Consider the following 288358-nt stretch of genomic DNA (forward strand, 5'->3'; position numbering starts at 1 on the left):
ACGGCTGTGTACGTCCATAAAATCATCTTCGACTGAAGTCCCCACTTTTTGCCGAAAGTTTTGCTACAATCGTAGAAGGCAACACAGGCCTTCTTAACCTGTACTTCAATATTTAGTTTCCAGTTTAGTTAAGGGTCGAGTATAAATCCCAAATATTTTGCACTGTAAGACAATGATAGGATTTGACTGTTGAGTCGAGGTAGCGTGAAGGGCGGTACTTTAGTGTTGGTTCTAAAGAGCAACAGTTCAGTTTTACTTTGGTTAACTCCTAGTCTACAACTCGTGGCCCAGTTGCTAACTTTTTTCAAAGCTGACTCCGTGATTTCACTAATCACAGAGGTGTACTTTCTTGACACCAATAGCACCAAATCATAGGCATAGGCTACCGCCTTCACTCCACATCTCTCTAATTTAACGAGAATTGTATCCATGACCAGAAGCCATAGAAGAGGCGAAAGGACACCACCCTGGGGTGTTCCCTTACTCACGTGCTTTGTTGCGATTTTATTGCCTAGAGTGGCTCGAATTTTCCTACCACTGAGCATGGAAATAGTCCATTCTCGAATGAAGTCTTCTACACCGAACTTAACGAGCGATTCTTCTATGGATTCAGTAAGGACGTTGTTAAAAGCACCTTCTATGTCTAGGAAGGTGGCAAAAGAGGTTACTTGTGACTCGGTCGAAAAAGGAATTTGACGATCTCTTGCGGTTGAAGCCCTTCGAAGTTATTATCCCTATTATGGTTGGCGAATCAAACGTTCGGTTGGCGAACTTTACAATTCGAGTTCGAAATTCAGTGCTACCATACAAAAAAAAATAACAGGCATAAATAAACGTCAACTCATGAAATAAAAAAAACTGTTCCAATTGGAAGTACTTTTAATTCTAATTAATTCATTAAGTTTCAGATCATATTTTCGACTAAATAAGGAAGCGTTTGTATTCGTACTAAACAAGCTGCAAGGCCAATCAATTAAAAATGCAAACACCTCCTTAATCCCTGCTATACTAAAATTAGCTTCCGTCCTTAGATTTGTTGCTAGTGGGAGTTCTCGGAGCAGCGTAGGAAAAGATTTTGACTTAGACCTGTCAAATTCCTCGGTTTCCTTAGTATTAAAAGGAGTTGTGTGTGCAATTGAAGACAATTTATATCCAACCTGGATCAGTCTCAACATGTCATCTTATGAGAAATAAAACGAACGAAACTACTTTTTTTTCAACGGCCAGGTTACCAGGAGTAATAGGTTGTGTTGGCGGATAGAAATCGTTGCTTTGATTGAGTTGTGTTTTCAGTATCTTAGCAGAAAAGGATATTACAGTTTAAACGCAATGATAGTAGATACGTTTTTTCCCAGAGAGTAGATTTTGGTTTTTAGTGCAAGTTTTTAAGGCGTGTGACCATAAAATGTGTATTCGTTATGTTGACTGAAGATATCCTGGATCAACCTATGATTTCTTTGTTTGAAACTCCAGTAATCTTAAGTCAGTTCTTGAAACGTTGTACCAAAGAGGAGAACGTTCAATGTTCCTTGGTAGTTTTTGTATTTTTATTTCGTCGTTCCATAATTTTTCTTTTCCATCGCGAGTAGGTGGCCAAGGTGAGTTGAGAGTTGTAGCAAATTGGCCCCAATATTCCTTTTGGTTTTTTTTTTTGAAGAACCAAACTCTCCAACACCTCTTGCTACATTCGGGTTCGATTCCATCAGTTCGACCAGCTTTTCGTACTGATTTTTATTTGTTCTTCGTTTAAATCAACGAACATTCGATAGCGACACTAGAGTTAGATCAATCTCTGAAAAATGTATGACATTTAAGTCGAATCAAGGGTTCTCAATTCGCCAACGGTAATAAAAATTCCTCAAACTCACACGTTTATTCATTCGACTCGCCAATGGTAATAGGGGTAATAACCTTGATACTTAAATCGTGTAAGGCTTGTATTCCTAATCAAGCTGATTTGAACCACAATCACTTCTACACCAACAAAGAAATAAGATGTGGAATACAACTGATGCTGAGTTATGTGACGTTTCATAAACAGCTGCTCGGTAAGAACATACAAATTCTGGCAACAGAGAACTTCAAAAGAGGTTATGTACTTGTGATTCGGTCGGAGAAAGATTTGGTAATCTCATGCGATTGTAGCCGTTCCCTGTTTTGCCCGAAGTGCTACCTTGGTTATTACGTAGAGGTAGTCGTCCGAGTCGGTGTTAGCTTTTGGGAAAGTTCATACATCCATGATGCTGGAAGCGTGTCTATTGTTGGTTGACGGTAGATTGATGTGGAGAACTACAAGTTCCTTTGTATATGTTGAGGTCTGGAAAACGCGTACTGGCTTCCATGACGTTTCTCTCCGCAGCGAAATCAATGAGTTTGAATCTGTTATCGGAAGTGTTGTCTTGCAGGCTGTTTTTCCCGATTATTCCACTAATGATGTCTTACTTTCCTAGCTTGGCATTAGAATCGCCTAGGACAATTTTAGTATCGCAGCTAGGACACTGCTTATATGTTTTGTAAAAGAGCTCAAAGAACATATTTTTGGCGTTGTCATCCTTCTCTTCTGTGAGGCGTCTGCGAATATTGGACTAATGTTGCCGACTTTAGCCTTGATGCGGATGGTCATGAGGCCCTCGTCCACCCATAGCGGAAGACTTGTTTTCTTAGTCTGGCCCAATGACAAACCTGCACCCAAATAAGAGTTGTTGGCTTTTGTCGGTAGCAATGACCATAGTTAATATCGCGGTCTTTCATCCTCTTTTTGCCCGGCCCATCCCATCGCATTTCCTGGATGGCGGATGATATCTTTATGTGGTCAGGAAATCATCCTGGGTTGGAATCGGTTAAGGTGATAGATAGTTCATTATTATTTTTTTGATAGCCGAATTGATTTGATAATATGATCCAATTTATATTAATTCTTTCTTCTGCCTTTTTTAAATTAAATGATAAATTGGCTGATTTTGAATAACATTCGTTCTTTTCTTGGTTTTTCAAATGTCGTGAGCTTTGCCGGTCACAGGAATGTGTTTTTTTAAAGAAAGAAAGTGGACATAGAAAATTTTCCATTCTTTTGTGTAACCGTCTGGTAGCTCTATTCGTAATAACCATATTTGTTTGAATTTGACTATCACCTTACGTAGATCAAATTCGATCATTTTGATTGTCATTTATCAACAATCACCTTAACCGATTCCACCCTTGGGCTTCGAATATGTCGTAGTAGTCCTTTAAGATGTTCACTAAGTAGTTCAACCATCTTGGGAATTCTTCCGCTCCAGAAGTGCCTTAGTGGAAACACCTTTTCCCCCTCTTTTGTTTGCTACCCAAAACAACTTTCCCCTGGGGTTGGAACTTTATATCCAGTTGGGGTACTAGGCACCCGATGTTCACCCCAGGGATGTGAGAGTAGGAGTTGATAGATAGAGGTGGGTTTTGAGATTACCTGTGGACCTTGTCTTCAATTTGAGTGGTTTTTAACATTTTTTTGTGGGGGCATTATTCCGAAAAATGTTCAATACTTATACATAGATTCATGCTTTTTAAAGAAATTACTAAGCACAAACGGATTGAAATATTTACTCAAGAAACACTTCTTAAATGCAAAATCTGACAGTAAAGCAGTATTCACATGAGCGCGACTAACGAACGACGAATGAATTACAAAATGTGAATTTATATACGTTTGAAGACATATTTCCACTCAAATTTTTAACAAAACAAAACAATAGCAATATAGTTTCTATTTGATTAATGATGCATACTTTTACTAATCAATATCATATATTAATAAATTTAAGAAAAAAAATTTATTCGTCGCGAAAAAATTGTAGTTGATACGAACTGTCAAACTTTATTCGCGTTCCACGTTATCCATACTCGCAACGAATAAAATAATCGCGCGTACTTAACCTTAAAAAATCATTCTTGTTTTGGTTTGGGTAATGAAAGCGAAACTTTACTAGTGACAAGTTAAAAACTCTCATGTGAAAGAAATGTCAAAATCGACGAATATTCATTTATTCGTTGGTCGTTCTCATGTGAATAGTGCTTTAATGTGAAAATGGACAACGTCAGACTATGAATTGAAATGCGTGCTGTCTATGTATATAAAAACCATAGCACTCTCATGAGCAGACACTTGTAGGGCGACCAGATTCCGCATTTTTGGCGTTAGTGACGCCATTATGTACAGTGAACATAATTTTAAGAAGTGGATACAATAACCTTAAAACTGAAAAGTGGCAGCACATAACCAATTCAATTGAAAGAAAAACATAGAATTCTATTATAAAAGAGGATTGTGTCTCTGCTAACAGGTATAGCAAATTATTGAACCATATTTTCTTTTTCAACAACAACACAATCGAAATTCTTATTGGACATTGTGTTATAACACGTTGTTATAACGGTTTCATATTAGATATTTAGCAAGTGGTTTCCCACAAGTCAGGTTGGCCGAGCGGTCTAAGGCGCCAGATTTAAGCTCTGGTTCCCGAGAGGGAGCGTGGGTTCGAACCCCACACCTGACAAATTCCTTTTTGTTGACACCAAAAACTTATATAAACTTTATATATTTTCACGAACTTCTTGTCCTGACTTTAAAAAGTATGCAGTAATGTGGAAGAGCAAGAACTAACTTGTAGAACTCCAAGGTATTCCAAGAAGCCTCTTAATATCTGGAACATGACAATCCATAAATATCATAGGTTTAATCATTCACTTTTAGGGAAGATCAACACTTAAGGTTATCAGAACGGATCCACATTGATCTAAGTGTGGGCGATAATGTCTTTCATCGCCAGCCCACCGACTTAACCTAACCTAGAGATATAAAAACAGGCAAAATATATTATTCCATTATTATGGAACATCTTTCGTCCTTCATCTGTTTACCACCCTAATTTTTGGTACTCCGCAAATAGAGGGGGGAAATATGTAACGTTATAAGAAATTAAAAAAAACTACTGCCAGGTGTGGGGTTCGAACCCACGCTCCCTCTCGGGAACCAGAGCTTAAATCTGGCGCCTTAGACCGCTCGGCCAACCTGGCTCGGTGAAATTGGAGAACTAAATGTCTCATATAAAATTTTTATAGCAACACTATTTATGTGTCGTTTTTAATATTGAGATTGTAAAATCAAAAGTTTTCAAAATTGCTAGATTTGTATAATACTGTCAGTGCAAAACATGGTAACAATGTATTGTTTGTTTTTCGTGCGTACAAACAATTACCTGACACCTGACAGGCCGCCATAAACATATATATTTCGTTGTCTGATGTTTCTAAAATTGAAAATTTTGGGGTAGCTACCTATGTATATGTTTTCTTTTTGCACCATACGATTTTAAATACATCAGGTGATGTAAGTGTAGTACCGGCAGCGGTACCTCATATCACCGCAAGAACATCAGGCTACCAGTCCGAGCCTATTTATTCAACAACAACAAGCAAGAGGAAACGGGAAACACCAAATCCAAATTTGGTGCAACGAAAGAGTGCTGCTACGAGTAGCGCTATGAGGAAAAGGATGGAGAAAAGGACGAAAATGATGACGTCGGATACTGAATGCGCTCAGTGGTTGATGACGATATTGATTACGTCTCTGAAGAAGGAGAAGGTCACTATAGGTCTCCGAATAAGAAGAACGAGATCTTGTCAGAGCAGTGGACAAAAAAGGCGCTGGTGGGGGATGTGGACCTCCAAAATGAAGAAGGGCTGATGAAGGCCCTGAAAGCTAAACAGGCCACCATCACCCAGTTTAAAGAAAGCCTTAAGAAACTTAAGGAGGAGATGGACCCGCTACTCGGCCAACTAAGGCTGAAACAAGAAGCTCGCTGCCAAAAAGAAGCAACGGAGCGAGCCAACAACAACAGCAGAAACAAACAAAAAACAACAACCACAGCAGCAACAGCAAAAGTCCGCATCCATAAGCACAGAGACGGAGCAAAATAAAAAACTGTCATCAACAGTCACAGACCCAAATGCTGAGGGCCCATCGACCTCAGCAGCAACAACAGCAACAGCAGCAGAAACAGCAGCAGCAGAAACAGCAGCAGCAGAAACAGTAGCAGCAGAAACAACAGCAACAGGAACAGCAGCTGAAACAGAAGCAGCAACTTCAGCAACAATCACAGCCCAAAAAAGGTGCCACCAATTAGGACCTACCGGGTTGATCTGCAGGACCTGAAACAGGTATGTAATATTGCCACTAAGGGCAATTTTGTAATAAATATTTTGAATGACAACAAAAAGCGGTATTCGGTCCAGTGCTTCTCACTGGCCGAATACAACTTACTTAAAGGCGTGCTCAAACAGGCCACCTGTGAGTTCTTTAGCTACACTCCTAAGAGCGAAAAAATCAAGATGGTCCTTCTGAAGGGCATAAGTTTGAACCGGAGGCGCTCTTAGCTGAGTTCCGTCAAAAATCCACGGACGATCTCGATTTTATTGGGGTCAAGCCTTTCAATACGGTGAAGTCCAAGCGAGAGGGTTATATGCTGCCAATGTTCCTGGTAACATTATCGCCCCAAAGCAGTTTTGAGAGTGTGAAGAAAATCAAATCTCTCGACCATCAAGCTGCACGCTGGGATACATTAAAAAGGCACGACGGCATTTTACAATGTACTAACTGCCAGAGGTTTGGCCATGAAAATGCCAACTGCAATATGCAGTTACGTTGTGTCAGGTGCTCAGAAACCCACCAAGAAGGAGAATGCAAGCTGGGGAGTGAGCGGGTTGAGGATTTGACCCTGCTCAAGTGTGTCCTTTGCGGAAACCAAGGGCAACCGGCTAGTTATAGGGGTTGCCCTAAGGTCCAAGAAATGAAGCAAAAACAGGCCAGCCAAAAATCCGAAAGAAGTCGAACAGTTCGACAGGCTCCAATACAAAAATTCGTAGATCCCAAATTTTCCTACGCCCAAATGGTGTCAGGGATTGGGAACACGAGACATGCTCCACCAACGGTTGCCCCAAAGGCCCCTGTGCCTAAGGCACCAGAGGTGCAGCCTGACATTGTAGCCTTGTTGTTGAGCATTCAAGGTCAACTAACAGGACTGCAAAGTCAGATAAAGGAGCAAGGCAAAAGGGTAGATCATCTCTACTCTTTGTTGCCTGGCCTGGCTCAATTTAGACAATAATGGGCGCGCTGCCGGAGACGCGCCTAAAAGTCCTAGCTGTGAATGTAAATTCACTGATTAGGATTGAACGAAGAGCCAATATGTTCCAATTGTTGACAGACTACAGTTCCGATGTGATTATGTCTAGCGAAACTAAGCGAAACTCATAAAAATTACAATATCGTAAGAAGAGACCGGCCCGACTCCACTCAAGGGGGCGATGTCGCCCTCTTTATACGAAAAGGCATTAATTATAAAGTCGTATATAACAATGAATTGCGAAAGCTCAAGACGCTAGAAGTTTGCGTTGTATACATCTCTCTCACTCAAGGGAAGCGGATGTATATGATTGCGGCTTATGCGGCTGGAGCTCCACAGGTTACTTACTTTGCTTCAGAACTCGAGATTCTTTTAAGGGAACTGAAACTGAGCTTGGAAGAAAACTATTTCATCTCGGCCGGCGATTTGAACGCAAAACATGAAGATTGGGGAAATCAACATAATAATCCCAGAGGTAATCATCTTTTTAATTTGATGAATCTTTACAGCGTTGAATATGGCGTCGACCTGCTGGCTACTGAAAGGCCATCGTATCCAAAAAGTGGCTCCTTTCTGGACCTTTTGCTGTACGACACCAGACTGACAGTTTCACCGACGCCCTAGCGAGAGAACTTCGTTCGAGTGACATAGCCCCACCAAACAACAGAAACCTGACAAATACAGAAATTGACCAACACTTACAACAGATGGACGAAACAATAAAACGAACGATGGAACGGACAAATGGACGCTTACAGAAACGCGACATTTGACGCACTACATAGGCACAAGAGTGGCTTACTGACAAGACTCAAAAACTTGCACAGACGACTTACAGACCCACGCGACTCTGAGGTTAGGACACTGAAATCGTCAATAAAAAATGTCAATCTGTTGATTAAGGAGAACTACAGGTTATCAATTAACAAGTACTGGAACCGAAAGATCCGGTCAGTTAATTCGAGTGACCCTAGTATGTTCCCTAAAATCAATAAGATATTCAGGAAAAAGAACGGCAATGAAGTTCCGAGTCTGAAACTCCAAAGAACCGAAGAGAACAGAGACATTCTCAGTACAGCGCAAATAGATCCAGAAGAAGCCATCTTTGACGATGGCTTTTACATAATTGAAGATCCGAAGGAAAAAGTGGAGGCGGTGAGAGCTGCCTTCCAGCAAGTGTACAAGGTGAATGTAAGCATTCGCTCCAACCACGACCTGGAAAACAGAGCCCTACTTAATCACTTTTACCTTCGAAATGATATGACACAATGGCGATATGAGAACCGCGGTTTCATGCGGTTCAATGACGATTCCTTGGCAAATGCCATAATCGCCGAGTAAACGGGACCAAGTCTCTTGTTAGTGACGAGGGTTGAGTTTCAGCTCTTCTTCAATTCAATAAAAAACAAAAAGTCAGCAGGCGTCGATGGTATATCCAAGGTTGTACTAAGACATTTCCCGATGGAGGCAATTGGAATTTACACCACACTCTTCAACAATGCACTGAATAATGCATATTATCCAGTGCATTGGAAGACTGCTGTGGTTCATCCTCTCCCGAAAAAGGGAAAGGACAACTCCAACCCGTCAAATCTTCGGTCGATAAGTTTTCTTCCGAGCATCAGCACAGTTTTCAAAAAGATCATTAATAGGGCTCTGACTAAGTGGGCTGCGGACAACAAAATTATTCCGGATAAACAGTTCGGGTTCATGGCGGGTCATGACACAATTCATGCTGCGTCTAAACTCGTTTCTGATAACCAATGGAACAACAATGCACAGGTGCTGTCCTGGTTGATTTGGAAAAAGCCTTTGGCACCGTATGGTTAGAGGGTCTTTACCTAAAACTGAGCAGGCTTGGCATAAGCAAGCCATTGTTTTATATATTTTATGATATGCTTAACGGGAGAAAGTTTTTTGTCAAAAGTGGCAGTATAACGTCTACCACAACATTCTCAATTAGAAATGGTCTTCAACAGGGAGCGGTGAATTCGCCGATTCTCTTCAGCATTTACACCAGCAATCTGGTAGGTAGTCTTACAAAGGCAATTGCGTACGCCGACGATCTAATTGCGTACAGAACGGCCCGAAAGGTTGAGGTTATTAGAATTCTTTGCAGCGTGATTTCGACAAGATTCAGCGACATTGCGACGACTGGAAACTGAAAAGAAATGTCCAGAAGTCGGAAACAATTCTGTTCCGGACTCCGTTGGCTAGATCCACGAGGAATACGTGCAAAAATTGGAGATGGTCATCGTTGATCTTCACGGGCAGCCATTAGCGAGCAAAAGTATAGTGAAGAACCTCGGTATCTGGTTAAATCAGTATTTATATTTCGACAGACGTATAAATGCTGCCCTGACCAGGGCCAGAGGAGCCTTCGCTCTGACGAAACGGCTGTTTTTTAGAAGACGGCTTGATCCCAGAGTGAAGGTAATTTGCTACATGGCCCTCATGATCGTTTATGGTTGTCCTGTGTGGTTCAACGTTGCCCCTTCCCAGATGGAGAAGGGTGTTCGAGCGGCAGTGTTTACGACGCTGTACCGGCTTATATCGAACAGCCGAATCTTCTTATGTGCATTACTATTCCAACGAGGTCCTATACAACGGGGTTTGAATCGACAGAATTGACAATTTCGTGATAATACTCGTTCGAGGTCACATTGCAAGAGCTATGTCTTCGACCAACAATTTAATTTTCGGGGCGTTCTCTCCGAACGACGAGTATTTATAGAGTGCACGCTTGAGCGGCTTCATTCAACCAGAGTCATTCCTCTTTTTAGACAGATGCGGTCTGATACAGGATAGATTGGCAGTACCGTTAATCTACCACGTCAGACGAAGAACCGTGGATAGGCGACTCCTATACAATCGGGACGTCATGGCACAAGGCGGAGCAGAGCTCTTTCGGTTCAGTAGGGCTGTGTCCGAACGGGACCGAACTGATAGGGTGAAACAGGAGAACCAGTTTTGGTGGCTTCAATCGGCACTTGATAGTGGGTAGTCGGGATGGGGTTTAAGCCTTGGCCGGCTTACATACTTGTTTTATAGTTTAAGGGTTTAGTTTTAAGTAGAATAGGCACAAAAAAAATACAAACAAAAAAAGGAAAAAAATACAAAAAAAATATATAACATAGAATAAAAAAAAAGAAAACAAAATATGAAAAACAAAAAACGTTAGATAGTTAGATTCAAAAAAGGGCTTTAAAAATGATAGACGACAGAACTATAATCGAAACATTTACATCGCTAGAACACCGTCGCAATGTTTCATACCTTTCGTTGTTTTATAGATATTTGTACAAACAATGTTCTGTCGAATTAGCCAGTTGCATTCCACCCCTTAAACAATTCAGCCGTAATACTCGTATTTCTAGGATTGCTCATCAGTTTACCCTTGAGCTCAATTTCGGGCGTACTGTCAAGTATAGAGATTCTTTCTTAAATCGCACATCGAGAATGTGGAATGCTTTAGCCAACTCTGTTTTTCCCTCCCATTTTGATGTTCAGAACTTTAAGTACCGGTATCTCCTTTAAAATCCTTCCCCATTTTCCTAACGCTCGCACTGTGTTTAAATATAAACATATAAAAAAAGTTTCTAACACCGGAACAAAAAATGTGCGAGGATCATTTTGTGGCAAATACAAAACTTTTGCCTATAGGTCGGTTTGAGGTAAAATTGCCATTTAAATCTTCGCCGAATTCACTTGGTTCGTCGTTTGAAGCGGCCAAACGTCGATTCCTTGCACTTGAGAGAAAAATTTCAAGAAATAATAATTTGAGAGCAATGTACATGGATTTCATGAATGAATATCTATCGTTGGGACATATGTCACCAACGAATAATGAGATTCCCAAATTCCCACACTATTTCATTCCACATCAGTGTGTCTTGCGACCGCAAAGCACAAGTACCAAGCTTCGTGTAGTTTTTGATGCTTCATGTAAAACGCCTACTCAAGTTTCTCTGAATGACATCTTGATGGTTGGGCCAACCATTCAAGAGGAGCTGTTTTCGACATTGCTCCGTTTTCGCACTCATAAATATGCCATTACGGCTGATATTGCGAAAATGTACCGGCAAGTTCTCATTGCTGAAGAGCATTCGATTTACCAGCTCATAGTGTGGAGGCAGAATGCCTCTCAACCATTACAATATTTTCGCCTTAACACTGTTACGTATGGCACTTCTCCAGCACCATTTTTAGCAATACGGTGTTTGAAGATGTTGGGCGATATCTCCAAAGATTCATACCCTACGGGGTCAAAAATTGTATAAAACGATTTTTATGTGGACGATCTTTTAACTGGTGCCGATGAAATTGAAACCTTAAAAACTATTCAATATGAAATAGAAGAAGTATTGAAACAGGGTGGATTTCAGTTGGCTAAATGGTATTCAAACCATCCAGAATTGTACAATGCTGAAAGTACAGAAAAATCCATAAAATTTAATGACTCAGACAATACAAAAACTTTGGGAATTTGTTGGTAGCCGAAAGAAGATACATTTTCTTTCAATCTGGAAGATACTTTCCATGATCTGAGAGCCACCAAACGAAATATTCTTACAGTTTCTGCTCGTCTGTTTGACCCTCTTAGTCTACTATGCCCCATCGTTACCAAAGCAAAAATCGTATTACAAGAGCTTTGGATTGCAAAACTTGATTGGGATGAGTCGATTCCATTGCGCCTTGATACTTGTTGGCAAAACTTCAAAGCAAACCTTTCTCAGCTCTCCGAGATAAAAATACCAAGGTTTGTCGAAACCCATTCGAAGTCAAAAATTCAAATTCATGGGTTCGCCGATGCATCGATGAGAGCTTATGGATGTTGCATTTATATCCGAAGTCAAAGCACGGCAGGTATCAAGTCGACGCTATTAACTGCAAAGTCCAAAGTGGCCCCTTTAAAAACTAAATCGCTTCCGCGATTAGAACTTTGCGCAGCGCATACTCTTTCTAAATTATGGTTAAGAGTATCGGCAATGTTGAATCTTGACGTTGACCAAATTGTTTTTTGGACCGACTCTGAAATAACGTTGCATTTTATAAAAACCCATCCAACTTCACTTACAACTTTTGTAGCAAACAGAGTTTCAGAAATCCAAGAGTGGACAAATAATGTATCATGGAAACATGTCCCAACAAATCAAAATCCAGCAGACATTGTGTCTAGAGGATGTAACGTCGATGAGCTCAATAGTTCAATATGTTTTAATGGACCGCCATTCTTACTTGAAGACCCAAAATTATGGCCAGTCAATTCGCATTTCGAGTTGTCTCCAGAGAAAAACAAATGTTGCTCTTGTAGCAGTTGAAAATTGCCGTACGAAACTCATGGAGCTTATTGAAGAAGAAACGTCGTATATAGAATTAGTTACAACATTTGTACATGTAATGCGTTTCTTTGCAGTTTTAAAAGATAAGACATAGGTATTTGAAGAATCACCCACGACAGAAGAGTTGCATTTATCATTCTTGAAAATCGTTGAAATTGTTCAAAACAACGAATTTTCCGAGGAGATTCAAAAACTAAAAAGAAAAAAAACTCAATCCATTCTTACATGAGTTCAATGATAACAATTGATCATTTCGGCTTATTCAAATAGGTGGGCGTCTTTTACACGCACCAATTGAATACGATGCTAAGTTTCCATTACTATTGACAAAAAATTCGCAATTTATAAAAGTGTACTTAACGCATTTGCATAGAAAAAATTGCCATGCTGGAGCTCAAGCAATGGTGGCATTGCTTCGCCAAAAAATTTGGATAATAAACGCCAAAGAAGCATGTCAAAAAGTTGTACGAAATTGCGTACAGTGCTTTAGGTATAAACCAAAGTTGCTTCAACAAATCATGGGAAATCTGCCAATGTTTTATTCTTGCTCTCAAAAGGTTTATTGGTCGCCGAGGAATTCCGAAGACGATTCACTGCGACAACGGGACGAACTTCGTGGGAGCCCAGAGGATCCTGAAAGAGGTTGGAGAAGAGTTCGAGCAAGGAAGCAAGCCATTCACCAGTACGCAGCAGAAGAAGGGTTCAGTTTCGCCTTCATACCTCCAAGAGCCCCCCACTTCGGAGGTCTGTGGGAGGCGGCAGTGAAAGTGGCGAAAACACTGTTGCATCGTACCATGGGAAACGCATTCATAACAGCAGAAGAGCTGCTTACCGTGCTAATCGAGGTCGAGGCAATCCTCAATTCAAGGCCAATCGCTATATTAAGCGCGGACCACAACGATGGAGAAGCACTAACGCCAGCGCACTTGTTAGTAGGCAGTCCATTGCGGTCACTTCCCCCAGAGAATGTCCCGGAACAGCAGATGGCTTGCTTGAGAAGATGGCAACTTCTATGCTGGCTCAAGCAGCAGTTCTGGCAGAAGTGGTCAAAAGCGTATCTGCTTGGCCTTCAGGTTCGGTCCAAGTGGATCAACGAGCAACCCAATCTCATCGTGGGAAAGCTCGTTCTCATTCACGAGGACCACACTCCTCCACAACAATGGGCAATGGGCAGAGTCGTGGCGGTCGTTGAAGGGCAGGACGGAAAGGTCAGGGTCGCCGATATCAAGACACGAAACGGAATACTCAGACGTCCAATCTTTAAACTGGCCCTACTCCCAGAAGAAGAATTTTGAAGACCTGCAGGCTTTCAACGCGGCCGGTGTTTCGACAATGCATTAAAATGAATAATAAAAAAAATGCTGTCGATGGATTTCAAAAACATACAATTTAAAAGAGGCTGGGATGCGACCCACACTGATAACTTCCCATCCCGTCTGTCGATTTGTCTTGTTTAAAAGTTTGTCTATATGTACTAGTATCAATTTTACCAAATTTGCGTACTATTTTTTATAGATTTTATTTTTTATGAAAAACGGACTGTTGGATTTCAATATAAAAATCACTGAATATCGAAAACAATATTTTCTGTAAAATAAAATAAGTTTGAAGCCAATATTTTTAATTTTTGAAAAGCTATTTGAGTCGAAAGTAAATTTTTACCAAGTTTTAGTATTGTTTTTTTTAGAGTTTTATTTTTTGTAAAAAAACCGTCAATTCGATTTTCTTCAAAATTCTATCGAATGTTGAAACAATATTTTCTATAAGATAAAATTAGTTTGAAGCCAATATTTTATAGTTTTAAAAAGATATTTGAGTCGAAAATCAATTTTTACCAACTTTTGTTAATTTTTTTTTTAGGTATTTAATTTTTTGTACAAAAACTATCAATTCGATTTTTTTCAAAATTTTACTAAATGTTAACAACAATATTTTTTGAAAGATAAAAGTAAATTAAAGCCAATATCTCAAAGTTTTGAAAAAATATTTGAGTCGAAAATCAATTTTTAACAACTTTTATTAATTTTTTTTTAGGTTTTTATTTTTTGTAAAAAACTGTCAATTCGATTTTTCTCAACATCTTTCAGAATGCTTAAAACAATATTTCTTATAAGATAAAATAAGTTTGAAGTCTAACTTTCAAGTTTTTGAAAAGATATTTGAATTCATATTCAATTTTTACCAACTTTTGTTAATTTTTGTTCGGTTCTTCATTTTTTATGAAAAAACTGTCAATTAGATTTTGTTCAAAATTTTACTGAATGTTGACAACAATATTTTTTAAAAGATAAAAGTAAATTAAAGCCAATATCTCAAAGATTTGAAAAGATATTTGAGTCGAAAATCAATTTTTAATAACTTTTATTAATTTTTTTTTAGGTTTTTATTTTTTGTAAAAAAATTGTCAATTCGATTTTTCTCAAAATTTGATTGCACGTTGAAAACAATATTTCTTATAAGATAAAATAAGCTTGAAGCCTAAATTTAAAATTTTTGAAAAGATATTTGAATCGATATTTAATTTTTACGAACTTTGAGTAATGTTTTTTTTTGATTTTTATTTTTTATAAAAAAACTGTCAATTCGATTTTTCTCAACATTTTATCAGATTTCAAAAACATTATTCTCCGTTGCTCAAAATTCTTTTGGAGATGAAATCATATGTAAGTCGTTAAATTTAGGATGTGACAAATTTTTTTTTTCAGTTTTTTTGATTTAGAAAAAAAACCGTTAGATAGTTTTTTTCCAAAAAATATACTTTTTTGAGATCACGTTACAGTTTATTATATAAAATTTAATTCAAGTCTCTAGCGTTTTTGGTTCGTAAGATATTTAGGGTTAACCAAAATTTTCATCTTTTTTTTAAACTGCTATGGTAAAAAAACCACCCACGCAATTTTCTTGAGAGCCCTTTCTGCATCTTTCTGCCTTATTATCTGTATAACAAAATTTATTTAAAGTCGATATCTCTTCTGGTTCTTGAGCTATGGACGACGAAAAAAACGTCGCGAACGTACGGACGTACGGACGTACAGACGTACGGACGTACGGAAGTACGAACGTACGTACACACGCACGCACAGACATCTTTCTAAAAATCTTTTATTTCGACTCTAGGGACCTTGAAACGTCGAGAAATGTCAAAATTTTCAATTTGACAAATCGGACCCATTACAATAACTTCCTATGGGAAGTTAATAAATGTTATAGTATTTAGATAAATAAAATATAAAAAAAAACTCTTTATTACAGGAGAAACTCAATAGTCAATAGTGTCTTAATTTTGATGCCACCTAAACCTAAACAAACGACATTATCGTCTTAACTAATTGAAAAAGATGGACAAACTATGTTTCCAATTTGTAGTCAAGGCTGGTGACGATGCTAAATCATATTTTATATTCCTAACCACAATTAATACTCCTGAGGGCAAAGAATACAGCATGCCAGATCAACACCAGCAATGAAGTTTCACAACGAATTGGCAAAAACTCCAATTTATGCAAAAATTAAAAATTCGCTTCAAAGAAGACACCAAATGAGGAAAGTCTTACAAAAGAATTAAGGGAAATATATTTGGACGAGGAGAATGTTCAATTCAAAGATTACCTTTTGTAGGAGACGATACAAACCGCACAGCTTACTGGAACTGGAATAACGGAGGATGTACTGAAAAGGGTCTTATCAACACTCGATGAAGGAAAAAGTGAAATAACTAAACCATTTAACTCAAAAAAATTAGCAGAAAGGTTTGTCTTAGACAAATTCGGAGGTAAGAGTGCTGATATAATCCAGTGGATAAATAATTTTGAAAGTGAATGTGAAAGATTTGAAATAAATAAAGACGCGGACAGAACTGAAATTTTTAGGCTATTCTTAGAGAGCTCAGTTTAAGACTGGTACAGTTCAATGCTCATAAAATTTACATTAGACTCGAAATGGAAAGAGTGGAGAGATAACTTTTGTGAGACCTATGCAAATAAAGGTTGGTCCCCAGTTAAGTATGCGATTACTTTTAGGTATGTAAATGGTGCGCTACTAGACTATGCATTAAAGAAAGAAAGGTTTTTATTAGAGCTAAATAAATCAATGGATAAACGCACTTTGCTAGATTTTATCGTGGTAGGATTGCCAGAGAGAGGACAGTTTAAACAACACAGAAGACCTCTTCACTGAATTAAGAAGTCTCGAACACTTGATCAATAGGCGCACAATAAAAGAAAAGAAAAATAGTAACTATAACGTAAAAGAACAAACAGTAATGAAAAAAACCTTGTGAAATCTGCGGAAAACTTAACAAGAAAAACCGCGGCCACCCTCAATCGTCATGTTGGTTTAAAACAAAAAGTAATGAAGACAACAAAAATGGTACAGTAAAATGTAAAGGTTGATTTTTTTGAGGTTAGGATTTTCATTCATTAGTATTTGACATATCACGCGGGATTTCAGACATGGTGTCAAAGAGAAAGATGCTCAGTATGCTTTGACATTTCATCATGAATAGACTTACTAACGAGCAACGCTTGCAAATCATTGAATTTTATTACCAAAATCAGTGTTCGGTTTGAAATGTGTTTCGCGCTTTACGTCCGATTTATGGTCTACATAATCGACCAAGTGAGCAAACAATTAATGCGATTGTGACCAAGTTTCGCACTCAGTTTACTTTATTGGACATTAAACCAACCACACGAATGCGTACAGTGCGTACAGAAGAAAATATTGCGTCTGTTTCTGAGAGTGTTGCTGAAGACCGTGAAATGTCGATTCGTCGCCGTTCGCAGCAATTGGGTTTGTGTTATTCGACCACATGGAAGATTTTACGCAAAGATCTTAGTGTAAAACCGTATAAAATACAGCTCGTGCAAGAACTGAAGCCGAACGATCTGCAACAACGTCGAATTTTCAGTGAATGGGCCCTAGAAAAGTTAGCAGAAAATCCGCTTTTTTATCTATGGCCATTTTGAGGGAAAACTTCGGAGAACAATTCATCTCAAGGAATGGACCGGTAAGTTGGCCACCAAGATCATGTGATTTGACGCCTTTAGACTATTTTTTGTGGGGCTACGTCAAGTCTAAAGTCTACACAAATAAGCCAGCAACTATTCCAGCTTTGGAAGACAACATTTCCGAAGAAATTCGGGCTATTCCGGCCGAAATGCTCGAAAAAGTTACCCAAAATTGGACTTTCCGAATGGACCACCTAAGACGCAGCCACGGTCAACATTTAAATGAAATTATCTTAAAAAAGTAAATGTCATGGACCAGTCTAACGTTTCAAATAAATAATCGATGAGATTTTGCAAATTTTATGCGTTTTTTTTTTTTAAAGTTCTCAAGCTCTTAAAAAATCACCGTTTATAAATAACTCAGAACTGGAGTGTGTGTTAATGCATGATATTCCAAAAAACTAGATCTTCCACCATTGATCAAAGTAAAAGTATAACTCAATGACACTATAGAAGTTAATGGAATTTATGATCCAGGATCGGATGTGTAACTGATAAATTCTGAAAAATTGAATAAAAATGAGATAGGTACTAATAAAAACGCGAATTTAAAAACGATCAATGATGTGAAAAAACAGATGGTTTAATTTCTATGAAAATACAAATTTTTAATATAGAAAAATGGATATATGTTTTTGTAATAAACAGTGAGAATTTCAATTATGATTTTTTAATCGGTTTAGATTGTATAAAAAAATTCAAATTAAGCCAAAATGAAAGATTAGAAATAAAACAAATATTGACTTCTGATACAATCGATAAAAACAATTTGAAAAGTATGCAATTAAAGAAAATAGAACTAATTATATCATTAACTTCAATGAGCATGTCATTCAAGAAAATTTTAAGATATCAATAAATCATTTGAAATATGAAGAGAAAATTGAAATTGATAATTTAATTGAAATGTTTAAACCGATTTTTGCAAAAGACAAATATGACATAGGAAAAGTGAAGAATTATGAAGCTCACGTTGACCTTTTAATTGATAAATATCCAAGTAAAAGACCTTATCGATGCACGATTCAATACAAAAAAGAAATAGAAACACAAATATCAAAACTATTAGAAAGAAATTTAATTGAAGAATCCTATAGTCCTTTTGCTGCTCCAGTAACATTGGCATACAAGAGAGAAGAAAATAAGAGATCAAGGTTATGCATTGATTTTCGTGATTTAAATAAAATTGTTGTTCCTCACAGCCATTCCCATTGATTGAAGATCTCATGGAAAAAACGAGAAACTGCAAATACTTCTCCACAATTGATATAATCTTAGCATTTTGGTCAATTCCCTTAAAAATCGAAGATAGAAAGAAAACTGCGTTTGTGACTCAAGATGGATATTATCAATAGACTTCCCTACCTTTCGGATTGAAAACCCCGACAGCCATTTTTCAAAGGATTCTAAGCAACATTATAAAGAAGAACAAACTCTCAGATTTTACAGTCAATTATATTGTTGATATTCTGATTTTCTCTAAAACGTTTGCTGAACACATAGACCATCTTAAGCAATTATTAGAAGCAAATTTGAGAGTAGGATTTAGACTAAAATTTGCAAAGTGTACTTTCGCAGCAGACTCAGTGAGGTACTTAGATCACATAATAAATAATAATTCGATATGGCCAATAAAAGATAACTTAATATCAATAAGAAATTTCCCTATTCCGAAAACAAGAAAGAATGTGCGACAGTTTTTAGGAAAAATCAATTTTTACAATAAATACGTAAAACACAATGCAATTATCCTAGATTCACTGCATAATTTATTAAGAAAGAACAAAGAATTTATTTGGACGAAAGATTGTCAAGATTCATTTGAAAAAATTAAAAATCTTCTTTGTTGTCTACCGGTGTTGGGGATATTTGGTCCAGAATTACCGATACACATATACACAGATGCTAGTTTAAAAGGAAAAGGAGCAATTTTTAAACAGCCACAAATAGATGGAGAAGAAAAACCTATAGCATACTTTTCAAAAAAATTAAACGAAACCCAAAAGTCATAAAAGAAGCTATGAAATATTGGCAGCATTGGCTTATAGGAAAGAAATTTACAGTTTTTTCGGACCATAAACCATTAGAAAATATGAACATAAAATCCCGAACAGATGATGAACTAGGAGATCTCACATATTATTTGTAGCAATACGACTTTGATATTAAATATTGTCCAGGAAAATACAATCAAGAAGCCGACTGTTTGAGTAGAAATCCGGTATTGTAACGGCACGAAAACGAAATAAACGGTGATTTTTTAAGAGCTTGAGAACTTTTTTTTAAAAAAAAAACGCATAAAATTTGCAAAATCTCATCGATTCTTTATTTGAAACGTTAGATTGGTCCATGACATTTACTTTTTGAAGATAATTTCATTTAAATGTTGACCGCGGCTGCGTCTTAGGTGGTCCATTCGGAAAGTCCAATTTTGGGTAACTTTTTCGAGCATTTTGGCCGGAATAGCCTGAATTTCTTCGGAAATGTTGCGGATTTTCTGCTAACTTTTCTAGGGCCCATTCACTGAAAATTCGACGTTGTGGCAGATTGTTCGGCTTCAGTTCTTGCACGAGCTGTATTTTATACGGTTTTACACCAAGATCTTTGCGTAAAATCTTACATGTGGTCGAATAACACAAACCCAATTGCTGCGAACGGCGACGAATCGACATTTCACGGTCTTCAGCAACACTCTCAGAAACAGACGCATTATTCTCTTCTGTACGCACTGTACGCATTCGTGTGGTTGGTTTAATGTCCAATAAAGTAAACTGAGTGCGAAACTTGGTCACAATCGCATTAATTGTTTGCTCACTTGGTCGATTATGTAGACCATAAATCGGACGTAAAGCGCGAAACACATTTCGAACCGAACACTGATTTTGGTAATAAAATTCAATGATTTGCAAGCGTTGCTCGTTAGTAAGTCTATTCATGATGAAATGTCAAAGCATACTGAGCATCTTTCTCTTTGACACCATGTCTAAAATCCCGCGTGATCTGTCAAATACTAATGCACGAAAATCCTAACCTCAAAAAAATCACCCTTTAGAACAACTTAAAGTGGTTAATCTAATAAAAATAGAAGAAATTCACAATGACCAAGAAGAAAATGAAATTTTAAAAAATAAAGAAGATTTAATACATACAAATAAAATTTACTACAAAAAATTAGAGGTAAAAAAAAATTGTATTAAGAGAAAAGTTCAGTATAGACTTGATAAAAATTGTCCATGAACATTATTGCCACATAGGTATAGAACAAATGAAAAGCAAAATTTGCCCTTTTTATACAGAAGGAAATTTGGTTTTGAATATAAAAAAAAGTATGCAGAAGTTGCGAAATATGCATTAAAAACAAATCGAGAGGCCAAGGTAAATACGGACTGATGTCGCACTTAGGACCAGCAGAAAAACCTTTCGAAATTATGTCAATAGACACTGTTGGTGGCTTCGGAGGATCAAGGTCAACAAAGAAATACCTACACCTACTAATCGATCACTTTACAAGATACGCCTACACAGTTACTTCGAAAACTCAGATTGCTAATCTATATATATAAAATATTTCTGTCACAGTGTTAGTGGCCATATTCCTCCGAAACGGCTTAACCCATTTCAATGAAATTTTGCATATACATTCGGTAGATCTGAGAATAGGTTTTTATCTATTTTTTATATTCCTAAGTGCTATTGTTCAATAAATATTGTTAATTTAATAATTTTAAACTCTGTCGATAACTGCGCAAGTGAATATTGATCAGTTTTTCTTTGTAGGAGCTGTAATTGTTTATTATTTATATTTGTCTTATTTATAATTTAAAAAAAGTTTAGTTCCCACATTAACTTAATACCTCAAAAATACTTAAGACGTGTCCCGTGAACAACAGCTATTGTATTAAACGTATTATATTTCATTTATTTCACTATATTTAATTCCTTTATTAATTTCTTTATTATTAAAAGACCCTTTAGTAAGAATATTAAAGCCAGTGTGTGCAAAAATTTGGGAAAATCATTATAAAAGAGAATTATTATGAATAGTAAGTGAAATAATAAACGAAAATACACCAATAATTATTAAATATACTGCTTTCCACTAATTGAATTTCAGCAAAACGCAGAAGAACTTCTTTGGGCCGTTATACACGTAATTCTGCAGGCATGCGGAATGCAAGAACACAAAGAACAGAAGAACAAACCCAACAAGATAATACTAATGCGCGTGTGGGAATGGCGCGGTTGCGTCAAGCTGAACCAGAGGATGAACGAGCTGGATGAAATGAACAAAGACGATTAGAAAAAATGCAAGCGCGTCGTTTGACAGTTAGCAGAAGCAGAGCAAGTGACCAGCAGCGTCAAGAGGTACATCGATCATTTACATATAATTCATTTCTGCGTCTAGCATTCGAGTATGACCCTGATATTCAATATTATGCTCATTCAAAAGGATTAATTGGTGCTATGGACAAGGAATGTCCGCATTGTAAAGCTCTTAAGTTTAAAAATGAGACACCCGGGATGTGTTGTTCATCAGGAAAGGTCCAATTACCTGCAATTGAGACACCACCGGAACCATTGAACGGTTTACTTATCGGCACAGATCCAGATTCTAATTTTTTCCTAAAGTCAATTCGAACATTTAATTCGTGTTTCCAAATGACATCGTTCGGAGCAACAGAAATAGTTAAGAATATTCCTATTAACAATGGTCAACAATTCAATTCAACATTCAAAATCAAAGGCCAAATATATCACAAAATGGGCTCATTGCTGCCAATGCCGAACGAAGCATCTAAATTTTTACAAGTTTACTTTATGGGCGGAGAAAATGAACGTGTGGATGTACGTTGTGCCAGACGCATCGTCAGCGACCTGGATGCTCTATATTGAATGAGCATAATGAATTGTTGAAAATATTCAAATCTCACATGCACAATTTACAAAGTGATAATCACGCTATTGTCATCAGTCCTGATAAATCACCTGTTGGAGAGCATATTCATAGATTTAATGCACCTGTTCTTAACGATGTTGCTGGAATCATGGTTGGCGACCGTACAACTACGCGAGAAATCGTGATTCGTAGAAGAAATAATAATCTACAGTTTATTGCTGATACACACCGTTTATATGATGCTATCCAATATCCGCTAATGTTTTGGAAGGAACAGGATGGGTATTGCATAAATATTAAACAACGAGATCCCACAACAGGTGCCGAAACAAACAAGAATGTCAACTCGAAGGATTTTTATGCGTATCAGTTGATGATTAGACGCGACCAGAGCAACGTTATTCTACGATGTCGTGAGCTTTGTCAGCAATTCATGGTCGACATGTATGTAAAGATAGAGAGCAAACGATTACGATACTTGAGATTTAATCAACAAAAGTTGCGTGTGGAAGAATATATTCACCTACGAGACGCTATCATCACCAACGCCGACGCCGCTCAAATCGGTAACTCTGTCATTCTACCATCATCATACATAGGCAGTCCACGCCATATGCAAGAATATGTCCAGGATGGCCGTGTTTATTTATCACGTTCACGTGTAATCCAAAATGATCGGAGATTACATCTTTACTATTGCCTGGCCAAAATGCAATACATCGCCTTACATTACAGCACGTGTATTCAGACAAAAATTGAAGTCTTTGATAAATTTCATTACAATATTACATGTATTCGGTCCCACACGTTGCTGGATGTATAGCGTTGAAAGGCAAAAGCGGGGATTACCTCATGCTCACATTTTGGTTTGGTTAGTCGATAAAATACGTCCTGTGGAAATCGACAGTATAATTTCTGCGGAAATTCCAGATCCGTCTACTGATCAAATGTTGTTTGATATTGTTACAGCAAACATGATTCATGGCCCATGCGGCAATCTTAATCGTTCATCACCTTGCATGGCAGACGGAAAGTGTACTAAAAGTTTTCCGAAAAATTTCACTAACGATACAATCACAAATGTTGATGGATATCCAACTTATCGTAGAAGACATCCCGACAATTGCGGACAATCATTTGTTAAAAATATTAACAGCGTAGACATTGACATTGATAACCGTTGTGTGGTCCCATATTCGCCTCTGCTGAGTAAAACATTAAATGATCATAATTATGTTGAGTTCTGCAGTTCAGTGAAGAGCATCAAATGCATTTGCAAGTATGTGAATAAAGGCAGTGATATTGCTGTTTTTCGGGTTGAAAATACCAATTTGAATGCTCCTCCGGTTAATAAAGATGACGAATTAACACTTTATAAAATTGGCCGGTACGTCAGCTCCAATGAAGCTGTTTGGCGTATCTTTGGTTTCCCAATTCATGAACGGTATCCAGCAGTTACTCATTTAGCCGTCTATGTTGAAAACGGCCAGCGCGTATATTTCACGAGCGAGACAGCGTTTGATTGTGCTATTAGTCCACCAAAAACTACACTCACTGAATTTTTTGAATTGTGTAATCGTGCGGATGCTTTTGGTGCTTTCACACGGGCATTACTCTATTCAGAAGTACCACGCTATTTCACATGGGCTGCTACAAAAAAATGGATGCCTCGCAAGCAAGGTACGCTAATTGATGCATGTCCCGATTTATTCAAATCAAATACCTTGGGGCGAGTATTTACAGCCAATCCAAAGCAGACTGAGTGCTTCTATCTTCGACTGTTATTGGTTAATATCACCGGCCCATTATCATTTGAACATATACGTAAAGATGCATGCCTTGCACTCGGCTTGCTGGAAGACGACAACCAATGGGAATGTGTACTTACTGAAGCAGGATTGAACTGTACAGATAAACAAATTCGCTTACTATTTGCTATAGTGCTGACTACATGTTTCCCGGCCAGAGCAGAGACATTATGGGATAATCACAAAGATTCAATGACTGATGATATATTGCATCAACATCGTACACGGTGCAACGATCTTACGATAATATTCAGTGACGCTTTGTACAATGAAGCATTGATTGCTATTGAGGATCTTTGCATTATAATTGCCAACTTACCACTCAGTCATTTCGGTATGCATTCACCTAATCGAAATGCATCTGATTTAATAGACAATGAATTGAATCGTGAACAACAATACAATACTGCAGAAATGGCAGCGGTAGTTGCTCGCAATGTCCCACTAATGAATGAAGAACAAAGAACCGTTTATGACCACATCATGCTCGCAGTTTCGGCAGGACAAGGTGGATTCTTTTTTTTTGATGCATCAGGTGGAACTGGCAAAACATTCCTTATTTCACTAATTCTTGCTAAAATACGATCAAACAATGGTATCGCATTGGCTGTTGCATCTTCTGGCATTGCGGCAACGTTATTGGATGGAGGCAGAACAGCTCATTCAGTATTTAAACTGCCACTAAATATTCAAAACAACCCGGACGCGGTGTGCAATATAAAAAAACAATCATCCATGGCCACAGTGCTGAAACAGTGTAAAATTATCATCTGGGATGAATGCACTATGGCACACAAACATTCACTTGAGGCATTGAACAGGACATTGAAAGACATAAAAAACAACGACAGACTAATTGGCGGCACTCTGTTACTCCTTTCAGGTGATTTCAGGCAAACATTTCCCGTTATTCCGCGTTCAACGTACGCTGAAGAGATCAACGCGTGCTTTAAATCATCGCCAGTGTGGCGTACTGTTGAAAAAGTACAATTGAAAGTAAATATGCGTGTTCAAATGCTTCAAGATCCATCCGCTGAAACATTTTCAAAGCAACTGTTAGATATAGGCGACTGAAAATTTACTACCGATGAAACTGGATGCATAAAATTACCGGTCGATTTCTGCACGATTATTGATTCACAAGATGCTCTCATTGAACAGATATTTCCCGATGTACACCGAAAATATACAAATCATGAGTGGCTGGCAGAAAGAGCAATTTTAGCAGCAAAAAATGTGGATGTCAACGATATAAACCTAAAGATACAACATTTGTTACCAGAAGACTTGGGGTCATACAAATCAATTGATACAGTTTGTGATGGTACCGAAGCAGTAAATTATCCAACTGAGTTTTTGAACTCATTAGATTTACCAGGCATGCCACTGCATAATTTACAACTAAAGGTTGGATCTCCGGTAATTTTGCTTCGGAATTTGAACCCACCGCGGTTGTGCAACGGAACCCGATTAGTAATTAAAAAATTAATGAAAAACGTTATCGAAGCCATTATTTTAAATGGCAAATTCCGAGGTGAACAAATATTATTACCGCGAATGCCTATTATACCTACAGATGTGCCAATTCAATTCAAGCGCCTTCAATTTCCAATTAGATTGGCATTTGCAATAACTATCAATAAGTCTCAAGGCCAAACGATGTCTGTCTGCGGCTTAGATTTGAGCACTTCATGTTTTTCACATGGACAATTATACGTGGCGTGCTCTAGAGTGGGCAAACCATCCAGTTTGTTTGTATTGGCGAAAGATGGGATCACAAAAAATATTGTACACTCTGTTGCATTAAGGGATTGATATTGTTTTTTTTTTGTAGTATTGTAATAATTAGCGATATGTTAAATTAAATTGATTAATTAAAAACATTTGTTTGGTGATTTGTTATTTTAATATTTTGTCACCGTGTACAGTACTCTATAGCTCTCCCACTTACATATATACCACATCCGTACAAACTTACAATAAGTTAGTTATTTATTTCTATCCTCTAGAATTTATTTATATGACAAAACAAGGTTTGTTGGGTCAGCTAGTTAATTCAAGTCTCTATCGTTTTTGGTTCTTAAGATATATTTAGGGTTAACCAAAATGTTCACCTTTTTTTAAACTGCTGTGGTAAAAAAACCCGAGCAACCAATTTTCTGGAGAGCCCTTTCTGCATTCTTCTGCCTTATTATCTGTATAACAAAATTTATTTGAAATCGATATCTTTTCTGGTTCCTGAGCTATGGAAGACGGAAAAAACGTCGCGAACGTACGGACGTACGGACGTACGAACCTACGTACACACGCACGCACAGACATCTTTCTAAAAATCTTTTATTTCGACTCTAGGGACCTTGAAACGTCGAGAAATGTCAAAATTTTCAATTTGACAAATCGGACCCATTACAATAACTTCATAGGGAAAGTTAAAAACACTAAAAAAAGTTGCGTATACGCCCCGAGTACCAACATTATAAATTGCTTTACAAAAAAGTTTACACTACTTAATTCAAAATTGATAAAAAAAAATAATTTCGCCACTTAAAAATGTATTCTCATTTTATTATTATATTAATAAATTCATTTAAATAAAGTTAACTTAATCTTGTTTTGACATTTATGTAGATTAAAATTCACTTTTAACAAACAAAATATATCATAATAATTATTCTAAAATAAAATAAAAAAAAAAAACAAAAAACAGTCTCTTCTTCCAAAATAAATTAACTTGTAATAAATGTTTATAAATATAATCAAAAGATTAAGGTCACGTTTTCTTCTTTGCGAAGTATTTTTAAATGAAAATAATAATAAAATTTCTACTACTGTGGAAATAGAATAATTTCTAATGTCTGGCGAAATGTAAATTTAATTCAAACAAACAATTCATTGGAAAAATTTGTTGCATTATCAAGACCTTCTTCCAGATATTATATTGTTTCTATTTACTTAATTTACAAAACATCTTGAATGGGACAATAAACTATAATATTTATAACTATTTATGATGAGATAAAACAAAGGCAGCCACCTATGATTGTAAACTTATTGCTTAGTTCTTTATACCACCCTGTAAAAGCTTTTTTATTTTATAACCCCTCTTTAAAGCTCAGAGTTACTTAGAAAGATACAAAATCAAATAAGGTGCTCTTTGTCTTTTCCTTAATTCAGAGAATTTATGTATACGAAAATCGAATCTAAAAGCCTCCACTCAGTCAGAGCGGCTAAAAAGGTTCAGGTGTAAAAAAGATCGTTTTCATTTCAGTCTCAGTTAGATGGTGCTACTTGAACAGGTAGAACGTGTTCGATAAAATAATTTACGAAACAATTAATCGTTATAAAAAAAAACATTGTTTTTTTTTTGTTTCGTAAAAATACTATACTCAAAGTTTTCGCGCGTAATTGTCAAATTCCCATGAGATTATATTTTTTAAATTAAAAATCTTCACGAGTTTACATAAATCATAAAAATACCATAAGTAAAAGTTTAGATACAAAATCTTTTGATTTGCAAAATTTATCTGTGTGACTCATCGATCAAATTTATTATATTAATTCCTCCTAAGTGATAAGACCATTAAGTCACGATAAGATTCAAGAAATATCAAAACATATTTATCAAAGAAATAATAAATAATTAAATTTGATATTCCATTCAAAATGGCTTGGAATATGTTTGGACTGATTTTGCTATTGACATTGGCCATTGGCATTGGTATGTAGTTTTTCTTTATTTGAGTATTTATTTTTTAAGATAACTTAGATTAAAAAAGTAACGGGAGAAAATTATTTTTAGAATTTTCAAACAAGTTTTAACTTAACTTACATTTATAGAATCTTTTGTTCAGGGTTGGATTGCTAATTGAGAAAGGCGTGGGATTTATAATTTATATTTGGTAAAGCGTTAAATCTTTGAACTTTACGATTTAATTTTTTAAATTCATTCCGGACCTTTTTTGACTAAAATACCATTTAAGGGGGTTGAAAAGTTTAATCGGTGTTAACATTCATCCAATGTAAGGGTCTTTTCTGTGAATATGAATTCGTTGGTAATTTTTTAGAATTTAAAATTCAAATTTTTCAAAGTGAAATAGGGTTCTATTAGTGTAAACCTTTAGAAAATACACACAGTGGTTTCAGTATAAAATTTGGAGTATGAAAAATTTAAGTATGAAAAAGAATGTCATTCAAATAGTCGCTTCGGAAAGATTCTTTTACGAAGCTTTTTTTTACCAAAAACTAACTTGAGTGATGTTGGATTTCAATAAAGCTTAAGCACAATCACACGTTCGGTCTTGCCGACTTTGACATATGTATTTGATAGAAACCATGGACTCTTTTGAGGCAATCTGAAACTGTACCTCAAGCTTTGTGTACACTTTAGATCATATTTAAATATCGTAAGCTCGGAGCTCAACGACTGAAAAGATCTATTATATTTCCACGCTTTGACAGAATGACAGCTGTCATTGCAATTTTCTTTGCTCTGTTGAAGAATGTTTGTATCGCAGCAGTATCTTCCTTTCTGTTGTTTAATTTATAGAAAAAATAAAAGAATTAAATAAATAAATCCAAACAATTTAAGTAAACTTTCTTCTCAACAAGGAGCGAAGTTTAAAGCTTCATTACGTTTTACAACGTAATTATTCGCGGTTTTATGGCTGAAACAAAAACACGCTTCAACTTCGGCTTCCTCTGCGTTACGTTGTGTCTGCTTCGATGTTGCTTTCAATGACACTTCCAATATGGAATTTCTAAAATGACACTTCTGTCATTAGCAGCTATTATGTTTTCGCAAAATACAAACAAAATATGACTTTTGAAATCGAAAAAATTAAATTTATCGTGGAAGTAGCTTACACATCTACTAATAACCAATGGGAATTTCTCCAAAACAAATCTATTTTGTTTGTTGACCTTTTTACAGCTTTGGAGCGGTCAGACAAAGCAAATGTTCAGCAAATTTGAACCAGAACTTCCGTTTGGAGTCACATTACGTAACATTACGTTATTTCCTTACGATTGTCAAATGAAACGTGATGTCGAAGCTTTATTGTGATAGCATGCATTTAATTCCTATGGCTGAACTCGTAAACGTCAAGCGAAGCCGAAGCTAAAGCGTGTTTGTGTTTCAGCCAATAAACTTCATTACTTTTCATAACGTAATTATTCGCGGACAAACGGTATTTTGCGAAGCGCCACAGAAAATATAACGATGTATTGCATATGATCTTGGTTGACAATTGACCAGAAAACTTCTCAAAATTGTTTACTTCTGTAGCATCTCCTTCCACGTTTTCTTGAGATGCATTTTTATAATCCAAAGGGCCTTCGACATCATTCTCTAAATTTTTCAAGTACTTATTTAGAACTGTTTCCAAATTTCATGAACTTAAACTCTCTTGAACACAATTTTCCCAAACGAACAAACCAGAAGCCACTTCAATTAAACTGGCTGATCAAAATTGTATACAAGTAAGATCAAAAGGTTTTTAAAATGTGAATTCTTTATTCATTCTTTTAAATTTGTGTCAACCGTTTTTTAGTTCTCAAAACCGTCGAAATATTTCTTTCCCGTATTACCTTTAGGACCTTCTTCGATGCCATTTTTGTCAACTCAATCTTTTTTCAAAATGGAGGAGTGGCTTATCCATATTATCCTTTTGAGTTTGTTCAATAAGTAGAAGTCACTCGGAGCGAACACAGGCGAATACGGTCGGTGGTTGCAGGGTCAGAAATTCGCGAAGAACATGGCGCTTGACATAATGCATTATTCGTTATGGAGGAACCAAGTTTTGTTCGCAAATAATTCCGGCCGTTGCAAACGAATAGCTGTTGACGGAAGGAATTCATAGTGCCACAGAGCAGGAAAATGAAACATAAACACAATTCACTATTCATTCTCACATTACAATCTACAATATAAAGTTCTTGAGAAATCGAATTAAAAAAATTCTGTTCTCGAATGTTTGTCAGCAAAATAAAACATTTGTATGAAAAATTGTATTTGCAGTTTCTGAGTGTACGGACATTTCTTAGAACTTAGAAATATATGTTTGTATGTAAATTGGCACAATTAATTTTGGTGAAAATAAAAAAAAAACGCTTATTTGACAGATTGAACTATAATGGTTATTTATTTAATTTTAAAAAAACTAATCTATTAACAATAAAACATTTTAAAGCGCCAGTTATACCTATCATTGAATTTTATCATTAAACACAAACATTGGAATTTTTTGACAGGTTGTTTATAGCTATCGTTACAAATTTCTGTAATTGAAACACTTTTCCTGATTGAACAACAACGAAAAATTTTTACTGACAGAAATCTGTCATTGGAATTCTGTGAAATTGGAACACAAATCAGTGGAACGATTCGTTTCACTTTTGAATATATGTAAATGTATCAGCTGTTCAGGAATATGAATTTGTGTCCGGAAGATAGAAAAATACATTTTTAGAGAAAAACTAAAAAAATTCTTTGTGTGATTTCCGATCGATCTATATATAATATTCATTTCTAATCAAAGATAAACACCGTCAAATGACGATTACAAAATTTTTCAAGATCGATTTCTATGATAGCTATGACTGACGCTTACAAATGGCTGCCACGCTTTATTACAGCACCATATGATTTTCAAAACTAATAACTTTAAGGGTTCTATCTTAAAATTCCAGTTAGCTTTCATTGGTTTTCATTATATAAAATTATGTTTCGAGATTCATGTATGTAACTCGGAACTCTTCCTTAAGTCAGTTTTTATTTCAATGAACAATTGATAGTTGAATTCATATTTTGGAACATAGGTCGCATTCACAAAGCTAGGGGCTACGTAGTCAAGGGATTCTGATTTGCTAAACCTAACTACAAAAGTAGTTGAAATTTCCCCTTCGACGTTGTGTACAAATTTCGGCTTGAAAGTTAGTGCAAACTGGTTTTGACGTTTCACAATCAGCTGCTCGGTAAGGACAAGAATTCAAAATGAAATGAATCTTTTGGTATTTAAATATACATATATATCTAGTTATATTGAATTAAAAAAAATCAAAAATATTTAAAATTCTGAAAATACAAATGTTTCTTATTTTATATATTTGTATTTGTCATTAATATGACAGTTCCGGATTGACTAGCTTAGTATTGCAATTTTGCATTCACAAAGCTAGTTGAATTTTGACTACGTAGTCATTACCTTTGTGAATGCGCCCATAGTGAGTTATTACACTCAGACGTTTTTAGAAAGACGCAAATAAGTGCGAAAGAGAAAGTAGGTAAAATAGAAATACTTTAAAAAGTCTCAACCCGCAGAGTTCTGGGTTCAGGATTGTCTTGGATGGTTCTTGACGTTTCTTTTTCCTGCCATTCTTTGTTTCTTGGCGCTGCTTTATTATTGTTTCTAGTGTTTCAGAGTAAACAAGAAATATCCCACCGGACAATTTTAAGTAGAGCAAAGACCTTCTAGCCGAATTAAATAAAGGAATGATTGAAAGAGTCTAGCTTGTTAGTTTAAGCTTTGGAATGTTTCACTCTTTGAAACAAAGTGATAGCCAACTTTTCTGTCTCTCAAAATTGTAGTTTTTTTTAAATTAAAAACGATGGTTTATCATTTCTTAGTTCATTTGTCAAGAAAACGAAGGATTCTCTCCAGATTTCAATACAATTCCTTTTTTTTTTCTTGGAAATTTTCAAAGCATCCTCCCAAAGGTCTAACACACCTAACAACATTTCGGAATTATTATCCGTATTCATGATGTCAATAATCATAGCAGTAAAAAGTGCAGTTTCTTTAATTATTTTGACACTTTGAGAACAAAAATCAAACAGAAGTGTCAAAAATACGCAACCGAAAAACATCCTAGTGTAATAATGCCAGATTGACGGGATGGTCGTTCAAAAGAAGATATGTGAAACACGCAGCATACAGAAAGTCTGAGTGTAATAACACACACTAAAAGTACTTCCACTGACAGCGTTCCATTTTGTTTGTATTCCCACTTGTCAGTTTTACTTTCAATAATCAACTCAAAAGCATTATTCACATGAGCCAACCAACGACCAACGAATGAACGAATATTCGTCGATTTTGACATTTCTTTCACATGAGAGTTTTTAATTCGTCGCGAATAAAGTTTGACTTTGACCACCGAAACCAAAACAAGATTGATTTTTTAAAGTTAAGTACGGGCGATTATTTTATTCATTGAAAGTGTGGATAATGTGGAACGCGAATAAGGTTTCACAGTTCGTATCAAGTTCATTTTTTTCGCGACGAATAAATTTGTTTTCTTAAATTTATTAATATATCATATTGAAACGTTAAAGTATGCATCATAAATCAAATAGAAACTATATTGCTATCGTTTTGTTAAGGATTTGTGTGGAAATATGTCTTCAAACGTACGTAAACTCACATTGTGTAAGTCATTCGTCGTTCGTTGGTCGCGCTCATGTGAATGCTGCTTAACGTCGAGTTCTTCATTCGAATTAAGAAATGTTTAAATCTAATAAGGATATTTTATTTTAGCGACTCAAATGTTCAATGAAAGCTGTAATTGACATGTCAAAAAAATGTCCACTGATAAAACCAATGACAGCTATAATTGGCTCCTTAAAGTTTTCAGCTGACTGTGGAGTATTAACAAAGACTTTATATTTTACGTAGAAACAAAAAAATGAGCCTAAATGTGCTAAATCACACAATTTGTGTGGCCAATTGTGAACACATCTTAGAAAAATAACACAGTCTTGAAACTTTCTTTTCTTCTAGTAGTACTATTATTATAGTACATATTAACAATTTCATTACGTTGTTAAAGCGTATATGGTTTAAATTTTAGTAATATGTAGTTTTTACTTTTCCATCCCTGATAACGTCACTTTCACTCAGAAATGTCTGAAAGTTGTTATTCACTAGGCCTTAGCTCTCAACGGACTGTTTAATTTATAGATTTTAAATGTCATATATTAAAAGATGACTACTTCAGAGGTGACAAATGCCCAAATAGCCGAATATTCAAAATGAAACATCCAATGAAAAACTGAATTTAACTTTTAACTGTCAAATTATTTTGTATATGACATCAAACACTTTTCCCATAACATGGCAGCTATTTCAAATAAGTCTTTATTTGTCATGCTTTTTTCTGTAACCCTGAACATACTTTATGTTTATGTTTGACTTTTAGTTTAGGTAAGTCCGCTCTTGCGTTGTTGATGCTGACGCAAATACAAATTAATGTATCTTGATAAGATACAAACAGAATTCACAAACTGGATTTAAGCTTCTCATATAAATTATCAAATAATGTACACTTAAGATAGATTTTTCCCTTCTTCATCTTCTTAAATTTAACTACTTGAAAAGCTTCACAAAAAGCCGGTTTGTTAAAATAAAAACTGTTCTATACGAAACAACAACGATGCGACAATTTGCAAAGCTAAATAAAAATGAAAGCATTTACATAATGTTTATGTTTATTTCTTGATTTATACAAAGTTATAAGTTCCATGGTTTCTTTTTATTTTAATTTAATTATTCATCTTTGATATTAAAAGAGATAAAGGCAAAAATAGTTGCAAATACAACTCAGCAATCAGCATCATCAAAGATGCTTTTTTAAGACTTCTCGCTAAAGTCCATAGCTTGAGAAGTGGTTTATATGGAAAATAATATTAGTAATGCGGTTTGGGGGAATTCTTTGTCTGCAAACTTCTTTGTATACGCGTTTTAATTCCAACTTGAAATTTGACATTTTCCGTCCTAATGGCTTCTTTTTTCTTTTACATTCAAGAAAACGAGTTTTGGGTTTTATTTGCTGTGCATTTTTGCAAATAACCTTTTGATTGAGATTTTATCGTTGCAATAAGAAATGTTACTTTATGTTAAAAGCGGTTTCAGTTCAGATGTGACAAATGTTCGGTAAAGGTATTCAAAACATGTGAATGCTTCATGATGTTAAATAAAATAATTATGGCAAATGCTATAAAACTAAATGTTCAACTACTTAAAAACGTTAGGAAATCATTCTTTTTGGATAATGGATATGATATGTGAATGAAGTATTTACGAACTGTTACCGCTTTTGACGTATTAAACTGTCTTCCGTTCAGGTTCAAGTGTTATCAATTCACTTTTAATAGCCTTTTCACAACAAAACCAAAACCGGGTTTTCGACAAAAAGTTTTCGAAGACCCGAAAATCGTTCACACTGAACATTTACACGTTTTTATTTGACATTTAAATTTATTTAACACCGGCTGTCAAATTTTGTATTGAAAAAAAGTCTTGTTCTTTTCAAACTATTTGTGAAAATAAAATTAATTCTTACCAATTCAAATTGATTTTAACGTAACACCTGCTCCTCTCGAAGAAGAGTTTCAACTGAAGTTCAGTGGCGTACCCAGGGGGGGGGCTCAGGGGGCTTGAGCCCCCCCAAGCAAAATGACACACTATGCTAAGATTTCCAATAAAATCGAAGAATAGTCTTAATTTGTTTTTCAAATTTACTTTTTGTTATATTTAAGCTTTCAAAAATATTCCTTAATTTTTAATAAAAAAGAAAAGATATACATAGGTAGGTACATAGGTATGGAATCACTAATTTACATCACACGTAATCTAATCTAGATTTTGTTTAACATTTCAAATCAATCTCAGTATTCCAATTAGTCAAAAGTCGCAAAACGATTTCACACATTTCAATTTTTCATCTGAAAAAAAAAAACGATAAAACGGAATGAAATCCCTTAGTATCTTCTCTTTTTCTGTGACTGACTGAGGTAGCATTTGAAAATGCATTGTGAAAAACTGTAAGAAATCCCATTCCACCATTATTACTTTTTAGTATGACCAACAGCTTTTGAATAAAACACTACAAAGTAAAAACACAATAAGCTAATAAGCAGTATTCAACTTAACCAACCTCAGTTTTATTTTTAGGACAAACAAAACAAAGACCAAATAACAATTTTATATTTCAGAATAAAAATGTATTTAAAAATGCTTAATAAGGCATAATTCATAAAAAAAATTTATTCAAACCAGTGAACAAAAAACACCTGGTCACACGAAGGAGAAGATCGGCATAGAGAAATATATTTTAATTTTTGTCAATGCACTACTTTTGAAGTCGAATAAGTTGATGAACTTCTATTTAAAATGTATTAATTGATCTTATTTAAACGGTAGTTTAGCAAAACCACTATGAATACGCCCCAAAAAAATTCGTATTAACAGAATTTCCTTTGAAAAATCTTACTTTATTTTTTTCATTATATCATTAGCTACTGCTTGTGCTACTTTAATTTATAATATAATTATAATAAACATAACATAACTATAAGATCACTTAAAGAAAAAGGAAATTCAATGTATATGTTTAATTATGAATAACATACTCCTACCGTTTAGTTTAAAGTCGATGAAAGTCGATTTTTGTCATTTACGATTATTTGAAAAATGAAGTTTTATTCATCAATGCGTTATGCGTTTAGACAACATCGGTAAAAGGAGTTATTTAACACGCATTGTATTAAAAATGTTGTTTTATTTCAATATTTAGATATGGAAACAAATGTGGAAGGATGAAACCGAAATAACTATGCCAGAAACTGTTTTAGCTTCACTTCCGTTTTGCAATCCTGATTTGTATCCTAATTTAAGAAAGATAATAGAAGTTCTTTGTGTGCTTCCAGTGACGTCTGCAGAGCCAGAACGTTCGTTTTCCACTTTGAGACGGTTAAAAACGTGGCTGAGAACCACAACCACGGATACCAGGCTAAACGGATTAGCTTTGTTGAATATTCACAAAGAAATCGATGTAATACCTGAAGATGTGGTCAATCAATTTGCAAATAAAAAAAAAAAGAAGAATGGATTTAATTTTTTCAACCAATTTTACTACCTAAGATTGTTATTTGAAACTAAAAAACTAAAATTATAAACAAATTTTTAAAAAAAGTTTTGTTTTCGTTTTGTAGTTTTCTTATTGAAAATTGAGTTGTTATTCATATAAGGCGGTTAATAATTATAAGAAAGGCTTTCATTTTTGTGCTAGTTTCAGTGATACCTTAAAAAAATGTCTATTAAAATTGAGACTGAGCCCCCCCCAAATAAAATCCTGCGTACGCTACTGCTGAAGTTCTGAGGACAAGTGGAATGGGCTCACCACATGAAACAACAAGAACTATAAGCTCGCTTGGCTGCAGCTATCCTCTCTGCATACTTCAACCAGTCCGAACAATTCACTGAGGAAAGGCTAATTGTCTATAAAATATATCATAGAATCATAGAAACAACAAACAAAACGGTTACAAACCCGTGTTTTGTTGGAAAATCTATACTAAAGTAGGATTTTACACGAATAACAAAAACAATGGCCATAGTATGAATAACACCGATAAAAGTTAGAGTTGAATCTTACTATGGATGAGTTTTTGACATTTATACGAGCCTTGAAGGGATCTTATGTGATTTAATTCTCAAATGTTGGTACGATTGATATTGCATTTGTATCTCGATGGCTGTGTTCGTTGAGTAGTTGTGAATTTGGAATCATGTGTGTTTTCCATTGAGGAAAAAAATCAATCTATTACTGTTGATATTATTTCGTTTTGTTAGTGAAAATGGACTAACTGGGCTTATTTTGTGAGAGAAAACAATAGATAGATAATTAAGATTTGCTATGTTTCCACCAAAGGTTTATCTATTTGGTGTTTCCACCGCACAGGAAGATTTAAAAATGATTAAGTTTGACAGCACTTTCGAAAATGCAAATGGTGTTTCGATGTTTTCGATGTGTGAAGTCAAGTGAGAATGTTTGATTCGTGTTAAGCAATGAAGAACTGATTAGTTCAGCACCATATAAGAATATGCTACCTACTCCATGTTAATTTTTTTTGTAATTTGATTTAAACATTTAAACAAAACTATAGTTTTTGTACACAAATATGCAAATAAACAGACCATAACCCATTATCTGTTAAACCAACTCCTCCACACAGGTTTTACTTGTCAAATTTTGACTCTACTCCGATCTCCGACGGGAATAGAGTCAAATCAAGGTCATGTCAACTCGATTCGGGAATATTAAGAAATGAGGCGATCTTCAAGCTCGTTTCAACACGACATGTTAATGTAATAGTCTACGAACAAACCCCATCCTTGAAGCAATTGTTAAATTAACTTTTTTTTATCGAATCTCAATTTCCAGATGTTTTCTTACAATTTCTTTTTGAAAATTGTCCATTTTATTAGTTTTAGTTAGTTTTTTTTTGCTAAGGTAATTTTAACATTAGATTTTCACAAAACTTTCTTCTATTTGTGTGTTTTTTTTTTAAATTATTATTCTGACAGATCTTCTTTCAGTTGTACCAATTTTTAAATACAAATCCACTAGAGATTTTTTTCATACTTATTCTCCTCCACAAATGAACTTATCGCCTTTCTCATATCTTCCAAACCCTTGTAATTGAACTGAGTTACCGGAAAGTCTTTCTCCAAGTAGTAAGCGAAAGCGTCGAACATATGTATTTGTGGCGACGAGTTCAAAGACCCATCCCTTGGAAACGTCCTTATGGTCCTTAAGGAGCGTTTGAAACTTTGGAGGATCATAGGATCAAGAACCGCCATTCAGTGTCGCAAAAAGTCAGCGGGCTTTTATTCTCAACTTGTTTTTGTTGCCACGCAGCTCCCCCAAAGTTTCCTTTATTTGTTTTTTTTGTCTATTCCATATTCTTTAAATAAAAAAAAAGCAATAATTCTTATTTTGTAAGGAAATTGTATAAATAATATTACTTACAACGACCAAATTTATTTCAAAATGAAATATTTGTTTTGACAGCAGCCATCAGCTACTTTGTTTACATTAAGTTGAGCGCTGAATGTTTCGAAAGGTTTGTTTGTTTGGTTTAACTTTGAATTGCTACTAGTTTTCGAGAGATTTTATATAAAACTCGTGGCTTACGAAAACTTGTGGTCTTGGATTTGGTGTGAAAAGCCTATGAGGCACAAAGTAGATAATTTTGAGACAGTTTACTTTTGCTACATAGATTCTGACACATCAAAAGGTACTTTACGAATATTTCAAAATTAAAAGTGACAGCCAAGAGCCAATACTGTACAGAACTCCTATCTAATTAGAATCTAATCTGAAAATGAATAACTTATAAATATGACCTCTTAACTAAAGTTTAGGATTAAAACAAGTCAATTCAAACTGAAAACAATGTGCAACTTTCAGAATATGCGTTTCTACAAAAATGTGCCTTCATAAAGATCTTACCCACCTTCCAAATTGTCATCTGTCATCTGTCAGTTTTCAGAATGTAGTTTGTTATTTATTTGAAATTATTTGATGGAAAACTCATGTGCAAAGCATTTTACAAATATGTACTTAGTTCAGATCAAGTTTCAAGTTCATGTTCTTTTTCTCCGTCAGTGATAAAATAAATTGAATGAAAAGTTGACAACTTTACCAAACATCATTACAATCACAAATAGAAATCAATTTTTAATCGTGTTCCATTGACTATTGAAAAATTAATTTTATTTACTGACGTTCTGTCAAAATAGAGCTTTTTTGTTGGAAAGAATTTAGAAGAGGGTGCCCAAAAGTAATCTGGCAGTTAGTTCCCTTCATTCTTTCTATCACATGGAAACAGAAATAGTTATTGGAGCAGTATTATCAAATCAATTGAAAATTCAAAATACAAGGTTTAACTTTTTACAATCACTCAAATAACTTTCTCCTTCAAAAGGCCAATGAAAGGCATAAATCAGAATGAACAAGATCCATTTCAAGGTCAAAGCAAGCCGATTGCCGATCCCCCAATTTAAGTTAAAGTGGAATAGTTTCCTTGACCATTAACTTAACAATTATTCTCATGTCTCGCATCAAACCTACTGACATCGATTACAAGCTTAAGGTTTATAATAATTTATATTGTTTAACGGAAAATAAATAAAATTCCATATCGCAGTTAGCCAAGTTTATGTTTATTCTTTTTTGTAGTATTTTTTATGAATTAAAAACAAAAATTGTCATGTGAACTTTTTTATTTTGTTAAATAAATAAAATTGTAGGTGGGTCACGATAATTTATGGTCTCTGCATGAAAAGTGCCAACATTTTTCTTGATTTTGTTTTCGTAGTTTATTTTGTTATTGATATTGAATGAAATTTTTTATTGAGGCCAATTCATTTAATCAAAAAAATATATGTATCTTGGTCACAACACAATGTCTAGCAGCGCCATCCACCGCATCGTGATAAAAAGCTAAGACAATTTAAAAGAGAATAAATACATTTTGCATACAAAACAGTAGCGTGCAAATTTTATTTAAACAATCAAATTTCGAATAAACTTCGAGGGTGTTGTTAGCCAACTTGCACATTTTATGTAGGACGCTCATGGTCATATCAACTATAAAATTTGATACATACCGTTTTTTATTCATTTTGATTTTATAAAATTTCTTTAAAATGTTTAATCTTTGGTAAATGTTTTTGAAGAAAAAGGTTTCATTTTGAATAGGCCACTATTTGGGCAGATGTCACTGGTAAAACTTTCATCTTTTGACATTTGACAAGTTAAAGCTACACCATTACTGAAAATGGAACGATAATCACCAACGCTTTAAAATTGTTAAAATTCAGCAATAAATCGTAGTTGTAGTTCGTAGTTCTTGACCGTGTTATTTCACGGAGAAGTCCGTGTTGTGGCTGCCATTAGACTGATATCATACAACATCAATAATGGAATAGCCACTTTTTTATAGGAATAGTCGTTTTTTTAAGGCCAAACAGAACTTTTATCTTTCTTTGTTATTTTTATGACTAAATCGCAACCACACGTTAGGTAAGTCGCTCTTTGGTCAGGCTTCTTAACGACATTACGATATTTTACTATATCATATGTCATAAAGCGCAACCTAAGAACATGCAAAAAAGAAGGTAAACTTCAAATTTCGGGCGTTGAGAAAAAAATTTACTAACGTTTTTTAATTTATTTATCTAATCCTTTTATTCTTTTTTATAAATTAAACATTAGACGGCAGATATTGCTGCTATACACAGATTATGAAATAAAACAACCTTTATTGCAATGACAACAGAGTTGTCACCTTTCAAAGTGCAACAAAATAGAAAATAGAACTATTCAGGCGTTGAGCTCGAGCTAACGATATTTACGATCTAGAGTGCCCACAAAAGAAGTAACATTTTAGATGGCCTCCTAAGAGTACATTATTGCAATGACAACAGAGTTGTCATCTTTCAAAGTGCGACAAAATAGAAAATAGAACTATGCAGGCGTTGAGCTCGAGCTTACGATATTTACGATCTAGAGTGCCCACAAAGGAAGTAACATTTCAGATTGACTTCTAAGAGGAAATTTTTTCTATTTGATATGGCAACGTTGGAACGACCGAACACGTGATTGTCGTTTAGCTAATAAAGACTAAGACTTTTCTCTATTGTAAAAGTTTTCACGTTACAGGATGATAGAATCATTTTTGAAAATTGTGCCAAACGTCACTTTGACATTTGTAGAGTATAAAGTTGTAGATAGATAGATAGATAGAGATAGATTAATGGTTTACAAATTTCATCTCTTAAGAGCAAGAGCATAGCTTTAATTACAATTTTTAATATGAAGTAAACAATAAAATATTAAAGTTGCTAATAATATAGTATGTATAACTCTTCTAAAATGGTTTATAATTCTTATTTATATGAAAGTTAGGGTTGTGAGAAAAAAGATACATTTGTATGTGTATTGTTATTAATTTTACACTAGATTTTGATAGAGTTAACTCAATGTTAATATGATTTGAAACACAAAATTTTGTCAATTTTGAAATGATTTGAAACACAAAAGTATTCTATTAACAACTTTGAACTATTTTATAAGCTAAAATTTCACAATTTTTAAATTTTATAGTGATTTGGAACATAAAAAAAATCAATTTTTAAATGATTTGAAACACAAAAATAGGATGCATAAAACTGTAGAAACTGGATTTTTTAAGGATTTAAATAGGGAAACTGTTGCGGAAGGTTAATGCGTGTTTGCAATAATTATATAAAGAACACCATCATAGTCCTCCGTTTAATATTTCGTAAAGTCTGCTTGTCGGCGGATTTCCTGCAGTATTGGGCAAATGGCAATGAAATGATTTATATCTTCACTTTCTCTTCTATTGCAAAGACAACAGATTTGGGGTAAATCTGCTCGATGAGGCATAAAGTTTAAGTTAAGAACTTTAACACGTGCTTTAAATATGTAGCTTATAATTTCAGCCGAGTATTCATTACGAAAGTAGTTCATTCTTGAAGAAATTTGGTGATTGAGATTCTTATAAGTGCTCCTAGACAATGTTGAATTCGCGCTGGATAGATGTTGGTTATAAATCTTTTCGTCTATTTTCGCAGTAACCTCAGCAAAACATACCCTGCCATTCATCAACATTTGACTCCAATAATGGTAGAGAAGCGTTAGTTTGCAAAAGTCTTGTCATGATAGACTTGTGAAGACTTGTTTTATTTCTACTCATGACCCTTATCAAATAATAATAGTTGGTTTTTAGATTTCTTATATACAGAGGCATTATACCAGATTCCACATAGATAGCATAGTTAGGGGTTGAGTTAGGTAGTCTGATTAATCGTTTGAAGAAATATCTCTGCACCGATTCAAACGTCTCGAGATTTATACAGCCAAAAACCTGCATACCATAGCATGTACAAGTGTTGACCGTTGCATGAAAAACACGGTGTTTTGACGCGTGATCGATATCTTGGTTTGCAAAAAACCTAGTCCACATCATACTCAAGGCTAGTTTTACCTTATTACTTTTTTGTTTGGCATGTTTTGAAAAATTGAGACTGTGTGTAATCCAAACACCCAGCTACTTAAATTCTTGCACAACGTCAATGTTTACATTATTGAGAGTCCATTTTTTGTCAGGTTGTCTTCTCCTTTGACGTGTTTCAAAAATCATCACCTTTTGTCTTTCTTTTATTGATGTCTAACCCCCATTTATCGCTAAATGCATTCTGCCTGTTTATTTGTAATTGCAGAGTGTAAGGGTTTTCAGCGAGTAGTACTAAGTCATCAGCATATAACAGAACTTTAATTTGTATATCAGCAAACGATATACCTTCTGGAAGTATATCACAAATGTCGTCAACAAACAAAGAAAAAAGTAATGGGTTTAAAATACAGCCCTGTGGAACACCTACAGTTGTTTCAAACTATTCTGAGAAGTCCGTTCCATCCCATACAGTTGCACTAGATGAAGCAAGAAATTTAAAGTACATGGTCAAAAATTTCGGGAGATTCTATCGTTGAAATCTTGTACAGCAAACCCTGTCTATTAACTTTGTCAAATGCTGCCTTAAAATCTACGAAGCAAGCATATGGTTTTTATTTTTATCAATGAATTTTCTAGCAATGCTTGTCAAAGCAAATATTTCGTCCATGGTTGAGAAGCCTAACCGAAAATCAGAAGGTTTTTTTCTTCGATCCATTTGGTAAGCCTTTCGTATAGAATCGAAGTAAGAATCTTCCTCAAAGTGCTTAAAATAGAAATTCCTCTGTAGTTTTCCTGTAGAGTGGCATTACCACTCTTGTGTATAAAGCTGTACATCCATAATTATGTTGCGCCGGATTTTTGCTTCAATGACAGCATCTTCTCATTGGCCAACTGTTTGACAGCTAATTCATTATTTTCATTCATAAACATGCCACACGTTGCACTAGATGTAACGAATGAATGAATTTAATACAAAATGTAATATTTATGCAAATTTCAACATTAACTTTTTGTTGGCAAATAAAAACAAAACTAAACATTTTTCTATAAATTTTATATTTTACCTGCAACATAGTAATATATTATTTTCACTATCAAGATTATTATTATCTAGTGCAAATATGTACTTATGCGAATAACTTTATTATCTCTGTACTATAGAATTTTGAAATAATAATCATGAAGTTATTTTGAAACAGAAATAAAGATAAGATATGTGTACATAATGAAGGTAAGGCACCTAAAGAATTGAAGACTTTATTCTGCTTGTGAAGAAGATAAAATTCATGAAATTGTTTCAGTATGAATAAAATATGAGTTTAAGCAATTTTCGCCATAGACCGTAACAATGGTGGGATACAAATTAAATATCGTATGTTTTATTACTTAATTAAATAGTTCAAAAGCTCAATAAATAAAATGACTTCACATCAAGATCACCTAAGATTAATTATTTACTTGCAATTCAAAAAGTGAATGAAATGACTAAGCACCATTTAAGCATATTGCTTGTGGGAAATAGTTGACAGTTTACTTAGTTTTTGAAGTTATTGTGAATCATTTTTTATTTTCGTTAAAAGAATTCAAAATATGTGTAGGTAGGTGAGGTACCTTATTATATACATATGTGAAGATATAGTTTACAACTTCTGCTTGTATATCTTGTTACTTGTTCACACGATGACACGAATTAAGTAGCTGTCATTCGATGATCTTATTTTGATTCATCTGCTTACTAGTGGATAATATCAGCAGGTATGTATTTACTTTTGTTGTTAAGAAGTAGCCAATTAATATTTCTAAGAACTCAGAGATTTCCGTATTCTCAGAAACATAAACTGAATGGAGGTATTCACTAAGCTAGTGACTCGTTGTCAAGTCATTCTGATTGGCTTTTGATGTTACAAAGTTAAAATTGTCCATACGGTCATAGTGATAAAATTGCGGCTACAAAGTTTATGGGCACTGATTTTGACGTTTTACTCGAATTCAAAATTCAATTAATCGTTAAGTACTTAAATATAAATCACTCATATTATATTTTTAGCTTTGATTTTATTGAATTTAAAAACAAAAAGGATTATTTGAAGTTCTTATAAACAAAAGTTTCTTATTTTAAGTTAAAAGTCATTGAAATGATAAATGTCTAATGAACTTTTGACGGATTTACTAGCTTCGTAGTGCAATTTCGAATTTTGCTGCTTGAGTTTCGATTACGTAGTCAGTAGCTCAATGAATGCGTTCAATTTCTTATACAAATTTCTCAATTTTACTGTCAGAGATCTGAGAACGGAATTTGTATAACCAATCTAATTTGACAGTTGTCATTCGAGGTATTTGTATTTCAGAATCATTGAAAATCCAATTGATTCGAGGCAGTAATCATAATATTAGATCTGTCAATGCATTACAATTTTTAGAAAATAAGAAAACCACCAAATCTCTCATCTTTATATGTATAAAATCTATAGTATTATCATGGAGTTGTGGTTTTCATCTCCGTAGTCTCAAGATGGTGTTAGAAGTTTTGTATGCGAAAGTTAAATAACAAAAAAATTTCAATAGTTAATGTCGCCGTAGCCTAGGTAATTCTTGCGCTTTCGAGCCAGCAGGGCATGTGCAGAGAAGATGAAGAACTATATCTTCCTCTTCCCCGTCCATACTGCAAAAGTCATTTCAGAATACGCCTAGTCTCATGTAGTGCTTTCCTATTAGACAGTGTCCGGATATGACACCTATTATCGAGCTTATATGCGATCTGTTTAGAGAGAGCGAGCACCCTGTACGTTTTTAATCCAGTGTTTGCCAGATATTTTTTGTGACTTGACACGTGGTGATGTTGTTCCACCTGGTGTCTACCCTCCTCACAGCGTCTTGCATTAGCAACAGTTTACAAGTAGCAATTGGTATGCCAGTACGTGCCAAACGTGGTAGGATGGCCTGTACTGTACCGTTCCTGGCGAGTTCATCTGCCTTACAGTTACCTGGAATGTCTCTATGGCCCGGACCCAGCAAAGCTGAATATTGAACTGGTTATAGAGTTTTTAGAGACAGAGTCCTGATATTTGATAGCGGCCTATCTATCTGAGACAATACGGATATCAAACGTCGATATTACGTTTTCTTTAAACCAGGACCAGAATTCCTTTATTGCCAAAAGTTCCGTCCGGAACATGCTACAATGATTGGGAAGGCGGAATAAGAGACTTAATTTCAGTCGTTCAGAGTACACACCTCCACCAACTCCTTCTTTTGTTTTTGACACAGGAATGTCCTATCCTCCCAAAGCGATCTGGGAGATACAGAAATCTGGAAATTCTGTCGAATTGCAATTGAATTGTTTTTAAATACCCAAGAATTACGGAATGGCCAACGATGTTATAAGTCCACTGTGACAAAGCTTGAGGTGAATAGCAGAGCTTGCTGATATATGTTTGCTAAATATGTCAAGAGGTGTTAGGTAGAGTAAGGTGTCCAGTGCCGCAGATGGGGTCGTGCGAAGCGATCTGCTTATACATAGGCAAGCTGAACGTTGGACTTTATTTAACTTATCCCTGTTTATACCTTTCTCTAAAGCAGTCCACCATACTGCAACACAGTAAATTAAATTCGCACAGTGTGTAGTACCCAGGAGTCCCGATTCCTTGAACAACGGATCCCACAATCCATGGGTCTTGGATCAGGACAATGTCTTCCCCGTTTCTTGCTCGACGAAGAAGAAGTGAGGCCGAGGCCTTTATGGAGTGTTGGAGATTAATCTGTAATAAGTGCAGCATTTCGGCTACAATTAGGCAGATCAACTTCCACTACGGTTATGTTCTCATCCTCTGAGTGTGAGGATGAACCCAAGAGTTCTTCCTCACGCGAAAGGTTCATGTTAAGATCGTCCTCAGTCTCCATTAAAAATGGCCTGTGTACGACTTTTTTAGAGCGTGTAATCGCGATTGGAAAGGGCATGGGTGCATCGTCGGCCTCTGTTAGGAGAGAAGACGACGTCCCAGGCCTACCAACCGCGACTTCAGCTTCGGTTGTTGTAGGGGCCCGCTATCCGCGTTAACCTCATCTTTTTTGTAAATTCGAATTTTAATGGATTCGAAGCCATAGTTTACAGAGCTCTCGTTTAAGAGCGAGAGGAGCGAAGGATGCTTTATTGAGTACCACAATGGCACTCCTACAAAGACCCTTTACTTCCTCAAGCTTGACTATCTGTCAGTTATGCGTCGGAAGGGAGGAGTTACAAACACTAATCATGTCGAGAATGTCCTCGATACTAGCAGGTTCAATTGGAATCCAAATTCGGGCTCTAGATCTGCTAGAAATGTCTTCCATAGCGACACCTGGCCAAAACTTCCCTAACCGGCTGACAGCGAGCTTGTATATGTCACAAGTCCTCTGGTCACCACAAACCATGAGTTTTACATGGCCTCGATGCCAAACCCCATCGCTTATGGGAGGAAGTGGTCCTGGAGCTCCCTCAAAATGCTAAAAAAGCCACCATGGAGCTTAACTTTTACCAACTACCAACGATCAGACGATATCGTGCCATCAGCATAGCTCCTGTCAATGACCGCAACAAAGACTTTGCCCTTCGCGAAGTCACTGAAACTGGATTGTTTCTTGATGGGATTGAAGGAAGTGTTGGTGTTGTGCACCCGAGGCTGTTTTGGTATCGAGACGGCTCTCTCAAGAGACCTTTCTCTTTTAGACGTAGAATCATTACTGGTCCTTGTTGCAGCAAGTAAGCATTTAGCCCATTCAACAGTGTCCTTTCAGCCCCCGATGATGCACCAGAGGTCTTTAGGATTTTCCCCGCTTGCCTCCTTTGTCTATAAAGGCTTTTTGAGAGTTTCCCCTTTCCATTTCTGGATGTACTCTCATTTTTAACAACCCTGCAGAGAAGGGTCCATCGTTAACCATTACTCCCTTCTCTGTGTTGGCCGCAGGAGATACGGCAACAGGCTTTGACGCCAAACTGCCGCCCGATATCCGGACACTCTGTTAGAGACTGGGCTGTTTTGAATTGGGCTCCCAGGCTGATCATCGGCACGGGTCGTTTAACACTTTAGATGCAGCCCAATAAAGATGAGAGGTGGTTTGGGGAGGAAGAGATAGGATGAGGAGTCAGTTGATGATAAATTATCATTCTGATATGTAAGAAAAAGATTGGGATTCGGTAACAGCTATTCAGCTAGGTTACCTAGCGTGAGAAGGAGCAATGTCATAGGCCTGAGCCGATTTCAATGCAACTAAGCGAAAAATAATTTACTACAATGCCAGTAGTCCTGTACCATAAAATTTTAATTTTTAGCCAATGAATTTCAGTTGTGGAATAAATTGAATTGTCAACAGAAACGTCATAATTTTGTTTGCTATTAAAAATGATATTTTTTTTAAATGATATGTGTTTGTAAAATTTTGACGTCTCATCATTTTGTCTCACTCTCAAGAAAAAACACTAAAACGCTTGCATCACTTTTCTATTAATATTAACCATAAAGCATATGGGAGATAATATGACAGGATAGATTTTAAAATAAGTTGCCTCAAAAAATTAATATGTGTATTAAACCTAATTTATTCTGCGTTTAACGCAGAATCATCGTTTTCCTTAAATCTTAACTAATTAAATGATTCATTTCAAAGAATGGTATGACAAATGTCAAAATGAATCGCCTCAAAAAAGTCCATTGTAAATTATTTCCTGATTTCTTATGAACTTTCAACTGTATGGAAAATCAGGTTTCAGTACATATTTGGCGTTTAATTACTTCTTGTTTATCTGATACGACAGTTGAATGTACTTAAAGACATCCTTATCGTTTTAACAAAACAAAAGTTTTATGATATTAAAATCAAAATAAAAATGTTAAGGTTAAATGCACTTTTATAATTATGTATTTCAGAATATAATCAAAAATAAAATCACAAATATTATGCAAAATACAAATGTTTTAATCTTTAAAATCACTCAAGATTGTTTTTGACAGCTTAATTATCTATTTTGTAAGCAATAAAGTATCAATGTCACTTATGTCAACATTTAACCGAAGAAGTAGATGCGTTCCGTCAGCAAACAAGAATTACAAAATTGTTCCTGCTTGAGCAATGTTATTGTTTACATATACGATGACAATGTGTCATGTTTTTATGTTCGTTAGTAGTTTTACTATCTCCTGACTTAAGATAAAGAAAAATAATTGATTTTCAAGGTATCTGATGAATCACATCAAATTGGTAACACAATTTTCATTTGGAACTTTCTTAAACTTTTTGGTACCCATCTGTTATGAGTTCATTTAATCAAAAAGTGTAAAATCGAGGTTTTGATTTCTTTTTTGACAGCAACAAATATATCTTAGAGTAATGCATATCTCTACATACTTTCATTTATAGCTTTGTTTCCTTCTCGTTAACTCTTTAAATTTTCCATAGTTACCATAATAATTAAGTATAAATATCATTTTATAGCCGCTGTAAAAATACACGCGATTAATCACTGTAGTGTAAACTTGAAACAGAAACTTCAAAGTAATAATTTATTTGTCTTTATACTTGGAAGAAAATAAAACGAAAACATGAATTCTCCTTTCACTAACAATAATTAAATAATGCATAGAATTTTATAATCGTTTATTATTTCCGGATAATTGATCTTGAGTGATGTTTGTTGTATTGAATCGTTTTGTTTTTGCACTGTTTTATGTACACATGACTTATGACCTAAGTGGAAAAAAACTTAACAAGATCGAAATTAAAATATTCTATATTAAATGTTCAGCTATGACCATGACTTCGCAATTTTATATTTTAGTTACATATGCTTTTATTTTTAATGCTTAAGTTTTAATTGTATAGCTATTTTGCAAACAGAAATGTGAATAAAAATTTAAATGACATTTTGTTTCCCCATCTTTCAGAATCAGCCAATCCGCTTTATATTTTAAACAGGAACGGAACTTTACAAACGATGGTTAGTATCTTCTTATTATAATTTTGTATTTTTAAATTGTTTGTCACCATTTTCATCAGCAACACATTTTCATTTCATTTATATTTTATTTGCTTTAGGAGGTATTTGTATTTACAAATTCACATTTGCCAAAATTTTGAATGACATTTTAAAACTGTCAGAATGACAGTTCTTTTAGATAGAAGATTTGACTTTGGACACATTCAGACAACATTAGGGACTTTAATTTGAGTCAACTGCGTTCTATGAACGCAAAATGAAACCAAGTTAATTTTTTAAATGTCATTAATTTTAATCTTGGATCTTCACTTGACTATCTTTTACTTTCAGAAAGTACCAACAGAATTATTATCTACAAAAAAATCTTCTTCCACAAGATACAAGTGCGTCATAATTTGTAATTGTATTTCAAGAAAAAGTTCCTACTTATTCCTTTTTCAATATTTATTTAAATAGAATTGTACAGAGAACATACAAGCAGAGCAATAAAGTTCAGCTTGATGTTGAATCAAAAAAAGCTTTCAACTGTCATTTAAACAAAATGTAATATTCAGCTTGGTTCGACAGTTAAAACTTATTCACACTTGCAAATAAAACACAATTTTACTTGATTTAAATTGCTCCAAACTTATTTATTGAACACTTTCAATTAATACTTTTCAAACACAGTCCTTACTTAATTATTACTTTTTAAACACAGTCTTTACTTTATCGCAGCTCACAACCAATAATAATCCCGCTTCGCTTATATACCTCAAATCGGTTCGAGAAACTACTAGGTTGTTCTCGATGCTTAACGAAGCTAGTTCCCCTCTTAATCACTAGATGTTACCCCTTCGAGGTTCTTGTATGCGCTGAATGTTCTCGAAATTAGTTCTCCTCTCAATCACTAGATGTTTCTCGATGCTTAACGAAGCGAGTTCTCCTCTTAATCACTAGATGCTTAACAAAGCGAGTTCTCCTATAATCACTAGATGTTGCGCCCTATTTTATTTTACTATAACACCATATTAAAAGAGATGAAGTTGAAGTTTCGGTGACAACCTTTTTGTCGATGGGGATTGTAAAGCCATACCCGATTTCCAGCTTGGAATTCTGTTGTCGCTCGTAGCGTGTCTTCATTCGTGCACTGAACATCTTTATTTTCAACCTGGTATTGTCGTGGATCTGAAGGAGTCTTTCTCTGAGGTCATCAATGTAGTCATCCTTGGTTTTCGGCTCCGAAGCGGGACATTCAAATTTTATTTCGCTCGGCAGTCTGATGTTCCTTCCTATTAAAACCTCAGACGGTGTATGGCCAGTTGAGCTTTGTATGTCTTGCACTTCGATACGCCATTAAAAACAGTGGAATGTGTCGATCCCAATCTCGCTGGTTGTCGTCCACAACTTTGCAAAGATGTTCCTTCAGGGTTAGGTTGAATCGTTTGACTATGCCGTCAGATTGTGGGTGGAGTGGTGTTGTTCTTGTCTTTTTGATGTCAAGAAGCCCACAAACTTTCTGAAATATGTTTGATTCAAAATTCCTTCCCTGGTCAGAATGCAATTCTAATAGAACGCCGAATCTGCTCAATCAGTTGAAGACAATTTGCTCTGCGACTGTTTTGGCTTCTTGGTTTGGAATGGCGTATGCTTCAGGCCACTTGTTGAAGTAATTCATGACGACCAGAATGTAACGATTTCCATTATTTGTTTCCGAAAATGGACCTGCCACGTCTTCTGCAATCTTTTTGAAGGGTGCTCCGACATTGTACTGTTGCATTTGGCTGTGGTTCTTTGTGTTCGGGCCTTTGGTGGCAGCACAGGTATCGCATTTTTGGCACCACTTCTCGTAAAATCATTGTGGAACCTTTTCTAGCATCTTGTTCACTCCTAGATGGCCTCCCAAAACTTCACCATACATCTCTCGCAGAACTTCCATAACCTTCGATCTCGGTAAGACTAGCTGCATTGCATAAGACTTTCTATCTGCTGATTCCCATTTACGTCGAAGGACACCCTCTTGGACATGAAACGAGTCCCACTATGCCCAATAGGCCTTCAGAGTTGGACTTCTCTCGGAGATATCAGCCCATTCTGGTTTTTCCTGGTGTTCCTTCGAGCGAGGATGGGTTCGATATCTGAGTCTTCTTGTTGAGCTTTCCTCAACTCGTCGTTGCTTCAGCCATAAATGGGATCGGCTCTGGTTTGTTGGACAGTAACCACTTCTTTTCCATCTTACAATCTTGCCTATACAGTCTGATCTTGTTGTCACGTTGTGTTTGGTAAACCTGGATGTAGTTCCTGGGGCCATCAGTACCAGAAACAAGCTTCTGCCCTTAAAGTTGGTTCTTATTCGTTCTACCGGGTTTGAAACAACTTCGGAAGCAAGGTTGTTGGTGTTACTTTGACCAATTAAAAAATTTCTGTTTCCAAAGTGTTGCCATGCGGTTCCTCTTCGTGGTAATCTGCACTGTCGCTGTAGATGAACAGTCTTATTGCAGTTAGTGCAATAAGACGTGCTAGTCCGTTTCGCTGACTCTTTTCCACAGTAGTCTTCTGACAAAAGCATTCTTGCACTTCCTGGTGATGTATATCGCCCACAGCTCTCGCAAAGGCTTCAACAGCAAGTTGATTTATTATCCGTTACCAGCTGTTGGATATGCCATGTGAACCAATCGCTCGATATCGGCCTGAAGCTTCTGCAGAGTTTCACCTCTTTTCTGTGTCCTATTGTTAAGCTGAACTCGGAAGACTTCTGTCGTGTGGCTATCCCCAAACCGCTGCGCTGTTCGATTGCGTTTACAAGAAGTCACTACTCTTCTCTGCTGGGATGGTTTGTAGCAGTTCAGCAGCAGATCCTCTTAAAGCAAGCGTAAGAGCAATGTATTTTTAGTGATCGTCCCAGCTGTTTGTTAACGCTGCTGCTTCAAACTGTTTCTTGTAGATTGACCATGAAATCTGCCCATCAAAGCTTGGAGGATTCACTTCTCGCTTCCTGGAGCACACACCAGAAGATTCTCGAGCTTTCATGATTTTTTAAATCATTTGTGATGGTTTCAATTTGTTCGTCAATTCGCTCGTCGACAGTTTTGATTTTCTCTTCGAAGTCCGCAAACCTGCTTTCTAAAAGGTTTTTCTGTTCGTCGCCCTAAAATATTCTGCTGTTCTAGTTTTTGTTCGCTTCTTTGGGCTTCTAGTTGTTTGAGAACATTCTGCTGTTCTTGCTTTTGGTCGCTTCTATGGGCTTTTATTTGTTTCAGGACATCATTTTTATTTTCTTCAAATTTGGCTTAAAGAACTGAACCATGTTTGATAAGTCAACATTTGCATTTACCTCTTCCACCTTTGCTTCTAATTCGAAAGCAAACGTATCTGAGGCTTCATTTTGATGATCCAGATATTCCTGTTACCGTTTAACGAGTTCGGTTTTTACTTCTGTCGCGCTTAAGAAACGTTTGCTTAGTTCGGCCTTTAGCTCAGGGACATTTAAGTCTTTTAAAACTTCACCCATTTTTTTTTCTTTAACTTTACTACTTTACACAAAATGGTTTAATCACTGCTCACTGTTCTTATTCTCAATAAGTTTTAATCCCACTTCTGACACCAATGTAATATTCGGCTTGATCCGACAATTAAAACTAATTCACACGTGCAAATAAAACACAATTTTACTTTATTTAAATTGTTCCAAATTATTTATTGAACAATTAATACTTTTCAAACACAGTCTATACTCAATTATTACTTTTTAAACGCAGTCTTTACTTTTTCGCAGTTAACAACCAAAATAATCCTACTTCGCTTTTGAGCGCCTATTTATATACCTTAAATCGTTTCGAGAAACTACTAGGTTGTTCTCGATGCTTAACGAAGCTAGTTCCCCTCTTAATCACTAGATGTTGCCCCTTCGAGGTTCTTGTATGCGCTGAATGTTCTCGAAATTAGATCTCCTCATAATCATTAGATGTTTCTCGATGCTTTTCTAATCTTAATCACTAGATGCTTAACAAAGCGAGTTCTCCTATTAATCACTAGATGTTGCCCCTTATTTTATTTTACTATAACACGATATTAAAAGATATAGAGGGTATACATACATATTACAATAAGTAGCATTGACTTTATTAACTATAAGAGATATTTGTTTTACTTATTTTCCATTAAGCTTTCAAATAAAGTTGTCTTAATTGAAAGACATTTTTTTGGCAGCTGACCAATGAGAAACAAGAAACTTACCTTACTTCCAAGTCTCTTATGTCGTCTTAAACTGCTCATTATTAGGCAGGAACACCTAACCAATTGAAATGGAATCAAAACTGCTCTAAAAATATCAGAAACGATTTTAAAAGTAAGAAGCCTCTTGTTGGTGTTTCTTCTTATTATAAAATTACCATTATCTACTACTAAAATACAAAGAATACAAAAATCACATCCCTGATATTATTATATCCATATATTTAACCTTAACAAAATCAAGAATGCTTGTATTTTATTTTGCGTCGTTCATTTGATAAACCGCCACATGAATTACCTACATACCTAAAAACCAATATTTGATTTTGTTTTTATATCAATTTTTGCAAGAATTCAAATATTTGCGCGTCTTCTTTTATACTTAGTTAATTAGTGTTTCTTTTATAAATTGACACGTATGTTTTTTAATGCCAACACAAATAATATCTATCTTCTACGTTTATAGTACCTGATCGACGACGTGCTATAATTTAATAACCTAATTTGCAATATAGACAAATATTGATTTTATCTTCTTTTGCAATAACTTTATGCAAATAGTATATATGAGGTTTCTATGTCGTTCACAATAATAATTATCAAAAGGTCTACATAATGTTATCTGGTTTCTGATCACAAATGTCAACATTGACAAAAGGTGTAAATTGCTGACAATGTAATCAATGAAAAAAATCACGTGCTTGTAACATACAAAAAAATACATAGTCTTTAAATTGTAACCCTTAATAAAAATAAAAAGAACCAAGGCCGTAGTCAAAGATGTGTTCATACCCACCTGTACTAGTTTAATAAAACAGGGCCTAGAAGATACGGTAATATTCTAGTTCACCGGTATAAACATATCACACAATTCAAAAAGGAAGAAAAGAAATGCAAAACTATTTTAATTGCTCTTGCTTTGTCATCTGAATTGTCAATTCTCAGCTGCCAAAAAATTATTTTCCATATAACTTTGATGGAAAGTTTACTTTAAGGCGCCAGTTATAGCTACTATTGGTTTTCATTGAAAGCAAGAATTTTAATTTTTTTGACAACGGTGGCGTATACAGTTCCAGTAAGGTTGAACTACTTAGTGAACACCTTATAGGGCTTCTACGACATTTTCGGAGCCCAGGCCTATAAGGAGCGGTTTATGCGGCTCCACATCTTTAGAGTTATACTAGGGATCTGGCCCTCCGAACGAACTTCGGATCTGTACGTGGAATGTTAGGTCCCTTTACAGACCACGTGCAGCCGAACAATTACCGGAAGCCCTAAACTGCTGCAAGGCAGATATTACCGCTATCCAAGAAGTGCGATGGGATGGACCGGGCAAACGCAAACTAAAAGACTACGATGAATGTTACCGAACATGCTACCGAGAACAAAGACAGCGTGTTCGAACAAGACTCAGGCAAAAAGTCTTGAGTTTCAACAGTGTGAGCAAGAGCATTACGACAATCCGCATCGAGGATAAATTCGCCAACGCAAAGAGAAAGATGAAGACACCAAATACATATTCTACGAGCTCTTGGACAAGACATATGAGCAGTGCCTTGGCTATGACATTAAAATTGTCTTAGGAGATTTTAACGCCAACCTCGGATCACTACCGCGGTGTAGGCAAGGTACGGCTACGGATATCCCGATCCAAGCCAAAACAAGGAAGTACTGTGAGAAGATTCGACGTTAGACGGCTACAATCGCAAGAGACTGCCATGTCCTTTTCCGATCGAGTCTCTAATAACCTCCTAAGGAGTCCTATGCCGCCTGCATTAAGCATTGAAAACCAGTGGCAACATTGCCTTACAGCCATCAGAGATGCTGCCTCTGAAGTGCTTGGTTTCACACGGCCACCACAGCGAAATACCTGGTTTGACGACGAATATCGGCAATCGCATGCAGAGAAACAGCAGGCATATAAAACGGCGCTGCACAAGAGGACCAGAGACTCACGTGTCTTTGATGTTAATTTTATTTTGAATAAAAATTCCTCTTTTTTTTATTTTTCATTCGTCACTAAATATTTTTCTGTATTGTTGTGTGAATCGGAAGTTGTAAATTCTTTAAATACTTTTCGCAGAAACACGTTGGAGATTCCCATGATGACACATCCATAGAATAGTTGGTTGTCACTTTGTCAGTTAGTTTACAAATCTATGAGTAGTTTAGACGTCACTTTTATCTACAGGTTTTTAGATACTTCTTGAGCTAAAATAAAAAGAAATATGCATGTGTTGAACAAACACATGATTTTATGCTAATTACAAAATTATATGTTTTTTTTTTCGACAGCGAGAGTTTGTAGGAACATTAATTTAATGAATTCGTATACCTTTGTAAGTACGTCTATGGCGTTATCATAAGAATATAAATAAGTTTTATTGGCCAAAAATTACGCTAATTGAATGGACAAAGAAATCAAATTCGACTCATCATCCGTTTGATAAATTTTTGACTTTAATAAATGCATCAAATGATTATTACTTGTTTAATAATATTAGTAAAACAAATCACGAGTTTCAAAAATTGGTTTGATTTTTGTTTATTTTTGGTTTGAGAAATTTTATTTGAATTTCGTGAGTTTGAATTTTGTTTTATTTTCACCATCTGAAGTCATAATATGAAGATGATGATATGATCAAATGAAACTTCAATCGTGATCATCGACTTTCTACTCATCACAAAATAGATCAGAGTGATGGCTTAATGTACTCTTTTGCATAGGTAATGTTTGACAGTTAAACGATAAGAGAATGTCACTGAATGGAAATTAGTTAATTAGATGAGTATACTCGTTTAAATGACGGCAAATGTTACTTTCAAAGATAAAGTTTGAACTTGTGTGTTAACAAACTTATAGCTAATTTATTTTCTGTGGATAATCTTTGATACAAGACGCAAGACATTTTTATGGTAACAAATTGAAGTTACTCAATTTGTTGGTACTAAAACTTGTCAGTTAAAAACAATTGGCGTTTTTCTTTTTTAGTTCAGAGCAGAGCTCGAACTGTCAAAAAAATAATTGTGTTTCTTTTTGAGCTCTGATCGTTCAGAGCTTCAAATTCGTGTTTCTTTTTTAGTTCTGAACATGTTCAGAGCACGTTCTGTAAGCTCAGAATAAAATAACAGAGTAAACGGAGTAAAATGCTGAAAACAAACAATTTGATTTTTGAAAGTCAATAAATTTAAAAAATCATCGTCAAAACAATAATAATGGCGAAAGAGACTGGTCGCTTTAGTGCAGAAGGAAAGTCAATTCAGAAAAAACTAATTGCATATACCATTTTTATGAATCAAATTTATTTCAGGCTTCAAACGGAACAACTCTATGGCTGTTTTTTGAATAATTTTAATTAAAGAAAATTTTGAAAGTTTTCAAACAGGCGACATTTTAAATCATGACAGTTTGGTACTCAAGTTGTTTCATAATTAAATCAGACAGCTCTGAACATACTCTGCTCAGAACTCTACTCTACTCTACTATGTTCGCTCAGACTCTGCTCAGTGCTCAGCTCTGAACTAAAAAAGAAAAACGCCAAATGCCCCGGCCTATTGTCATATGATTTATGATTCGATATCTCAAGAATTCTTAATTGGAAAATTTAAAAAGGAAGAGAAAAAATGCAGAAGCGTCTGCTGTTTTATCAAACTGACCGACAAAATTCTCAGATATCAATCCAAATTTCCCTAATACATATTTCAGAATAGAACTTTTTAAAGTTATCTTTTCCATTCCTTTAACCTTTTACTTCAATTTTTGTGCCAAGACTAAGTGAATTAAGTTTTAATATGAGTCAACTTGTGCACAAGCGGTTTTGACAGTTGCCTGGGCGTAGAAAACAATCAATTTAAAATCAATCTTTTCCGTTCCTTTAACTTTTAACTTTAATTTCTGTGCCAAGATTAAGTGAAATAAGTTTTTATATGAGCAAATTGTGCAGAAGCGGTTTTGACAGTTGCCTGGGCGTAAAAAACAATCAATTTAAAATCAATCTTTTCCGTTCCTTTAACTTTTAACTTTAATTTCTGTGCCAAGATTAAGTGGAATAAGTTTTTATATAAGTCAACTTGTCCACAAGCGGTTTTGACAGTTGCCTGGGCGTAGAAAACAATCAATTTAAAATCAATCTTTTCCGTTCCTTCAACTTTTAACTTTAATTTCTGTGCCAAGATTAAGTGGAATAAGTTTTTATAAGACTCAAGTTGTCCACAAGCTGTTTTGACAGTTGCCTGGGCGTAGCAAACAATCAATTTAAAATCAATCTTTTCCGTTCCTTCAACTTTTAACTTTAATTTCTGTACCAAGATTAAGTTAAATAAGTTTTTATATGAGTCAACTTGTCCACAAGCGGTTTTGACAGTTGCCTGGGCGTAGAAAACAATCAATTTAAAATCAATCTTTTCCGTTTCATTAACTTTAATTTCAATCTTTTCTGTTCCTTCAACTTTTAACTTTAATTTCTGTGCCAAGATTAAGTGAAATAAGTTTTTATATGATTCAACTTGTCCACAAGCGGTTTTGACAGTTGCCTGGACGTAGAAAACAATCAATTTAAAATCAATCTTTTCCTGAAATTTTTAAATTGTAAAACTTGGTTGAATTTATAAAGTATATGAAATTTTATTTTCAAATGATTGTGTTCAAACTGTCAGATTATTTAATTTACTTAGTTAAATAATGACATTCCAAAAAAAAAAACAAATATTTTGTATAGTTGTTTTGTTGACACAAATTATTAGTTTAATTAGTTAAAAGCATTTACGCACAGTCCATGACGAAGATTACATTATAAAATTCTTAAAATTGTTTTTTATTGGTTTAGCATTAAACTTCATCAAATAAAACCTCACCGTGTTTATTTGAACTAAATTAATCATGCATTTAATATCTTTATTTATTTATTTTAATTTCCAGAACAAAACCAGAAATAATAATTCTTCAGAATCAACAAGTCTTATTTTAAATGACACAGGACTGGAATCAATCCAGTTTCGTAAGAAACACATCGACAGCGAAGAGAAGACACCAAAAAATCGTGACTCAATTGAGGATGTAAATGATTTAAAATATGAAGTTGAGATTCTTCAACCAGGAAGAATCGAAAAAGAAGATCTTGAAATCGAAGAACGTTTCAAGTAAGCAAACCGAAAATTTATTGCCTACTAGAAATTTACTAAATATAAATTTTATTAAATTTTTTAACAGAGGTCCTTCATTGAATTTTGACACTAATGAATTTATTGAGGAGAACATTGAAGTTAATTCACAAACAATGCAACAAGGACATGTCATCTTGACAATAGCCCTTATTGGCTTAGCCGTTATGTCAATTGGAATATATGCTGGCCTTGTGATGTGGCGATCGAATTTAGAGTAAGTTTAGTTAAATTATTTTTTTAAGTATATTTTTAAGCCAAATGTCGATGTCGACTTTGCGAATGGATTCTTAGTGATTTTTTGACATTTGTATACTGGTAAAAATGTCAAATTGACATTGGATTCCCTCCGCAGTCTGTTTAATTGATTCTACAGTCTAAGTGCATAACAATAACCACGCGTTAAATTGTTAGGGTTTTGACAGCTTTCTGACCGACTTTACAAAATTTTACGATATCATGTGTGATAGAACGCGACCTTAGAATTTACAAAACATAAAAACCTCGGGAAAAAAGTTTACCTATACTTTTTTCATCCATTTATTTATTTGTTTTATTTTTTTGTTTTTATAAATTTAACAACAGAAGGGGTCACTGCTGTTACACACAGATTCTGAAATAAAACCAATGAAATTAATGACAATACATTTTCAGCTGTCAAAGTGTGACATAATAGAAAATAAGATCTATTCGGTCATAGACACACCATATAAGCCAATCTGTCATTCTGGTTTGCCTACAAGCTGAAACGTCAATTTTCACGCACCCTTAAGTCTAACATCAATTCCCCACAGCTAAAGTCAATTCAGAACCCTCTAAAGTCAATTCACCACGAAAATAAAGTAGAGTGATTAAATATTCTTTAAGGGAGGCACCTAGTGGCTACGGCGGCGGCGTCGGCGGCGACACGAGGACACGACCAAATGAATTCCAATGTTTGCATTTTTAAACATTTTTGATAGGAAAATACAAACATTGGAACTCACTTTTTGATATTTTTCTACTTTTCACCACTAGTTCGCTTGTCAATGGCATTCTTGAGCATGTGTAGAAGGATACCTTTTGCACGGAGGACATCATTCCATTCGGTATCTTCATTTGGATCCTGCATTTTTAAACAAATTAACAAAACAACAAATGCGTCATTTGAAAACTTAAATCAAATCTAAAATTCTCACCACAGCAATTTAATTAAAAAAAACTTTGTCAAAAAAAGTAAATACACCGCATCGAATTGTTGTTGGATCTCACATCTCAAAATGGACATAATGTCAAAATTAAAAATACAACAGTGTAAACAAATGGGTGTTGGAGGGTAAAACGTACGAAAGATTCCGGTCTTTATATGGTGTGTCTATGATTCGGGTGTTCAACTCAAGCTTACGATGTTTACGATTTAAAGCGAACACAAAGCTTTACGTTACAATCAGATTGCCTCATAAGAGTTTATTGTTTCTGTTCGTAACTTAACATATGTCAAAGTCAGCAAGACCGAACGCATGATTGTGGTTTAGCTATTATCCTTCAAAATTAAACTTTGACATCTCATCTTTTTACTTAACTTCAACCTGGTGTTTATGAAGAGACAGAGGAGAGGGTCAGCCATTTTTATTTTATTTGTAATAAGATGTTTAAATTTATTGGCCAATTTATATTTCCAAGGTTTTTGGGAATTTTTCCAGATGGATTAACAGAACAAGTGAATGACATAAACACAATTCCACTATTCGTTCTAATCCAGCAATCAAATTAGTCTTGCATTTCTTTTCCCCTTTTGTGAATTGTGAGACATAGAATTCTTGAGAGTTTGAAACATACATTTTCTATTCTTAGCTTTTTGACAGCAAAAGTCAAAAATCATATTCTAAAATCTTAGAAATATAAACTAACCAAATGTCTTCTCAGGTGACACAATTTGACGTCTCATCAAATGTCAAAATAAAACGATGATATGTCAAAACAGTCAAACGTGACTAACACAAAAATTAATACTAAATAATTGCAATAATTCCTACTACAATGTGAATTTCCTTAAAATAATATTAAATGTATACCTTTTATTATATTCTAGGAAAAAGTATGGAATGCGGCAACGATTGATGACAGAAGATGACTTCTGTACGAACATTCATGATGCTCGACCATTTTAATGCAGCAAACAAAATACTGACAGAAGCCAACTTTTAAGTGTTCCATACCAATTAGATATATGAATGCCTTCAACTTGATCAAATTTCAAACGGATTTGAAATCGCTCAAAGTGTTATTCATCATAAGCACATTAAATCGGGGAATTTCCAGTTTTTATTTTTATTGTATTGTTTTAAACTACCTTTGGATGCTGACATCGTCGTAATTATTAAATCAATGCAACTATACCTTAATTGTATTATTAGGTTCAGATATCATGTGTATGCGCATTTTAAGTTTAAAACGTAATTAATGACAATTAAGATTATTAAGTTAAGTGAGTGGCCCTTTCGGCTAACATATATGTAGCCTCTTGTATAATAAGAACTAGTTTATATTATTTTTTTTTATTTTATCTTTTAATTTAAACACAATGACTGTGATATTAATAGGTTTACAAATAAATATATTAACGATTCGTGACAATGTATAAATACTAGAAGTTATAATTTATAATAAATTATAGGTACCTTACCTATGCAATAGAAACTGTTCTTGAAAGTTTTATTTTTCTTTATATAAAATCCAAATTGATCTCATTAATCACATAAGAAAAGAAAACAAAATGCTTCGACTTTTGTCTTATTATTTCAAAGTAGCTCAGATTAATTTTGACATTTCGTAATACTTTGTTACAATACTTTTCCTGTGTTGACTTGTTTTTCCTAAAAGTTGATGGTAATTTCATCAGGTTAAGACGGCATAATGGACTTGAAAGTAAGGTAAGTTTCTAGTATCCGATTGGTCCAAATGCCAAAAAGTTGCCTTACAATTCAGGGAAGAAGTCATGTCACTTATGTCAAAATGACAGCTGAGCAGGTTTTTTTATTTAACTGAAAGCTGAACTTTATAGCTCTATGATGTATTTTATTTATTTCATAATTTATTGAAATATTTGTGTAAAAGGGTTCCTTTTCATTTTGGAAATAAGCGCCTTTTTAACAATACAAAAATTAACTTAAAATAAACTTGTAAACTTCGTAAGGAGTTTGTTTGTAGACAATGTTTTTAGTACTTTCTGGAAGTAAAAAATACTCAAGTAAAGTTCCAAGTTTGAAATAAATGACATCTGAAAAGTTAACTATCTACATTGATTTTAATTTGCGTTCAGGGAATACACTTGACTGCAAATGAAGTTCCTTATGTCGTTTGAAAATGCCAAAGGCTGCTAGTTGATTATTATTTCCTTAAAAATTGACGTTTTAAAATGACGTTTAAAAACAAAAGGAGTGTTTAGCCTTTACGAGCTTTTATAAAATTGAATTCATAGATTAGTTTTCGCAGTAGTTATAAGTCTTCCTGTTAAGTAATTCTAACCTATACAGAGTTACCGTCTGAGAATCTGACAATAGTTTTGAAAGATCTCGAGACATTTTTTTAAAAATATTATAATACAAGTATTAGTTTTTCAATTTTTAGAAAACTTCTATTGTTTAATATTAAAATACTCGTGTTTTGTTAGAAAATCTATCCATAGTACAGTAGGATTTTACACGAATAACAAAAACAATATCCATAGTATGAACAACACCGATTAAAGTTCGAATAGAATCTTACTATGGATGGGTTTGGACATTTATACGAGTCTTGAAAGGATCTTATGTGATTTAATTCTCAAATAATGGTGCGATTTATATTGCATTTGTATCTCGATGGCTGTGTTGGTTGACTAGTCGTGCATTTGGAATCATGTGTGTTTTTCATTGGGAATTACTGTTGATATTATTTAGTTTTGTTAGTGAAAATTGACAATTTGGGCCTATTTTGAAAAGATAATTAAATTTTGCTATGTTTCTACCAAAGGTATAAACCTCAGTTTAGATTTAATAAATCTTTTTCCACCGCATAAGAAGATTTAAAAATGATTAAGTTTGACAGCACTTTCTGAAATGCAAATAGTGTTTCGATGTGTGAAGTGCAAGTAAGATAGTTTGGTTCGTTTTAAGCAATGAAGAACTGATTAGTTCAGCACCATATAAGAATACCTACTCCTAATAAAACTATATTTTTTCCTAACAAACATGCAAACAAACGCACCATAATGCATTATTTGTAAAACTAACTCCTTCATACAGGTTTTTCTTCACAAATTTTGACACGACACCGATCCCCGACGGGGTTCGAATGTTCGAGTTGATTCAAGCTCATTTGAACTCTATTCAGGTATATAAAGATTCGGGGCGAGCTTCAAGCTCGCTTCAACACCACATGTTAATGTAGTAGTCTACAAACAAACCCCCTCCTTGAAACAATTGTTAAATGAACTTTTTTTTTTATAGAATCGGAATTTCCAGATGTTTTCTTAAAATTTCTTCTTGAAAATTGTCAATACGATTAGTTTTAGTTACTTTTTTTGCTAAGTTAATTTTAACTTTTGATTTTAACAAAACTTTCTTCTATTTGTGTGTTTTTTTTAAATTATTTTTATGACAGATCATCTTTCAGTTGTACCAATTTCTAAATAAAAAAATCTGGCTATACTGCGAAGCCTAAAAGATTTAGCTACATTTAGGGACTCAGAAAAGATCCCAGAACCAACTCCACACTCCATCTTTGAGCCGTCAGTAAATATGGTTGTGTCGAAACCTATCGACACGATGTCATCCTCCCAATCTTCTCTGGATGGGAAAATAACCTTAAAACCCTTACTAAGGCTCAAAGAAGGAGTGCAGAAGTCAGTGTCTACCGAGATAATATCTGAGGGAATCAATTTCGTTATATTGCTGTGACCATAAGGTTTTGACAACCAGCTGTTTGATTCCTTCAGCCTAATAGCGCTGCAGTAAACTATGTATTTAATAAGAAGGTCGATTGGTAGAAGATCCAAAATAACGTTTGAGGTGTCTGTTGGGCAAGCTGGATGCCTTAAAAAAAACAAAAAAAAAATTGGTACTCGTTGGAAGACAATTTTCTTAACATATGCCAGAGAATATGAACATATGTTTTTAAAGTAAAAACCACAGGTCGTCCAAAAACATTAAATAAAAATATATAATACATATAAAAAAGCGAAATAATAATAAAGCAGGTAATAACGACTATCTTGCCATTGTCGAAAAGCAGTGAAAAAAAAGATGATGCCACAATCCTGTAAACTTTAGTTGCTGTTTCCTGTTCAAAAACTTTCTGACAATTCAAAATTACCAATTAGATTACAATCGCCCAATTTTTTGAAACTACAAAAAAATATGTGTTTAGACGAGTTCAAACGTTTGCAATAAAAATTTTCTATCAACAAATCAGCTGTCAAATTTAATGGATAAAGTTAACATATTCGATAAAAAACTGCTCATAATCTATTTTCGTAGTACTACCGTATCAATTGTTGTACTACTTTTCAAAATAAAACCAAAAATGTATCGGGGAAGTCTTCAAGCAAAAAGATAAGAAATTAAAATCTTATTTTAGTTTTCAACGTTACTTACTTACTTAAGGTGGCGCTACAGTCCTGTGTGAACTAGGGCCTCACCAAACAAACTTCTCAATCTAGCTCGGTCCCTAGCTAGATGTCACTTTCCACTTGTGCGCGCCACCTTATCCGCGGTCTTCCTCTGTTGATTCGAAGATTTTCCGGGCTGTAGCATTGGTTTATATGCGTTCTACGTGACCTAGCCATCTTAGTCGTTAGACTTCTACTCTTCTGGCTAAGTCTACGTCGCTGTACAGCCCGTACAGCTCGTCATTACATCTTCTCCTCCACTCCTCTTCGATGCATACGGGCCCTTAGATCACACGAAGAACTTTTCTCTCAAACCGACCCAAGGTGTTTTCATATGCTTTTGTCATAGTCCATGCTTCACGAGGATGATGAGGGTCTTATATAGCAACACTTTGGTCCCTCGAGAGAGCACTTTACCACTCTATTGCTTTCTTAGTCCAGCGGTTAGAAACAGCGGTTAGCCAGAGTTATTCTTCGTTTGATCTCAGCGCTGGTGTTGTTTTTTTATGTGTTTATAGCGGAGGATAGGTAGACGAAGTCCTTGACTATCTCAAAGTTACGTCTGTTGATGGTGACGTTTTGACCAAGACGTCACTGTTGTATGTCCTTTCTTGACGACAGCATGTACTTTGTTTTGCCCTCATTAACCATTAAACCCATTTTTGCCGCCTCTGCCTCAATACTCACAAAATGCCCCATTGACACCACGCTGAGTTCTTCCGATTATGTCAATGTCATGAGCATATGCTAGTAAAAACCGTCCGTATCCGAGGCTTGTTCGTGCTTCACAACTATGATGTTTTGACGAAGCCAGGAAGTCACCCAGACGACACAACCCCCAACCTGGAGGGCCAGACTCTTAGTATATCTCCAAGAACGGGGAGCCCTTATAGGCCTGGACTCCGAATAAGTCGTAGAAGCTCCTATAAGGTGTTCACTAAGTCGTTCAACCTTACTGGAACTGAAGACGCCACCGTTGATTTCACCTCTTGAATTCCTCCGCTGCCGTCTGGAAAAGGAGAGGTGCCTTAGTGAAAACATCTCTCCCCCTCTCTCGTTTGCTGTCCCCAACAGCTTTCCACTGGGGTTGGAACCCAATCTCTTGTTTAGGTACTAGCCACCCGATGCTCACCACGAAGAGGTGAGAGTAGGAGTTGGTAGACAGAGGTGGGTTTTGAAAAAAACCTGTGGACGCTTGTGTCCTCTTGAATGCAAATGTCTACCATTTGAACATCAACGTTGAACGTTTGAAATGCTTATTATTTTGCAGAAAGTTGAAGTCATAAAAATTGTATAAAATATATAAATAGCGTAAAAGTGTATGGAATTCGACTTTAAAGCATGATTTTGTTTGAAGAAAAAAAGCTATGAGACATGAAAAGGGTTTTTTTTAACTAGGGACGGGTTGATTTTTGCAGCTGGTGGCTACCATATTGTTTCTTTAACTTTCCGTTAACGAAAGATCGGCGTGCAGCAGAAACAGAGGAATTCAATCCGCGCAGCCCATAGAAGTTGGTTTGTCACAGATCTTAACTAATTTTGCGTCATAATTTTAGCCTGCACCTAAACAAAATCTAACTGACCCAGGAGTTGAAGCCAAACAGCTATACACAGCGTCGTTTGATCGCTCATTCGATTTTGGAGCAATATTTGATTCCAATTTTGTTTGAAAAATCATTTTTAGCGATGAGGCCCACACCAATATACGCTAGATTTACGAGGTATCAGTGCACCCAAATAAAAAAGTCACTGTTTGGGTCGGTTTTGTTCTGAATGCGTCATAGCTGAGACACAAACAGGCTTCAACTTCGGGTTCGCCTGACGACGTTTACGAGTTCAGCCATAGAAATTAAATGCATGCTATCACAATGAAGCTTCGACCTCTTGTTTCATTTGACATCGTAAGGAAATAACGTAATGTGACTCAAGACGGAAGCCCTTGTTCAACAACTGTAAAAAAGTCAACGAACAAAATACATTTGCTTTTGGAGGGATGCGCATTGGTTTTTACAGGCTGTGTAAGCTACTTCCGCGATAAATTTAATTTTTTGTTAGATTTCAAAACTCATATTTTTTTTATTTTGAGAAAAAATAAGAGCTGATAATTACAGAAGTGCCATTTTAGAGATATAATATTGGAAATACCATTCAAAGCAACCTCGAAGCAGGATCAACGTAACGCAAACGAAGCCGAAGCTGAAGCGTGTTATGGCTGAATTTTAAACACGCTTCAGCTTCGTCTGCGTTACGCTGGACCTGCTTCGAGGTTGCTTTGAATGACATTTCTATTATTTCATTCCTCCAAAGAGCAAACATTTTGTTTGTTGACATTTTTTTAACAGCAGTTGAGCTGTCAGACAAAGCAAATGTTCAGCAAATTTGAGGTAGAGCTTCCGCTTTGAGTCACATTACGTAACATTAAGTTATTTCCTTACGATTGTCAAAGGAAACGTGAGGTCGAAGCTTCATCATGGCGATCGTTTTAGGTAGATGATCACCAATTTCTTGTGGCCTGAATATGAATTGGATTATATGTATACCAAAGACATACATATGGTTTCATGACATGGTTGTCTCATACCGAGTCGACTTAAATTAGCCACCAAGATCGCGTGATCTGACCCCTTTAGACATTTCTTTGGGGATTTTTTTTGACAGGAGCTTATGGAAATAAGCCCCTGACCAACGCACTCCTCAAAACAACATAATAAGTCAAATTTATCCTGATTTATGTGCCAAAGTCCTTGAAAACTTGACCTTTCGAATGCGTGCCTCCAAGCAAAGCCAACATAATTTGGCACAAGGAATGTTTTTTATTTATAGAAAGTGTTAAGTATTGTTTACATAGAATAAAAATATCGAATTCAACTCAATTATCACGATGACAGGTAAATGTCCAGGTCCACAAGTTCTAACAATAATTTTCTGGTAATAGTTTACTCTATTTTACGCTGTACATAAGATTTGTTTAAGACAACAACATTTTCACATCTTGTCTCTATACTAATTGATTTTTATTTTATTAATTATGAAAAGTCCAAATGAAATGAGTATATTTAAACGAGTTCAATGTGAGCTCTGTCCAAATACACATTTATATTATAATACAAAAAAAGAACGCACCACTGTTTAAACAAACACATATATTTCGCCCATGTAAGACTCATATTAATTCCATTTTTATTTTGTTTCATTTATGTCAACTCAAAAATCATATTTTCTCACTTTTTTCCATGTCATTCTCAGACTGATACTGAACAGGGATGAGAATGCTCAGCCCGAAAAGTGAAACATTTTGCCCAAAAAACGAAGTAGATTTGTAAAATATGTAGCAGATAATGAAAAAAACACAAAATACATAAAAAACAAATTTATTTTCATTTTATTTTACATGCATATAACGAAAACATACATGGACTAGAAAAAGTCTCACAAATTCATAAATTAGGTACTACATTATTATTTGAAATAAATAGGAGCATTCTGTTTTAAATTCATAAAATATTCTAAAGTATATGCATATTATAAGGATTTTAATCTACCTACTGAACATATTTTAGCTTTGAAAAATATCGTAATGACTTCTTGGGAGGTTCAAAATCTTCCAGCCCAGCCACAAACACTCTTATTAATAAAAGGGAAGAAGCGGTACTTATGTCTAGTCTTTTTTATTTGACGTTATTAAAATTGAAAACGGTCTTTCCGCTCCTGCACTGCTTTGCGGTAAACTAGCTAGTGTAAGCACATAGTCGGGCAACACCCTAAACATATCTTCTTTCAATATATTTTTCTGAGAGTGTAAACGCGTCCAAAACTCAACAACATCTTCGTCGTCGTTAATTTTTATACTTTTAGTAATCATAAGCGTTCTTAATTTGGAGTTCAGAGTTTCTATGTTTGTTACATTTGTTTTAAATCCAAATAATTGGATTTTTTTATAATTCACGATCTGCATTGAACATTCGTCTAGTAGTTCTGCCCTAACAAAGTTTGATAAGACTGTTTTAAAGACCATGAGCACACGTTTCCGCAAATTGTGTAGTTGTGTCTTTACAGACTGAAAAGCTTTATTAAAATTGTTAATAATTTCCAAAATATAGGAAAAAATAACAGTGAAAATTTAATTTCTGGATTATTTAAATTGCTTAAAATTTGTTCAGCTTTTGAAATCGTTTGTGTTTTACTTTTTTTTCAAAAACTATTAGATGGAAATAGTTAATGAACGCAAACCACTGCTCTAAAATGCGTTCAACAGCCATATGGAGCTCCAACCACCTAGTCTTACTTAGACGTAAAATTGTATGTATTCAAAGTTAAATGCTTCTTGAAATTCACAAAATTCAGTTTGTCGTTTAGAACTGTGAGCAAAATAAAAATAAACATCTTGTAAGTATGTCTCAATTTTTTGCCACTGATGCACATAAATGCAGCGAATGACAGCACAATGAACCAATGCAACACATCTTAAATGAAATTATGTGCCTCAGAAAAAATTTTAAAACGAAGCAGATATAAGTTGCTACGTAGCAGATACATAAAAATAAATTAATGAAGTAGATCTGCTACATATGAAGTAAATACTCATCTCTGATACTGAACGTCACCGCAAAGTGAAGTAGATATTTTTTTATTTTCAATTTGACTGAATTTTTGACTTAAAAATCTTAATTTATTTTATACAAATTGTGTGAACATTATAAAGAATTAAAAGTATTAAGTAAATAAGTGTTAAGTGCTGTTGAAATACTATTTTCTTATTGAATGTATTTCTTTTGAAAAATTTTGAAAGTATTCGAATAAGATTTTTCTTCTCGTAAGTTCCTTTTTCATACTGTTCCGATTAGAGAGCAGAATTTGTGTGTGCAAATGCAAAGAGCGCAGCAAATTAAAACAGTGTTGCCCTTACCCTATTTATAAATCTACTTTTTTAAAGTTCTTAACTGTCAATATCAATAACATCCATCAGTAAAATAATTCGAAGCAGGAAGAATCTGAAAAGTTTGAGTGATTAGCGTTCAAAGCAATCAGTTAATTTAAATTATTAAAATATATTATTTACTGCTTTGCTTTTTATTTTCTCAGTAATTTTAGGAATAATAGTGCCGTTCTTTGGCAATTGACAGTTAATTTAAAGTGCCTTAAAATAAATTTAGAAAACAAACTTAACTTCAAATGCATTGCTTCTTGGTACATTAATCTTTTACTTAATAGGGAGTCCTAAAATGTTACTGATAGATTTTAATATTAGAATGACAAATAATTATACAAAATAATGTACTACTTCTTTTTAACATTACTAAAAAGAGTTATAGAAAAACACAAACGTTTTATAAGTCTGGACATCTAAAATTAAAATAAATATATAACATATCAACAATGTTTATAATTTGTACATTTCAAAATTACAAAAATCTTACTCTCGATCTGATGCACCACCAATCAAAATAGCACAACAACTTCAAGAATCTATAACTTCAGTCTTAAAATCACAGAAACAAAACAAAATTTACTTAAAAAATCTATTGATTCTCCTGGGAACTTTTGTACTAAAAATAGTCCTTTAAATAATTTATATTTTCCTTATCAACTGATTACAATACGTTTGGTCACTTATGGCGTAACCACAACCATGCATTAAATCAGTCTTGCTTTTAACAAGTTTCTTAAGGACTTTAAGATGCTTTACGATATCATGTGTCTTAAAGCAAATTTGGAAAGCGTAATGCAGCTTCAAACTTCGGGCATTGAGAAGAAAGCTAACTTAAGTTTTCTGACACTTTTTTTTAATTTTTTTCTCATAAGAATAACAGAATGGAAAACACTGATACAAATTCTGAAATAAAAAAACAAAACTGCAATGACAATAAATTTGACAGCTGTCAAAGCGCTACAAAATATAAAATAGATCTTTTTATGCGTTGAGCAAGTTTACGATCTAAAGCGAGCAGAAAAGTTAAAGCTGAAACGCAAACATGCTTCGGCTTCGTGTTCGTTTTTTCTCAAATAAAAAATATGAGTATTGAAATCGACATAATTTAATTTATCGTGGAAGTAGCTAACACAGCCTATACTAACCAATGGGAATCCCACCAAAAGCAAATGTATTTGATTTGTTGACTTTCTTACAGCTGTTGAGCTGTCAGACAAAGCAAATGTTCAGCAAACGTTCTTTTTTTTACAATTGTCAAATGAAACTTGAGGTCGAAGCTTCATTGTGATAGCATGCATTTAATTCCTATGGCTGAACTCGTAAATGTCAGGCGAAACCGAAGCTGAAGCGTGTTTGTGTTCCATTCAATATGTCAAAGCCAGCAAGACAGAACGCGTGATTTTGTGGTTTATCTATAGGGTCTGATTTCTTAAACAAATTTACAAACACAAGTCAATAATTTTCAAGATGAAAATAAATGTAATCAAATCCAAAAAAATACTATGGCAACGCAGACGCCATAAGTGAGTGCATTTTGCACCTTTTTCAATTCGTTTCAACAAGTGAAATTTTCTAAATTAAAGTAATTTAATTCATTTTCATTCAGAATTCAGATTTCAGAACAGAAACAGAATTCATTTGTTTGTCGACTCTACTCGACTAGTCGACTCGACTTGTCATTTCGTTTCTAACATCTGAACGGAGTGGTTGTGTTTTTAATTTTTGTCTTGCCGCTCTCTTATCAGATTTTATTCTATTGATACTGAAAACTTAAACTGAACTGTTGCAGTAAATTCTCATAATTTAATTTTGCCCTTTGTGTCTAAGTCTAATTTTTACTTCTTTCCTGACTTATATAATGTTTTTCTAATAAACAATATAAAAATATAAAACAAATCTAAAACATTGTAAACTTAGAAAGAACCAAAACAAAAAACATTCTTCTGTGAAAGTTTAAAACATTTAATTTTTATAAATAGCTAGGTAGTTGTTTTTTTGTTTGTTTTTTGTTCTCAAGTGAAATTTCCATTCATCTTTAGTTGAGTGCCCTTTCGCAATTAGACTAATTGGATTTCTTTTGCACACTTTTTTATTTTATTGTTGTTGTTGTACACTACCCTACCTACTACAGCAATTAAGATAAGATGACGTCGACTCATTGGGAAGAGTTCTATGCGAAGCATCTTCCACCAGCTGACTTCGAGGATAATCGATCTCTACTCAAGGAATTTTGTGACCGTCATAATAAACTACAAAATCGAATTGTCCTAGTTACGGTAAGTACCTATTTTAAAACTTTAGTTCTATTTTGTATGATTATGTGGTTTGAAATCAATTATGTGAGCTTATTGTTATACTCTTTGAAAAAAAAGTATAGATTAGATAGATACATTTTGCCGGTGATAGAAAAAAAAAACAAAAACAACAACTTGTTTTATAGTGTATGTGTAGGTACACTAATGCCAGGAGTGCATAAAAACTAATGCAGACGAATGTAAATCTAGATAGCAACGCCACAACAGTCCAGTCTAATAGTGCAATCAGCAAAATTAAAACAATATTTTGTTTTTGTTTACTTTTGGTGGCATTATTTTTGTGTGTTTTGTTTTTGAATTTTCAAAATAAATAAACGAACATAAGAAAATGGAAACGATAATGAGTTTAAAATCAAATTTTGAATACCAAGAACAAAATACAGTGAATACCTAACAGCTTAAATGGTCCAGTTCAATTTAGAAAATTTAAAGCTCAGGATCTTCGAACCCAAGTGGGCAATGGTAGATTCAGACTTTTAATCAGGGGGTCACTCACTTAGATGAGTTTTTACTGAACGCTTAAAAATGTTATTAATTAATGTTTCGAAAAGGAGGCTAACAAAATTAAAATAACATAATGTGTATCTTAACCATACATTTACAAATTACAGTTGCTAAAGTGGCAATTATAGTTATCAAATTATTTTAGAACACTGTTAGTAAGAAATTGTTTTGAAATGTAGCTTTTTTTGGAAAAATAAAATATAATTTTGTTGCCGACATATCTCGAAGCAAGGTTCACAATTCTGTTGTCAAACCATGTTACCGCAGAAATATCCAGGTTATCAACTGTGACCAGTTTTTCCACAGGTGCACCACTTCCTTTTCTTTAATTTCTTTTCGGTAGGAACTTTATAGCCCGGAATCCGATTGGGTTTTATTGTTCCTAGCGGTAAAATCGCTTTCTTTGCAAGATACGCCAACAGCGGTAAGGACGTGTACCGGTTGTCAAAGATTAATTTGTAGTTGAATCCGTCGGGAATAGTTCTCGCCAGTCGAACAACAACGTCACTGGATGTGCTAATCTTTGGCAAATTGGTTAACAACTGTACATATCCTTGAGCTCCAGTATAAAATTCAAAGTCGTAGCTGAACTCAGAGCTACCAATGAGAACAAAATTTGTATATCCCCATTTGTGTGGTTTTTTTTGGGTTGTATTGCCGCATAGATGATCTGCTTTTAGTTGGTATAATTTGTTCATCCACTGCCATATACTCTTCTCTAGGGACAGTAAGATCTTATTTTATGTAGGTCATCATGTCCTGGTTGCCCTTTAGGTACTTGCGTCGAATTGGTGTTAAAATGTAGGAACCTTTTTATTTCTTTGAAGCGGTTACATGCCATTACAGAGTTAATTTTTGGGTAACCTAGGCTTTCATTCCAATAAAACCTATTTGAAGGTATTTCATTCTATTGTAGTTATATGGGCAATCTTTTCGAGACGTTTTTCACTAGAGTATCGGATTGTTTCTTGTTTTATATATTTGAGCACTTCTTCTTGAGGGAGGTAACATCTGGGATAAAGGAATGTTATCTTATAATTCCCAATCGGATTCATCAGACTCTAGAATATATAGAGGCGGAAGATTTTTGTTCACATCGTGCTCATAATCTCAAAGATCTTCGTCACTGCTGTTGTCGGGAAAATTTTGAATAGTAGTATGGATACCTCCGTAAGACCGATGTGGGTCCATATTTGAATTCTGTAATGTTCGTATAAATAACTACGAAATCAAAATATGAACATTTTTTAACTCTTTACCTTACTTTCACTCAAAAAACTGCAATTTTATAAAAAATATATACTTTTATAGTAATCCGTTATTTGCAACGTATTCCAATTAAATTATTACGATCGAAAATTAAACAAATTAAGGTGAACAAATAAGTTGGGATGAAACGTTTGTGTGGCACTCATAAATTACACCTTTCAAAATCTCTTTTCACTCAAAATCTCAAGAGGTTCAAAGCTTTCCATTAAATAAAAATAAATAAATTGGGTGGCGCAACAGTCCATGAAGAACAAGGGCCTAGTGACTTACAACTATCAACCATTCCTGTGTCCGAGTAATGTTGTCAGGAATGGAGGGGACCTACAGTTTATATGCCGATTCCGAACGGCTAATTTGAGAAAGCACTTTTTTATGACAAGAGTTACTCTTGGAGAATTTGTCAATTCCTCGCAAGAGGCAGTACCCGTGAAAAGACTTTAGATGGCATAGGCAAGGATCGAAGCCAAAACCTCTAGCATGACAGTCCAACGCACTAGCCATCATGCCACGGGTACCACCAAAGCGTTCCATTAGTTTAACAAAAATGTCAAATGTCAAATGTTTAACAAAAGTGTCACTTTTGCTGTTATTGTGACATTTTTATTCTTCAAATTCGTGTTTAAGTCTCAGTTCTAGATCATCCAAAACAAATTCGCTTCAAAGGTAGATTTATTTAATTTTTAAGATCTTTTGTATTTAACAGAAAATCAATTTTGATAGAAATGAAATGCACGACTGGGTCGCATGAACTTGCTAATGTCTTCCAAAAATATTTCCTATATTTTAAGTAGTATATATTTTTTTAGTCTTGAAAATATTTTTGGTAAGCACTAAATTAGGCGTGCATAGATGTATATTTTCCATTTAAATTTCATTATCGAGTTTTGGGAACAAAATTAATATATTTTTTTTTTAATAAAATAACATTTTTGGAAATCAAAAATCATCATCAATTTGATCATTTGATCATCGACAAGATTTTACACAGAAAAAGAAGATTATTGAAATCGGTCCATTGAGTGTTAAGAAACCTTTGAAAAAAATTGGAGGTTTTATGAGGGATACCCTTCTATAGCAATATGTTTTTCTTGTAGAAAGAAGCCAAATTAAGAATACAAAATTTAGAGAAAGTTTTAAAAAAATCACATATTTTTAAATTGATGATTTATTTAAGTTTTCTTCCTTAAGCCTAGTACGCTGCTGATGCGAAACGAAATTTTTCGGTGGTCTCCAAGTGTAGAGCGAAATTAAAACGAAAACCACAACGAAAAAATATTTGTGTAGAGTTCTGTCAGCTGTGGAAAACAAAAAACAAAAACACCGAAAGTCACGAGTAAACAATTTTCAATTTTGATTTGTAAACAATTTTTTCCAATAAATAAATTAAACGTCAAAATTTCGCAAGCAATTAATATACCGGGCAATTAAATTGAGAACGAAAAGAGTGGAGAATTGTACTAAAAAATCTAGTACAGCTATCCACTAAAATGACACATTTCGTTGTTCAGCAGCGTACTGAAAAACGAAAAGCACAGCGAAATTTTTCGTTTATGATTTCGTCATGTCATTTTTGTATGGGAAATTTCGTTTCGCATCAGCAGCGTACTAGGCTTTAGAACCTAAATATTTGTCCTTTTTCTTAGAAACAAAATTTTAAATTGAGTGAAAATAAAAATTTGAGTTGTTTTTGACAGCAAACCGCTTGTTGGTGAATGTCGTTAAATTACTAACAAATCCTTAGATGAAATCTTTACTTATACAAATTGACTGTATAAGTTTTATGGCTAATATGACCCCCCCTGGATTGTCCATTGCTCAAAAGTTGATGAATTTGTGCTGCTTTTTTGGAATAGGTCTGAATATCCGATTCAAATTATGTTAAAAAAATAATTAAAAATATAATGGGGGTCATATTCATTAATGTAATATAATAATGTAATGTGATGTAATACGTTTAGTTTTGAATTGAAGGGAATTCCTACGAAAAAACAAACAAATTATCTCCCAGGGGGTAGATGGATCCGCCATTGCAAGTGGGACATAAACTTAAATATCATAAGTTATAATATCTTCAACAAGTATGCTACTTTAAAATGTTACCAAGGAAACGCAAGCAAAATTAGAGTATACAGAGTTGTGCAACATCCAAATTTAATATCAGAGTTTATTTGATTCAGTTAATTCTTTAAGCGTTAACATTGGGTTAAAGATTTTTAAGGTAAAAGTTCTTATTGTGTTTTAAATGTTCTTTTTTTAAGTTAAAGACAAAATTGCCTTGCATGGAATGAACTACGATTGTGTGGCGAAAACTCTTCACAAACCAACTTAAAAATGTCTTTTACGGCGGAAAATTTATGACACCATCAACATGACTCCGACAACAGAATTCAAAATAAAATATGAATATTTCGGTAATTAAATACAAATACAGTGAACAGCCTGTTTTGGCTCCCAGCCAAAATGATGCACTCACTTTCTTTGCTGAAAATCTTAAATAACAAGGGAACCGCTTGAAAATGAAAAGAAAACCATACGTTATATTATTTATTAGGTTTATTCCGATTATGGTTTTAACGAAAAATGAAGAATTTATAAATTTTTAATAGCTTAACCAGTCATAATAATTATTTTGCTTAGAAACAATGTCTCAGCTAAAATGATGCACTCAGTTTTAACGGTAAAATGTATACTGTATTGACTTTGTTGTATAACAAAATTGAAGTAGCATCTTCTTTTTAATATCATTTGTGTTTCAATCGCATAATTAAATATTTCGAATTTCTGCGAACTAATAATTAAACATTTTATAGATGGAAAAAGCCAACGAAAAATTGCAGAAAAAGTAAAAATTAGTTCTTCAACAGTGCAACATATAATTGAACGTTATGCCCGTGAAAATTGAGTGGTCAGTAAGGCAAAAGAAGCTCCAAATAAAATATTTTCCGATAGTGATTGCCAATGGATTGTAAGAAAAGTGAAGGAAGATCCTACCTTAAGTGCACCAAAATTAGTCCAAGAAGCAGACAAAATATTTCCATAAAAAATGCGGCACTGAGACAATACGCCGGATTTTAAGTGATGCCGATTTTAAAGGAAGGAGTGCCCGAAAAAAGCCCTTTATCAGCAGTTGAAACAAAATAGAAAAAATCAAATTTGCTCGTGAGCATCTTAACATGGATGAATTTTTCGAAGGGGTTCCCTATTTATTTAAATTTTTCAGTAAAGAAAGTGAGTGCATCATTTTGGCTGGGAGCCACTGTATATGTAAATCAATCATATTATTATCTTCTATTTGGTTTTATTGAATTTAATAAGAAAAAAAAACTATTTAAAGTTTTGAAAACACAAATGTTTCTTATTTTATATATTTGTATTTTCATTAATATGACAGTTCCGGATTGACTAGCTTTTTAGTGAAGTTTTGTATCCACAAAGCTAGTTGAATTTTGACTATGTAGTCACTAGCTTTGTGAATGCGCCCAATGTTATCAACTTCAAAGATAGCTTTACAGGTGCTTGAGGAAGTGGGTAAATCGTGCAGTGCTTAAACAATATGCCGAGTGATTCATAACTACTTAATGGTCGAGTAGCTCGAAAAAAAAGAATTTAATAAATAAGAAAAATAAACAGACTTCTTAGCTTCGTCAAGAAACATCTTACTTCTGGAACTGTGTTATTTTCTCAATCGAGTCAAAAATTAAAGTTTTTACCTCTGATGGCATTTGTTACGTGTGGTTTAGGAATAATACAGAATTCAAACAAGAAATAATAAAGCGGATAAGGAAGCGTAATAGTTTGGGACTGTATATCCGCTAGTAATTTAAAATTTATCGATGAGACAAAACTCGGGGGTGTCATTCGGTAAAACGATTATCGTCAAACTATTAGTCTCACTTCACGTAAGATGATAATCGTCAAAGTGATATCGTCAAAACGATAGCGTTTGCACGATAGCTATCGTCTGTCAACGATTTCCAAATACTAACTAAGCAAATTGAAATACAAATGTTTCGAAGTTATTGAGTTTTGTTACAAAGTGAAAATAAAAACTCAGAAAAAATTAACACCGTTATAGAGAAAATTAAGAGATAAATCAGACCATCTATCTCAATTGTTGTAAAATAATTTAAACCATTATAGTTTTGTTCAAAAAGAAGCCTTTAAAAATTTACTGGAAGCACGAAGCACATTATCCAAAATAGTAAAATCGGTAACAACAAATATTTTTGAAGCCAAGTTGTGTCCCCTGTGGATAAAATGGAATTTTGTCTTCCTTCCCTTGGACAGAATTGGGTTTATGCTCTTTGGCCAAGGAAGGATGTTCATCGACAAATGATATAACAATTTGCAGGTAAATTTGTGTCACTGATCTACATATGTATATGTATATGTGAAATAGAAACACCAAACAGTGTTTTAAAAATTCAATTTTGTATTGACTTAAAAGGATTTGGTTTTTCAAGTTTGTTCTTCATTTTCTTATTTTTTTTCTTTCAAACTAAAATTATCCATTATTTATGGAAAAACTATGACTTAAAATATTTTAAATTCATAAATTTTAAATAAAAACAAATTTCATGGACATTAAAATAGATACTTACTTAAGGTGCGCGCCACCTGATCCGCGGTCTTGCTCTACTACGCTGTTTTGTGGGTTTGGATTCGAAGACTTTCCGGTCATTGGTTTCCATGCACTCTACTTGACCCAGCCATCTTAGTCGTTGGACTTTTACCCTTTTGGTTAAGTCTACGTCGGTGTACAGCTCGTCGTTCCATCTTCTCCCATTTACTCCCCTTCACGACAAGACTTTTTTTTATAATAAACACACTCTCAAGGGGATATTACTTCCCTTATTATGCAGAGGCACAGTGTGAGCACTAGGAAGGGGAGAGAGGATTAAAAAGGAGATGTCGGTGCACATTGGTTTTAAATTCCTGAATATTGCAATGACTAAGAAAGACAGAGTGTGGTAAGGCATTCCACATTCGCGTAGTACGGCTAAAGAACGAATCTCTGTATTTGACAGTACGGCCGAAATTGGGCTCGCGGGTATACTGATGAGCATTCCTAGAAGCGCGAGTATTACGGTTGAACTGTTTAAGGGGAGGAATGCAATTGGCTATTTTACTAGAGCATAAGCCGTTAAAATGACGGAAAAAAGGGTCAGACAAGAGATCTTACGACTATGTTTAAGCGAAGTAAATGAACTTATGATGATATTATCATCTATCAATTTGAATGCTCTACGTTCAATACTATCCAAAGGCTTAAGTAAGTTGCAGGAGCACCAGCCCAGAGATGGGAGTTGTACTTAAGCTTTGGACGTATGTAAGTCTTGTAGATAATAGCCAGATCAGAAGGGGTGATATATTGCTTGCATCGCCTAAGGAAATCCTTGCGGCATTTTTGGCGACATCGCGTATGTGATTGTGATCATTGTACAAGAGGTGGTTGGTGACACACATACCGAGAATATCGAGGTGTTCAGTCTCATTGATGCAAGTGCCATCCATCGATAATGGCAATGGGGGTATATCTCGCTTTAACGATACAAGACAGCATTTCGTTTTCGAAGCATTAAATTCCACCCGGTTTTTTAATCCCCATTGAACAATGTTGTTAAGGTAGAATGAGCTTATCATATTTTGTCGTTGCAGTTCCACATCCGAAGAAGAGGGATGTGAGTCTGAAAACGAATATGAAAAGCTAAGAGTACTATCGTCAGCGAAACAATGTATTGGATTAGATGTGGCAGACAGGAGATCATTAATAAAAATGAGAAAGAGTCTTGGAGATAGAACAGAGCCCTGGGGCACACCATCATTTATTTTATGGTTTTCAGACTGGAATCCATCCAATACTACTTGTATTGAACGATCCGAAAGGTAATTACTAATCCATTGAAGCAGGGATTCATGAAAACCGAAAGCACGCATTTTCGATAAGAGAGCCTGATGCTAAACCCTATCAAATGCTTTTGAAATATCAAGTGCAATAATCTTACTTTCTCCAAAGCGATGTAAAGATTTTCTCCACTGTTCAGTGAGATGAACCATGTGATTACCAGTGGACCTATTGCTTCGAAAGCCGTACTGCCGGTCATTAAAAGGCTTTCAATCTTCAAGATATTTCTTGAGCTGATAATTAATAAGCGTTTCCATGACCTTGGAAAGAAGGGACGTAAGTGCAATCGGTGGGCAATTAGAGGGTGAGGAATATTTGCCTTTTTTGGGTATGGGCTGGACAAATGCAGTTTTCCATCCTCTCGGAACGAGACCTGAATAGTAGGACAGATGAAAAAGCTTACGCAGTGGTTTTGCCAGCGTTGACATTTAGAAGCATTTAACAGTAGGTGATTTAGCTTGCTCCAATTATTGAGCCTTAACAGATCTTCCAAAAGAAGAACGCAATCGGCTTGACAAGAAATCTTACGGTAAAGTTTGAGATCATCCGCGAAAAAAAAGGCTGTTTGAATAATGAAAAATATCAGGTTTATCATTTACAAACAACAAGAATAATAATGGACCCAAATGGCTTCCTTGTGGAACACCAGATGGGAGCGAGAAATATTTCGAGTGCGAGCTTTTACTATTTGAATTCTACCAGCTAAATATCATTCAAGCCACTTAAGGAGGGTAGAGTTAATACCTAGAGAAGTTAGTTTGTTTATTAAGATTTGATGGTTAACTCTGTCATATGCCTTTGATAAATCTTTAAAAATAACATCTGTTTGCAATCCTTTTTCCATATTTGTAATAATGTTATTGAATATTAATGCTAAGTTCGTTGCTGTTGATTTCCCTGCTACAAACCCATGTTGAGAAACCGAAATATGATTCTGAGATAATACAGTTAACCTGTTGCAATCTAACTTTTCAAATACTTTTGGAATACAAGAACTTTTACAATTGTTTTTAATACTATGAAGACATCTATGCGAAGCACAATGGAGGTGTTGTGCATGTCTTCGAAAATATGTGGGAAGCACCAAATTTTCCAAATAAATTAACTTAGGAAGGTTTATCTGGAACAAGATTACCCTAACAACCGCCTAAAAATTGTCGGATTCAATGCCGAAAAGGCATAAAGCACAAGATCTACTGCAAAAAACTTTAATGTTTTAATTTGCTGAGTAATAAGTCTTAATTCTGAAGATATTAATAATTTTTGTTAAAATTGCATTAATAAGATGTATGATCAAATTTTGCTGAATTATCAGAAAATGGGAAGTAACTTTTGTAAAATGCATACTATGTTTTTGTATACATAAATGTTTTAAGATTCTCTGGTTAAATTATGCTGTCACCCACTGTAAATGAAAATTATGGCTTTGGAATTTGAACCATCAGTAATATTTTTTATATAATTTGCTGACAAAAAAAAAAACTACATAATTTGTGTTGCGTTCCTTTCGGCAATAGATATTCGATTCTATTTGTTTTTATTTTGTTTTTCCGTTCGGTTTCTGAATTACATTTGTACATTACGAAAGAAAAGGAACGTACAATATTTTATTATAAATAACAATATATTTTTATGTCAACCCTTTATCTATGTATATGTACAATGTGTGTATAAACATTATACTTGTATCGTACATACCTATGGCGATATATTCAAACAGTTCTCCTGTAAAAATAAATATGGCTTACCTATGTTTTTTCCCATTTAGTTTACTTAAAAATTATAAAGAATGAAATATTTGTTGTACCTATAAAAGGCATGGAATTGTGTATTGTCATATACATTGTAGGCAGAACATTAAGGCGGTGTGTTTTGTGTCATGTGGGTAGACTAACATATGCGGTCAATTCCATGGTAACTCACGTTGCATCAGGGAGGTTTTTACAAGCTATTGCATTAAAATAGGCATAATTAAAATCAAAATAAGGATAGAAATAGGTAGGAAAGTATTATTAGGTATAAATTTGATAATTACTGTTTTTATTTAGATATTGGAAGGAACTAGACAATTTATGTATCAAATATGATTTATGGGCTGCTAGGTCGTATACTTGTTCTTTTTTAAGCTTTTTTTATACATACAAATAGACTCAATAATACCGTAGGTTGTTCTGTGAAAAATTGCGAAAGCGATACAATTTCGTTTTATAAATCCTGCAACTGAGTTAGTCCTTCCAATTACATACTCCATGTGGCTTTGATAGAAATAATTTCTATCCAATATAATACCTAAGCATTTTAAGTTTTCTAAACAAGAGAATGGGACACTTAAGACCGTTTAATTTTCATCATTTAGGTCGTCCTAATCGTGGAGGCAATTTATGTTTAAATTTGTTAAAACTGTTTCAAGATCAATAATAAGTTATGGTTTTCAAAGATGTGGTATCATATGACCATTTGTTATAATTACGGAGCCATTCCGTAATTTCCGAAACGATAATCGTCAAAACGATTATCATTAACGATATCGTCAATAATTTGCTTCACGTACCTTTATCACTATCGTCTCGTTCAATCGTCTTCAGTATAAGTTCGTTGAGTATATTCTAAATGTCAAAATGAACTCAACGAAAAATAATGTCAAAATGAACTCAACGAAAAATAATGTCAAAATGAACTCAACGAAAAATAATGCTTGTTCAATAAATTGAAAATGTTATTAAACTTGGTTTTTCTTTATGGGAAATTTTTAAAATTTGCAAAAAATGTATTGTTAATAAACATGCCAACTATTTTGTGATGTTTATTGTTATTGTCAATTTTTGTGTTTTTTTTTGTTGCCGCCGAAGATAAAACTATAATATCAAAATGTTTGTTCAATGTCTGATATTTTTGTAAATCAGCTGCAGTTAAAAACCCAATTTTGTCCAAGGAAAGGAAGTGAAGGCTCCATTTAACTTTGCTTCAAAAATATTTGTTGTTTCCAAAACTACTTTGGATTAGTGTTTTGTGCAAGAGCGAATTTTTTGAATATGCGTAGTCAGGATTTTGTATATAATGCTCGGTTTGATCCAATTTAAATTTATTTGAGACTGTGATCTTCTCGAGTAAACAAAGTACGCATCATGGGAAAAGTTAAGGAATTAACTATTGAAACTCGATCTGCGATTATGACCCTTATTGAAGAAAGCTATTCGCAAAGACAAATCGCCACAAAACTGAAGATATTCAAAGGAGCAGTTCACAGGACCATACAGCGTGACTCTAGGTAGGTAGGTAGAAATAGCGATCTCAAGGCAACCTAGCCTGAGATCCAATTAGCGCTGTAGTGCGCCGTTTTGATACCAAAAACTCGTTTGACCTTTGATTGAAAGGGATAGATTGATAGAGAAGCTTCAAACCAATTATGTTAGAGCCATTTTGTCGCATTGAGAAAAAAGATTAGGTCTCTAATCTTTGTCTCAGATAGCTCATCAAGTTCTTGAAAGAATGCTTTTAAAAAGTATTTCATTCTAGTGTTTGCCAAAGCAGGACATTTGCAGAGGAAATGGATTATCGTTTCACTTTCTCTTTGGTCACTACAGCTACGGCAAAAGGTGTTGTAAGAGATACCCAACTTCTCTGCATGAACTCCTATAGGCCAATGTCCGGTACAAACCGCAACAATCCTGGCTATGTCTTGCCTTGGCTTGCATAGAAGATCGTTTGTACGGGTTTTATTATAGGTGGGCCATTTCGTCCTAGATATAATGTAGTTGGGTAAATTGCTCCACCTTCGGTTTGATTCAGTTTGGTAGATAGAAAAGATTTTACCCTTCATAGCACCAAGAGGAATGTTAACCATTTCCGCAAGTGAGCTATGAAGGGCCGATCCTTGCCTGGCTAGCTCGTCAGCCCGTTCATTTCCCACGATACCACTATGGCCCGGAACCCAGATCAGTGTGACACCGAGGTTAATATTCAGGTTCGCAAGCTCATCGCGACATTGCTGGACCAATTTAGATGAGGATATGGCCGAGTTAATGGCTTTGACAGCTGCCTGACTGTCTGTAAAGATAGCCATATTTCGGTTTTGGTTTGGGTTTTGTTTAAGTATCTTACATGCCTCCCTTATTGCCAGCAGTTCAGCCTGAAAAACGCTAGCAAAGTCTGGAATCCTAAAGGATTTGGCTACATTTAGGGACTCAGAAAAGATCCCAGAACCAACTCCGCACTCCATCTTTGACCCGTCAGTAAAGATGGTTGTGTCGAAACCTATCGACACGATGTCATCATTCCAATCTTCTCTCGATGGGAAAATAACCTTAAAACCCTTACTAAGGCTTAAAGTAGGAGTGCAGTAGTCAGTGCGTACCGAGATAATATCTTAGGGAATCAATTTCGTAGTGTTGCTGTGACCATAAGGTTTTGACAACAAGCTGTTTGATTCCTTCAGCCTAATAGCGCTGCAGGAAACTATGTATTTAATAAAAAGGTCGATTGGTAGAAGATCCAAAATAACGTTTAAGGCGTCCGTTGGGCAAGTACGCATGGCCCCTGTGGTGCCCACGCAAGCTGTTATCGGAACCTTTTTTAGCTTATTAATATTATAGGCTTTGCTAAGAGCAGGCCACCACACAATCGAACCATATGTTAAGATTGGGCGTACTACGGCTGTGGACGTCCATAAAATCATCTTCTACTGAAGTCCCCACTTTTTGCCGAAAGTTTTGCTGCAGGCGTAGAAGGCAACACAGGTCTTCTTAATCCGTACTTCAATATTTAGTTTCCAGTTTAGTTTAGGGTCGAGTATAACTCCCAAATATTTTGCACTGGAAGACAATGATAGGATTTGACCGTTGAGTCGAGATAGCGTGAAGGTCGGTACTTTAGTTTTGGTGGTAAAGAACAACAGTTCAGTTTTACTTTGGTTAACTCCTAGTCCACAACTCGTGGCCCAGTTGCTAACTTTCTTCAAAGCTGACTCCGTGATTTCACTAATCACAGAGGTGTACTTTCTTGACACCAATAGCACCAAATCATCCGCGTAGGTTACCGCCTTCACTCCACATCTCTCTAATTTAACGAGAATTGTATCCATGACCAGAAGCCATAGAAGAGGCGAAAGGACACCACCCTGGGGTGTTCCCCTACTCACGTGTCTTGTTGCGATAGTATTGCCTAGAGTTTCTCGAATGTTCTTACCACTGAGCATGGAAATAATCCATTCTCGAATGGAGTCTTCTACACCGAACTTAACGAGCGATTCTTCTATGGATTCTGTAAGGACGTTGTTAAAAGCACCTTCTATGTCTAGGAAGGTGGCAAGAGTAAATTCTACAGTACGCACTACCTTATGGAGGGCAGTCTCCGTATATTTGCCCTTAAGATAAGCATACTGAGAGCTTTCGAGAGGTCGTCCAACTAGGATTTCTCTAATATGGTAATCAAGAATGCGCTCCAAGGTTTTAAGCACAAAAGATGTTGAGCTTATTGGTCTGAAATCCTTCGAGGATTCGTTACCTCGCTTACCCACTTTTGGGATAAAAACTACTTTGACCTGTCTCATGTTTGAGAAGGAGACATCCTGCTAAAATTTGTTCCAGCCATGGAACAAATCTGCCACATCATGCAACTTTTGAAGCATAACTGGCAGTATGCCATCCATGCCTGGAGATTTATATGGATAAAAAGTATTGATGGCTCACAAAATATTTTCTCTGGTTATAACGAAATTGACTTGCTCCACATGAGCTACGTTTAGCTCTGTGGTTTCAAGCGATTCGGGGTTATCACTCTCGCAACCCGAAAAGTGCGTCTTCACTTTCTCGTGACTCTAGTACCGGCGGTTTTGAGGATAAACCGAGGTAAGGACGACCTAGAGTTACGACGAAAACCGAAGCTTTGGATATCATCACCATAAGCCAGCGTTCTAGTAAAAAAACGCCACCAGAAATACGCGCCGAGATCAATGAAATCCGGGAAGAACCATTATCTTTATCAACGAAGGCTAAGGCATGCTGGACTTTTTGGGCGCATTGCAGTGCGGAAACCACTTCTACGACCCCAAAACAAGATTAAACGGTGGGAATGGGCCAAAACCCATAAGGATTGGACAGATGAAGACTTCAACAGAGTCTTAAGGAGCGAAGAGTACAAGTTTGAGATATTTGGCTCAAATCGCCGAGTTTACGTCAGGCGCAGTGCTGAACAGAAGATGCTACCAGAAGGAGGGTTTTTTGATGAAAACACAATTTAGAGCTTTTATTGGTTTTTTAAATAAATAATTTATATTTAGTACAAAACTAGTTCATATTTTTCTATCATTTACAACTTGACATGCACTTCACTTTTTTCACGTATTATTTTTTTTCCTAAAACTTCAGTTTAGGGGTTAAAACTCGATATTTCTCAAATTTCAGAGGTGGTCTCAAACTTTTGGCCATTACTGTATTTCTTTTCATTCTAAGAATGCTCTTTGAGTATGTCGTGAAAGCACTTCCATTCGATGACAATGGCCTCCACTAAATTTTAGGAAATCTTACACAAAATCATATATAAGTTAGTTTGAAAAATGGGAGGATCTATTCCTGTTATGAGTGGCATCTCTCATCAGATGTCTTTAATGTATATTTAAGAAACAAATTATTAACATGTTAACATCCTTAATCTAATATACATGAGGATTAGATCAGATCTAGTTGATAAAGCCAGAGGATCATCACGTCTATCAATATAACTAAAGTATAATTTAAACGAGTTGAACTATTTGAGCTTGTTCTTCAATATTTTCCGAATTATAGGACAGCTTATCGATTTGAATTATAGACCTTATAAGCATAGTGACTGGTATATATGTACCTACTTATGTAGTTGCAATACATTTACAATTACATATTTAATTGACTTATTTAATAAAGTAAGTTTAGTCTAAGCTCAACTCTCGTGTCTTGCGTTTCTCTCTGTCCGGTTTAATACATATCAGTGGCGACGAGGAAAAAAAAACAAAGAAATTAAAATGGAAAAGTCGACTTTGTTTATGGGGTCGATCGAATCCTATACCCTTGGTGAAGACGTTAATTTATACATACGACGGTTAAATCATTTACTGTCGTTAAATAAAGTGACAAAAGATGAAGAAAAAGTGTCGTTTTTGGTAAGCCTGGGTGGCCCAGACTTGTATAAAGTGTTAATTTCACTAATTGCGCCAAAATTGGAAACTGACTTTACGTATGAGAAATTAATCGAAAAGCTAAAAACTCATTTCGCGCCTAAAAAGAATATTTTTGCTGAAAGTTTTAAATTTTTTAAAAGGCAACAAAAGCATAGTGAGAGTATTAGTGACTATGTAGTGGAACTAAAACAGTTAGCGAATGAGTGTGAATTTGGTAATTTTTTAGAAAGAGCGCTTTTAATCCAGTTTGTGTGCGGGTTAAATAACAGTAAAATACAAAATAGACTCTTAAATGAAGCCGATTTAAAGACACTAGACGAAGCGTCACAAAAAGCTTTGTTCATGGAGATGAATAACAATAATTTGGATATGATGAAAAGCGGTAACGTAAATTATGTATCAAATTATCAAAGAGCGGGCAGGAGTAAACAGCGATCGAAAACTCCCCATCGAGAGAAAAGCTTAGATCGGAGTTATTCACCACAGCCACATGGATCGAGAAGTAAACAGCAGAAAGACAAGGAAGCAGCAGAAAATCGTCAGCGGGAGAGGTCCCGCTACAGAAGACAGCTGAGGTGTTTCAAGTGCGGAAGAACGGGGCATTATGCGAGATATTGTTATAGATCAGGATACAAAATTAATAATGTTGGAAATGATGAAATAAATAATAATGTTGATCTGGGGTACATAAATTGTATGTTTAATGGAAAAAAACCTCTATCCATTCATTTATATATTGAAAATGTAAATTGTGTAATGGAAGTCGATTCGGGGGCGTGTGTGTCTGTGTGCCATGTTTCGGAGTACATGAAATATTTTCATCATTGCAAATTGTTGGAAGATAATAATTCTTTAAAGCTTTTATCAGGGGAAAATGTGAGCGTGGCCGGTAAGATAAATGTGAGAGTAGAATTTAATGGTGTTCTTCATAATCTCGATTTGGTCATATTAAATAGCAAGCATGTGTTTAGGGCTCTACTGGGAAGAAATTGGTTGGAAGTGCTGTACCCTGGTTGGAGAGATTTTTTTTGTGAAACCAAGAGGGGAACAATATGTAAGGTAGATGAGTTAAATGAATTTTCCTCAGTTTTATCAAATAAGTATGCACAGATTTTTTCTAAAAGTAATGAGTCGGTTATTAAGCAGTTTGAGGCAGAGATAGATCTTGTTGAAGATGCCTATCCAATTTTTTGTAAGGCTTATACAGTACCGTTTGGTTTGAGAGACAAGGTAAAAGATGAAATTGAGAGGCTTTGCAAGGCAGGGGTTTTGATTCCGGTGAAGAGAAGTAAATGGGCAAGTCCAGTGGTCATTGTGAACAAAGGCGATGGGTCGATAAGGTTATGTGTGAACTGCAAAAGAACGGTGAATAAATTCGTTGAAATGGAACATGCAGTGATTCCAAGAATAGATGATTTGCTGGCTGGGTTGGCTGGCTGGAAATGGTTTTGTAAATTAGACTTGACGGGTGCGTATCTACAAGTGCCTTTATCAAAGAGGTCCCAAGAGGTTATGACAATTAACACACATATTGGTTTATTTCAGTCGACCAGATTAGTTTTAGGATTGAAAACAGCTCCCCAAATTTTTGCGAAAATAATATTCGAAATCCTAAAAGGTGTCAAAAAGGTTCGCATTTATTTTGATGATTTATTGATAGGGGGACAGGACAAAGATGAATGTATGAAAAATTTATTAGAAGTTTTAGACAGACTACTGGAATACAACGTTAAAGTTAATTTAGATAAGTGTACATTTTTTGAACAAGAGATAGATTATTTGGGTTACTGTATAAGTCCTATTGGAATAAAGCCCAATCCTAAAAAAGTAGACGCTGTTTTAAATGCCCCAGAACCTATAAACAAAACACAGCTGAAATCATATTTAGGCATTATAAATTATTACAATAAATGCATTCCCAATTTGTCTGCAGAGCTTTCAAGTCTATATGAATTAACGTCGGTTAATAAAGTATGGGAATGGAATGGAAAACATAAAAAGGCCTTCGAAAATAGTAAGAGGTTAGTTGTGGATATTGACGTGTTAACGCACTATGATCCTAGTAGGCCAATTGTAATTTCAGCAGATGCGAGTCCATATGGAGTAGGGGCAGTTCTGTCTCACGTAGTCGATGGGGAAGAGCGTCCTGTAATGTTCGTTTCAAGTACCTTAAGTGCGGCAGAAAAGAACTACTCGCAGCTACATCGCGAGGCCCTGGCAATTGTATTTGCTGTACAAAAGTTCCACAAATATATTTATGGGCTAAATTTTACAATTTACAGTGATCATCAACCGTTACAGGCAATTTTTGGAGATAAGAAGGATGTGCCTTCCGTCGCGGCTAACAGACTTCAGCGTTGGGCAATTTTCCTTTCTATGTATAATTATTCGATAAAATATAAAAAGGCCTCGCAGATGGGAAATGCGGACGCGCTATCAAGGTTGCCTCTGGCGGCTGCGACGGATGTAGAGGTAGATAGCATCAATTCACTAGACTTATCAAATCTCCCTTTAAAATTTGAAGACATAAAGACCGAAATGCAAAAAGATGTTATTTTGTCAGAAGTTTATGAATTTGTTTTGAATGGCTGGCCAAAGGAGGTTTCGAAAGAACATCGCCCATATTTTTTGAAGAAAAGTAGTTTGGCTACGGAATCAAATTGTTTGTTTTATGGCGATAGAATAGTTATTCCCATAAATTTAAGGAATCAAGTTTTGAGCTTGATACTTGAAGGTCACGTAGGAGTAGTTCGTTCAAAGGCCATAGGTAGATCGTATGTTTGGTGGCCAAACATAGATAATGATATAGAGATGTTTGTCACGCATTGTGATGTCTGCCAAGTGGCACAAAATTCAAAGAAAAGTCAGTTAGGAGCTTGGCCTACACCCAATTTTCCGTTTGAGCGCATTCACATAGATTTTTGTAGCGTAGATAAGTATAATATTTTGGTAGTCTTCGATTCGTTCTCAAAGTGGATTGATGCATTTGTAATGAAGAGTTGTACAGCAAAATGTGTTATTGAACAACTTAGAAATATGTTTAGTACATTCGGTTTACCGAAAAGCATTGTGAGTGATAACGGTCCACCATTTTGTTCGAAAGAATTTTTATCGTTTTGTACATCTAATGGCATTCAGGTTTTTAAATCACCACCATATCATCCCCAGTCCAACGGTAGTGCGGAAAGAGCGGTGCAAACATTTAAGAGCTCAATAAAGAAAATGTTAATAGATCCTCATTTGCGTGGGTTAGATATGAACTTAAAGTTAAATAATTTTTTATTAAAATACAGAAACACACCTTGCACTACTAACAATGTGACTCCTTCAAGTAAATTATTCAGTTATTGTCCCAAAACACTGCTTGATTTGATAAAACCAGATCGAAATAGAGAAGAAATAGTGCGAGAACAATTAGTTAAAAGACAGACAGACACACCCCCAAAGAAAATTTTAAAATCAGTATTTTATAAAGTAGGTGAAACGGTATTATATCGTAATATCTTCTCTAATTATTTTAAATGGATACCAGCTAAAATTATAAAGAAACTGAGTAATTTTAGATATTTGATATTTGTAAATGGAATAAAAAAGCAAGCACACATCGATCAAATTAAATTGAAAAAAATAAAACAAGTTCGATTTAGTGCTGCTCCTATTATAAGAAAAACTGATTATGGTAGATTAACTAGAGCTCAGAAAAAAAAGATTTTGGAGGAGCAAAAGGTTGATTTAGATGAAATCGATTAAAATCGAAATTAAAATATAAATTAAATATATTATAAATGTAAAATTTTGAATTAAAATTATTATATTATATTTGTAAAACTTTGAATTGGAATTGAAATTTACGTTTAATTGATGATTATTTTTATTTAGATATTTGTTAGTTGTAAGTACTTTTAGTTGTAAGTTTAACGAATTGATTTTTCCATGTGCAGAATAAACATTTTTAGTTAATATTTAAATTTTCAATTTAAAATATACATAATGAAATTATAATAATTATAATATAATTGAAATAAAGTACCAATAAATTGTAATCTTTTTAAAAAAAGGGGAGGAATGGTATATATGTACCTACTTATGTAGTTGCAATACATTTACAATTACATATTTAATTGACTTATGTAAATAAGCAATGTATGTAGATCTATACTCTTAATAATATGTTAGTCTGTAAGTAGGTATAAGCATTTAATAAAGTAAGTTTAGTCTAAGCTCAACTCTCGTGTCTTGCGTTTCTCTCTGTCCGGTTTAATACATATCAGTGACCAGTTGAATTTCCTGAAAAATTGAGACCGTCCCAGTTGGCATTCTCATAGGAGTTTTTTCTTTAACTGAGTTTTTTAGACATAAGAATTTTGCAGATATGATACAATTATCTGATGTGCCTAGAGGCGGTAAAACACTGATTGTGTATTTATTAGGGTCAGAGGTAAGAAACAAGTCTATGGTGTTGGTGGATTGACTTGCAACCTCAAGGATTCGAGTTTGCTCATCGACAAGCTGAATTAATTGATTTAGCTCAGCAAAGGCTTCAACATACCTTCATTTGTGTGTTGACTGGTCAAAAAAGCGAAGCCAAGAAGAACTGTGTACATTGAAATCGCCCACAATGACGATTTCAGTGTGAGGATAATGGGCAACAATTCTTTGAATGGAGTCAGACAGAGCATCAAATTCGTTAAAAGTTGAATTTCTGTCCAGATTTAGACTTCGATATAAAAAACATGCATGGATGATGTGCTTCTTTACCGTGAATTTTAACCACATGAAGTTAAAGTTTGTGTTAGAACACAAATCATATTGTGGCTGAAGTTGGTATGCAACATCATTTCTCATATACACAGCGAATCCATGATGAGGAAAAAATAATGGCACTAAGTTATACCCATTTAGATTGAATTTCGAATGCCTATTTGAGTTTCACTCAATGCCAAAACAGCAGTTCTTTCTTAAACCACAAATGTTACTAAAGTCCATCCTGAATTCACTCAACATTCTGATGTACAAAACTCGTAGATCACAAGCTTTTGACTTCAATTAAATATTGTCTTAGCAATTGTGCATCAATCCCATTTGGTATGAAAATTCACAAAAAATCCAAAGAAAATATTTTTATTGTGAAAAAACAAATTAAGTTCGCTTTAAATGTCAAAACTTTAGCGAATTAAGTTATCGACGAATTACAAATAGCGAGAGTTCGCTAATTTAACCGCTCAAATTGTTAAATCTTAAGTTCGCTTTAAATGTTAAAACTTTAGCGAATTAAGTTATCAAAGAATTACAAATAGCGAGAGTTCGCTAATTTAACCGCTCAAATTGTCAAATCTTATCGAATCAAAATATTTAGTGATAACGTTAGCGAATTACAAATTGGCGTGTCTTGAAAAATTTCTATCGATAATTTGTTATTATTTGTTTTAATTAAAAATGTGTGAATTATTATAAAAAACGAAAATAATAATGTTTATTTCAAGAACAAATACAAATCAGTTTGCAAAGCTTGTGGAACTGATGGATAAGAATCCCGATATTTCTAGAGGCGTAGGAGTTTTTGGGTCACCCAAAAGAAACCAGAAAGATTACTGGGAGCAATTTGCAGCATTATTAGTATTAAAGATAATTTCCAGAGCAATAATTTGTTAACACACCCAATTACATTGACCTCTCTCCATTTCGCCACCACCTTTCTAAAACGTCTTTTATTTCACTGCAATTTCAAACAAATGAATCATGAGTCGAACCAGGAAATCTGGCATAATCATAACGAATAGTCATGTCATGATCACAGGCCTGTACAAAAATATGTTTATAATCTGAAATGCTTTGGAAATATCAAAGCTTACAGGCATTCTTTCGATTTAAGAACTTATGTTGCAACTGATTTGGACAAATAATTCCGATATGTGTTCCGTCCAAGCATCCAACTATACCAGGCAGCTTGGACCTTCTATAAAAGTAGTTTCTCGCGTCTTGTTTTTCCCTTTGTGTCATTTCTATCTGTATCCAAGCTGGACAAAGTTTGGTTTCCAGCACTTGAAGAACTTCGTTCAGAACGATTGACACCGTTGGTTGGGATAGCCCGAGATCGAAATCATTACCAACACAGTTTTGGTAGCTACCACTTCCAAGAAATCGCAGCGTACAAGCTAGTTTTAAAAAAGGTGGAATGGTACTAGTTGATGTGTATGTATCACTTATTTCGTTGAGCACATAGTTAAATGCATCCTTACTCAGGCGAAAATATAAAACAAACCTAACAAAACAAAGAAAATTCATCTTTTTGTAGAAATAGATATTTTTTGAAAACTTACAAATGATCTGGGAGTTCTAAGGAATTGGATCTATCTCGAATGTTTCTCCTAATTCTACCCATCGTAATATTTTCTTCCCTCGTACTTTTAGAATCAGTTTCTTCAAAAAAAAAACAAATCGACGTTGCTTAACATTATAATTAATTTTTAATAAACAAATGACAATTTATTGAAGAACGCAAATCACAATATGAGAACACAAATTTCACAATAATTAAAGTAATTGACATTATTTGACATTTAACATATGTTATTTCAATGCAATTATTTTTGGAAGCACTGATTTTGAAACGATAATACCGACATTACCGAAGTTCGCTAAAACATTCGCTTTTAGTCCAACGTTCGATTCGCTATTCATAATGGGGGCCTATATTTGTATCTAAAGAAAAATAGCGTTCTTGACATGCAACTTTTTTTTAATCGGATATGAACTGGTAGATATTGATTTTCGGCTCGTTTATTTTGAGAAGAAATGTAGATTTGTAGATGTTGACCTACAATTTATTTCCTCTTATTCCAATAAACTTTTGGTAAAGTTTAAAAATAATCAACACAAAGGTAATATTATCAAAATGGATAGCTGGCTAGCCTATTTTTTCAAATGACCAACGATACACGTTGAACTTTCAACAAAACTCTATTGCTGTATAATATTACATTTCCACCGACCCAAATTGATATCTAAAAGGTGATAAATATACGGAGGAAATAAACGTGCAATCACAACAATTTAAAGTTCAATGTACTAAGATTTCCTCAGATATTGGTAGGTAAGGTATTGGTATATGGAACAAGTCTTAATAACGTCGCTCGCCTTATATTTCAGAATAAAATAATTTCTGTGCGTTTATTAAAAGGGGGATAAAATCAAGTTCTGCGTGCAGAAGTCTTAAATAAAACTAAATTTGTAATGGTTGTATAAAACCGTTTTTTTTTGTTCACAATAATACAAATCCAATAAAGTCTGGTTAACTTAAAAAAGAGTCCCTTTTAAAAAAATTGGCCACATACTTGAAAACAGTCTTCTTTATCCCTTAGATTACATAATATACAGAAATAGGTGAAAGTTCAGTTATTTGTTCTTTCATTTAGATCGAGAAGTTCGCATCTTGTTTTAAAAATTGGAGATATTTATCTGTAACTATACAAATCATGAAAGTAGTTTTTCTCTAACAAGTACGTACATATTTTGCTGTGTGTAATTGATTCTACTTTCCGATTCCAGAGCTCTTAATATAAACTCGTTTCGAATACGATATTATACTCCTTTTATATAACAAGATATGGATTACTTGTAGACATATCCAATTAGATAACCACCAATCCTCATTCTTCCTTTTATTTTTTGGGGAAGGCGATAAATTTGATAAGAGAGCACTTATACGATGAAATCGACCTGCAACTTGAGTGTGTAGTGTATATTTTCAATTTAGAATCGTCCTGTTTCGAGATGAAGTGCGAAGGTTTTTTTTAAGAAAGTTTCTTTATAATATTTCGATGGTATCGTAATCAACTCTATCCCAAACTTGACCAGAGTAACTCAAGATTTTACCACACATCGAATATTTAATTCGATTATTCAAAAAGATTTTTTGCCATGTTACATTTAATAGACTGTGAACTATTTTATTTTGAGGAAATATAAATAGAATAGCTTTCGCAATTCATCTGCTTTCAATTCACAACGACTTTTTGCAGAATATTTCATATAAGGTGAAATTACTTACTTAAGGTGGCGCTACAGTCCTGTGTGAACTAGGGCCTTACGCAAAAAACTTCTCCATCTAGCTGGGTCACTAGATAGATACATACAGTTTCGCGCTCCAAGTTGGGTGAGGTCACTTTCCACTTGTGCGCGCCACCTGGACCTGATCCGCGGTCTTCCTCTACTGCGCTGTCCTGTGGGTGCGGATTGGAAGACTTTCCGGGCCGGAGCATTAGTTTCCATGCGCTCTACGTGACCAACCATCTTAGTCATTGGACTTTTACCCTTCTGGCTAAGTCTACGTCGTTGTACAGCCCGTACAGCTCGTCGTTCCATCTTCTCCTCCACTCTACTTCGATGCATACGGGACCGTAAATCACACGAAGAACTTTTCTCTCGAAGCGACCCAAGGTGCTTTGACCCGCTTTTGTCATGGTTAATGCTTCTGCACCGTATAGCAGGACGAGGATGATAAGGGTCTTATATAGCAACACTTTGGTCCCTCGAGAGAGCACTTGACCACTCAATTGCTTTCTTAGTCCAAAGAAAAGGGGTTAGCAAGAGTTATTCTGCGTTTGATCTCAGCGCTGGTGTTGTTTTCTGCGTTTACAGCGGAGCCTAGGTAGACGAAATCCTTGACTACCTCAAAGTTACGCCTGTCGATTGTGATGTTTTGACCAAGACGTCGGTGTTGTATGTCCTTTCTTGAGGACAGCATGTACTTTGTTTTGCCCTCATTAACCATTAAACAAATTTTGGCCGCCTCTGCCTCAATACTCACAAAAACCCCATTGAAATCACGCTGAGTTTTTCCGATTGTGTCAATGTCATCAGCATATGCCAGTAATTGGACAGACTTTTGAAAGATAGTGCCTATTCTTTCAAGCACGATGTTAAAAAAATCACTTGACAGCGCATCACCTTGTCTGACACTTTTTTTTGACATTGAAAGGTTCTGTTAAGTTGTTTCCAACCTTTATGCAGCAGCGTGAATTCTCCATGGTCATCCTGCACAAACGGACGAGTTTGGCAGGGATGCCAAAACTAGACATGGCTCTATACAGCTCGTTCCTGTAGATGCTGTCATATACGGCCTTGAAATCGATGAAAAAATGGTGTATGTCGATTTGGTGTTCTTGAGTTTTTTCCAGGGTCTGCCGTAATGTAAATATTTGATCAACTGTGGACTTTCCTGGTCTAAAACCACACTGAGAAGGACCTATCAGGTTGTTGACGATGGGCTTTAGACGTTCACATATTACGGCAGAGAAGATTTTTCAGGCGATGTTAAGTAGACTGATTCCTCTATAGTTGGTGCAGTTAAGAGGGTCTCCTTTTTTCAGGATGAGGCAAACAGTTCTGAGGTTCCATTCATCGGGCATGCTTTCTTCCGACCATATCTTACAGATAAATTTGTGCATGCTCCTAAGCAACTTATCTTCAGCTGCTTTAAAGAGCTCGGCATTCAAGCCATCAGCTCCAGCGGCTTTATTAGACTAAGATGTGGCAATATTTACTTCGTCTAAGTCGGGATGACGGCATTGTTGGCCTTCGTCGTCTATGTTGAATGGATCATCCTGCATGACAGCGGAATTCGGTTCGTCGTCGCCGTTTTACAGTCTGCAGAAGTGGTCCTTCCATATTCTCAGCATTGAATGCGCTTCCACTATGATGTTTCCACTTTCGGTTTGCAGCCTTCGGTTCATAAAACTTTCGAACTTCATTCCTGCTTTTAAACCTATCAACATCTTCTACTGCCCTCTCTTTTTCCTTCTGAGAAGTCGGTGTTCCTATCGCTTCTTCTTCTCATAGGGATCATGAGCAGCTCTCGTCCTATTATGCAGCACCGCTTTGCGTGCCTGTTATTTGGCTGCATTTGCCTGCCAACATTCCTCATCAAACCAGGAGTTCCTTGTTGGTGGCTACTTAAGCACTCAGCACATCAGAGGCAATGTTATCACTGGTTTTCGATACATCGTGTTGGCGGTAGAGAACCTCGAGAGAGGTTACTTGTAACTCGGTCGAAAAAGGATTTAGCGATCTCTTGCGAATGTAGCCGTTCGACGTTGTACCTTCTCCCAGCACCTCCCTGTTTTGCTTGGATCTCCAATGACAAAGCCGCATCTTAATAATCGCTGTTGGTTTTCGTTTTAGCAGTCACCATAGAAAAGTTTTTCATCTTCTTTTTGCCCGGCCTGTCTGCTTTATAGTTCTTCGGCCGCACGTGGTCTGTTAACTCTTCAATTCCCATAACTTTGTTTATGCAAAAAAAAAAGTTTCTCGTGCTGAATAGTGTAAATAGATTTAGTATAAAGCAAAAAAAATAAAAAAAATAAAAAAAATACCCCCACCCCTTTTTTACAGGTTGGTCACCTACAGGTGACACTGGGCACTGTTTTTCTCATTTTGCTTGCAGAAGTAAAATATCAATTTTGAACAAAAATATTTATTTATGTATGTACATAGGTAAAAGAAAAAATTATTGCAAAAGTAATAAACTGAACACTTATTTGTTGTGGAACTTATACCAACACTTTTGGTGCAAACCGATATTGCACTTAGCGCACATTTTTCGCGTACGTTGGTGACAAAATCCACAACGTCGCTGGGAACAGTCAATTTCTGAGTGGTCTTCGGCTGCACCTGCTGATCTCACCTCAATTGGCACTCTTATCTGGACTGGAACTCCACAAGCAGAATCACGGGTTGGAGGCTTACCATATTTTTGCAAGTAAACAGTAGCGATATTTCTGCGAAAATCACAGTAGGTCCAATTGTTTTCTGTTTGCCTTTTGGCAAGCAGCATCTATACCAAAAGCAAACAGGGGGAACCACCACTTCTTGCCGCGAAGACCTACTCTCATGGAGTCAACATTTTCGTCAAAACGGTCAACTCCACCCATATACTTATTGTACATCTTGATAGAAGCTGGACGATCTTCTTGTATTTTCGATCGCTTTTTATTTATGAAACCAATCCGATCGACTTTGGTGATGGGAGTCAAACAATGACAGTTAGATGCGATGGTGACGACACTGTTATCATGCCACTTAGCTGCAATAATTTCCGAAGACATTTGATGATATAGCTCACCTCTAGGCTTTTTTCTCATCTCCTTACAACTTGGCAGCTTGCAATTTTCTAGGCGGTTTTCTCGAACAGTACCAGTTCCTCCAACATTTTGATCCCGCAAATACTTTAGTAATGGAAAGCCAGTAAAAAAATTGTCAAAGTACAAGTTGTAAGGTCCCAATTCTGGTGGTAATCTAGAATGGAGTTCCAAAATAACTGCAGCTCCTAGGCCCATATCTGACTGCAGCTTGAGTGTAGGCCCAGACGCACCTTGATAAAGCTCACAACTTACTAAGTATCCATGGCGAGTTGCTGCTGACCAAAGCTTGTAACCAAACCTTATTGGTTTTCCGTGGATGTGCTGCTTTGTACCGTGTCTGCCGAAGTATGGCACTATAGTCTCATCAATAGATATATGTGAAGAACCAGCCTTTTCGAAATGAGCTTTGAAGTTTGTGTTCAGTTTCGTAAAATACTCGCGAACTTTAGCAAATTTATCGTTGGGCGATAAAGTCCTACTATCACAGAGATGAACAAATTGCTGAATTTCGAAAAATCTATTTCGTCTCATGCTGGAAGCTACAAGCTCGTTGTGGGTGTCACTTTTTACTTCCCAGAACATCCTCATATACTTTGGTGTCAAGTATCCTGTCAGAAGCAATATTGCAATGTACACTCTAATTTCTTGAGTTGCAACATTTAGGGTGTGATTTCTCTGCAAAGCGTACAAATTGCTCATATCTGCAATAAATTGAACAATTTCGTCACTATACAGCAGTTCGAAGCACTCAATGGCAGTCACGTCTTGCTGAAAGTTTGTAAAGACTTCTTCATCACAGTCCCCTTTTCCACAAGTAGTAAAAGAAGTGCTGGTGTACCATTTGCTAACTGTGTTTTCTTTTTTCTTTTTTTTCGGTGCTGGAGCTGGTACATTGTCTTCTTCTATCTCTTGGTTTCCCCCAGAAACAGAACGTCTGCTTTGTCGCTCTACTTGTGACCAAAGCATGCGACTAGGAAGATGCAGAATGTCAGCATCGTTTTCATCTCCACTGTCTTCGTCTGTCACCGCCCCATCGTTCGGTGGAAATAAAATTACATCACCAGGGTCCTCTCCGGAGAGCAAATCCTCGAGAACTTCATCTAAAGTCAACCTGTAAGACGTACAATAGCTCTAAAATCCCATCATAATCAACGCTTCACTAATTGTTCTAATTGTTAACACAATGCTCAGTGTCACCTACAGATGACACCTAACATTTTCACCGTTATATTTATGATGTTATATTTTATTTTTGTCTTGAAATACGACTATATCTAACTTTATATATTCATTTACCAAATGAAATAAGAAAAAAACAATACTTACTGTTCGGACATTTTTTATCTAAGTTTGTATTTCACCAAATCACACAAAGTAAGAAAACTTCAACTACGCTCAAAACAATGATATGAATTTGACAAATGACTTGAAGTTAGTAATTTCAAAAAATATTATGACATACTAGGACCCATAGACTTTGCATAAATGAAAGTAGAACAACAAAAAATATAACGGTACTGTACAAAAAAAAATTTAAACATGTGTCACCTTAATTCGTTTGCGTCGGTTGTCAACAGTAAATCCGTCCGTATCCGAGGCTTGTTGGTGCTTCGCAGCTACGATGTTTTTACGTGGACAGGAAGTCACCCCGACGGCACAACCCCCAACCTGGAGGGCCAGATCCTAAGTATAACTCCAAGGATGAGAAGCCGGATAAAACCGCTCCTTATAGTCCTGGGCTCCGAATAAATCGAAGAAGCCCTATAAGGTGTTCACTAAGTAGTTAAACCTTACTGGAAATGTAGACGCCACCGTTGATTCCATCTCGGGAATTTCTCCGTTGCCGTCTGCATAAGGAGAGGTGCCTTAGTGGAAACAAATCTCCCCCCCTCTATCGTTTATAAAAATAAATAATTTGCCTTTTTATTCTTTATAATTTGCCTAAATTTATGTGTTAAAATAAGAATGACGTAATATTGGCGAATTATTTCCGACACAGTTATAATAGCTTAGCTACCATACGCTTTTAAATCGTTTTGACGATTATCGTTTCGGAAATTACGGAATGACTCCCCAGGTGAAAATAATGAGTTTCGTTGGTAGATAAAAAGAGTGTGTTTGATGATACAACGTTTATCCGAAATTATTTTGTTGTCCACAGCCCACTTAGTCAGAGCTCTATTGATGATCTTTTCGAAAACTTTGCTGATGCTTGGAAGAATACTTATCGACCGAAGATTTGACGGGTTGGAGTTGTCCTTTCCCTTTTTCGGGAGAGGATGAACCACAGCGGTCTTCAATTGCACTGGATAATATGCATTATTCAGTGCATTATTGAAGAGCGTGGTGTAAAAGTCAATTGCTTCCATCGATAAATGTCTTAGTACAACGTTGGATATACCATCAACACCTGCTGACTTTTTATTTTTTATTGAATTGAAGATGAGTTGAAGCTCAACCTTCGTCACTAACAAGAGACTTGGTCCCGTTTGCTCGGCGATTATGGCATTTGCCAATGAATCGTCATTGAACCGCATGAAACCGCGGTTCTCAGATCGCCAATGTGTGATATCATTACGGAGGTAAAAGTGATTAAGTAGGGCTCTGTTTTCCAGGTCGTGGTTGGGGCGAATGCTAACATTCACCTTGTACACTTGCTGGAAAGCAGCTCCCACCGCCTCCACTTTTTCCTTCGGATCTTCAATTATGTAATCGTTGTGAAGGTACGACCCGAAACAAACCTGGAATAGGAAGAAAGAAAATTGTTTCTCAGCAAGACGAACGAATAATTTTAAGAAAAATCGAGGTAATTCTCAAAACGAGTGTACGAAACTTGGCGGCCGAAATGGCGACACTTATTAAAAGACCAGTTTCAACCGAAACTGTTCGTCGCGTTCTTCGGAAGAATGATTTTAACGGCAAAGTTACTCGGAAACTCGGAAACGTCTTGAGTTCGCTAAAAAGCATCTCAACAAATCCCAAAGTTTCTGGAACGATGTTTTGCTTGCGGACGAGATCAAAATTAACTTATTTGGGTCTGACGGAAAGCAAATTGTTTGGAGAAAGCCCAATACTCAGTTCCAGACAGAGAATTTGCTTGCCACAGCTAAGCTTGGGAGAGAAAATGTTATGTTATGAGGGGATCAATGGTGGGAAATGGGACTGGAAACTTTGAATTAATTGACACAATCATGGACAAGTGGACATTTTTGGACGTTCTTAAAAGAAATATGAGCGAGTCTGCAGAAAAACTGAATTTATCGGCAACCATTTATTTGTGGGAAAAAATAAAGCGAAAGTTGCAGAATCACAACCCAACCAACAAAAGTCAATCTTTGGCACCTGTTTATGTACTAGATTGCTGCTAGATACACGGGGATTTCCTTCCCAAGTTTTCAACCGATTATTAGCTTGTCCTGTAAAGCAAAGCGGTCAGAACAAAAGTACTCCATTCCACAAGATTGGAAACTCAGATTGACATTTCGGTTTACCTACAAACTGCTGTGGACTAAATGTGAGAAAGTGTGCGTAAAGTGATGCAAAAACCAAACAAATTGTCACATTTAGTCCTCAGGCCCATCAAAATGCTTCATTTTGAATGTTTCATGGCCTCGTTCATAAACGAAACAATCCTAACCAACAGAATCTGAAGTGCTGACTGACATATGGCCTTAAACTGGAATAGCTCTTTAATTTCAATCCAAATGCTAAATAAAATAAAATTTACCAAAAACATATTTAATTATTTTTAGTGCTGTATTTTGTTTACTTAAATTATTGCGAACGTAATATGCGCTGGAACTGGTTAAGTATAATTGGAAATGGACAAAAGTGTAACTCAATACTTTGTAAAACAACAAAACCTAAAACACTACAAAATATTGGCTTCAAACTATTTTTATATCAATATTGTTTTCGACATTAAGTAAATTTTGGATAAAAATCCAACTGTCAGTTTTAACATAAAACATTAAAATCTACAATAAATAGAACGCAAAATTATTAAATGTTCGGTTTTCGATATCTCTTGAATAATAGAAGGCATTGACTTCAAATCAATTTCTTTCATCAAATCTGTATTTGTTTATATAAAAAATGAAAACTTTTAAGAAATTGGTAAAAACTGGACAAATCATCAGTGGGAATGGGGAGGTACCAGTGTGGGTAGCAACCCAGACCCTTTTTTTCATGAAACGGTACATAAATCATTCTGTAATTCTAAAATTATTATAATATTAAATAAAATGTTATCTACGGTAGTAGTTATTATATTAATAAAAACAAAATTATATATGTAGCTTGGCTGCAGAAGCATATTTATCAATTATATTAATATAAAAGTAAGAAAAATTTACAATTTTATACAAAGTGCAATTTCAAAGTTCCAATTAAAAAAAAAAATAGGCATCGGTTATAATAAAATATATATACAATTTTAATTTGTAGAATTATTGAAATATTTTTGTATTTCTTTTTTTTTTCGATTTTAAAGTTTTAAATCATGACAATTTCTCTTGGTAGTCCGTTGATAATACTTGGTACTGTGTGTTGAAGTTTACGTCTTCCGTAGTTGTTGTATTTTCTTGGTATCTGTAACATTCCTTATGCACATCTTCTGGTGTTGAATTGGTATCAAAATATTCTATTATGGTTGTCATCTTAAAAAATTCTTCAACTTGTAGTGGCTTAAAAAGTGCCATACGTTTGTCGATAGTTGTTGTTAATTTGTTTCATATCTGCAATTTGTATTTTATGAATTTTGATAACATGGGTGTTAGCTGCATTACCCCAAGCAAGTATACCATATCGTATCTTAGTCAACGAGTAATACACTTGTTTTAAAACAACGTGGTTAGTGTGGTATTTTAGATGAGAAAGTGCAAACATCGCTTTCTTTAGATCCATCCTCAATTTGTCTATGTGATTATCCAATGACTGTCTATTACTACTCCTAAATACTTGTAGTTTCTTACTAATTCGATGCATTCTTTTTGTTTGTCGGATTAAACTGTGGACTTCTGATATGCATCATTTTTGTTTTTGATGCATTCATTACGAAGCCGTTGTCGTGACACCATCTAGCTGCCATGTTGAATTCTTCTTGAATTATCTTTGTTGCCGTATCAAAAGAACTATGGCGAACGACAATAGCCGTATCATCAACAAAAGCGAAAGAAATACTCTGTTTGAAGAGTCGTAGCAATTCGTTAGTGTATAAGACAAACAAAATTGGACCCAGTTTAGAACCCTGCTGAACTCCATATCTCATCACTTTTTTCTCACTCACAGCACTTTGATTTTCTTTTACAGATATTCTGTCAGCCAATTAGCTATAGAGCCACGAATTCTTATTATTTTTAAAGCTTCAATAAGATTTGAGTGATTTAATGTGTCAAACGCCTTACGGAAATTCATTAAGTTTACTAATACGTAATGTCTCTTATCTAAACCTTTGTTGACACATTTCGCAAAATCACCAAGTAACTTTCCTGTATTTTTACCCTTCTGAAAGCTGTACTGGCTTCTATGAATCAATGCATGTTTCCATTGACAGTATTGTCATCTCTGTTAATTTTTGTCCAATGTTTCGTCGATATATGTTTTCTTTCGTCCTAGTATTTCTTTAATAAGACCCCATGTTTTCCTCCAATATATATAAACAAACGTAAAACTCTTTAATTTGTTTCATTATTAGCACCATTTTTACTTGACATACCCTTCAAACAATAATAAGTATGAATGCGATTATAACTTTTTTTTTTTTTAAATTAAATATTTATTAATCAAAATGGAATTAAAAAATAGTTGCAAGCTTAAGTCATTAAAAACAAACTATAAATATACTTGGATTAATTAAATTGATACAAATTTTAATTACTTGCAAAAAAAAAATATTTTAATTTAATAAATTGTGCTCGCACCCTTAACTTGATGGTTCTTCGAACGCATCTTTGATACAATAATCCGAAGTCGTTGTGATTGCTGTATATGAGTGAATAAATTATATTAAACTGATGTTGAACATCCCTTTTTCAAGACAAAAATGTACATTGGTTCGCTATCAACAAAATGACTGCAAAAGTAAAGCTTAAAACTGACTTTTTCATGGATAAAAGTAAAAAGAAAAATCTGAAAAAAAACTTTTTCACCTCCCCATTTTGTTGTTGCTTTGCCGCTAACCCACTGCATCTAATTGTCAAAATTACAAATACAACAATGTAAACAAACGGGCTTTGGAGTGTGAAACGTACGAAAGATTCCCATCTTGGTAAGTGGATATTTTTGGGTCAGATGCCCTGTTTTATTCCGCCGCCCGTCCAATTTATCTAAGTGTACAACGGACAAGGCTAAGGCGGTTAAACCTACCGATTATTCTCTTGTTTGCTGCTGGGTACAGGGTACGCAATCCCAACCGATTATTTCGGAGTCACTGTCTAAGAGAACCCCATTTCCATATTTTTCAATGACATGTCTAAAACATTTTAAAATAAATGGAAAAACCACCTCCAGATTGTCAGAAACGTAGATGACATTATGAACGATGAAAAATGGTTATTTTTCTTTTGTTTTGTTTTGTTCTTGGCACATAACAGATTTTACTATATGAACTTTATTTTCATTTTATTCATGGAAAAGATTGAGATATTTTATTGCTTTTCCTAAAGACTATAGGTAATTCCATGGTTAAGGAAATCATACATATGTATACCCAAAGATGAAAGCGTTTTTTTCAAAAGAAATATCGACGAAAGGTTGCTTAGATTATGCTTGATGATGAAGTCACACTGATTGGTATGACGTAAATCGCCATAGTCGAAGTTATAAAGTATTTTTTTTTCTTAGAATTTATTCCTTCAACCAACCAAACAAATATGTATGTAAAATATTTCCATGAATATTGTCCTTCACCTTTCGTGTGTTCATAACTTTGTACTACCGCAGCGGCCTCCGGTCCTAGAATACAATACCTCTACTTCCGTATCCTTTTCTGTTATGATCAACAATGTCAACAATGAACACAGACCCTTATTGTTTTTTCGGACTAATACGTATAATTTTCTGTATTTATTACATCATTTATAATGTGACGTAATTTTTGTAAGTCTATCACTCTCAAAATCTAATAGCTACGGACGGGAACGGGTTATATTAAAGCCCTTGATTAATTTCACTTTTTGGCCTTCACAAAGACAGATTATCTTTTTCACGATAACGACAACAAAAACAAAAAATAAAAAAAGGAAGGAAAGAAAACTTTAAATGAAAATCCTTCCAAGTCCTAACCAGAAAAGCATTTATTCTTCATCATTACAACTACGACTACGACAACCTACTTATCATCATTCGGATTCGATGCTACGAAGATTCTTGACACATTTCTTGATTGCTTTTGTCCACAATATGGCTTCTTTCTGGTGGCAGACAACAGCCAAAGGGCATTTATTTTTATTTTAGTTCTGCAATTCCTAACAAATCAGTGTCTACCACTCTTTCAATTCCTTCCACTGACAAGTCGAAGAAATCTTCGTGACTATGAATGTTATTTTATTTTTATGATTTTTTTTTTCTTTTGGTTTTAGAACTTGTTTTCTTGAAGGCAGGAAAATTTAAGCAAATGACAATCATTGACATCAAATTTCTACATAAGTGTTACGAAGGGTGGTGTCTCTGGTGGAGTAAACTATAAATACTACCTGATGTAGTTAAAATAATGACGTTGATGGTTTTGTGCCCCTGACCTGGTGGTGAATTCCAAGGTCAAGTACACCGTATTCATCTTCTATGCTTATAGTAGGTATGGAAGAATTCACAAAGACTAATGGAATAATTACCATTGTGGTATTTATAAGCTGCTTTATAGACTCTAGAGACTTAATTATATTCATCCTGATGAACAAATCCATATAAGACGTCTGAATATAATTACATTGTATTTCTTATAATTGGAGAGTTGGGTTTTTTGCGCAGACATATTTACGTTCGGTCAACACACCATAATTATTATTAGTTTTTTTTTTTTCTTCTAGCGAAAAGTAATGTAACATGAACTTGTTAAGCCAAAATTTCCAACAAAAAAGTAAAATTGCAACCTTAAAAATACTCATATGTTCAAAAAGAGTGTGGTACTGGTTCTTTTTTAATTTAATACAATTAAAACAATTAAGATGTGAACAGACCCTTAAGGAGATGAAAAACTTTTACAAAATGCTAGGACTTAAAACAAACCAAGAAAGTAATGAACGAAACAAACAACGAAGATCTTTAACTTACACAAGGCTACTCTGCTTTAGTAGCTCACAATGATTTCTTAACATTTAATCTCCTTTAATGTGATTAGGTGTGGTAGCCTACAACAGTGGATTAGAATGACCTATTTAGTGGCAATTAAATATATTTTGTTGTTTGTGATAATCATTTTGTCTTAGATTTTGTTCCACGAAGGAAACGATAATTGGTGCTTGTCAAAAGAATTAATTAATATAGATTAATATGAATACTAATTCTAGAGTACGCCGCACAGTGGTGCGAGAGCGGAAAAAAGTCTTTTTAAGAAGTTATATTTATCCTTTTAAATTTTATGTTTAAGTACTCTTATATAACCCGAGCGTATGATTTAAAAGTATTTTTCAACATATATATTGTATGTTCTGATTTACAAGCCCTCAAAGTTGAAAAATAATTTTACTCAAATCGCGAACCGTATTTGAGACGTTTTTTTCCGAAGTTCCTTTAAATAAATTCTCTAGCTTCTTAAATAATTTGATTGGTCTATTTTCGATTATCTAAAATAAAAAAAAAATGATTATTTATAAAAGATACCTTCTATAAGTAGTCTGAAGCTTAAGTACTAGGAAAAAATGTGTTTTTTTAGACTTTTTGATTTCAAAAAAAAGCTCCAAAAGACTCCAAGAAAGTAAGTATGCCAGCATATGCTCCATGCATTTATGTAAAAGCACAGAAAAAATCAGCTGCAGATACGTGCAGATGTGGAAGTCATGATCAAAAATGTTTCACTGAATCGGATTTCAAAAAACTGAGTTTTGACGGTGGTGTTTACCAAAAAGTTTGATTTCTTCGTTATTAATTGTCAGAATGAAGTGGTAAAGCCCATTATTTTAAGAAAAAATGTCAAACTTTATTTTAAAAATAAAACAAAATTAATACATTGACACAGGTCTGAGAATTTCGATTTTTGCGAAACCATTTATTTCTGCCCGGAAAATTTTTTCAACTTTGAACTCAATTTTCTTGGAAAGAACACACAAAAAGCAATATAGTTTTATGATATTTTAAATTATATGATAGAGCTTAAAAAAATAAAGAAAAGGATTAGGGATAATCCTTTATTTTTTTGCTAAAAGTAGGGCAGGTAGAAATAAAAAAGGTGTTATTTTTAAAGATTTATTGCTTTGTTTTTGTTGTGTATTGCGTATTTTTGTATTACCTGTCTTATTAGAATAAAATCTCTTACTTAAATCTATATATATAAAGGATTAAATTAAAAAAAAGTCAGTATTGAGTTATTGACCATTTGTGCAAGGTGTTTAAGAAAAATGTTTACTCTGATCAATCAATAAGTGAAAGTGAAGTGCAATATAATAACAAATAAACATATAGTGAATAGTGAATTCAATACATTAAAATGCATTCAATCGAAATTCCTTATTCGGTGTTGTGTAGTGAACTTATCATTAATGGACATGATGTTCAAAATCTTCTACCATATTTTGAAAGGGAATACCCCAACTTAATTTCTGAGCAAATAGAAACTGTGCTGTCAGAATTAAATAAACGTTTTGTGCCTCATTTTTTGAGTCGATGGAACGCAGTTCATAGAAAAAAAAGTCATTTTGAAAAAAAATACACTCATTGGCTCGAAGGAGTTTTCGAAGTAGAACTAACCCAAAGTGTATTGGCCGAAACGTCAACTAATATGGGAAGACCACGAAAGAGTTTTGACGAATGCTGTGATCGAGCTAAAAGGTATAAGAGGGACGAAATTAGAAATATATTTCCTCAAGAAGAGATAAACTATGCAGCAACATCAGAGAGCTTTTCCTGGTCACAATTTGATTGATATGAAGTATTAAGACATGCCCTAAAAGATGAAGGACATGATGTTTTTCCACCTTATATTAAATTACTGGAAGCAAAAAAAAAGTGCTATCCTTTAGATATAAGCATTACGGAAAGCTCAGCAAGTGTGCCACTACAAAAATTGTTAGACCACACTGAAACAAGGTTATTAGAAGGAAAGACATCAGAGGAGATAACCAGAATTGAAGGACAGTCTTTAACATTGTACACTAAATGGGGATGTGATGGTGCCTCTGGACAACCACAATACAGTCAAACATTTGACAATGAAGAAACTTCGGACGCTAATATGTTTATGACATCTTTGGTACCAATGCAAATGGCTATGGAGGATAACAGGGATATTATTGTGTGGAACAACGATCGACCATCCTCTACAAGATACTGCAGAGCCATCCAATTTTCTTTTGTTAAAGAAACTGCAGAAATCATACGAAACGAGAAACAAAGAATAGATACGGAAATCAGTAATTTAACTCAGACGATAATTCAAATAGGCGAACGTCAGTTTACAATCAAACACGAACTCATGTTCACAATGCTGGACGGGAAGACAGCTCAATCTATAACAGAAACTCCTGCAGCTTCTTCCTGTTTCATATGTGGAACTACAACTTCTGGAATAAATAAATTGACAAATATAAGAACCAAAGCTGTAAACAGGGAAGCTTTGAAAATGGGAATGTCTCCTCTTCACGCTCGGATAAAATTTATGGAGTGTATCCTCCATGTTGCCTACAATTTGCCATTTAAAGCATAGAGAACCAACAATGAGACCCGCCATATTAGAGATGCTCAGAAGAAGAAAATTCAGCAGGAGTTTCGTGAAAAACTGGGCATCATTGTCGATCTTGTAAAACAAGGTACGGGGACAAGTAATGACGGCAACACCTCCAGAAGAGTTTTTGCAAATCCAACCATGACTTCAGAAATCACTGGAGTAAGTGAATCCCTAATTCGGCGGTTTGCTGTTGTCCTTGAAGTAATAACGTCGAATGAAAAATTAGATTTAAAAAAAAGTGCAGCTTACCTACATGTGGGAAACTGCTGAACTGTTTGTTGAGAAATATAAATGGTACAATATGCCAGCAACCGTACATAAGATTTTGATCCATGGAGAAGAAATAATTAAAAGCTGTGCATTTCCTGTTGGATCGCTCTCCGAGGAAGCCCAAGAATGCCGAAATAAGGATTATAAAGCCTACCGCAGGTTTCATTCGAGAAAATGCAGCCGAATTGCAACGAATGAAGGTGTGATGCATCACATACTCATATCCTCAGATCCAATAATAACAGGTTCAAGGCCACAGGCAAAAAAGAAAATACTTCCAATCAGCGCAGACGCTAAAAATCTCATTTTAGCGTCATAAAATTACTACTTCATAATTGTTTTTTATTTATTTTTTGTATGTATGTATTTATCTATTTATTTATTTAATTTTATAATATACATAGTTAGTAATAATATTTTGTTCAAAATAAAAAGTTAAGATTTTACTAAAAAAAACTTTTATTTAAATATAACATCAAAAGCCTCAAATTTTAGAAAAATGTCAATAACTTTTTTTCTAATAATTTTTTCTTGACCAAATTTTGAACAAGCATGTATAAAACTAATCTTAACATGTGTTTTAAATTTCATTAAAATTCGTTTAATAGTTTAGACTTAACAAATATTTTTCCGCTCTCCCATACAAAAATTAAAAACCCTCAAATTTTAGAAAAATGTCAAAAACTTTGTTTATAATTATTTTTTTTCAACCAAATTTTGACCAAATATGTATAAGACTAATCTTAACATGTATGCCAAATTTCATTTAAATCTGTTGAACCGTTCAGATTTTACAGACTTTTTTCCGCTCTCCCATACAAACCGAACCACTGTGCGCCGCACCGCGCCGTCCAATTTTACAAAACACTAAAACCTAACGGAATTGAATGTGGTAAAGAATTCCACATTCGTGTATTACGGTTAAGGAATGAATCTCTACACTTGACAGAAGAACCGAAGTTTATTTGACCAACCGTATGCAAGCCGTGTCTTGTAAATGGTAGAATATCCTCGTTCCTCCCTGTTAATAATGGTGTTCCTCAAGGATCAATCCTTGGACCTTTACTTTTTTCATTGTTCATTAATGATCTGCTCTCCGTTTTGTTTTGCTGTCAATTTCATATCTATGCAGATGATGTCCAATTATGTATTAGTTTTCCTGAGATGATTCTTAAGGATGCAATATTTAAAATGAACATGATTTACTTACTTACTTACTAAAGGTGGCGCTACAGTTCTGTGTGAACTAGGGCCCCACCCAACAAACTTCTCCATCTAGCTCGGTCCCTAGCTAGATGACTCCAGTTTCGCGCTCCAAATTGGGTGATGGTCACCTTTCACTTGTGCGTGCCACCTGATCCGCGGTCTTCCTCTACTGCGCTGTCCTGTGGGTGTGGATCCGAAGACTTTCCGGGCCGGAGCATTGGTTTCCATGCGCTCTACGTGACCCAGCCATCTTAGTCGTTGGACTTTTACCCTTCTGGCTAAGTCTACGTCGCTGTACACTGTACAGCCTGAACAGCTCGTCGTTCCATCATCTCCTCCACTACCCTTCGATGCATACGGGACCGTAGATCACACGAAGAACTTTTTTCTCGAAGCGACCCAAGGTGCTTTCATCCGCTTTTGTCATAGTCCATGCTTCTGCACCGTATAGCAGGACGGGGATGATAAGGGTCTTATATAGCGACACTTTGGTCCCTCGAGAGAGGACTTTACCACTCAATTTCTTTCTTAACCCAAAGAAACAGCGGTTAGCAAGAGTTATTGTTCGTTTGATCACAGCGCTGGTGTTGTTTTCTGAATCAAAGTTACGTCTGTCGATGGTGACGTTTTGACCAAGACGTCGGTGTTGTATGTATGTCCTTTCTTGACAATCCTGCACAAACGGACGAGTTTAGCAGATTTGTCAAAACTAGACATGGCTCTATACAGCTCGTCCATGTAGATGCTGTCATATGAGGCCTTGAAATCGATGAAAAGATGGTGGGTGTCGATTTGGTGTTCTTGGGTTTTTTCCAGGATCTGCCGTTATGTGAATATTTGATCAACTGTGGACTTTCCTGGTCTAAAACTACACTGATAAGAACCTATCAGGTTGTTGACGATGGGCTTTAGACGTTTACATATTACGGCAGAGAAGATTTTAGAATATTTCAGCTTAGATATGGCAATCTTTACTTCGTCTAAGTCGGGAGGACGGGATTGTTGGCTTTCGTCGTCTATGTTGACAGCGATATTCAGTGCTTCTTCGCCGTTATACAGTCTGCAGAAGTGGTCCTTCCATATCCTCAGCATTGACTACGGTTCCACTATGATGTTTCCACTTTCGTCTTTGCAGCCTTCGGTTCTAGGTTTATGTACCTGTGAATTTCGTTTCACCTGTTCATAAAACTTTCGAACTTCATTCCTTCTTTTAAACCTTTCAACATCTTCGACTTCACGCTTCTCATGCCCTCTCTCTTTCCTTCTGAGAAGTCGGCGTTTCTCTCGCCTCTTCAGCTCATAAAACTCATGAGCAGCTCTCGTCCTTTTATGCAGCGCCGCTTTGCGTGCTTGTTGTTTGGCTGCATTTGCCTGCCGACATTCCTCATAAAACCAGGGGTTCCTTGTTGGTGGCTGTTTGAAACCCAGCACATCAAAGGCGGCTTCTCTGATTGCATCTTGGCAATGTTGCCACTGGTTTTCGATACATTGTGTTGGCGGCAGAGAACTTAGAGAGAGGTTACTTGTAAATCGATCGGAAAAGAATTTGGCGATCTCTGGCGATTGTAGCCGTTCGACGTTGTACCTTCTCCCCGCACCTCCCTGTTTTGCCTTGGGTCTGGAAATCCGAAGTGCTACCTTGGCTACAACGAGTGGTCCGAGTCGATGTTCGCTCCTCGGAAAGTGCGGACATCCATGATGCTGGAAACGTGTCTGGCGTCGATCGCAATATGGTCAATCTGGTTGACGATAGATTGATCTGGACAACTCCAAGTTTCATTGTGGATGTGAATGTGTGGAAAACGCGTACTTGCTACCATGACATTTCGCCCCGCAGCAAAATCTATGAGCCTGAATCCGTTGTCGGAAGTGATGTCGTGCAGACTGTTTTTTCCGATTATTCCACCAAAGATGTCTTCCCTTCCTAGCTTGGCATTAAAATCGCCTAGGACAATATCGTAGCCAAGACACTACTCGTATGTTTTTTTAGCCTTGATGCGTATGGTCATAAGGCGCTCATGGATGCACCTATAGCTCAAGACTCCTTGCCTAAGTCTGGCTCCAATGCAAAATGCCGCATACAAATAAGCGCTGTTGGTTTTCGCGGTAGCAGTCACCATAGTAAAATTCGCATTTTTCATCTTTTTTTTGCCCGGTCCATCCCATCGTATTTCCTGGATGGCGGTGATGTCTGCTTTATAGCAATCTAGGGCCTTCGCTAATTCTTCGGTTAAGGGACCTAATATTCCACGTGCATATCCGAAGTTCGTTGTTCTTAATTCGTTTGCGTAGGTTGTCAACAGTTAATCCGACCGTATCCGAGGCTTGTTGGTCCTTCGCAACTACGATGTTTTTACGTGGCCAGGAAGTAACGCCGACGGCACAAAACCCAACCTGGAGAGTCAGATCCTTAGTATAACCCCAAGGACAGGGGGACGGTTAAAACCGCTCCTTATATGCCTGGGCACCGAATAATTCGTAGAAGCCCTATAAGGTGTTCACTAAGTAATTCAACCTTACTGGAACTGTAGACGCCACCGTTGATTCTATCTCGAGAATTCGTCCGCTGCCGCCTGGATAAGGAGAGGTGCCTTAGTGGAAACACCTCTCCCCACCTCTCTCGTTTGCTGTCCCCAACAACTTTCCACTGGGGTTGGAACTCAATCTCCAGTTTAGGTACCCGTTGTTCACCACGGGGAGGTGAGAGGTAGGAGTTGATAGACAGAGGTGGGGTTTGAGAAAAACCTGTGGACGCTTGTGTCCTCTTTAATGCACATGTCTACCATTTGAACATCGAGATATCGTTGTCTGGGGTACAGTAAATCATACGGTGCAGTGAACTTTTGGCTTGCTCCGTGTTTTGTTTTCTTGATTCCGATACAGCTTCAAAGACCCTAAATTTATTGGTATGCTTAATTTTCTTATTATTAAAGCATTGCTTCGCCTCAACAAGTTTGTCAGTGAGATGATTTTCCATGCTCAAGGTCTTAGTAAAGCAGACTCCTAGATATTTGTATTCTTTCAACATTATATTGCCATTGCTAGATCACTTGCAGACGAACTTTCTGCGCCATTCTTAAAACCCTTCACTTTGGATTTATATAAATTTATCACAAGGTTCCAACTTTTACAAAATTCAACCAGCTTATTTATCATTTCCTGAAGAGACTGCAGTGTATACGCGAACAGGACAATGTCGTCAGCGAAAAGAAGAGCTTTAATGTTAACGCCAGCGTGGGTTTTTTTCGTTGCATGTCGTTTGCTTTTGCAAATTAGGTAACGGTGCACTGATAATGGCTAGAATTCGATGCCTTTTTTCCGAAGTCTAAACAAGTACCAATGAACTCACCATGGCATGATGGTAAGTGCTGTGGACTGTCATGCCAGAGGTCTTGGGTTCGATCCCTGCGAGGAATTGACAAATTCTCCAAGAGTAACTCTTGTCATGAAAAAGTGCTTTCTCAAATTAGCCGTTCGTATTCGGCATATAAACTGTAGGTCCCTTCCATTCCTGACAACGTTACTCGCACACTGGAATGGTTCAGAGTTGTAAGTCAGGCCTTAGTTCTCAAAGAACTGTTGCGTCACCCAAAAAAAAGTTCAGGCTGTAAATGATTTTACCGAAGTAATGGATTATATTTTTTGTTAACTTTATTATATTGCAAAAAAAAAGACAAATTACTAAAAGCGATCGCTTAAACTGAACTTTACACTGCAAACCAAGTTTGCCAACAACTTAACCAATTATAACTTAATGCTTTTGGTGTTTCTTTTTGTTGCTACAATTTTCTCCAGAATTATGTGTTACCGTCACTGCTTGCATCAAATCTTATCCAAAAATTAATCCAAATTAAATTTTTCGTTTGTTACTTTCGTGTTACCTAGGTTTTATTTTCTTAAGCTGTTTGAAATATGGTTATTCTTGTTCTAGACGGATAGCAGTAAATGTATAGTCTCTCGCAATATATGTTTTGCCTACAAAACGACTTTCCTTCCGTTTCTTAAAACTGTTTCGCAACCTCTTTATGAATATTATATACCTTTCAAGGTATCTTCTATCTAATTTAAGAAATATTGCTCCTAACTCATAAAATTCCGAAGTAATAATACAAACTAACTATTACTCCAAGAAGTAATTCATTCACGTGGGTAGTTTTATAACTTTGTTTAATGTTAAATCCCTCAAATAAGACATTTCTTGACGACCACTTAGATTTCCTTTTCCTTCCAAAAAGATTATATCCATATAATAATATAGAAGATGAAAAGCATCTATGTAGGTACGTACATATCTAAATTCCTAAATAAAAAAGTCTCGTCTTGTATTTTATAGAATAGTCTCAGACAGAAGTAATCCTAAATGCAAAAAGTACTAAAAGTACAGAGAACGTTAAGCAAACATAGTAAACTTTTATTGTTTTGTTGTATTCACAGCTTAGGTCTCTAGCCACCAAATAAAAATAAGACAAACAAAAGAAAAACTAAGCTATCGCCATATGCTACAAACAGAAACTTAAATCCCATCCGAAAAATATAGACCAACTTAATTTATGTTAAATTATCCTCCTCACGAAGTTTTCTTTAGCCAGGTGCTGCAAAAATATATTTTACAAAACTTTAATATTCATATTTCATTCATTTTCTTATTATTTTCTTACAGTCTGGTGGCACAACTGTCCCTCTGGAACATAATACCGTACGTTTTGTGGACAATTTTAGTGCGGGGACACGTGGCTCCTCGTCAGCGGAATATTTCCTCGACCATGAATACGCTGTGATTTTTATGTACCGTCAAAAATCACTAGAACCATTTACGCGTCACTTCACGGGTCAGCAATTTTTCGATATGTTAGACATCACGGACGATGCACGAGGCACAGCGATAACAGTGAAACCAGACTCCGTAGATGTGTTCGCACCAATCCTGGCCAAGTACAAAAATGCCCGCGAATCCCAAATGATTTTGTACGTTAGTTTTACGAGTGTTGTAGATTATATGTGGCTTCTAAGAGCTGCATGCGAGTGCCTAGCTGCTTTTGAACATAGGGCTGTTCTTTACCTGGCAGCAGCTGTATCTGACTTTTACATTCCACAAGATAAAATGGTAAGTCACATTGAAGTAAAGGTTTAATAATAATAATCAATATTTATGTTTTCTTTAAGAAGAAGTTATTGTTTTATAGTTGGGTGGATCTAATGGATGGATGAGGAACTACATAGGAAGTTGTTTCAACCGGTTTCCTCGTCTTGTCATCTTTGTCCTTTGTCGTTGTGGTTGCATGTGCATCTGAGTTGAATTTATCTGCCTGCCATGTGCAGCAGATATGATTTATTTAATAGCCATAGTCAATCTGCTTCGAGGATTCTCCTTGAGGTTAAGGTTGAGGTTGAGGTTGAAGCACCACTACCGCCACCGACACCGGATGGAGATGCCATCCAATTGAATCCAACCCACCACCCGCTTTCTCAACAAACCGTCATTGTCATTGCCATTGTGATGTTTTGAACGTGCATGTGAATATTATCAAACGAGAAACGATGTGAAACGTGGATGAATGGTTTCGTGTCCTTGGTGTCAATTTAAAACGAAAATGATTAGTTGAGTTGGGAGTTAGTTGTTTTGCTCTAGCTCTAAAGACTGCTGCAAGAGACATCTCCTCCTTTTGTTCATTGGAGGTGGTGTCATCAACTAAACGTTGGTGTTATTTTAACACGCAATTAGTTGGAGCTCATAAATCAGTTTTCTGTTTTCATACGACACGACTATGAATACTCTTCTATCATCCCTCCTCAACTCACATGCCTGAAGCCTCAAGCCTCAAAACATCCCAAGCTAATGATGTGAGAAAAATAAAATAAAAAAAAACAAACAGTTGGTTTTGTTTTTCATATGAAGAAATCATAAAACTGTGATAAATGCTGTTCTCGAAATGAAAATGCTTCAACGTCAACACTGAACACACATCGTCGTCGTCGTTTTTCTAATTAGGTTCTCCATTTCACCCGATTATAATTAAGTAGAATTTGTTCTCAAAACGACGACGACTAACGACAACAACAAGGAATGTTTTATGGACCTGCCTGGAAACTTGATGATGATTCGAATACATAAAATATATATACAGTATGAGTACATATGTGTATTGTAGTGTTTATTAATCGATATTTTTAGTTATATACCTACTATTTTATGTACGTTCATTATTTATATAGAGATTCATATAAAATTAATTAACTTTGTCATAAACATCAATGTGAATGTTGTGGGGGTGGAGGTTGAGGACCGGACCGGACATGACATGGAAAGGATAGGGGAACGAAAAGTTTTGAGCTCTTGTCGAACAGAGAGCATTTATTATTTATAACTCTTTAGATTAAGTTTATTTATTATTTTTTTTTCTAAGAGTGGGCGTGGTAGTTGGTAGTTGGCAGTTTAGTTTTTGTTTTCTGACACAATTATTATTTTGTTTTCAAAAGTGTGATTCTGGTTTGTTTTTGAAAAGAGTTTTTGTTTAGACTCAGCAAAGTGAATATTAATGGCACTCTGAAATAATTTGAAAAAAGTACGTAACATAGAGGAGCTCTAAAAATGGATGTTAATTATGAATTTGAATGCAAGAGAGAGAGCTTTTGCATATAGTTTGTTAATCCATAGATACCTGCCTACCCAACTGCAGTTCCTTGAGCGCCTGTCTCTTATTTGCAAACAAAATCTGCATGTACATGAATTTTTATTTGAATGTTCATTTTTGAAATAGGTGTTTTGGTTTTGACTGTTTTGTGTAGGTACCTATGTGATTTTTCTAACGCCACCAGTTATAAAAAGGATCTTGAAGGACACAGTTGTAGTTTTTGTGTGATTGTTCTATTTTAATTAGTTTGAAGTAAGTTAGAATTTTTGCAAATTTAGCAAAAATCAAATAAGTGCTGCTTTTGAAAATGATTAAAGTAAACGAATTAAAAAGAAAAATGTTTAGGTGAGTAAGATTTTTGTAGAGATTATTCATAATTATGTTCATATATGTATGTATGCATGTTGTTGATGAATAAGTTTATAAATTCTTAAAAACAGACATACATTTTGAGTGTACCTAGTTATTATTTTTAAGATATTTTTTTCCAGCTATTTTATTTAATATGCAAAAATGATTGCCTTGCATTGAACCTTGAAAAGCACCTTTGCCGGTGTTGTGTAGAATTCATGTTACGCTAGAAATATTATTTCGATGTCTTTTAAAGAAATGACGAACAATTATTTCAAAGCCATATTGCATGTCTGCAAAGAATTTCAACACAAAATAGCCATTCTGTAATTTAAAAAGCACAAAACAAAAGCACATAACTTCAATTAAATTTGATTAAAAGCTTTTGAATATCTTCCAAAAAAAGGATTAGTAGTACTACCACATGCATCTCCTTTATATATCATTTACCCAATTGCTACAATACATTCATTTTGAGATACATACAGTGAGAATGGGTTCCAACCGCAGTGGAAAGTTGTTGGGGGCAGCAAACGGGAGAGGTGGGGAGAGGTGTTTCCACTAAGGCACCTCTCCTTATCCAGGCGGCAGCGAAGGAATTCCCGAGATGGAATCAACGGTGGCGTCTACAGTTCCAGTAAGGTTGAACTACTTAGTGAACACCTTATAGGGCTTCTTCGACTTATTCGGAGCCCAGGCCTGTAAGTAGCGGTTTTATCCGGCTCCCCATCCTTGGAATTATACTGAGGATCTGGCCCTCCAGGTTGGGGGTTGTGCGTCGGGGTGACTTCCTGGCCACGTAAAAGCTTTCATAGTTGCGAAGCACCAACAAGCCTCGGATACAGACGAATTTACTGTTGACAACCAACGCAAACGAATAAAGGACAACGAACTTCGGATATGCACGTGGAATGTTAGGTCCCTTAACAGACCACGTGTGACCGAAGAATTAGCGGAGGCCCTAGACCGATATAAAGCAGATATCACCGCCATCCAGGAAATACGATGGGATGGGCCGAGCAAAAAGAGGATGAAAAACTGCGATATTTACTATGGTGACTGCTACCACGAAAACAAACAGCGCTTATTTGGATGCGGCTTCGTCATTGGAGCCAGACTTAGGCAAGAAGTCTTGATCTGTAGGTGCATCAATGAGCGCCTCATGACCATACGCATCAAGGTTAAATTCGGCAACATAAGCCTGATATGCGCGCACGCTTCCACAGAAGGGAAAGACAACAATACCAAAGATGTGTTCTTCGAGCTCTTAGACAAAACATATGAGCAGTGCCCTAGCTACGATATTAAAATAGTCCTGGGTGATTTTAATGCCAAGCTAGGAAGGGAAGACATCTCTGGTGGAATAATCGGGAAAAACAGCCTGCACGACAACACTTCCGACAATGGATTCAGGCTCATAGATTATGCTGCGGGGCGAAACTTCATAGTAACCAGTACGCGTTTTCCACACCTCAACATCCACAAAGATACTTGGACTTCTCCAGAACAATCTACCGTCAACCAGATCGACCTTATTGCGATCGACGCCAGACACGCTTCTAGCATTATGGATGTACGAACTTTCCGAGGAGCTAACATCGACTCGGACCACTTCCTCGTTGTTGTCAAGGTAGCACTTCGGATTTCCAGACAAAAGGCAAAACAGGCAGGTGCTGGTAGAAGGTATAATGTCGAACGGCTACAATCGCCAGAGATCGCCAAATCCTTTTCCGACCGAGTTACAAGTAACCTCTGTCGAAGTTCTCTGCCGCCAACACAATGTATCGAAAACCAGTGGCAACATTGCCAAGATGCAATACGAGAAGCCGCCTCTGATGTGCTGGGTTTCAAACAGCCACCAACAAGGAACCCCTGGTTTGATGAGGAATGTCGGCAGGCAAATGCAGCCAAACAACAGGCACGCAAAGTGGCGCTGCATAAAAGGACGAGAGCTGTTCATGAGTTTTATGAGCAGAAGAGGCGAGAGGAACGCCGACTTCTCAGAAGGAAAAAAAGAGAGGGCATGAGAAGCGTGCGGTCGAAGATGTTGAGAGGTTTTAAAGCAGGAATGAAGTTCGAAAGTTTTATGAACAGCTGAAACGAAATTCACAGGTACATAAACCAAGAACCGAAGGCTGCAAAGACGAAAGTGGAAACATCATAGTGGAACCGCAGTCAATGCTGAGGATATGGAAGGACCACTTCAGCAGACTGTATAACCGCGAAGAAGAACTGAATTCGCTATCAGGCAGGATGACCCATTCGATATAGACGACGAAAGCCAACAATCCCGTCCTCCCGACTTAGACGAAGTAAAGATTGCCATATCTAAGTTGAAGTCTAATAAAGCCGCTGGAGCAGATGGCTTGAATGCCGAGCTCTTTAAAGCAGCTGGGGATAAGCTGGTTAGGAGCATGCACCAATTTATCTGTAAGATATGGTCGGAAGAAAACATGCCCGATGAAAGGAACCTCAGTATTGTTTGCCCGATCCTGAAAAAAGGAGACCCTTTAAACTGCACCAACTATGGAGGAATCAGTCTACTTAACATCGCCTATAAAATCTTCTCTTCAACAACCTGATAGGTCCTTATAAGTGTGGTTTTAGACCAGGAAAGTCCACAGTTGATCAAATATTCACATTACGGCAGATCCTGGAAAAAACCCAAGAACATCAAATCGACACCCACCATCTTTTCATCGATTTCAAGGCCGCATATGACAGGGACGAGCTATATAGAGCCATGTCTAGTTTTGGCATCCCTTCCAAACTCCTTCGTTTGTGCAGGATGACCATGGAGAATTCACGCTGCTTCATAAAGGTTGGAAACAACTTAACAGAACCTTTCGATTTCAAAAAAGGTTTTAGACAAGGTGATGCGCTGTCATGTGATTTTTTTAACATCGTGCTTGAAAGAATAGTGCAGAGCTCACACGTCAACACTAGAGGCACTATCTTTCAAAAGTCTGTCCAATTACTGGCATATGCTGATGACATTGACATAATCGGAAGAACTCAGCGTGATGTCAATGGGGCTTTTGTGAGTATTGAAGCAGTGGCGGCAAAAATGGGTTTAACGGTTAAAAAGGGCAAAACAAAGTAAATGCTGTCATCAATAAAGGACATACAACACCGACGTCTTGGTCAAAACGTCACAATCGTCAAGGACCTCGTCTAGCTAGGCTCCGCTGTAAACGCAGAAAACAACACCAGCGCTGAGATCAAACGCAGAATAACTCTTGCTAACCGCTGTTTCTTTGGGTTAAGAAAGAAATTGAGTGGTAAAGTCCTCTCTCGAGGGACCAAAGTGTCGCTATATAAGACCCTTATCATCCCCGTCCTGCTATACGGTGCAGAAGCATGGACTATGACTAAAGCGGATGAAAGCACCTTGGGTCCCTTCGAGAGAAAAGTTTTTCGTGTGGAGAAGATGGAACGACGACCTGTACGGGCTGTACAGCCACGTAGACTTAGCCAGAAGGGTAAAAGTCCAACGACTAAGATGGCTGGGTCTAGAGCGCATGGAAACCAATGCTCTGGCCCGGAAAGTCGCCGAATCCGCACCCACAGGACAGGATCAGGATCAGGTGGCGCGCACAAGTTGAAGGTGACCTCACCCAACTTGTAAGTATACTTTTTTTTGTGTACGAGTAAATCATCGTTGATTAACGGTAAAGTTTTGATTCAAGCAAAAAATTGTTTATTATTGTGAAAAATTAAACAAACCTACAAAAACATTCATTGGAGGTGGACGAAACAATAGGACCATGTGACTTCTGTTTGAATTTATGTTGATTTTAATAAAATATTTTATAGAACACCATTCTTGAAACAAAATAAAGTGAATTCACAACAAAAAAGAAAAAATGGGTCGCGGGAAGTGGCCATAATAATTGGGAGATCCAAAACATTCGTGTATAATGCACTACAGCCCAAAAAAACCAAGGCAAAAACAGGCAGACCACGAAAAACATCCTAAAAACTTGATGCTCAAATTAAACGTTTATCTAGGAAGGACCCGTTTAAGTCTTTTGGGGAAATTAAAAAGGTGCTAGACTTGCCTATCTGTGAAAGAACAGTTAGAAGAAGAGGAGTAAAATCTCTTTAGAATAAGTCTTAGTGAAGGATTTTACTCCTCTTCTTCTAACTGTTCTTACCACTTCTTACCAAAAGACATCGACAAAATAGAATTAGATTTGCCAAAGCTATTTAAATTGGGTAGGCCCAGATAATGGACAAAAATGGCGAAACGCTCTATGGTCCGATGAAACAAAAGTAAATTTAGTTAGATCAGACGGTAAGAGATGGGTACGACCGACGTCCAAAATATACTGCACATCAACCACAGTATACTAAGAAAACAGTAAAGAACATCTGCATGATCGTGATCTACACTACTTAAGTTATTTAGATGGTTGCACTCAAACCTCCCTTTCATCGTTTACAATAAATAAAATACAATCGTAAGCCTCAAAAAAAACTTCAGCCCTGGTCCTGATGGCGTCCCATCAGTTGTTCTAAAAAAATGTATGGATTCTATGTCAAAGCCTCTAAATGCTCTCTTTGAACTCTCTCTTTCCCAAGGTGTGTTTCCGAATATATGGAAAGATTAATTTATATTTCCCATTCATAAACAAGGCAATAAAACTAAAATTAACAATTATAGACTTATTGCTAAACTTTCATGCATTCCAAAACTTTTTGAAAGCTTAGTTTATGATTCCGTTTATTTCCATTGCAAGCCTTTATTCTCCCCCGCTCAACATGGTTTTCTTAAAGGTAGATCCACTACGACTAACTTAATTGAATTTATATCCAAAGTTTTGTCAGCCCTTGAGAATGGCAAAGAAGTTGATGAAGCCTTTGATAAAATATCCCATAAGATAATTTATCTCAAACTAAAAGCCCTAGGCTTTCCATCTATATTTATAAACTGGATAAGCTCCTATCTTGCGAATAGAACTTATAGAGTCCTTTTCCGTAACTCAGTCTCCAGTCCTATACATGCAACTTCTGGAGTCCCACAAGGTAGTCACCTTGGCCCCCTTCTCTTCGTCTTATCTGTTAACGATGTCTGTCTTAAATTAAAAAACTCAGATTGCTCAGATGATAAGAACATTTTTAAGATTATCTCTACTCCATCTGATTCCTTAGTTTTACAAAATGATCTTAATATCTTTTTTGTTTGGGGCATGCATAATTTCCTAGAGTTAAATGTAGGTAAATGTAAACAAATGACCTTTTCGCGCAAAAAAATCCCATCTCATAGAGTATACTACGTCCTTAATGACGCCGTCAACGTAGTCGATTCTATTAGAGATCTTGGTATAATGTGTGACAAACACCTGAATTTCCATTCCCATTTTGACCAAATTATTAATAAAGCTAATAGATCTCTCGGTTTTATTAAGAGATGGTCAAAAGAATTTTCCAACCGCTATGTAACTAAAGCGCTTCCCTAGTCCGTCCTCATCTTGAATATGCATGCCAAGTATGGTCTCCCTTTTATGAAAACCATTCACTCAGAATTGAAAATGTTCAAAGACGTTTCGTTCGATTTGCCTTACGTGGCCTCCCCTGGGATGATACATCCAACTTGCCTCCTTATGCCGATCGACTAAAACTGATAGGTTTGCAGCCCTTATATATTAGACGCAAAAACGCTGATATATTATTTGCTCACCAATTTTTAATGGGCAATAAAGATTCCCCGGCACTTCTGAGTGATATTCATCTTAACACCAACCCTCGAAATCTGCGATCTGTTTCCCTTTTCTATATCCCTCATCACCGCACTAATTACGGGCACTTTGAACCAATGTCCAGAATTCTTCGTCACTGCAACGCAGCTATCGTAATCTTCGATTTCAACATTCCAAATCCCATCTGAAAGATACCCTTTACTTTCTCCCTTTTTGAGTCCGCATTCCTCGTCCCTTGTAATTTTAAGTCAAATAAAATCAAAACTGCAAAAAAAAATGTTAAGCTAAGACCTAAGAAAAACGCATATTTCGATGCGAGCTGTAGAGAGGTTATTATGGTCAAGAAGGTAAGTTTCCGTTGTTTTAAAGCCAATCCAAGTGAGGAAAACCAGAATAAGTTCAAGCAAGCCAGGAAGACCTTCAACCTCCATATTCGACGGACCAAATTTTTACATGACCAAAAATTACGGCAAATAATACTGCAATGTCCCAAAGGCAGTAAAAATTGTTGGTCATTTGTAAAAAACCTCTTCCTCGGTTCCTACGCTTGTTGTGAATGACACTCCATTTGTAGGCTCCTTAGAGAAAGCAAATCTCTTTGCTAGGCAGTTCGCCGCAAATTCAACGCTGCCAGTGAGTGTTATGACTCCGCCTGTACTTGATGGAGTTAATGATTCTATGGGGCAAATCTTTTTTCGCACTTGTACTAGCGAGAGACCTAAAAGATCTTAACATACATAAATCTGATGGTCCGGATGGTATCCCCGCTATTGTTCTGAAGAGGTGTTCTTCATCGCTGGCAGTACTCGAAAACCGCATTTGTCCAGCCTATTCCCAAAAAAGGCGAATCTTCCTGACCGTCTAATTACCGACCGATTGCACTTACGTCCCTTCTTTCCAAGGTCATGGAAACGCTGATTAATTATCAGCTCAAGAAATATCTTGAAGATCGAAAGCTTCTTAATGACCGACAATACGGCTTTCGTAGCAATAGGTCCACTGGTGATCTCATGGTTCATCTCACCGAAGAGTGGAACAAATCTTTACATAGTTTTGGAGAAAGTAAGATTATTGCACTAGATATTTCAAAAGCATTTGATAGGGTTTGGCATCAGGCTCTCTTATCGAAAATGCGTGCTTTCGGGTTTCATGAATCCCTCCTTCATTGGATTAGTAATTACCTTTCGAATCGTTCAATACAAGTTGTATTGGATGGATTCAAGTCTGAAAACCACAAAATAAATACTGGTGTGCCCCAAGGCTCTGTTTTATCTCCAACACTCTTTCTCATTTTTATTAATGATCTCTTGTTTTCAACATCTAATCCAATACATTGTTTCGCTGACGATAGTACTCTTAGCTTTTCATATTCGTTTTCAGATTCACAACCCTCTTCTTCGGATGTGGAACTACAACGACAAAATATGATAAGCTCATTAAATTCCGACCTCAACGCGATGTCGCCAAAAATGCCGCAAGATGTTTGGGTTTTCTAAGGCGATGCAAGAAGTTGTTCTCCCCCTCTTATCTGGCTGTTATTTACAAGCCTTATATACGTCCAAAGCTTGAGTATAACTCCCATATCTGGGCTGGTGCTCCTTCAACTTACTTAAGCCTCTTGGATAGTATTGAACTTAGAGCATTTAGATTGATTGGTGATATTACCATCATAAGATCATTTATGCCACTTAAACATCATTGAAATGTTTCTTTTCTCACGCTCTTTTACCGTTATTTTAATGGTTTATGCTCGAGAGAAATAGCCAGCTGCATTCCTTCCCTTAAACAGTTCAACCGTAATACTCGCGCTTCTAGGAATGCTCATCAATATACCCTCGAGCCCAACTTCGGTCGTACTGTCAAGTACAGAGATTCGTTCTTTAGCCGAACTATGGGAATGTGGAATGCCTTGCCACACTCTGTCTTTCCTAGTCATTGCAATATTCAGGAATTCAAAACCAATGTGCACCGACATCTCCTTTCAAACCCTCTCCCTTTCCTAGTGCTCACACTGTGTCTACATAATAAGGGTAATATATCCGTTTGAGTGTGCGCTTATTATACAAAAAAGAAGCTAGTGTTAAGTTAAGTTATGATAACTTGTATTAAGCTGAATAAATAAATTAAATTAAATTAAACATTAATCTAACTTCATTTGCTTATAGCGGAGGTAACCCGCATTTCTCTAAGTTTTATTCTTCATCGATTTCTAAAATAATGATCCCATTTAAAAAATATTAAACAAAAATGCCGCAAAAATTATACTAAGACTCTTTTCCTGAAGTGTACCGGTGTACCTATTCATTCAATTACTTCAATACTTTAATCTGTTCTAAAATGCAACATTTTTCCTTATTACCCCAACACTAAAGACTTACTTAATAGTTTTTCTGCTTTTGACAAATAGTCCCATTTGCCATTTATATTTTAGATAATATCCCAAACTTTATTTATACCTACGTACATATCTACTTGCTCTTGACCTTTTTGCTTAGATTATAACCGACAATGCTTTCAGTTGATTTCCATTGAGACCTTTCCCCCAAACAAAGTACTAGTAATATTATGTAGATAGTAATATAAAAAGGTTCAAGATAAATGAATTACCTACTAAGTCATTCCTGTCTACTTCCATTATTGCATAATAAAGCTTGTTTGGTATCTGAATGTCCATGCTCATGCTCATGCTAAAGCCAAAGCCAAAGCCAAAAAAAAAATCCAAAACCAAAGCCAGAACACAGCAATTGCTTGAACCCGAACCCAATTTAATCTAATCTCCATAATGCATAAACTACTATCACCCATTTTTCACTACTCTTGAACTTTTCGAAAGCCTGCCCTCGAAGCAAAAGAGCAGGGTCAGAGTGTAAAGTTTTATTTTTATTTTTTCTCTTGTTTCGTCTGATTCTAATTCACCATCTAAAAACCGATGTTTCTTACGGATATATAAATGTACATAAATAAATATTCAATATCAATGAACTTGAACACCATTTCTATTATGACAAAATCTTATCCCCTTTAAGTCTGTTGTTTTTGCATCTAAGAGGTACCACCCTACTTCCTTCCTACATTCTCTCCTCTATTTTCGATTTTTGTATAGTTTTTTATTTTATTTTCAGTTTCTTTTTGAATAAACAATTCAATTACCGTGTGAAGGAGGCAAAGCCTTGAGGGTGCGTTATTGTCTATTGTCACCAAAAGTTTGGTTTCCATAAATTTAAGAGCATTATTTTTTCCGTTCAAGGATTGTGGTTGGGTTGGTTGTACATACATAAGTATATTATTTGTTTTGTGAAGAAAGTCTTTCTTTTTCTTTATTATTCTCCATTTGTATTTCTTTCAAGTTTGGGATAAAATTAGATATCGATTTGTAAGGTTTTCCATAGTTAAAGGAGGTGATATTATGTGTAAGATAATATTTTTGTCTCTTGGGTTCGGTTGGATTATATATATTTTGTTCCTTTATTGTTAACTTGGAAGGATATAAAATAAGAAAATGGACTTACATTGTTTTTAATTTGGTATTTATTTTTATTTCTTTTCTCCTTCGTTTAGCCAACTCATAAAATGCAATCGGGAGAAGGAGAACCAACAATATCCCTACAATTGGTGCCTAAAATGCTTGCACCATTGGCTAACTTATGGGTACCACATGCATTTGTAGTTTCCTTTAAACTCGAGACTGACGAGAGTCTATTGATAGTCAAGTCACGAGATAGTCTCAATAAATATAAACACAAAGTAAGTTTTTTTTTTAAGTTATTTATTTTAAATTTAATTAATTTTGTTTTCTTCTTATCAATATAAAAATATAGCTAGTTATTGCCAATATACTACAAACACGTAAGCATCGTGTAGTATTTGTAACACCAACCACATCCTATGAAGTGCATTTAACACGCGAACAAGGCTTAGCCGGACTGGAAATCGAAGAACCAATTGTGGCTGATGTTGTGAGTATAAAATTATGTCGGGAAATTCAATTACGCCACCCACCATAACCTCCCTTAAAGCAAGGCTACCATCACTGTTTGTTTTTATTAGACTATTCAACAGGTTGAATTTAAAACACATAATAGGGTTTATCCGGTAGACTACTTAACATTTCTTATAGTTCATCAAACCTCTATCATCTTTTTTAAAGCTTCTTAACATTTAACTTATTTCAATTAATGTCATCATAGTTGTCAGAAGTTGAATTCGTTGTCAACGAAAAAGCATTAAGTAGCTTAGTTTGTATAAAGCTGTTTTCGGATTTGGGAATCAAATTGGTTGAGGTTATCTTTCACTTTTAAGCGTTTCGTTGCTTAAATAAAAAAAGGTGCCTTCTTTTACCTACTTAGGTCCTCTGACCCATTTTTTCTATGAAGTTCGCCTTGCGGAACATATAGGATGACCACTACTCTTGCGCGCGATAATGTACGATGTCTGTAGAATAAGATAGAAAAGAAATTACTTTATTTATATATGAATAAGTCTTTTAAGACCTAGTCTTAAAACCATCGGTCAGATTGACAGAATGAATTCTGATAGCGAAAACTATAAAGATAAAAAGTGAAATGGATTAATAAAATTAAATTGCTGCAAATTAATTTTAAACAAGCTTATATTTTTTTTTTTTTTAGATAGATAGATAGATAGATGTTTTTTATTACTTAAAATTGTTAAATACAATAGTTTCCGTTACAATTGAATAACATTTAAATTTGGTAATAAAAGTGTTTTGGCGGTGGCAATGCCGTCTGCCAGATTGACTATGTGTTTTCAAATTGTGTACAAAGAAAATGTTTACTATTTAACAAAATGTAAATGAACAATTGCAAAAATTATATAAATATGCAAATAGGGCTTTCAGTTTAGCTAAAACAAAAATAAATTACTTAATAGATAATACATAATTTTTTTAGCATATGGATTAACAGCTTTTAGTTTGGTAAAAACAAAAATAAAAATAAAATTGAGTAAAACTTGGTTTCAAGATTAAAAAAAAAAGAGCTTTTAGTTTAGCTAAAACAAAAATACGGGTTTTTGAACCCATTAATTTAAGCATTATGTACAGACTTTTAGTTTAGTTAAAACAAAATTTTAGTTATTTAAAATAATAATTAAAAAAAAAAAAAATAGATAATATACAACAATAATATACTAGTAATTATAAAAACATGATGTATAATTGTACTGTTTTTAATTTAAGTATTAAGAAAATTCTGTTATAATCATTTCTCTGTAACAGATTGATTTTTCAAGATAAATGGTTAGGTTTTTCCAATTTTCACCGTTTAAAATTGTTAACGTTTGCTCCATAGTTAGAGTTGGTTTCCCGAAGTAGAGGACTCTAAGTTCTTTATAGACTGGGCAAATTGATAAAAAATGAAAAGTATCCTCTTGTAACGAATCCTTTAGATTTCACCCTTCATCCTTTAAGTTCACACTATGAACTATAGTCTACAGGAACCTATAGTCCAGTCCTGTAAGCAGGAGTGAAGGGTGTTCTGGTATCTCTTTGGCTGGCATGCTTGCAATAGGCTTAGCTCGTCGAAAATGGCTGGGTTCTTGCCAAGGGATACCAAAACGTGTGTTACGTAAAATCATGCCGAGTTGTAGGTATAAAAACACAGATAATACACATGGATCTAAAAAAAAAATTTAGGACCCTAAATTCATCCTTAAGAAAAACAAATGAATTACTATTCGAATTTTGACAAATTGAAAGGATTGATAGAGAAAAAAATTTCAAGAAACAACCTTAGAGAAGGAAGGACTCGATGTTATGTCCATATGAGGTATATATATCCCACCCACGCATCACTATAATGTGGTACGACCTTGGCTACTGCTACCTCGATGTCATTTGCAGTAACCCCCTAACTTCATATGTGGTGACTTACCGAAGGTTTTCTGAAATGGTCACATTTACCCTAAGAATAATATTTTAGCAATCCATGAAAATTACTAACTAGTAAAATTCATCTTTTTATCAATTGAAAGTCGAAATTCATTAATTTTTTTTAAAACGTTATAAATTTCCCTTTTATTTTGCAAAGCATGTAAATAAAATATCCATACATAAAGAAGAGAAAAACTATAAACTAAAGAACAAAAATGAGCTAAAAACAATAATATGCAATTAGGATGAAAAATGTATGTCTAAATCTTATGATATTATATGTTTTATAAAACTATTAATATAAATGTATTGTTTTTGTATTCGTTTTTAATTTCTTCTTTATTTTTTTATTTCGCTGTCTCTTTGTACTCGTTTATTCGTTTATTTTTAGGATTATTTTAGGAAAATTAACTAAGCACATTTATGTCTATTTTGATAACAAAAGCCTACTTTTATATAATATATTTTTTCTTTTATTTTCTTATTGCCTACTTTCAGGCAAACTTTCTTGTAATTTCAGTTTTGTTTTGTTTTCAAACTATGTATGTATTGAGTGTATATGTTTCAAAGCAATTTCCAACAATAAAATTCACGATCAAATTTAAATAAGTAAAAATCACTTACCAAACGTATGGAATTATAAAAAAAATTTAACCTTGTTGTTATTGTGGCGATCAATGGATTTTGTTTTTGTTGTTTCTGCCGTCGAGGTGGTACACCGCTTCGAGGATAAGCATATAATCCAAAGTAATGATCGTTGAACGATAAAAGTGTACCTATTTTCAATGAGATTTAAATTTGATTGAATTTAATATATTGAAAAATTGCTTTAAAATTTTGTTTGAATTTAATTTAATTACTTTAGTTTTTTCTTTTTTGATATATTTTTTTTTTTCTTTAGATTTAAGTTTGATATTTTGTTTTAAAATTTAAATTTTTTTTTTTTTACTTTAGTTTCTCTTATTCTTACACATTATGTAATGACATAAACACAAAAAATGCAATAATGATATTATGATAGATAAGATAAATTGGACAATCTGGTACTTAGCTTTTGAGAGGTTTTGATTGAATTCTGGACTTGTTGGTAAATGAAGTGTGGTATAGATGGTCGTATATACTTGCTGTCAGAAGTTGTGCGTGTGCGGATGGTTGTATATTGCTGCTGTTATAAATGGAGTGAATGTGGATGGTCGTATGATTTTGCTGATTCTGTTGTGCACTTTTGCTGATGTGGTCGTATGATTTTGCTGATGTGGATGAATGGAATGTATGGATGGTTGTATGATTTTGCTGGTTTTGGTGTGTATGCGGATTTTGGATGCGGATGATGGATGTAATGTGGTTTTTGGTGATACCTGGTTGGATGTTCTTGTTGTTGCGGATGGATGGATTGATGGATGGTTATTTTGACCTTTTGGTTGTTGTTGGTGTCGAGTGATGGTAGATGGTCGACGTAGTTTCTACGATGATTTTGTTGGCTTGTACGGGCTTTCTTTGACCAAATAGTTCAGTGGCGTTTCTTTTGCTCGAATCCCGTCAGCCTTTAAAATTCCTGGTCCCTCGTGGCGACTAGACTATGAGTCTTGTTGGATGATTTTTCTTTTTAAAAATAATATTAGAAAAGAATTTTTTTTTTTTTATTATTATTTCACATCTTTTGTCTTTCTTTCACTGCAGTATATATGTACCTTTTTTTTTTAAAAAAAAATGTGATGTTAATGATGTTATTAGCTTTACTCTTAATTTTTCTGTAGTTGCAGGTAAAAATTCACTTTAAAACTTTTTTTCTACTACTTTTTTCTTAAAGCTTACACTGTGATATTATCTCGTCGTGCACCAGGAACCAAATGAACGATTTGTCCTGGCCTTTTTCGGCTTTTCCATTGTCGAAATTATTCGACGAAACTGGGCATTTAAAGATGGAAGTGGATCCGGTCTTTGTTTTTCTGATTTTTGAACCCTATATTTTATTTAGGAAAATCCAATTGCATTTCAAGATTGAATAATGGATTTTTCTTCACATAAGTGTGATATAATTTAATAATTTGGGTCAAAATTCTTGAAATTTAAGAAAACACGCAAGACCATACGTAACCAATACTAATGATTTTCTTTGTATTAGTTACCGATCACGATTCCTTTTTACATTTTCTCTTTTGTTTTTCTTTTATTTTCTACATCCTTAAGGTTGCTCCTTCAAGTGTTTTGCCTTATACTTTCATTTTTGATTTCCTTTCGATGTCCTTGACCATGGTCTAGTGGTCTCGACGCTGGATCCTATCATCACTACCAGACTCCTCGGGTTCAAATCCCACTTCTTCCATTTTTACATTTTTTTCTTTTAACAATTCTTAAACCCATTTCTCATCCTTCATGTAACTTCTTTCCTTTTTTTTTTTTTATTGTGAATTGTGTTCGTCATGATCATTATCGTTATACGACGATCTTTAACTACAATATTTAAATGCATTCAAAAAAACAAAACAAGTCCGAAAAGATGTCACCCTGAAAGTATGCATCAACCTACTAGCTTCTACAAAAACCTTTTTATTCACATTTCCAAACTGTTATACAATATCATACATTGCTTCATCATACCAAATTAAACAACAAATAATATTGGGACACGCTTGCGTATTCGCAATTTCAATTTTTAATTATCTATGTATTATATTTCTATTTAAAAAATGTCATTTCTCACACTCTTTTGAATTCAAATTACAAAGGGTGCAATGTGTAGTGGGTGAACCCTTATAGGGTGAGCCGTTTAAATTAAGTTGCTCACTTCTTGCTTTACAGATTAAAGAAATTTCCTTTGTACTGTATTCATCACTAAAATAGTTATTTAAAATATTATGATTTAAATCGGGGTAAATGACTCTGTTGATTGAAGATGACATTTTTTGTAAATTTTCATTACGCTGGTAGATGTCGACAGCCTGTAATAACCCGTAGAGTTGTTCTTTTAGCATGATTATGTTAGTATATTGAAAATTTAGCTCAATTCCACACTTCGTTGCCCATTCTCTCCATTCTCCTATCCACTCCACTATGTTATCGATGATGTACTTTGCTATTGACAATTGAATTCTATTTGGTGTATATGCCAGTACTTTCAAGATGTAGTCAAAGTGGAGTTTTAGAGTATGAATAAAAAGAGCAGGAAGGCCGGTTTCAAGTGTAAGAACATAGTTTGGAATATTGGATGGTAAGAAGAAAAGCCGTTTGAGAAAGTAACGTTGAAGTTTTTCTACTTGTTCGTGTGACTGATATCCCCATGTTTGACAACCGTAGCACATAACGGAACACATTACAGCATAAAATACCTTGTGCTTGGCTGAGGTTGGTACATCTTTGCTGCTCATAACATCTTTCCATGACGCGTTAATCATACTTTTTGATGCAATCAGTTTTTTTTCGAGATGTGAGGTTAGCTTCATATTAGATTTCAAAAGTATTCCAAAGTATTTGTATTCTGTCACTATTTCAATGGCTTCACCATTAAAGAACCACTTTTCATTCGATTTAAGTTTTGATTGTATAGTTCTTACTATCATTACTTTAGATTTTTCTAGATTCACCGTTAATTTCCAGACTCTACAAAAATCAACTAGCTTATTTATCATAAGTTGTAAACTTTGAGGCGATTCTGCTAAAAGTACAATGTCATGCGTACATGAGTACCTTAACGTTTAGACCTGCAAAACTTATTCCAGCGGGCAGATACATTGATATATCATCAATGAATATAGCAAAGAGAACTGCACTTAAAAGACAACCTTGTTTGACACCAGATGTAGTCTCAAACCATTCAGACATATCTTTCCCATCCCAAACCGCTGAGCGAGTATTTTTGTACATATTTTTCAGGACCAAAAGAAGTTTCGTCGACAGTCCTTTTTGTGATAGCTTATAAAATAATGCTTGTCGGTCTATCGAATCGAAAGCAGCTTTAAAGAAATACTGCGAAATTGAGTTTAATGTAAAAATGTTATCAACTGTGGAGTAGCCTTTACGAAAACCTGATTGGTATTCACTAAGCACTTCATTATTTGCTAACCAAATGTTGATGCGACTAAGGAGTACAGATGCAAATAGCTTCGCAATAGAATTCAAAAACGATATCCCTCTATAATTATTTGCTAGGTTAACATCGCCTTTTTTAAAAATTGGATAGACCAGAGAATCTTGAAAAGCTTGTGGAACCTTTCCGGTATTGAAAATATTATTAAAAAGGTGAAGAATTTCATATACAAAATAAACAGGCGCATTTTTGTAAAACACATTGCTTATTCTATCAGGACCTGGGGCTTTGTTGTTCGCTGCGTAATGGATTGCAGTTTGGATTTCAATTATTGAAATTTGACAATCGAGAGTTTGGAAATATACTGTTTGGTGGCTGTTTCATTTAAATTTTGTTTTCTTTATTTCTTTAAAAGATCGAAGGAATTATTTCTTGCATTCAAACAGTCCTTATCAAACCATTTTTGTTTGAAGTTGACAATTTTTCTGTTGTTTCTTATATTGGTAGCAACTTTTATACATTTACAAAGAGAGTCTAGTCTTGAACTTGTATCGGAAACTAAAGAAGTATCAGTTAGTTTCTGAAGTTCATGCAAAATTTTTGTTTGGTAGTTTTCTTTTTTACTTTCTTTCCAAATAATTTTGGGTGGTAGGGTGATTTCTGAGTAATTTGAGTTTGAGATTTTATTTAGTGTAAATTGGACAACCAAGGGCATGTGATCAGAGAAAATCTGTGACTCAACTTTAAAAGACAAAATACGATTTCTCCATTCCGCTGATGCAGCACAAAAGTCAATCACTGATTTTTCCGCTCCCCCTATAAAAGTAAACTCCCCATTACTATCATGATTGGAGCAACCGTTAAGTATAAACAGATCATGTGTTTGGCATAAATCTAAAAATAGACGTCCATTTTTGTTCATTGTTTTATCTTAGAAGATCGGGTTTCAAGAAACTCGGAAGGTATTGAATTCAGATATAAATTTGCTGGAATAATTTGGTTTGAACCTATTCGGGCGTTAACGTCTCCTATAAGCAAAACATTTTGGACAAGCGAAGAATTTAAAACGTCTTCTAACGCAAAAAAGTCATTTTCCCAATTATTACAATTAAGGTACGTGGGTAATACAAAAAAAGTTAAGTTTGTGCATAGTATTTTAACACAAGGTATGTTGTTGACATCTACAAAAACAGCGTTAATTTTTTCTTTTTTAAAACCGTATAAAAGTCCACCACTAGCTCTTCCAAATTTAGTTGACTGTACTGCTGATACCCAACGCAAGAAGCTTATATAAAACTACATTTTTAAATTTCAATAAAAAGATACAGCAAAAAGAAAAAAAAAATAGAAACAAATTAAAATGCACTGGAAAAATTAAAAGCTCTGTAAGAATTCTTTTTTTGTAAGACATTGCGCATTGGATGGAATTGTAAAGTTTATCCCCGCCTTTTGCCCCATTAAGGGTTTGGATTACATCTTCAGATTAAAATTTGTTCTTCCCAAAAATGTCTCGACCAATTTCTTGGATAATTGGACAAACTCCTAAAAAGTGTCCGATCTCTCATGGGTGTTGCAGAGTTGGCATTCGATAGGCAGGTCTGGTCTGTGAGGTATGTAGTTCAGAGAAAGTATCTCACCTCTGGCTCGTAGAGTTGAAGAAATCATATCTGTTGAGTTCTTGTCGTCGAAGTAGTTCGATTCTCCCAGATTAAACTCCAACTTCCTATAGAAGTCTTTATACTGCAATGCTTTAGCCTGGTTGATGAAACGTTGCCGATATTTCTCATCCAATTTCGCAACAAGGGAGTAAAGACTTCCTTTGAAAGCTGTTAGATTGTCCAAATCAAATTCGATCGATTCAGCCGTCAAATTAGCCAGATCTATCCAAGTTTGTACAAAATTAAGCCGATTTATGATAATACATTTTAATACTCTATTGACCAGCCTTGATAAATCCAATCGGAGTATATTGATAACGAAATCGAAATGAATCTTGAGCGTGTCGATGAACAACGGTGGCAAACCTGTTTCGATATAAAGCAAATAATTAGGCGTTGTTGATGGGAGAGCAAAGACTAGCTTCAAAATAAAAAGAAACGTAGTCATTTGTCCACATCCTCATATTCTTTCTAGCCCCACATTTACGAGGAGTAAAGCATAATAGATTTTGCCACAGCTTGAAACAGTTTATATTTTGCTGAGTGGTGGATGGATTTATTTGCAAGGACAGCCTTCGCTTCCTGAAGTTTTAACTTGATATGTTTTTTCATACAAAGGTTACTTGTTATGGTCACACCGAGGTATTTAACTTTCTTAACAACTTGAACTACCTGATCCTGTTAGTTCTATTCTTCATAACTAGCGTATCTTCCATGTCCTTTTCTGAAGATCATTATGTTAGATTTGCTAAGGTTGACTGATAAATTCCATGTATCGCAGTATTTTCTAACTTTGACGATCAATTCTTGGAGTTGGCCTGGGGATTCCGATAAAAGTACGATATCATCAGCATACAATAAGCCCGGAACATTTTCTTCCGCAAAGTTGACCCCTCCTCCCGTGTGCTCCACTAAATCCTCAGTAAATAGAGTAAACAATGAGTACTCAACGTACATCCTTGTTTTAGACCCATTGAAGAACTGAAATCTTCGGAAAGGCATTCTCCATTCCAAACGGCTATTGAATCTTTAGCATAAAGAGCCCTTAAGATACTGATAATTATGGAAGATATGCCGATATTCAAAAGTTCGCTTAAATGCTACAATTCTGCTTATTGATGAATATGCCTCATCACTGAAGATTATTTGCTTCGAAAATTAATCATCCAATGTTTTCATTTTTTACCGCCATTCTGACCATTGAAGACGCTTGAAGAGGCTTTAGTTTTTGGTTTAATTGCACCTTGTAAGCTTGTAAATGCAAGTTTTTAATGCATAATGTTCATCAAGGACGAGCTTGAGAGGTGCAATTGTTGGGCACGACGACGACGAGTTGTGGTGAACCAATATCGCGAACAGCAGCAATATTTTCTACAGTAGTTATTCATTTTTATTATTTATTATATTTGTATTATTTTTCCGATTGTACGCACATTTGGACGATTACATTAGTCGAAAAATTCACGAAGTGCACGATATGCATTTTGGTTTGAACGTCCATTTTTATAATAAGCCTGAATAACCTTAACGCGCTGCTAGAATGTGTTTCTTTCCATTGTTCAAATTAAGTAAGTCTTATTTACTTACTTACTTAAGATGCTACAATCCGGGGCGGACCTGGGCTTCCACCAACATGGGCCTCCAGCTCGGTCCCTTGCCGGCTGTCTCCAGTTTCGCACACCAAGTTGGTTGAGGTCTTCACCCACCTGAGTGCGCCACCTGAGTCTGAGTCTGAGTACTGCACCGTCCCTCGGAATTGGATTCGAAGACCTTCCGGGCTGGAGCGTTGATGTCCATTTGTTCTACATGACCTAGATGGCTGGGTTGGACTTTAATTCTGCAAACTAGGTCAGTGTCGCTGTACAGCCCGTACTGTTCGTCGTTATATCTTCTCCTCCATTCTCCATCTATGCGTACGGGACCAAAAATCACCCGAAGAATTTTTCTCTCGAAGCATCCTAAGACGCTCACATCTTTCTTTGACAGGGTCCAGCCCTCAGCGCCATAAATGAGAATCGGGATGATGAGTGTCTTATAGATGGTGATTTTAGATGCTCGAGAGAGGACTTTACTTCTCAATTGCCTTCTAAGTCCAAAGAAGCAGCGATTTGCAAGAGTTATTCTTCGTTTGATTTCAGGGCTGGTGTCGTTGTCTGTGTTGCCTAGGTAGACAAAGTCCTCCTTAACTACCTCTAAGTTATTGCTGTCGATGGTGACATTTTGTTCAAGACGTCGTTGTTCAATATCCTTTTTTGATGACAGCATAAAATTGGTCTTGCCCTCATTGAGCACTAAACCCATCTTCTTCTCTTCCGTCGAAATGCTCAAAAACGCTCCACTGACATCACGCTTTGATCTTCCAACTATGTCAATATCATCTGCGTATCCGAGTAATTGGATGGACCTTTGGAAGATTGTGCCTCTATTGTTAACGGTTGAGTTTTGCACAAATCCTTCCAGAACGATATTCAAGAAGTCGCATGACAGTGCATCGCCTTGTCTAAAACCTTTTCTGACATCAACCTTGATAGAGCAGCGTGAATTCTCCATCGTCGTTTTGCACAAACGGATAAGTTTAGCAGGGATGCAAAAACTAGACATTGCTCTATAGTGGTCTTCCCTATGGATGCTGTCATACACTGCTCTAAAATCGATAAAGAGATGGTGTGTATCGATTTGAAGCTCCTGGGTTTTTTCCAAGATCCACCGTAATGTAAATATTAAGTCGATAGTGGACTTTCCTGGTCTTTAGCCACACTGATAAGGACCTATCAGGTTGTTGACGATGGGCTTTAGACGTTTACATATTACGGCAGAGAAAATTTTATAGGCGATGTTAAGTAAACTGATTCCTCTGTAGTTGGTGCAGTTTAGATTCCACTCATCCGCCATGCTTTCTTCCGACCAAGTTTGCAGATGAGTTGGTGCATGCTCCCTGCCAAGTCTTCGCCTGCTGCTTTGAATAGTTCGTCAGCGATGCCGTCAGCACCAGCAGCTTTGTTTGACTTCAATTAAGATATAGCTATCTTCACTTCGTCGTTGGTTGAGTGGTTCTGTATCCCTTACAGGGGAATTCGGTTCGTCATGGCCGTTATATAATTTGGATGAGTGGTCTTTCCATATTCTCAACATAGACTGCGGTTCTACTACGATCTTCCCCCGATTGTCTTTACAGGCTTTGGGTGTTTTTTTTTACCTTTTGGTAAAATTTACGAACCTCATTCCTGTTTTCCTCGATCGCGCGCTTCTCATGCTCTCTTTTTTTCCATCTAAGAAGCCGGTGTTCCTCTCTCCTCTTCTGCTCGTAGAGCTCTCGAGTAGCTCTAGTCCTTTTGTGCTGCGCCGTTTTGTATGCCTGTTATTTCGCTGCGTACGCTTGCCGGCATCCTTGTTATCAAAACAGGGGTTTCGCTGTGGTGGCCGTGTGAAACCTATCACTTTAGAGGCGGCATCTCTGATGGCTGCAGGGCAATGTTGCCACTGGTTTTCAATGCTTAATGCAGAACTCCTTAAGAGGTTATTAGAGACTTAATCGGAAAAGGACATGGCAATCTTTTGCCACTTTAGCCGTCTAACTTCGAAACTTCTCACAGTACTTCCTTGTTTTGGCTTGGATCGGGATATCCGTAGCCTTACCTTGGCTACAACGAGGTAGGTAGATTCAGCCTGAATCCCTTGTCGGAGGTAGTGTCGTGCACCAAAGATGTCTTCTTTTCCTAGCTTGGCATTAAAATCTGCTGGGGCATGCGCGCATATTAGGCTTATGTTGGCGAATTTAGCCTTGATGCGGATTGTCGTGATGCGCTCGCTCACATTGTTGAAAATCAAGACTTTTTGCTTGAGTCTAGTTCCAACAACAAATCCACAACCAAATAGACGCTGTCTTTGTTGTCGGTAGCAGTCGCCGTAATATACATTGCAGTCTTTTAGTTTGCGTTTGCCCGGTCCATCCCATCGCACTTCTTGGATGGCGGTAATATCTGCCTTGCAGCAGTTTAGGTTAAAGTAAGTCTGAATTCAGAAATGTCAAATAAATTGCAGAAAAAAACTTGACGGGTAGGTACTATTGACATTCAACATCAGCACTTAAAATTAAACCACCATTTATATCTCAGCTATCTCTAATTCTTCCCCTATCCTGCCGATTCCTGTTTGGCCGTTTTTCTTCCGTTTTAGCGGCTTGCACTGCATCGCTTAACCCGCAATGAACAAGCCTTTCCGAAGCGTATGGCCCATCCACTGCCAATTTTCCTCAAGATGTTTCGAAGATATTTATTAAGAACGTTTGCAGTTTTCTGGTGACATTTTTTGTGGCCTTTCAAGTGCTACAATAAAGCAGCTTTGATTCAACATTGGAACGAGACAATCATAACTTGGTCTTTAAGCTAAAAGAGTTGTTTGTCCGTACTATTGGACAGCAATCCGAAGGGAACATATGCTTTTTTGATACGACTTTTTATGTTTAATTCAGTTCCACCACCCAAAGTGAAAATACTTTCAAGAATTCCGAAAAACCGTAGTAGGCTAGATCAGCGTTTAAAGGTCGGTCGAAATATAAATACTGATCTAACTAGATACCGCGTACTTCACTACATTTTTGATCGTTAATCGCTGCTCATGTAGGTCATAAAAGACCACCTTGCGGCGCCAATTCCTGCACGTATCCGTCGTGGCCTTAGCTAACCAACTTGGTGTGCGGAATAAAATTGTCTCCAATTTTTGGACTTTTATTTTATGTTTCTAATCGTTTTAATAGGGCTGATTCTTTTTAAGATCACGCTGTAAGAAAATTCTGAGAACCTCAACCTTTCGGTTCGTTTTGTGCACAACTAGATCGTCCACGCCTTGGTTAGGCTACCTATCATATCGCTAGTGTAAATGCTGAAGAGAATCGGAGAATTCACCGCTCCCTGTTGAAGACCATCTTTAATTTAGAATGTTGTGATAGAAGTTAAATATTTCTACCGTTAAGCATATCATGAATCATATAAAACAATGGCTGCGTTCAATCTCGTGTTGGATAGGGTATCTTGGATAGGTGGATTTTTAGATACCTTGCTGAACGAGTTCGATAGCTGTATTGAGATAGCTTTCAAAAAATAACAACTTTCAACTGGAGGTAAGACATAGCAAATTGGTCATCTACAAAACGAGAACAAAATAAGTCAATTCTGAAGATTAAACAAATTGTCATAATTACCTTCAAAAATTCGGAGGCACATAGCTTCTTCATCGTCTAAAACTAACATTTTGTATCTTTTTGTCTACCAACAAATACAGAAAGCTGAAATCAATTTTCTAGCTTCGTGAAATTCAACCCTGTGTTGAATGAGCTCTTCTGTCAGATACTTACATACCCAGAAATTCATGGATACCTTTGGATTCCGTTTTTGACATATAAGCTGTTTTTGATTAGCTATTATTTTACACGTAAACACTAACAGAAAGGTATCCGGATACCCTATCGGTCTGAGTTTGAACGCAGCCAATGGTTTGCATATGAAGAACCCTTAGCGTGTGACTGTCATGCAAGCGGTCTTGGGTTCAATCCCTGCCTGTACCACCTTAAGCAGCTACAGCTCAGCAGTATAGTCCAGCTTCTATTTAACTATGTTCTTCTGCCTATGTGTTCCCGAAGTCCAATCTGGTTTTTCTCCCAAAAAATGATCGAAACAGCTTTAAGCGTTCTTATCCACTCTTATAAAAGTATAACATTGACCTAAGGCTAACAACTAACCTACTCAATCTTTATTGATCCATGTTTAGTACATTGTAAATAGTAAATTACCTCTAAAAATATCATACTTCAGTTCTTAGATAAACCTTTCTGTATATTTAAGAGGAAAAAGTTCCAGTTTCCTCCCAAGAGCATGAAAGAATTAAGTACCAATTTTGCAGTATTAAAATAATAAGCTATAGTAAAATGTATAAAAGTGATTATAAATGAAACAAAAAAACAAACTGAAATCCGAAAATAGTTAAACTCTCCCAAAAGGATTCAATTGACGCAGTATTGTGCATTTCACTTAACCCTGACCCCGTCTTAATCCCTTTGTTTTGTCGAGTTCCCCACAGAATTGTAAAACAAATATCTTTTAATCTTTTCATTGTTATAATATTGTTTAATTTTCCTTTTTTTAAGGTTCAGAAACATAGCGAATTCATTGCCTCAATAAATCGACAATGACCAATGTCGATGCGTCAAAGGCGTACCATCCAAGTTGACTGTCGTGTAACTACTCCTCACTTTTGCCGTCTACTTAATCCAGGTCATGGTATGGGTCGTAAGTACTAGACCTAAGTTATTTATAGATTTCCAAACAACAACAAATAATCAAAACAAGAAATGGCTTCCCGCATTTTAAGCAAACAAAAAGAAAATGTGATGACTAAAACAAAAATAGAAGGCAAATAAAAAATTAAGCCACAAACTACCAAAAAGTTTTGATAACTCTGTTGAAAGCTATGATCAAACATCACAAAACTCCAACAACAATATAAATTAATATAAATATTTATAGATATATTTTTTAATTTAAGTACATTTTTTTTTTGCTAAAACAATAATAAAATGGATATAAAGGGTATTTGTAGTTTTACATAAAAAGAATTTAAAACATTAAAAAAAAGATTAAAAAAAGATACAAAACAAATTAGACCAATTTCGATTAATAAACAAATGCGTAATGATAAATGTATAATTTTAATAATAATACAAAAAATCGCCAAAAATATAAGAAAAACAAACAAAGAAAGCGAGAGTAAAATGAAACGATAAATATTATAATTAAAACAAAAACATTTAAAAAAAAACACCAAAACATTTACAATATTTTCGAAGGTATTAAAATATAAAACAAAAAGAAGAAACAAAAACTCTATACAAACTTTTACCCCTGCTATTTGTATTGATATTACTAACGACTGAATGTGATTTCAAATTGAATAACAAAACAAAAAGATAGATATTGAAAAATTTATTATACTTAATAATTATTAACTTTACATAAAGAATGTGAATCAATAATGTTTTTGTTTGATATTATTGAAGAAATATGTTTTTTCTAAATTCATATTATTTGCTTATCCTGCAACCAATTGTTAAATTTATAATTAAGTCCTAATTGTTATTAATGGTTTTTAGGAGTTTGGGGTACTTGTCTTTATTACCGATGTCGTTTAAGGGGTTAGGCCACCCTAGGGGCCGGTGGAAATTAGGGTTTTTAAAGCAACAAGTACTGTAATTTTGAAATTTTGAAATCTTAATGAGTTAATGATTTGTTTGGATGTACTGCGAGAAAAGTACGTAGGGTTTTTGACCAAATGGCGCACTTCTTAAGTGACAAGTGCGTCTTCAAAATCGACACATAATTGCTAACAACAAATTAAGTACGCAATGTAAAAGCAAACTATACGCACTTCGATGTTAAATTAACCTTCAAAAATATATTCCAGGGTATAGGTCCGGCACACTTAAAAAAGGCAATTTTGAGCTAAATTCGTTTTGAAAAGTTTTGAATAGTAGAAATCATGAGTAGTTTTGCAATACCTTTAATTCACACGGAATTAATTTCTATGATCCTTGGGAACAATTCAAGATTAAAAAATTGATTTTTCGAAAATTCTATGGTGGCCTAACCGCTTCGGAAATTTGTAGTTTTGGACAAGGCAAATTTAAAAATAAGGAATACAGTTAAGTAAAGAGAATACCTATTATGAAGTCCATAGATACAAATTTTGTTATTACATTAGCTCTTGTGTCTTTCACAGTACTTTGATTTACGCGATCGATGAGCTCATTCTTCCAGAATTTCGACTTCAAACGCTTCCAGTCCTCCCAAATTAAGATGTCAGAAACGTGTTGTTTACAATTTTAGCTTAACTTCGGAGAATCGAAAGACTAACGATAACGCTCAAGTGGTAAATATTGATGAGTATTCCCGATAAATTTAGTGATCGTTTAGTTGATGAATATATTTACTTGTTGACTTCTGAGTAATGGTCCACGGCATCCTATCCCATCTAATATTTGTAGATTATTCAAATTATTCGGAATCTCGCTAAATTTGCTTCTTCAGCCGAGGTTTTCAGACTTGTTAGAGTGCTTCGCTAGCACTAATTAACACTTGCACCACTCGATTTAGTTTTGCTTCTCTCTCAGAATTACAAATCGGAACATTATATTTTTTTATTATAATATTTAAAATGCAGAAAATGCTTTAAAAACACCGGTGAGGGAAGTCTTAGGCTATACAAAGTTACACTGATGAATAAGAACTAGAATAACTAAAAAATAATATACCTAATAGTATTTACTAATCCAACAATTTGTTTTTAAAGATGATAGACCGCAAAAGACCTCCAAGCTCAAAAAAATGTTCATTGCATCCTAAAGGATCGCTTTAATTATTGTCATTATGGACTGCTCCAATTCAGTCAAATTCGTTTTGTACACTTCCAGCTTGACTTACAAAAAGGCCTGGTGCAGTCAAGTCAGGTGACCTTTGTGTGGGAATTTTCATTGGAGTTCCACCATAACTGGTCTAGCTATATATGCAGTTGCTTTATTTTGCTAAAACCAAATGCTGTTCATTCAATCATTCAACATCTTTAAATAAGGGTTCCCATTGACAATTACTGTAACACCGTTTACTTCAAGGAACTACAATACACCTTACATAGCACACAGTTACTTGTTCTAGATGAAGTTTTGTCTAATTTAGTATTTCTTCTTTCGTCTTAAAGTATCTGCTGTAATGAACGCCTTATTACCTCTATTTTGCTCAGACAAATTTCGGGTGGTGATGAATTGAAAACGCAAAACTATATCTAAGCAAAAGTTTATTTTAATAAAAGAAAAAAAAAAGAATGATTTGCGTAAGAAGTTTATAGACAAAAAGAATGAAGTGAATATTCAGTCGTTTGGAATTCAAAAAGTAATATTATTACCAAATATAATATAAATGTTAATTGTTCTGTCACTGGCAGGGCATTGCCAGAGCGCTGGTTTATATTTCTTTTAGCTCTAACAGGATTTGCCAATTTTCCTGAATCCGAACATTTGAATCTCGATGGTACAGTCCTCGTGCGATTCTTCCAGATTCGGCAAACATGATCATAATTGTCCATTTACACGGGGTAGTACCGCCAAACTCCTGCCTAAATTCCATTAGAAATGACTGGCTGCAAAGCATGGTACCGTTGCAATTTCCAAAATCTTTTTTTTTCAGTATCTCAAGCATTCACTTTGATAAATCTGAATAGTAACCTGCAAAATAAAAAACAAAACGATTAATCACACAAAAAAGAGTTATAATGTTTTATTTCAGTAGCACGATTGTATTTTGTACCGTAGTGTTATTAATTTCATTATAACAATGTTATTTATTTGTCAAATTAGAAAAACTTTAAATTATACAAAGTGTTCACTTTCAATTCGAATGAATCGGAGCAGACTCGTCGTTAATTCAATTTTGACACTTAGTTCTGTTTGTTCGCTTAAGGCGACATCTGATTGTCTTTTGATTGTAGTTAAAAGCTAAAGCTGTAGTGCCACCTTTCTAAAACTAAATCAACAACAAACTACATGATTTAAAATTTTACTGCAATGTAAATACCGTGTTAACAGTTTAAAGAAGACCTCCTCATTGAACGACCAATCTTCAACCCATATCCTTATAACTTTTTGAAAATCCGCATGTTTCCATCTGAAAACAGAAAGTCAAGTTAAAGATTCACTAAAGTGACTGTATTTCCATGTGTACAGTAATGATAAGGAGGGTCCTGGTCTTGACTTGTACTGATTCGAAAGGCAAAAGGAACACCAATTAGTCTTCTTTCGGGTTTTGTTTTACAAATGAATAAATCAGCAACACATTTAATAAATTATGTTCTGCTCAATTATTTGGAACTGTTGTCCAATCTTCTGCATTGTCAATTATGGCCTGGCACCACCGTTGGGGCGTTCTTTCCACTAGTTTTTCTGCATATTCTACCGGAAAATACGTCCAAATATTCCGAATTTTTCGAGAAAGTTGATCTAAATTACATGGCTTGCGTCGGCGAAACTGCATTTTCATCAAAGCCCACATATTTTCAATGGGATTTGCATCCGGTGACTGAGATGGCCAGTCTTAAGTTAGAACTTCGTTTCGCGCATTTCACTCGCTACAATCTCGACTCCGATATTTTGGATCGTTGCTTAGCAGATGGTAACAAAGCCTTTTGATATATTTTATTCATTTTTTCGGCATTTAAGTAAGAACAAAGTACAGAAACCTTTGTTTAAGAAGCAACCCCCAAATATGGACCTTGAAGAGGTGTTTAACAGTCCGTTGAAGCATCCTACTAGTGGAGGTTTTCTAGGCGTTTTTGATGCTCGGAAATGCCCATAAGGAGGATTCATCAGAAAAAATTACGTTGCTCCAATCGCGGTCCAAGTTTGTCTTTGCCCATTCCAATCGTTTTGCAACGTATTTTGCACTCAACATTGGTTTTTCCAAAGTACTGCGATATTTCAGTTTATTGGCAAGCAAGTGCCTGCGAATCCTTCCGTAAGATATGTCAACAACTTTTTTCTTTCAATTTCACAGCAACTTTACGTAAAGTTGGGTCTTTCGAGAAAAATGAGAGAATCTATTTTTAGTCTTTTTTTGAGACGCTTGCACTTCAGCGATCAGGAAAATCATCAATGTTACCGACCTTTTAATAGTTATTTATTAACTTGGTAACGAACTGCTTGACTTTCCCATATATTTCGCAGCAGCGTTTGCGTTAATTTGGGTCCTTTTTCATGTAAACATAGAAAAATTGCCTCAAAGCGAGAGGCGTAAACAGCACTCATTTCGAAAAATCACTCAATTGAAGACTGAATTTGACAAACAACTGACTTTTTACAAAAAGCATGAAGGACTGAGGTGCCCTTTATGTCATAGAAAAAGAAAAAGGACTCTGAATTTTTTATCTACGTGTAACAGTGGAAACGCTCTTATGTAACAGACTGTATGTACTTTGTAATACATTTTTTTCTTCTTTATTTAATAGTCAGTTATGATTATTTTCTTGGAGGCTCAATACTTGCTTATGGTTTATAACTGCAAAATACTTACGATTCATGGACAATAGACGTGTCACCGACTTGCCTGGCGACTGAAAAAACGACTTCTCAAGCTTTATTTGAATTTCTCTTTAAAACAAACACTTCTTTTAGTTCGAAAGACTTTAAAAAACTTTATTTAAAAAAGTAATAATTAATAGAGTTCATTTTGTTTAAAATAATTTGTAACTTACTCTTGGTCTGCCGTGGCTGCTGCTCGTGATTTCTGTTCCCTTTGTGCAATTTACAAATATAAAATGGCTTCTTAAAATTTTCGCACATTCCAGAACGATGAGTGCGTTCAGAGTCAGTTAAAACGAGCAACATTCACGGAGATCAAGAGCAAGTTCACACGAGGTTGGGCGTTGGTAACAAGACGTTTTCACGACATCGGTAATAGGGGTTTACTTGTTTAATGTATGATGATGGCTATATGTTTTTTTTAAACAACTTGCGATTTTGGCAAGAAAGTCCTTTTCCAATCGTTTCCCTAGAAAATAATACCAACATAACTATTGTAAACATCAAATAAATTGTGAATGAAATCATATCAAATTTTTGCTCCTTAAAAACTTGTGAGCTATTTTTATTTTAGTGCCTCATAACAAAACTATACTACAGAGAGACATCAATGTCACAATGAAATATTTTGTGAAATTTAAAATTTTATCTTGTTGTCGTAATAAGTTCGTACTCAAAAATAAATAAAAAATACAAAAACAAAAAAATAGGTATTATATAATTATATTATTATTCAGACCTTGGATGTCTTTGATTTGTGTAAAATTTTCGATATTGTTTCAAAATTTGTTTGAATAAAAAAAAAAAATTATAAACAAAGAAAACTTTTGTTCTCGAGTTATTTTTGTGTTTTGTTTAAAAAGATGAAAACTTAATTAATATTCTAAAATAGGTAAGTCAATTAACTTTAAATGTTCACTTTTTTGTTTTCTATTGTTTTCGTTCATTTTACAAAATACAATTATTTTTTCTTCATTTAAATACATATTCATCTTATAAAGTACAGTGTTCATGACAATAGGGATTTGTATTATAAGTACAGATTAATTCAAATAGCTTCATCATCATTAGTAACCCCTATTCATGTTGTAACCATTTAGTCCTTAAACACTATCGTTTTTTTGTTATTTAATTGAATTTTTTATTTAAAATGAATTTTTATTTCGTAAGTCTAATTATTATGACTGATGTCCAAAGACTCACTTCCTTCCTAACCCAGCCAACTCAACGTATAGTGTTATGATCTTCTAATGATAAATAAAACTAAGTTATTTATTTATTTATAGAAAGATTTGATGATGCCTCCTAACTCAAAATAGGTTTTTAAGGCCCAGTAACATTAATATTCTACAATTTTTTTCTCTTAAAACTACATGATAAGATGAATGATAGATATATGTATAATAAATTATATAAATTATGCTCAAAGATGATTAAAATAAGATGTTTTTAATTCTACAGATAATACAAAAGAAAAATAGGAAAATATATTTATGTGATTCAGAATTAAAATAAAACAAAATTAAGAGGAAGAATTATACATAGGTAGGTATTCTCGATAAAGTAACTTAAATTAATATAAAAAAATGATTATGTATGTGGGGTTCAAGCTCCTTCTGTCTAGGGGTTCTTTATTTTACTTAAATAAAACACTAATTTATATTTAATGAAATAGATTGTACTTTAATTAATAACTTTAAACAGAGCAAAAACTTCGAAGCGTCTTATCCTCTTGACGGATGGATTGCGAATGCGTGAGCGTGACGACTCTTTGTGTTCTCTCCTGCTGACACTATATACAGAATACGAAAGGATAGCTAGTTCTCTTTTGTTATTTCTGTCCGTTTATTAAGTGGTCGGTTCTGTCTCGTTCGTCTGTTTAAGTATGTGTCGAGGTTTCATGTGATTCAGAATTAAAAGAAAACTAAATTAAGAGAAAGAATTATACATAGGTAGGTATTCTCGATAAAGTAACTTAACCTAATACAAAAAAAATAATAATGTACGATATAACAAAACAACAAGAAAAATATGTTATTTCTTTAAGTTAATCTAAATTTTACTGTAAAGACCAATTTGCTTAAGAAAATTAAGACATCGTTTTAAAGAATCTAAATCATTTTGGTTTAATATTTGGATATTTTGTATTTCAAAAGAGTTTCTCTCCTGTGCAGATAAGAAACAAGTCTCAAATATTATGTCTAACAGATAGAACTACACTGCAAGCACATCTAGGGAGCTCGTTAAGTAATCATGAGTGAGTCTAGTATGACCTATTATCAGAGTTATAAGTAAAAATGCGTCTGCTTGGATTGAAAATACAAAAAGAAGTAAAGAATTTATTCGTTATGTCTGAACTTTGAATATAAGAAGTAATACAAGAGGGCGCATATGACGCAAAATAAATGTCAAAGAAGAGGGAATTGCCAGACTCCAACACCCCTTCTCAATTCGTTGTCCGAAGATGATGAAGTCCAAGTCCAATCGAGCACCCATCGTGACTTGCTTTAGTTAACGGCTTGGTTAAAATGTCTGCGACCATTTTCTCCGTCGGAATATAATCGAGTGTTATGGACGAATTTCTGATTACTTCACGGACAAAATGGTATCTGATGTCGATATGTTTCGATCGAGAGTGGTACACTGGATTCTCGGCCAACTTTCCAGCTTCTTGGTTGTCATTGTACATTCTTATTTGGCTAAGATGTTTGTATCCTAATTCTTTTAGAAATGTTGACGAGTGAACTGCCTCTCTACTAGCATCGCTGAAAGCCATGTACTCGGCTTCGGTCGAGGTGATTCCCATGATATTGAAGCCTTTCCAAATACAAACGCTGAACCGGTATAGGATCGACGGTCGAGAGCGCAATTTCCCCAATCAGCATCAACGTAGCAAATTGGTGATTTGTCCTCCTTTCCGAATTCATGATTGAGATGAGTTGTACCTCTAAGGTAGCGCAGGACACGCTTTGCTGCGATCCAATTTTCGGTTCTGAAACAGTTGTTATATTGGCTAAGCGCACTCACCGAGTATGCAATGTCCGGGCGCGTTGCGTCCAATTGTGAAATCTTAAAATTTTCTTTCGCGACAGGGGCGAACGTGTCGTGGAAATCAACTCCAGGTTTTTGTGAGAACGCTTTTGCTACTAACCTAGACTTTCGCCTTTCGAGTGTACCATCCGCGGACCATTTATTTCGTAAAACTATTCTGCAGCCAATTGTCTTAAAATTCTCGGGCTTCTTAACGACTTTCCACGTGTTGTTTGCGATTAAATTTCTAAACTCCGTGTAAATGGCTTCTTCCCACTCGGATTTGTCATCGCCAGAAATGGCTTGAGATATAGGGACTTCAGAAGCGTTCATTTCAAAATCATCATTTTCTGATTGTACTTCACCATCGTTAGTTTCGTCAGGTACTGGTTCACAAACGGCTTCTTCATTGTTTTCCACTTTGTTGAAGATTTTTCTCGGACGACCTCTATGTCCAGTTCTGAATTTTGTAGGCCTTCCAGGTGCATTTCTGTAGGTTTTAGATACCTTTGGTGTTCATTCTTCATCTGTGAAACACTCCTTTTCTACTTTTTCAATTTCCTGAGCAGTCGATACATTTTTCCTGAGCAGTCGATACATTTTTAAACTCAGATTTGGCATTTTCAGATTCAAATTCATTATTTATGTTCGTAGATTTATTTTTATTATCAATTGTCGTTGAAGCGTTCACATCTTCCCAATTGAAGCGACCATTAAATGTATCTTCGTTTGTAAATTCGCTGAAATTACCTTGACTTTGATGATTATAGATAAACTTGACGTCTCTTGAAACGCAAACTTTTCGTTGAGATGGGAGCCACACTCTGTTGCCCTTCTGTGTGTCGGGATAACCAACAAAAATTCCCTCTAGACCTCTATCATCAAATTTGCCTTTTCCGACAGTCTTGTCCAGGATGTAAACCTTGTCGCCAAATGTATGCAGGTAATTCAAAGTTGGTAGTTTTTGGTTCCACAACTTATAAGGCAATCTAGACTTTTGGTGACGCATCGATTTCTAATGTGATTTGCTATGGCTACAGCTTCAGCCCAAAAAGTTGATGGGAGACCGGATTCCGTTAACAAACATCTCGCCGATTCTACTAAGGTACGATTTTTCCTTTCGGCAACACCGTTTTGCTCCGGAGTATACACAATCGTGAGTCGGCGCTTGATACCGTGTTCTTTTAAAATGTTGTCCACTACTCTGTTGCAGTATTCGGTCCCGTTGTCTGATTGCAGTGCTTTTATTCTTTGACCATTTTGTTCTTCTGCGAAATTTGTGTACTCAATGAACTTTGAGGCAACTTCATCTTTGCCTCGTATGAAGTATATCATACAAAATCGACTATGGTCACCGATGAATGTTATGAAATAACGAGATCCACCGTAAGACTCAGTGCGCATGGGTCCACACACGTCACTAGGTATGATTTCCAACAGTTCATTAGAGCGTTCGCTTCGATTTTGAAAAGGCAAGCGGGTTAATTTTGATGCTACACATGTTTCACAGGTTTTTGGACTTTCTTTCAGCACAGGAATGAAATGTATTTTGGACATCGTGTGAATTCAAGTGACCAAGTTTTCGGTGCCATGACTCAGGATCTCCGGGTTTATTATTGGTTGCGATGTGACTTTCATTTTTATCTGCACAAACGTAAAACAAGTCGCCGTTACGTTCGGCTACGATTTTGGTGCCATTCTTGGTATCTTCTATGAAGGCTTTGTCCTTGGTGAACACAACTAAATCACCTTGGTCTACAATTTTGGATACGGATATCAGGTTGGTGCGAAGGTCGGGGACAAACAGTGTATTATTGAGTCTAATATCGATATTTTCATTTCCATTCCATGTCGATATCGATACGTCTCCCTTAGCTGTGATGGAGGATGATGCAGATGTTGCAAGCTTCAAACTCGATCGAGTTGGTGTTTGGTTTTGAAGAAGTGATGCATCCTTATACACATGTGAAGTGAAGTGCATCCACTATCTAAGCACCATCTAGCTTGGGAAATATCGTTGGATGTGTCGAGAAAATACGATTTGTGGGAATGTGCTGCGCTGCTTTTCTGTTATTTCTTCTTGGAACAATCCGCCGCCGCCTTGTGTCCTTTCTTGCCGCAGTAATTGCAGTTGTACTTGAAGGGTTGTTTTGTTTTCTCGCTCGGATTTTCTTTAGACTGCTTGTTGTATTGTTTTACAAGAAGTGCCCCCGATGATCGATCATTATTCTTACTGATTCTTGCATCGTGCTCTTCGATGATCTTGACCTTTAGCGATTCGATGGCCAGTATGAGATCCAATTTGGCTTTTCGATCTTCTACTATCCATGCATCTAAGAGACTTGGTGATGCTGTCTAAGCAGCTGCATCGTGGCCTGTTATTTCAGGCTTTGGCTTGTAGCCGCTGACGTAGACCCATGTCTCGTTTTTAATGAGAACGGCTTCCATCTTTATTTTCCATGTCCCAAAATTACTTTTGGATAAGGTTTCGATACGTATGGCGTTGGCCATAGTTAAAAGATAAATTTTAATTTGCTTTTAATTCAAAGTAATTTTTGGGACTGGGCCCATAACCTATCAGAGTTATAAGTAAAAATGCGTCCGCTTGGATTGAAAATACAAAAAGAAGTAAAGAATTTATTCGTTATATCTGCACTTTGAATATAAGAAGTAATACAAGATATAAATACAAGAGGGCGCATATGGCGCAAAATAAATGTCAAAGGAGAGGGAATTGCCAGACTCCAACACCTATTTTAAGCCTGGTAATTATTGTAGCTTCTCTTCGACTAAGGAAATCTATTGAGTTAAATGGGATGTCTAACCTGTCTTGTATGAATCGGAGTTTATTTGTTGTTGGCAGTGAGATCCATTGAGTATTACATTCAATTTGTATTTGTTTCTTTATAAGTTGTTTCAAAACTTTATATTAAAAAGCAAAATTTTGCAGACAATCAACTTCATCATTATAATAAGATTTTCTACCATTTTACCTCTAACATCACATTTTTCAGAACCCCAATGAAAGTTATGAGCATTAAAGTCACCGAGTAAAATATATGGAGCATCTAACTGCCTTATAAGATTCTCTAAAACTGACCTTGAAATATTTTCTGAACCAGGTAAATAAATATTGCAAATTATATTTATAACTTTACGAGATAAAATTTTTTAACAGCAATGGCTTGTAGATTAGTTTGCAGTGAGAGCCCTTCCGAAACAAAATTTGAGTCTACTAAAGTAGCAACTCCTCCATAAGAGTTTGTAGTAGATTCACAGTTTTTATAAAAAAAACATTATAATTCTTAAATGAGGGTACATAATTTTCTTTAAATCTTGTTTCTTGAATACAAAAAATAAATGAGTTATATTTATTAACTAATAATATAAATTCTTCGAAATGGTTGAGAAAACCATTGCAATTAAACTGTACTAAATTTAGTTGTTTACTCATGATCGCTTAGATTTAAACTGGATAAGCTGCTTACTTCCATCTTATTATTTTTGTCGGTTTTATTTTGTTTTTTAAGTTCTCTTTTCTTTCTTGTACTTAGATTAGTTGGAAGAATAGAAATTCTCTCTTTTCCTGTGTCAAAGATTTTAATGGGTGGTTGGTCATTCGATGATGAAGTTGATAATGATGGACGCAGATTCTGCTTCTTTCACACGTTTGTTTGTTTCTATATTATTTGGTTGTTCTTGCAGTGTTGTTGTTGTATTGTTTTTCTGGGAGACTTCAGGTGTTGTTTCTCTCTCTTTTGCCTTACAGGTGCAGCGGCATTGGCAATTTTGATTTTTGATGGTGGTGGTAGGTGGAGATGTTGAGGTTTGTAGTCATTCTCTATGTCTTTTGATTGATTCTTTGATGCCGACTCGTTCTAATGTTTTGATTTTTTGCACCTCTCTTTCATGTAAGTATTTAATGCAAGACGTTGAAAGGACATTGTGGTTAAGTTAGCAATTGATGCAGAAAGGTGGTCTGTTGCATTTTTCCATCTCATCTTCTCCGCTGTAGCTTTGGAAAGTTTGTGAGCAGTTGGCACATTTTTTTTTCAGCGTGCAATTAACAGTTATATGTCCAAACCTTAGACATGTAGTGCAACGTAGCGGAGCGATGATGTATGTCCTGATTTTAATGTTATCGTAGCAAACGCTTATTTCTTTAGGATGGTCGTAGGATGAAAAATGAACAATATAAAGGTTCCCTTCTTCGTACTTGTTGTTGGTTGGGTTTTTAGTTTTGGTTCTTTTAAAATCAATTACGAGTTGGTCTTTTAATCCATCAAGTATTTCATCTCTTGATAAGGAGTTAAACTGAGGACAGTGTGCTACACCTTTACTTCCGTTTAGGATCTCATGTTCCGATATTGAAATTTTGATGAAGGGATTTAGTGTTTTAAGCTTTATGAGCTTGTTAGCTTGGGATAGTGTTTTTGTTTTAAGCAAAACATTTCCGTCACGCAAACGAGTGCACTGATTGATGGGACCACTTACCTTAGCGTTGTAGTAAGAAAAGGGAAACATTATTCATAGTTTGCCCATCGCATCTCTCCATAAGTAAAAACTTTGGACCGATTGTTTGTTTTTTTAATTCTATGGAGTTGTCGAAAAAAAGTTTTTCAATTTTTGTGAAATTGGAAGAATTATTTTTTTCACCCATTTTAAATTATGTTAGGCTTAGTTAATTTTATTTAAAGTAGGTAAATACACACTGTTTAAGAATGCCAAACATTATATAAAGTACCCTAAATTTTAAGAAGAATATATCATATTTTAATTTTCTCACTTTTATATTGTACATTATTTACAATTTATATATATTTACACTTGGACTTGTAATTTTCTTCTACAAACAAAAATACTGGTTTTTGCGTATTCTCTTTCATTTCATTTTCTTACCTTACTTTTATAATTCTAACTAAGCTTAACAATTTGGTTCTTATTCGGGCATTGTGAATTCAATCGCCAACGAAATCGGTTGGTTTTTTTGCATACATAAGGAAACACATATTTAATCACATTACAACATTTAACAGATAACAAATCAAAGTCGAAATCAATTACAAATCACAGTACAGTACAATAAAATTTATTATAACGTTGTTTTAAAGAAAAGTGTTTTTCTTTTATTGTAAAACAAGAATACAACAGGAATCATAGACAAGTCATCATATTAAATGGGAACGTGGTAACACAAACTGAAAAAGACTAACAAATTAACATCAATTTATATACCTAACACAATTTACACATTATACAAACAAATGCACATACATCATATTATTTTATTTTTTTTATACTAAACCAAATCACACACTTTAAGGTCACTTCAAATTTCACACTTCACAATTTAACTGATATAACAAAAGATTTAACGACCCGTTCGTGGACTCTATCAATGGTCAACTGAAACTAAGTTATTGTTGACTTTAAAACTTCGACTTCGAATATAGAATTAACTGTATTTGATAGTATTAATGTATGTGGAGTCCAATTAATTGCTTCTCCTTTTTAAATAAATGAGAAAACATAGCAGTGATGGGACTTGGAAAAATCAAAATGGTGGTAAATAGCCCAAAAAAAAAGTTGATTGAAAGATGGCAGAAAAAACAAAATCCTTGGATATCTGTGGTCTCGTCAACAGATATCCACAAATAGTGGTCTTTTAATTAACTTTTTATTTTTTCGATTAATGAACTATAAATTTTGTCAACGTAGTTCTTGCGGAGAGTCGAATAATCGGGCACAATTTCATTATCAAATTTTTTAAAAAAATGTCTAAGATTTTGTTTACTCAGCTTACTTAATGGAATGTCTGCGGCAACAAAAGCTTCACATAAATCCATATTAAAAGACTTTGGGTATTGTAAGACGTCAATAGCATTTGCGATTCTTTTGCTTTGGATCTGCATTCGAATTCTTTGTGTTTTTGGCTCTTCAAGTGTTGATCCACTTGGAACTTCTTTTCGAACCAAACACCCTTGCTACAAATTTTACAAAAAGGCACACTTCCATCTGTTTTAAAAATATTAAAAATATTTTTAAAAATTTGAAGCAACAGATGTCTTCGTTTTCGGCATTGCTTTTGAAAAGGGTAGATATTGTATACAAACATGAAGATAATTCGAAGATTTTTACATTTTTAGTCTAAAAAACCAATTTTTAAATAATTCAAATGTAAATAAATGTTAGTTGATAACTCCAGCAGCTTTAAAATATAGATAGAAGTAAATTGAAAGACTTTATAAAATTAGAAGGAAAGTATTCTTTTTTCGCTGCATACAAACTGAACTGGAACTCTGCTATTTTAAGTTGCAAGAAAGCAGAGCTTCGCCCTATTAGCTTTAGGGGACCACATTTGCGTATAAGACTTGCATAATGGAGTAAAAAATGTGCTTTAGGTTTAAGCAAGCCATATAGCTCTAAGTATACTTCGTTGTGTTCTTTTATTATAGATTTTAAACTGTCTAAATCTACGTTAGTGTACCTATTTTTTAAAAGAATGTCTAATATTTTCATAAGAAGAACTAAAATTTTCCAATTTGAATTTGAAGTAGGGACTAAGTCTCCAACAATCAGAAGAATAAAATCAGTAAAATTCCAAAGCTCCCGAGCAGTCATTTTCAAATTGATATGTTTAAGATTTTTCATTAAAATATCGGGGCCAATATTACCTATTTCATTTTCCCCATACGGAAATAATCTTCTTCGGCTGTTAAAGATATCAAGTGAAAATACATTTTGATTGATAAGTGATTTTATAGAGTTACAAATATCGTAAATGCAAATTCCTTCAAAGAGGTCGTGCATCAAATCTAATGATATGTTTTCTGTAACGTGATAAGCCTGAAGATCATTAAAAATACCATTTTCTCTCAGACTTGTTTCTTTGAAATCGTCCAAAGAAAGGTCAGCTGCATAGCTGCATTAATCTCACTAGCACTCACTAGTATCTGTTTGCATTTCAGACCGCATTCGCCTGCAAACTCTACAAAATCTTTTCGAATTAAATGATTTTATAAATCCTAACATTGAATACAAGCCTAAATTGTCTCCTAAAATTGATCCTACTGTAAAATAAATCTGTTTTGTTGTAAAGTTAGTGATTATTTCGATTCCTTGTTCTTCTAAAGATTTTAGTTCCTGAAATAAATGATGAAATACTACAGAATTTCCAAAAGCCTTAATATCCTAACTGTTAATGTACCCCAAATGAAATACAAAATCAAGCTTTGATAAACGCGTTGAGGCAAGGTAGGTAGACTGTAATATCCTGCTGAAATAGATTTTGCGTGAGAACCTAATGGATTGTTTATACCAAAATCATCAAAGTAAATAAACAATTGTAAAATCAACTTATTAGTAAAGTGGGAAGTTTGAGACTTAAAAATATTACCATTTATAAAATTGTAGTAAAGGATTTAACCACGGTTATTATTAAAAAAATACTTTCTTCGAGCCCAACTGCTCGGAAATAAAACAAGAGAATTTCAATAGGAATATAAGTTGCACTTTATTGTTCTGAGGTAACTTTCAGAATGCCTGCCAAAATGAATATAATTCTCTATCAAGCTTAATCAATATAATATTAAGTGTTGATATTGCAATTCAAGTTCTAATATTTCAATTGAAGTTCCCATGCAACCTCGAACATTCACCTGGAATCGGATTTCCCGGTGGGAACGCATTGACTTTATTCGACTGAAGCTCGTGTGCTTCGTTGGCATTTTATATGCTGGGTCAATGCCTGCTCGTGTTAAACATCCAGTTATATTTGGAGGGAATCAGGAACTTGAATCTTCTTCCAGACAATTGAAGACATTCGCAGATATTGACACAGAATACTCGTTTAAAATAGGAGCGAATCCATGTAGCATCAGCATATCCGGGACAATTATTAAGCTCGAACCATGTATTATTAGCAGATTCAAGCCTGCTTAGTCTCAAATTCCAGTCCGATAACTTCCAGGAATGGCCACATTTGTTGATTATTTCGTCCTCCGCAATAGTATTCACTGAGGTGGTTTGTTGCAGAGAGTCAGCAGCCAGGTTTGCCGCATGAATTTCATCACGAATGGATACGTTCGCGATATCACACGACGGTATGCCGGGTTGTTTATTGATGTTGTAGAGAAGCGATTCAATTTATTGAGATTTAACATTTAGGCTTTCAAGCTCGCGGTAGACACTCGTATATTTCTGTTCTTGATTGCTTATATCGTAAGCAATAGATATGAGTGCCGTTGAAACCCGAGAAAGCATACAATTAATGTTGTCAAATTCGTTAACGAGTCTAACGTTTGTAACTTCACTCATTTGATTGGAGGAGGGGGAGAGCCGTGATGACGAACTTTGCAAACAGCAATCAATATCAGATTTCAGTAGGTTTAACTGGTCAGACAAGTTTTTTTTCAGATCCTTTGCCGACCAAGTTAGCACCTTTAACTTATCGTCAATGTCTACACGAAGAGAATTCAACCCACCTATGACGTCACAATATTGTTTTTCCAAAGAACGTATCGTGGAAAGGCACTGCGTAGACGATTGTTGACATTGGATGTTTGAGTCTTCAAAAATATTACAAACATGATCAAATTTCTTGGAGAGATTAGAAATTTGATCTTGGCAAACCGAATGTTCGTTAGAAAGGGATTCTTTTAAACATTGAATTGCAATCATAATATCCGACACAGATATTTTATTGCATTCATCGCAATAAAACGCAAAATTGCGTAGATAGTCTTTTAGGTATACACTCGCCTTTCTGGCCAAGCCAGCACAAGAGGGGTGTAAGTATTTCCCACAAAGGCCACTGCACTTTAATAGTTCCGCGTTTGAGTCAACGATGACACACATTTTATTGGCGCACGACATAATTAATCAAAAAAGAAATAATATGGTTTTTTGTTAAAGTTGTTGTTTAGTTGTTTTTAATTTTTTTCTATGCTTGTTAGTACACAAGAAGAAAAAAATGCTGGTGTAATGGGAAACGGCGAAGGGCAGTAAAGTAGGTCGGCAAAGGGCAACTGAGGAGCGAAAAGAAAATGCGACTGCACTTGACGAAGGTATATTGATTCTAAAAAGGTAGGATTACTGAATTCAGTAGAATCGTATTTATGTAGTCTATGGAATCTGTGCATGAAGATACCGATTTAACGTTTATTTAACAATTTAAATTGCAAAAATAACTTACCTTGAGACGATATATCTTTTGAATTCAAAGATATTTCTCTCGATTTCTTATCATTTATGTACATACGATAATAGTTCGCTATTTTTAATCGGAATTCTGTCCATCTGCTTAAAAGCCGATGACTTTTATTTGGAAGAAGAATTTCAAAGTCGATATTGATTTAATACGAATGCGGCAATGGTTGAATTATAGTGTTCAACAGAATTTGATCTAGGAAACACTGTTGCAATGACTGATGAGTTTACTTGTGTTAAAAAGTTACTACCATACAATTATCTACGCATTAGTGATAGTTAATATATTTTTGAAGTAGTGTTAGAAAATATTAGTAGCTTCATTAAAACTTTAATAACTAGCCTTAATTAAAAAAAAGGAAACTTACTAGCTCGGGGGCCTTTGGATTGGAAAACAGTGGCCAATTCGTCAAAAAATCAAAGTTAGATGCAGATGATTTTAGTTCCAGCTGTCTTAATACAAATGTTCGCTGCCATTTATTTTTCACATCCTCCCAATTTGAAAAATCTCGAGATAGAGCAACTTTTAAAGCTTTTAAAATGGACTCGTCAACCTCTGTAGTAGTACAAATCGGCGTTATAGGTTCTTCTTCTAACTGTAAAGTTTCATTTATTTTCGTTTCCAACCGAGAACGCTTTGCTCTTTGGTTAACGTATCTGTCCCAAAGCTTTCTTCCAGGATTCTTTTTTTTTACCACGGGGAATGAAGTAAAATTCCTGAAAATTAAAATTTGAAATACAATTATTTATCGAAAAGCATTGACAAAATATTCTTACTTTTATTTCATTAGGGAATTGCTCCAGTATTTCTTCTAATATTGGTGGAAAATCCTTAGGCGACAATTTGACGACGTTGAAATAAATGTCATCCAAAATTATATTGATTAAATCAGCTAGAAGTGAGTCAACCAAATGGCCGTTGGTTTCGTAGAAGTCTAAAACTGCTTTTCCTTTGAGGCTTTCCAATAAAATGAGTTTTAACTTCTATAAATGAAATATAAACAGAACTAAATTATGATTTAAAATTGTATGTTTAGTCTACTTTAGATAGATTCAAGATTCCGACATGCCCAATAGATGTACTAGTTGATGGTGTCGCAATACTAGCCTGGCTTCCTAAGCAAGAAACTACTTTGCTGCCAATTGAGGCCGACAAAGTATCATCATCAATTCCGAACTAAATAAGACAGAAAAACAATGAATTATAAAAATAAATAAACACATGAACAAATGTACATACTTCACTCTTTCTCCAGCTGGCTGAATAATGTTTCTCGGAAACGCGCACGGAGACCAATCGGTGGAATAGCTTCTTGAATATCTTCTTTTGACATCTTAAACTTTCATAATCAATAGAAGCTTCTATAAAGGAAATTAGATTATTATTATCAGACAATGAAGGTCTTAAAATTATTTTGTGGTTAATGAATATATGTAACTACAAGAATTAAATTATGTTTCTGCACCAAATTATTATTTTCACGCATTTTAAAGTTACATTAAAATTAATTAGCAAATGATAAATAAAACTTATTAATTAAATGAACCGTAGAACTAGCTGACAAAATTTAATCGTAGTTTAAATTTTGTTGGAAATCAAATAATTTTAAAAAGTGCTACGGTTTGTATCAATTATAGGCCATACTCTATCACAAAATATAAGTTAATCAAACACCAATTTAATTTATTAAAAAAATATTTTTTTTGGAGACAGATTGCTCTGACCTTTATTTTTCGGATTGTATTCTACAACTGAACTTAAGAATAAATTTACAATTTATTGTTGCTTACTATTTAAATGAATAAATGCAACTTTGCAATATTCGTTAACACTTGCATTCCCACAGTACCTGGTTGTTTTTCTGTTGAATTGACCCAGATGAATTGTCAGCACTTCCGTTTGTGTTAACTTATACGTTTTTTATAATTCTATTTACACTAATCATACCAAGACTTAATATATACCTATTTCTACCATAGCGGGTAAAATGACCCGACTTTATGTTTCATGCTTGAATGTATGAAATATGGATGTTAGGTAGGAAATAAAAATATAAATTAAATTTATTATAATTAAACAAAATAGTATGTTGAGCATTTCTATTACAAAAGCAAAAAATAAAAACTTTTAATTCATAGTTCATCGCATTTTTTACATATAAGTGTTACCATTGTACATTTTCCGCAAACATATTTTTTACATTTAGAGCAAATTTTGTTGGTTTTATTTCCTTTACAGTATCCTATTTGACATCTTATACGTTTATAAACATCTGTAGTAGATTTAGGCAACGATCCTTTCGTATTTGTTTCTTGTTTTGGTTGTTCACGGGCTTCTCGAAAATCGGCGCCAAGTTCTTCTGCTAGCTTGAGTAAAAAATCTTGTCTCGAGATATTTTCTCCTGTCGTTTGCTTGTACAAAATCCAGGCATTTATGCCAGCTAAATCAAGGATATTGAAAAAAACTTGGAGAGGCCATCTGCAAGACTTAGATTTTGTAGTAAATTTTCTCGCCATTTGATCGGTCATGTCCACACCAAATTTAGTTTTATTGTAATATGAAACAGTTTCAGGTAAACGTTTATTATTGTTTTCTACTTTTACGAATTTATGTTTAGAACTAAGTAAAAGTACTTTTTTTGTTGGCTTACTTTTATAGATTGTAAGAGTACAATTATCTGTTGTAAAAATTTTCGATGAAAATCGTTCTATATCATATTTCTTTTTCTTCGCAATTAGTGGTAATTCTCTTTTATTTGACCGAATAGTTCCAACTAACGTAGTTTTTTTGGCTAGGAGTTGTGTTGCTAGGGATTTGCTTGTGAAGAAGTTGTCTGTGGTCACAGTTCTTCCGCAACCCGTAAATGGCTCAATGAGTTTGAGTACAACATATTCAGAGAGTGGTACTGAAGAGGGCCTATATTCATCTTTTCCAAGATATGGAAGTGCATTTATGACGTATTTGCTATCAACGTCCGATGCTAACCAAAATTTGATTCCAAATTTATCCGGCTTGTCAGGCATGTATTGCGTGAATCGACATCGTACTTTAGTCGGAAATAGCTGTTCGTCTATAGTAATATTTTCACCCGGTTTGTAACAGTTTTTGCTGTTCTCAATGAAAATATTCCAAATTGCAGATACCATAGCGAATTTATCTGTGTTCAAACGTTGACTCCGCTGACTTTTTTTTTATCAAAACGTGTATATTGATATGATTATCTTTAAATTGTTTTTAAAGAAATGCTGGTTCGAGAAAATTATAATAAGAAGAAAATTAAAACAACGCGTGTGCTTTTCAAATTCGAGACGTGTAGCTGGCGATAGTTTTTCGAGTAAATGAAATGCAAAAAATTCGCAGTTTTCATCGGTATGAAATTTGAGGTTCCTTAACTGGAAAATGCAGGCACGTTCAGAGTCATGGAATGATTTTAATTGCGCTGCTGATTCTGGTTGGGTGTATGTTGGTAAATTCATAAATTTTTTCATGAACGCATTGAACAGAACTTGGTCATTGCTGTAACGATCTTTCAAATCTTCCAGGGCTTCATCATACGTTTCGCCCGTAACATCCAAATGAGCAATAGATGAGGTCACGTTTGCAGTTAGAAAAGATTTCAGATAGACGAACTTTTGATGTTTCGACAGTTTTGAATTGTTGTGAATCGTTTGAAACGCTGCATAAAACGTTGGCCATTCGGTAGGCTCACCGTCAAATTTTTCGATTTTAAATTCAGGTGGCCTGAAAGAACTATCGGTGTGGACTTCGCGTATTATCGTATTGAATGACTCGTTTGAAATTTGTTCCGACGACGTGGAAGCCTGGGGAATAGTTTTTGCGTGACGCTCGGGATGGAATTTGTCAAATGCAAATTCAATATAATCTATGGCATCCGCATATTCGGATTGAAAAGACCCAAAAATATCATTTTTGAAATAAATAACGTCGCGAGATAATTTTAAGCGTACCAATGTTCGATGATTTGCATTAAAGGTCTGAAGATTTTGTGCAATTCGATTGAGACGTGTCATAAATTGCCCTTTGGATCTTCGACTTGGGCCATCTTTGTCGAAATTTAGGCGCTCACTTTGTTCGGCCACTAATTGCTCTAGTTCAGTTGGGATGACTGAGGTTTCTTTCCCGTCATTGGACATGTTAAACTAAAGTTTGCCAAACGAAAATGCTTAAAGTCACTTACCTCTAAAATCTGCGATTCTTCTGGTTCTGGATATCTGCTTTTCACACGATGTTCCCTTGGAGCGTGGTGCTCGTGTACGTGTAGTGATGAATGCAGGAACCTTGTACAGACACGATTGACGGTGTCTTTGATTAATTAAATTATTTCAACAAATAATTTTTTGGTCGGATTTTAAGTAGTGGATGATTTATGAGTAGTTACCATGTGGCATAGCACGATATTTGAGGTTAGTACTCAGATGCGACACAATCGATTGGTGCCGATGTTGACAATTCACAGAAAACTTGATATGATTGTGAAATCCACGGAGAACTATTTTAAATTGAAATTAAAAAGTAAACCGGTTCAAAGGACCATGTACATATATTGATATGATTATCTTTAAATTGTTTTTAAAGAAATGCTGGTTCGAGAAAATTATAATAAAAAGAAAATTAAAACAACGCGTGTGCTTTGTTAGGTTATCAAATAATTTCTAGTTTTTATTAAAATTTGTGAGTTTGACAGATGATTGAAAAATTATTTCGAATGCATGTGTTTTTTTTTACTCTTTCTAATAAGTTTTACTTTGTTGCTATTTTCAAATCGAACAAAACGAATAAATCTAAGAATTTCGGTAAAATTATTTCTGCTCATAGTTTCAGAAAAAAATGTAGGCCCCCATAAGTTATTCCACAAAAAGGAAATATTCAAATTATTTGCTCCATATGCAGCTCGAACATATAAAATTGCAATAAATGCATCTAATTTTTTTTTTAGATAAACTCCAATCGGAACCTAACACTTTCTTTGCTTCTTCTATTGTGCATGTTCTTATATGGTTCATAATACGGTGGTCAATTATCAATGAAAATGCAGTACTAACTTTACCTTTCATTATATGGCGTTTTGCATATCCTGTTGGGCCTACTTCTTGCCTGAAAATTTTATGAAGTGGTGCTCTTCCAGGTGTGCCATCTACTTGCATTTGTTGCCAAACAGATCCATCATTCGCAACATTTTGTTCATTTATTTCTACTTCACTTTCTTCCGAACTTGGGAGTAATCTTATTCTTTTTCGGCCACTACATACATTCACAATATTTTTCTCTTCATCGTCAGTATCTGTAGAATCAAACTCATTTTTATTTGCAACCAATATATCTTCATTTTCAGAAAATTCATCTTCACTAATCTCTGAAAACTCTTCGCCAATATTATTTATATGTTCTAAGAACTTGTACTGTCTTGATTGCTTCGACATTTTTCTGGGTAAAAAATGATCTGTATTTCTATAGCTATCAAAATAAAATATAAGCTAGGTACTTACCAAGACTTTCAATTTTTGCCACTTTTTCTTACACTAAAAAGCTATTTTCAATCTAAATTTTGATATTTTCTTGAAATTATTCTGAGCTATTTTCGTTGAACTACTTTACGCAACAGTCTTTGGAAGAATGTGCAACTTACTGACTACAAATATGACTAGATAATCTCATAAAACAAAAAATTCTCAACGGGTCAAATGACCCGTTGTGGTAGATATCGGTATATACAACAAGGATTACTCAGAATAAACAAAACAAAAATATTTTTATAACTGTACATTAATTACATAGAAAAAGTCATGAAGTCAAATGTGCAAACGCAATAAAATTATACGTGCATTTTCAATGCAAAAGTTTAAAATGGGTCATTTGACCCGTTATGGTATGTTTAGTGTTAATAAATTGAACTGAATACTTACTTGTTAAAAAATCTTTTGCAGCTATCAATTAAATTTTTTCAAAAAATCATCCAACTTGTCTTCGTCGTTTGTTTTGTTTTCTTGAATGATTGGTTGGCTTATTATTATATTACCTTCACTGTCCGTTACAAAGTTTATTGTTTCATTAGATAGAATTTGATAGAATTTGCTTAAATACTATGCAGTAACTAAGTTCGGAAAAATAACGGCACTTCATGCAAATTTTGAGGAATTGAATAAATATTAATTTTATTTCAACACGATCTCATGTTAAATCAAGAACTATCAATTTTAATTCAAGGAGCTTCGATTTGTTTTAACACGACCCAATCTTGTTTTAATATGATAAAATGTTGAAACAAAATTGATTTTGTATGATTGCGTTGATACAATGAATTCTATATAACGGGATACTTTTTGTCATTCCTAAAAATTTAAGTAAAGGGTGTTTATGTGTGTTATGGACTAGAACCAGCATGAAATATGATACAGATATTATAATTAAATTGCAGATACGTATATAAATATTTCATTAAAAAAGTTAAGGGCGATTTTGTTCACTATTGCTTAACTTGAAGCAAACTCTCAAGTTGACAAACTTGAGAGTTGACTTTAACTCGAGAGTTAAAACAAAAGTTAAGAATCTATTTTGTTCACTATTTTTTTCATAACTCTCGAGTTTGAAAAACAAAAGTTGGCCAACTTTCAGTTTTGAAAATATCCTTGGGATATTTGTGACAGTCACTACAAATTATGTCAATTTTTAATTTGAAAAGTAAACGAGCTGTTGATGTTTTGATTTTAAAATTGATAAAAAAAATTGGCATTGGAATACGCTTGCCATAAAATCACTGCACCTACCGATTAAACGGAATATATTTCTTTGGAGGATATAATTGTGGACGATGTTACTATACTATCTTCCTTATAACGATTTATTAAAAACACAACCGTTCACTTCGAAATTCAAATTATTATCTCTATTTTCTCTCCGTATTTATAATGTTTGATTTTAATAATAAAGTTGTCAAGGCGATAATTACAAACAATAATGATTATTATATTTTAAAGTAATAGTAGAATGATCTAAAGTAGATTTCTAATAAATAGTGAACACTACAGTTACCTTTTGTCTCAATTCGGAAGATGAGAATTCGAATGTGATCGTAGTCGATGCTTCGGATAAAAGTAATAAAACACTTTTGACCGGCGAGGCCACTTTTAACTGCCAAGTCGGAGATTCAAAAACGACCAAAAACCAAAATGCAGAGTCGCCATTGTCAGTTAAAGGTCCAGAAGGGTGAGAGGGTGAATCCCTCAAAATTAAAGAAGACGATAAACCCGTTGTTGTCGACGAAAAATGGACAGAGGTGAAATTTAAAGTAAGTTATCGGAAGAGAAGCAAAAACATGCCGAAAGTAAGTACAATATGGAAATGGAAATTTTAGAGGGTGAAAAAAAAAACGCTATCAATTTGAGCATGAAAAGGCTGCGTTAGATCTCAAACGAGCAAAATTGAATGCGAAAAGGCTGAATATGACCGAGAACGTTCTGCCATTGAGTTGGAGCGCTCAAAACTTGCTCTAGAACATGAAAAAGAGATTAATCGAATCCGTATGGACTCCTTAATGTCCGGATTGAATCCCGTACCACTCTTAACCGCGGCTGCAAAAAAAGAATATAAATTAAATTAAATTTAAAATATTTTATTATAAGATTTTATTTATTAAATTAAGTTTTTTGAAGCGACCAGTGTTTTTTATTGAGTATTCATGTGAAGATTAAGTCTTAAAATATCATATTTAGCTATCTAACATTGGCTGAAAATATGAACGCACCAATCGAGCGCGAACGTTATGAATAGTTGCGGAAGCTGATTCCAAAAGCGTATCTGAAGGAACATCTGTAGCGGCCAGCATATTAGCAAAATCATACATCTCCGGTGGCGGTTGCGATTCGTTTTGGTCGATGGCAATGTTATGGAGAACGGCACAAGCCACTATTACTGATTGAACAGTGTCAAGCCTACACCTCAATCCAGTTGCTAAAACTGGAAACCGCCTTTTCCAAACGCCATATGAACGTTCCACACAATTGCAAGTTCGAATTTGTGATTCGTTATACAAGTTTTCTACTGCGTTTGTGACATTGAGAAATGGTGTTGCAAGAAAGGGGGTTTTTGTATAGCCCGAATCTCCAACAAGGAAAAAATGCTCGAACTCTCCGTCTTCAAACCGTTTCTTTAGACTCGACATGTTGAAAATTCGCTGATCATGAGCAGACCCCTTTCAAAAGAGAATAATGATGAATATCTTTACGAAATTTTTCATTTTTAAAGAGCATAAGTTGTACCTGCCACCGAGCCAGGATATCGTTAATTTTTAAATTAGCTGCAGACACCGTCTGGACGTTCAACGAGAACCACCCTTTTCGATTTCTGAAGTTTTCTAGATCTGTTCCACCTGGCGATTGAATTCGAATATGGGTGCAATCTATTGCACCAATAGTCCGAGGGAACTTTTCCACTGCAAAAAATTCTTTAGCTGCTTTCAAGCGCTCGTTTTGCGTTCGGGGCATTTGAATATACCGTGGGGAAAGTTCGGCAAGAGCTCTGGACACACGTTTCAACACAACGTGTACACTTGTAATACAAACCCCTGAAAAATCCGCGATTGCTAGTTGAAAAAATCCAAGCGCATAATACCTTAATGCAATTAGCAATTGCGTGATAGGTCGTAATTCGCGTGATCTTTTTAAAAAAATGAAAAATATTTCACTTCCACACTTCAACCAAAACGAGAAAATTTTACCTCCTTTCATCACACGGCAAGGAATCCTTTATTTCTTCTAGCACCATCATTGTCGTGCGTTTTAAGAGACGGAAACGATGCAAAAAGTTTAGGTCATCCCACGTGTTTAATTGAATGCGTTTGAATATTTTATATTCCCGTCTCTCAATTTGCAGACTTTCTTCATCTTCGCTACTTGAAGATGAATATGCCGAATTTTCCCAAAAATAATTTCTTCGATACATTTTTGTTAATTTTTTTTAAATATATAAAACAAAAGTTTTCTTCTTAACTTCTACTTTTTCGGGAAGTTATGAAAATCAAAAGTTTGTAAACTCTCGAGTTTAAAACCGAAAGTTATAAACGTCAACTTTCAGTGAACAAAACCGAATTCTCAAGTTGACAGTAAAAATCCCCAAGTTATGTTCAACTTCTAGTGAACAAAATCGCCCTAAATTGATTGTACTTTAATTTTTAACAAATTTTCAATACAAAAAATATTAGTTTTTCTTAACAATTGTGATAAAACTAAATGAATAGGAATAGAAAATAAAAAAACAAATATTTTTTGAAGCGTATCGATTTGTTTCAACATGACTCAAAGCAATTTTAACAGAATTTAATGCTAAAACATACATGATAACGGAATATCTGCTTGCTACTTGGAAAATTAAAGGGTGTCCACGTTACATTTTGTGCATTACATATTTATGCATCTCCATCGCCTTTAAAGTTCACTCGATGTGACAAATTTCTTTCTCCGATTGTATTTTAGAAAAAAATAGATGCATGAATTACTTGTTTTATGTACATATATGACATGGGTCAAAGTTATCTAGGACCTAAGCGGCAACACAATTTATGCACAAATATCTCTGCCGTTCATTAATTGACGAAATTATACAAATCTTATCAATATTTTTCTTGACTAAATAAGTTCCTATTTTAAACAAAATGTTTGTTAAAAAAGAAATCAATTTTTTTATTAAATTTCTATTTGAAAATATTCGTTTGAAGGTTGAAACGAAATAATTTTGACATCAAAACTATTGATTTTTGAAAAATATTTTAAGGCTTGTTATTTCAATTAGCTTTCACTTACGTTAAGTTGAGAAATTGATTCAACAATTCAAGATGTTTTAAAGATCAGGTACTTTTATTTTAACAATAAACATTTTTATCATAGAATTTATGTATTGAACATTTTATTTTAACATTGTTGAATATCAATTCTACAGAAAACAATGTAATTTTTAAACGACTATTATTTTGGTGTCTTTTATACCTTGAATATTGTCAAATCATTGATATAATTGTATATAATGACATGCTTCAACTTAAAATCAAAATGAAACAACGTTGATTAGTAACGAAATCATTTAACAAAGAACAGATCGCATATTATAGAAATCGACAATTTTTTCCTTTTGGTTTTACATTGCATTATTTTTCTGTGTGTACATTCTTCACCTTTGAAAATCTCCCCCTGAATATCTTCTTACAACACCATTTTCGACATTATTTGCTGTGGCTACTGCCTCACCCCAAAAAGATTTTGGAAAATTAGCATCGATGAGCATACAGCGAGCCATTCCCATTAACGTGCGATTCTTTCGCTCTGCAGTGCCGTTCTGCTCTGGACTATAGACTGCAGTGAGCTGAACTTCTATTCCTTCGTTCTTGAGAAAACAGCTGATATCTTTCCCAGTATATTCACCTCCACGATCTGAGCGTATTGTCTTTGGCTTCGTACCGAATCTATATTTACAAAACTCGATGAACTGCATCAAAGTCTCATGAACCTCAGACTTGTGAGCTAAGAAACGATACAAAATATCTTTTACCATCTGGTATCCTGGTTTGCAGCATGAATTAATTCCAGCGGAGCAGATGATTCGCTGTTAGATTGCTTTGGGAAAGAAATTCTGGTTATTTTTCCTTTCATACAAGTTTCACACCACAATCGATTAGCTCTAAATCTTCAGTCAAATTTTCTGCAAGCATTTGACGGATTGCGCTTGGATGACGATGACCCATCCTCTTATGCCATTGATGGATGCATTTGTCGTTATGTTCTTGTACTGTACATACTGAAAATGGTTGCCGAAGTATGTACATACATACTATCGACAATATCAACAACACCAACTTGTTGCTCATTATGCATAATCTTGCAGTTCTCACCGCTAAAATATACTGTGAAACCACTTTTAACAAGTCGTTTTACGGAAATCATACTTCCAACTAAATTTAGTGCATGTAGGACTTCAGAAACATTTACTTTATATATGGACCCCCTTTCATTCACAAAATTCAATGTAGCCATACCGATGCCCTCAACAGAAACTGTTTCTCCATTTGCCAGTTCTACAGAGCTCTTGTAAGAAACATCAATAGAGCTGGAAAAACTTTCGTTATTTACAACATGTCGCGTAGCTCCAGAATGCGACACTCACCATCTGTAAAGCGCTTATGGCTTTTATTATTCTTGTTTCCTCCCTGGACAAATGGGCTTCAGCTTCTGTTGAATCTACAATAGGTGCAATGATGTTTCTTTTCCTTCGACATTCTTGGTGAAAGTGGCCTACTTCACCACACTTAAAGCAGGAACCTGGAGCACGTTTTGGTTTCGTACACTGAAACTGATAGTGTCCGTACTGCGAACAATTATAGCTTCGTGGATTATCAGTGGTAGCCAGAACCTTAGATGGAATATTTGCCTTGTTAACAGAATTTGCACTTTCCTTGTTGCTACAAATTCCGTAGCAACCAAATCAAACCCCTTTGTGAACGGGCTAAATGAAACACAACGCAGTTCTATTGCCAGGTTACAAAACCTAAATTAGTAAATTTATTACAATTAGATTTATGCATTACATACATTCTTAATAATGATCATTACTTATTTAGTTTTTGAGTTAATACAGTTGTTAAATTTTAATTTTATCATATATTTTAAGTAGGTTTTGTTTTACAATTTTAGAAAGCAAATCTTAATGTACCTCGTGGGCGATCGAATGGCAAAAAAAGGAAAACTCTCGAATCTAGTACGTTTTTTGAAAGAAAGACAAAACTAAGATGGCCGACCTATTCCTGTTTTGAGTGGCGCCATCAGCAAGTTTGCCTTGGAACTACTGATGATGACTTAAGGTGCGGACGCATCGTCTTTAACATTCCTGTTTCTGGGTTGAAAAAAAACCAGCATGTTGCGAAATATGTCCGGTTACTTTTGAACGTAATTTTTCATACCGATTAAGCTGCGTCCGAAGTTGACAAAGAGTTGTGGCTTGGTAAAGAATTGTTGTCAAAGATGATTTATCATTCAAACCCCCAATAATGATGTTTAAGGGGATACATTAGTTTATGCAACCCAACAACAAAATAAAAGAAACAATAAACACAATTTGTTTTAAGATACAATTTATTTTTGATTTGTTATGCTATTAATACATGTTTACTTCGTGAAGGTCGGACGGCAATTAAAATGTGAATTTTAAAAATTGGATACTAAAAGAGACTCCACAATCCTACTGAATTGAGGAGTCTATACCAAGAAAAGACTTTAATGACAAAATTAAATGTGAATATGAAGCCAGCGATTGCGCTTCCCACAATAATTGCTGTTCTTAGATTCATTTCTTAGAATTGAATCATAATGTTACTTATATTGTAGTAAAAAATAGAACAAATAGGAAATGCGATACATAAAGTATGCATAATGATATGACACTTTGGAATGCCAATTTATCTTTTGTTTATAAATGATACTGAAAATGATACTGAACACAAAACGTGCTGAGTTGAATAAGAGAATAAAACAAATAAGTGTTTGAGTTAAACATGATCTAAACGTATTGAGTTAAACAAATGATATCAACTAAGTCGCATTCTGGTATGTCTGCCTTCTCTGCTATGTTCCTCATTTCAATGACGTACCTTTGAATTGTTTCACTGGGCTTCAGCTTCCGGCCCTCAGTTCTTCATAGACTTTACACAGCGAATGCGTTCATCCAAATTCCTCAAGTTGAACACGTTTTAAGTCACTGTACTCATAAGTACCAACAGCTTTGCCGTGCCATCCAATAAGCCCGAATTAAGTTAACAACCAAGCAAAGCTTTAAAAAAATATACAACTTTATTGATTCAAGTCCAACAATCAAATGCACAGAGATTAAAATTCATAACCTGGAGAATAAGAACAAAGTACAGATACAGAAATGCAGAAGGCTTCTCACACCTGAATCTAAATGGTTTTAATTTACAATTCAAAATAAAGCAACTATGTGCTGACAACCAAATTTAAATGAAATGCAATATTGTTTGAAATGAATATTAATTAAAAGGCTATGATTACATTGATATGATATTAGATACATTTGTATATATATAGTTATATGTCTCCTTACCCGCTAAAGCAAAAAAAAAAAAACATTTTATACTCCCTGCAACTTGGGAGTTTTTTAATTAAACACAAACACGATTTTTATTTTAAAAACCTTTATTTAAATTCTAATTTTTATTCCGGAACAATTTGTTATAATAAGCTTAATTATCAATCTATTAAAGCTTCTGCTCCCTTACCGTGGGTCGGGGGAAACCATAGGCTATACGAAGTGATCAAATGAGAAAAGACTCCTCATCGACTGTTACAGTCTTTTTTATGACTAACCGATCATCCCCATTCCGATATTCTGAAATACGATCAATACGGGAATGATGGTGACACAATCGATAAGATGTGCAAATCAGCACATTTATGTTTACAGCGAGTAATTGTTTATGTTACTCGCTGGGAAGAATTTTTATCTGTTAAAGATTTTTGCTAATGGTCATTGACGGAAGTGATTGTTTATATTGGACGGCGGCGCCATAGCTTGATGGCTATATCCGTCCATCACGTTAAGTGATATTATAGGTATGGTAGTGGTGTATGTCTGTGACATAACTATATATATATATATATTTATGAAGATTTATAACTGCACTTCAGCACACTACCAAAAGTAGTTCTTTTCACTCTGCCCTATACTTTGCTTCACGCCCGAAAGCTAATTAAGCAGAACCGAGCAAGTATCAAGGCAGTGGTAAAAGATGATAGGTTGTATGTTGAAGATATCCAGTTTTCATGGGACGATTTATCAGGATTACGACATGGAAATATGTGTGGATTTGATAAACTTTAACAAACATTCGGCTTTTCAGAGAATTATTTTATAAATTGTTTACCATTTTTTACTGCCAGTGATAGAAAGTTGATAGGAAACGTCAACCAGCAAGAAAATGACTCCGGTCAAACCCAATGCTCTAGTCATTAGCTCAGGGGTGGCATTGAGGCTAAATCGGATAAAAACAAAAATATATGTTAAATAGATATTGTGGTGTATAATGTAAGTGGACTTATTAATAAATTAATTTTTCCAGACTTCATGAATTTTCTCTACACGTTTAACCTTATACTGTCATTCACAAAAGTATTCGGAATACACTTATAACAAATTATAACTGTGCTTGTTTTTGTTTGTAATTAAATTACTTATTGAAAAAAAACCTATGCTGGATCCTATTCTTTTTCTCTTTCATTTTACCACTGTGACACGATAAATGAAATTAGAAACAAAGAGATGGCTAAGGTTAAGAAGAAAGAGTAGCAAAAATCATCTCGCAAAAATATTCGGAAATTGTATTATAACGGTTATATTTTGATATAAACGCAATGACTGTAGCACAAAACTTTGACATTAGGTTTATCACGCATACCTAGAATTAGTTTTAATGCAGTATTCGTGTTATCCGGTTCTTGAATATTGTTAAAGAAACTGTATCGAGACGTTATTGGAAAAATGGGCAGAAAGTCTAAAGAAACAACCGTGGAAGAGAGAAAAATTATTTTTAAAATGCGTGATGACGGTAAAACATTAAAAGATATTGCTGTTTGTGTAAATAGAAGCATATCAACCGTTCATAGCATTTTACAAAGAAATTCTTTGCAAAATTTACATCGTTCTGGTAGACCAGAAAAATTAACATATAGAAATAAATCAGTGATAATACGAAAAGTGAAAGAAAAACCGCGTACCTCTGCAACAGAAATCAATAATGATCTCGCTGAAAACTATGGAGTTCATGTTAGTGCCGAAACTATTCGAAGAACGCTAAGAAGTGCCGGTTATAATGGGAGAACTCCACGAGTTAAACCCTTCATAAGCAAAGTGAATCGTAAAAAACGTTTAGAATTTGCAAAAAAAATATTTAAACTGCACTGAAGAATTTTGGTCAACTGTTATATTTAGTGATGAAACTAAATTTAACATTTTTGGTCCTGATTGTGGAAATAAGGTTTGGCGAAAGAAAAATACAGAGTGGAATCCTAAAAATACGAGTGCATCAGTTAAACATGGGGGTGGCAATGTGATGTTGTGGGGGTGTATGAATGCAAGTGGAGCTGGTAATATGCAATTTATTACAGATAAAATGAATCATTACCAGTATATCCAAATTTTAAAATATAATTTGGGGATAAGTGCCGAAAAATTTGGTCTTTCGGGCCGTTATCGATTTCAACGAGATAATGACCCAAAGCACACTGCGCACAATACAAGGATTTGGATTCTTTTCAATACACCAGATACCTTGAAAACACCACCACAATCCCCAGATCTCAACCCTATCGAACATCTTTGGGCAGATATTGAACGGTCGATTCGTAAGCACCCGATCTCTTCAAAAGATACTCTAAAAAGAGCCATTGTGGAAGAATGGAACAAAGTTTCTTCAGAAAGAACACGTAAGCTAGTTTTATCGATGCCCAATCGACTAAGGGAAGTCATACGACTGAAAGGATATGCCACAAGATATTAAACCATACGCAACACATAGATTATATCGACATAGAAACTGAATTCCGAATAATTGTTTGATTTGTTTTATGTAACTTCTTTTTACAATAATTAAATTTGTTTTGTTATAATTTTTGTTCTTTATAATTTTATTTCTATTTGTGTTGAAATATTATGAAGTTATTAATTTTAAAGTTATAATGAATAAAAACCCCTCAACATAGAAGAAAATTCACGATTTATTGATATTGCGTTTATTTCCGAATACTTTTGTGAATGACTGTATGTATGTCTATTTGAAACACAGGTTGTTGAAGATAAAAATGTAAATCTTGAAAAGTTTTTTACTTGAGTTTTAGTTTTAGTTTTACTAAATGGTAACAGGACTATAACTTATTTTATGGCATGCTTTGCTCAATAAAAACACATGATTTCATAGTAGTGGGTGATTTAAATGCCAGAACAGCAAATAATGAACCAGCTTATAATCAGGGAATACAACAAAGAAAGGCTAAAGACCAAGAAATTAATTGGCAAACAAATCATGGGTCTGCTGAAGTTGCTCAGGAAATTTAATATTCAAAGTTTAAAAATATCTTGTGTCGAATCAAATAAAAAATATAAACTATGCTGCTTGGACAAGAAAAGACAATACGAGGAAAGCTTAGCAATGTCCTTGGGTCGGTGTATAGATTCTAAAGAATTTTAGACATTGTCAAGAAAGGTCAACGCAAATGAATTGTCAAAAGCTAGTATTAAAATTGTAAATGTTCTTTACGAGCACGTCTCAAGTCTGTAAGATTATACTGTAGACCCAATATATATTCAAGTTACGCGATGCCTTTCTTACAGAATGTAATTTTAGACTCCAAAATTACAAAAGTTGAAATGGAGCTAGTTTTAAATGGTCTTAAAAATGGAAAAGCCGCGGGTACTAACGGTATCCCTTGTGAATTTTATGATTACAATTCAAGTCTCTTCAAAAAAAAACCTATCCGAAGCTCTGAACATTTTATAAACGTTTGGTGTCAATCCGGTACACTTTTACGAAGCGCTCATTTGGCCAATTTTTAAGAAAGGTAAACGTCTGGATCCAAAACATTATAGGGGTATTTCCTTCCTGAACTCGGCTCTAAAAATTTACACGTCACTACTTTGTAATAGGCTCACAAGATTGGTTGAAATGAACCAGAGGCTGAGTGAGTTGCAATCGGGTTTTCGAAGAGGATATTCCACGTGCGTCGGACAATATTTTTGTTTTGTGTAGTTTGGCGAGGATTAAGATTAGTCACAATAAAAAACTGTACGCCTGCTTTTTAGGCTTTCAGGCAGCATTTTTGCACTATCAACCGAAGGGCCCTTTTTTACAAACTGTATAACTTGGGAGTTTATTACTAACTTGTAAAAGCTTTGGAAAAGCTCTATCAACAGACTGAAGCGTACGTATTTGATGGAGAAAATATATCCGTATCGTTTGCTGAATTTTCTTCATCCGCCATTATCTCCTGGTCACAGACACTTTTCTCAGCTGGAATATTAATTTTTTTGCGTCTTTTTACAACAATATTAGTAGCTTCTTGCCTTTTTCCATGTTATGCTTTAAGGAACTCAAACTGCACCGAATTTTCATTACAGGACTTTCTTGGAATGCGACTAAGTACTTCTTCCACGTTTACCGGATATATTCCTCACTTTCGGAATCCAGATATTAAGTTGGCTGAAGCGTTTGGAATAATTAGTTACATCATCGTTTTTAGTAGTGATGGGAAATCTTCTTTCTGTATATTGGTATGTTGAATACCTTTTGGACTCTCCTTCCAGACCGACAACACCTTTCGCCAGGCTATTTTTAGGGGCCGGAAAAATTCCACGTCAAGCGGCTGCGTTAGATGGGTGCTGTTGGGTGGCAGGCAAATAAGGGTCAATTCGTTTGCGCGACACAGTTGAAGAGCGTGTACAGTTATATGTGAAGAAAGGTTGTCACAAATAATCACTTTTTTTCCTTTAAGCCTTCTAAGTCTAGGAATCATTTGACACTCGAGCCAGTCTGTAAATATGTTTGCATCGAACCCTCCAGACAAAACTTACGTTATATCGACAGCCTGTGGGACCATTTTCCGTCCACGTTGTCCACATCTTCGTAGCCCGATACACAACACAAGGCGGCATAAGCTCCCCAGCAGCGTTACCGCAAAATATCACAGACACTGATGTCTTGGAAGCATTTCTAATTATTTCTGGATACTTGCTTCCTTTTTTTAACGAGAACTTTTTTTCCATGGTCATCAGTCAAGTTCGTTTTATCAAAGTTCCAAATGTTTGTAGGGGGGACGGTTTTAAGCTCTTGTGCTATGTTTTCGAGGAAACTCCTGAGCAAAGGCTCATCTACTGCCGCTCGTGTGCGTTTAACATTTTCTGCACAACGTACCGAAATGCCTGGGTGTCTTGCTATGAAATCATTTATCCAATCAATGCCGGTTAGGTTATTTTGAAATACTTTTACATGTCTTCCACATCGAGTCAAGTAGTTTTTGATTATGGGTCGCAGTTCTCCGATATTAATCGGAAATCCGAACTCGCCCAAGGAAATAAAGCATTCGACAAAACTTTGTTCTTCTTCTGCAAAAACATGAGGTCGTCCTGTTTTTTTAAAATGCATTCCCTTCAATTTGTAAATGATGGTTCTTCTTGGAATTGTATACTTTTCTTCAGCCTGTCTTCGTGAAATTTCGCCCCTCCTTATTTCATCCAAGCAATTTTGTAGGGTCTTAGCTGTCGACATAACGTTTTGTCCCCAAGATCCTGGTATATTTTCAAGGCATTTCTGTAAAAAGTAGATTCGTATACGATCATTGCGTTAGTTACAACTAAAATCAATTTTTTGGTATCTAGATAGATACAGATATTCCGGGTTAGAGAAAAATCCCGTAAATGCAATTGCAAAACCATTTCTTGAATGGTTTTTTACCATTAAAATTAGTCAATTACTTCAATAGTTTTGATATTATTGATTTTATGGTGCGTTTGTAGTATTGATTTAATAGTGAAATACTATATGTAGGCAAACGCGCCGGGCCAAGAACATTGATTGCAAAGAAATATAACACAACTTTCGTGTAAGTTAAGGAACTTTGTTCTTTGTTAATAAAAAAAATAATTTCTGGGGACTCAACACTGGTCCCGAAATAAAACACAAATTTAATCGTTATAATATTTATTGGGTGTGAATGGATGATTTCAAGTTATAATCCAGAATGCCTGCCTAAATTGTAAGATCAATATTGTTGGCTCCACGCCTTATATTACCTGGTGGGAACGATAACCGATTTTCGTCGCTAGTGGTCCCGTGATCTAAAAAATGTTATGATTCTTTTAAGTCTTTTCCGACTTAAAGTTCCATTGGCGACCTGACTCTTTAAGACCGTATTTCGCCTATTTTAACATGCACACCTTGTTTGCAACATCGTTGTTGAAAACTTCCGGCTTCTCCATGAAAATGACGGTATCTAGATCGCCATTCAAATATGCTGCAGAAACGTCAAGGTGGTATAACTTCAGATTGTGTTCTGCTGCAATTGCTAGTGTAAGCCGAATGAAGTGAATGTTGACTATCGGGAAATACGTGTCAGTATAGTCGACCCCACGAATCTGGTCGAATCCTTTGGCCACCAGCCTGGCTTTTCTTCGCTCTACTGTACCGTCTGCAAACTATTTAGTTTTAAAAACCCATTTGTAGTGGAGAAACTTCTCCACTCAGGTTTTGATATATTTTGTTTAATTTAATTATATTTAATTTTTTCTATTTTGTTTTGTTTTATGTGACGGTCCAAATAAAACACTTGATTGTTTTAAACTGTTTAATGGCTCAATTAAATTGACAAAAAAGAAACACTTTATGAATTCTTGATATTGATTAATTGTTTAATTACAACCAAATAAATAGTTCTGCTGAGTTAACAAAACGGACCGCGCACACGACTTATCACTAGAATTGATTCTTTTTGACTGACTCTTTTGCTCTTTGCATTTTTCTTTCGTCCTGTCTGTATTGTCTCGTACCAGTGTTGTCGTTTTATGTATTTCGTCCGTTTTGTCCAGTGCTGCAGTTTTGATATCCTACATAAGTTATATAATGCAAATTTCAAAACTGTTATAATTATTTTCTTGTAGTTAATTTTCGTTAAGTCACAATGAGTCAATGAATTATTTATGCAATGCAACACAAATCTTTTTAATATTAATAATTTAATAATTTTAGTATATAATGATAATGTAATTAACTAATTCAAAAGTATTTAAATTGAAAAAAATGTAAATAGAATTTGGTTCGTTACACATTTATATTTAATTACCTCCCGGTTATTTGGCCTGTCCTACAGCACCCAGGTTTCATTTCGTATTAGCGATTCGTACTCTTCTTTCATAGGCACTGTACCAGCTATTTAACGTTTACAGGGTACACTGCAACGCTGTAGACCTGCTCGCATCTTATCTGAAAATAAAAGATTTGTCAGAAACAAAATATTAGTTCTACATTATAAAATACCTGCTAACGAGGAAGTCTCTCTTCAACTACTCGTAAAACTGGTAAATTTCTTTCCATAAATCCAAGCTAGATTTGGAAATAGTATTTTGGACCGAAGGCTGTGAACGGTCATCTATATTGAAGTTCCGGATTGAAATACCGAAAAATAATCACTGTGACTAGGGCTGCAACATTTAATAGGTTGTAGAATACAACCAAAGGCCAGCGATTACATCGACTCCTACTTTTGTCCGGTTATACTCCATTATCATCACCGGCTTGTTATGACAGCCTGAAATAGACTTCGCTAGATTGTGTTGGGTGTATTGTAAAAAAACCTGTTTATTTGGCTTTGGAACATTAGATACCAAAGCCATTTTTCGTGAAAATCCAAAAATCGAGGAATGAAGTGGACGCTACTGTCTTTTTTTGAAACTTGCAGCGCCCAAGGAAGTTCAGTGTTCTATGCTGTTGTTCGTCTCCTTAATTTCAACCATGTCATTGTCCAATTGAATCAGATCAGAATGCCTCCCAAGGGAATAGAAGATTTTGTATTTAAAATTGTTCCATTAAAATTTGTAAGGAAAACTTTATTTTCCCCGACAAGTTCAACACTTTCTTCGTTCGTTGTTCTGTAGTTGCATAACACATTTCCACCCTTAAGAATTCTAGAATTGGCAATGATAGTCTTCACCGTGTAGGTCTCGGTGCGAATTTTATTGATTATAAGGGAGAATTGATGATTTACGTTCGCGTGGAAATCACTAACTCTTAGACTTCCTTGTTTCAGTTGGTTTAACTGATGTTCAAGGGTACTCATACGTATATCCCTTTTATCCGCGTAATGGAGGGAAAGGATTTTCTTTATTTCTGCCCATATGTTTTCGAAAACGTTATACGAAACAAGGGCCGGGTCAGCCTTACCGCGAATTTTTAGGCGTATATGTTGAAGGATCACCCTGTATAGGGGCTTACTACGACCAATCCCGTAGTCCATCAGCACAATTTCTACACAATGTACCTAAGATACATATTAAACGGGATTTCCGTCAAAAATTTTTATCTCTTTAACTGGGTCAGGGAGCTTAGAGATCTAAGCTCATTTTCAGTGCTTGGTCCAAGAGGTGGCCCAACGGTCAAGTATTGCTAGCGACGACGATAGGTGTATTTTCTTCAACCGATTTTATCTTATATCTAATGGAACTTAACTGTTCTAGTATTGTATTTATTGCTTTTTGTGTGTGGGACACAACACTGGTCCCGAAATAAAACAAAAATTGAATTGTTATAATAATTATTGGGTGCGACTGCACGATTTCAAGTTACAATCCAGAATGCCTGTCTAAGTTCAATATTGTTGGCTTTGGTTCTTAAGTAGATTTGCTGATGCTAACCATCTTGTTTTGAAATCCCAAGCAATCTTTTATATTCGGCCTGTGCATCACAGCAGAATTCTTTTAATTTTTCTACTCTAACCGTATAATTATAGAAGTTAAAGTATATTTTCACTATAATGTTTTCCATATTCATTTAGAGCAAATCGGCAGGGGTTTGAATCGCATTGTGAATAATATTTTTGAATTCTTTATTTAGTCTACTAAAATCATTGTTGCTTCCACTTCGAGATAAGCCACCAAACTTAATGTTGGCATTATCTGCAAGTCCTACCATCTATCCAGCAGCTCTGCCTTTCTTAAAATTTGCAAAATGTACTCACTTATTATTTCTGAAGTTTCACCACTTAATCCAAAAACCGTAGTTGACCCTCTTTTCGGCAAAATATTTTACCAATGTTGGGAAAAAGCTTTATGTCTTTTTTGTTAGATGCATCGGAAAATATTGAGACATAACTGACATTTTTTAATTCCTATTGGTGCTCTTTTGTGGTGAATGGGGATAGCACATTAGTTACGATAGTCTCGCATTTGGTTCGGGCACAGGCAAATTTTGAGTTGAAAATTTGCAATATTGCAATATTTTGGAAGAGCAATCTATCGACCTGAAGCTCTGATTATGGCAAATCATATTAAAGGCTATGACGGCCCCCGAAGTTGCCATTTTTTTTTTTTCACTTTCACCGAATTGTGAGTTTCGAACAAAAAGTTTCGAGCTTTGTCGTTCCTGTCGACCCTTCGACTTTCATCCTATGTTTGTCGCATTTTATGTGTCGGTTTATATTATGTTTTCCTCCAGAAGCTATGGAAAATTCGCTGCCACAAATATTGCATCTAATAAAAGAATCTTTGTTGGTCAACTTGAATATTCTTTTTGCATCCCCGCGGTGAATTTGCACTCTCTTTTTGTTTTTTTTTATTTGCCCTTAATGTTGACACCATTCTAAGTAAACTAAAAACAGTTAGTTTTTTCATTAATTCCTACTTCATCACCTAATATTTAGAAATCAAAATGATCAAAATGAAAATTATAAATCAACTTTTACATGTGCACTATTAAAAGAGCTCTTTAAACATGTTACGGAGAGTGTGCATGTGATGCATTTAGATTAATTTTGTATATTTTCTAATTTTGAGGGACTTAGCGGGACAAGTCTGAAAATAAGGGACATATTATGAAGCGGGACGGTTGGTCACTATATTACATGAAACAGTTTAAATGTTGAATCTAAGCATTTAAGCAATGTAGAAAATTTTTACAAAACGTCATCGTACTAACTATAAAAATATTCAAGTTCTGTTTTTTCTTTACCTATTAGAATAATGATCGGTTGCAATTTTAGCCCCCCTTCGTGTGGTATTTTTGGCGGAAATTGTCTACCTTAACCGTATAATCAAGAATCGAGGAGCAATATAAAAATCAGGAGTCCTGAGCATCCTTATTGATGGTTTCCATTTTGATTTCTTTGATTCCTTTATTCCAACAGATATTATTGGTGGTTTCAAAAGGAAATCGATTGAAGAGAGAATAAAAAAATCACGAGAATCTGAAATAAACACGAAATATTATTTATTTACAACATGGATATGAGTCTGAAAATTTCATAGCTTTATAAACAGGTTGAATTGCAAAAATAGGTTGCAAAAATAAGGTTGGATTGTAGCAAGACAAACAAATTTTTTTAATGTTTTTTTCTGCTATCCATCCAAGTTATTGGGGTTTCACTGTGTACAGTCATTTACAAAAGTATTCGGAAATAAACGCAATATCAATAAATCGTGAATTTTCTTCTATGTTGAGGGGTTTTTATTCATTATAACTTTAAAATTAATAACTTCATAATATTTCAACACAAATAGAAATAAAATTATAAAGAAAAAAAATATAACAAAACAATTTTAATTATTGTAAAAAGAAGTTACATAAAACAAATCAAACAATTATTCGGAATTCAGTTTCTATGTCGATATAATCTATGTGTTGCGTATGGTTTAATATCTTGTGGCATATCCTTTCAGTCGTATGACTTCCCCTTAGTCGATTGGGCATCGATAAAACTAGCTTACGTGTTCTTTCTGAAGAAACTTTGTTCCATTCTTCCACAATGGCTCTTTTTAGAGTATCTTTTGAAGAGATCGGGTGCTTACGAATCGACCGTTCAATATCTGCCCAAAGATGTTCGATAGGGTTGAGATCTGGGGATTGTGGTTTTGTTTTCAAGGTATCTGGTGTATTGAAAAGAATCCAAAGCCTTGTATTGTGCGTCATTATCTTGTTGAAATCGATAACGGCCCGAAAGACCAAATTTTTCGGCACTTATCCCCAAATTATCTTTTAAAATTTGGATATACTGGTAATGATTCATTTTATCTGTAATAAATTGCATATTACCAGCTCCACTTGCATTCATACACCCCCACAACATCACATTGCCACCCCCATGTTTAACTGATGCACTCGTATTTTTAGGATTCCACTCTGTATTTTTCTTTCGCCAAACCTTATTTCCACAATCAGGACCAAAAATGTTAAATTTAGTTTCATCACTAAATATAACAGTTGACCAAAATTCTTCAGTGCAGTTTAAATATTTTTTTTGCAAATTCTAAACGTTTTTTACGATTCACTTTGCTTATGAAGGGTTTAACTCGTGGAGTTCTCCCATTATAACCGGCACTTCTTAGCGTTCTTCGAATAGTTTCGGCACTAACATGAACTCCATAGTTTTCAGCGAGATCATTATTGATTTCTGTTGCAGAGGTACGCGGTTTTTCTTTCACTTTTCGTATTATCACTGATTTATTTCTATATGTTAATTTTTCTGGTCTACCAGAACGATGTAAATTTTGCAAAGAATTTCTTTGTAAAATGCTATGAACGGTTGATATGCTTCTATTTACACAAACAGCAATATCTTTTAATGTTTTACCGTCATGACGCATTTTAAAAATAATTTTTCTCTCTTCCACGGTTGTTTCTTTAGACTTTCTGCCCATTTTTCCAATAACGTCTCGATACAGTTTCTTTAACAATATTCAAGAACCGGATAACACAAATACTGCATTGAAACTAATTCTAGGTATGCGTGATAAACCTAATGTCAAAGTTTTGTGCTACAGTCATTGCGTTTATATCAAAATATAACCGTTATAATACAATTTCCGAATATTTTTGCGAGATGATTTTTGCTACTCTTTCTTCTTAACCTTACCCATCTCTTTGTTTCTAATTTCATTTATCGTGTCACAGTGGTCAAATGAAAGAGAAAAAGAATAGGATCCAGCATAGGTTTTTTTTCAATAAGTAATTTAATTACAAACAAAAACAAGCACAGTTATAATTTGTTATAAGTGTATTCCGAATACTTTTGTGAATGACAGTATATGGTTTATAAATTAAAATTATTCTCCTCTATTTTATATAAAAAAAATATTTCTTTATTACTATTCTAAGTATAGCAATTAATATTAATAACTAGGAAGAGTACTATGCTGCTCTGCTGATGATTATGAACTGACGACTGTTTGTTAGGAAAATGCAAAAATAATGCTGATCATCACTTGTGTGGGTGTTCTTGCTTCTGGGTGGCAATATGGTTATACCAAATTAATTTTATTACTCTCAAAATTTACTTTTTAAAAAGGTTTTATTTAATTAAAAGTACTTCGAGTTTCGCGGTCGATGGTTGACTGCGTTAATTCATCCACTCATTCTCCTTCTTGGTATTATCCATCTTGCAATCAGTCTGGGTTGGGTCTTGGGTACCGTGGGATCCTTATCTTTCTGTAGTGTCAGCGATGTTCGTTGTTGATCGCTGTGTGGTCTCCATGGTGTGGGATGTTTGCTCCTGTTATGCAAGTGTTGCAGTTTATGGGTTCGCGTTATGATAATGATTATATCATTATGTGGTGGAGTCAGATATGTTAACTTACCATAATACGATGATGCTGCGATGGGTGGAGAATGGATATTGATTTCCATTTGTCTTAACTTATATAAATTAAATTTTCCTTAGATATTTTCTTTAAGAAAATATAACTTTATCTGTCGAGATTCAAACTTACACTAAACTACAATTGAATTCTTGATTCTAAAATCACCTATGACGCTCGTGTGAAACGTTGACCTTATTAGATTCCCACGCGAAGCTCTGCTTTCCAACTTATTTAGCGTTAACTCCACCCTTTTTAAAATAATGTGTCCTTGAATTTTTACGGGATATTGTAAAGACTGGGATATTTTTTAAGGCTGATGGTGATAATTGATGGGATACACCTTGATTTGCTATCGTTATTATAGGTTGTGTTGTAATCGGATTATTTTTTGATGTTCTGGATTTGTATCGTATAAATATTATGACGATGAATATACGACTAAAAATATGAGGTAGGTTGTGTACGTATTTTTTTTAGCTGTATCTTGTTCAGATGCTGTGTGTTTTTTTGTATGCAATTCTTTCATAAGTTCCAGCGATAGGACTTCCTCTACTGCAAGGTCTAAATAAGTTGGATGTAATGTTGGGGGCAAAGCTTGAATACAATTTCTTGAGCAGCGTACTGTTGGCTATTGATCATTATTGTTTCGTTGTAAAATTTGATTAAGTAGTTTCCGCTAAGGGATTTCGTGTCGTTATTAGCTTTAATTGTACCGTTAAATTAATTAAGGATTACAAGTCCTGCTGATACTTCCTCAACCTGAGCAATATGCTAACTATTTGTGGAGTTACATGATGCATTTTTATTTTCTAATAAGCCTATTATACAATTATTACTATTTAAATCTGATAAACAATTACCATTTAAGAATGGTAAAATCATTGTGGTCGGGCAATCCATTTCCATCGTGTTCCTATGAAGTCTAATGATCGTTTTGCTCTACTTACTTTAAGATTTTGGATGATATTTTAAATTTGTTCCAAATCGTGGTGAATAATTGGAAAATAAGGGGGTTAGTATTCTACCTGAGCTGTACTTGTATAGTGTTTTCCAGGCTTGTATTTCAACTCATAATTGTATTCGTCGAGTTGAGCTTACCAGCGTTTTAGTTTTGTGTTTTTATTTTTTACTACTGAGTGCGAAAGTTAGCGGCTGGTGATCAGTAAAGATTTTAACTTTCGCTTACTTAACTTAATGAATTCAAAGCCCACACGATAGCGAGAATTTCCTTCTCATTCGTGGCATAGCTTTCTTCGGTTTCTTTCAAAGTCCAGGATATAAAGGTGATTGGTCTATTTTTTGGGACAGTACAGCGCCTATTGCGTAATCTGAGGTGTCAGTTATAAGTTCGAGGGTTAACTGAAATGTTTTCTGATATCAAAAATCTCTTGATTTTATTAAAGGCTTCATAGGATTCATTATTTAGATGTATTGGTTTTTACTTCATATAATTTTCCACACGCGTCCATCCTGCTAAACTCGTATTTTCCGTGGTTAACAAAAAATGCTGTTTATTCCATGTCTTTTGCCTTCAAAGGAATTTGATGGAATCCGCTTTTAAGGTCAAGAACAGAAAACCAAGAATTTTGTCCGAGATTGGCTAAAACTTCATTGATTTCAGGGATGGGATAGTGTTTAACTTTCAGTAATCTATGACTAATTTGAATTTTTTTACTTCTAGATGCATCGATTTTTTTCGGTACAATCCAAACAGGAGAATTGTACGAGATCTTGATCCCTGATTATGTGGTTCCTCGGATGCAACTCTCGGAATTGCAATAAAAGAACCAACTTTTTACTCTTATAAATATACAAAACTTTATTTTACAACTTAATTTATGTAGGAGTTGTTTCTCGCTCCAGCACAAATGGACGGTCTCTTGTTGCTATATTCCTAGAACCTACTCGGGTGAAAAGCACGATCAAAAATGGACGAGAGAAAAGCGGAAATGCAAGATGTCTGCATTCCGTGTTTCTTTATGGTTTTCTTAGATTTGAGCTTTAGATTTTGCTAGATAACATTGAACTTTAGATTTTGCTAGATAACATTTTAACGTTGAGCTTTAAGTATGAATGCTTATTTAAGGTGTGTGCGCATCCACTACATCACCCTCCTCCAATCGAGTCCTCCTATTCGAGATTATAAAATATTTTAGACAAAGTGTGCTGGCTTAAGACGATCGATTGAAACCGACACGATTTTGCTTTTCATTTGGATTACAAAATGTTTTCTTAGGCGTCGTATGACGTTGTATGGTCCTTCATATGGAGGCGTGAGGCCTGTTTTGATTTTGTCAACTCTGACAAAAACTTGTTTACATTCGTTTAAGTGTTTTGGAATGAAAATGTCTTGTTTTACTTGTCTGGTTTCTGTTGGGATGAGATTTTTCATCGCATTGCGGAGTTTTTTAATTCGAACGTCTGGAGAGCTCTGGGTCATCAAAAAGTCTAGGGAATTCGTCAATTGCTTTTTGAATCATTGTCTTTTGTACGTCGTACATATGGCTCGTCCTGATATTGATAGTATTAACTGAATGGGTTTTTAGCTGTTTAATTTTGATTTTGATTCTATTTTCGACAATCATAAAATTATCTTTTATATGAATAACTGCCGAGATGTCTTTTAGGCTATCGTTTCCTAGAATGGCATGAAATGATTTTAATTCAGGCATGAGGAAAAATGTTATCTTAATGACGTTAAGGCCGAAAAGGTTTAAAAATGTGTGTTGCGTAATTTTAACATTTCCTCCTATAGAGTTCGCGTAGAAATTTGTCTCATTAGTTCGAGGGTTTGGTACCAAAGAAGGTTGAATATAAATCGTGTTTGATCCGGTATCTATTAAAATTTTGAGTATAGTTCCACTCTTCGTTTTACACTCGAAATATGGAAGGGAGGAAAAGCTCAGTCTAGAAAATTTCTTTGTAATTTATTGGGCTGTATTTGTTGAGAAGGGGGATTGCTTGGTCTTTTAGGAGCTGATGGCCTGTTCATATAATTAACATTATTTGTTTTAACAGTGGAATTTTGAATTGGTTCGGGCTGTTGGTATTTGGTATTGTTAGTAACTTGAGGACGATAAAAGGGTTGTTGAACTTGAGGACGATAAAAGGATTGTTGGATAGGTTTTTGTGGTAAATTCGGTCTTGGTTGAGTGTATTGAGGATAGTTAGCTTGGAGAGGATTTAATTTGGGCTGGTAATTATTGAATGGGATATTACCTTGATAACGAATTGGAATTTGTCCCCTAGGTAGTATTTGAGGTGGAAAAGATGAAATTGGAGGAGGAACAGGTTGCATTTTTCTAACATTATTATTTGTAGCAGCAGCATATTGCTGCCGAAAGGTTTGATTCTCAAGTTTCATACAAAGATGAAGCGCTTGAGGTAGATCTCTCAAATGCCCAGGAGTCTAGGCTGGTCTCCTTTAAGGCCTCAATTAAAGGTATCGAGTGCCTTTTCTCTGTATGAATGCATTAAAAGATTAAGTGCTTCTCCACGGGCTTCCATAGCAGATATTTTATTTAATATCAGTGAAAGGTGTTCATACACTGAATGATAGAATTCTGGTACAGATTTATTGCCTTGTACCAATGATGTCATTTGGTACTCGAGCGTTCCTAAATCACTCTTGTCTGCATAGTGCAGGGTCAAGCATCTTGAGATATTGTTCCAATTCAATGGAGTATTGTATGATTCTAGTATATGGTCGGCATGACCAACGATTTTGTTTCGAATGACATTAATTATGCCGAAGTATTTGGGAGATCCTCTAAGGGGTTCGTAAATTTTGAGGACCCTTTCTACGCTTTTGCGCCATGAACTGAATTCGCCAGGTTGCCCTGAGAACTCGCGTAGGCTTCGTACTATATCTGGAAGCTTGTCCATTTCACCAATGTTTGCCACCTGATCTTGGTTTATACCTTGATCGATGCCTGCAAACTGATCCGCATTGGGATTCATAATCGAGTAGACTAACTGTCTACCTTCCCGTTGCATGGCTTGAGTTATCATTGGTGATATTAAGTTTTGCAAAGCAGGTGTAGCAACACCTGGTTGTTGTGGTTGATCATTCGGAGGAGCCATGATAAGGATTATTTAAAAATGTTCACTTATTATTAGTTTCACCAGTACAGTTTAAGATTAATTGAAATTTTTTAATTTTTTCTAATTAATTGCTTTTTAATTAATTTGTTTTTGGATTCACTTAATTTCTTAAATAGAAGTATAGTAATTTGCTTTTGGATTCACTTAATTTCTTATAAAGATTTACTTTTGGATTCACTTAATTTTTTTATAATAATTTGATTTTGGATAAAAAATAGTAGTACGAAAATTAAAATAGTTTCTTAAATACTAAGTCTTACTCTAATAGAACAAGGAACGTTATAACTCCCGCTGGTGTGAAAAACATTCGTCCTGTTTGCACTGCTGTACTGCTTTACTGCTACTAGGGTATCTTTCAACACACTCCTTCGTGAGCGTCAGTGTTTCTATAGAATCCTGATATGATCTAGTTCTTGTTGTGGGTTCGTGTTGGCTTAGTCGCGGCGGGGTACTTAACGTCGTCTTATGCTAGCACTGACTTAACACACGCGGCGAGGAACTTAACGTCGTCTTACGCGAGCACTTCATATCTTATCCAAAGCCACACTTGGTTGGGCGCCAATTATATTCTCCTTAGTTATTTTCTTTTAAAAAAAATATCTTTATTCTTCGAGAATCAAACTTAAACTAAATTACAATTCAATTCCTAATTCTAAAGTCACCTATTGCCACAGGTGAGTGTCCGGTGCATCCGCTGTTGCCGACGCTAGGTCAGCAGAATTGATGAAGCTCGTGTGAAATGTTGCCCTAGTTAGTTTCCCACGCGAAGCTCTGCTTTCCAACTTATTTGGCGTTAACTTGTATAATGCTGTGCTCTGATGTTGCCCATTTCCATCCTTCTTACGATCGCTTACCTCTAAAAGTCTCGTGCACACGACATCGACCTCCGGGTACTTGCTTTGGGCGTCAAAAGCTGCTTGAATATCTCGGTAATCTTCGAACAGTCCATCCAGAAGAACAACTACCAATAAGTCCTTATTGAGAGTTGCATCCATTTCGTGCAGTTTGCTGACAGTCGTTTTGAATTCACGGATATATTCATCCATCCTCTGATTCACTTCCATCTTCATGTTAATGAGACGCCTGAACTCTTCCGCCTTCTGCTTGGGTCCCTTGCGATCGTAGGTTTTACCTAGGAAGTCCCAAATTTCTTTTACAAATGACATTGAAGGAGCTTCACCCACCCGACTAATATGATTATTACACTTACCGGAATCTGTGTTTTGTATGTCCTTTTTGGCCGGATAATGCAGTTGTTGAGTCTCAAATAGAACTTTTTGCACCTGCTTTGCTGCTGATACGATGAAGAATGATGCCCTTGCAAACAGTTGGTGCATAATTGAAGTTTCCGCACCTTCTGAGTGCGATCTTCAACTTAAAGAGAAATTAATTGTTTACAACTAAAGATCATATGACTATTCGATCTACAAAATTGGCAAGAAACTTCCCTATAAATTCTCAGTAGCAGTGGTTACAACTTTCTTCTTTTCCTTTGGCTTCACCGCCTCCAGGGCTTGGAATCTGGATTCCACAAATTGAAGTAGCTGCGATAACGTTGGACTGCTTCTCGGTGACTGCAATGATACTTCGAATAGCATTCGATCAGATTATTGGCATCGCCGGTGACGTTGGTTTTCAGGAAGTAGAGTTTTTGTGCCGGTCCGATGGGTTGATTGTGTTCCATTTGTTGGTACAAGTCGAAGAACTGAGGCCAATTGAGATAACTACCGTCGAATTTCGGAATCTCAATTTTGGGTAGCTTTATAGCGGCTGACTTCACTTGAGGCGGTTGGCTGGTGGTTTCGTTAATCAGACTGTTGTTGGGTAAATAGCTAATCCTCAAGTCCAATTCGTTTTGAAGCTCAAAATAACGCTATAAGTCGTTTATATGCTGAGGTAATGTCATCCCAGTTTATAATGAGCGTTTAAGCTTTTTGATGAAACTGCTGCGGTGAAGTTTCTCTTAAACTCACTGGGCAGTTGTGTAATGATGCTTGGAAGATCTTACCAAGCAGTCGGAATTTGCTTTCCATTGTCACCTTGTTAGCTTCAGACGTGGGGTTTACTTTTAGCCCTGCTGGGATATTTAATTCTGGTGCCACGGTGAAGTGTTGCTTTGAAGACCCTACTGGGGCCTGAATGCGGTTGGTCCTAGATCCCCTTTTAGCTGCTTGGACTGAAGATTGGTTGCTGTTGGTTCTAGATCCCCTTTTAGCTGCTTAGGCTGAGGATTGACTGCTGTGGTCTCTATATCTCCTTCTGCCTGCTTGGGCTGAGGGTTGACTGCTGTCGTCTCTTTCTCAGCCTCATCAGATTTTTTAGACTCCGCATCACTAAACCTCTTTATGATGTCATCTCTTGTTGACTCATAAACCTTTTTCACCTCGTCATAATATCCTTTGGTGAAATATTCATGCTCTGTTGCTTGCGGATAATTATCTTTTATCTCGCTGTCCACTCCCCGAAAAGATTCTCACAATTGTTTTAGTTTAGCCCAACGTGCATTTAAATACTGCATCGTCTTTCTACCCGGTTCATCTTTTCTGTAGTTGCAGGCGAGATTGCAAATCTCCGTTCCTACCAACTCTTGATTGTTGGCAAATTCGTTGATGGAAGACATTTTAAACTTTTATTAATTTTTAACTGCGTTTATTTAAATTAAAATAAAATTGTTTTTATTTCTTTAACTTTTCTCCACTCACTTCACTTTTTATTAGGACAATTATTTTGTTTAATTTATTACAGGCCACTAAACTTCTTTTAGTAAGTCGTGTCACGGTCGCCAATTGTTTACACAAATAAAGTTTTTAAAACACAAAATAATCATGGTTGAATAAAGAGAAATGAGGACACGATGAATTAATTCCAGTTTAAGTTTTATTCAGTTTTATGTTTTATTTAATTGCAATGTTTGTTATACTTTAAGTTTTAATTTGTTCCGGTGAAGTCGGCAGACCGAAAAAGACTAAAAAAACAATGAAAAAATGACGCGGTTACAAGATGGCCGGTGTCATCGTGAAAAACCAAGGGTACCAACTTTGAAATATAAATTCAAAGAGAGCGATCATAAGGGCGCTTGCACAAGTGATAAAGTTGATACGCGGGCGGTCACATGCGGTGACATTTCTTGTCTGAACAATGGTAATATATAATATTTTTATTAAATAAATTAAATACACAAGTGTTCGCTTGGGAATAACAAAGATGAGTGATTAGACTGACCAAAGGTTTGCAAAAGGCAAACTAAAAAGTGGTAAGTCTTCATAAATATTAAATATCAAATATTAGCGCGTGGAGAAGACTCCGTATCTAATATAAATATATATATTGAGATATGATACACTTTGTTTGTTCGAAGTCAAACAAAATGCACCATATGCATATTGATTAATTATATCGTTGGATTAAATTTCCAACGGAAATAAGAAGTGATTATGATTATGATTATCCTGGTAAAATAAGCTAGGAGAATGTTGGATGGTAAGTCTCAAGTTTGAATGTCCAGAGGTGCACCAGCCAGATAGTCACTTATTTTTGGCATTATAATGGCCTCTATTGTCCTTTTTAAGGAGGATTCTGGATTCAATTGAAATATCTATAACATAATTAGCCTGACTTTTTTTGCCTCCGATTCCGCTAATTGGAATGTCCTTTCTTCGTTTTGGGTAACCTAATTGCTGAGTTAAAGGGGTAGTGATAAAATTTAGTTGTGAATCTGAGTCCAACATAGCACGACATGGGATACGCGTACCGTTTTGAGCCTAGAATGTTAACAATTGCAGTTGCCAGATAAACCTCACGACCTTTCAATACAACTCCTAACGTTGAAGCCCCTCATCATCCATCTGCTGTGGATTATCTCGCTCTCGTTGTTGACGTTCTTCTTCGATTCGTTCTCGCCGCCTTTCACGTTCTGCAGCACGTTCATTACGTTCAGCATCAGATATAATGCTTCAAGAAAGTTTTACCCACAAAGAGACTTAGAAACCATTAAAATTCATTATAATCTTTATTTCATTAAAATAAAAAACAACTTGCTACTAGTTACTCTATAACCTCAAAATTATATAAGTCTGTACTTTGATCGATTGGAACGTGGAATGAATAATGAATTGTGAATAGGAAAAGACAAGAGATATAATTCATAGAGAGAGACAGATAATAAATATTCTTACTTCAGATTAAGACATGTTTAATAATATGATAATTTATATATGACAGTTCCCAAATTTGATTTTCGTCCGTAACATCTTTTACCAATCTTGTCGTGAATAGCCAGGATGTGGCTCCTGAGGAGAATCAGCAGTAGCATTCGCTACGTTAATAATTATTTGGTTTCCAAAAACTTTAAGGGGAAACTTCACATGTAGAATCAGATCCGTAGAATCTTGTTCGTCACTGTGCATTGTTTCATCAGCGGATTCAGTGAAAGCTGATTCGTCACTGCGAGATTCTGTTGAGGAAACACATTCTGTGGGCTCGAGATTTTTTTGAGGCATATTCCGTAGAATTCACAGTGTGAAAATTAACGAACCGAATTTATGAAGTATGATACGATTCAAAAGAAGGTAATCAAAACGAAATCGAATTAAAATTTAATAAAATAGGTAGCCGACGCGCACGAGTAGTACCTATTTGTGATTTATTGAAATCAAAGACAACTGTCAGACGCGAATAGGCTTGTTCGTCAATTTCCTCACAGACAGCAAAAGCAGTGCTGTCGCCCGATAGCTCAGTTTTGGGGTGGGTTTAATTAATTGGGAACAAGGTAAGTTTTATTATTCGAAAAGATTTAGTCTTATCAAATTGATTTGATAGTGGACTGCGAATAGGGTGTTCTTGAAATATATAAACAAATTTAAAAGAAACAAGATGAGCGCCAGTAATTTTTTTTGTAAAAGGGAATTACAAACCTTGTGGAGCAGAACCGACCAGACCAATTTGTGAACAATTTAAAAAAGATGTTTTAAATAGATAGATATACTTTTTAATTGTTTTCGATTTTGCTTGGGAAACCTTACAAGTAGGATTAAAACCCAAGATCTTTTAAGATTTTTTAAAGACGAAGAGTTGGTGTATGACACCGAAGAAACGAAAGCCCAACGATTATTACACAATTCTCAATAGTGATTATAACGACAAATAAAAGAATTCTACTTTTCAAACACAAATGAGATACTGAGCTTTTCTGGATGTTCTGCCAACTTTTCTCTCCTAGCTGTTTTTCCAATCCTTTTTTTTTCTTCCTCAAATTTTCACTTTTCTTTTTCCTCAACATTTTTCACCTTCTCTATTAATTCAAACAACACTTGAATTTCTCAAAGTTTTTCCTTTATCTTTTTCTTTCAATCTCTTGAACCTCCAGTTCAGATTCTATCTCGCAAAAAAGGGATCTTCCAGGCTTTAACCTTGCCTTGATGACCTCTTCTTTTTCTTCCATTCCCACATGCTTTGGGCCAATCAGAAAGTGTGGGTCTCGTTCGCGTTTTAATTCAGCTACACCTATAGCATATTTGCAAGAGTGAGCGAACGCAGTTCAGACACCACCACTTTTCCTACTCGCACGTTTCACCTCAGCTTTATGCACTACCACCGTCATTGGATTCTCCCACCTCTGGTGTGCAAGTTAACCCAACACCAATTTAATTTATTAAAAAAATATTTTTTTTGGAGAGCAGATTGCTCTGACCTTTATTTTCGGATTGTATTCTACAACTGAACTTAAGAATAAATTTACAATTTATTGTTGCTTACTATTTAAATGAATAAATGCAACTTTGCAATATTCGTTAACACTTGCATTCCCACAGTACCTGGTTGTTTTTCTGTTGAATTGACCCAGATGAATTGTCAGCACTTCCGTTTGTGTTAACTCTTCCCCTCTTAGAAACGATCGTCGTCGGTCGTCAGAAGTATGGCAGGTTATTGAACTTAGGCTTGTTTAGATTTTGGATAGAGTTCATTTCAAGCATAGGAAATTTATTCACAATTGCTACTGGCCCATTGATTATAATTATTTTCTTCTTGTAGGAGATGAATTTTGTTTGTGTTGTTAATATGAAGATCCTTCATCATTTCAAGCGATAGTAATTCCCGGTATTCTTTTTCCTTAGGATTTGTTTGGAATATTGCTGGAAGGGGTTTTATTATAGAACTTTCTTTGGAGATATGTGGGATTCCATTCAGATTGATGGTCATGTTCCGAAATTTGACTAAAAATGTTCCGTTTAAGTTGTGGGTTGTGTTGTCGAATTCAAGAGTTCCGCTAAAATGATTTAACAATATTACATCTGGTGATATTTCGTCTATGGTTGGAATTTGGTGATTATTAACTGTATTGCAGGTGGCTGGTAGACTTTTTAACAAATTGGGAATGCAAGAGTCGTTTGTAATATTTACAATATTTTTAAAGTCACAAATTGATAGATTATTAAATGTTTTACATTTTTTTGTTGTTCCATACAATTGCACATTATTTCTTAAAACTACATCATATAAAATTTCGGTTACAGTATTATTCTTTTTTATTGGTTTAATTAATTATTTTCGTATATTTCTTTTTCTGTTAAGGGAATATTAATTATATAAAGGATTGATAAACTGTTACTTATAACTTTAATTTCTGCGAAATCTAAAGCTTCTTCTATTGTTGTGTAGGGTAATTGTTGTTCATTAAATATTTTGGTGGCTAGATCAATTTCGTTTTTTGACAATATAAATGAGTTAATTGTACCTAGTTTAGCCCAATGAATAGCGTAAATTATATTTTCTAGTTCTTCTTTTACAATTTTTATTTCAGTTCAGTTCATATTTATTTGCAGTTTAAGACTTAGACTATTTTATAATGAATTAAATTATTTAAGAGATACAGAAGCTTGTTCTTTACATCTACAATACAATAAATTTACGACAATATTTTAATTTTACTATGGTTATAATAAATTATTAAGGGAAAACACTACAAGAAAAAAACCCTTACATAATACTTAAAAACTAAAATTGCACAAAAACCCAAATTTTACCCAGGCAGTATAAGTTAAAGATTAAGTATGAGTTCATTATCTGAGTAAGAACACCTTTCAAAAAAGTTTTCTTGTAGTTTGTATAGGACAAATTTAATTGGGTTGACATTTGCTCTTTTGTGTAGACGAGTAGTTGAATAAAACCATGGCAAATTTAGCATAAGTTTCAGGATTTTATTTTGGCTTATTTGAAGCTTTTTTATGTGCGTCTCAGCACAGTCAAACCATACTGGAGCACCATACGTTAGGACCGGTTGGAAAACGGTTTTAAAAATTAATATTTTATTATGTATGCTAAGTCTAGACTTTCTATTTATAAATGGATATAATATTTTAATTAAAAGATTGACTTTGTGGATTGTGATTTATGTGTTTTTCAAAAGTCAGTTTTTTATCGAGTGTGACTCCTAAATATTTACAATGTTCAGACCATTGAATATCAGTAGAGTTTATTTTAAGCATAGTTTGAGGAAGGAAACTTTGTTTTCTGCGTCTAGTGAACCACATAGCTTGACATTTTTCAGCATTAACTTTTATTTTCCACTTAGTGAAGAAGTTAAGAAGAGTGTCTAGTGAATTCTGTAAACTAGAAAGAGCTTCTTGAGGGAGAAGACTTGACGCAAAAAGCGCAGTATCATCTGCAAACATGGCTACTTCAGTATTGTTTCCAAAATGTGGTAAGTCTGACATAAAAATGTTAAAAAGGATGGGCCCAAGTACAGATCCTTGTGGAACTCCAAAGGAAATATCATACATGGTAGACTTAGCAATTCCAGTGGATACAAAAAATTTTTTATTTTTGACAAAGTTCGTTATAATTTTAATGAGGTAATCAGGGAAATTAAATATTATAAGTTTATAGATAAGTCCTTCATGCCATACTGTGTCGAAGGCTTTTTCAATATCTAGTAGTACTAAACCAGTGGAATGTTTTAAGTTAAGGCTGTTTTTAACATACTGTTTTATTCGTAATATTTGATGATTAGTAGAGTGACCAGCTCGGAAGCCGAATTGCTCTATAGGATATATATTAGCTTCCTCCACATGTTTTAAAAGGCGATCCTTTAAAACTTTTTCAAACATTTTACTTAGTGTGCTTAGTAGGCTTATAGGCCTATAACTAGTCGGGTTTTCTTTTGGTTTGCCAGGCTTGCCAATAGGAACCACTTTTGCTATTTTCCACTTTTCGGGGAAATAATAGAGTTTAATACAAGCGTTAAACATAAATGTTATGTATGTTATACCTTTTTTAGGTAACTCTTTTAATAAACGGTTACTAATACCATCAAGACCAGGTGATTTTTTTATTTTCAATTCTTTAACTTAGTTTTTTACTAAGCGGTTGTTGTTGATAAGTGTACTAGTTTGGTTAACAGAAGCACTCTCCATTTCCCTAAGTTTATCCCTTACGAGAACTTCGGTTTGAACGTCGCTCAAGTGAGCTGATATATTATGATTTTGGCTAAATGTTTCAGCCAAAATGTTTGCTTTCTGTTCAGGAGTTACAAAAACCTCATTTTGAACTCGAAGGGGGGGAATATTTGAACCTTTTTTTTTAATTATTTTTGTGACTTTCCAAAACGGCTTGGACCCTTTATCAAAACCAGATAACAAGTTGTTCCAGTTTTGATTACGGAACATTAAGATCTCGTCTTTAATTCGGAAATTTAGGATTTTAAGATTAGTTTTAAATGTGTCCAACCTATACCGAATCCACTTTCTTCTCTCAGAATTTCGCAAACGAATCAAATGTAAAATATTATCCGGCAGGGGTGGGGAATTTGAGTTAAAATTGGCACATTGAATCCTAGGAATAGATACCTCAGCAGCTCGCAGTATTACTTTTTCGAATGTATCCGTCACCGTGTCTATCTGTTCAAACGACTGAACATTGTTTAACGATAGACTTCCTTCGTATAAGTTATCACAAATGTAGGACCGATATCTTTCCCAATTTGCAGAGGAATAATTAAAATGGCCACTAGGATTATTAAAAGAGCAATAGGTTTGTAGTTCTGTACAAACCGGCAAATGATTTGAACTCAATGCATTGATAGTTAAAGGTTGAGAGAAGTGTACTGCATTATTTGTTAAAAACATATCAAGAGTCGAAGGTTGTCCCGAGGAGGTACTAGGAAAGTAAGTAGGTTCAAGAGGATACAATACTGAGACATACCTATTCACGGCGACAATATCGTGTAGAATATTGCCCCAACAGTTTGCTCTCAGACATCCCCAAAGTTGGTGTCTTGAATTAAAGTCACCACCTATCAAATAATTTGAATTTGACCTAATCAATTTTAATAGGTCCCTTTTAAATTTAGTCTTTTTCTCATTATTACTATTTCCACCTGGGAAATAAAAAGAGAAAATACTTTATTTGGATGTATTCTGTAAGTCTATCTCAACACCAATAGATTCAGCTACCTCGAGACTAACAGCTGGGATCACCGAATGTCTGATAGCCTTATTAATTACAATAGCAACCCCTCCTCCCTTTGCGTGATGCCTATCTAGCCTATAGCATACATAATTTCCATTAGAAAATTTATTTTTATTTGTAAGCCACGTCTCTGTCAAAAGAGCAATATCAATTTTGTTTTTAATTATAAAATCAAAAAATTCTGTTTGTTTGTTTTGAATGCTTGTTGCATTCCAAGTAATAATTTTTGGGTTTTTGTTCATCATATTGAATAAATATACTTCACTGCAAGAGTGGTAATAACATTAAATTGCTCAGCTTTAGTACGACATGAGCTTAGTTTAGACATAACATCATTAAGAAGACTTGAGATTTCTTCTAAAGAGAATAAAGAGTTATTGTTGTTTTGATCAAATATATTCGAGTTGTTTGCTTTTGGACTCTCTGAGCGTGTGTTGTTTTTGTAAGATGGACATGGACCAGTACTTGACGTAGACGCTTGTTGATGGTGAGTTCGATTTTTGTTAGAAACTTGCGGGAGTTGGGGAAATTCTTCCATGGTGAATTTGACATGATTGGTCTTGGCTCTCGGTTGATTTATTGAAACCGATTTTGAGAGATAATTGTTGTTATTGTTTCGCGTTCGGGAGGATATTTTTTGCCGAATTTCGATATAGTGCTTTCGACTTATGCAAGATGGGTCGGTTGAATTGTGTGCACCATTGCAATTAGCACATTTAGTTGCCGATGGTGATTCAGTGCACTCAGAGGTTTTGTGAGGACCGGAACATGAAGAACAAAAGCTTTTGACATGACAATGCATAGCACCGTGGCCATACATCTGGCAATTGTAGCATTGTGTAATTTTGTTAGGCTGGTGTTTTTTATAATCCCACCTCACTAGAGTTTTAAGAACAGATTTATAGTTCGATCGAAGTTCGTTCATTTTAATAGAACCACGTTCAATTATAATATTGTATTTGTAATGCACGTAATGCGAATTAGATGAATTTATTGTGATGGGTTTAACTTCAAGACATTTAATTCCGAGTGAAACAAGTTCATTCTTTAATAGTGTATGATCGTAGAGGTCTAAACCCGAGAGTACCACCTTAAATGGTCTACTTGCTTTTTTTTCATGGGAATAAAACTCACGTGACTCATCTTTTAATGTTTTTACAATAATATTATAAGATTCAATGCTTGAACACATAACTTTTAGCCCCATAGAAATATTTTTTAAGAGGTAATCAGTAATATGAAGTTTATCAATTAAATTTCTGAGGTCTTCACTTTTCGTTTTTAAAACAATGATTGGTGGAACAGATACTTTAGGTTTCACAATTTCACCTTGCTCACTAATTCCACTATCCATGCGGTCATCGCATAATGTTTGGAGTGGTTGATAATAATTTTCATTATTAATGGATTTTTCCATTTTGGAACGTTTTACAGATTTGTATGGAACTTGAGTTTTTGGGAGGATGAAATCATCATCCTCCATTTTACTACTTGATCGTTTTAAGCTAATTTTTGCTTGTCACTTAAAAACGCGTGCAGCTCTATCGACAAATGCCAATGCACTGAATTTTTTATTTTATACTTAAGATCTGTAATGATTTCGTTATTGATTTTATTGCTGTGTTTAAGTAAATTTTGAATTTCATTCTGAATTTTTGTAATGTTATTTATTCGTTCATTGTATAACTCGTTAATAATGACTTGTTTATTATTATTTTTCAAAACATCTTTAATTTTTTCTTTTATTGTTACAAAATCATCATGATCTGGATTGCCAGCAATCCATTTCCAGCCTTTACCTATGAAATTTAAAGAGCGTTTACTTTTAGTTTTGAGGTTATGTAGAAAGTTACGGATTTGTTGGATTTCATGTGATAGCAAAGGGAAAATTGTTTGGTTATGGGTTATTTCGAGATTTAGGATTGGTGATATGTCGGAGAGAAATTGCTCGTATTGTTCAAGATTAATAATGTGGATTAGCTTAAAATGTCCGTTCTGTATTCTGGTTTGTCCTGTATGTAATGAAACAATTTGGGAATTCGAAAAGTCCATTATTTTGATTTCGGCTTGGCAAACGTAAAAGGTACATCTGGAAAAAAATAATTAATTTCTTATGTTACTTTTGTGGACTACTTTTCCAGATTCAGTTAATATTGTGGAGTTCTTATTTTCCTTAACAATTTCTTGTCTATATCTACTTGTCAGTTTGGAGCCTATACGTTTGTTGTTTTTGACATAAATAACCTGTCCTATTTCATAGTCTTTAATTGGTTCTTTCTTTTGGTTGTGGTATTTAGTGCCTTTTTCCTGTTTAGTTTTGAGTTTTTCAATGTTGATTTGTCTTGTTTTTTTTCAAATTCTTCAGGGTTTAGCCTAGGTATTCGTCCATAGAATAGTTCTATAGGTTTTCTGTTTGTGGTTGAATGAATGGTAAAATTGTATTCGTTGACGGCTCGTTCTAAGAGTTCTTCAAAGGACCGTGAAGGTCCATCCGATTTCAAACATCTCATAATTTCTGTTAGAGTAGAGTGAAAACGTTCGACTTGTCCGTTCACTTCACTTTTATATTACGGAGTTTTGAAGATTTTGATTTGAAGGTCATCTTCTAACATTGAAGTTATTGAAGCTGAATTGAGAGCTTTTTCATTGTCTATTACAACAGCTTCGGGTACGCAGAAGAAAAATAGTATGTCTCGTAAAGGTCGTCTTATGTCTTCGATTGCTCTTGATGGAATTATTTTAGCCTGTGCAAATTTAGTAAATTTGTCTACTGCAGTAAGGACGAGGCATTTTTCTGTGGAAAAAATGTTGATATGCACGGTGTGTCCAGGGTAGTTAGGAATTGGTGTCGGATTTAAAATTGGTTTGTTAGGACGCCTATCATATTTATTTTCTTTGCAAGTTATACAGCGGTTAACTAGAGCTTTGATTTTTGAAGCCATTTTAGGAAAATAGAAGTTTTCTAACATTTGAATTCGGTTCTCAGCAGCGGTGAGTACGCCGGTGTATCTTTAGGATTTTCTCTTCTTGTTCGATTTGGTTGGGTATGTCTTCGACAATTTTTTGTGTGAATCTGATGCGATAGTCTCTAAAATGTAAAGGGTATATTTCTTGTACACGTCCCATTGTCATTTCGTCTGTAAGAAGTCCGTTTAAAGTATTTGGGTTAAGGTACCTTTTAAAGATATCAATTATGTCATTTTTTGAGTAGTCTGGTCGAATTAGGATATGTCGAGTGTAATTGTCAAATGGGTTCTTTGCTTGATAGCTATTTTCGTTTCCTATTTTTAGCAGAAGTTGATTTCGGAAGATGTTTATAGGGATATCAACGGAGGGAATTAAATTTTGCGCTGAGCTGTCAGCACTGTGTTCGGTTGGGGTCATTGATTTATTTTCTATTTTCGGAGGTCTAGAGAGGGAGTCGGCAACGACATTCTCTTTCCCTGGTTTATATTTGAGTTCGTAATTATATTCTTCCAAAATAGCTTTCCACCTCTTCATTTTGGAGTTCGTATTTTTGTTGCTAAGGGCATAAGTTAAAGGTTGGTGGTCTGTAAAAATGTTAACATTGCGGGATCCATATAGAAAATTTCTTAGGGAATTGAGTGACCAAATTATTGCCAACATTTCCTTCTCGTTGGTAGCATAATTTTCTTCCGATTTGCTCAACGTTCTAGACAGGAAAGTTATTGGCTTGTCATCTTGGGAAAGGACTGCACCGATGGCGTAGTCGGAGGCGTCTGTTGTTAGTTGAAAACTTTTTTCGAAATCTGAGTATTGGCCTCTGCAGAAACAAGAGATTTTTTTAATTTATTGAATGCTTCAATGGCTTCTTGATTTAAATTAATGAGTTTTTTCTTTGACATATTTTTGGATACATGTCCGTCTTCCCCTCTTAAAAGGAATGTCAGGGGTTTCGCCAATTTTGCATAATCTTTGACGAAGCGGCGATAATATCCTGACATTCCGAGGAAGGATCGAAGCTCTTTTAGGTTTTGGGGAATGGGTCGGTCAACTATTGCTTGAACCTTTTTAGGATTGGTTTTTATACCATCCCTACCGATAACAAAACCTAAAAATTCAATTCCTTTTTGGAAAAATTCGCATTTATCTAATTGAATTTTCATATTTGCTTTCTCTAATGTGTTAAAGACTTTTTTAAGATTTTTGAAATGCTCGTCTTCGTCTTTACCAAAGATGACAATGTCATCAATGTAGACATAACAACATTTTCCGATAAGGTCTCTTAGGATGTCGTCTAAGGCTCTCTGAAAAATAGATGGAGCGTTTTTGAGACCAAATGGAAGGCGGGTGAATTCAAATTTGCCGTTCTTCACCGAAAAGGCAGTTTTTTCTATATCAGATTCTTTTAGTGGGATCTGATGAAAGCCACTTTTTAAGTCTACTATAGAGAACCATTGGTTTTTACTAACGTTTGCAAGAATTTCATAAATTTCAGGAATCGGGTATTTGTCGGCTATAGTTAATGTGTTGAGTTTACGGTAATCAATTACCATTCTGAATTTTTTTTTTTTTTTTTTTTACTTTGATTTGAATTTGATTGGTTCGATTTTTGTAATATTCAATATATTTTTTTTTTTTTTTTTGTGATTTCAATAGACTTACATTAAAAGTATGAAGTATTGCTTCATATTTGTTGATTAACGAATTTCTTAGTTTTCTGGTGGTTCAACTCCTTATCCCAGCGGCTGCAGTTGATTACTGCTCCTTTTTGTCCTTATGGTTATCGGGTTACTGGGGGGCCTCTTTTCTTGGATTTGCTTTAGTTACTCGTTTACGACTTGTTGCGATTTTTTGCACAGATATAGAGTCATACGCGGTTAGTCGGCAATGGTTAGCATAATTCAAACACGTATTTTTCTGCTCAGGATAAAAATAACACGCAAAATAATGGCTATGGTTAGCACAGATTAGACGCGTATTGTTTTTTTGCACAGGAATTAAATGACGCGTAAATTAATGACAATGGCATTCCCTCAGTACCTGGTTGTTTTTCTGTTGAATTGACCCAGATGAATTGTCAGCACTTCCGTTTGTGTTAACTTGCATTCAGCCTAACTATTCACACACTCATAATTTTGGAGAAACTTTGATAAGTTGCATGAAACTCAAGTGTTTAACGCGTTCTTTTTCACTTGTCAGAAATTCCAATTATTTTAAATTTGGTGAAAGCTTATCATATTATTCTATCAAGGCTAAATTCGGCAACATTAGCCTGATATGCGCGCACGCCCCCACAGAAGAGAAAGACGACAACACCAAAGATATGTTCTTCGAGCTCTTAGACAAAACATATGAGCAGTGCCCTAGCTACGATATTAAAATAGTCCTGGGCGATTTTAATGCTAGGAAGGGAAGACATCTTTGGTGGAATAATCGGAAAAAACAGCCTGCACGACAACACTTCCGACAATGGATTCAGGCTCATAGATTTTGCTGCGGGGCGAAACGTCATGGTAGCCAGTACGCGTTTTCCACACCTCAACATCCACAAAGGAACTTGGAGTTCTCCAGATCAATCTACCGTCAACCAGATTGACCATATTGCGATCGACGCCAGACACACTTCCAGCATCATGAATGTCCGAACTTTCGAGAAGCTAACATCGACTCGGACCTCTACCTCGTTGTAGCCAGGGTAGCACTTCGGATTTCCAGACCCAAGGCAAAACAGGGAGGTGCTGGGAGAAGATACAACGTCGAACGGCTACAATCGCCAGAGATCGCCAAATCCTTTTCCGACCGAGTGACAAGTAACCTCTCTCGAAGTTCTCTGCCGCCAACAATGTATCGAAAACCAGTGGCAACATTGCCAAGATGCAATCAGAGAAGCCGCCTCTGATGTGCTGGGTTTAAACAGCCACCAACAAGGAACCCCTGGTTTGATGAGGAATGTCGGCAGGCAAATGCAGCCAAACAACAGGCACGCAAAGCGGCGCTGCATAAAAGGACGAGAGCTGCTCGTGAGCTCTATGAGCAGAAGAGGCGAGAGGAACGCCGACTTTTCAGAAGGAAAAAGAGAGGGCATGAGAAGCGTGCGGTCGAAGATGTTGAGAGGTATAAAAGCAGGAATGAGGTTTGAAAGTTTTATGAACAGGTGAAACGAAATTCACAGGTACATAAACCTAGAACCGAAGGCTGCAAAGACGAAAGTGGAAACATCATAGTGGAACCGCAGTCAATGCTGAGGATATGGAAGGACCACTTCAGCAGACTGTATAACGGCGAAGAAGAACTGAATTCCGCAGGCAGGATGATCCATTCAACATAGGCGACGAAAGCCAACAATCCCGTCCTCCCGACTTAGACGAAGTAAAGATTGCCATATCTAAGTTGAAGTCTAATAAAACCGCTGGAGCAGATGGCTAGAATGCCGAGCTCTTTAAAGCAGCTGGAGATAAGTTGGTTAGGAGCATGCACCAACTTATCTGTAAGATATGGTCGGAAGAAAACATGCCCGATGAATGGAACCTCAGTATTGTTTGCCCGATCCTGAAAAAAGGAGACCCTCTAAACTGCACCAACTATAGAGGAATAAGTCTTCTTAACATCGCCTATAAAATCTTCTCTGCCATAATATGTGAACGTCTAAAGCCCATCGTCAACAACCTGATAGGTCCTTATCAGTGTGGTTTTAGACCAGGAAAGTCCCCAGTTGATCAAATATTCACATTACGGCAGATCCTGGAAAAAACTCAAGAGCACCAAATCGACACCCACCATCTTTTCATCGATTTCAAGGCCGCATATGACAGCATCTACAGGGACTTAGCTTAATGTCAATGGGGTTTTGTGAGTATTTAGGCAGAGGCGGCAAAAATGGGTTTAACGGTTAATGAGGGCAAAACAAAGTACGTGCTATCGTCAAGAAAGGACATACAACACCGACGTTTTGGTCAAAACGTCAGAATCGACAGACGTACCTTTGGGGTAGTCAAGGACTTCGTCTACCTAGGCTCCGCTGTAAACGCAGAAAACAACACCAGCGCTGAGATCAAACGCAGAATAACTCTTGCTAACCGCTGTTTCTTTGGACTAAGAAAGCAATTGAGTAGTAATGTCCTCTCTCGAGGGACCAAAGTGTTGCTATATAAGACCCTTATCATCCCCGTCCTGCTATACGGTGCAGAAGCATGGACTATGACTAAAGCGGATAAAAGCACCTTGGGTCGCTTCGAGATAAAAGTTTTTCATGTGGAGAAGATGGAACGACGAGCTGTACTGGCTGTACAGCGACGTAGACTTAGCCAGAAGGGTAAAAGTCCAACGACTAAGATGGCTGGGTCTAGAGCGCATAGAAGCCAATGCTCTGGCCCGGAAAGTCGCCGAATCCGCACCCACAGGACAGCGCAGTAGAGGCAGACCGCGGATCAGGTGGCGCGCACAAGTGGAAGGTGACCTCACCCAACTTGGAGCGCGAAACTGGAGACATCTAGCTAGGGACCGAGCTAGATGGAGAAGTTTGTTGGGTGAGGCCCTAGTTCACACAGGACTGTAGCGCCACCTTAAGTAAGTAAGTAACCAGTAGATAAATGAAACGCTCGATTAATATAAAGTTTAATATTTAATTCATTGAAATTATTAATAATGTTTAAGTCGGAATTATTTTGCTCCGACTCCTGAACAGGGTACATAAACCTTGACTATTGTGAACTATTAATGCCCCTTACCACTGGTGGGGGAAGCAATAATAACGAATAACACTTAACAACCTTTTGATCGTAAATGATAAATTTTATTAGCTTGCATTACTATTTATACAATAATTTTCCTTATTTAGCTAAATTTACAAACTCCTAAAATACACAAAATAATATGATACATAAAATATAACAAGAAACACAATATATTTCAGCCAGCTATGTGCAGGGCATGAATGCAAAAGAAAACTGCTGACTATTGTGAGAAAATTAATTGAATGTGATTTGAAAATAAAGCATACAGAAAAGCTGTTGCTGTTGTCATTGATTAAACAAAAAAGCTTTTGTAGGGTAAATGTTACAAAATGTTGGTATATGATAATCGGGTGGATCAAAATATACAAAAAAGTTATCAGTTAAAAAAAAGTAAAGAAAAATACAAAAGAATAGCAACTGTTTTTATCAACCGATGACAACCGTACTTAATGATACAACCGTGAATAATGATGATGATGATCATCATACTCTCTCGCGGAAGTCGTTTGTATGAATTAAACTAGGTTTTTTTAATTTTATTAAAAAAAATATTTTTTTGAGGTAGAACCTCTTTATTCGATTGCTAAATTAACACTGACTGACTTACAAACTAAAAACTTAAAAGTTACTTAACCTATTCCTATGTTTTCATATCCATGCATACCTTTCTGCCAGTGACGGAAGTTCCCACAGGTGGTGTCGTGTTTAACTCTTGCTACGTGTTGGAATGCATTTAGCAGCCAGACACGTTGTCAGCAATTATGATCGTGGGAATGATCATAAATTATGTTGACATTTTGCATGGTGTTAACTCCTCCGCCCTTTAAAATCGAACGGCCTCGTTCGATGTTCATGGTTTTATATGGCTTGGAAGGTCCTCCATCCCTATTGATCTAGGTGTTGGTATAGGGCTTAATGGAACCGGGTCTTCTGCAGCGGATGCGTCAGTCATTACCATTTCGTCTGCTGTTACTATTTTTGCTATTATTGAGTTTTTCTTCTTCTTTAGTTTTAACAGGTATACTATTGTTAACGCTGCGAAAAGGATTAATAGCGTAATAATGGCTGCGCCGCCGTTGTATTTGTTCCGGGTCTTCAAAAGGTCAATGTATTCTGAGTTTTTAGCGTGGAGTTCTTTTATCATTTGCAGCGATAATAACTCCTCAGTATCTTTTCTGATTGAAGTAGGTTGAAGGACAGCTGGTAATGGTTTATAGCCCACTACTTCCGTTGATTTGAAAACTTGATTTTGAATTCTGATTGATGTGTTATGGAATTGTATGAGATAGCTTCCATCTAAAGGTATCATTTCATCGTTCACTTCTATGGATCCGGTATATTGATTTAGTAATAGGATTCCTGGTGCGACTTCTTCGAATGATCATAAATTATGTTGACATTTTGCATGGTGTTAACTTGTGTGTAAGAAGGTATGCTCTTATTTCGGATTAGGGTGACCATCACCACATATATGTAACTCGTCTGCTACAACGTTCGATTTTCCCGGGTTATAAATTAGTTCACAAATTTTGCGTTGTAATAACGGTTGCCTAAGGCGTAGGTTAGGGGTTGGTGGTCTGTGAATATTTGTATTTTCTTTGCTCCGTACAGACAGGATCTGAGATTATCTAGATCCCAATTCATTGTGGCGTAGTTCTTTTCACTACTAGTCAGAGATCTTGATATAAATGCAATTGGTCTTTCTTTGCATCCATCTGTTTGTGACAGGACTGCACCTATGGCTATGTTTAAAGGATCGGTTGTTAGGATAAAGGTTTTGCTGAAGTCCGGAAAGGCCATAACCTCAGCAGATGTAAGAAGTACCTTTAAATCATTGAAAGCTTTTATGGCAAATTCATCTCGACTGGTTCGCCTTAACTTGGGCAAATTCGGCTCTTGTAAGATTAGATAGGGGCTTAGCCACTTTGGCGAAGTCTTGAATAAATTTCCTATAGTAAGAGGTACGTCCGAGAAAGGATTTGAGTTCCCTGTATTGCCTCATTTTTTTTTGTCTGGTAGCACATCATTAGCTGTTATCACATAGCCGAGAAACTCTACCGCAATATCTATAAAATGAGTCCTAAATGTGCTTCATTGAGCCTTTTAAGGATCATTTCAAGATTTTGTAGGTGTTGCTCTACATTTTCGCTAAAGACGATTATATTGTCGATGTATACATAGCATATCTTTCCTATAAATGGCTTTAGCACATCATAAATCTTGCGTTGGAAAATAGCTGGTTCGTTTTTTAGACTGAACGGCAATCTTAGGAACTCATACTTACCATTCATGGTGGAAAAGGTTGTCTTAGGAATGCCTTAGGGTTTCATTTTGATTTGGTGAAATCCTGAAGCCAGATCCAAAGTTGTGAAATACCTAGCGTTCCCCAAGCTGACAAAAGTAGCACATAAATCCGGTATGGGATATGCCCCCGAAATAGTCACGCTATTGAGTCTTTTATAGTCAATAACCATTCGGTATTGCTTCTCACCATTAGCCTTGGGTTTCTTATGTTCAACCCAAATTGGGGAATTATAAGGACTTTTACAGAGGCCTTATAATCCCTTCCTCTAGAAGTTTATGTATCTCCTCATCTACTACTTCTCTTAAGCATGGTGTGTTTCGCATAGACGGGCTCATCGGTGTTTGTTCTTATTTCGGCCTGAATTGAAGTATCGGTTCCTTCGTTAACATTGATGGGCTCAAAAAGCGATCCGTGTTTATTTATTAATTTCTCAAATCCCTGTCTAACGTCGTGGGAAAGATCCTCATTAAGGACAACTTGTCACTTGTCGTGATATCTTTGCTTTAAGTGAATTCTCTATTATGTTCTGTGCTTGAAATGAAGATTAATTGTCGTAGACTTAATTGAATATTTATTAAGAACATAAACTTAAATATAATATTATGTGATACATACAATGGAAAATAGAATTGCTTTTTAATGAATATAATTGAATGTACTTGCTGGATGAGAATGCAAAAATGGAATGTGTCTGTGATATTATCCCGCCAGAATATATGTCACTTCAGAATGACAACCTCCGTCCAGGGTTGGTACTTGAGGTTGCTGTCATTGATAATGTCAGGGATGTCGTACGTATAGGGTGGTAACATTCTCTATATTGGGTTTTATTGTTAAAAGGTTGTTTTTTGTGTCAATGACAGTCTCCAATTCTTTTAGAGTGTTGTCCTCAATGATTCCATCGCAAGAATCGAGTCCAGGTATTACACAGAATTTGACCAGATTATTATTGCCAACCTTAGAGAAAAATCTTCTCTCGACATATTTAGAAATTCTAACATTACCAGCAGCAGACTTGACAGAAAAAGATTTTCGAAGCGACTTTGAGGGCTGGTCGATTTTAGGGCTTATGAAATTCTTGTTGGCCCTCGTACCAACAAGAAACTTCAATACTACTCTTTTGTGACATGCTCTTTGTATTGTACGCTAGATGGCCCTTTGACATACAATTTACCTTATCACAAGTAGCTTCCTGTGCAGATGCGGAGTAGTTTTCCAATTCCACTTTGTCTTCTGCTTCGATGTTGTATAAACGTTGCTGCCTGTTAAGGAAGTTATAAGAGGCTGGTGTCTTGTATTCTTCTTTATTTTCTTTGTCGCCTCGTTTACAAAATTCGAATTAATCATACAAAGAACCAACTGATCTTCGCCTGGATGTACCAAAGTAACTCGACCGAGACACCAATGTGTCGGTGGTAAATTATCTTGCTTAGTTGCCACAATATCACCCACTTTTACGTTTTCTTCTGCCTTGCGCCACTTGCTTCCTTGTTATAGGGTTCTTAGGTATTATCGGTGCCAACATTGCATTCAGTTCATCTTCCATACTTTAATGTGATTCAATGGTAAATCCATGACTGTGGGTTCAGGTAGAGCGGTGATTGAACCACCCGTAAGAAAATCGCCTGGTGTTAATGCTAGCTTGTCGTCTGGATCATCAAACAAAGCCACCAATGGCCTTGAGATCAAGCAAGCCTCGATTCGGATGAGCAAAATGTTAAATTGTTCATAGCTCATAGTTTGACTGCCAACTACTCGTACAATATGCCTTTTTGCTGAATTCACAGCTGCCTCCCATATGCCATCTTGGTGGGGGGCTGATGGTGGTATGAAGTGCCGCGTTGTACCACGCTTCTTCAACTGTTCTTTCACATGCTCGCCGTGTCATGCCTCTTAGACCTCTTCCATACGACGGTTTGCACCCTGGAAATTTGTGCCATTGTCTGAATGGAGTTGCTTACACGGCCCTCGTCTGCTTATGAATCTTGCGAAGGCGTTTAGAAATACCTCAGTTGACATGCCAGTCGCAAGTTCAATATGAACCGCTTTAGTCGCTGAACATACGTACGAGAAATGGATTCAATGAACTGAGTGTGCTGGAGCCTGGTAAGTTCTTAAACCTGATTGCATGATTCTATATCACGTTTGTACCATTGCTGTTACTTTAAGAAAAACAATTTTAATTTAAATTCAAGTATTTTATTTTTGATCTTTCAGAAAAGGTAGGATTAAAAAATTTGGTTCTTTCGCTTGACTTCTCTTTAGAGATATAAATTTCAAAAAGGAAGTCTTTTATAGAGAGGTGACTAAGACAACAATATTAATTAATGTAATGTTCATATATATTTCAGTTTAAAAGAAATTCGAATTTAATTTACGGCTTTGCCAGGTTTGGCAAAAATTGCCATTGATCTAAACATGTCAATGCTTGCATTGCCTGATGTAATCGTTCCACGCTGCATATGTCGGAACTGTAAGTAAGTTTACTTAAAAGTCTCTGAAATATTTTAGAAATTCATTTTGATTCTTTTCTTCAATTAAAGTTTCTATTAGAATCATAACATCAAATTGATGTAAATATTTTTAAAAATCGGAATGTAAAAGCTTACTTTTGAGACCAGTTATATTATACGAACATATATTTAATTTTTGAAAACTAATTGAGTAATGGCAGACGACAGAATTTACCTATTGTGTTTTATCCCTAACATGGTGTGAACTTCGATTTCCAGATGGCGCTCGCTGCGGTTGGTGGCCAAAAGCGGAAGAAGAATTTGGAACCACGGCTAAGTTCGCTCGCTTGCTGCAGTCAAAGTTATCGTAACAGCTGTCACCAAATAGTTCACTAATGAGTGACATGTCCGCTGCTGATTTGACAACTAAACCTCGGGAAATTTGGTAAACAATTTGTTGTCTCCTTTAAGGAAAATTCTGGCGTTTGGATTTATCTGCAGCAATTTGTTTTTTGTTTCTATTAGTGTCTTTCTTTTTTTTCTTGATTTGAGCGTGTGCCAGTTAAAGAAAAAGAGTTTTAGTTTTGTTTATGAGTTCTGTTCATTGCTGTGGTATATTCACGACTGAATTTCTATATCTACATTTTGTAGGTTGTTCGATCAGATATATTTCACATTTATTTTTAATATGCTGATCGAACAATTTACTTAATATATTATTTTACAATTTGATATTTCATTAATTGTCAATTTGACATTTTAATTTACTCGTATTACATTTCATATGGAGCTCATTGCATATCCGTTTGGGGTTGTTGGACTACAATGGTGACGAAGGTCACCATACAAATATCTAACTTCTCCCCCCTTATTTTTAAGATTCTCCTGAATCGTCGGAGTTTCTATAATTTTAACATTTGGTTAGGGCTTTGTAACATTATTTATTTTAATTTTTAATTTACGATTTGTCTTGTTTATGAAAAATATTACAATAAGAATAATTATAATTATTAAAAACATTGTTATATTACTGATTTGACTTATAGTTCTGTGAAAAATTAATTCATTAATTTTTTGTAAATTTTCAATTTGTTGTATTTTTGATATTTCTTCAAACTTTAATTTGTCTGTTACATTTAAATTTTTGTCTTCTTCATAATGAAACTTTTGAATAAATTCTAGTTGATAGTTAAAAATAGTTTCATTTAACAATTATTAATATTTAATATAAAATTTCCAGTTAAAATTAATTTTCTATCATCACAACCATTAGTAACATTTTCTTTGTCTAGGTTTTTGCATATTAAAGTATCGTCCTCAATTTTTATTATTTTCTTTTCTTTATTATAACGAAAAGAACAGGAGTCCTTTGTTATACATGAATTACTTAAATTTAAATCTTTTAAATAAATGTTCTTAGGATTATAAACATTGAACATTGTTTATTTCTATAAACTGTACATTTTCTATGTCTATTTCTAATGTCTTTCAATGTCTAATGTCTGCAAATTTATTTGGTCTTTTAGTATTTGTTGGATCAACATTTTTTAAATTATGTTTTCTGTAATATGTTTCGTTTTTGTGTCGTAAATGTTTATAGTTTCTTATGTAACCTAGATACATTCCTTTTTTTTAATATTTTGTCCTTTTTAGCTTGTATTCTGTTTTTTAAATTTATTTGATTCGTCTTTTCTGCTGAATTTGGACTCATACCCAATGTTGAATGGTATCTATTATTATATATCTGAATGGCTTTCTGAATTTTACGATTAGTAGAAATGTCCTTGTTTTTAATCGTCAGTAAGATTTCTTATAACGTTGAGTGCAATCTCTCTATATCCGAGTTTCCAGTATGTGAATTTGGTTTGGTCATATGCATTTCTATTCCTTCTTCTTTAAATTATTCCTTAATATTTTCTGAATTAAATTCATTATCACAAATAATTTTTCTAGGTTTCCCGAATTTACTCAGTTGTTCCTCAATGCATTCCAACTTACTTGTCCAATTCTTGCTACTTAAATTGTAACCATAAGCTTTTTTAGTCAATTTGTCAATAAATGTCAGGTATGTTAATTTATTAAAATGGTAAACATCCATGTGCAAAATGTCATTACCTTTAAGTGGAGTTTCTGTTAGTTTGAACTTAGGTCTTATTGGTTTTCTGTCGTATTTACCTTCTTGACAAGTCTGACAATTCCCTATAACTCTTGAAATTTCTCTTATTAGTTGTGGAAAGTATATTTTGTTTTTTAATTTGTGATTTGTTTCTACTATACCTGAATGATTACTCTCTTCGATGTGATACAATGATATTTGTCTATGAGCATCTTCAACTTTTTCTAAGTCTCTTGCTCTCTGTGTCAGTTTGTAGAATTTTACTTGTTTGTTATTACCATTAAAACTTTTTGAACTTTATTATATTCAGTATCTTCTACTTCTGAATAAATTCCTATTGTACCTGATTTAATAGTTCTTTTAAATAAATCTGTCCAGTATTTGTCATCTTTCGTCATATCTACCTCAATTATTGTTTTAGTGTGTTGTACTTTTGTTTCATTTTTTACAGAATAAGTCAGTATAAGCCGAGTCTGGTAAATGTTAACAATTCCTTCTTTGATTTTAATATGGTCTAAAAGTTGTTCACTCGCTGAATGTACAGTCTCTGATGTTTCGTTTACTTCCTCTGGGATCCTACTTAAGAAATCTGCTATTTTATTTTCCTTGCCTTTTATATATTCAATGTCAAACTCAAATTCTTGTAATTTAAGAAGTCCTCTTTGAACTCTTTGACTAAATTCCTTTCCGTTGTATTTTTTATTTAAATATTTTACAGGCATATGGTCAGTAATTATTTTAAATTTCTGTCCCCAAAGATATACGGTCTAAAATATGCGGTAGTCCATACTATTGCTAAGAATTCCTTATCCGTTGTTGAATAATCTTTTTCGTGATCGTTTAACGTTCGGGAGGAATAACAGACTGGCTAAGAACAGCTCCTAACGCATAATTACTAGCATTACTAGCATAAAATTGTTTGTGGAAGTCGGGAAATTTGAGTATGGGATGTTTAATTAGATTTTCTTTTAATCGTTCAAATGCTTGAATGTATTCTGGGTCCTTACTATTGATTTTCATGTTCTTTTTTAGGTATTTTACCATCGGGTATGCTATTTTAGAGTAATCGGCAATAAATTTTCTATAATATCCAGTGCTACCTAAAAATCCTTGTAATTGTTTAATTGTCTGAGGCAAAGGATATTTCTGTATTACTTCTATTTTGTTGGGGTTAGGTTTCATTCCCTCTGCAGTAAGTATGTGGCCTAAGTATTCTGTATTTTTCTTAAGAAAAGAACATTTACTTAATTGGATCTTAAGATTGTACTCAGCTAATTTTTGAAAAATTTTGTCCAGTGATGTTATGTGCTCTTCTAATGAGGTCGAAAAAATTAGTATGTCATCAAGATAAACCGTGCAAATTTTGCCTATGTACTCTCAATATTTCATTCATTAGACGTTGAAATGTCGCTGGGGCGTTTTTCAGCCCAAAGGGCATTCTGGTATATTCATATAGACCGTTTGGTGTTACAAATGCAGTCTTATGAATATCATCAGGATGCACCTTTATTTGATGATATCCCTTGGCTAAATCAAGGGTTGAGAAGTACTTAGACCTACCTAACTTATCGAGAATACTTTCGATATTTGGTAATGGGTATTTGTCGTCTACAGTAATATCATTGAGAGCTCGATAATCGACGCATACTCTGTATTTAACTTTTCCTTCGATATCGGGTTTTTTAGCGACCACTACGATTGGTGAAGCATATCGACTATTCGATTTTCGTATTATGCCCTGCCTTTCCATATCATTAACTTGGATTCTTACCTCTTCTTTATGTTTCTGAGGCAGACGGTACAGTCTAGCATTAATTTGTTGGTCTGTGGATAATTTTATTTCATGGAATATACTTTCGCAGTTAGTAAGCTGATCTCCATCTTTGTATAAAAGATTTTTTATTTTTGAAGCAAATCTTGTATTTCTTGTCTCTCGAATACTTTTAGATCGTCTAGCTTTACCTCAGTACTACCTTCTAACTCAAAGCATTGTAAAGTTGGTTCTATTTCTAATGTCATCGGAAGTATAGTTTTATTCTGTAGAACCACTTCCTTTTTTACAATATTTATACTTTCAACCATGTTACTAAGAACATCCATTCCTAACAAAAGACTATATGCTTTGTCGCCTAGTGATTTTCCATATGCTCTAACAAAAACATTTTTTGGATAACTAAATTCAGTGGGTACAGGAACCTGATAAATTTTAAGTTTTTCAACGCTTCGGTTATTTACAGTAGACAAGTTCACTGTAAGCTCTTCTAGTACGTTATACACTCCGCTTCAACTGAATACGCACACATTTTTTCTAGGGTATGTTGTCTTTTTTCTCCCAACATTAAGCCTTTCTTGGTCTTTTTTTAGACTTGCTATTGGCTTAGTATGTTAAGATAATAAATGAGAAAAATTTTCGCAAAAAGTACCGCTATTTATTCTATTTTTCTCTTCCATTGTGTTCCATATGCAATAATGTCATTTATTTTTTGCTTCAACTGAATAGGTACAAACATTTTAACTTCATTGTTTACAAGCGTTTGAGGTAATTGAAAAATCAGGTGAACGGTTAAAGACTTTTGAGTGAAGTTAAGTGTAATTTTATAATTATTCATCCGAATTAAAAGAAAAATGGGTAGATCGAAATGTTTAAGTGCCATTGAACAAGCAAAGATGAATTTACTACGTGAGCAAGGTCAAACTGGCCGTACAATAGCGGAAAAAATTAAACGAAGTTTTAATGTGGTTTATTCCTTCCTTAGAAATAAAGATTCCTATGGGAAAAATATGAAAGGCGGCAAAAAAACGGCAACAACACCAGCTGATCGAAGACAAATTATAAGATGTGCTTCAAATTCTTGTGACTCTGCCGCAAAAATAAAAAAAAATGCCGGCGTTAGTGCTAGTACTTCAACAGTCAGAAGAATAATAAATAGTGCCAGCCACTTAAAACGAAAAAAACTGCAAAAAAAACCACCTCTTAACGAACAACGAAAAATAAAACGACTTGAATTTTGTAGACGCCATATGACCTGGAAAGAAGAGTGGCATTTTGTAGTTTTCTCGGATGAGAAGAAGTTTAACTTCGATGGCCCTGATGGGTTTAATTATTATTTTCATGATCTGAGAAAAGAGGAACAATTTTTAACCCGTCATCATAGCCGAGAAGGTGGAGTTATGGTTTGGGGTGCGGTGAGTTATTACGGTACAGTTCATTTTGAGTTTCAGACCGCCAAAATGACTGCAACAACCTACAAAACCATCCTGGAAAGAAACTTTCCGAAATTACGGATATTTTTGGACCTAATCGATGGGTTTTCCAACAGGACAACGCTCCTATTCACACAGCGCGGGCAGTTAAAGCTTGGATCGACGAGCAAAATGTGGAGTTACTACTATGGCCACCCTATTCCCCGGACATGAATCTTATTGAAAACATTTGGGGATGGCTAGTTAGAAAAGTTTATGCCTCTGGCCGTCAATTTGAAGACAGGGAATCCCTAATCATGTCCATACGATCAGCGTGGAGCGAAATTTCGCTTGATTATATAAAGAAGCTGTATGATTCGATGCCCAATCGAGTTTTTGAAGTAATCAGCAATAAAGGCGGAAGTAATAATTACTGAAAATTAATAAACATAATTAAAAAAAAAAATATAATTTTTTTTTCATTTCATTTACTATTAATCGTTAGTTTTTATGTTTGTACCTATTCAGTTGAAGCAAAAAATAAATGACATTATTGCATATGGAACACAATAGAAGAGAAAAATAGAATAAATAGCGGTACTTTTTGTGAAAATTTTTCTCATTTATTATCTTAACGTACTAAGCCATTAGCAAGTCTAAAAAAAAGACGAAGAAATGCTTAATGTTGGGAGAAAAAAGACAACATACCCTAAAAAAAATGTGTGCGTATTCAGTTGAAGCGGAGTGTATGATGAACAGTCTATTTTACTCATATTTATCAAACTCATTGTGGACCCCGTATCTCACAAGCATTATATGTTTCTGATTATTAAACGCGAATACTACCTGTGTTTTATTACCTGAGAGGCTACATTCAGAAAAACCGGAGCTTCTATTGAATGACTTTCTTCTGGGACAACTTGAGATCCTTGATCTAAATTATTTATGTCCATTGGCTCAACATTTTGTCTATTACGAGTATGTCTGGAATAATTATTGTTGTAGTTATTTAGTGTTTGGTTGCTATTTTGTGCAGTATTATTTAGTTGACTTCGATTTGTCTGACCCGAATTATTGTTTGTGTGTCGTTGATTTGTGTCATTTGTTCCGCTTGCATTGAAATCAGTGTTTTGTCGTCGCTGATTCGTTTGTCTTGAGTTATTATAATAAAAATTGTTTTGAGACTGTTGATTATTTTGTCGGTATGTCCTATCTGTCGGCCTAAAGTCATTGTGTTTTCTATTATTAAATCTGTTTGTTATAATATTATACAAATACAAAATGCTTTTGACTTTAAGTAAGTCATATACATCTCTTATTAAACACTTATTCTTTTTTTTTTTAGTTCCCGGCAAATCGTGTTAGATATTTTATCGGGTGGAGTGGGACGTGGACGGTTAACAAAACATGCACTGTTAACAAAATATTTTTAACTGATTTGTAGTTACATTTTTTTTTCTGCGTTTGCTTTCCGTATCGACTGCGCCAGTTAAAGAAAAAGAGTTTTAGTTTTGTTTATAAGTTCTATTTATTGCTGTGGTATATTCACGACTGAATTTCTATATCTACATTTTGTAGGTTGTTCGATCAGATATATTTCACATTTATTTTTAATATGCTGATCGAACAATTTACTTAATATATTGTTTTACAATTTGATATTTCATTAATTGTCAATTTGACATTTTAATTTACTCGTATTACATTTCATATGGAGCTCATTGCATATCCGTTTGGGGTTGTTGGACTACAATGGTGACGAAGGTCACCATACAAATATGTAACTTGCGCGGCGGTAATAAGTTTTTTAATGATCTTTCAGTGTTGTTGTTGCGTATTTGTCTGGAGCTCTTAAATTGTACTTCTTCGTCTTCATTAACATCAGAAGCCCCTTGCAAGTCTGTTTGGCTAATTGGATTGCATCGGTTTCTGTGTCTAAAGGAAGGTGTACCACAATACACTTATCGTTTGATTTCCGTGAAAGAATTTCCAATTGAGTTTCAAGCAAATCCCATCTTTCTGTCATTACAGTGAGTTTTTTGCTGAGTTGGGTGTTAAGTGTCTTCAAAGAAATATCTCGTTCCAGAGTGTAACAACAAGTCATTTTTTGTGACTAGATCTTTAAGCTTTTCTTCGAGATTCTCATTTAAGATACTTTTTAAATCAGCAACTGATAATTCACCTATTCCCATATTTGATGCTTTTGGATGGGAAATCTTTTTGTTGGTAGTGTTTTGTGGTAAAATTTCAAACAAGTATCGCTTGCGGTTCATCGACAAATCGTTGTACAGCAATTTGATTTAGTTGCACCACGGAGAAAACTTTTTTTTACTTTCCCTTTTTAAGCTTATTTACTTGAATAAATTTAACTCATAATATGCGGTGTTAGTTCAAAGTGATTAAATGAGTGTTTATACGTAGGTTTTCCTAGGAAGTTACTTAGATTTTTTAATTTAATTTAAAAAAATACGTGAGGGAATTCGTTCGATCCAGGAATTGATCGCCAGACCGTCTCATCGTCGCGTCATGATCAAGCCCGTTGTTTTATGCGTGTATGAAACACAACCGGTAACCTCTCTTCCTGTCGTAAGTGTTGAAGATCATCTTGTGAGCATAATGGTTCACTTGATTTACTGTATAGATTGCCTTGTTGAAGAAAACCAGGTCCCGTCCACCAGAGTGTATAAGCATGAGCCTGTAGCTGCGAAGGTGTTTATCCTCGAGTAGCACAATCCGCTGGGTTATGTGCCGTAGGAATATGATGCCATGTAGACGGTTCACTATGCTGTTGTAAGTAACTCATCCTATTCGCTACGTATGATTTAAATCTGACTGGGATTTGTCGTGACCATGCCAAAACGATTGTTGAATCAGTCCACTGGAAATATTCCACATTCATCATTTCCATCACCTCTCGTACTGTGTTTATTGTTGTCACCAATAATTGAGCATCACAAAGCTCGAGCCTAGGAATTGAGATCGTCTTCACCGGGGCTACTCGGGTTTTGGATGCGAGCAACCGGACTGTCGCCTGGCCAAACTCATCAATGGCGCGCACAAGATAGCTGCCACATATGCGCACTGCGATGCATCACAGAACCTATGCAGAGTTGTTTAATGCCCTGGATACATTCCAATGTGTCATGGAATTGCCAGATTTACCAATTGGAACAAGTCATGCCGAAAAACTGACCACTCTTGGAGGAGCTCATTTGGAATCTCCTCATCCCAACCAACGCCTGCCAACCATAGCCTCTGCATAAATATTTTTGCTTCAATGACAACTGGTGCTAACAATCCTTTTGGGTCATAGAGCTTCGCAATGTCGCTGAGACACGTTCGTTTTGTGCTTGTCATAGCCTCGTCTAAAGTGATGTCGAATGACAACTTGTCAAACTCACTTTCCCATTACAAGCCTAAAATAGAGGATTCTTTTGGGTTAATTATTAATGGGTTCTTACCTGAGTCGCTTTGACCAAAGATTGCTGGAACGACTGCTTTGTTGTTTCATTACCACTTTCGAAGATGCATGTGGCCTTGTTGTAGAACATGATCAACATTTTTCGATCGACGAATTGTGTTCGCTGGAGTGGGAGCCCTAGAAAGGTAGTCATCAACATACAAATCTTTCTCGATGCTATGCCTTGCTTTATTTGCTTCTGCTTCTTGCTTAATAATGGTGTAGTTGTTTTGAGCACATTGGTGTGGAGTGCGCACTGCCAAGTATGGTCCAGTGCGGGTGACATATGATTTGCATAGTTCACCTGCTTACTTTGAATGCTTCGATGTAGGAACATTTTTCTAAGAACCATTCCAGGCAAACCTGTTATGCTTTCCTGTTGAATTTTGTTGGGGCCTTCTCGGAGGAATATTAGGTCTCATGTCTCCATTACCAGAGTGTTAATTCATAGAAGAAGTGATCGTATTAGAGAAGGAAGAGGAGCGTACATAACAACTCCGATAATTGACGTTTTGTATTTCTAGTCAGGCATCAACATTCGTGAAATATCACCGTTGAGGCCACGCACGAACACATCCAGAGCCTTATTCCGGTAGGTTTATACCAAAGCCCTTACAGTTTCTTCACTATACGATTCCGTTTTAATTTGTTAACCTCAACGATAATTGATGGTTAACGGCAGCCCTTTGCCCTTCTGAGCAAGTTTCTTGAGCTGATGTTCCAGAGTCCTTAAATGTCGCTTATCACTCTTATCAGCATAATGCAATGATAAGCAAGCTTTCATCTGGAGGCAGTCAGTGTCAAAGATAATATAGCTCACTAGAAGCAATACATCTAATTTTGCCACAAAGATGTTGCAATATAGCCCGGTATAGAGGTTTTGATTTTATAATTTCGTAGTCCTTAAGGATCCCCTCTACAGCGTGTATCCATGATGCACACTGCTTATGGTTTCCCCTAAAGACTTATAACTCCTTAAAGCAAATTAATTTAATTCATTTTAATTTCAAGTTTTAAAAAATATTTTATTTACCGATTGAGTCGGTATTTTATTCTTAAAGATAGTGAATATATAGACTAAAAAAACACGATGAGTTAATTTAAATTTTAAGTTTTATTCAAATTGTTCCGATGAAGTCGGCAGATCGAGAAAGAATGAGAAAAAGTAAAGGAGAAATGACGAGGTTACAAGATGGCCGATGTCATCGTAAAAAACCCGGGGTACCAACTTTGAAATATAAATTCAAAGAGAGCGAGCATAAAGCCGCTTGCACAAGTGGGGCGGTCACTTATGGTGACATTTCGTGTCTGAACAGATAGCTTATCAAATATTATATATCCCTACCAACAGAGATGATGTTTATATCGAGATTTTAGCATTGTCTAGATACCAGGAGTATCATATTTCCTTTTGGCCATCGGATGTGCTGTTGGGATTTCGATTTGTTTATTAATTTGTTTCAGGCGTGTTTCTTTGCATGATTGAGATATCATGTGTTAACTCGCAGTCAGACAACTTTCTAATTTCTCTAAGATCAGATTCCGTCTGTGGATGACTGAAGTCGAAACGATTAGCTAGCTAGGTACCGCCGCGCCGGGGAGATTGTCGAAGTTGCTTTCTCTTCTACAACTTGGACTCTCCTCTCGAACCTCTTCAGTTGAGCTATCAAGCTGCCGACCGCTCCGGACAATTTGTAGAGCAATTTGGTCCATGTCAAAAAAATCTTTTCTTTTACGTTTTATATAAAGATATGACAATAAAGGCTTACCTCAACAGACACCAGGTACGCACTGTCGTATAAACAACCTCATAATTATTTGTCAGTTTAATATTTAATAAAAACTCATTTAATTATTAGATTTCAAACAATAGACATATCTTTTATTTGGTACTCGATACTACACGCACAATCAATTTTTTTATGAAAATAAATTATTATCTTATTTTTTCGATTTCTTTTTTTATTTTTTGTCTTCCTTTTTTTTATTTAATTTCCCTTTCGCACACAGCACAATATGTATGTAGGAAGTTTTCTAGGGATAATATTCTAATTATTATAAGCTTTAAACAAATAGTCGACACCAATGTTTGTTTTTAAAAGTTTATTGATAGTTCATTTTTAATTATAATTAATAAAAGTAGGGAATAACGAGTAACGCTTGGCCAAGTCAACTATACGCACACAAGAACAATACAAGACTGACTAACTACTGACAATGTGAATATGGAACGAAATATGAAAGGGGAGGATACTGTTGTAGTGTAAGTATTAGGGTATGACATTACAGGTTTGGCCATTCCCACATAAATGATTTTTTTTTTCAAAGTATGTGAAAACCCATAATTTCTATAAAACAGAAAAATTGTAATGTCACTTTTCTTAACAAATTTTTCATGAAATTTTTTTCTCACTCACACAAGGAACAAGTCTTTTTTTTATTTTCTTCTCTTTTTTGTAACTTCTTTTTTGGGAGAAAATCTGTGAATAAAAATTTGTTTCTGTTTTGGAACTCCCCAAGACCGACCGAATAATAGGGTTTCCAACGAACCGGGTTGCATGGGTGATGTCGTTTTAGACTCGTTTGCAAGGAGCCTACTAATGGAACGATGAGCATCACCGTCGTATCCTTTATCCTTTAAAGGATCTTTTCTTCACCTTTCTTTTGGTTACTTAGGTTTTAAATATATTGTTTATTTATTTTAAAGTTTACCTTACATTTTAATATAAGTTAACAAAAACGTATTGTGTTTATTTAAAAAAATGTTTTTTTTTTATTTAAGGCAGCTTGCCTGAACCTTTACTGGTAAATAGTAAATGACAACTCAAAAAACTATATTAACTTCACATGTATTTATAATGAAAAAATGTTGAAAGAATATAACAAAAGGCATGATATGATAGCATCATTACTTAGAATTTGGTTGATGGGGACTGCAACTGGCAACTGCACCACGAAGAAATGTCTTCTCTGGAATTTGGTTTGGGTGATGTGATTGCACTATTGCATCATTAAGTTATACATATTATTGAACTATTCCTTTCTTTCTCTTAGTACACTTTTCACTATTCTTTTCTTTTGATGTTTTTCACTTATTGTTTTTTTTGTCCTTTGTTAGGATACTATTTCACTTATTTTTTCTCGTTTCCTTGAAGAATACTGAAGCGTTGTTGTTTTACGCAACAGTGTCTGTGTGTGAGTGTAACTAGGGAGACCAAGTAAATGTCTACTGAACCACCAAAGAAAGAATGCAAATTTCTGCGGACCAAAGAAAATACAAGTAACTCCAACTAACGTTGTATGTTTACTCAGTGACTTTATTCGAACTAATGCCAGAGAGAAAAGAACTAAACGAGAGAACCAACTTCGACGGTTGCTCTCTTTTTGCCTACAAGCTGCGATTTGCACATAAACTTGCATAGGTATTAACTCCATATAAAAAAAATGTGGGGAACGAATACTTATGCAAGAAGATGTGCATACTCCCCACATTAAAAAAAAATGGCGTCCACCTTCGAAAAATGGCGGATGCCATGCTGTTCAGACGTGTTCAAAGAAAATTCAAAATTGTGGATGAACAATTTTTTGGTATTCTCATTGTGTTACTTTGGGAGTAATATCATTCGAATATGAAGTGAAATTAATTACTCTTGTTAGGTACCAGAACAATGAAGATTTAGAAACAATTGTAAATTACGCATTTAGAGAAATATTAGTTAGTTATTTGAAGCCAGTTTTAATTATTAAGTAAGTAAAATAAATTAGGTGGTGCAGCGGTGCAATGAGAATTAGGACCTAGAAACATAAAACTCTGAAAGCACTACAACTATTATTTGTTTTATTATTAGCTGCGTTTATACGTTTAATTTTCGCTCAGACCGTTGAAAAATGCAAAAAAAAACTCAGATTTAGTTCAATTTTCAGAGTTCATCGACTTAATTTTGGCTGCGAGAGTTGCTGGAACATTGACAACAAGAGTTAAAGAATGTAAACATAGATCATTAAAATAAAACAACGCAGAAACATTGAAAACATTTTTATAAACTCATCTCTTTTTTACATTCCTATTGTATTTGTGTGTACTCGTTGTTTATTTTCTTTATGTTACCGACATTTCCAAAATGCTGAAAATAAGTGATTTAAGTAGAGACTAAATAAAAACCGTAAACTTCTGTTGCCAATTTTCATCGCATAAGATTTGTGAATTGGCGATAAGCTATGCTTTCCACTAAGCTAGTGTGCTGTTTTTAAAGGCTTAACTACATACATATGTAAGCCGAAAAGTACTTTTGTACAAAAGTAAAAGTATTTGTATTCTCGCTAGGTCAGTGGTTTTGTGAAGAGAATATACAAATTTGTTCTTCAACCAAAATTTAAGTCTTATGCATCATTTTTATAAGTTTTCCAGTTCTATTATTTATTTATATCAAGGAAAAATCTGTGAGGGAAAGTTCTAACTACAGTTTTCCTGAAAGTGCATTGTGGGTTATTCATAGATGTTTGCTAAACTTTTTAGGCTATTCATAAATAAATGCAAATCTAAGTTAAGGGCTAAACCTGAATAACTATAAACATAGAAAATGCTGTGTTCAAGTAATTATTATCGCAGCCAAATTTCATAATTAATTTTTTTGGTGTATAAAACAGCTGAAAGACTAATTCATGACAAATAAATGTTACGTTAACACTAAGTTCCAGAAAATATCGATTGATACCGCAATTACAGAAGATATGTATATTTTATATTAATATTCCCGGTAAACTGTAGACCTTTATTATTTCCACCTATTATAATTAATTCGATGTTAAATAATTCAATGCAGTATATTGTAGATAAAACAGCAGTTAAGTTATTAGTTAAGGTATAACTATTAAAAAAAACATAACATACATTTATAAAAAAACATGTACTTGTTCATAACAAATAAAGTCTAGTCTAAAAAACCTTAACCTTGTTATACACTCTTTCTGAACACATCTTTTCTGGTTTTGGTTGTTAATGCCATCTATCTGTAACTCAAAGAAAGAGAAAAGAAAAACAAATTCACCACAATCTTCCGTTTTGACGTTTACCGTAATTCATTGACAAACGAAAATTGTTTGCTAGAATTAATTTGTGAAAACCAGAGAGAGAAAGAAATATCAAATGTCTCGATTCTCTCTGCTCTTCGAGGTGAAAACATGTATACACCGATACGAATTCAACACGCTATAAAAAATGAGAGTAAGAGGTTCCAAAGGGACGGAGACGAGGAAATTTGGCTCTCTCATTTAGTTTTTTCTCTCTGCTAATGCTTGATGTTACGAATTTGTTTCGCCTTTTATTCTCTGAGCTGGGTCGTTTACTGTTACAATGTTAATTTACAGTGATGTGAGAAAAAAAATATACTTCGTTAAATGCAGTGCTGTGCAAAAAATGATTATACAATTTATACATTATTTCAAAAGGTGGATGTTAAAAAATTATTTATGTTATTAAAAAAAAAATGTTAGGATGTACGAGTAGGATGAATATTATAGATGTTGATGTAAGTTGTATTTGTTCACTATTTTTTCTTCTTTCATTGAAAGATTATATTTATATTTATGTTTTTAAAGTGATAGGTTTTAGGTTTGTTTGTTTTGAATATTGCCAGTTTGGTGTTAATGTTCCCCCTCTTCAACATCCAAGGGGGGAATCGACCTGGTTTTGCGTTGAGTATTTTAAGTTGAATATCAAGCTCCTTAGAAATTTTGTATACCCTGTAGATAGTATGTTCAAATTTGGGTTGTGTCTTACGTTTCATAGTTAGTGTAAGGTCTTTTTGTATTGGTGACCCATATGACGTGAGAAATTTTGGAATTAGTTTTGCGCTTAGGAAATCTATGCGTTCTTCCAGGGCCAGGAATCCAGTTTCGGCAAGATGATTAGATTATAGGTGTTGTGCGGAATGCACCTAGGGCTATTCTAAGAGCGGCGTGAAATGGAGTCTTAAGTTTGCTCAAGTCACTTTTTGAGCAGTTACCGTAAATTGGGAGGCCATAATCAATTTTTGACAAAATGATGGCACGGATCACATTAAGGATTAAATTGGTGTGAACTCTGCTGTTTTTTGCTACAAAAATATTTTATTATTTTGAAGCGGGAAATGAGAGCTATCTTAAGTTGCTCTATGTGTGAAGAACATCGATATGTTTTATTTATGGTGAGGCCAAGAAGTTTGAATGTACTAAAATACGGCAAATATGCAGTTGTTGGCTTTTTTCCGTTGAGATTTTTACATCAAAAATTTCAGCCCAATCACTTATTTTAGTGTTTGTTATTTTGGCAATGATGATAGCATAGATTCCATGGTCTAAGATTTTTTCGGTGTTAAAACTGACTGTGTTGAATGCTATTAGAAAAAGTTTAACCGATAGCGGAGATCCCTCTCGGATTCTATTATCCAAAGGCCATATTGTTGAGTATTCATTATTGCATTGGTTCGGAATTTGCATTTGGTTAAGAAATGCTTGATGAAATTTATAATTTTGGGACCTAATTGCCATTATTTAAGTTGGGGTAGAATAGTGTGTGCTGTGCGCCGATCCTTCCAAACGCTCTTTCAAAGTCTAATGAGATGATTGAACCGTGACTCCGAGTTGATGGTGTTGCAAAGGGTGAAGTCTACGTGTAGAAGAGCGTCCATTGTCCCCTTTTTTGGTCTAAACGCTACTTGGGTTTTTTTAATAAGATTGTTCTGTTCTATGAACCATATAAGTCTTTTTGATATCATTTTTCCGAGAACTTTACTGAGGATTGGTAGTAGAGATATAAGACGGTAGCTTTCAAGTTTGCTGTTATTTTTGTTTGGCTTCAAGATTGGTACTATTGTTGCCGTTTTCCATTGTTGCGGATGTATGTCATTTGAAAAAATGTTGTTGTATAGATTACATAAACGTATTTTGACAGCTTTCGAAAGATGAGAAATCATTGGATATGATCGATCATAGGACAGAGTTGAGCCTTTCACAGTTTTAAGTGTGAATTCTAGCTCAGAGATGGTGATTGGCATTTCAATTTTCTTAGGGTGGTCGGGTAGTCTTGAATAGACAATCCTATTTTTTTTTGGAGGAATAGAGGATGGTAGTTTGAATCTTCAGAGTAATTCGACCAAGATTGACCAAAGAGATCGTACAGGATTTTTGAGTCTGAAATAGGCCCTGTGTTTGTTTCTATGGCTTTAATGGTATTGGCACTGTAGGGGCATGAGATGTTTCTTATATTGTTCCAGATTTTTTGAGTTGGTGTGAGTGGGTTAATGTGCATTGTTAGCTTTTCAAAAGCATTATATTTGACGTTTTAAATAATTAGATGCTCCAGAATCCAGAAAAAAATTCATACTTTGTTGATCATCTAATGGACTTTCTCCTGCCATTAATACAAAACCTAAAAAACCTGATGCGATGTTTGAGTTTCAAGACTCGGTATTTTGAGCTGTTTTCAGTGTCTCCTTTCCTCTTTTTTAATAAAAACAGTCCGTTTTGGTATGACCACAATGGTAGCATTTCATGGTATTTGAGTTTTTAGTATATTTAAAATTTTCTTGATGAAATTGTTTTTTTTTTTTTTTTCATTTTTGGTGGTAACAAGTTAGGTTTTCTTTTGGTTGATGTGGTCCTGTTTTCACATAGAAGTACTTTTGCACTGCTATCACGTCTTACGGCAGCTAGTTGACCTCATGATCGAGCGATCTAGTTTTACAAATCCTAAATTTAAATTTTCTTCAGCGAAGGTTTCAATCGCTGTTATAATCCCATCATATGATCCAGGGAGAGTATAGATGAGATATTTTGTCAGCCTCTTCAAGTTTCGCACCTGCAGCTAACAACTCAGCAGCTAACTCATCAAAGATTAAAAAATGTGTTGAGGGGTGTGTCACCTTGCAGTTTGATCGTTAGCAACGATCCGGAGGGCCAGCTGGATGGCAAGGCTTTTTTGTACAGGTTTTTAAAAATTTGTCTGGCTGTGTATTCTTGCTTAACAAAATTTAAAAAGGAATGAGACAAATATTCTATAATTACGCATTTGGCGGTTCGTTCTGCTTTCAGCTAATTTTCACAATTTTCTTCCGGTGCGTCATTGTCGATGACTTTAATAATATCAAGTTTATTTAATAAAGTGAGCACTTTTATTATCCAAGTTCTATACTTATCACCATCAAAACATTTTATGTTTCTTTTTTTTTCATTATTTTATTTCTGAAAAAACGTTTTTAATTTTTGGATTAATTTTCTCTTCTACACGTTAGTATCCTTGCAATTTGAAACGAATGAGAAAAAAATGTCTCATTATTTCTTTATTTTAAATTAGAATTGAGAAAGGTATAGCGTTATAGTTATATATATTAAATAATTTGTATTGTTTACTTCGTCACAATCTGCTTAACACTAAATTACAATTTCCTTACTCACTAATATTTATTGAAAACTTAACCCATGAGAACATTTACAAAATTATGTTCTCAGACATAATTTGATACTATAATGCATTGCAGTATATTAATGCATAATTAGCACACGCGCCGAAATACTGTTAGAGTATCGTTTGTGCTGATTTTGTTTACATTTGAATTTCTCACTGCGTGATAACTTTATACTGGTCCCATAACCTATTGGATAAAGACAAAAAAAACACAATTTATATTTTATGTGGGATTCTCTTCCCACAGTTTTTTAAATATTACAAATAAAACAACTTGATTGTTTTAAACTGTTTAACTGGCTCAATTAAACTGACGAAAAAGAATTACTTTATGAATTCTTGATAATGATTAATGGTTTAGTTACAAAAAAAAATAAATATTTCCTCTGAGTTAACAAAACGGACCGCGCACACTACTTATCACTTGGGTTGATTCTTTTTGACTGACTCTTTTGCTTTTCGCGTTTCCTTTCGTCTTGTCTGTATTGTCTCGTACCAGTGTTGTCGTTTTATGTATTTCGTCCGTTTTGTCCAGTGCTGCAGTTTTGGGTGCATAGCTCATATAAGAACTCGTGGACTGTAGATTTCTAAGTAACTTTATTTCTCATTAATCATAGTATTTATATAATCTTAAATCTAAGTAATTCAAGATAACCCTTGAATTACACACCTGTTCGCTTCTTATTTGCTTATTTTGCGGAACTTGCAAATGTAGTTGCTTGCAAGTTCCGCATTACATTTATTCTTTTGTATTCTTTATTTATTATGATTTATGTTTGTCTAAACATTTTGCGGGGCCTCAGGTTCGATTTGTGTCAGTGGGGTTTCGTTGCACATTTTACTTAGTATGTCAAATCGTCTATGGGTCATCATGGGTGGGTTGATTATAACTGCTGACGGTGGATTTAGGTCATGTGTTCGATGTGTTTGGCCTCGGACTTTATATATGATCGCTAAACATATAATGGTGATCGTCAATGTAATTGAACCGGTAGCTGCATGGTGGCTGATAGTTTTCCAATTATGCGGCATATAATGTACGGCTTTATGTTGTTGTCTGAGGGATCTTAGATGGTCTGACGTTTTTAGGATGGTTTCTTCGTTTAATACCTTTGGCTGAAATTCTTCTTCATGGTTTTCCGAGATATTCCAGTTCATAGGATGAGTGTATGTGCCCTTGATCAGTACTGTATCTGTTTTTTCTGAGATGATGATGTTCTGGGGTGTTCGAAGAGTACACCCATTATTTATTTGTATGAGCCCAATTCTGTTCAACTCGACGTCTTCGTGAATACCATTACATAATACTGCTGCTGAAGTTGGTCTGCTCGCTATGAATAGCCATGTATTTCTTTGATATACATGCTTAAATGTTATATTTGGTATGGATAGTGTTTCGTAGCTACACCTCTTCTTATCTCGTCTGTGATATATTTCATCGATAATGCAATTTGGGTTGGTATCAATTTTACTTATTACTGATGGGGAACACAAATACATGTGTTTATCTTCTGGCGTGCATTGGTTGAATTCCCATTCTGATAGTTCGAAATATGTTTGACTGTTGTAATCAGATGCAATTATGGCCTTCCGAATGACGGGTATGGTGTATGAATCATTGGTTAACTGACGCGGGATTGGAGTGGCTCTTATAACATTGTATTTTGATGATGTACTAAGGTGAAGGAACCAATGTGCAATGATGTGAGTCTCATTTCGTTGAACGTCCATCTTTTGATCAGGTTTTGGGATGATGTTTATATCTTGTAGTAATCGCTTTGACACATTTTGAATAAGAACCATTAGTTCTCCTGGTGTAATGCTTTCAAATAAATCTGCTTTTTTCAAGGATATCTTCAGTAAGGAATTATAACGTCTACTCAGTTCTTCCAGCACTCCCTGAGCAAGATTGTAAGCAGCAAGCAAATGTATATCTACTCGATTTATATCGTTCTTATACCAATTATTTTCAATTTTATTAATTTCAGCTGTTGCTTGATTCAACTTATGTGTTAAGGAATTCAGTTTATCTTTGGTTTGTTTTTCTAGATCTTCAACTAAACCTGTTGTTCTCAACATAAGGTTAGTTTGATGTTGATTTGCTTGTAATAATGTAATTTGATCTTCTCTTAGTGTACTGATATCAGTGTATACCTCTTCATTGACACCAAATATATTTTGTAGCATGGTACCCAATAGTCCTCGTTTCTGTCTACTCTGAATTGATTTAATTACGTCTATATCTCTTAGCAGTATTGCTTGTTTGTCTTTGAGTTGATCAACAAATTCGTCACAGTGTATTTCCTTTGCCCTAGCTTTTGCTCGTTGACAGATCTGTATCATTTTTGTTACCGTTCCATTTATGGTTTTTGTATCTTGGGTAACATTGAGTGGGTAGGTAAACTCTATTTTGAGAGTTCCTCGCCTTATTTGGGCCTCTCCTAAATGTTCAATGTATAGTCCTGGTGTCGGATACGTTATGTTGAATGTTGCTTCTGTCGTTTTTAGCCCACACATCCAAAGCATCCAGATTGTCAGCATAGATAGTGGTTTACCAAATGTTTTGTTATTAGTTCTGCGACTTTGGTATTCGGTTAGTGTTATTTTTCTTTTCTTTTCCGGTTGTTCCTCCTTTTGTACTTCTTTATGATGAAGCCAAGAAACCGGTCTTATTTTTCGTTTTCGAGGTTGCTTTATGTTTGGTAGATTAACTGACGCGAAATTTGCCTGCAAAACATCTTTAGTATCATGTAGTGTGGAGTCTTCATCATCTTCTTCTGTAGGTAGCTTACAAATTTTGACTATTGGTCTTTTAAAATAGGAATCTGTGCCAACTTTTACGGTTACTACTCTTGTATGACCATCTTTTCCAGGATGAACCTCAACTATTCTTGCTAGTTTCCATTTTGCTGGAGGGAGATTTTCATCTTTTAATAGTACCAAGTCATTTATTTTTATGGGTTCCTTTTCAGATTTCCATTTAGTTCTCTGTTGCATCCTTGAAAGATACTCGCTTGACCAAATCTTCCAGAAATCTTCCGTCACTTTGTTGACTAGTTTCCAACGGCTAAGGTTACTAAGGGGTGTGTCGTCATAATCTGATCTAGGTGGGCACACCAATGGTCGACCAATTAAAAAGTGTGCTGGTGTCAGTACATTCAAATCGGTTGGATCATTACTAAGAGGACACAATGGTCTTGAATTCAAACAAGCTTCGATCTGATATAGGGTGGTGGTTATTTCTTCAAATGTAAGTGTTGTGTTACCCAGGATTCGCCTTAAGTGATATTTTACCGATTTTACACCTGCTTCCCATAATCCACCCATGTGTGGTGCTGCTGGTGGATTAAAGTGCCAATGAATTCCGTCTTCAGCTAACTTCTTTGCCATGTATTCGGATGATTGCTTTATTGCATCTTGAAGTTCTTTCTCTAGAATTTTATTAGCTCCAATGAAATTCGAACCACAATCGCTATAGATGTGTTTGCAGTTTCCACGTCTTGCTGCAAACCTTTTGTACGCAGCTATAAAAGATTGACTTGTGAGATCACTAACTGCTTCAAGATGGAGCGCCTTAGTTGTACAGCATATAAATACCGCTATATAACCTTTGTATGTCTTCATTCCTCGGCCCTTAGATATTCTAATTTGAATGGGTCCAGCATAGTCGATCCCAGTGTGACTAAACGGTGGGGATGGAACATCTCTAAATTCGGGAAGATTTCCCATGATTTGTTGCGTGTTTGAGGCTTTGTATCGGCAACAAGTTACACATTTGTTTAGTATTTGCCTTACTCTGTTTTTAGCACTAAGTATCCAATATTTTCTTCGGATAAAGGCAAGTGTTTGAGAGTTTCCTCCATGCAGACATTGCATATGTGCATCTTCTATGATTAGTTTCGTGAAATGACCGTTGTGAGGAAGGATAATTGGATGTCGTTCTTCATATGGGAGACTTGAGTTCTGCAACCTTCCCCCAACTCGGAGGAGTCCAGTATCGTCAATTATAGGGTTCAACATAAGTAACTTGCTTTTCATGGCTATAGGTTCGTTTTTCGTTAGTTTTTTTTATTTCTTCTTTAAATTCTGTGTATTGGATTTGTCGCAATACTAGGTAAAGTGTTTCTTTCAACTCTTTGACTGTAATATATTCTTTAAATGTCTGTAATTCTTTAGACCTACAGCTCTTTATAAATCTTCTGCAGTGTGACAGTACTCGTAGACATTGGTTGATTGATGAAAATTGTGTTATTATTGCATTCTCTTGGTAAGAAGAGACATTTGCCAATAACAGGTTTACCGGGTCTTCCTTTTCTTCTGCTGGCTTCTCTAATTTCTTGAGTTGCCATAAGTTTTTATCTAATGTTAACCATGAAGGTCCATACCACCAAAGTTTGTGATTGATTAACTCTGAGGCATTTATACTTCGTGATGCACAATCTGCTGGGTTATCTCCTGTTTTGACATAGTTCCAGTTACTTTGATTAGTTATTCTCTGGATTTTTTGAATTCGATTTCTTTCAAATGCATCGAGTTTACTATTTGACCCTTGTATTCTGCCTAATGTTATCATTGAATCGGTCCAGTAAAACATGTCTAAATTTTCTATTTCAAGAGTTTTACTCACGTGAACCATCAACTTACTAAGGAGCTCCGCTCCACACAGCTCTAGACGAGGTATCGTAAGTTTTGATTTGATGGGTGCTACTTTCGATTTTCCAGTAAGAAGACAGATATTTGTATCACCACTTCGTGTTGTTATTTTTGAATATACTACGGCACCATATGCTTGTTCTGACGCATCACAAAACCCATGTAATTCTATGGAGGTAACTTGGATTGAGTAATTTATGTATCTTGGTATTTTGATTTGTTCTAGAGCGGAAGCTTCACTTTGGTATTTGATCCATTCTGTTGCAATTGTTTCAGGGACTTCGTCATCCCAGGATACTTTGGACTTCCATAGTTTTTGAATAATTAACTTTGCCCGTAGGGTGACTGGAGTTATCCAACCCAGAGGGTCAAATATTTGAGCTGCTTTTGATAAAATAATTCTTTTTGTTAATTTAGTGGAATCATTTTTAATGCTAACCTTGAAATGGAATGTGTCTGTTGCTGGATTCCAATTAATACCAAGATTTTTTATAGTGGTCTTTTCTTCATTTTCTACTAGCTCAATTATTCCTAGCTCTCTTTGCTCTAATGGGATGCATCTCAAAAGTTCCTGGTTATTACTCGTCCATTTTCTGAGGTTAAATCCACCTGCTTGCATTAATTCAACTAGTTCTTTCTGAATTGCTCTAGCTTCGTCAATAGTGTGTGCTCCCGTCATAACATCGTCCATATAGAAGTCTTCGTGAACAATCTTAGATGCCTTTGGAAATCTTATCGCTTCATCATCTGCCAATTGACGTATTGTTTTAATGGCAAGGTATGGGGCTGACGACGTCCCATATGTAACTGTTGTTAGTGCATATTCTTTAATCGTTTCATCGGGTGAGAATCTCCATAATATCCTCTGATAATTCATGTCTCTCTCATCAATTTTTATTTGTCGATACATCTTTTCTATGTCTGCTGTAAAGACGTATTTATACTTCCGCCAACGTAGAAGTATGGTTGCTAAATCAGCCTGTAACCTAGGTCCAACTAGCATGTTGTCATTCAGACTTTCTCCATTGTCTGTTTTGGATGAGGCATCAAAGACTACACGGAGCTTTGTAGTAGTGCTGTCTGCTTTTATTACTGCTTGATGTGGCATATAATACACTTCATCATCAGGATTTGTAATCTGCTCAATCGGTTTCATATGTCCAAGGGTTAAATACTCTCTCATAAATTTTCTGTATTCTTCCCCAACTTTATTATTCTTTTTAAACTTTTTTTCCATTTGTAAAAGTCTAGCCATTGCTCTCTTTTTCGAATCACCTAAAGTTTGTTTATTTGGTTTGAATGGAATTCTTACTGTGTATGTTCCATCGTGATTTCGTCTATGGTTTTCTTTGAATTGTTTTTCGCAGTCATCATTTTCATTCGTTGTTTCTTCTTGGTATGGAGTTTCTTCTATTTCCCAGAAGCGTTTAAGTTGGTTGCTTAGATCAAAGAGTTCAGTTGTAGATATCATTGTTATGATTTGTATGGGATCCTTTGATACTGGTATCTTCCCTGATATGATCCAGCCTAGTTCTGTATTTTGTGCCAATGTACCGTTTTCTGATTTTTTGATTCCATCGCAAATTATCGAGGGATATACATCGGCACCTATGATGACGTCAATTGGTCCAGGCTGGTTGAAGGTTTGATCAGCCAGCAAGTAATTTTTCCACATTGAGAACTTGAAGTAAGAATTGGGAAGTTTATTTGTTAACTTAGGGAGAACATACGCATCAATATTGATTTTGAATGTTGATGAAAATCGAGGTTGGACTTGGATATGAACCTTTCCAAGTGATGTTCCTGCTGATGATGCTCCAAGACCGGATACTTTAACGTAAGCCTTAGATTTCGGGACCGATAACATCTGGGCTGCCTCCTCAGTTATAAATGATGCCTGTGCTCCAGTGTCAATGAGTGCACGCAATATTTCAAATTTACCATTGTATGTGGTTACCTTTATCATTGCAGTGGCTAAAAGAATTTCTTTATTATATTCTGCCAATGCTGTTTGGATGGTTGTATTTCTTGGATTCTTAGAAAGGGCATCATTGTGTAATAAAGTGTGATGATGGCCTTTGCATATGCTGCAGGTTCTGCGACTCTGACAGCTTTCATTCATCGTATGGCTAAGACAATTGCGGCATAGGTTTTGGCGTTTGACGGCTTCTAATTTCTGGTTTGGGTGTAATGCAAGAAATTCATTGCATTTATAAATGCTATGTGCAGTTTTTCTACAATAGCGACATCGGGTTTCAACTTTTGTTACGAAGTTTCGAACAATTTGCCTTGGATGGTTTTTATGTTCTCGTTTCTTGTCACCCAGTGATTCTAACGATTCGAAACGATTCGTTAGAAAGTCATATACTTGTTGTAAAGATGGAACATCCTTCGTGTTTGGTAACGACTGCTCATACAGCCGTAGAGATTCAATATCTAATCTTTGTGTTATATGATATATTATTATTGGTTCCCAGGAAGAGGTGTCAAATCCAAGATTTGACATACCGTATAAGCACTCTTTTGTTGTATCATGCAACTTTTTTAGTTGGGTACTGGATTCTGAATCAACCTTTGGTTGATTTAATAAGGTATGGAGATATGAATTTACTAATCTTCGTTTGTTGGCATATCTCTCGTTTAATAAATCCCATGACACCTTATAGTTGTTGTTACTAACCTCTAAATGTCTTAATAGTTTGGAGGCCTCACCTTTAAGATTATTCTTGAGATACTGCATTTTTTCAACATCTGATAATCTGTTGTTGCAGTGTATCACTTGATTAAAAATATCATGGAATTCAATCCATGTGTTTGATCTGCCATCAAACATTGGTATCTGAACTCTTGGGAGTTTAACCTCATGGTGTGAGGTGGAAGCAGATTCTGGTTTTTTCTTCTCTCTGAGTGACACCATTACTTCCGAATACCTCTTTTTCAACCCTTCAATTTGGGTCAAAAAATTAGCTTTATCGGTTTCGTCATTAAATACCTCGAAAAGCAATATTTCCTCATATATTGAGTCTATTTTTTTCCATTCCTCCATAAGATTCGCGGTCTGGAATTCGATTGCCGAATTACTCATATCTGTGTGGAGGAATGTTTCTGATATTTGCCTTTCGAACGACCCCATTCGTATTTGTGCTCGTTTCATATTACTTGACTGTGTGTCGTTATGGCCCAGATTTATTTTTTCTGTGTTTTGGGTTCGGATTTCTTCATTTTTTTGTGGTCAAGTTCATTGTTTACAGTTTCAACTTTTTTGTCATCGTTGCTGGATTTCCCCAATGCAACTGCATATGCAATTAACTTATCGTTAATTGTTTCCATGACGCGTTGCACCTGTTCATAATATTTTTTTGTAAAGTATTCATGATTATGTGTATTTAATTTTAAAATTTCGTCATGATTATGTGTGAATTGCTGCCATAGGTGGTTGACCTCTGATTCTCTTTTTTTAACGTACTCTGTTGTTCGTCTTGCTATCGGTTCCTTTCTTATTGACTCTAGCAATTTTGCTAAATTGTTGCCAATTTCCTCTTGTTGATTCATCAGTGTATCCATAGTTCAAGTTTGGGGTGTTTTTTACGAAGATTCTGGTGCCTTCTGGTTACGAATATACTGGTGTCTTCTGGGTACGAAGATTCTGGTGTCTTCTGGGTACGAAGATTCTGGTGTCTTCTGGAAACGAAGATTCTGGTGTCTTCTTTACGAAAATTCTGGTGTCTTCTGGATACGAAGATTCTGATGTCTTCTGGATACGAAGATTCTGATGTCTTCTGGATACGAAGATTCTGATGTCTTCTGGTTACGAAGATTCTGATGTTTTCTGGTTACGAAGATTCTGATGTCTTCTGGATACGAAGATTCTGATGTCTTCTGGTTACGAAGATTCTGATGTCTTCTGGTTACGAAGATTCTGATGTCTTCTGGTTACGAAGATTCTGATGTCTTCTGGTTACGAAGATTCTGATGTCTTCTGGTTACGAAGATTCTGATGTCTTCTGGATACGAAGATTCTGATGTCTTCTGGTTACGAAGATTCTGATGTCTTCTGGTTACGAAGATTCTGATGTCTTCTGGATCCGGCTCGAAGGACCAATGCATAGCTCATATAAGAACTCGTGGACTGTAGATTTCTAAGTAACTTTATTTCTCATTAATCATAGTATTTATATAATCTTAAATCTAAGTAATTCAAGATAACCCTTGAATTACACACCTGTTCGCTTCTTATTTGCTTATTTAGCGGAACTTGCAAATGTAGTTGCTTGCAAGTTCCGCATTACATTTATTCTTTTGTATTCTTTATTTATTATGATTTATGTTTGTCTAAACAAATAGTAAATGACAACTCAAAAAACTATATTAACTTCACATGTATTTATAATGAAAAAATGTTGAAAGAATATAAGAAAAAGCATGATATGATAGCATAATTACTTAGAATTTGGTTGATGGGGACTGCAACTGGCAACTGCACCACGAAGAAATGTCTTCTCTGGAATTTGGTTTGGGTGATGTGATTGCACTATTGCATCATTAAGTTATACATAATATTGAACTATTGCTCTCTTTCTCTCAGTACACTTTTCACTATTCTTTTCTTGAAGAAGCGTTGTTGTTTTACGCAACGGTGTGTGTGTGAGTGCAACGAGGGAGAGCCAGTAAATGTATCGACGACGCACGCGACGGAGAGTTCCAGAGCCAGGCGACCAAAAAAGTTCAGCTTGTCTACTGGACAACCAAACAAATTTGTTCGGACCAAAGAAAATACAAGTAACTTCAACTAACGTTGTACGTTTACTCAGTGACTTTATTCGAACTAATGCTTGATGTTACAAATTTGCTTCGCCTTTTATTCTCTGAGCTGGGTCGTTTACTGTTACAATGTTAATTTACAGTGATGTGCGAAAAAAATATACTTCGTTAAATACAGTGCTGTGCAAAAAATGATTATACAATTTATACATTATTTCAAAAGGTGGATGTTACAAAATTATTTATGTTATTAAAAAAAAAATGTTAGGATGTACGAGTAGGATGAATATTATAGATGTTGATGTAAGTTGTATTTGTTCACTATTTTTTCTTCTTTCATTGAAAGATTATATTTATATTTATGTTTTTAAAGTGATAGGATCTAGGTTTGTTTGTTTTGAATATTGCCAGTTTGGTGTTAATGTTCCCCCTCTTCAACATCCAAGGGGGGAATCGACCTGGTTTTGCGTTGAGTATTTTAAGTTGAATATCAAGCTCCTTAGAAATTTTGTATACCCCGTAGATAGTATGTTCACATTTGGGCTGTGTCTAACGTTTCATTGTTAGTGTAAGGTCTTTTTGTATTGGTGATCCATATGACGTGAGAAATTTTGGAATTATTTTGCGCTTAGGAAATCTATGCGTTCTTCCAGGGCCAGGAATCCAGTTTCGGCAAGAAGATTAGAAATAGGTGTTGTGCGGAATGCACATAGGGCTATTCTATAAGCGCGGTGTGAAATGGAGTTTTAAGTTTGCTCAGTCGCTTTTTGAGCAGTTAATCAATTTTTAACAAAATGATGGCACAGATTACATTAAGGATTAAATTGGTGTGAACTCTGCTTTTTCTGCTACAAAAATATTTTATTATTTTTAAGCGGGAAATGAGAGCTATCTTAAGTTGCTCTATGTGTGAACCCCATCGATATGTTATATTTATGGTGAGGCCAAGAAGTTAAAATGTACTAACGCTATCTGGAGTGAAGGTACCAAGGTCTAACGATTAGTCTTTGCAGCTAGTTTTTCGGCAAATATGCAGTTGTTTACTTTTTTCCGTTGAGATTTTTGCAGCAGAAATTTTAGCCCAATCGCTTATTTTATCTAGAGCTCTAACTAGCGCTTCCTCGGTCAGATTAGTGTTTGTTATTTTGGCAATAATGATGAGGTCGTCAGTATAGATTTCATGGTCTAAGATTTTTTCGGTGTTAATAATAGTACTGACTGTGTTGAATGCAATTAGAAAAAGTGTAACCGATAGCGGAGATCCCTGTGGGATTACATTATCCAAAGGCCATATTGTTGAGTATTCATTATTGACTTTGGTTCGGAATTTGCATTTGGTTAAGAAATGCTGGATGAAATTAATAATTTTGGGACCTAATTGTCATTCTTTTAGTCGGGGTAGAATAGTGTGTGCTGTGCTCCGATCCTTCCAAACGCTCTTTCAAGGTCTAATGAGATGATTGAACCGTGACTCCGAGTTGATGGTATGTTGCAAAGGGTGAAGTCTACGTGTAGAAGAGCGTCCATTGTCCCCTTTTTTGGTCTAAACGCTACTTGGGCTTTTTTAATAAGATTGTTCTGTTCTATGAACCATATAAGTCTTTTTGATATCATTTTTCCGAGAACTTTACTGAGGATTGGTAGTAGAGATATAAGACGGTAGCTTTCAAGTTTGCTGTTATTTTTGTTTGGCTTCAGGATTGGTACTATTGTTGCCGTTTTCCATTGTTGCGGATGTATGCCATTCTAAAAAATGTTGTATAGATTGCATAAACGTATTTTGACAGCTTTCGAAATATGAGAAATCATTGGGTATGATAGATCATAGGATAGATGGTGATTGGCATTTCAATTGTCTTAGGGTAGTCGGGTAGTCTTGAATAGACAATCCTATTTTCCGTTTTTTTTGTAGGAATAGGGGATGGTAGTTTGAATCTTCAGAGTAATTCGACCAAGATTGACCAAAGAGATCGTACAGGATTTTTGAGTCTGAAATAGGCCCTGTGTTTGTTTCTATGGCTTTAATGGCATTGGCACTGTAGGGGCATGAGATGTTTCTTATATTGTTCCAGATTTTTTGAGTTGGTGTGAGAGGGTTAATGTGCATTGTTAGCTTTTCAAAAGCATTGTTTTTGGCGTTTTAAATGATTAGATGCTCCAGAATCCAGAAAAAAATTCATACTTTGTTGATCATCTAATGGACTTTCTTTTGCCATTAATACAAAACCTGATGCGATGTTTTGTTTTCACATAGAAGTACTTTTGCACTGCCATCACGTCTTACGGCAGCTAGTTGACCTCATGATCGAGCGATCTAGTTTTACAAATCCTAAATTTAAATTGTATTCTTGCCTAACAAAATTTAAAAAAGAATGAGACAAATATTCTATAATTACGCATTTGGCGGCTCGTTCTGCTTTCAGATAATTTTCACAATTTTCTTCCGGTGTGTCATTGTCGATGACTTAAATAATATCAAGTTCATTTAATAAAGCGAGTACTCTTATTATCCAAGTTCTATACTTTTCACCATCAAAAACTTGTATGTTTCTTTTTTTCCATTATATTATTTTTGAAAAACGTTTTTAATATTTGGATTAATTTTCTTTTCTAAACGTTAGTATCCTTCCAATTTCAAACGGTGAGTGAACAAAAAACCGTCTAGACAACTGTAATATAACTGGACGAAAAAAAAAACCACAAGCGACAGGAAAGGAAGAAAAACACTTTGATATGAAAACAGCATGAAGAAGAGAACAAACAAAACTTTGTTTCCATGTCTGGATATTTGTTTGAGAAGGACAGATGCTATTTTTATGAGAATGAGAAAAAAATGTTTCATTATTTCTTTATTTTAAATTCGAATTGAGAAAGGTATAGCGTTATAGTTACAAAGTTTTATCTTTGTATTTAAAAAAAAAAATAATATGTATTGTTTACTTCGTCACAATCTGCTTAACACTAAAATACAATTTCCTTACTCACTAATATTTATTGAAAACTTAACCTATGAGAACATTTACAAAATTATGTTCTCAGACATAATTTGATACTATAATGCATTGCAGTATATTAATGCATAATCAACACACGCGCCGAAATACTGTAAGAGTATCGTTTGTGCTGATTTTGCTTAAATTTGAATTTCTCACGTTCTTACTGCGTGATAACTTTATACTGGTCCCATAACCTATTGGATAAAGATAATAAAAACACAATTTATATTTTATGTAGGATTCTCTTCCCACAGTTCATTAAATATTACAAATAAAACAACTTGATTGTTTTAAACTGTTTAATTGGCCCAATTAAATTGACGAAAAGGAATTACTTTATGAATTCTTGATATTGATTAATTGTTTAGTTACAAAAAAAATAAATATTTCCTCTGAGTTAACAAAACGGACCGCGCACACTACTTATCACTAGGGTTGATTCTTTTTGACTGACTCTTTTGCTTTTCGCGTTTTCTTTCGTCCTGTCTGTATTGTCTCGTACCAGTGTTGTCGTTTTATGTAGTTCGTCCGTTTTGTCTAGTGCTGCAGTTTTGGGATCCTACATAATTATAATTTTGTGTTAATAACTGTGTTTTTTGATATATGGTAATTTGATAATTGATGTATTAAATTTTGACATTTCTTTTGGTGACAGTATGTCTTTCCTTAAAACTCCTAGTTCGCTCAATAGTAGATTGTCTTTGACCTTTCTAACTTGTTCTCTAAGTAGTTGCACTGATCAGAATTTGAGTTATTTTGTCGATAATAATTTTTTTTTAAATCTACTAGAATGAAAATATATCATAACAAATGTATGATCAAAGAAAATACTCACAAGAATAAAATATAATGGTTTTACAAAATATAAGTCATTTGGCATCTGAAGAAAATGCATCAATTGGAATTTGTTGATTAGGATAATGAGCAATTACCCATGTCTTAAGACAGCATCTAGATACATTCAAAAATCCTTGGTAATTGCCGACTGATAAAGCTCTATCTATTCCTACGTATCTCTTCAAATCTTCTAGTGTATCCGGTCTAATAATTAATAAATTCTGAGGTTTCAATTTTATTGTTGGTGGCGTTGTTTCTTCAGGTTAAGGGGTAGTTCTAATTCGGTGGATTTTAACTGACTGTTTTGTACTGCTCCTGTGAGTTTCAATGTAGAGTCCTTGATATCTTTGGTCGATGAATTTATATTATCTATGGTGTTCAACACCATCTTCTGGATAACTTCCACATTTTGGACTGATGTTTGCATGGATTGCAAACTAAAGTCTAAAGCTTTTTGTTTACCAGATAATAAAGCTGTTAATTGATCTATAGTCTCATCCATTAGAGCCATGGTCTGGAAATTGACAGAATTTTTGGAGCCTTCAAGATAGCCCTGTAAATAAATATCACCAATTTGAAAATTCTTATCATTGTAATAACCACAAGCATTTTGAATGACAACAGAATAAATGTCAGCAGATAACTGTTTCCCATAAGCCTTATACAATGCCGGAAATTTTTCTGTTGGGTATCTAACTTTCCAAAAATGAATCAGGTCATCTTGTTTTAAGTTCTCATCATATTGTATATATTTTTTAGGACATTAGACTTTTGGTTGTTGTTAAGATGATCCTGGATATACCGAGGGAAGAGCCTTTATCGGAGATTTAGTATCAGCTCCAAAACGAGATTTACCAGCTAGCGAGATGATGAAGTTATCCTCCATTTAAGACCCTAATTTAGTCAGATTCTGCATAGAGGTGAGTGCATGACCAGATTTGTTGTAGTCTACTTCGTCCTTATAGTTCTTAGACATGCCACTTAGTTTACGATATCAGAATTTTGAGAAATCAAGTCTATCGAGGACTTAGAAGGGGTCTTTGAATCTTCCTTGTTGGTTTCAGAGGGTGTAGATGAAGTTTCTTGAACCACAGACATGCTAATTATGATTATTAAAAGAAAAATTAAAAGTATCAAACTTAAACACCACAATATCATAGAATTGTAGTTATGGTGTAAGAACAGTCTATCTATCTGATGAGAGAGATGCGATGTTTATGAAATAAATAGAGATTTATCGCCTAAAGGATGAGGATTTGGATTGATAATTGATATATATTATTATCTTGAATTATTTGAATATTGTCCTGAACTGTTATGGCTTCTGGAATTATTATGGTTGTATTGACCAGATCGATTAAACTGACCATTATGATTGGTGTTGTGGTACCTATTAATATTATTAGAGCTAGGATTCTTATACTGTCTGTTTTGGTAGTTTTGTCTGCCTAGTTGTCTATTTCTGTCTGAAATATAGGAGTTTGTTGTTTTTAAGTTACCCTTATCTTGACCAATAAATTTACTTTTTATATCTCTAATTTCTGACAAGTCATGCAATGATGTAATTGTTAAGGTTACTGATAAGAAGAACCCCAAAAAAGTGAACCACCTTCGCCAAAGGGGACTGTCGGTTATGTACGATTGTAGATACTCTAGTCAAGTGGTATATGTAAATTAATTTAACGAACAGGTAAATTGAGCTTTTGAAAAGTTTAATTTCAACCGGTTACTTCGATTTCTGATTAAGAACTCAATTCAACTTAATTGAAAAGAATTGCAAACTGTGAAAACAGTGAATTAGCGTAGATGCAAATAGTGCCGGAAATGTAGGATATATAGGATTGAAAACTGCAGGGGTCTCTAATTCATAAGAGTGATATTTAGATTCTAAAAATGTAGTTCGTTTGCTAAAGGAAGCTATTACATAACGAAGTTTGTTTTAACTTTAGCACTGCCCCGTAGCGGCTTTACATTAAAGCTAAGAATTTATTTTGTTCCTTTGAGAACCAGCACTTCTTGTCTAACATAACACTATACAACTCACAGTTCTATTTCACACATGCGATCAAATATTCTTAGCAAAGTCTCAAAAATATCCATTATGTCGGTCAATTGGATCCTATAAATTAAAACTATTTGGAACTTTCACATTTATATTTATTGTTTCAACGTTCACTGGTCTGCAAGGAGTACCGTTCATAAAGAAACTCTTAAATTCTTTGAAACAGGAAGCAACCTCTGTTTGAATTTTACCTGAATATCTATATGAGTTTTCTCAAAATGGTTGGATTTACTGAATTACAGTGTTGGACAGCCTTAATGTTGCTTACTTCCAAAATATCAGCAGTCATATGTATAGCTAATCCCTGCTTTAAAATTTCACGCCCTATCAAAACATCATGCCCCACACACTTATCCGGTAAAACATTAGCTAACATTTTAATAGTATTCCTGACACTTGTTCCATCAATTCCAGTAATGCTCACAAAGCTTTCAAAATGTTTGCCTCTAAATTTACAACTGATTGATTCTTTTACACTCAGAACCTTAATTATAATGAAATAAAATTTGATTACCAAAATGCGTTAGTGTAATTGGAGGGAAATCAATTTGACAAACATCAACTCTGCTTACATCTGAAGAAACTACAGAACTGCTTCCACTTCTATTAGCATCAGGTGACGTGATGCAAAATATCCAGGTTCTCCAAACAAATAATATTTTTTGTTGACATCGCAGCTGCAACCTTCCTGGACGATGATTCCGCAGGCCACATACGAAACACTTTTTGTTTGTCGAAGAAACTTTAAATCGCTTAGCATACAACTCTTATGACAGATGGAATAGCTCGACCTTCAGAAATGACAATCCTTCTAATTTCCGGTGAAAACAAGGCGTTGAACACAGGATACGAACTGAGATAATTGTGCCAGAACTGTGGCGACAACAATTTGTTCTGCCCTGGAACATGTCCTTGAACTGGTTCCATTTCATTCCAGAAAATGAAACAGTAGTAAACCTTAACCATGCAAGTTTCTGATATTGAAATCCAAGCTCTGGCATTCGCATTCTGTTTGTCAGGATCATATTCAGGCAACTGTACACTGTTGCTTATCGTTGGCGTCTTCATTGCCTGCAACAGCGCCATAAAATGTTTGTTCTGCTGCTCTGTTAATGGCTTCCGTCCTTCTGTATCCATATTCAGTTGAGGTGTGATAAATCCCACCTCTGATGTATACTGGTATATTTATAAGGGAATGGAGTTATTGCAGAGCAAATACTTTCTTTTCTCTCATTTAACACTTTTCACAAAATTTTTCGATTTTTGTCTTTTATTGTTATCATGGCTCGGATGACCATAATGAATATATCGATTAAATTAAAATACGGTACGACTTTTAATGTGGGAAAATATTGTTTAAAAATCACACATTTCTTCGATATAAATATACGTCCGTCACTGCCAGAAGCCGATCAGAAACTAACTCATACATGTGGAGTTCTCTTCCCACAGTTCATTAAATATTACAAATAAAACACCTTGATTATTTAAAACTTTTTAATTGGCTCAATTAAATTGACAAAAAAGAAACACTTTATGAATTTTTGATATTGATTAATTGTTTAATAACAAAATAATAAATATTTCTGCTGAGTTAACAAAACTGACCGCGCACACGACTTATCACTAGGGTTGATTCTTTTTGACTGACTCTTTTGCTTTTCCCGTTCTCTTTCTTCCTGTCTGTTTTGTCTCGTACCAGTGTTGTCGTTTTATGTATTTCGTCCGTTTTGTCCAGTGCTGCAGTTTTGGGATCCTACATACATTACATTAAACAATTCATTCATAAAGACTCGGATGGCCAGTGTTGCCATACGTAACAGCTGGGTTATCCATAGATTTTTCACGAGATGACGATGATCATTAAGAATAGAATTGTTGTAGTCGCTGCTGACGACGAAAATTGAAATTTTGGATCATTGCTCTTGTTGATTTGATCAAACAACTACTTGTCTTTAAGAATGATTAGAAAACTTAATAAAAATAAAACTTATGGTTAATTGTATGACTCAAATTAACATAAGGTGTTTTTACATAATATCACTATGATCATCAAATTTCAGTATTTCATCTGTAATAAGAATATTGCTAGGTTGTGTTGATGCAATAAATTGCTTCATATACCAAATTATAATACCACACAAATTGTCTTTAACAAATTGTGAGATTTAAGAAAACCACAGAAGACTCGCGCACAAGCAATGATTTTGTCTCCTTTCTGTTATTATTGCAAAAATAAATCATTTTGGCTAATTATGTAATTTTCTCCTTCAATCCCTTGAAACTTCAATGTTTTTAAATAGATCACAGAAATAATTGGTGGACTACATTACAAGGCTCCTCACAGAAATTATTTTAGAGGCGATAGGATCTTAAAGAACCTGCTGAGTTCTGCTGGAAATACCAAAATATAATACCGCACAAATTGTCTTTGAACAAATTGTAAGATTCTAGAATAATATTATATACCCACGGTTTAAAAAACATAGGTTTTTATGTCAGTAAATCAACTTAAATTAAATCACTTTGTAGATTTAAGTCACAGAAATTCAATTTGAGGCTGTAGACTCTAAAAGAACTTACACAGCTAAAGTTATATATTAATTGCTTCAGATACACAAATATAATACCACACAAATTGTCTCTTAACAAATTGTGAGATTCTGGATAACAACTCAAAAAAAAGTTGTTAATTTTTGTCTGTGTCAATGAATTAAACATAAAATTGAATCACTTTGACTGCTTCTGTTATTTTCTTCTTGCATCCTTTGATATTTTATTGGTTCTATCACCTCCTCTTCTGCTGACAATTTAGCAATTAAGATCAAAATTAAACTTTCAAATCAGCAACCTCATCAACTTCCTCTGACGACTCAGCCCTAGCTCTCGGTATCCTACCTAGAACCCATTCAATTTTCTTTAAGGTCTTTCGGTAGCCCGATGCCTCCGTAATCTCTAAAATGTTTGACTTAACCGCACTAGCATCCTCCTCAAAAGAATATGGATAGTGAGGACTATCCGCAGAAATTGAACCCATTCGTTCAAACAAATAGAATTAGAAATAATTTTAAACACACTTTAGATAGATACAATGGTCACACATTAACTTTAATTTAACCCTCTGAAAGAAAAGAAGAACAAAAAACTGATAGGGTCACACTAAACTTAACCCCACTGTTTAAAAAAAAAATATTTTGAGAAAATAGAAAAAATAACTGGTATGGTCACACTATAATTTAACTTCACTGTTTTAAAATATTGTTTAAAATTATTAAAATAATTTAAAACAAAAGGAACACACAAATTACTCACACTATTATTCCATCTTTGATATTAATACAATTTTAGGTTGGGCCTTAGGCCATTCTCCATTCGAAGTAACTTCTTATGCAACTTTTCCGAACGTATTCACCAAACCGTCCATCTGGTTTGGTTTCACTTCCATGGAAACCATGCCATCAACCAATGTTACCTGTCAAAGAAAATATGGTTTTCGCCACCGTACTGAGTGAGAGAACCAATAGTTGGTAAACCAACAACGCTTGTCCTTTTTCAGACGAGGAGGTCTAAATTAATAAAAACAAAGTTTTATCGTAATAAGAATAAATTGTAACGGAGTTCATTTAGTTAAATTACAAATTATTTGTCCAAAGAAAACTTACCGCAGTTTGCTCTCCTCGACTTACTCATAAAACGTTCAGTTTCATAATGAAATTTTAATTAAGAATAGACGGAGAAAACAGAAAATAAAAACTAAAATGGCGACATTTCCGATGTGAAGAGTGCAAACTGTGGTATCAAAAGTAAGACAGCTATATTGCTGCATTTAGGCATGTTTATGTTTATGAAGTAAGATCTGTTTATATTTATCGATGAAGTTAAGATCTGTTTCGTTCTGAACTTAAGGGTATTCTTCCACAACACATGTCCATATGGAAGATGGATCATTGAGTTATTTGCAAAGGGAGTTTGCCCGTGTGGCGTTACTTGGAGTAGGGCTTGGGGTTGGCCTCCTTGCGGTTGACTTTTTTGAGGTTAACCTGCTTGAAGTATGATTAATATATAGTGGATAGATTTATATACCAATGAAAAGACGTCCAAGTACTTTGATGATTCAAAAGAGAAGAAAGTTTCTTTGACATATGTATAAATGACATTTGTAATGAGCTTTTATTATTGTTATCCGGATTATTAGATTAACATACAAGAGTTGTTTACTGATAAATGAGAATAGAACTAAATTTAACACTATTATATTAACTATAACAACATTAAGTAATGTCGTTTCACCAACTCGCAATCGCGGCCAAGTGAAGTATATTTCCAGTTTCTTTTTTTTCACGTATCCCCTTTGTTGACACTTGGGATTTTATTATTGCACTACTTGAGGGCTCACTACTTGAAGGCTTTCCCTTTGTTGACACTTATGAATATTTTACTGGATTCTTAACTCACCAGCGGTTTCTTCTCGGGCGCTACTTAAAACTTCTTTTATTGGATAGTTTAGATTTACATCCGCTTCTACGTGATGGAATGCGGATTTGTTCTAGCTGTTAATGATTGCTAGACATATCGTCAGCGAAATATAGCTGAAAGTGTGGGAATTGTCGAAGATAACTCTCCACACATAATCTGGCGCCAATTGAACCGGATGTGTTCAGTTCATTGATATTAACTGGTGCATCTGCAATCACATGGTGCAGTCTTTGTTGCTTTCAATGATAGTTATGTGAATCCGAAGCCTCGCGCTTGAATGGGTTAATTGGCCTGTTCATAAAGTTTACGTTTCCTGTTTGTACGAAGCCAAATTCCATTTTAACTGTAGGTTTAGGTCCAATTGGTCTCGGTGGTGGCTGGGACTGTCTGCTTCTAAAGCTTGGTGTCCACGAACTTTGATCGAAGAAATAGACATTGATATTACCATCATTCGTTGACTTAATTTGGGAGTAAAACAAGACATCGATGATTGCGTAGAATCATGGGCTACTGTTAAATCACCAGCTTCGAAAACTTTAACCAAGAGAACGATTGAAACCAGTTCGCATCCGTAACTTGATTAGATAATACCAATCTACGATGAACGGCCATAGTTTGACCAGGATATGCACTATTACGAATATTGCGGCGACGATGAGTAGCACGAGGACGGAGGTTGCGCTGACGCCTTGAAACGTTGTTACTTCTTGTTGAGGATCGAGAAAGAATAAAAGAAACCGAAGATTAATCTTTATAACTTTTTTTGAATATACGAATATATTTAGTTGAAAAGCAAGTAACATAAAATGGTTGATTGCTCTGACGAAGTGACGAAACGAGAGGTTGAAAAAGGAATGAAAGGTAAAATGTATTCATGTCAAATATATAATCAAACACGAGGTTTGAGTTTTAAAAAAAATTAGGTCTTTATTCTATCTGATCTTACTCAACACTGACTTTACAATATCAAAAAATTAACTTAATTAAATTTGCAACATAAACAGATTTTTTAATATAGACTTGATTTCTGCGGGAATCAAGTGAAATAGGATATTAATTGCAATAACAAATGTTAATACACTTTTGGTTCTATGGGAATGGAAAAATGAAATGTAATTGGATATTAAATAAAATAAGCTGCATCAACAAAAATGTTAATGAACTTTTGGTACGGGAATATGAAGTGAGAATATGGATTGAGAATGAGCGGGATATGTAACCTGTATGATGAAGAAACGTAATGTTCGATTAATGTATTCAGTGCGACACTATGTTTCAGGTGGTGGAATCTTATGCTGGATGTAAAATGGTTAAAGTGAACCTTTCAACACTCCTCCTCAATTTAACAATCTTACAGCATCGACATCTTGTGTGAGTCCAAGTCCTGAACGAAGTTTTTCAAATTGTGGTCTCGGAAGCGGTTTTGTTAAGATGTCTGTGACTTGTTCTTTGGTGCTCACATACTTCACAGTAATTAGTCTTTTCTCGAACAGGTCTGGGACAAAATTATATTTCACATCAGCGTGCTTAAGATGCTTGTGCTCCCATCTTGAAAGTAGGTGTATGCATGATTGATTGTCCTCTAAGATTATTGGAAGATTCTCATTGGTTACACAAAAATCGGTCAGAAGATTATTCAGCCAAATAACATCAGCTGCTGCATTAGCCAAGGCGATGTATTCGGCCTATGTTGATGATAAGGCAACTGCGGTTTGTGTCCTTGTTGTCCATGATACGGTATTGCCAAAGACTTTCATCAAGAAACCAGATGTGGATTTACGTCATCCTCACTTCCGAAGTCAGCATACAAATTAAATTAGATTTTACTAATTTGTTTAAAAAAATTTATTTTGGCAGAGGTTCTGCTTTATTCAAAGTTCGAAATACAATTGATACAATTTACTTAATTTCTAAAGCTTAAATACTATTCAATTGTTGACTGAGCAATTTGATGGCGTGGCTATAAAATGATGAAATTGAAGATCGCTTTGTGGGGGATGTTTGTTGACTTGCAGTTTAAGTCACATAGGCTGCTGTGGTGTTGATCTCTATGAAATGTTTTCTGTTTATATTATCTGGTGTTTATGTTATCTGGTGAAGGGGAACAAATTGCTGAGTCGCATTTTGGACATCTCTTCATGATCGTCTGTTTATGTTTATTCTTGTTGACTTGTTTATGTCAATGGGATTAACTCGTCTGTTTATGTTTATTTATTTGTTATGGATGAATATGACTTGTTTATGTCAATGGGATTTGGATGTGAGGAGAATCAATATGTTTGGTGTTAACTCCTCCGTCATTAAATTTCAACGTCCTCGTTGAACATTAAAAGTATGGAATTTGGCTTGTACTTATAATTTTTGTAGATACAGGTATTTCTACTGTTGACAATTGTAAAGGTAGTTGTGTTGAAGTAGGAGTTTCTTCTATCTTTGATATGTTGGGTAGAGGTATTGAAATGGGGGTTGAAATTGAAGTTCGAGTTGTTGAACATTTTATTTTAACGAAAATTATTATAATTGCGAAAATAATTACAGTTGATAGACTGAATCCAGTGACGTAGCCAAATTTATTTTCCTTCTTTAATAGCTCTATTTCCTGTGTATTATTAATGTGAATTTCTTTCAAAATTTCTAATGTGAGTATTTCTTCGTAAGTACTATGAATTGAGTTTGGTTGCAAAATAGCTGGTAGTGGTTTCAATCCAGAGATTTCTTGTGAGAGATAGTTTTTGCCTTTGACAGTAATAGTTATGTTTGAGAAATGTATGACAAATGTTCCAGTAATGTTTCTAGTGGCGTTATTTATTGTAATAGAACCATTGTATTGATTCAAAAATAGTATTCCAGGTGAAATTTCTTCAACTGATGGGATGTGGAGGTTGGTTGTTTTCACGCATGATGGTTGTTGACTTCTTAATAGTGTAGTTATGCAATCGTCATCTCTTAATTCTACTATATTATTACTATTACATATATTAATATTGTTAATACTGTTACATTCTTTCTTTATTCCATATAATTTGTTATTACAATTCATTATTTTTTCAAAATTTATTTTATTCATAATATTTTTTATTTTAGTTGGTTTTATTAAAAACATATTACATAATGTGTTTTCCGACACAGGGATTCCAATTATATAAATAATGGATGAATTACTTGATGCTATATTTAAGCTTGAAAATTCAATTACTTCTTCTATATTTATGTATGGAATATTATTTCTTTCAAAAATATTATTAACAATATTTATTTCTTTTTCATCTAACAAAAATGAATTAATAAGTCCGACTTTGGACCAATGCATAGCATATTCAATATTTATAATTTCTTCTTTTATTATTTCTAGTTCAAACTTAATATTTAATGGTATTTCATCAGTAATAATTTTACCTTCTTTCAATATTTTAATAACATGATTTGTGATGTTTGAATTTTTATTTATTCTTTCCAAAGCTAATTTATTAATTACAACTTGTTTATTGTTGTTCTTTAAAATATTATTTATTTTGTCAGTTAGTATAATAAGATCATCATGATCGGGATTTCCCGCGATCCATTTCCATGTTTTTCCAATTAAATCTATGGATCTTTTTACTCTAATTTTTGGCTTTAACCTTCTGATATGATTTCTTAATACATAAATTTCGTGGTTGAGGAAGGGATAAATAGGGTTATCATTATTTACCTTTGTATTTATTTTAGCTTCTAGATTATTTATAACATTTTCATATGATTCTAAATCAATGACATGGATTAACCGAAAGGTTCCTGTTTGAATTTTCGCAGGTCCTAAGTTAAATGCTACCGCTTGGGAGTTTGAGTAATCCAGAATTTGGATACTAGCAAGGCATGGAGCCAAGATTAACCTGGAAGGATAAATATTTAACTCTTAATATTATCTTTATGTATAATTTTGCCTGATTCTGTAATTACTGTACTTGTTTTATTTTCTTTAACTACTTCTTTTTTAAATCTTGGGGATAGTTTCGATCCTAATCTCTTATTTATCTTGACATAAATAATGTCTCCTAGGTTATAGGTTTTTATTCGATCTCGATTTTTATTATGATACTTTAAATCTTGGGCTTGTTTTTCTTTTAGTCTTTCAATGTTTGATTGTTTGGACTTTTCGTATGCTTCGGGGTCTGTTGAAACAGTTCTTCCAAAGAAGACTTCAATTGGTCGTTTCTTTGTTGTAGAGTGGATTGAAAAATTATATTCATATACGGAGCGGTCAAGGAGTTCTTCGAATGTTCGATGGGTTTGGTCGGTTTTAAGGCAACGCATAATTTCAGATAATGTCGAATGGAATCTTTCCACTTGTCCATTTACAGAGCTAGAATACGGAGGGGTTTTATAAATTTCAATGCCTAATTGATCTTGAAGTAAAAAGCATATGGATGCTGAGTTGAATGATTTTTCATTGTCAAAAACAATTAATTTTGGGACGCCAAAAGCGAAAAGGATTTGTCGTAAGGGTTCCCTTATATCTTCTATGGATTTAGATTTTAGTATACGAACTTGTGCGTATTTCGAGAACTTGTCTATAGCGGTAAGGACGAGATTTTTCTCAGTAGAATAAATGTCAATATGTAGAATATGACCGGGATATTGTGGTATAGGTGTTTGCTGAAGTTCTGTTTTATTAGGGTGCCTATCATATTTATGTTGCTTACATATTAAACATTGTTTAACTATTTTATCTATTTCGGATTTCATTTTAGGGAAATATATTCGCTGTATTAATTGATTTTTATTCTCAAGACTATTTCTGTGAGCTCTTTTGTGTTCATTAATTATTTGTTCTTCCTGTTCTGTTTTATTTGTGATATCTTTAAATTGAGTCTGTGTAAATCTAGATTTATAACATCTGAAATGATGCGGATAAATATTTTGTATTTGAGCCATTATTGATTCTGAAGTGAAGAGTCCGTTTATTACACTAGGATTTAAATATTTTTTTAATAATTCAGTTAGATTTGTTGCTGTGAATTCTCTTTTTATAATTATATGTCTATGATATGTAGGGAATGGTATTTCAAAAGTATATCTATCTTCATTTCCTATAGATAACATTAGTTGATTTTTAAAAACATTTATGGGACATTCTACCGTTGGTACAAGTTCATGAGATGAACTTTCGTCACTGTGTTCTGTGGGTGTCATTGAATTAACTTGGGATATTCTTGACAAAGCATCGGCCACAACATTGCTCCTTCCAGGCATATAATGTAGTTCATAATCATATTCTTCAAGTATCGCTTTCCAGCGTTTCATTTTAGCGTTGTGATTTTTTGAGCTTAATGCATATGTCAATGGTTGGTGATCTGTATAAATTTTCACCTTTGCTGTACCGTATAGGTAAATTCGTAGAGCATTTAAAGCCCATATAATTGCAAGTAATTCTCTTTCGTTTGCTGCATAGTTTTCTTCTGATTTAGTTAATGTTCGAGAAATAATCCGTTGTGAGTTCAAATGGTTTCTTAAAGTTTGGATAGCATAGTATTAAATCTTGCGAAACTAAAGTGTTTTTAAGTGTTTTGAAAGCTTCTAAAGCTTCAGTATTTAAAACAATGATTTTTTTGTTGGATTCAGTTTTAGAAATTCGTCCTTCTTCTCCTCTTAAATAAGAGGTTAGTGGTTTGGCAATTTTGGCATAATTTGCAATAAAACGTCTATAGTAGCCGGAAAGGCCTAAAAAGGATCGAAGTTGCTTAAGAGTCTGAGGAGTTGGGAAGTTTAAAATTGCCTCTACTTTTTGGGGGTTTGTCCGAATACCTTCGGATGAAACGATGAAACCAAGGAATTCGACTTGGCGTTTAAAGAAGCTACATTTGTCCAGTTGTACCTTCATGTTGGCGTCATTGAGAGTTTGAAATATTTCTAAAATATGGTTGAGATGTTGCTCCTCATGTTCGCTAAAGATGATTATGTCATCTATATAAACATAACATGATTTTCCTATGTGCAATCGGAGAATATCATCAAGGGCACGTTGAAAAATTGAAGGGGCGTTCTTCAATTCAAAAGGGAGTCGTGTAAACTCAAACTTTCCACTATTAATGGAAAACGCTGTTTTCTCAATGTCAGATTTTTTTAGAGGTATTTGATGAAATCCACTTTTTAAATCAAGCACTGTGAAGAACTTACTTCTTCCAAATTGCGCTAAGACTTCGTTAATGTCCGGTATTGGATAACGGTCCGCTATTGTGACTGTGTTTAATTTCCTGTAGTCTATAACCATTCTAAATTGTTTATTACCTTCGGAATCACATTTTTTTGGCACAACCCACACGGGTGAATTGTAGGGAGATCTAGATGGGCGAATTATTCCATCTTGTAAAAGTTTTGAAACTTGAGATTCTATTTCGTCTCGAAGTGAAGAAGGGTAAGGGTATGATTTTGTATATACTGGAGTATCAGTATTAGTGCGAATTTCGCCTATGACCCTTGTAGTATATGTAAGGCGTTCGTCTGGTTCTGAAAACAGATTTTTAAATTTGTTTGTAATGGAAATTAGTGAATTTCTTTGCGAGGCTGACATGTGATCTAGTTTCTGTTCTAGAGAGTTGACTTCAGGTGATCTTAGTTGTTTTATTCTTATTTTTGTATTTTTCTGTATTTCCATGTAACTTTCTTTTGCGTGAATCACAGCTGAAAGGTCTTTTAGACTATCATTTCCAAGGATTCCATGGAAGGATTTTAATGTGGGTAAAAGGAAAAATTTAAGTTTTACATCGTTATTTCCGAATAAATTAATAAAGGTGTGGTGACTTATTTCTACGTCTCCGGCAATTGATTTTGCGTAAAAACAACTGTTATTTTTTAGGGGGTTTTCTACGAGTTCTGGTTGGATATAATTTTTACTTGACCCGGTGTCTATTAGGAAGTTTAAAAAATGTCCACTCTTCGTTCTACATTGGAAGTAGGGTAACGAAGAGTCTGTTAACCTAAAAAATTCAAATCTGTATATTCAGGTATTTCATTATTTGATGAAGGATTAGAACATTCTTGAGATTGTAAATAATCTTTTACATTTTCTTCATACTCATTATCTTGTATTGCCAAGTTCTGAAAGTAATTATTTAAATTTTCTTGTTCGGCTTGTAAGTGATAGTTTCTTTGGTATTTATTAGGGATTGGATTTTGAATAGGAGGACCATGTGGTCTTTTCCCTGCATATTTAAATGGAGCTGATGGTCTATTTTGATAGTTTACTTGAGCCGATTGGATAGTTGATGTTTCCATTGGTACTGGCCTAGGTTGAGGCCTTGGTGGTCCCTGAGCAAAAGGATTGTATTGATTATTCTGATTAAATCTTTGAAAGCTTGTTTGGTTTTTTTGTGTTGGCCAAGTTGACCGATATTGTTGATTATTGTAAGGGAAGTGGACTAACTGTGGAAAAAATGGTTCTTTTTGCATTGGAGCTTGGTGCTGAGAATTAAATCGACGTGGTGGAATTTGAGGTTTTATTGAAGAATTCAATTTATTTGTAAATTGTTGGTTATTTGCATACGAGGACCGGAAATTTTGATTTTCCAGTTTAAGACATAAATGTAATGCCTGTGGTAGATCTGCTGGCTCGCGGATTCCTAGGAGTCTTGGTAGATCACCCTTGACTCCCCGAATAAAAGTATCGAGAGCTTTATCTCGATAAGTTGCTGTTAAAAGGCTTGTTGATTCTGAGGAAATATCCATACAGGATATTTTATTTAAAATTAATGATAAGTGTGTGTAAACTGCTTGGTAAAATTCTTGAATAGTAGAATTTCCTTGGATTAATGAGGTCATTTGATATTCTAATGTACCAAGATCCCTTTTGTCAGCATAGTGTAAAGTAAGGCAGCGAGATATGGCCTTCCAGTCTAGAGGTGTGTTATAGGATTCAAGAGCGCTGTCTGCTCTTCCTGTAATTTTATTTCTAATGACACTTAAAATTCCATAATATTTTGGGGTTCCTAATAAAGGTGTATAAATGCGTAGAATTCTATCTACGCTTTTCTTCCATGAGGAAAATTCAGTGGGATTACCTGAGAATTCTCGTAAGCTTTTTACGATATCAGGTATTTTATCTAATTCTGTTATACCGTTCGCGTGTTCAGGTCTAATTTCAAGATCTCGAGCGGCTGATATTTCGGCGTTGGGATTTAGTATCGAGTTTATCATTTGTCTTCCCTCATTGTTAAAAATTCGATTAACTACTTCAGTTACTAAAACAATTAATTGAGGAGTAAGGTGTTCTAAATTATTATCGTTGTTCGCCATTTTAGTATGTGTGTGTATTAAGATTATAAACTTTTATTTCAAATTTTTTATCAAGTTAATGGAAATTATATTTTACTTTTTTCTTTTTCCCTATTTTTATTTATTACTTTTCTTTTTTATAATTTTTTTTCTTTATTGTAATTATTGTTTCTTGTTTTCTTCGTTAAAAATTTTTTTAATTAGAATCATTTTTTCAGCTAACGTATATTTTGGAATTTTTGGATCTTGTTTCACTAATTCTATTATTTTTTTCGCCATATTTTTAATATATAATAAAAAATTATATTTATTTTATAATTCTTAATTCTAACTTACATAAAATACATAATAATCATCATCTTGGTAGAGCGGCGTGATACTTCTTATATCGTCCTTTTTTCCTTTGGAGATCTGGATACTAAGGGGCCTCGTTCTCTACACTTGCACTCTTGCAGTTATTGTCTATGTTCTTTTAATTACACACGGCGGTTGCTTAAGGCGACTGGTTGTAATTTCAAGACAACGTTACACTTATTTGGCACCGGTTAGCACGTTTTATATTCTCTTAATTGAACACTGCGGCTACTTTAGGCGACTGGTTATAATTTTTCTTTGAGAACATATGTAGTACTTATTGACGTCTGATTTTTGTTAACACGGCGGCTACTTGAGGCGACTGGTTACAGTTTATAAAAAGACGAACTTAGCACTTTTTTTTTTAATTTAAGTTAACACGGCGGCTTCTTGAGGCGACTGGTAATAACTTTATTAACGCACTAAACCGGTCCCTGCTCGGGCGCCAATTAAATTAGATTTTACTAATTTGTTTAAAAAAATTTATTTTGGCAGAGGTTCTGCTTTATTCAAAGTTCGAAATACAATTGATACAATTTACTTAATTTCTAAAGCTTAAATACTATTCAATTGTTGACTGAGCAATTTGATGGCGTGGCTATAAAATGATGAAATTGAAGATCGCTTTGTGGGGGATGTTTGTTGACTTGCAGTTTAAGTCACATAGGCTGCTGTGGTGTTGATCTCTATGAAATGTTTTCTGTTTATATTATCTGGTGTTTATGTTATCTGGTGAAGGGGAACAAATTGCTGAGTCGCATTTTGGACATCTCTTCATGATCGTCTGTTTATGTTTATTCTTGTTGACTTGTTTATGTCAATGGGATTAACTCGTCTGTTTATGTTTATTTATTGGTTATGGATGAATATGACTTGTTTATGTCAATGGGATTTGGATGTGAGGAGAATCAATATGTTTGGTGTTAACTTATATGTATAAAAAAGGAAATAAAACCGACTTACCCCGTCCTTCTGCTGTAGTGGCCACTGCTGCTGGAAGGCTGGGTCGATGAATGATGGTTATGGTAAATATATGTATGTACGAAATCGTTCACTTTTACTTAACTTCCAACAAAGTAAATTAAACTAATTTTTTACTACGTTTCGCGGAACGTATCTAATCAAAAGATTTTCGTATTTGAATAACGATATTCTCACCACAAATTTAATTTAAGTTGTTAAATATAAAAACAAAAATAGTTAAACTTTAAAAAAAAACTATATGTATTAATAATGGGCTTCGAACTGAAGTAAGTTTAACTGCGGGGTTTTTTTGTCGGTGCCTTTTTTTTTTTTTCAAATTCATTTTTATTTATTCAATATTAAACCTATCTTAAAGCTAGACAAAAATTCATAAAACTAGCCTAATTATCCATAACTTACAACTAACTTAATGGTCCCATACGGACACTCTAAGCTAAACTATAACACTAATTACTAATGCCTTTTGGCCTTAAGATCTATTTTACTTCAATTTAAATTTTATTTGTTTTGTTTTTATTAGAAAATTTTGAAAAAAACTAATATCAAGATCATTTTTTATTTATTTTTACTTACAAACTACTTAAAATAAGGTCCTTAAATAAAACTTAAAAACTAACTTAAACTACCTATTCTACCTATAAACTACTTAAAACTAGAACAACCACAGCAGCAAATCTAACTATCTAACATTTTTGTTTTTCATATTTCGTTGTCTTTTTTTTTTTTTTTTTATTTTTAATTTTTTTTTTTCGTGCCACCATGCCTATTCTACTTAAAACTAAACCCTAAAACTATAAAACAAGTATGTAAGCCGGCCAAGGCTTAAACCCCATCCCGACTACCCAATATCAAGTGCCGATTGAAGCCACCAAAACTGGTTCACCTGCTTCACCCTATCAGTTCGGTCCCGTTCGGACACAGCCCTACTGAACCGAAGGAGCTCTGCTCCGCCTTGTGCCATGACGTCCCGATTGTACAGGAGTCGCCTATCCACGGTTCTTCGTCTGACGTGGTAGATTAACGGAACTGCCAATCTATCCTGTATCAGACCGCATCTGTCTAAATAGAGGAATGCCTCTGGTGGAATGAACCCGCTCAAGCGTGCACTTTCAAAATACTCGTCGTTCGGATAGAACGCCCCGAAAATTAAATTGTTGGTCGAAGACATAGCTCTTGCAATGTGACCTCGAACGAGTTTTATCACGAAATTGTCAATTCTGTTGATTCGAGCCCCGTTGTATAGGACCTCGTTTGAATAGTAATGCACATAAGAAGATTCGGCTGTTCGATATAAGCCGGTACAGCGTCGTAAACACTGCCGCTCAAACACCCGAAACTTCTCCATCTGGGAAGGGGCAACGTTGAACCACACAGGACAACCATAAACGATCATTGGCCGTATGAGGGCCATGTAGCAAATTACCTTCAATCTGGGGTCAAGCCGACTGCTAAAAAACAGTCGTTTCGTCAGAGCAAAGGCTCCTCTGGCCCTGGTCAGAGCAGCATTTATATGTCTGTCGAAATATAAATACTGATCTAACCAGATACCGAGGTACTTCACTACACTTTTGCTCGCCAATGGCTGCCCGTGAAGATCAACGATGACCATCTTGCGCCAATTCTTACACGTATCCCTCGTGGCCCTAGCCAACGGAGTCCGGAACAGAATTGTCTCTGACTTCTGGACATTTATTTTCAGTTTCCAGTCGTCGCAATATCGCTAAATCTTGTCGAAATCACGCTGCAAGAGTATTCTAATAACCTCAACCTTTCGGGCCGTTCTGTACGCAATTAGATCGTCGGCGTACGCAATTGCCTTTGTAAGACTACCTATCAGATCGCTGGTGTAAATGTTGAAGAGAATCGGCGAATTCACCGCTCCCTGTTGAATACCATTTTTAATTGAGAATGTTGTGGTAGAAGTTACATTGCTACTTTTGACAACAAACTTTCTACGGTTAAGCATATCATAAAGTATATACAACAATGGCTTGCTAATGCCAAACCTGCTCAATTTTAGGTAAAGACCCTCTAACCATACGGTTACCAATGCACCTGTGCATTGTTGTTTTGATTTATTCCATTGGATATCAGAAACGAGTTTAGACGCAGCATGAATTGTGTCATGACCCGCCTTGAACCCGAACTGTTTATCCGGAATTATTTTGTTGTCCGCAGGCCACTTAGTCAGAGCCCTATTAATGATCTTTTCGAAAACTTTGCTGATGCTCGGAAGAAGACTTATCGACCGAAGATTTGACGGGTAGGAGTTGTCCTTTCCCTTTTTCGGGAGAGGATGAACCACAGCGGTCTTCCAATGCACTGGATAATATGCATTATTCAGTGCATTATTGAAGAGCGTGGTGTATATGTCAATTGCTTCCATCGGTAAATGTCTTAGTACAACGTTGGATATACCATCGACACCTGCTGACTTTTTGTTTTTTATTGAGTTGAAGATGAGCTGAAGCTCAACCTTCGTCACTAACAAGGGACTTGGTCCCGTTTGCTCGGCGATTATGGCATTTGCCAAGGAATCGTCATTGAAGCGCATGAAACCGCGGTTCTCAGATCGCCAATGTGTGATATCATTACGGACGTAAAAGTGATTAAGTAGGGCTTTGTTTTCCAGGTCGTGGTTGGGGCGAATGCTAACATTCACCTTGTACACTTGCTGGAAAGCAGCTCCCACCGCCTCCACTTTTTCCTTCGGATCTTCAATCATGTAAAAGTCATCGTCAAAGATGGCTTCCTCTGGATCTATTTGCGCTGTCCTGAGTACGTTTCTGTTCTCTTCAGTTCTTTGGAGTTTAAGACACGGAAGGTCATTATCGTTTTTTTTCCCGAATATCTTGTTGATTTTGGGGAACATACTAGGGTCACTCGAATTAACTGATCGGATCTTGCGGTCCCAGTACTTGTTAATTGATAGCCTGTAGTTCTCCTTAATCAACAGATTGACATTTTTTATTGACGATTTTAGTGTCCTAACCTCCAAGTCGCTTGGGTCTGCAAGTCGTCTGTGCAAGTTTTTGAGTCTTGTCAGTAAGCCACTCTTGTGCTTTCGCAGTGCGTCAATTGTCGCGTTTCTGTAAGCGTCCATTTGGTCCCGTTCTCTGTACTTTGGGATTGTCCGTTCCATCGTTCGTTTTATTGTTTCGTCCATCTGTTGTAAATGTTGGTCGATTTCTGTATTTGTCAGGTTTCTGTTGTTTGGTGGGGCTATGTCACTCGAACGAAGTTCTTTCGCTAGGGCATTGTTGAAACGAGGCCACCGCATCTTACTGTAATTGTAAGAATGCGTTGGAACGTATTCCTCCAACTCTACGCGTTCGTTCGGAATCTGCATTACAGCAGCCAGTCCGCAGTGATCACTGTCGTACTCTACTGTCTGTAAGCAGTAACAGTTTACCTGTTACTGTCAGTCTAGTGTCGTACAGCAAAAGATCCAGAAAGGAGCCGCTTCTTGGATACGATGGCTTTTCGGTAGCCAGCAGGTCGACGCCATATTCAACGCTGTAAAGATTCATCAAATTAAAAAGATGATTACCTCTGGGATTACTATGTTGATTTCCCCAATCTTCATGTTTTGCGTTCAAATCACCGGCCAAGATGAAATAGTTTTCTTCCAAGCTCAGTTTAGGTTCCCTAAAAAGAATCTCGAGTTCTGAAGCAAAGTAAGTAACCTGCGGGGCTCCAGCCGCATAAGCCGCAATCATATACATCCGCTTCCCTTGAGTGAGAGAGATGCACACAACGCAAACTTCTAGCATCTTGAGCTTTCGCAATTCATTGTTATATATAACTTTATAATTAATGCCTTTTCGTATAAAGAGAGCGACACCGCCCCCTTGAGTGGAGTCGGGCCGGTCTCTTCTTACGATATTGTAATTTTTATGAGTCAATTTGTGTTTGTGGTTTAGCTTAGTTTCGCTAGCCATAAACACATCGGGACTGTAGTCTGTCAACAATTGGAAAATATTGGCTCTTCGTTCAATCCTAATCAGTGAATTTACATTCACAGCTAGGACTTTTAGGCGCGTCTCCGGCAGCGCGCCCATTATGGTCTAAATTGCGCCAGGCCAGGCAACAAAGAGTAGAGATGATCTACCCTTTTGCCTTGCTCCTTTATCTGACTTTGCAGTGCTGTTAGTTGACCTTGAATGCTCAACAACAAGGCTACAATGTCAGGCTGCACCTCTGGTGCCTTAGGCACAGGGGCCTTTGGGGCAACGGTTGGTGGAGCCTGTCTCGTGTTCCCATTCCCTGACACCATTTGGGCGTAGGAAAATTTGGGACCTACGAATTTTTGTATTGGAGCCTGTCGAACTGTTCGAATTTTTTCGGCTTTTTGGCTGGCCTGTTTCTGTTTCATTTGTTGGACCTTAGGACAACGCCTATAGTTAGCCGGGTGCCCTTGGTTTCCACAAAGGACACACTTGAGCAGGGTCAAATCCTCAACCCGCTCATTCCCCAGCTTACATTCTCCTTCTTTGTGGGTTTCTCCGCACCTGACACAACGCAACTGCATATTGCAGTTGGGATTGGTATGGCCAAACCTCTGGCACTTCGTACATTGTAGAATGTCGTCGTGCCTTTTTAATGTCTCCCAGCGTACAGCTTGATTGTCGAGAGATTCGATTCTCTCGGCACTATTAAAACTGCTTTGGGGCGATAATGTTACGAGGAACATCGGCAGCCTATAACCCCCTCGTCTGGACTTCACCGTAGTGAAAGGCTTGACCCCGATAAAATCGAGATCGTCACTGGCTTTTTGGCGGAGCTCAGCTAAGAGCTCCTCCGGTTCCGTGCAAGAACTTATGCCCTAAACTTTTCACATTTTGGCGTGTAGCTAAAGAACTCAGCTGTGGCCTCTTTTAATAATTCTTTCACTAGCTTGTATTCGGCCAGTGAGAAGCACTGGACCGAATAATTCTTTTCTTTTTCGTTAAGAATTTTAATTAGAAATTTGCCCTTAGTGGCCGACTTACTTTTTGTCGATGCCTAGACACTAGGCTACCGGGCTTCTATAGCTTGGGTGTGCTCAATGGTGATGATGAGTCCGGCCACGCAATCCTGTTGAGATTCTTTGTAATTGAATCCTTTTCAGGAAAACCTTGTGGAACTTTAATATGTATTGTATCCTTGATGGTTGGATAATTAATTCCCTTTTAGTTTCTGGCACACCAAATTAAATTTTTTTTAAAAAACAAATTTAAGTTTTTTAACATTTATTTAGCAAAAATAAGTAGAATATTTAACTTACTGTTCACGAATTTACTTTTTGTCATATGACTGACAATTAGGAATAGACGGAGAAATAAAAATAAAAATTTCCAATGAAGAGTGCAAACTGCGGTATCAAATTGAGACAGCTATATTGCTGCAGTTAGGCCTGTTTATTTTATGGATGAAGTAAAGAGAGTTCTTCCACAGAATCCAATAAATCCACTCCACCCATATGTCGGTTGTAATGTCGAATCAAGTTTGCGGCATCGACATCTATGTACTGTTTACGTTTTTTATCAAAATTTCTTAGTTTTTCTTTAGGCTGCTCATGCGACAAAAGAAGATAATAAAACCACAGGTTTGCTATCTAGCCACATAACTGTCCTCACTGGTACCCCGTCTAAAGTGGTGACCTATTCTTCTGAGAATCCGCGGGTCTTATTGGCATCCGATAACTGTTTTTGAGATGGCAGTTTGCAAATTACTTCCTGAACGCCCTTTGTTGACGATGACTAAGGAATAACAATGAATAATAATTAGACAAGTAGGACATCTATTGTCAAAAAAAACTTTGTAATTCTTATTCCTATTTCCTGCTTCATCAGGAAGCCTTAATTGATCGGCGTTTTCAGTGCCGGAATAAACTTCAAAGTTATATGCAAAACCTTTATCATCGCGTAGTACCAACAACTTGTGACCCCATTTATGAGGTTTGTTACGGAGGTATTGGCGCTGAAAGTTGCAAGGTTTTGTGGCGCACATTTGCTCATCGGTCGAAAGGGTTTCTCTCTTTGGAACAGCTTGGCATTTCTTTTTTAGTGTATCCAATGTGAGTCGAATAGGGAAAAGTCTGTCATGTCCAAGTTGATCTCTGGGTATAAATTCTGGTTGTCATTGAAGTGAATGGCACGAGGGATCCTTCTGAATGATATATTTGGTAGATTCCTCAGCAATGTGTTGCAATGCAACAAATCATCACCAAAAAAATACAAACAAATATTGTAAGGGTGTCTTAAAACCAATATACGTATACGTAAATGTAGTAATGGGCGATTGAAAGTCCGTCTTTCTCCATGTGTAACTTCGTTTCATTCGTCTTGCATTCACGGTCGGTTGAGCTGGTGGAACTGAAGATGGATTGGGTAGTGGGTGAGCTCGTAATGATGTCCGGTTGGATCGAGAGTTTGAGACACCAGAAGTACTCGGCTGTGACGAAAAGCTGGTATTACTAAGCTGAGGACTGGGTAAGCTGAAGTTGTTATTCAGATCATTTTGTAGTCTTCCAAAAGTCAATTCAAATTCTCCCATCACCAGATCCTGAATTTTGATCATGTCGTCATCGCTATTTTCCATTAGACAGTTCCAATTTATCTTCGCTAGTGGTTTTATTTGTTGAATAAAAATCGTTGTATATTTCTGGGGATATTATGATAAGTTTTGTAATCTATCTATATTTAAATTTATGTTTATTTTGTACAGTGAAAGCTTTATTCTTTATTCTATTGACGTTTCACTTTGAGAATTAGATTGAATTTGGAATTTTTCACACTAAAAACTTGGTTTTTTAGGTTTATAAATACCCGAAGTTCTTATATTTTAATTCTCAATATTGGAGAGAGTTCTTATGCTTTAAAATATTCACTTCTCAAGAATTTCCGTACTTTATTTGTATTTTAATGTCTTTATTTTTCCACCACTCACAAACTTTGCCAATTATCACCAACTATCACGAATGAATTCTCTGATGGGAGTAGCGGATGCGGAGTACAAATTTTTGTACGTTAAAAACGTCGAAACACCTTCAAGTTCTGCAATGATTAAAGACTCGGGCCGGAATTTGCTGAAAAAATTGGAAGACCGCTCAAGCCATCATAAGCAAGGACCATTTTTGTGCATTCGGTGGCCATATTGCGGGCCGTTTGCGAATGCTAAGGCCGGAGCAAGCGGAACAAATGGAGATGGAAATAACGCAAACGATTTCTTAGAAGCCAAAAATTGGATCGCCAAAAACGTTCCAAATGCGCACAGAGACTATACACTGCCCTTAAACAAACTTTATTAAAATTGTTTTAAATTTTATAAGCTTTTTAAAACTTTGCTGAAAAATAAATTAGACACAAGAGTATTGTCAATTGAGTTCTCCTTCCCCTGTTAAATAATGCATCAATTCCTCTTGTATCTTTTTCGCGTTTTCTGATGACCCTCCAATCAGTTGCAGTGCATGCATCAATGCGGTTAGTGCTTCAGCACGCCAATCAGCCGGTCTCAAAAGGTTGTCTTCAGCATCTTATTGATCAAATGCAAATGCTGGTGCGTCATCAAAAAATTATGAAGCACCACAGACGCTAGAACCACTTGCTTTGCTTCTCCGGGATTCAAGAGAATATAATGCCGAAGGACGCGAAAGCGCGCCGACATGATACGGAACACGTTTTTAATTACGCGACGTGCACGAAATAAACGATAATTGAAAACACGTTGGGTCATCGTTAAACCTCGGTTTGCGTTAGGCTTCATTATGTTTAGTTGCATGGCGAAGGCATCGTCCGCGACGAGGACGTAGGGCACTGGCCTTACTCTGAAAGGCAATGGTTTCGGTGGGGGCAAATGCAGCTCATTCCTATTTAGGCCTTAGCTGAATGAGCAGCAGGTGAAAACACCACCATCAGGTGTAGGCGATGGCGCAACGGATTTTTTTGATGTTGTTCGCTTGCGATGTTGAGAGATAAATGTCGGAGTCAGGGGAGGTGCAAATCTATTGTCGTCTGTCGCCTGCGTTGCTGCTGCTAGACCCAAATCGTTCAAAAAGGTTTGATCGGTCATGGGATTATCCTGCAATTCAAATTAACTTAATAAAATATGTTAGAAAACTTAACTGGAATTACCAACTCCAACGTGGAGATGGACTGCGATGATTGCTGCACATCGGCCGATTTTAAGAACATCAATTCCGAATAATGGGGGTATTTAGCTGTAGCGGTTCCGTCTATAGCACCTTGTGCAGATTTTTTGGTGCGTTGGTTGTTCAAAAAAGCTTTAAAATTGTTTCGCAGATTATTCCACTTGATTTTTGCTTCTTCGACCTTGATCGTGTCGATGTTTAATTCCCTCACGACTTCCCCCTACAAATTAGTTTTTATATTTGGGCATTTATAGTCTGGGTGGGTACAGTTCCAAAGCGGTGGTCGCTTTTCCACATGCTCTATTAGACACGTCTCCTGCTCAAATATCCACTTATAATTCATAGCCCTGTCACGTTTAGCCGGCTTCTTGGCTTTAATCGATGCTCCGAAATCATCCACGTTATTACCTCCACTTGTTATGCCGTGGAAATAAAAGTTTAGTCGTGTTTGATTTTAATAAAATATAAAGAGTGTAACCGATTATAATTCAGCAAACAAATCCCTGTTTTTTGTCAAACGTTTAAAAAGAAAACACCAATTATTATACTTTTTCGGATTATGCGGAGCACAGTTTATTTAATATGTCTTACTTCGACTGAGGCTAACCATTGACTGACTCGGTCAACTCAACGATAAACAGCAACGGCTTTATTTGAATTTACTAATACATAGTAATATATAGAATAGAATAAATAATACTAATACATTGAATTAAATACATTGAATAGAATACATTTCTCCTACCGGCAGCTCTTGGATAAATACATTTTTTCTTTTTGCTACAAGAGGTATCTTTATTGTTCTGAGTTTTACTTAAGACTCACTTACAAAAATTGAATGTGGAAATATCAACCACAGATTTGCTCTTATACTTACATACGTATGTACATATGGATAAACAAATGCATCAAATATGAGATTCATATTGGATGCTTAAACGAGATAAAGAAAAGTGATGTGGTATTCATAAACATTCTGTCTTTGATTACTATGAATTTAATGATGAGACGTTTCGGTCACCACTTGAAATATAAACAAACTTGAAACAACACTTGAAGAGTATTATGTTACAATAAATAATGATTTGAACAAAGAACTCTAGGATGAAAAAATAAACATTCAAAACGAAGAATGTGCAGACTAATAAAATATCGAATTTATTATCATGCTTATGCATAACACACTTATTTTATATAAATAATTCAATTTAGCCGTTTCCTAAATATAAAAATATTTCTTCTTCAAAAAAAAAATAAAAAACTCCTGCAGAAAACATGCAAATGTCAAAAAAACCTGCCAGTTCACTGGCAGGATTTCAACAGTGACAGCACATAAAATTTCATGGGTTGTCAGTGATGGGACACTGTCAGTGTACTGACGCTCTTGTCAAAAAAGTCTGCCAGTTGTCCCACGTGTCAGTGACTACTTATCACACTTGCCATTTTTCGTGTCAGTTACTGACGCAATTTTGGATTGTCAGTGAACTGACATACTTCACTCACGTCCCAAAACTTCTCGTCTTCTTCAGGCGATGTCTTTATTCACAAAAATGATAAAAATGTTTATTTAATACATGCGAATATTATGTAAAGCGTACAAGTATGACTTACAGTGATTTGAATATTACAAAAACATTAAAAACATTAGTTGTGCCAATGTAACAGAAATTGCATGGTTCGTCCAGTTTTCCTTTGCAGTTTATTTTGTAAACTACGTCTGAGCGGCGATCCTTGTCCGTTTTCGTCTTTAGTTTCACGTCAGGGTTGTTTTTGGCCACAACTTCTTTGAAATTTTCCGAGAGTTTGGGAACATACACAACACTTTTGTAAACACCTTTCTTCTCTTCTAACTTATTTCCGGAAGAAACTTGATGTTTTTGACGAAGTATCAAATTTCTTATGATTTCTATCGGAAAGCTATTGTCAATGAGTATTTGTGGTATTTTGGGTCACTCAACGCAAAGACTTTATTTATGAAATTGGATGCTGTGCTTATACGTCTGTGTTTGGCTTGATTAGATCGGAAATTGGAAGTCTTCCAGATGCCGTATCCTTTTGATACCAGTCGAAAGATAGACGTAAGAATGCTATTGACTCACTTTCTTCCTTCTCTACAGTAAACTGGATCTTTTCGTTGAATTGGTTGAGGCATCGTAGCACATTATCAATTTCTTCCCTTTTAACAATCGCGAAGTATCTGTAGTTTTGTTTGAAACATTCTTCAAGCAAATAGTCTAAAACCAAGTCAGCAATCGTCGGGGAAAGAGGATTTCCCATTGGCATACCATGTATTTGTTTGTACAAATTGTCTTTAAACTGTAAGTAGTTGTTGTCCTTTAATGCAAAAATTAAACAATTCGGGAAATTTGATTGGGTCAACCTTGTGTTTTCGCTTATAATTTCCCATTTCCTTTTAATAATGTTGACTGCAAGTTGAACAGGAACATTAGTAAACAGAGAAATCAAAACTTCATTTTTATCGATTATTAAATCTTTCGCTTTGCACGAATTTCTGACTGAGTGGGGAGATTCTTTCGTGACACACTGTAATATACATATATATGGTGTGGTTGTCTCCGGTTGTGGTGTTATTAATTTAGAAATGAAAAATAAAACGAAAATTAAATTTTATTATTATTATTTGTTTTATTTTAAAACAATAAATTTCACAACTTTTGTTATTATTTTATTTATTTATTACGCGACGCGTTTCGGAACTTTATCTTCCATCATCGGCGTATAGTTGACTGACTGCATTTACTTTTTCACTGTAATATTCTACAAAGAAAACCTGGAGAGTTCGTAACAAAGCACTTTCATCGATGATGCTATCAGGCGGAGAGGCATGTTTTGTTTGTGTATTTTCGGTAGTCCATATCTAGCAGGTATTTGTGCTGTGTGGTTGGTCATTTTTGTTTTCTCTCTGTCGTCGATGATCTTGTTAGTGTGTAACCATATAACAAATTCATTCTTTTTGTTTTGCAGGGTGGTGAGGCGGGTCGTTCTCATGACTCTATATGTAGAGCGGTCAGAGAGAAGTTCTATCATCTTCTCTTCATACTCTTTCCTATTCATCGCAACTGTGACATTGCCTTTGTCAGCTGCTACAATGATGATGTTTTTGTGTTTTTTGAGAAAATTTACAGCGTCTTTGCCCTTTAAGATGTTGGTTAAGGTCTTCTACCCCTAATGTTCGAATTGTTGGGATAGGTTTACTCGTACTACTATTCGATGTTTCTGGTCCCATATTTGCCTCGTTTAAGGATATTTCCTCGATGGTAATTTTTTTCATACGAGGGGGTACATGGTATTATTTCTTTCTTCCAAAGAATAAATAGGAAGGCTGTTAGAGTTGCTGCAAGCATTAGTAGCATTACCATAGATTTCCTTTCATTGGCTGTTTTTGGCTCATTTATGTATTTTGTGTTTTTAGCTTCGATTTCTTTAAACATTTCTAGCGAGAGCAATTCTTCGACTTGCGTTTTAACAGCTGCTGAAAGTGGGTTGTGTTCTATGACTTCTGTTTCTTGTAATGTGTATTGGTGGGCTTTAACGGTACCGTTGTGGAACTGGATCAAATATATTTCATTGAGGAGGAATTCATTTTCGTCTATGTAAACTTTATAATGGTATTGATTTAGTAAAACTAATCCGGGGGTAAGTTCTTCAACGGTCGAGATATGCTAATTGTTGATTTCAATGCACTTAAGGGGTTTGCTGGATAAAAGAGTATTAATACAGTTATGTTCTGTGCTTGAAATGGAGACAATTAATAAGTCGTAGACTTAATTGAATATTTATTAAGAACATAAACTTAAATATAATATTATATAATACATAAAATGGAAAATAGAATTGCTTTTTAATGAATGTAATTGAATGAACTTGCTGGATGAGAATGCAAAAATGGAATGTGTCTATGATATTATCCCATTAGAATATATGTCACTTCAGAATGACAATCTCCGTCCAGGGTTGGTACTTGTGGTTGCTGTCATTTCAAGGCAATTATCAATAAATATTAAATCCAAAATATGACCAATAGAATTAGCAATATTGTTAATTTGATACATATTTAAGGCTGATAAACTATCAATCACATTATATTCATAATCTTTGACAACATTATAAGGAAATAATTGCTTTTCATCATCTGAGAATTTCCAATTAATATTAGGCAAGTTAAAATCACCAACAACTACAAAATAACAATTTTCATCTTTATCATTAGCAATTTCTACAATATTTTTAATCTGACACTCATACAAAAGATTTTAAGATGTAGGTGGGATATATGATACGAAAATATATAAATGAATACATTTAAAAGATTGGATAAATAAATCTAAACAAACACAAATCTGATCAATTTCGAAAGAATTATAAGGTAGTCTAATTTCTCTACATGTAAAATTTGATCGAACAGCCAACAAAACTCCTCCTCCTCTAGTTTGACCAGTTTGACGATCTTTGCGAAAGACGATGTTATCGGAAGCGAAATATTCACCATTCAACAAGTTCTTATTTAACCAAGTTCCAGTTAAAGCTATAATGTCGTATGAACAGTCCTGGGCAGCAATAGAGAAATCATGCGATTTGGTTCTCATACCACTCGCATTATGATAAAAGATGGAAAAATACTTGTTGAAGCTAAAAATTTGAAGATCATTCATTATGTTGACGTTTGATTTTGTTTTTGGCCTAGTCCGTTTTTTGGATGGTTCAAAAACTGCTTAACTTGTACTCCAGTTGGCCATATAGTCCGGTCAAATTAGACCAAAAAATCAGTAAACCCACGACAAATTCAGGGGAAGCTGAAAATTCTTAAAATTGTTTAAATTATAATTATAAACATTGTCTTAAAAGTCCCAACCAATCCCATGTAAGGAAAAAATTTTAGCGGGGTAATAAGGTCCAAAAAATGAGTTTTTCGCGATTTTCTTGAAAACGGTAAGTCTTATCGCAAAATTACCCCAGACATAATTTGTAGATCAGGGAATTTCCTATAAATAAGGTATCAATAATTTTTTCCCTAAAAGCCACCGCTTCTGAGATATAACGATGCAAAAAATTGCAAGCATCATAAACGCACACGTTTCCACGCCACCTCTGAGGTAGTGTACTTAGCGCGTTTTTTTTAACGTGGTTTCCCCAATAGGCCTATTCCACGGGTCTGTTGTGATTAGATTTAGAAATTAATAGTTTATTCGTCGGATTCAGAATCGTCAATCACTTCTTCTTCTTCCTCTTCTTCTTCTTCTTCTTATTCTTCTTCTTCTTCTTCTTCTTCTTCTTCTTCTTCATCCTGACTATAAGTGAATTGTGTTAAAAGTGAAGCATCACATGTTTCTTCGTCAGTATTAAATGAATCCTCTGTTGTTGGTGATTCTACATTAGAACAAGACTGGCCTTGACAATTCGTACAAGCCAGAGAACAAAACAGCCCAACTTTTTTGCAACCACATTTAGCATTGCATCCTTTTTTACAGTTACAAAAGATAGTGTTGAGCAATTTTTCCGGCGCAGGTTGAAGGAAAGTCTGAATTGGTTCTAATATATTATCGACCAACTTCCAACCCCAATCTGTTGGGTTTAGTTGATAACCAAGCCACACTTGAACTTGGTAGTATACCCGAAGAAGATGTTGATGAGCAGAGACTGAGGTTGGAGGAAGACAAGCTAATTGTACTTGTTTCTTATTTCGAGTATTTTTGACAAAAGATGCATATCGAAACTTGTCTAAGCAGGTAGTTTTTTTAGGAGCTCCGTACATACGAAGAAGAAAGTGAATTCCGTTGGTAATAACTTCTTCTGGAGTTGAATTACATTTTTTAAAAACTTCAGCAGTTGCAAGTAAGTCTTGCTTTTCAAACATTTTGAATACAGTTGTTTTACCCCTCCTGTAAAATGCAGATGTCGTATCACAGCCAGTTATGGCGTGTAAAAATAGTATGTGATTTCGACATTTTGCAAAAGTCGACAAACTTTTTGATGAATAAAACTCTGATTGATTTTGAGATTTTCCTGGTTTTAAGAAGAAAATATAGTTTTTTCAGCTGGACTTCGAGCAGTGAGTAACACGAGTAAATCTACATCTTCACCCACAACAATCGTTATATTTGTCATGTTAACTTGTTCTATTGCTGTTTCGATAATCAGTACATCGGCGTCGTTATGAGCTTGTTTAACCAGTATATTCTCAGCAGTAAACTTTTCTTTTAACATTGAAATAAATCGAGACTTGTTGTGAGTATTTGCCAAAAATTTCTGTTGACTAGTAGGAACTGTCATAAATTCATCAAATAAAATGTCGGAAGATGAAGATGTTGCCAAAGTTCGACGACGCTGTTCTGCTGCTTTAATATTTGTCGTGCAATCATTCAGCCCTATCGGCAATCTCACGTGAGAAATTTCCCCGGGAGTAGGTTTTCTCTCCCGGGAATTTTTCTCCCTATCGGCAATCTCCATCGGAATTTCGTTTTCGGGAAAGAAGTACAACCAACTTAACAAAAAAAAAAAACTTTCGAACACATTTCTTCGAAAGTTTTGACAGCTCTAATTTTGAGTGCAAAAAGTAATAAAATCAAGAATTAAAATGTTTAACGGTGCAATATTTGTATTATTTGATGAGGAAAATCGTGCCGAAAGACAAAATAATGATTTAAGGACTATGCGAAGGGTTTTAAGGGACAATTGCAATCCTCTTGAATTGCCAGAAGCAACGTAAGTTGGGAGTTTATATTTTTAACGTTGACCTCAAGAATTGTTTTATTTTTTTAGATTCAAAAAATACTATCGAATAAATAAACCTATGTTTGTTTATTTACTGGACATTCTGAAAACTTCATTTGCAGAACAAAAAAAATCTTTTGGTATTCCTCCTATTGTTAAGCTTAGCGCATGCTTGCGCTTCTTTGCAGAAGGAGGATACCAAAAAGGAGTTGGCAACGACCATGTCGTGGGTCTAGCTCAGTCTTCATTTTCTGAAGTATTAAAGGATGTTTTAAATATACTTGAAGACAAGCTATGTTCAAGTTGGATTAATATGGACATGACACCAGAGGAAAAACGAAACACAGCCATCCAATTTTACGAAAAACATCGTATACCAGGTGTTATCGGTTGTATAGACGGCACACACATCCGCATAATCGCGCCTACACTTAACAAACACTTATTTTATAATCGGAAAGGCTTTTTTAGTTTAAATGTTTTACTGGTAAAAAATAACCTATATATTAAAAATATTCCGAGCGGAAAACATTCCAAGTGAAACTCACAATAGGGCTGATTATATTTAACACTTTTATTTATAAACCTACATATCCATAGGTTTGTGATGCTGATATGCGGATTCGGTTTGTTGATGCTAGCCACCCGGGAGCAACTCATGATGCGTTCATTTGGAGGGTAAGCGAACTAAGGTCATGGTTGGAACAAAAGTATTTAAATGGAGAAAGAAACTCGTGGTTATTGGGTAAGATCATTTCACGATGTACTTTTTTTAATCTAATAAAAAAAAAACTTAATGTACATACGTAGGAGACGCTGGATACCCACTAGAACCGTGGCTTTTAACTCCCCATAGAAATCCAGAAGATGGTACATCTCAGAGCCGATTCAACTTGAAGCATAAGCAGTGCCGCAACATCATTGAGAGAGTAAATGGTGTTCTCAAAAACAGGTGGAGATGTCTACTCGGTGCAAGGGAGCTTCACTACCAACCTGACAAAGCCGTGCAAATAACAAATGTTTGCTGTGCATTACATAACATTTGCATTCATTTCAATGCTGATTTTAATCCTATGGACCTTCCTAGGACGAGTATTCATGAGAGTAATGCTGACACCGAAGAATTGGAAAACGAAATGCCACCTGATAATTCAGAGTATATGACTGTATCTCAAAATATAAGAACGCAAATTGGAGAGTCAATTTAAAATAACTTTATTCAAAGAAAATAAATAAAATACAAAATTCACTACACAAAAATGGCTTATGTTTACTTAACCCAATCGTTCAAGCTTAGCTTCCTCAATTGCAAGCAGTTTTTGCTTGAAATCAAATTTCGCTTCAATCTCACGTCTTCGAAGTTTTTCCATTTCAAAGTTGCTACGCTTTTGTTCCTCAAGAGCTAGTTTTTGGTGGTCACAAAGACGATCAATTGAATGGTATATTTTTTTTAGGCTGATTTTTATTTCATTTCGTTGGTGTTGATTGTTTTCTTTTTCTTCATCAAATTTTTCTATTACTCGCCCAACCTTATCACAAAGCTCTCGGTGGAGCTCAAGTTCTCTTTCCAAAAATTCACAAGTCCTTTTTGTTTCTGTTGCTTCTTTAGATGAACGTGGGATTGGCTTTGTTTTATGACTGGAAGAGTCACTCATATTTGAATTAATTTGCCTGGAGTCGTCGGCCACAGACATTAGAAGTTCCAACTCATCATCTATGGGTATAGTTTCTGAAGCTTTGTTTTTTTTAGGTGGAGACACTGACAAGTTTTCTTTGTCGGCATCTTGGTTTTCATTATGCCTTTTTGAGCACGACGGCAACCCAAATCGCCGAGAACCCGAGGAACCTTCAACTGATTGAGTCATTCCGCATAATTTAATTATTGCTTCGTCCAAAGCAGAAAATTTATACTCTCGGAAAGGGCCACCCCCAGTTCCGTGCTTCATTTTAAGGTTTTCCGACATTTTATTTTTGATATACTTCTTTTTATCACTCCACACCTAAAAAAAAAATTTGTTAGCTAATTTTAGTTAGATTTAACAGAAACATTAACCTTTTTCCATTCAAATATAGACTTAACAGGTGGTCCAGTACTGTTAAGCTCACGATCAACAATTTTCCAGAATCTGGTTACTTCCTCCTTACTCTTTTTGGAATATCCGGAGGCAATGTCTGGATTTTTTTCCATCAAATCAACCAAAGTTTCCATTTGTTTTTTGTTGGTCGCCCTTACAAAATAAATAATTTAATCTTTTTTTTATTGAACATTTTGAAAGAAAAAATTTATAACTTACATTTTTTTGCTTCATATTTTGTTTAACAGATCTGTTCCCTATCAAAACAAAGACAGAAATACTTCGGGGGAGAAACTTCATTGCCGATAGGGATTTTTATTGGGGAAATTTTTCCTTGGAAATTTTTCCCTTAAAAAAGTATTGCCGATGCCGATTTTTCGAACTAGAGAACTTTTTCCAGGGAAAAAGTATTGCCGATAGGGCTGATTATAGCCATCAAATACGACAGTAGCTCTGGGACTAAAATGTCCACGTACATACTGAACGTACTTATCAAACAATATTCGGACATTTTTATTATAAAACATAAAAAAACTCGAAATAGGTTAGAATGAACACGTGTTTTCACTTCAGAGTGACGCTCAAGACCAGAGAGAAAAAACTAAATGAGAGAGCCAAATTTCCTCGTCTCCGTCCCTTTGGAACCTCTTACTCTCATTTTTTATATCGTGGTGAATTCGTATCGGTGTATACATGTTTTCACCTCGAAGAGCAGAGAGAATCGAGACATTTGATATTTCTTTCTCTCTCTGGTTTTCACAAATTAATTCTAGCAAAAAATTTCCGTTTGTCAATGAATTACGGTAAACGTTAAAACGGAAGAATGTGGTGAATTTGTTTTTCTTTTCTCTTTCTTTGAGTTACAGATAGATGGCATTAACAACCAAAACCAGAAAAGATGTGTTCAGAAAGAGTGTATAACAAGGTTAAGGTTTTTTAGACTAGACTTTATTTGTTATGAACAAGTACATGTTTTTTATAAATGTATGTTATGTTTATTTCAATAGTTATACCTTAAATAATAACTTAACTGCTGTTTTATCTACTTAGATAACTTATATTTGCATTTATTTATGAATAGCCTAAAAAGTTTAGCAAACATCTATGAATAACCCACAATGCACTTTCAGAAAAACTGTAGTTAGAACTTTCCCTCACAGATTTTTCCTTGTCGCCATATAACTGAAAGATAGGATATAAATAAATAATAGAACTGGAAAACATATAAAAATGATGCACAAAATCACTGACCTAGCGAGAATACAAATACTTTCACTTTTGTACAAAAGTACTTTTCGGCTTACATATGTAGTTAAGCCTTTAAAAACAGCACACTAGCTTAGTGGAAAGCATAGCTTATCGCCAGTTCACAAATCTTATGCGATGAAAATTGGCAATAGTTCACGTTTTTTTTATTTAGTCTCTACTTAAATCACTTATCTTCAGCATTTTGGAAATGTCGTTAACGTTAAGAAAATAAACAACGAGTACACACAAAAACAATATGAATGTTAAAAAGAGATGAGTATATAAAAATGTTTTCAATGTTTATGCGTTGTTTTATTTTAATTATCCATCTTTACATTCTTTAACTCTCGTTGTCAATGTTCCAGCAACTCTCGCAGCCAAAATTAAGTCGATGAACTCTGAAAATTGAACTAAATCAGAGTTTTTTTGCATTTTTCAACGGTCTGAGCGAAAATTAAACGCATAAACGCAGCTAATAATAAAACAAATAATAGTTGTAGTGCTTTCAGAGTTTTATGTTTCTAGGTCCTAATTCTCATTGCACCGTTGCAACACCTAATTTATTTTACTTATTTAATAATTAAAACTGGCTTCAAATAACTAACTAATATTTCTCTAAATGCGTAATTTACAATTGTTGCTAAATCTTCATTGTTCTGGCACCTAACAAGAGTAATTAATTTCACTTCATATTCGAATGATATTACTCGCAAAGTAACACAATGAGAATACCAAAAAATTGTTCATCCACAATTTTGAATTTTCTTTGAACACCTCTGAACAACATGGCATCCGCCATTTTTCGAAGGTGGACGCCATTTTTTTATTAATGTGGGGAGTATGCACATCTTCTTGCATAAGTATTCGTTCCCCACATTTTTTTTATATGGAGTTAATACATATGCAAGTTTATGTGCAAATCGCAGCTTGTAGGCAAAAAGAGAGCAACCGTCGAAGTTGGTTCTCTCGTTTAGTTTTTTTCTCTCTGCTCAAGACTAACATTATTTTATGTATTGAGTATTTAGACAAAACAGGTAGCGACCGTAGCCACGCACACAACTGAACAGAGAGACAGATGTTGCCTCAAGGTTACACTATTGTATGTATTAAGGGATCGAGTTTCATTATACCTGATATTCTCAGAATAATACTCATGAGTATTTTATATTTTAAATGTAACTTAAAATCACCGACAGAAACATATTCTTACTTACATTACAGCTACAGAAAGTATATGGGTGAGGTACTTAGGCATATTATGACGCTTGCAATTTTTTGCATCGTTATATCTCAGAAGCGGTGGCTTTTAGGGAAAAAATTATTGATACCTTTTTTATAGGAAATTCCCTGATCTACAAATTATGTCTGGGGTAATTTTGCGATAAAACTTACCGTTTTCAAGAAAATCGCGAAAAACTCATTTTTTGGACCTTATTACCCCGCTAAATTTTTTTCCTTACATGGGATCGGTTGGGACTTTTAAGACAATGTTTATAATTATAATTTAAACAATTTTAAGAATTTTCAGCTTCCCCTGAATTTGTCGTGGGTTTACTGATTTTTTGGTCTAATTTGACCGGACTAAAGTAATTCTGTCTATTTTCTAAATTAAATTCTGACCAACAGTTTATACTTTTAATGTAGTTGTTATTTACAAAATTACTTAAAATAAGTTTGACTGTTGTTTCTATTTGGCCATGTAGATATGGCAAGCGAACACTTTCCGATTGAAATTCTTTATTTAAATTGCTTATTATTTTTAAAATGTATGATAAAAAAAGAAAATAAACTTTCGTTTCAGATTTTCCCATTGAATTCGCTAAATCGTATGATTTTATTCCGCTAATTTCCAAATAGCACGAAAGAAAATATAATTGAAGTGCGTCCCACTGTTCCACCACTCGATTTATAACGTTTTCTAAGGAGAGCCATCTTGTCAACGAAATACCTAATATTTTGTGCGGTGGTACTGCACAATAGTCTTGAAATTCTTTAAAGTTATTGATACGATTAGCACTGTAAGCAAAAAATGTATAGATGTTACGACAAAGTTTTTCAACTTCATTGGGAATTTTTTTGCAGGCATAGGCAGAGCATAGATGCAACGAATGACAAGTGCATTTAAGAAAAAACATATTGGAGTTGCTCTTAAGCTTGGCTTGCAGACCATTCACCTCACCGGCCATAACACTTGCACCGTCAGTTGACAGTCCAATTAAATTTTCAAATGGAATATCATTTTCAGAAAAAAATGTCTTAATGCTGTTGTAAATGGTTTCAGCGTCACGTTTTATAAGTTCAATCAAACCCAAAAATCTATCTTTAATAATTTTGGAATTCTTATCGACATACCTTACAACTAAAACTAAAGACTTTCTGGTTGAAATATCAGTCGTCTCGTCTGTTATTAAGGAAAATTTAGTAGTTTGCAGCTCTGAAACTATTTTCTGCTTCGCTTTTGTTCCTAGCGTCTCTGCAAGTTGAGTTGCTTTCGTTCGTCCGCACTTGATTGATTTTGCAATTTCCGAATCGGGACAGCATTCTTTTAGCAGATTTGGTAAAAAATCCATTAATAAAAATGGGAGATTGTGAGTTATTAAAAAATGGACGAGCGTCAGCTCAGCCCAATAAACTTTTTTTTCAAAACTCGACTTGTCCCGCTGCAAGCACGAATCAATTTGTATTTGATTTCTTTTTTTTTCCATGTTTTTGATATGGCTTTCTTTTCTTTCGTGTTGTTTTAAGTGACCTAAATGGTTGGTTAAAATTTTGTCACAAGCAGCACAAAAGCTTTTGTCAGCTTCATGGTTAAGCCAATTGAATTTTTGTAGCCATTCCTGTCTAAATTTTCTCTCCGCTTCGTGTTTTTTTGGTCCACATTTTGATCACTAAGAAATTATACATAGGTAATTGTAATTTCATGAAACCTTATAATAAAGTGAAAAATACCAATTGCTTGAAGATGACGGCTCATCTGCATTTGTGGAACTTTCTACTGCCGACTCAGTCCTTGGCTTTTTAATAACAAACCTAGATGTTATTTAAGTTTTACAGATATGACGAGATAATTATTATTTAAAATATTATTACTTACCTATCCATTACTTATTTGTTGGAAAAAACGAGAAAGAGCTGCACACAAAGTACTTAACAGCTTACAGGTTTGTTTAGGTATGCGATTTTAAAATGTTGAGCCATCTGTCAATAAATTGTGAAATGAATGCAACTTAATTTACTTCACCTCCAGAATGAGTTTTTAAAAAATAATACTTTATTTATGTCACTTATAAACAATACATCAATACATCAGCTATCGTTACTAAAAACTGAACTCCATATCTGATTTATTTGGAGTATTTATACTCTAGGAAAAGAGACTTGAACAAAGAGCATTTGGTTTCAAGATGATTCATTTAAATCTGTTTTCTAAGAATGGAACTTTATAGCTTATTACTAATTTAGGTTTGGAAACAATATTCATATTTTGGGCCTAGAGTTTAATTACAAGTACGTGTTATTCATGAATCTTAACTCGCATGTATGCTTCTGCCACAAACACCACACGAAAGAAAGGAAATATCATCAATAACCTTTAAGCATTTATCACATTTAGAATTCATTTTAAATAAATAAATTTAAGAGAGCACAAAAAAACACAGCCGGCTTCTATAGAACTTTTGAATTGAATTAGTTAAGTTGCTTAGCTCGTTTATTCTGGTGTTGATTAAATTATTTATAATACTCTGTTTATTATTATTCACCAGAACAGTTTTTGTTTTGTCTTTCATGATTTTGAAGTCATAACTGTCCGGAGTTCCATTTCCAGGCAGAGCCCAGAAAATCTAATGATTTATTTCTTCTGATCTTGGGAATGAGTCTATCTAAGTGAAGCTGGATCTGTTTAAGGTCACTTGATAGTATAGGAAGTATGGAGTTGGAGTGAGGTTTAATTTGCGACATCATAATGCCTAATTTATTGAGCGCCTCTTGATACTCCTTGATATCAATTACATTTAATGTAGAATGTGTCCTTTTGACAAAAAAAAAACAGAATACTTTAATTTTATAGTCGTATATTTATTGATTATAAAACGCTTAAGCGATTCGACCGGCCAGCACACGAGACACTTAAACAATGAATCCCTTTTTAAAATTACCCAATTGATGGAGGGGACCGTTGTCTTTTTCTTTTCTCGGTGTCTAGGTTTTGTATTCGTTTTGTTGTATCGTGTTTGTATCTGTTATGTTTAATGTTACTGTTGTTGGAAAAGGTCTGGTGTCGGTCGTACTGGCTTAATCCGAAAGTTGACTTATCACGTTGACTGCCATCTATAACCCAATAGGCAGGTGAATTTCGTCGCTCTTACAAACTTTTTCTTTTTTAAAGACTTCTTTGAACCGCAAACTGCTGCTGCCACCAAGACTTGCCAGCGAATCCAGAAGCCTTGTTTGAAAATCGCAGTATTCTTCTCGAAAATTTTCATACACGGTTTCAGCCTCCGATTGCTTCTTCGCATCTTCAGCACCTATAAACTCTTCATATATTACAGAGACAGAGACAACTCATCCAATAGTTTGATTCGGGTTTGAACGTAATTCACACTAAAAGCTTTTTCTTTTTTGACAACATTTTCTATGTCTTTTTTAAGTTGCTTGTATTTTGCGCTTAATTGTTTGCTTGCCATATTAATTAAATATAAATAGTAATATAAAAAAGTAAGGAAATCACTTACTTGTTTTTGTAAAATGGCGTAAAATCCTGATGAAGTTTTGCAGGTTGACACACTACAATAATTTGATCTGCACACACTTTATTAATCTTTGAGAAACACTTCGATATTATTTTGTAACTCGAAGGACCAATGTTTTAGCTGAAAACCCTTGTAATTATATTCATTTAAATTGTATAAAATAAACTCAAAAGAATTGAAAAATAAAACACAACCTTTTTTTTACTTTAAACTACACACTTTTTATTCCTTGTTGAGAATAAAGATGGCAATGTGGAATGACGTTTCTATTGACATTTTTCTGATTGACATTTGATGGAAGTTTTATATGGGCTCATGCACATGCTATCAGGCGCGTTCGATGACCGTTGTTGAGTAGCTCCGTGCGTTCAACAGTAAACAATCAAAGCATTGACGACGGATGTTGATATCAAATGCTCAAAAGCTATTTTGTGGCACCTTATAGTTTTTCTCAATGGTGTAAAATAGCATGCCATTTGGTTTGAAATATCTATGCCTTGTTTGGCGTGGTTATAATCAATAACCATTTTTAGCTTTTTTATGGACTCACCATGCCGATCTCTTTTTCCTGTTTCACATTATTCTAGATCGTGTTTTGTGCTCAACATAAGTACCTCGCGTTTGTCTTTCCACTTGGCTATTACGATAGCCGAGTTTTCTCGTCCCACGATTTGACCTCTGTTACTTCTTTAGGTTTTCCTTTGCGATTTTTGCGTTGCCTTCCTGCCAAATGAGTATTTCGAGCAAGCAAAGTCTCTGCTAAAGCAACCAACGTGTACAAATTGTCGGTCGCAATAGTTCTACCTTTGTCGAGATAAGCATCCGCTAAGTCGACACCGGAAGGGTGAAGGGGAATAACACAATAATTCGGCAAGTGCCCGTCGAGACCGGAAGGGTGAATTGAAATAACACAATAGTTTGTTGTTACTACACAGCACGCTATGGAGCAGCGGCCCGTCGCACAGTGCGTTGAATGTATGGGAATTCGGGAAAAAAATAAAAAAAACACATAATTTTAGTAAGCATATTATTTTCATATTTATTTGTTCATTTTATGGGCTTAAGTAATAGATACAAGAGAAACAAAAAGAGGTTCTTCAATTATCTTCATCAGAAGAAGATGATTGGTCGTCATGATAATCAATGATATATTTTTTGATATCAGTATCGTATATTTTGGGTTTTCTTTTAAATTTTCTTTGAGAAGAAAGGTACGGGTCTGACATAAGTAGTAAGTGGTTCATAACGTCCTTACAGTTGTTAGCTCTTGAGGATTTTCTTGCATGATTAAGCCTAGTCCGGCGGAAAGTTTTGTGCAAGCCTTCAAGAGCTTCTTCAGACAGTTGCCCGATTGGTATGTGAAAACTTTTCATGACATCTATACTATGAAAAAATAGTTTGTGCAATGTACAGGGCATATAGTACCATCCGTAAAGATCCAAATACATTTCTCTTGTTTCACAAATTAGTATATTAAATTTATCGAAATTGATGTCAATTCCTGTTGCCATTACTCGTAAAATGATATTTAATTTTTGGATCAAATTTTGGTCGATTTTTGTTATTTCGGAACTTTTCTGTGGATCAGAAAAGAATGTCCGAGCAGTGTTACCATCGTTTGATGACCCATGACCTTGCTTCGGTTGGTCAACAGTTAGTCCCATTTTCGATTTGAATTCGGCTTGTATACGCTTCTTTTCAATCTGGAAAAGAGTTTTGTTTTCTTCTCCTTGAACCCTCCATTTTCTGAAGGTTAGCCTATAAGAGATGTGCAATAAACATTCGAATGATCTTATCCAAAGATGCAGAGTCGATAGACCGAAACGATAGTTTTCTTCATTGGGTTTTTTCGCAAAGCATTTGGCTGTGTTCATTTCACTAGGAAGTGCGCCACAGATATAGCATTTAGCGGACGAATTTGTTTCTGACAAAACATTACACACGCTCCCATCAACCATGGTAATGTGAAACTCATATGAAATAATGCAACTTTGCCCTGCTATGATTTCAGTATGGTCAGAAAGACTCAGAATTTTGTCTTGCATAATAGCCTCCTCCCGTCTAACAAGATCCGGACATTCTTTTTTAAATATCCAGGACGATCATTCACCCAAAGAGAAGAGCCGGAATCAATATCAACTAATTTTAAAGGTACAAATGCTATAACAAATAAGTATTCGTCGATGTTTTCGGTATTTTCAAATCTGAGCTTGTACGCACTATAGTTACCACTGCCATCGAATCCCCATTTACAAATTAATTTAGCTTTTGTGTCTTTACTTATAATGACAGATTTGCAAATGCTTCTAACAGTTTTTCCCACAATATCCTGAAATTCGACTTCCGCTGATGATTCAGTAGCTACGCATTTTGGAAGAATATCTGCCTTAGTTTGCCGTAGTGCATAAATACTTGGGAAGCAGTCCTTGTGCAGAAAGTTCACGGTTTTCCTTAATATTTCATATTTTCGTTCCGTTAGATCAAGGTCGAGGTATAATGCAAGGGCTTCTCCCGGTGTCAAAAACTGTTTTTGTTTCTCTGAATTTAAACTACTGGATGAATTCAGTATTGACAGATCTGTTGCATATCTTAGCTCTTCAAGCGATCTTGTCCTTACCAAATCGTCAACTCTCTGTTTTTTAGTTTTTTTGCAACACACTACAAATTCTTTTTTCGGCCTTCCACGCTTATTTGTGACATCTTGGCTTCTCGATGCACTAATCACACTTTTTATGCTGTCGGGGAAAGAGTGGAAACTGTCAAGCCAGTCTTTGTTTCTGCTCAAAAATCGATCGCGATTTCTATGGCAATTTTGCCAACGTTTATTAATTTCTGAGCAAATTGTTGAAGCATGTCTCGTAAATATTTTTTTATCTTCAGGCTCCAAAAAGTCTGGTTTATTTAATTTTACCTTAATTAACTGCAAAACACCGAGCACTCGGGCAGTTGAGTTGGAACTCCATACGTTAAAAAGCTCCCTGTTTGAACACATTCTGAAAAAAATATTCGTAAAAAAACACCTGTGGCACGAAAAAGTGCAAGTTGTCGCAGAAAAAACTTACTTTGTGTAAAAGATACGACCAAGTTCTTTATTTAAAAAAAAAAAATGTTTCCTATATAGCACCACACAAAATAAATAGCTTAACACAGTCAGCACTTACAGTGTAAAATGAAGCTTAGCTTTGATCTCTCCTAAAACCTAAAAACTTGCATGTAACAAAAAAAAAATGCAGTAAGAATAACTGTATTTTCCCTGCAGAAGCTGAGCAGAGCAAAAAAAAAAATGGTTTTGTTTTTAACTCATTAGCGCAACGCTATTTAAACCGCCACAAATCTTACTCTCACTAACTCTTTAATTGTGCGGGTTCTCTGAGGCTCTCTAACAACACAAGAGTGGACTTTATCATAAATAAACTGTTGGTTTACTTATTCAGACTTGTTAACATAAATTTGGCATACTTGTAACAAAATTTTGGAAAACTTTTTTTTTTAATTTCTTCCACTTGTCGCCGCACTGTGCGTCGACTCTTAATAGAGAAGGGGAATATCGAGGGAAATTTGCGCTTCTGGATATAAACCTCAAAACCTTTAATAAACTTCGCCGAGAAAGCTTTTTATTTCTTCGGATTTCTTGGGTCCATAAGCCAATTCTCCTGCAGGAACCAAATGTGAACTCTATAATGACTAACAACAATATCGCATGTATTTTGTTTTTGTATTTCGGCTGCGTGTTGGTGTCACTTATTTCACTTGGTGGTTATGCAGATGGCTGTTGGTTGGAGTCGGTCTGTAGATGGAGGTTGATTGGTGTCGGTCGGTTGTAGGAGTATGACGCTTCGTTACAAAAGAGAGTAAGAGGAAAATCTTTTGATATTCTAATTTAGGATGCGTTCAAGGCGCTGAGGATAATGAATACTGAATAATTTCGTAACGCTGGAGCATTGCCTTTTATATTGTTTCGGTTGACCAGCCTACCGTGATGTCAACCTAGGCCTACTCAGTTAAGGTTGAGTTTTTTTTGTTGTGTCATGTTGCTTGTGTGTGTATCAACTGTATCTGTTTTAAGTGCAATGTCTGCAAGAAGTAGCGCCAGGGCTGCCACTTTATACGTGTTTGTTACAATTTCCCCTTTAGTATCTGAAAGAAAATTAGGAAGAGTGAAGATACAAGATAGTTAGTTTGCCACAAGTTTTCGTGGTCTTCCTCTTGGTCTTATTGGAACAAGAGGTTTGTCTGCATCTTGAAGAATGTTACATCTGGCCAAGGCGGATGTATGATATATGCCAATAACTTCTTGTGAATTGGCGGGACTGGCTATTTCGTAGCTGTTGGAACCTTTGTTATCGAGAATAATATTTGGTCCATCTCGTCTAGGTGCAAATTTGATTGTGAAGCGGTTGGTTGCTTTAATGTGTGTTTTAGTATGAACCCAAACATAGTCTCCTGGTGAGTAAGTTGGATTCGGACGATGTTTTACATCAGCGTAAGATTTTTGACGATCTTGTTCTTTCTCATTGACTTCTCGGGCATTTTTAAGGGTTTCTGCCATTTTGCTAAAGTACGGTGTAATGCCGGGTATGAAATTCTCGGATTGGATTATGCTTCGAAAATCATGATGAACATCATCGGGAGCGCGAAGCTCTCTTCCGAAATTTAAGAAAGCTGCGCTGTATCCGATAGTTTGACATTTTACGTTATTCATAGCGAATCTGATGAATGGTAATTTTTCCGGCCAGTTGAAATGCTCATTTCCAACTTAGATAGCCAGTTGAGTCTTAAGGTCGCGATTCTTTCTTTCCACAGGGTTCGTTTGTGGGTGGTAGACTGATATAAAGCATTGTGTAATTCCCAGGCAGTGAGTTATATGCTGCATAACGGCACTGATAAACTGCGTACCGTTATCACTGAGCAGTCTTCTCGGGAGTCCAAATCTTAGGAATACTTCTGTGATAAGCGTCTTACCACATACGGATGCTGTTGCTTCTTCTAAAGCAAATAGTTCTACCCATCGTTTAGTAACGTCTTCCACTATGAAAACCATTTCATGTTATTATTTGACAGATTTAGTGGGCCGAAGAGATTTATTGCAAGAACTTCGAAACGTTGATTTTTCACTGGAGTTTGAAGCAATCCGGCTATTTTCGAGTTCGTTATCTTATAGCGTTGGCATTCAGTGCAATCCTTGACATATTTAACAATGTCTCTTCTCATACATGGCCAAAAATAACGGGATGAAAGGCGTTGAAGAGTTCGTTCGGAAACGTAATGTCCGGCTGTAGGCTCGTTATGATACGAAACCATGATTTGCTGTCGCTCATCTTTTGGCACCACTAGTTGAGCTTCTTCATTGTCATCATCTTCGCTATACCGGTATAATACTCCATCATGAAGTAAGTAGCCTCGTGTAGTCCAGCAGGTGAAACGTTCTGGCACGAAAGATTCGAGATCGTCTATTATTTTCTTTAGATCAGGATCCTTGAGTTCATTACCACGTGTTTCTTTTATACTTCGATGAGGAAAGTCGACAGAGATGATAAAGCTTTCTAAAGTTGATATTTCTTCACTTATAGGAGGTCGGGATAGCATATCTGGTAATACATTAGCTCTTCCTGGAGTGTACTGAATATGAATATCGTGCGTTTGAAACTCCAAACACCATCTTGATAAGCGTTCGGTTGGTGACTTAAGTGTCATAAGCCATCTCAAAGCTTGATGATCAGTAATAACACTAATTTTGTTACCTTCAATGTAACTCTGGAACTAGCGAATAGCCCAAACAACAGCTAAAGCTTCTCTTTCCGTTGTATTATAATTTCTTTCAGCTGAAGTCAAAAGTCGGCTGGCGTATTCTACTGGTCGTTCATCTGACCCCTCCCCTTGTAGTAAGGCTGCACCGACTGCATAACCACTGGCATCAGTTCGTGTGGTGAATGGCTATGATTCTTTAGTTCCTCAAAAGCATTTTGTTGGGAAACTTCCCAAACCCATTTTGCGTTTTTCTTTGTTAGGTCTGACAAAGGACGTGAAATTTTCGAGAAGTCGGGGATAAATCTACGAAACCATGAGCACGTTTGTAAAAATGATATCATCTCTTTTAAGTTCTTTGGAGCACTGCGATCTCTAATTGCTAATACCTTATCAGGATCGGGACTTATATCTTCTTTGGTTAAGATGTGGCCCAAGAATTTTACTTCAATTCTACAGAAACAGCATTTTTCCGGTTGATGCGCACATTGTAATGGTTTAAAATGTTAAAACTGCATCGAGATCAAGCAAGTGTTGTTCAAATGATGATGAGAAGATTAGTAAATCATCAATGAAAGCAAGTAGGCGTACAGTAGATAGCTTTGTTTTTATTCTATCTATCAATCGTTGGAAAGTGGAAAGCGAGTTTCGTAACCCGAAGGGTGGAACCGCATTTGGTTCATAATTACCCGTTGGAATTGAATGCTTGACTTACTGTCTGGCTTATCAGATAGTTGGAACAACTCTTTGTTCTGAAGTAAAATAGCATTCAGTTGTGTCCTTGTATTTTCATCGAGATCCGATGCTTCGTGTATTTTAAGAGTTATGTTTTCAGCACTAAATGATTAAAAAAAAAATTAAATCAGGATCATATAATGCTAACTCAAGCTGAGACAGCGTAGATTGCTTTGGGATTACATCCTCAAAGATTTTGTCAATAGAGTTTGGCGAATAATCTCTTTGACGCGTAAATAGCGTTCCTTTAGATTTATTTGAGTGATTTGTGATATCACGTAGAGGTTTATTTGCTATCGGGCTGATTGCCATTGGGATTGGGGAACGGAGTCCCAGCAACTCGGGTGGAGTGATCGGTATATTGTGGTCTTTTGTAATCATCTGGTGTTGATTGTGATGGTGCTAGGCTCATTGAAGGTATTGTTTCGGTTTGATACTTTTTCGAAGGAATGTCAGCAAAGTACCATATGCGTTGAGGCAAATTCATGACCATTCTAGCATCTTCGACAAAATATATTCCGAGGAGCGTTCTGTTGTCGGTGGAACTTCCAATTACCATAACTTTGGTCGGTATGGATCGTCCTTCTAAGTTGATCATTGCTGTTGTAACTAGGACATCTTGGTCTCGTTTAATGCCGTCAGCTAGTACAACCTTAGCGCGATATGCTGTGAATTGGTAACCTAGGTCAAGCATTTGTTTATATAGCTGATAGCTAGCTACACTCATTCTGTCACCAGTGTCGATAAAAGCAATACCCTTCTGCCCACCAATTTTGATTTTAACCGAAGGTCGTTGACGGAGTGACGGTAAGATTTTTGTTGAAAAAGAATGGCTGCGTACGTACCCAGGTTTCCCACAACCGTAGCAATTGAGAGATGTATTTCGGTTCTCTCGACTCTTATTATTAAATTGTCCTAAATTGTTCTTATATTGTCCTGTGTTATTAGTTCTAAATGGGTTTGAGTTGTCCCTATATTGTCCTGTGTTATTAGTTCTAAATTGGCCTGAGTTATTTTTGTTTTGTCCTGTGTTATTAGTTCTAAATTGGTCTGTAAAATTGTTTCTAGTATATGCATACCCTGTTTCAAATAATATTTTCATCGCGTTTTCAAGATTGTTTGGATGTCTGCAATGCTATAAACCCCTCATATGCTCTGGCAATTTGTTAATGAATAATCGTAGTGCTGCATTACAGTTTTGTTCGACTTCTGATGAGAAATTATTTGGGTAGGTTATTCTTACTTTATTATTAAGACGACGTAAGATCATTTTTATTTCGTTATAAAAGTCATGGCTATTAGTTTTATACTGAACAGATCTAAGGTCATCGAAGAGTTGTTCAATTGATTTTCTATCACTAAAATATTGTAGGAATATTTGTTTCAAGTTTTCCCGTTTTTGAATAAAATTATTTATTTCTAGGGCTTCACGAGCTTTGCCTATTAACTGGCCCTTTTAATTTAAAAAAATATATCTTATCTAGTATCATCATATTTGTGCAAAATTGGGTACATTCTATCAACAGAATCTAAAAAGTTATATAAATTTTCCCTACTCCCATCGTATTTATTTATAATATTTAAATATTTTAAAGGATCTATATTTATTGATAAAGGTGTTACCATTCTTGTTGCTGTATTGGTAAGTCTTGCTCGTGCTGCTGCTAATGCTGCCGCTGCTGCTTCTGCTGCTGATGTTGAATCGGTCATGTTGTTATTTAGTTTTATATCACTGAACAAATTTGATAATTCTTCTATGTCCATAAAGTATATTTTTTATTAAAACATACATTTTTTTTTATAATTAATTTTAATTTTTTGTTGTGGGATTGCACTTTCTCAAACATATTTTTCGTAGTACTTTATATAAAATAATAAGGGTGACACTTTTTCGCGCTATTAAAAATGGTAATGTACTTTTACGCACTTGCATTGTTATTAGATAAAGATTTGCCCTTTTTCGCACTGTATAAAAATTGGTTGTGTATTTGTATGCACTTTCCATCGAATTTGTACTTAATCGCGCTTTATCGATCACGTTGTTTTTTCTTGTTCGAACTTATTAACGAGATTTTCCAACGAATTTGCACTTAATCGCACTTAATCGATCGCGTTGTTCGTGTTGTTTGTTCTTGTTCGAACAGACCGACTGCGCCAGTTATATCTTGTGTCTCAATGTGAATAAAAAGACTAAGAAAAAACACGATGAGTAATTTAAATTTTAAGTTTTATTCAAATTGTTCCGATGAAGTCGGCAGATCGAGAAAGAATGAGAAAAAGTGAAGGAGAAATGACGAGGTTACAAGATGGCCGATGTCATCGTAAAAAACCCGGGGTACTAACTTTGAAATATAAATTCAAAGAGAGCGAGCATAAAGCCGCTTGCACAAGTGGGGCGGTCACTTATGGTGACTTTTCGTGTCTGAACACAATGTTTGTATAAAAAAAAACATAAAGTTCTTTTTTTGTTTGTTTTATATTTTCTTTCTTTTTTCTTTTATTTATTTATTTTATTATTTAATAATATTACAATGATTATTTATTATTTTTAATTGATAACAAAAGGCCGCTGTCCATACCAAGGCTGCACCTATTTGAGAGCTTGTTGAATTAAGACTAAACTTACAAAATAATTAATGCTACCTAGTGAACTATTCCACATAGAGTTTACCGAAATGCAAAGTGCTTCCCGTGGGAGAAGAATGCAGTTGTTTACAAAATATTCATATTTCACTTTGAATAAAATGAAATATAAATATTGTTCTTTTTCATTTGTTGAAGGAACGGGAAAAGGGGGTGTATCCGTTTGTGGATCAAGAATGCTATGTAAGCAAAAAAAATGGTGGGAAACCGTTATGGCTTAAGTTAAAGTGCCGATATTGATCTTTAAAATGATCTACTGTGCTTCATGTCTTTATTACTTTTTTATTATGATTGCTTGAAACGTAAACTTATTTCTCCTAACTATCTGTATTAAGGTAATTACTCCTCTTGGAATATCTTTCTTATATTCCAGCTTATTATATTAAATTTAATGTTAGAATGGGACTACGTGAAATTTCTCATCTAGACAATGGGCTGATGATGATGTATATATTTAGATATGACTTCCTGGAATGAGTGTCTCTATTTCTTTTCGTTAATCGTTAAACATACTTGCAGGAATTAAGTTCTGCAAAGATACATTTCCAGAATGCTTTATCCAAACCAATCTCGCACTACTGTAAGGTAATCCAAAAAAAGATAAAGAGCACCCTGGCTTATATATATTCAAACAGTTCAAATAAGTAAAGTAAGCAATCGTTTACTTACGATTTTTTTTACTCGTTGCCAGGCCGATACCTGGGTTCTTCCCTACCAAAAAGTCCTGAGCTGCAGTAGTCCCCGTCACTGTTTCTCGTAAAATCCTTCACAGCAAAAGTGATGGTACAGTTGGAATAAAAATATCTTTTGGTTTACGTACACTTTGAATAAACTATGAAGTATCGTGTATCTTTTCTCTTCTTCTTTATTTTTCACGAGCAGTTGGATACAAAAATTCTTCTTCATGATTCGTACGACATCTGGTGTTGTTTTGATGTTTAGTAGTAAGTTAAAGACGTTGCCAGCAGTTCTTTTTTTGTAACAGTTCCCCTGGTACAACAATTCCAAGCTAGGACGTTCTCATACCACTAGAACTCACCTGGAGCAACGCCAACTTAACAGCCGGTCTTTCAAAAAGACCATCCATGGTTTGCACTGTAGCAC

The 288358-nt window shown here is 35.2% G+C and overlaps 7 protein-coding genes, 1 long non-coding RNA gene and 2 other non-coding genes across 10 annotated transcripts; 6 read left to right on the forward strand and 4 right to left on the reverse strand.

The window, feature by feature from the left end:
• The first annotated feature begins 4445 nt into the window (after window positions 1-4445).
• Trnal-uaa (transfer RNA leucine (anticodon UAA)) lies at window positions 4446-4529 on the forward strand. The gene has a single exon. It is a non-coding gene; the product is annotated as a tRNA-Leu (tRNA).
• A 436-nt stretch (window positions 4530-4965) lies between these two features.
• On the reverse strand, window positions 4966-5049 carry Trnal-uaa (transfer RNA leucine (anticodon UAA)). Its single transcript has one exon. It is a non-coding gene; the product is annotated as a tRNA-Leu (tRNA).
• A 5722-nt stretch (window positions 5050-10771) lies between these two features.
• LOC129949876 (uncharacterized) lies at window positions 10772-11434 on the forward strand. The gene has a single exon (XM_056061619.1). It carries the CDS (start codon window positions 10772-10774, stop codon window positions 11432-11434), a length of 663 nt encoding a protein of 220 aa, XP_055917594.1.
• An 11002-nt stretch (window positions 11435-22436) lies between these two features.
• LOC129949947 (uncharacterized) lies at window positions 22437-26978 on the forward strand. The gene is made up of 3 exons (XM_056061731.1): window positions 22437-23193; window positions 23279-24430; window positions 26974-26978. The coding sequence occupies exons 1-3, from the start codon at window positions 22437-22439 to the stop codon at window positions 26976-26978; spliced, it is 1914 nt and encodes a 637-aa protein (XP_055917706.1).
• Window positions 26979-27452: 474 nt separating this feature from the next.
• LOC129941349 (uncharacterized) lies at window positions 27453-61060 on the forward strand. The gene is made up of 5 exons (XM_056049954.1): window positions 27453-27928; window positions 48952-49004; window positions 58135-58355; window positions 58426-58593; window positions 60448-61060. The coding sequence occupies exons 1-5, from the start codon at window positions 27874-27876 to the stop codon at window positions 60524-60526; spliced, it is 576 nt and encodes a 191-aa protein (XP_055905929.1). The 5' UTR covers window positions 27453-27873; the 3' UTR covers window positions 60527-61060.
• A 9551-nt stretch (window positions 61061-70611) lies between these two features.
• On the forward strand, window positions 70612-145550 carry LOC129953631 (phosphopantothenate--cysteine ligase). Its single transcript, XM_056066870.1, has 5 exons — window positions 70612-71211; window positions 114238-114681; window positions 125821-126006; window positions 126081-126218; window positions 139980-145550. The coding sequence occupies exons 1-5, from the start codon at window positions 71080-71082 to the stop codon at window positions 140022-140024; spliced, it is 945 nt and encodes a 314-aa protein (XP_055922845.1). The 5' UTR covers window positions 70612-71079; the 3' UTR covers window positions 140025-145550.
• Window positions 145551-229821: 84271 nt separating this feature from the next.
• On the reverse strand, window positions 229822-233628 carry LOC129950192 (uncharacterized). The gene has a single exon (XM_056062076.1). The coding sequence runs from the start codon at window positions 233626-233628 to the stop codon at window positions 229822-229824; it is 3807 nt and encodes a 1268-aa protein (XP_055918051.1).
• A 36077-nt stretch (window positions 233629-269705) lies between these two features.
• LOC129942761 (putative nuclease HARBI1) lies at window positions 269706-271265 on the forward strand. The gene is made up of 4 exons (XM_056051820.1): window positions 269706-270048; window positions 270106-270544; window positions 270658-270802; window positions 270868-271265. The coding sequence occupies exons 1-4, from the start codon at window positions 269921-269923 to the stop codon at window positions 271263-271265; spliced, it is 1110 nt and encodes a 369-aa protein (XP_055907795.1). The 5' UTR covers window positions 269706-269920.
• A 66-nt stretch (window positions 271266-271331) lies between these two features.
• On the reverse strand, window positions 271332-272557 carry LOC129942762 (uncharacterized). Its single transcript, XM_056051821.1, has 3 exons — window positions 272352-272557; window positions 272111-272285; window positions 271332-272057 (listed from the first exon to the last, which is right to left on the reverse strand). Coding segments are annotated over exons 1-3 (903 nt in total). The 5' UTR covers window positions 272354-272557.
• A 3586-nt stretch (window positions 272558-276143) lies between these two features.
• On the reverse strand, window positions 276144-277029 carry LOC129940347 (uncharacterized). The gene is made up of 3 exons (XR_008780668.1): window positions 276475-277029; window positions 276330-276410; window positions 276144-276268 (listed from the first exon to the last, which is right to left on the reverse strand). It is a non-coding gene; the product is annotated as an uncharacterized LOC129940347 (long non-coding RNA).
• Window positions 277030-288358: the final 11329 nt, after the last annotated feature.

The sequence above is a fragment of the Eupeodes corollae genome, chromosome 1 (assembly GCF_945859685.1).
Source record: "Eupeodes corollae chromosome 1, idEupCoro1.1, whole genome shotgun sequence".
NCBI classification, from domain to species: Eukaryota; Metazoa; Arthropoda; class Insecta; order Diptera; family Syrphidae; genus Eupeodes; species Eupeodes corollae.

What these genes read in the sequence shown, in the direction of transcription:
- LOC129950192 (XM_056062076.1), bottom strand. Translation starts at nt 233,628, where the DNA reads ATGAAACGAGCACAAATACGAATGGGGTCGTTCGAAAGGCAAATATCA.
- LOC129953631 (XM_056066870.1), top strand. Translation starts at nt 71,080, where the DNA reads ATGACGTCGACTCATTGGGAAGAGTTCTATGCGAAGCATCTTCCACCA. An exon ending in TCAATAAATATAAACACAAA is followed by an intron (nt 126,007 to 126,080) that starts GTAAGTTTTTTT and finishes ATAAAAATATAG; the next exon opens with CTAGTTATTGCCAATATACT. An exon ending in AACCAATTGTGGCTGATGTT is followed by an intron (nt 126,219 to 139,979) that starts GTGAGTATAAAA and finishes CCTTTTTTTAAG; the next exon opens with GTTCAGAAACATAGCGAATT.
- LOC129942762 (XM_056051821.1), bottom strand. An exon ending in CTATATTTGAATGGAAAAAG is followed by an intron (nt 272,058 to 272,110) that starts GTTAATGTTTCT and finishes TTTTTTTTTTAG; the next exon opens with GTGTGGAGTGATAAAAAGAA.
- LOC129949947 (XM_056061731.1), top strand. Translation starts at nt 22,437, where the DNA reads ATGCACAATTTACAAAGTGATAATCACGCTATTGTCATCAGTCCTGAT. An exon ending in ATTTCATTACAATATTACAT is followed by an intron (nt 23,194 to 23,278) that starts GTATTCGGTCCC and finishes TGGTTTGGTTAG; the next exon opens with TCGATAAAATACGTCCTGTG.
- LOC129941349 (XM_056049954.1), top strand. Translation starts at nt 27,874, where the DNA reads ATGGCTTGGAATATGTTTGGACTGATTTTGCTATTGACATTGGCCATT. An exon ending in GACATTGGCCATTGGCATTG is followed by an intron (nt 27,929 to 48,951) that starts GTATGTAGTTTT and finishes CCCATCTTTCAG; the next exon opens with AATCAGCCAATCCGCTTTAT. An exon ending in ATGTGGCGATCGAATTTAGA is followed by an intron (nt 58,594 to 60,447) that starts GTAAGTTTAGTT and finishes ATTATATTCTAG; the next exon opens with GAAAAAGTATGGAATGCGGC.
- LOC129942761 (XM_056051820.1), top strand. Translation starts at nt 269,921, where the DNA reads ATGTTTAACGGTGCAATATTTGTATTATTTGATGAGGAAAATCGTGCC. An exon ending in TTAGTTTAAATGTTTTACTG is followed by an intron (nt 270,545 to 270,657) that starts GTAAAAAATAAC and finishes ACATATCCATAG; the next exon opens with GTTTGTGATGCTGATATGCG. An exon ending in AAGAAACTCGTGGTTATTGG is followed by an intron (nt 270,803 to 270,867) that starts GTAAGATCATTT and finishes GTACATACGTAG; the next exon opens with GAGACGCTGGATACCCACTA.
- LOC129949876 (XM_056061619.1), top strand. Translation starts at nt 10,772, where the DNA reads ATGTGCGAGGATCATTTTGTGGCAAATACAAAACTTTTGCCTATAGGT.